The sequence below is a fragment of the Sturnus vulgaris genome, chromosome 1 (genome assembly GCF_052056855.1).
Source record: "Sturnus vulgaris isolate bStuVul1 chromosome 1, bStuVul1.hap1, whole genome shotgun sequence".
Taxonomy (NCBI): Eukaryota; Metazoa; Chordata; class Aves; order Passeriformes; family Sturnidae; genus Sturnus; species Sturnus vulgaris.
In genome coordinates this window covers 4641554-4929911 of record NC_142243.1, presented here as the reverse complement: position 1 = coordinate 4929911, position 288358 = coordinate 4641554, and the positions used below count along the sequence as shown (strand labels likewise).

The 288358-nt window shown below is 46.2% G+C and overlaps 4 protein-coding genes across 4 annotated transcripts; 2 read left to right on the top strand and 2 right to left on the bottom strand.

The window, feature by feature from the left end:
- The first annotated feature begins 130552 nt into the window (after window positions 1–130552).
- XIRP1 (xin actin binding repeat containing 1) lies at window positions 130553–161334 on the top strand. The gene is made up of 7 exons (XM_088155391.1): window positions 130553–130680; window positions 131886–131940; window positions 133288–133692; window positions 134423–134504; window positions 150197–150342; window positions 151540–151593; window positions 153196–161334. Exons 1-7 carry the CDS (start codon window positions 130553–130555, stop codon window positions 160876–160878), a joined length of 8553 nt encoding a protein of 2850 aa, XP_088011517.1. The 3' UTR covers window positions 160879–161334.
- Window positions 161335–175112: 13778 nt separating this feature from the next.
- Window positions 175113–182232, top strand: LOC106851579 (solute carrier family 22 member 13-like). Its single transcript, XM_014873658.2, has 10 exons — window positions 175113–175547; window positions 176831–176934; window positions 177363–177517; window positions 177621–177789; window positions 178219–178339; window positions 178884–178978; window positions 179485–179699; window positions 180453–180561; window positions 180666–180876; window positions 182218–182232. Exons 1-10 carry the CDS (start codon window positions 175176–175178, stop codon window positions 182230–182232), a joined length of 1566 nt encoding a protein of 521 aa, XP_014729144.2. The 5' UTR covers window positions 175113–175175.
- Window positions 182233–185850: 3618 nt separating this feature from the next.
- On the bottom strand, window positions 185851–192894 carry LOC106851587 (solute carrier family 22 member 13-like). Its single transcript, XM_014873670.2, has 10 exons — window positions 192523–192894; window positions 191435–191538; window positions 190942–191096; window positions 190438–190606; window positions 189890–190010; window positions 189233–189327; window positions 188733–188947; window positions 188183–188291; window positions 187837–188044; window positions 185851–187369 (listed from the first exon to the last, which is right to left on the bottom strand). Exons 1-10 carry the CDS (start codon window positions 192892–192894, stop codon window positions 187274–187276), a joined length of 1644 nt encoding a protein of 547 aa, XP_014729156.2. The 3' UTR covers window positions 185851–187273.
- Window positions 192895–194253: 1359 nt separating this feature from the next.
- OXSR1 (oxidative stress responsive kinase 1) lies at window positions 194254–281585 on the bottom strand. The gene is made up of 18 exons (XM_014873671.2): window positions 281305–281585; window positions 262348–262460; window positions 252900–253008; window positions 242163–242304; window positions 228023–228078; window positions 218867–218976; window positions 215393–215494; window positions 212648–212781; window positions 210782–210830; window positions 208121–208186; window positions 207754–207876; window positions 203254–203289; window positions 201491–201664; window positions 199991–200067; window positions 199072–199124; window positions 198681–198749; window positions 197752–197816; window positions 194254–196914 (listed from the first exon to the last, which is right to left on the bottom strand). Exons 1-18 carry the CDS (start codon window positions 281372–281374, stop codon window positions 196840–196842), a joined length of 1623 nt encoding a protein of 540 aa, XP_014729157.1. The 5' UTR covers window positions 281375–281585; the 3' UTR covers window positions 194254–196839.
- Window positions 281586–288358: the final 6773 nt, after the last annotated feature.

The following is a 288358-nucleotide window of genomic DNA, read 5'->3' as shown; positions in this document are numbered from 1 at the left end:
GGGCGAGCCACCACGACCTGCTGTGCTGGCTGCAGGGTCCGCCCATCACCCAAGGCAAAGCTGGGAAAACATCCCTGTGCTCGCTACAGGGCTGATCCTTGTTCGATGTTGAAATCAGGGCACGGAAAGGACAAAGAATAACATAAACCAGCCCCTGCTAACCCAGCAGTCACGGTGCTGCCCCTGCAAGGAACAGCAAAGCTGCAGCGCCCTTTGAGCTGCTGTACAAACAACCAGGCAGGTCCTGCCCCGGAGCACTCCCAGCCTGAAAAGCCGAAGGAGGGAGGGTGATAATCCTTTTCTCCTTGTTTCTCCAAACACAGGCTTTAGGCAGTTCTGTTGCAGAGAAATTGAGGGCTCATGTAGAGGGGATCAGCATCCACCCCTCTGCCCATGGGTAGCATGGATGTGGTTTATTGGGCTTGGTTACAATCACCCTGTGCTGTAGTTTGACAGATTATTATTTTTCCATGTCTGCTTTAAGCCTGTGGAGCCTTTGAACACCAGAGCAGTAAATAATGGAGAGCAGTGGACAGTGCAAGCATATTTCCAGGTTTTTAATGCTGTTAATGCAGATGGGGGTTCAGACCTTCATGGGCTGAAGCTTCCTGGATGTGGCTGGTGTCAGTAGGTCTCACTCAGAGCACCCTCATTTGGGGTAGGTGCAGACTCACAAGGGTGAACCTGCTGCTCAACAAACCCATCACTCCTTCTTCCTCACCTATCAGGTGGCAGCAGTGTTTCCCCAGAGGTATGTGCTCCAATATCAAAACAGTTCCCAAAAATCAAGAGTGAGGGCTGGATTTCCATGACTAGCCAGGACAACCAACTCCTGGGCATTCCTGTGCTCTTGATGCTCTTGTGATTCACTTGTCATTCTCTGCAATATCAGATCAATGGGATAGGAGCAAGACAGCAGAGCTGGGTGCCTGTCTTCTTCCTTGTCCCTCTTTAACCTGCAGAGGTGTCAGGTGAAATCTTCTCTTAGAGAAAGTTGTCCTGAAATGCTCCTACACGTGGTGAAAGAGGAACATGCACTTGGTGCAAAGCAGGGGCCCAGCTTTGCAGGGACAGGGCTGGGATATTAGAAGGGTTTAGAGACAGGACTCCTGCAGCATAAATCCTCTCCATATTTTCCCTATCAGCAGAGTGTTCCAGACTCAGGTGTTGGCTGCACAAATCCTGGGCTAGTAGAGAGCAATGGATTACCAGCAAATAAGGGAAAAGCAAGCAGAAACCTTTAGCAGTGGCCAGCTGGTCATTTAGCATGAAATAGTTTATCAATATAAATCAGTGCACAGATTACTTCTTGCCATAGAGGAAATACAGTTTTTGCAGGATACATTTAAGGGAAGCCAGACTTTGCCTCTCCCACTGCTGTGAGACAACTTGCATTTCTAGTGCCAATTGCCTGTGTCCTGCTGTTTAGTGAGAGGAGGATTTCAGGATTTCAGAGAGTTTGATTCTCTTGTATTTAAACTCAGATAAAATCAATTGCATGGGAAATATCCATGCAAGAGAGAAGTGTTCCCCAGTGCAGGCTTTAAATTCTGTGTTGGTTTCTTTGCATCACTTTGCTCTGAACCCACAACTGTGGATTTTCAGATTTTTCATTATGAATCCACATCAAAGTGGTGTCCAGTCCTTTCTAGGAGGGACTTCATTTCTCAGTGTCCGATCTCTTTTAACACATGTTTTAACATTAATGGAAGCACATTAAGTGGCATTAGGAAGTGGAGCAGGGGAACTGCCCTACCAGATCATATAACTAATTGCTTTGCTGCTGGTTCTGTGCTTCCTATTCCTGTGACATTCCTTTGAAGTCAGAGTGGGATGCTCTGACATGCCTGGTACATCAGGGAGCACTGAAAGGTTACTGCTTCCTAACTAAATAAGAACAGAAGAATGGTTAATTCCCTTTGCCTGGCATCCATCACACAGCAAGGTCAGTGTCACATGTTGGGGAGGATGCTAAACTGGACACATGTTGGGAATTGGTAGCTACAGGATGCTGTACGTCCTTTCAAAACCCCTGGAGCAGAACTGGTAATGGGAAAAAAAAAATAAATAGAAAAGCCAAAGTGGATTTGCTGTCACTCTAGAGACATGGTTGGAAATGCTTGATGGGACAAGTACATATGGACTTGCAGGTGCAGATTGGCCGTGCTTTGCATAGGATCCTGCCGAGTGCATGCTGGATAGTTTGTTTGATGCAAGTAGATTTTTCACTTTGCACCAGCCATCTGTCTCCACGGCTGTACTGAAGCATCCCACAGACAGTGTGCTACAGAGCTGCAGCACAGTCTTGTCACAGTCACGCTGCTGAAAAACCTCTCGTAACATCTCCTTTGATAGATTTTCACTTCCCTCTCCACCTCGTGCATGAGAACACAGTGCAAACAGACCGAAAAATGCTTTACACAGGGGAACAGTAGCTGAAACAAAGTATTGGGCTAATTTATCTTGGGATTAGGCAGATTTTGCAATCCATAGGATATATCCTGATGTCATGGAAAAGCAACTATCAGGACAAATTGAAATTTTTTCAGCTCTACCCACCCTCCATTCCAGGGTAGGCACTCCCTGCACACCTAAAACTCATGTCTCCAAGCAGATTATCACATACACTGTCTATTTAAAATGCCACCCCTGAGCAGAACAACTTTTGGAGGAATTCCAAAAGGTTCAGGCACTTGGTTCAAGTCTGAGTGGGTGTTGTGTGGTCTGGCTGTGCACTTGCAGTCAGGCTGGGCTCTTACACATCCTGGTTTTAGCTGGCTTGGAAATGCCCCAGAAATGACAGAGACACTCAGCTCTGCTAACCAAAGGCCACAGCTCCCCTACCATAACACGGATGCAGCCACGGGGAAGAACACCATGGGTGCCAGATGAAATAAATGCAGCACCAAAAGGACCTAATCACTGATTAGAAAGAGGCGTGGTCCATTCTTCAGCACCTAGTCATTAAATTAGGATCAGTTGTCCTGCCAAGAGCAGAGGCCCATTCAGCTGCCAGCCATTGGTAGCAATGCAGGACTTGGCACTGATGCAGCCCCTGGCCTCCTGCGTGTAAGAGATCAAACATGACTGCTGCAACTGTCCTTTTGGATCCTCTTTCCTGCTGTGCAGCTGGCACTGAATTGTTTGGGAAAGAGCCTCAGTCAGATTTTTGTGACAGTTGTTCTTTTTTTTTCTCTAGAAAAGGTTCTTGCTGCGTGTTTATCCTTCTGGCTCATACTGGGAGCAGCTGGGGTGACATGGGGAAGGTTGGTGGAGTTCTTCTCAAAGCACTCAACCTCTTTTCCAGGATCCTTAAGGTCTCTGTGGTTGAAAACAAAACTCTTGAGAGAATGCTTCCCACATAGCAGCAGGCTTTCAAAAGAAATTAGTAATTTCCCTCCCCAATTTAAAAAAAAAAAAAAGGCCAAAAGCAAAAAAACCACCATGAGATCCCACCTCTGCAGCTTGGTGGGAATGTGTCACCATTATTATCCTGGCTGGTAGAGCAGCAGAGCTCCAGTGTGGGGAAAAGAGCCTGAAGCCCAGCCATGTGCTCTGGGAATGCACAAGACACGGAGAGGAAGATGAGCACAAAGCCAACAGGCAGCAGAAGATGAAACTGCCTGGCTGCACAGCATAGCTGGAGTGGGGCCAGCCCAGCCACCCACACATGGCAGGCACTCCCCATTCCCGTGGCAAGGTGAGGGATATGCCAGGCTGGGATCCCTGAGGTCACTTCCCAAAGAGCACCGAGGCACGTCAGTGCCAGCTCAGGTCCCTGCACCACAGAGGGAGGGACACGGAGCCCATGCCCAGATCACACAGCAGCTTTGCAGGACAGCTGCACGAGCTTCAGGAAGTCTGAAGGGATACTTGCTCCAGGACAGCAGTCCCAGATGTCCAGGGTGTCTTAGAGCAAAGCTTTAGCTGGGGTCCTCTCCTGACTGCAGCGGGAAGGGATGGGGTAAGTCATCGAGTTCAGATGTCTTTGGTTTAAATGTGCAGAGCTCCACTGAATTCAATTAGTTTTGGATTAGGTCTATCCCCAGAAGAGTCTGTGTCTGTGACAGGACTGAACCCTTCCCAAAATGGGCTTTAGCAGTTCAGCTCAACGGAAATATTGGATTCACCTCTCGTGACAAGTCAGGCAAGACTTGTGCACTGGGTTTTAGAATGCACTCACACACAGGCATACACTCATACACAATATGCTAGGATTCACCAACCTCCTCTTGGAATGGGGATCAAAATACTATAGTTTCATTGAAATTACTCTAAATTTGTATATGTAGTTTATTAGAGTTTGATATCCTTTTTGTGGGATTTGAAGCACCTTGTGAGCTTTGGGAGATTCATGTCCTGAATATGACATTCAGTTACTTGGTTTGAAAATTCTGCAGTAAGGTTGCTAATCCTAAATAAATCTGGTATGTCTTTTCCTTAACCATATAGAAGGAATCATTGATAGAGTCCCCAATGAATCACATGCAACCTGAATTTTTTAATACTCTGTCGATGTGCACATCGATCCTTTCCCTTCCAGGCAGCGGAGTTGGTATTGCCTTGCATACCACCACATTTCTCAGGCTGGCTTTCACACCACAGAAATACTGTTTCTCATTTCCCACTAGACACTTTGGAGTCCAAAACCTCTCCTGCAGCCTGATCCTGCCGAGGGCTGCAGGGGGGCTGGGGCACCCCGGCATCCTGCAGGAGAGGATGAGGAGGTGCCGTGTGAGAGCCGAGTGCCAGCGCAGGGGAGATGTGCTGACCTGATTCACCACCCTGATTTGCATGTGCGGTGTTAAGGGAAAACGCTGTATCCTATTAAATTAACAAACTAGCACATTCCATCAGCTGGTTCTCATGCCCTCCAGGCATCCTCTGGAGGTTTCCTCGACATGCCAATGAAACATTCAAACTACAAGACAGCCCAGTCACTTCCCATCCATTTTTTATGGTACCATGGAAACAAAGAGTGCCTGGCAATTCCGTCTTTAAGCTTTCAATAAATCACTCCACAACTGTAAGAGGTACGTGCCTTCAATGCCCCTGTGTTTCGCTTGGCTCCCCTGGGCTAAGCAGCCTTCTGCCCCCTTTGCCATCTATTCTCTACCCCCTGTCACCCTGTGGCCTCTGCTCCCCAAATAGCCCAAAGGGGTTGGGAGCAGACTGGCTCCTTTCAGGCTTTGTGTTTGCAGACATTGGAAGGAGTCCTGTACATGTGCTGGGGTGATGTGAAGCCAGAGCCTTAGAGGCAAAGACAGTTTTGCAACAGCTTTTCCAGCCAGAGAGGAGACTGAGAGCCATGGGACAGACTCAGAGACTCCACTGCTGCAAGAGCCACCTTTTGTCCTGCCACTGGGAACGTTCCCCCAGCCATTTCTGGGCTTTGATGTGTCCATCAGAGCAGATTTTCCCTTTTTGAATCTTACAGCCGCTCTCCTCTCACTCTCAGTCAACATCTGCCTGCGTGCCTGTGTGCAACCTTTTCTCTGCTCTTCAAATATCTTCACCCTCCTGCAGAGGTCAGGGTGTGTGGAGTCCCCCGAGGCTGTCTTTGTTTTAGGTACTGGCATGTGACCAGTCACGGCATCTGTCCTGGAGGAGAAGGAGCCCCTCAGCTTTCCACACAGCACAGCAGGGAGCAGCTGAACAATTCCTCCTCAGGTCCCAGGAATCAACACTTGTGTGTTTGGCCCAGCTAAAGTCTGATCACTCCTCTCAGGGATTTGTTACCTGGGATGTCTCTGAGATACTCACAAGAAAAGCTTCCAATGGAAGACTCAGAAAAAGGAAAGAAAGAAGAAAAAGGAAAGCCAGAGCTATTATTTTTCTGTCCCTCCTGTCATTGCAGGGGAGCTGAAACCTACAGCTCCTGGCACGCAGTGGGGCAGGAAACCCCCTCAAGACATATTTGAGATCACTGCCTGATGGAGAAGTCAGTTGTGTGGCTGGGTCCAAATTGCAACTGCAGCATCTGAAAGTCAGAGCTGGCCCAGGTTTTTCCAAGGGAGAAAGGTGGAAGTGGTTTCACCAATATGAGCTGCAGCTCAGCAGAAAGCTGCCTGTGACTTTAGCACTGGTGTCTGCTGCAGATGTCTGTGTGTGCACATTTATGTTGTGGGGTTTGTCCTGGTCTGTACTTAATTCCCCAATTTTTAGTGGTGTTAAGGTGAGGGCCTCGGCTTGAGCCATCAGTAAGGGATGAATGGGACCTGCCATTGGAAGCCAAGTCTGTCAGACAGCATTCCTGAAGTGTGTCTGCATGCAGAGGTGCTCAGCTCCACTGCCTGCTTACTGCCCAGTCTGATCAGCTCCCACCTGATGGAAATTGCTGGGAATCTGGAGCAGTAAAAGACAGAAAAAGACCCCAAATCAACCCAAATCTCCCTTTGATCTCAGAGGGCTTGAAATCAGGGCCTTCGTTGATTTTTCACTCCAGAATCTCCTGAGGGTGAAAGTGCATCCCAAAAAGCCAAAACAGGCAAGGGAAGGGATGGGGTGCTGTGCCAGGCTGTCCTGGCTCTGCTTGCATTAGGGGCAGCAATGCTGCAAGAGAACAAGGGGTCAAAATGAACATTAAATTAAGCAGCTGCTGAAGCAGTGATCAGGGAACCATTGCAGCAGCTCTGGCTGTGGTGATCTCAGTGGATAAAACATCTCCAAGCTGTGGGTCCCCTGTCCCCATGCTGCAATCCCACCAGCTCCAGTGGATGAATCCTATGGCACCAAGGCTGGGGTGTCAGGTGGCTCTGCATTAACCCTTTTGCTCCTGAAAGCCACCTTCCCATTTCTGTCCCGACGGCTTAAATTAATGTCCCATTAACATGCTTTGATCTATAAATTGTCAGAATCTGCCTGGACTCCCTTGGCAAGGTAGGATTTGTGCCTTTGCCAGACAAGCCTGGCACATGCAACAGCCGTGAGCTGCTCATGGGCACTGGCTTCATTAAACATTAATAACCTCAACTCCTCTCCAACAGCCAATACTAAAAGGGACCATTTCAGTTTATTCTGACTCAAGTGAAGAGGTTTAGATTCATTGGGAAGCTGTTCAGTGGTGTTTCTTAAATGCTTAAGTCCTGTCTTCCAGCAAGAAGCTGCACCACTTGTAAAATTAAAAACCTGTAAGGCAGGTGGTGTGGTGGGGCTGGTCCCAACTCCCCCTCAGCACAGCCAGCCCTGATCAGGATCTTTCTCCAAGCAGTGGCTTGGGGACAGCCTGTCCCACCACAGCCAGCTTACTCTGCTCCCACACATGGTCACTGGCAAGTCTGCAGCTATTTCTAATTGCTTCCCTCCTGACCTTGAACAAAATGGAATTAAAAATTACAATGAAAAATGTCCAGGTGCAACCAAAAATAGTTTGTTTTTCATTAATTTGGAGAATGGCTTGCAATAGTGAGTAGGGTTGCTTGAAATTTTAATTTGTTGTGATTGGAGGAGAAGGTAAACTTTCCATTCATGATATATGAGGAAAAAAACCTCCAAAAAGCAGTTGTTAAGCATCTCTGGATTGGAGACCCTAAAGAGTGTGGGAAAGTGATTGTGAAACAGCACATCCAGGCTCCATCACACCACAAATCCTCCCCGAGTGCTGCTCACCAACCTGCTCCACTCACCCTGTGCCAGAAAGGTCTGCTTGCTTTGGCACAGGTTTACCTGCACGTTCCATAAAATGTTCTCCTAATTCTGAGATCTGGAGAGGAATGGACCCTTCCAGGGCATTAAGCTGCCTGCTGCATCCCCACATCCCCCTCTGAGCTTCCCTGCAGGCTGAGCCAAGAGCAGGATGTGACCCCGTGCACTTGTTTGCGGTCCTTTGCTACCGGAGGGGTTATTTCAAGGCTCCCCTTCACCGGCTTCAGATTCCTCTTCCCCTTTTGTACTTTCAAAAGAAAACATCTGTGAAGGGCTCGTCACAACAAACCCCTGCCAGTGTCTGATCTCTTACGATAACACGCTCTAATGAGGTTATAGCTCTCCTGTCTCGCAAGTGTTTCGGGGCTGCTCGGGCTGAATGAGACGGGAGGTAATTAGAGTGACATGCTTTCGTGCTCAGAGAGAATAAAGTAACACGAATTTCCTGAATGGGCAAGAGCAGTTTGGCCTCAGCTGAGGGAAATAACCAGGCAGTGATCTAATTCACTTTACTGTTAATAGATTGTTATCTGCGGAGCCCTAGTGCAAACATGATAAGCTGTAAAGAAATACAGATGAAAGCCAGAGCTCCGAGGGTTGCACATTCAGCCCAACGCTGGTCTCGTTGGCCTCAGCCCAGCTCCACTTTCTGCTCATCCCTGGAGCTGGCTGGGGTGATAACACTCGAGTAGGGCTGTGCAATCAAATCTCTTCACGAACTGCAGGATCATTTGGCTCCAGCATCAGTTTGGGAATTCCATTCCATTTGCCTTGTGGAGTCTAAGGCGCAGTGGGAAGAGGTGGAGGCAATAGCTCTTTGTGGATTCAGGCTTTGACTCTGGCTCCTGTGCCCCATGTGGAGGGGGTGTGTGGTGTCATCAAGTGATGCTTTGGTCCCCCATTGAGGTCCCCAGCAGACTGAGCACATCTGCCTTGGTGCAGCTGCAGTCACAGCCATCTTGTGGCACAGCATCCCCTCAGTATGGTGACTGCAGGCACAGAGCCCCCGTGTTGGCTTTATCTTGCACACCCCTCCCTGTCGTGGCCCCAGGGCTGCTCCCAAGTGCTTTGGAAGGACAACATTTCTACAGTTTGTACCAAGAGCGAGTTGCAGTTAGAGAACCAGGGTAAAAGTGGGTCTGTGAGTGTCCTCTACCTCCACAAGAAACCAGTCCTGATGTGCATCAGTTTGGCCAAAGTACTTTGGATTCCATAAGCATGCCAAGCAGTTGCCAATCACATCCATGATATTATTCCCTCCCTTCTCTCTGAGTTTATCACCCTTGTGTGCAGCCAAGCCAGCTGCCAGCACAGACACACCATGCCCTGCTCACACATCAGCTCTGATTGTGGCTCGTCCTTGTCATGGTATGAAACTTTCTGTCCTTCCAACTGTGGGAAGCTCAGGACATGCATGGGGACCTGGAAATTTGCTTCCAGTGCCCACAGTGAGAATGAATTTCTGCATGACCAAGGTGAGGCAGGAAGGGGATCCATTGGGGGTCTGCCCAAGCGTGCAATGATGCAGAGTGCAGTGGACAAGCTGAGCAGGAGCAGGATCCTTCTTCATGGCTGTGGGGTGAAGCATCACCCTCACACAGCCTTTCTTCCCATAACCCCCATACTACCCTGGCCTTACATGTAATACATCATGTCTTTTATTCATTTTTTTCTTTCCTCAGGCAAGAATGCTGTCAGCTTCCCAGGCAGGTTTGAATGTGTCAAAAAATGTAATCTCTTCAGCCAGATTTAGCCTACTTTTAGGACGTGAGTGTACTCTGATTGCTGCTTCCCTGACAGCTTCATTAGAGCTGAGAGAACCCAAGCCCTGTCTGCCCCATCTCTCCTCAGCCAACATCCAGGTATTAGAAAAACAACAGCACAGCTCCTTATGGTCACTCTCCTCAGCATTTCCAGGAGTTGTTGGGTCCCTCCAGGCCTCATTTCCCCACTTATACCATGGAGAACCTATGATCTTTTTTTTTCCAGTTCTACCCAGTTTGATGGCAAAGCCATGGTGGGACTGGAAAGATCCCTGCTGCAGTTTGACATCTCCCTGGCACCCCACTGGAGCTTCTAAAGGTACTGCACAGCAAACATGAGTATGTGCTAACCCTCCACACACTGCTTTGCCACTCCTCCTGTACAGCAACGGGGAGCCAAGGCTACAAACACGATAACCAATGTGGGGCTACCCAAATGTCACCAAACTTGGTCAGCTGAGGCATATCCCCAACAGGTCCAGTGGTCAGCCAGGCCATTAGAAGCACAGTCCTGGCCAAGCTCTGGCCTTTGGACTCCTGCCACAAGCCCAGGTTCAGGCTGATGTTTGATCCAGGGACACGTCCTTGACATGTGGTTTGGATGTCACCACCTTGTCCTGAAGAGGAGGAGAGTTATGGATGGCCATGTAATCTTTGCCAGCTGCTGTCTGTGCCTATGAACAAGCTATTTTATTTTATTTTATTTTATTTATTTACCTAACTCATTTTATTTAACAGTATAGACTTGACCCTGGCCTCTCTTCAACCCATCCTTAGAATCCTGCTTTTGCAGTAATTTCATGCCAAGTGCATGGGGAGCAGCCTGACTTCCACTGCGAGTGCCAAGAGGGAGTGGAGGAGGCACAAACCAGCTCTCACTCAGCTGGAGAGTTTACTGAAGGCTGCAATCTTCCAATTGCTTGAAGAGCTGTCATTAGACAGTTTAAGATGGCAGATTGCTAAATTGCTTCAAGGCTGGAGCCAAGCTGCACTCAATAGGGCCCTCTTTGCTGTGAGGATATGTGTGCACCGCAGTCCTTTGGTGTGACAGAAGAGGAAAATCATTGTTTTGATCAAGCATTCTGCAGGGCTGGGAAGGGGCGCAACTCACTGTGGAGATGAGGGGAACAAGATATAGGGATGGGAAGGAGAGCGTCCAAAAGCAGAGTCCCAAATATTTCTCTGTTACCCAGTGTCTGCCCCATGGTTTTTTCTGTCACTCACCACCTACACTTTCCTCCTGTGACAGAAGGAGATTTTCTAAATCTTTTCCAGACTGACCTGGAGGAAATATCTCTGTGACCTCATCCGTGGTCAAGCAAGGAGCTGGGGCGAGGGCGAGAGCCTGGAAGGGAGAGAAAATGACTTCTTTGCACATTATCTGGTTCAGGAGAGTTTCAGGATCCACCAAGAAGCTGCCTTCTAGGAACCAAAGGAGTTCAGTTCTGCAACTACATGCTTCTGGCAGGGCTCAGATCATCAGCCTCTCCTTAAAGCAGCCAACATGGACAGTTCCAGTCCCTGTCCTGAAAAACTCAGTGGTGCACTTTCTTCCCCCTGGGGCTGCAGCTTTCTCAAGAGAGAGGGAAAACAGCAGCCAGCACAGCAAAAACCTGCTGACAGGACGAATAAAGCAAAGGGGACAGCAGCAGGCTTTGACAGCAGCCTCTTCTCCACTGCAGGAATACAGAACCTGGATATTTTCTCCACTGAATGCATCCCTTCTTCCACTGCACTCACCTACTGCCTGTCTCTCTATCCTTAAGTCCACTTTTTTTTGGACTCTCTATTTGCAGGCCTTGAAGAAGTGCTGGCTGGTCCCACCTCCAGTCCCAGTATCTTGGAGAAAAGACACCAGACCTGTTTAGCAGTGGGGTCTAAAAGTTCCTTTTCACTGGGATTATCTACTGTTGACACCAGCTCCACTGAGCAGCCCCTACAGGGCTGGGTTTTGCAGGGAAATGCTGCTATTTTTTGGGTTTGAAGCCCCTCCTAAGGGATTTAAAAGGTGCAGCTTTTGCTCCCTGGGGTCACTCTGCTGCTGGAACCCCCCCCCCAGTGCTGATGGAGCTTGTCTCACCTTTTCCAAAAGCTCTTGTGAGCCATCCAAAAGCTTTGTGTCAACACAGCACTTGGAAACCTCAGCCAGTGATGAAACATCTGAAATGTCTCCTCAAGGCCCCTATAACATTTAATATTAGTAGAACTGGATAATTTGCCCATGGGCTTGCACTTTCAACCTGTTTGATGCTTTAGGGAGAGACTTTTTGATCCACTGGTCCTGAAAGGGAAAAATCACTCAGTGAAGGTGCATCTGGGACTATTTTGTCTCCCCCTAGGAATTTCCCCTTCTCCCCTAAGTTTCTCCATTTCCTCCAGGTCTCCAGACCCCCAGGTGCCTGCCAAGCACACATTCCACAGGTCCTCTGTGCACACTTCCACCCCTGCAAAATTAAGACACGTGACCTCTATAAATCCCCATCAAAGGCCTTTATTCCTGTGCTATTCTCCTTGCTGTTGTTCACTCTGAACATGCATGTGACAGCCAGATAAAAGGCATCATTCTGGAACGAGCTAATTCGAGTTAACCACTGCAGGGAGAAGGACCGAGCAAAGCCAAAGCACTCTGGCATTTTGATGTGCAACAGGGGTTTGAGCCTCCAGCTCATTTTTAGGTTCTGAAATCCCAACTGTTAGCCAGACACTCCCTGAGTGTTTGGCAGGAAGCAGAAACTGAGGAAACCTGGCTTCCTCTGCATCTGTGTCCCAGGATTTTGCTGTAGGAGAGGTTAGGTTGAAAGATGGGTATTTGAAAAGGTGAGCCGTGTTCCCACTTTGGGGCATGTATTAGGAGTTTAACCCTCCTGGGTCCTTTAGTTTTCCCTTCCTTTTCCTCAGAAAATTTAGGATGGTCTGGGATACATCTCATCCTGCCAAATTTGATTGAAATCAGCCCGCCTATATATTCATAGATACATAACAGAGGACACTAAGAATACATATTTTTTAAGTTTTGAAATTTAATTTTTTTCACTAAACAATTAGAAGGACTAATGAGTTGAAAAATCATGTCAAAATGGTCTGACACTTCTCTTCTGTTCTCCTTTGAATTTGAGTGCTTCTGAGACACACATTAGAAGTCAATCTCCAGCACCTTGAAGAAGAAGATGCTGTTAGTGGAAAAAAAAGAAAAAAAAAAAGTAATGGGAATATATAACATCAGCTTTTGCCCTATTCTAAAGCTTAATACACAGATGCTGGTACTGAGTGCACTGTCTGACTTTTGTTAGATTGTTCACTGTGAAGGTCTGGAGTAACCACAGGAACCCCCACAGGCAGGGACTGAGAGCATGTCCAGCCTCTCTGTGCAGAGCCCTGATTTAACTCCCTTTGAATTCCACCTGAAATGATGCACAGGATCCTTAGTCCTGCTGGGAGATGGTATTTATAACTTGAATTATATCAATGCTTTTGAAAATTATTTCCCATCAGGACTAGAGGTGCTGTGAAAAGCCAAGTGATGCAAACTCCAGGCTTAGGAGACAAAACACGATGTACTTGCTGTAGCCACCACAAGATGATGGAGGGCACAGCAAACTGAGCAGGAAGAGGGTCACCTTGGCAGCAGTTTCAGGAAACACCAGACATCACCCCAAGAAACACTCTTGTCCCCACCTTGCAGCCTGCACGGGGCAGGTGGCAGTGGAGCCCCCAAGCTCACATTTCATTCCCCTCACGTGGAGAACCTGGGGAGATGGGGAGTGACAACAGCCATGTGACTGTAATTGAGCAGGCTCTTTAGATGTTGTCCTGTTGGTAGGACCCCAGGGATCTCATTTTGTACTCCAGCTTGGCGCCTGGAGCAGTCAGTGCTGGAGATGAGAACCCCTTCCAAATAAAAATTCTGCTCCGGTGCTACTCAGTAGTTTCTCACCGGGCTTGACATTCTCATCTACTCATTGCCCCTGGCAAACTCCTCTCGTGGTGGCTCTTCATCTCCCAGCTCCACACAGGGAAATTAAAAATCCCTATTACATTTTTCTTTAATCTAGTCCAAGTTTCAGCTGCACTGGGGGCTGTCGCCTGGCAAAGTCTACATGGATGAGGAGTACTCAGCTCACCTCCACTGGTGAAACTCCCTCTCCTGCTGAACTCCTTGAAGCACACAAATAAAGAGGGAGCAGAGGAAAAAAAAAAACAAAGGAACAAAGAATAAAGGTCTCAGCAGAGAAATGCTCTGATTGCCATTGCTAAAGGGCAGGACAGGGGGGAAAGCTTGGATGTTTGCAAAGGGCAAACACATCCATCCCGTGGAACGCTGTGGATTTGGAAGCAAGATGAAAAAAGTGGGGTAAGTTTGTGTCTTAGGATACCTTGGCTGCTGCCACTCTCTTGCTACAGCCACATGGCTTCCCATATGGGTACCCAGCACCCAAAATGCAAATATTTTTAAAGTCCAAGCCTCAATCGAGTGCACGTTTGTGCCCTAAGAAGGTTTTTCCCGGCAGGTCTGCACTAGCATATCTGATGTGGCTTAATCATATAAAAAAGGATTTCCACATGGTTTTCCTTGGATGATGCCTGTGTCACAGTTGGCCACGGGATAAGACAATTTAATGGTTTTATGTGATTCAGACAATCACAAATCCACCAAAAAGGAACATATTTGACCCATAAAAGGTTTTCCTTCCAAAGATTCTTTTTTCAAAAGATTCTATCAAGAAGCACCTTATTACTATACACTGCTTAACATTTTCCCAAACCTAAACTGTTGTTCACACATCCTGAGTGAAAATCACTGCACAGTTTGCAAGCTTGGCAGAGGCTGAAAACCCCAGCACAGGCTAATCCATGAATATAGACTGAATGATAAGTTACTTCAGGGAAGAGTGGCTGTATTTGGGTACTTTGCTCCCCCTCTATTATTGCCAGCCAGCTCTAGGTTCAGAGATGCTTCTGCCCTGCCTGATAAATTGAAGGACTTCACGGACATATTAACACAGCCAGACCATAGTCAGTGAGCAGACAATTGATTATATGTCAGAAAGTCACACACTGGGCAATTTTGCTCCTAGGCTTTGCCTCCATTTCTCAAAATATACATTACAAAGTGAAGAAATCAAAAGAGAGAGATAAGAGTCTGCACGTTAGGAAGCTGCTTGGAACAGGTTTTGTCTGTCTCCCTGGTTTTGTGCAGCACTGTGTGTCTTGTTGGGATTCTGGAAGGAACAGAGTTGCTCAATCGATGTCTTGCAATTAAGAGGTTTTTCTTCATGAAATATAGGATTCTGTCAAAGCATAACTTTTGACTCAAAACCAAGGCTTTCAAAGATATTCTCCTGTTTTTTCACCAAGTCTTAATCAAACAGCTTGCTCCTTTCCCCCTGCCTTCCCTTTCAAATCACGATTTGAAAATGTTGAGGGTTTAGCTGAAAATGTTATCATTTATGTCAAAAATGTTGAAATCTTTCCCCAAGACCCTGTCACCATTTGTCAGACTTCATTATTCAGAGAAAGCACTCAGGTAAAGCTTGTTTCCAAGTCACATTTTTCACTCTGTGTCCCAGTGAAGCCAATGTTGCAACATTTAGGGGGGCAGAAATTGCATTCCCAGGGAAGAAAAAAATTTGAGTGTTGAATATCAAGGCCTTTCTTGTGAAAACTGCCTGAAATGAATCCTTGCTATCTTACATTTCAGTGAGGGCTGGAGGTCATGGTGAGTTTTGGTGAGCAAACACACAAGAGGCAGCACTGGCAACAGAGAGCTCACAGGCTGGTCTGACAAGACAAAGCTCAGAGGGGAAAGGGAGGCAGGGAGAGGTGGAGTGACTCAACCTAAATCACACCACGGGCCAGGTCAGAGACAGGAGGAAAACTGGCAGGTCCAGATTCCCAATCTGGAGAAGGCAGGATGGCTCTGATGCCTGCATCAAGGGAGGAGTGACACAGGGGGGATGTTTTACTCAGGTGACCACCTTGTCCCTAACAGAGTTCCACTCCCCTCCTCCCTGCCTGAGGGGTATTTTGGATAGCCCTGATGGCTCATCCTCCCTCATCCTTTCTGCATCCTTCAGCAGGAACCTTCCAAAGCTCTGGGCCCTGCACTAGATGGAGCAGAATTCTAAAGCCTGGAGCAGATTTGCCACCAGGGCATAGCAGATCACGGCATTACCACCCAGTACCACCTGGGGACTGACTTGGCTTCCAAAACCAAGTGGCACACTCCCCATGGGGCTGTGCAATGCCACAGGAGCCCTGGGTAATGCTGCCTTGGGTTACTCCAATAAGATTGGAACAGAAAACCTGGGTTTGGGGCTGTTCAGCATGGGACCATTCCTTCCTCCCCACTACAGACCAGCCTTCCTTGTGCCACAGAGCACACAAAAAAAGCTCTGGCCCATCTGCTCCAGGGGCCAGCAAGCATAACTTGCCTCCTGCACCTTCCCAGGAGGAACAAAAGGCTTTTTTCCCCAGCCTGCAGCTGCTGAACACATCAAAGAGAGGGATCAATACCTATCGACCATCTCTGTTTCCTTCAAGTGTCCCCAGCCCCTGTGATTATGTATCTGCTCTCCTTTCCCTGTCTGCTTTACACATCAGGAATTCACCTCATTCCCCACAAAAAGAGCTCCAAAATTGGATTTCTCAGAGCCAGTACTAATTCACAACCCAAAACAATGGTAATAGGGACAATGTTTGTCTCTGTATCACAGTTACTGTGGCAATCCTGGCTTTGTGGCTAGAAAATTACCGAGGTATTACATTAAAAATGCTCCTCTGGTGCTGTTCTGCATGGAAGCAAAATGCTCAGCACCAGCATGCAAAAGATCTCATTGCATCCCCACATGGGGCAGGGGAGATGGGGAAGGAACAGCTCTGTGCAGATGTGGGATATTTCCTGCATCTTTAACTCAGCAGAAATCACTGGGAATCCCAGCCTCCACCCCAGTCCTGGCTGGGCCTCCCATCCCCTCCCTGCAGGCACCTGCCCTCCCTCTGCAGGCAGCTGGTTCAGAGAGCTCAGGCAGCAAAAAAACATCCCAAACAAGCAAATAGTTTCCCACTGGTTCATTTCCCTGAACCCACTCACCCCAGGGTGAGCTGTACAAGGCAAGAGCTCAGAACACACAGCTGGGGGCACAGGGACAAGCAGGATTTTGGAGGCTGAGCTGATTTGCATTGGTTTCACCAAGACAAGATGACTCTGTAACCTTGCTGAGTGCTCAGTCCCTATGGCAAAGGGCCACGGAGGGCACAAACACATCTTTGCAGCCAGCAGCCCAAACCTGTTTGCTCTGGGTACCTGCCTGAAAATATTGTTTGCCTACAAAAATCTTCCTCCAGCTCCATGATATGAACTGCTGGAAAACAAACAGGCAGCTGCTGGTGAAGAATGGAGGAAAAAATAAATGGAAAGAGCAATACTCCAAATTTGACACAGGTAGGGTCTCTTGGCCAGAGCACAGCACAAGCAGCAGCTCATGTCTCTGCCCTCTCTTTATTTGGGATAAAAGAGTTTTAGCAAGCAGCTGAAGAGATGCTGGGATCAGACATCCAGTAACCCCCACAGCCCAATCAGTGGGAGCCCAGCACTGGCACTCACTAGAACTTGTTCACCCCTGGGAGCCAGTGCTTGCCCAAAACCCTCTGGAATTTACCTTTTCCAGGTCTTTCTCTGTTGTGAAAGCACTCTGGCACCACACAGGCGAGCAGGGAGTGAACACCACATTGGGATGCTTGTGCAGAGCAGGCATCTGTGACCAGGGCACATCTTGACTGCATCTTTTGAGATAAAAGCCTGGATCCCCTCTTGCCCCCATCCCCCTCCCCACCCCCAGTGTTTACTGCTCTCAGACTCTGATTTAGGTGGTTTACTGTGGCTTTCATCTAAGTGCATCAGCATTTTTAAATTAGTCACAGGTGACTCACAGGGTTACAAGAATAATGTTAAATTGCCAGACATACACAGCCCATATACTTTATTACCTCATTTTTGTATCTTCTTTATGGCCTGTGATAGCAATGACCTTATAGTCTGTGGCTGAAGAGCCAGTTAAACTTGTTCTCTGTCAAAACAGTAATTAAAAAATTCCTATAGGCTAGGAAGCAAACCTTTACTCTCCACCTTATTTTTCCTTCTAACAAGGCTCCTGAATGAAGCTCTGTGAGCAACTGAAGACAATGTGCACAAAAGTCCCTTCTGAACACCTTATCAGCCAGGCAGCGCTCATTCATCTACATTAATATTTTAAATAAATATGTATTAGGCTTAATGATGTACAGTGCATGTCAGAGCCAGACACATACAGCAGTTTCTCTTTGGCCGCTGAGAAAAATCTGGTCTGACTGAGAAGGAAGGGGGAAAAAATGGATAAATGCATTAAATATATCTAGCAAACAGTTGGCATTTTTCTCGCTTTTAAATGAAGATTGCAGTTTGATATCTCCTTTTTTTAAATCCCTTCCTTCTTCTAATTTTGTAGTTCAACTGGAGGAAAAGAGAATAAAAAGGAAGGGAAAATACAGAATCTGAGGGAATTTTGGCAGTTGAGGTCATGAAAGAGATAGGAATGAAAAGAGAAAATCTGATTATTTGCTGAGGGAGAGTTATCAATTTTGGGAGACCATCTCCAAAAAGCAGCAGATACAACTCTGATAATATTTCACCCCATTATTCTCCCTGCTCTGATATTATAAACATGATCCTTCCCCTTCCATCCCCCTCCAAAAAAACCCCAAACCCACAACTTTTCCCTTGGGAAGGTGGGTCACATCCAATTTTCCAGCACACAGACCTCACTGGGTGTCAAGTGTTTTTATTGCTGGTTAGAAACAAATTCCCAGAAGCCATAGAAACGCTGGATGAATCTCATCTTTTTCTCTTCCCTCTCTATTCAAATTCCTTTTGCTGGTGTCATTTACAGGTTACTAACCAAGTTGAAACATCCAAGCTGAAAGTCCAGCCGTTAAAAAGCAGCAAGGCATTCAAAGCCTGCTTCCCGTGCAATTTTTAAAGTGCTGCACTAAGGAAATGTTCAGGAGAGTGAAGCTTTGCCTTTTATATATCCCAGCAGACTTACACTTTCTAATAGACCCATCTAAATCAACAAAGTATTCCCCAGCCAGGGCCAGGAGTCGGCGAAAATGGCTCGGAGACAACTGATGCAGCCACAACTTTCCACTGGAAGTTAATGAACTTTTAAAAACATTTTGGAAAGTGATGTATGCACAGGGCTCCTCGGTGTATCACAGTTAATATAATGTGTTCCTGTCCCCAGGGGAGGCCCTGGCTGAGCTGCCAGCTGTGAGGTTGTTCTTCTGGAGCTTTTTCTTTATATATACAACCCTCTCTCTCTGTGTGTGTCTCTCCTTTTGTTTTGCGGGGGAGACAAAAGGCAGCCAGCTCCCTCTTGTATAAATTGTGTGCTTCAAAGAATTTGAAGGGCAAATGAACAGGGGGAAGGAGGTAAAATCCCTGGCTGGGTGAACAGAGAGGCAGGGTGCTGCCCTGGATGTCACTGGTGGTGATGAGCACCCCCAGGACGTGGCTGCACGCTCACCTGCACGTGGGTGCCTGCATCCCTGTACCCACACATGCAACAGGAATCTCGGGTGTTGAGGGAGTGTTGCCTCATCTAAGTGGCCTCCTGCATCACAGCCCAGCGAGTCATGGACCAGGGCAGGGTGGTTGGGAAGCTGCCTGGAGGAAAAGGACCTGGGGCTGCTGAACAGCCAGCTGAGTATGAGCCAGCTGTACCCAGGTGGCCAAGAAGGCCAGTGGCACCCTGGCATGTGTCAGAAATAATGCTGCCAGCATGGAAGTGAATCTTCCCCTGTAACTGGCACTGGTGAGGCCACACCTCGAGTGCTCTGTTTGGTTTTGGGCTCCTCATGACAAGAAGGACATTGAGGGGCTGGAGTGAGTTCAGAGAAGGGAACAGAGCTGGGGAACGGTCTGGAGCACCAGGAGAGGCTGAGAGAGCTGGGAAAGGGGCTCAGCCTGGAGAAAAAGATGCTCCAGAGGGACCTTCTCACTCTCTAAAACTCCCTGACAGAAGGGTGCAGCCAGGCAGGGATTTGGCTCTCCTCCAGGACAAGTGACAGGACCAGAGGAAATGGCCTTCAGTTACAGCAGGGGAGGTTTAGATTGGAAATCAGGAATGATTTCTGCTCTGAAAGAGTGGTCAGGCATTGGAACAGGCTGCCCAGGGAAGTGGTGGAATCAATGTCCCTGGAAGTGTTCAAAAGGCACATGGATGTGACACTTGGGGACAGAGTTTATTGGAGAACATGGCAGCACTGAGGTAACAACCAGAATCAATGATATTAGAGGTCTTTTCCAACCTTTATTATTCTGTGGATTGTCCTTAAGAAACCCAAAGATCCCCTTAGAGGAGTCCTTCCTGGGACACTTCAGGACGGCCTGAAGCTCATCAGGTTTATCTTACTGTGGTCCAGAAACCACTGCCAGACATTAAAAGAAGTGAGGAAAGTGGGGGGGGGCACAGCCAGAGCTTTACTGGTCCATGAGGCCAGCACTGCTCCAGCTCCATCCCTAAATAAGGTCTCCTCAAAGATGAGCTACAGCAGGAGCTCAAAAGCTCATCTGGAGAGAGCTCAGTCCACTATTTCTCTCCATTCAGCCCATGGCCTGTTGTCTCCAGCCTTAGGGAGCTGAGGTCTAGTTTGGGGGTGAATTTGATTTCCAAATATGATCATCCATCTCTGGGTGTCTCTCTGAACTCTTCTTCCCATTTGATTTCCCAGCACGTCTGGACTCAGCACAGCTCTCTCCCAAGACTGTATTTTCCCTGTCCCAGCTGTTATTACCTACCTTTTTATCTGCTCTGAAGATTATCCCTTTTTTTTTTCCTTTTCCCCCATGGAATTACCACGGTGAGAGCTCATCTTGAGAGGTTATCACGATGCCCCTGAAGTCGTTCCTCAAGACACTGCTTTCAAACACAGAGCTGGCTCTTCTGTAAGCACAGCCTTGCATTCTTCACTCCCAGAGGGATTCCCTTCAATTTAGCTGGACTAAAAGCATCCTGCTGAACCATGACCAGTTAAGTACACAATCCATATCTCTGAGTAACCCATATCTTCCTCATTCTCTAGCCTGCAAATTTCTGTGTCATCTGTAATGCCATAAAGTGTTCCTTACCCCTGTATGTTCTATATCACTGCAAAAATGACCTGTACAAAGCTTTAAACAGGTGGAGCAAGGCCAATCTCTGGGGAAACCACCTCAAAATAGCTCTGCTCTTTGGAGCCATGGCATTAGTGGCTTTCAAAATGCAGCAGAGAACTGGTCCATCTAACTGTTGACCCATTGATACTGCAAAATGTACACTTTCAAAACCAAAATATCATCTACTGTCATGGTTGATATTCATTGAAGGATTTTTCCCAGCCATATCTATGCTGTATGGAGCAGGTCAGCTCCCTATAGCCACTCCCTCCCTGTGGGCTGGGGGAGAGAGTCAGAAGAATAACAGTGACAAAACTTGTGGGTTGAGACAAAGACAGTTTAATATGTAAAGCAAAAGCAAAACAAGGAATAAATTCACTACTTCCCACTGGCAAGCAGGTGTTCAGCCAAGTCCAGAAAAGCAGGGCTTCATCATGGGACTTGGTAAGATAAATGCCATAACCCTGAATGTCCTCCTTTCCTCCTCCTTCCCCAGGTTTACGTGCTGAACATGGCACTGCATGTTCTGCAATGCCACGGGGGTCAGCTGTGCTGTCCCCTCCCAACACCTTGTGCACCCCCAGTGGGGCAGTCAAGGAGCAGGAAAAGCCTGGAGGCTGTGAGAGCCCTGCTCAGCAAACACAAAAACATTGGTGTATTATCAACACCATTTTCATCACAAAGCCAAAACATGTGACTACCAAAAAAAAAAAAAAAAATTAACTCTCTCCCAGCCCAAACCAGCACACTTCTTCCAGCCCAGCCAAGGATCATGACACTGCAGCAGGCTGTTCCCAGCCTGCCCTGGCTCACCCTGTCTGAGAGGCATTCCAAAGTTTCCCCCAGTTCCGAAGGAAGCCCTGCTAATATCTGGCAGGCAAACAGCAAAGTGAAATCAATAGGGGGAATTGAGGAAGATTATGGCTACAGGTCATTTGTTTACACAGCTTTGCTGCTGACCTGACTAGGGGAAAGTTAATATAAGCTTGCAGTTTGGGAAACCAGAAAATGTTCCCATGTTCAAGGAGTGCAGGAGTCAGAGCCTGTGAAAATGGACCCATTAGAGGAATGTCCAGGAGAGGGATATTTTAGCTTTCCAGTGTTAACCATTTTATGCTGGGTTAGAATATAATCCCTGAGCAAGACTTCAGCAACAAACCAGACCCAGCTTGGGGTATTCTGCTTCAAAGGAGTTTTCAATAAGGAAAAAATCCTTTTTTTTTTTCTTTTAGCAAGACTGTGCAAATATGAGACATTATTTAGACATAAGCATTTTAATTAAAACCTCTATCCATCCTCCTACTGCATTCACTGTTATCACTGCACTCACAACATTCTCCACCTCTCCAGAATGATCACATCCTACTGTGTTTTTCAGAAGTTCACATGAAATCTGCTGTCACAAATATTTTTCTGAATATGAAACATCTGGAATGGACAAATTAAGCAGAGTTATGGAACGTTCCCTGTACAACACACTGTGCAATGATCCAATAATCTAGGACTTGTCTGTCTCTGAAAGTCACTGGGGAAAATGCAGGGATGTGATGTCTGAAAGCTCATCAGTGACTCAAAGAAGATAAACAAGGACCAGGTGTCCGTGGTCTCCACCAGTACAGGAATTAGAGACCAACAAGCAAAACTAACAGGCAGATGTCTTAAACAAACACGAGGATGTGGTTCATTAACCCACGCACAGTTGGGCTGTGGAGCTCCTTGCTGCAGGATGCTGGAGAGGCACAAGGGAAAAAGGAATTCCTACGAAAAGAATTAGGCAAGTTCTCCCAAATAATCCATCCATTACTGGAGCTAAAGAGACTGCCTCAGAAAGACTCCATAAAATATACTCCTAAAGCCTTCATATCTCCAGTGGAGGTATTATATATTTTTTCCTGTTTTTCAGCTTTTTTTCCCTGTTTTGTTTCCAGCTCTTTTCATTTAGATGGGCTAATCCAGTAGTCCTTAAGCATTTTTGGCCTATTTTACTGTTTGAATTTAATTTCCCAGCAGGATCTTGGTACTCTTAGTGAAACAAATTTTGCCATTACCAAGAGATTAGAACAAAAGTCTACCTAGCAGGCTAAAAAATCTCCATGGAGAGAGGGAAGGAATGATATTCCTATTGTTTTCATGAACTCATATGCCAGGGGGCACGAGCTGCTGCATAAGGCTGGAGAGGTTTTACAAACTACACACATTCCTCAAAGTCTATCAAGAGACCCAAAACACAAAGCTGCAGACACAACTCTGTGGATAAGGAAGGTACTAATCCACCTCTCACCACACATCAGGGAGGTGAAAGAGCCACTTCAGAATTCCTTTCTTTCTCCTCTCTTCCCTGGGCATGTGCAGGAGACCACTGTGAAAGCTGAGATGCTGCACTGGTAGGTCTCAGATCACACATTTAAGCCTGCCCTGCTCCTCAGCCTGGAAGAAGATGCCCCCCCAAAGGGTTAAGAGCTGTTACTGAGCTGTTTTGGTGCCATATGGTCCTCATCATCTCCCTGTTACCAAGGCAGCTGCAGCAGAGGCACCTGCATGCTCAGCCCCTCCTGCTGCAAGTGCCCAGGGACAAACCTGAGCCTACCTGCGTGCCAGGAGACACCACCAGGCATCCAGAGGGGCAAATGTTCAACCATCACCCCATTGCCATGCCAGGGAAATCACTGCTGTCACCAGAAACTGGCTGCAACCCTTCAGGCCAATATTAGTGTTAATAAAGGTTTGTTACACTCCTCTTGAGTTGTTCTTCTAATGCCCAGGACCACAGAATATTGGATAATGTTTCCCTTTGTGTTTTTAAGTGAAGCCTGTGAACAACCAGATCCCCAAAGATGAGGAACCTTGACATTTTGGGTTGCACCACTATCTCTGTGCTGCTCTCTGAGGGATCATCACAAAGCTTCCATTCATTGGCTTCACTTCATGTCTTCCAAGGAAGAGGCAAGTCATTATATTCAAAATGCTTCATTATCTCCACAGAGAACAATGCTAATATCAAATCCAAATGGATATCCAAATATCCAATGCTAATATAAAATCAAATGTCTACTCTGGAGGGCCATGAACATCTTTGCAAGACCCTTCTAATTGTTTGTTCACTTGTTGTAAAATGCTAAGGTTTTGAAGCCAGGCTCACGAGGTGCCTCATCATCTGTAAATGGCTGATTCTGGTCCCACTTCAGCCCAAGAGGAGAACAACTGCATGGCACAGAATATCCCCTCTCCAACAAAAGAGCTGCATGGGCTGGGTTGAAGGTGATCCCTGGACTGGGATGGCTTGTGAAGGTTAATAACAGGAAAAAAAAAAAACAAAAAAAACCCAACAACAACAAAAAACAATCAAACACCACAGTTGCTGAGGAAATCTAGAAGTCTCAACTTGTCCACAGGAAATCCACAAGTCAGGCGGGAAAGAGAGGGGCAAATTCCCAGGGAAATTGCTGAGATTTCTTTATTAAGAGAACATCATGTTGTGTGTCTGGCTTTAGTCCCAGCACAGTGAGTTCTTTCAGAGGGCTTGGTTTTGATGGGAGCTTCATTAAAGCCATTTTGTTGGTGCTGGAGGGACTGAGGAGAAAGGCTCAGGTGCCTGTGTTAGACAGCTCAGCTGGGAGGGCTTTTGGCACTGGTCCTGCACAGCCAGCACATACAGACATGCTCTTCCTGTTAGTGATTCCCAGCAGGAGCCTGAACCAGGCTCTGGAAAGGCTCTGTCCTTACTGCTGACCTGCCTGGACTACTCCTGACTCCCTGAGAGTTAGGAGAAGGAGCTCTCCTTGATTACCACTGAAAAGTCATAGAATGGTTTGGGTTGGAAGGGACCTTAAAGATCATTCTGTTCCAGCTCCTTGCCATGGGCAGGGACACCTTCCACTGGACCAGGTTGCTCCAAGCCCCATCCAGCCTTCCCTTGAGCACTCCCAGAGATCAGGCATCCACAGCTTCCCTGAGCAGCCTGTTCTAGTGTCTCATCACCCTCTGAGTAAAGAATTTCTTCCTAATATATCATCTAAACTTTCCCTTTTCCAGTTTGAAGCCATTTCCCCTTGTACAGTCACTCCAGGCCCCTGTCCCAAGTCCCTCTCTGGCTCACTTGGAGTCCCTTTAGGGTTTGAAGGGGCTCTAAGGTTTCCACGGAGTCATCTCTTCTCCAGGCTGAACAACCCCAGTTCTCTCAGCCTGGCTCCAGATCAGCCCTGTGAGCATCTTTGTGGCTTCCTCTGGACCTTCTTGACCAGGTCCATGTCATATATTGGGAACCCCAGAGCTGGATTCAGTATTTCAGAGGAGATCTAACAAAAGCAGACTGGAGAGGGAGAATAAAAAATAGTGACCTCTTAGGGGATCCTAGAGTGTGACATTTCATGAAGAGTCCAACTAACATAAAGCATAATTAATAAAATTATGAGGGCACAGTTGACAGAGGCAGAGTGATACCCTCATGGTGAGAGCTGACATGGGGTCCTTCCCTGTTTCACACCACGCTCAGGGTGAGAACAGACCACACAATCACTGCAGCAACAACAGCTAGGAACAGCACAGCTGTTGACTCCTGCATCCAGCTCAGGTTGTGGTGTCAGAACCCAGGGAGGGATTAAACTGCCTTCAGAGCTTGCTGTTAAAGCTGTGCCAGTCTGATTTTTGCTTCAGGCTGGACACGGTTTGCTCAGGGGGGACACAACTGAATGTCTCCCACATGGCCAGGTTGAACTTCTGCCTGAGACAGACTCTGGGCTTCTGGAGCTGCACTGTTCAGCTGTGGCTGTTGACAGCCTCACTGATAACAAACCAGTGAACAGCAGGGCTGGGAGCTGCACACAGAGTGGAGACTGCTTCAAAGCTGTGTGGACACCAGAGCCCTGCCTCCCCCCAGCACTGCACCCAGCCAGGTGTGCTGGGACACATCAACCCAGCAAGGAGTCATGTGGGTCATTCAGGATCTATCCCTTGGTGTGGAAGCATGAACACAGTGGGATCTTCCAGAGTAGCTGATTTTCCCCCAGTTCATCATGCTGTGATCTTGGATCACAAAAGTCTCCTTTTTGGTCCCATAAGAGCAGAGACAAACCCTCCAAAGTTGAAAAGCAACAAGGGTCAGTGCCCAAAGCCAGAACATCTCTGGATCACACAATCATAGAATTACAGAATTGTTTGAGTGGGAAAGGACCTTAAAGTTCATTTAGTTTCAATCCAGGGATACTTTCCACTAGACCAGATTGCTCAAAGCCCCATCCAACGTGGTCTTAAACACTTCCAAGGATGGTGCATCCACAGCTTTTCTGGGCAGCCTGGATGTCCCAGCACAACCAGACTCCCTATATTTGGATACCATTGCAAACCCAGCCACACTGTCATCCCCTTTAAGTGGCCAGCCTTAAACAAGTAACTTGCTAGAGCTGCCATGTCCTCCTTGAAGACCCTTTTCTTTGGCAGTGTTGCCAACCATCCATGCCCACAGCAGAGTGGTGCAGCACAAGCTCACCCAGCACCGTGTTTTGATCAGCACACACATTTCCCCCTGGCTGTGCTCTCAGTGTTGGGATCAGTTGGCTCTGTGTGTGTGTTTTTCTGTATGTATGTGTTTGTGTGTGTGTGTGTGTGTGTTCGTGTGTTTGTGTGTGTGTTTGCATGTGTTTGTGTGTGCATGTTTTTGTGTGGGTTTTTGTGTGTGTTTGTGCATGTTTTTGTGTGTCTCTGTTTGTGTATGTGTTTGTGCTTGTGTGTACGTGTGTGTGCTTGTGTGTGTTTCTGTGTTTGTGCATGTTTTTGTGTGTGTTTGTGTGTGTTTGTGTGTATGTTTGTGCATGTTTGCCCACCATGGTGGATAAAACCTTGACCTCAGTGAGCACAGCCGCTGCTGCCACTGCAGTGGCTGAGGGAGTGATTTGCTATCACTCACCACTTAAAGCACACCAGCAGCAAACAAGCCTGGAGAGTGCCAGGGGCTAACAAACCACTCCAGATCCTGCAGGGAGCTGGGTTACCTCCACAGTGCTGTGCCTCGCTGCTGGTTCTGTTAAATACTGCACTGAGCTCTTCGGAAAGGAGAATTTTGATGCAATCAGGTGCAGGCAACAGCATCTTGGAGGGGTGAAACAGCCAGGCTTAGCCTGACCTTTCAATTCTGGGTGACTGCAGCTGTGACTCTTGAGCAGGATGGAGCCAAATTAGTGATTTTCAGAAATGTTTTGCTGATAACAGCAATCGCTCTAAGTTGCTGAATGAATGCAGACACTGGTGCCCCGCTTCCCAGATAAAAAGTGATTAAAGTCTCTTTAAGAGCTTCTAAATCTGCTCTTCAGAAATTCCATTAAGCAATCTAATTAGCTAATTCTATTAACTGATTAGGTGATATTAATTAGTTAATTTAGGGGGGAAATTTATAAAGCTATCGAAGGAAATACAGAAAAAGGAGGGGGACTTTCGGCCAAGAGCTTCCTTTCTTCACCCCCACAGTGCCTTAATTAGAAATTTTAATTAGCCATATGCTGGGGGTAGGGAGTCACTAATGGACCTCTGCTCTCCCCATCCTCTCTCCTGCTAGTCATGGTGTCCAAAGTAGCTGTGGAGGTTGGAGGTTTGCCTTTTGGGTGTGTTTTCTTTCCTTTTAGTCCAGTCTGCACTGCACAGCGCACCAGGCTATTGATTTAGGGGATTGTAAAAAACCCAAACCAAACCTGGTGCTTAGGACAGAGCACCATGGGGACACTGCAAACATGGACTCCTGGTAGCCTCCAAAATAATTTTTCAATTTATAGCAAAGGCCCTGGGAAGCTGGCAATGCTCTTCACCAGCTTTATGGGGGAAAAACCCCAAGCTGGGGGTCCTCAGGCTTCAGTTCACACCACTGCACAGTCTCCTGCCAGAGCACGTGGGTGGCCCGTGGATGGTTTGAAACAGAGGTGAGCCAGTTTCCAGGCACATTCCCAGAGGTCCAGGGTGAGGATTCAGTCCTGGCAGCTTCCTGCAGCATCGACCAGACTGGAAACTTGGCCACCACTGCAGCTGCTACCATGATTTCAGCTTCTGATGAAAACTGGCAGTGCTGCAACTGTGCCTGCAAATCCTCCTGACCTGTAAGAATGTACAGGACCTCCAAACGTGCCAGAATGACTCTCAGTGTACCCCAGGTACATGTGAACCCAGAGTCCAGTCTGTCACCAGTTCCACACAGATCTAGCAGGGAGAGGCAAGAAATCTCTCACACGGCTGCAGTGATTTCTCTTGATGGAGAAGCCCATGGAGGAAAGGCTCCAGGCACCTCTCTAAATGTCTGCTCTACCTCTGCCTTTCTCCAAACACCATGATTCATGAAGGGATGGGAGTGGGTACCAGCACCACGGGGCCTCCAAACTCTCAGCGAGGTGCTGAGCTAACTGCATCCCAGGCACTTAAATAAGACTCCCACATTCATTAGCTTTAGTAACCCAGGTGGGCAAGGACAGAGGTTTGGGAGCTGCAATGTGAGGGACAGGGTCAGGGTGAGGTGGCTGTGGAGAAGATGCTGCAAGTCAGAGCCCTTGTGCTTGGATCAGGAGCTTCTTGGGACAGAATTGTCTCATGCATCACGTCTGCAGCACTGTGAGACACTCTGCTCTGGGATGAGTTCTGTCACAGAGCAAATGCAAATGCAGTCCTGGACCGTGGTGGCTCTGTTAATATTAATGCTGGCAGCGTTCCTGCTAAAAGCATCAGTGCTGCTGCCTGCCTCCTCCCGCGCCCACCCGTAGCAGGTTTCTGATTCCAAGAACTGACAGCTTTTAGTGTAAATTTTGAGGCTTTAAGCTTTCCAATTATGCCTGCACCACGCTTTCAAGTCTTCCCCAGCAACCGCCAGGTTCACAAGTTTTCAAAGGGGAAGGTGAGGATTTGTGCAATCCCAGGAACTGGGGCAAAGCCCCGGGGGTGGTGTGACTCAGCCAGGAGCACTGGCAAGGTGACACTGCACTGCCCTGCATCCTGATGGCAAAGGTGGGTGTCCTGGCAGGGGAAAGAGCTGCCCCACAGCCTCCAGATCCCCAAACTGATCTCTGCAAGACTGCTCTCCTTGCATGACTTCATGGCCTCAACCACAAATTCTTCCTGCAAAGTGGAAGCTGCATCTCTCACCTGGAGTGTGAGCAAAGTGATTTCCAAGATATGGTCCTCATATGGTCCCCCAAGGCCATCCTGAGACACATATCAGTATGGAGCCTGGTCTGGACTTCATTTGAAAGGTGAAGAGCCACCCCAAGTAATAAATATTGCAGAGGCTCTCTGATGAAACCAATTCATGGTTTGGTCCAAGCCAAAAACACACGGGTTTTAAAAAATACACAGTAAAGTGACTGTTAATTGCCTCTCCTGAGGGGATTCAGGGATTATCCTGCTCAGATGGAATAAATCCACAACCACTATTTGTAAAATCTTGTAGGAGAAGCAGTGCACACATCCCCTGTTACTCATTGCTTTCTTGAAGGTACCAGCCACACCAAAACAAGGAATCTCATGCCCAGAGTGATCCAATAAGGTAATTTTCACTCTCAAAATGCACATATTCAAAATGCACAAGCAAAATGCCATGGCCTTGAGAGCTCTACCACTTTGAGATACTTTTTACCACTGGCTGGGAGGGAATAGGAAAGTCCAAAGAGTTTCCCAGCTTCTTAAGCAGTAAGATTCCTTCCCTTCCAAGCTCCCTGCTTTCCCAAGGCCAGAGAAACAATAATGAGCTGATTTTAATGCTGTCCTCAAACACACCCCTATCAATGAGTACTATTAGGTAAATCTCTGCTGCCAACCTCTCTTCTAAGAGCATCCCTGGAGCTTGCAGACCCGAGAAACAATAATCACCTTCCCACCACTTCCTTCACCCTCCTGTCAGTGTACAGACAACAGTCTGGGGACAATGGGGACAAGGAGAGAAGAGCTCTTGCCCTGAAAAGCAAAAAGTCACCAGTGGAGAGCTCTGGGGCTGACCTCACTGGGAGCTACGTGCACAAAAAGCACTGAGCTGCAAAAGGGCAAATTTTGAGCTCAAACTGTCAAAAGTGAGCACCACAACTGAGCTCAGCTTCACACCGAAAGATGTTTATTAGTGTTTCAACCCAGACTTGTTGTTTTTTGCCCTGTTTCTTTATTTTGTGCCAGAACCAGTCTATACACCCATCTAGATCTGCTGAGTCTTATTTATTATTTCACAGGACAAATTCTTTTCTTCCTCACAGTTTGTGGGCATAAGGAGACTCCAGATGTGTTTTGTCCAGTCTATCTCATCCTTCTTATCAAGTCTCACACAGAAATCAGTGCATTTTTTCCAGTGGTGTGTAATTCCATCACCATCCCCAGTAGAGGATGTGAAATGCCATGGGTTGAAAATGTGTCTCACATCTTTATGTCCCACTAAGAGCTGGGCCATACCTGTAAAACCTCTGCTGAGAGGTGCCTCAAATTTTGCTTTCTGTGGAAGTAATGGAGGAAGACAGCAAGGATGTGCAGCATTAAGTTTAGGTTATGGAAAGCTCCCATGTGGGAATAGACTGAATGGCTTTGAATTCTTCCTCTGAAAGGAAAGAATTCTCAGAGGATATGATATTAGAGGTTGTAAAATCATGAATAATAAGGGAAATATTAATATTAAACAGTTGTTCATTATTTCCCATGCCAGAGGACCCAGGAGCATGCTGAAAATTTGCAATTAAGCACATTGTAGGCACAAAAGTAAGCACATTTTCCCGGTGCACATAGCCCATCCACAGAACTCATCACTGCAGGGTGGTGGCTCGGCCAAAAAAGGCTGTTTGGAAATTCAGAAAAACGGTGGGTATATTGACCAGTGGCTACCAAAAACCTTGGTCTGGTAGTTCCAGGAGTCCCCCACTGCCGATGACAACAGAGGGTGTCTTTTGAGGGAGGCTGGAGGGGGGGACAGGGTGGGCTCTGTGAGCATCACCACCCTGCACATCCCGTTCCTCTGCCTCCCCCGCCGCTCAGCCGTGCTGGCTGCAGCTCAGAGTGCACTTTTGCGAGGATCCCTGGAGCAGCAGAAGTTGGTACTAAAGTTCAGCTGTAACAGGAGCTTTGTTTGGCGGTGCTGGGACCAGAAGGTCAGCAGCAGCTGCTCTGCCAGGCTTTAACGCTTTGTTCACCTCCACGCGCTCGCCCTGCAGAGTTTCCTGTTCCCCCGGCAGCCCAAGGAAGAGCTTTCTTTTATTTTGTTAGCCCCATTATCCATCCATTTTAGCTCTGTGACAGCACCGTGAGGCCGGCCTGCCTGCAGCTCTAATTCTGTAACACAGTAGCCAGCAGCAGTTTTTCCGCTGCTTTTTCTCAAGCAGCCACCAGGAAATTTTGCAGCTTGTATGTTTGCAAAGTGCTGTTCAAACGAACGGTGGAGCTTCTCCAGAGCCACGGGGCCACACCACTGTCAGGATGTTTAAATCAGGATAAACCAGAAGTGCTCGAATGAAGTCCCACTTTGCAGGAGATCAGTGATGCAGAGGGCTCAGCTGCTATTTCCCGGCGCAGATCCCACCCAGTCTGAATTTTCCTGAGTATCTGCAGGGATGGGGAGTGGATGTGTTAACTGGCAGAAGCCAGGGAGAGTTCAGAGGTGACTATAAGCAAGCAGAGGAATCTCTAAGAGGCCATGATGTGGAGTGGCTGGAGTGCACAGTGGATATCCAGGAGTCCTGGGGCTGCCAGACCCCATTCTGCACCCTGGCATTATCCTGGTTGCACCAGACAACACAGTGAGCACGAGACCCTTTTTCAGCTCATCTATCCTTTTGAGCTGTTCTTGTCCTTCCTAAAGGTCAGCCGTATTTCTGATGCCTGTTGGGGATGTCTGCAGGCTGGGATAACCCCCAAACTGTGCTTGGGAACCAGTGAAATGCCAGTAGGACCATGGCAAGGACCATCTAACAGCAGGGAGACTCCTGCGCTGCTGTGGGAACCCATGCTCAGGACCTGCATCATTTACCAGTTAAGAAGGAGCTGATGAACCCACCTACCCTGGCTGCTCTCAACCCTAAAGATCTCCCCCCAGACCACCAGCATTTGCATTTTCTGCAGCTCCTGAGCAGCCAGCCTGGCCATGAGCTGCACCAGACCAGCCAAAGCTTCGGCTCAGCCCCCACAGCCCTGCTCCCAGCCCTGGCAGCACGCCACGTCCTGTGCACACTGCCAAGGCATCTCAGAGGAGATAAAACTGCAGCTTCCCAAGCACTCACCCACCCTGCCAGGCCCAGAGCCACGTGTCTCCCCGCTGAGCTGCTCTCTGGGTCAGCTCCTCTCATATCACAGCTCTTCAGCAGCCCCTGCCTGGCCATTCAGCTACAGTCCCTGGAGTTGTGGCTTTAAATTATACCGCTGTGTAATGCTGGTAGCCTCTGCTTCCCCAGCCTCCTGGCTGAACAGTCATGACACTTTGACCAGGAACCTCAAGGAATTCCAATTTACTTAAAAATTGCTCCCCACCCCCCCGTTCACCAGTGTTTGCTGGTGTGAAGCTTCTCTGTAACTTTGCCATTTAGTGCAAGACTGAATCAGTGCATTTAGACAAGAGCATCATAATGCTGGCCATGTCACACACAGGGTTTCTCATGTCACAACCTGGCAGCACTCACTGTCATCTCGTGATGCAGCTCTGGGACAACTGTGCTTTTTCATAAAATGCTGCAGGACTCTTTGTGCCCAGAAATGGCTTGGAGGACTTGGACAGCTCTGAATCACCAGCAGATGCTGCTTGGCAACATTCCACAGGGGCTTGTGGAGTACATGCCATGCTCAACTGGTCACTGTGTGGAGGCTGCTTCCCCAGGTCACCAGTCTTGGTGCTTGTGGTCACACGAGGAAAATGTTTTCATGCACGAGGATGCTTCAGCACTTCCACTTCTGTCTAGATTTCCACCATGAGCATTTATCAGGCCAGACTTCATGCCACCAGTGTATTAGAAAAGAGAGGTACAGGAGAGTCTGTCCAAGGGAACAGCCCCAAATTAGCACTGCTGCCAGTCTGGAGGAACTCAAGCAGAGTGGTACAGCCACAACCATGAGGTCCACGTGCACCTAAATCCCAGAAAATCTCCATCTGCCCACAGATGAATGTAAGGAAAAAGCCTTTTATAGTCAGGTGGAAGCTGAAGGCATGGAGGGGAAGTGGGATCATGTGAAGTGTGATGAAGACATGTCCTCCAGCAGCTCCACCATGAGTCTCTGAGGCAGTGGGAATTCCAGCTCTGACACTTCACAACACACCAGACCAAACTCTCCATGGAGGTGACAGCATTCAGCTGCACCAGAGTTATGTTGGGGGCCAGTTTTGATGTGTCATCCGTGGAGGGCAGCAGCAGAAGGGAGATGTTCTTGTCTGATTTGGACCAGACCGAGCAGAGCTGGCAATCCCTGATCTGTAATTGAGGACCAAGCCAAGAAACCTGATCGGTGCTGGGGCCTCCAGCTGCTCTTGCACTGCATCATAAAACCTGCTCCATACACCTGCTCATATAACCTGATTCCATGGGGGGAACAGCTCCCTGACCATCCCCAGAGATCAGCTTTGGCCTGACAAATGAAGCTGGCCAGCCCCTGGTGTTGTAGCTAATATAGTTCACATTGGCTTTCCGCTGCTCAGGGTTTGTTAGCAAGCTTCTAACTTTTACAGGATGAGTTTTGGGGCCTTAGAACTGTCTTCTCCTTCACTGCTCAGTGGTCAGTAAATCCACAGAGAGATGCAAGCCACGAGAAGCTGCAGACACAACTTTCTGCATGGGCACTCAAGACTGGCTCTTCTAACACTGTGAGCTGGGATGGGAATGCAGCCAGGGCTGAATGCAAGGATCTTCATCTCACTGTCCTCTAGAAACAGACAAGGGGACACAAACACCATTTGCAAATGCAAGAGTGACTTTTCAAGAAAATTTCAGGGACAATATTTCTCTAGACCCAAGCAAAGGTCCCCTACATCACTAAATAGCCCTTATTAATGACAGTCCTATCAGGACAAAGCTTGATCCCTTCTGATCCTTGGGGCAAGCAGGAAAAGACTCAGGACCAAATGGAGGTAGGCTTCTATCCCACTCTCCTCTTTTCATTCTTCCTTTTCCCTGAAATTCACAGGAATGTTTCCACAACGCAGCAACATAAAAGGGAATACGATACAGCAATATCCTGTGGAGAGGCAGCTGTAAGTCAATTATGAGCTACCTTTAAGCCAAGAAAAAGTCTCTGAATTTAAGAGGAGAGACACCAATGAAGTCCTACTGGGACAGACTCTAGAAATAAAAGAAAGAACATTTTTGCACCGTTTCTTTTGAAAAACACAGAAAAGCAGCACTGGGCAGCAATAAAGTTTTCCCTGTGATCCACCAGGGGACTCAAAGACTCCAGAGGAAATGTACCCTCCTCCAATAAGTGACAAAGGACCAGCATTCCCCCTTTCCACGCTGGTTGCAGTGAAGTCAAAGCAGATGCAGTGACCCACAGCGAGTCAGGATTTGAATTGGCCACTCCATGGCTCTGACTTTTCCAGGAGCTCTAGGAAGCAGCACAACCAGGAGCCTAGAAAGCAGCTCTATTCCCCAGCAGAACCTTCAGCTGGTCCACTTGTTACAGATTCTTCTCCTGCCCCCACAACAGGCTGCATTAAATAATACCAAGGACATCTGCTGTGCTGTTCTTTTTCTCTCATCCCTCCCCCAGGCAGAGACCAGCCTGGCAGGAGCTCCAGCTCCCTTGCATTGTTTTGGATCTCCCTCAGGCAGAGAGGTGGAGAGGAGCCCTCCAGGTCACATCCAACAGTTCCTCTTAGCAGCGTAATTGTAAATATTTGAGACAAAAGCCTTCTGGATCTACTCAAACCCAGCTTTTGCCAGTGCAGAAGGAGACACACATGCCAGTGAGTGTTTTGTTTAACTCTGTGCCCTGGCTCTTTCCTAACTCTCCAGGTACTGAGAGGGATGGGAGGTGACCTCAGGCCAAGCAAAGTCAGTCTGTGGTCTTTCCCTCTGGAGGCAGTGGGTAGGATCAAGCCTGGACCCCCACAGTATCCAAGCATGTGACAGGCACAATAAATGCATTTGTTTTCTTATCACCACTTGCAATGGGCCATTTCACTGTCCTGCCTCTGGTGCGGAGTCCAAGCCCCATTCCAGAGCTCTGAAAAAGTTCTCCACCCAAAACCTCCAAAATTCCTAAGGGGATGGAGCCAAGAAAAAGACTCCACATCTCCCTGCCCCAAAACTAAACTGTGACTCTTAGATCCCTGCACACCACTTGCAAACAGGAAAAAAAAATAAAAAATCGCCACTTTCTAAGAAGATGTGGTTGCTGCTACTTTCCAGGTAGAGGTGAGCTGTCCTGATACTGGTTTGGATAAGAGGATTGGCCTCCCTTAGCCTGGACCCTGCCTTGCTCCCTCAGCAGATACCATTCCCTCCAACAAGGTGAGTTGAGGCAGCTGAGAGAGGGAAGGAGTAAATCCCTGTGCAGGTTCCATGTGCCTTTGACAACCAGCTTCAACCCTCCCAATAACTTCTTCCTTTGTCTTTCCCTTGGTAAGATGTAATCCTCATACCTTGTCTGGCCCTTGTCTCACTCATTTCCCTGTCCCTGCAGCATCAAAAGACATCCCATAAGTGCTGGCAGTGCAGTAAGAGTGCTTCTTGTTGCAGGGCAATTGATTTCACTGTCACTGAGGCAGACAGCATCACTGGGGACTGAAATAACTTCAAACCAGCTTAATTGATTAAGCAAAGCAGCTGAAATGGATATTAGGACCGTGTATGGGCCACAAGTATGAAAGGCAAAGAGCATGGCAAAGCACATGAATGCCAGCCTCCAGCTGTGCTGAAGGGAGAGGAATGACAGGAAAACAGGGAACTTTTTTTCCTCATTTCATTCAATCTCAGCTTCACAGAACTGGAGAATAATTTGGGTTGTCAGGGACCTCTGGAGGTCTGCAGCACAGTGCCCTGATCAAAGCAGGTCTGGGTTCAAGGTCATCTCCAGTTGTTCAGGGCCTTGCTCCACTGAGTTTTGATTCTCTCTGAAGATGCAGACTGCTCACTCTCCCTGGGCTTCTCTTCTAGTGCTTTGTCAGTGCTCTCATGACAAAGATGCTTCTTCTTATGCCCCAAATGAATTTCCCCTGATGCAGCTTATGTCCATTTCACTGTCCTTTGTTAAACGTGTCTTCTCAATACCCCTCCTTTAAACACAGCAAAAAGCTGCATTGCCCCTTTTGCTTTCTCTTCTCCTGAGCTAAACATTCCCTTTGACCCAGAGTTAAACACTTTGACTTTTGACTGAGAAAAGCAGCAGCAACGAGTGCTGGATATTGGTGGGATCAGTTGATATCACCTCCCCTTCCAGCTGCTCTTCATACTTTGCTTTCCAGCTGAAATTGTTCAGCAATTTGCAGTTTGAACATGTAAATGTGCTTCTGATGACCAAAAGTCACATTTCTCATCAAACTGAATACTTACTAGAAAAAATGTACCCAAGGAAAATCACCAGAAATTGGGTTCCTTTGAAAAATTTCACCCATTCTCAGCATCCTCCCCCTCAGCTCTCTTGGGTGTTAAATATTAAAGTAAGGAGTTGCTGACTTTGATACAGAAGTAGTAATTCTCTGCCTGAGGTATTTCCTTTCCTGGCTCTCCTCCCTTTCAACTCGGAGTGATTTAATTCTATTTTTTTTTTTTTTTAATTCTGTAGTATTTGCCTATTTCCAACACCTCCCCCACGTGGCATGATGTCAAATCAGCAGCAGCAAGCAGACCAGCAGGAATATGTGTTCCCATTATCTTCAGCGCTGGAGTGGAAGTTTTTAAGACACAGTTGATAAAATCATCCTTCTGCAGGGCAATTGCTCAGCAGAAGTCCCTCTTGCAGGAATGTCACCGTGTGCTTCCCACTGCAAGGCAGCCAGGAGGCTCCTGCTGTTACCAGCAGATGGCTGGAGGGCCAGGCACCACAGTGCCAGGGCTTTCTGGATGGCTTCCCTGGGATGCAGGTGAGCAGAACTATTGCTGTGTGTCTGGGAAGGAAAGGCAAGACCACAGCCACAACTGGGGAGCCCCTCAAAGCGTGTTTGGAAGGGTCACCTCTGTCAGAGCCAGCACAGTTTCCAGTTGTTCCAAGCCCTGCTCAGCTCTTGGCCTCTCTGCAATCCTGAGAGGGAGTGAGATCTGCAGGCCAGTTTGAAATTTCCCACTTGGAATTTGTTTTTCCTGTACAAACTCCCTCTTCTTATTACTTTTGTCCCATATCAAAGGCTCAGAGAACAGCAGTACCTTGTCTGTCTGAGAAATGAGATAGAGGCACATGTGAAACAAATGATCCCAGAATCATTTCCTTAACCCACTAACACATAAATGAAAGCACTTTAGTTTCCTCCTTTTTTTTTTTTTTCAAGGAAACCAAATCCTTTCCTGCTCCAGCTCAACCCAAGTATTATTAACTCAGCCATCAGAAGATGACCAGACTCAGGGAATCAGATGAGAGGGAGGTGTGGGACCCCACATTTGTCACAGGCCAAAGCTTCAGCTGGCTCCAAGGAGATAAATGTGTGCAGCTCTGGGCTCTGCTCCCAGACCTGATCTCTTCCTGTCCCCAGCAACCCAAAACTTGGTGTGCAGCTCTCACCACATCAGAACAGCACTTACAGCCAGTAAGGCAGAATATACACCCTTCTGCTTCAAAAACTCCTACAAACATGCATGAAAAACTGCTTTAGGGAGGGAACTGGACTGGTGAAGACTCTGAACATGCTCATGGGAGGCAGGCTCCAGGAAGATGCATGAGCAACAAGGCTTCTGGTGCCCAACACCACTTTCCCTAATGCTGGGGACAATGGTGATCTATTTATTTCATTACAGACCTTTGCTGTGTTTTAAGCTGCTGCTAATTAGAAATGTCTGCTTCAATTGCCACTGTAACACTGATTTAGTTTCATGTAGTTTTAAGTGGACTGAAATGTGTCCGTGTATAATATTGCTCTCCTGCTCGCCTGCAGACAAGAAAGATAAATGCTGATCGACCTGACAGATAAGCCAGACACAACGAAGGTGAATTATTTTGATCAACTAACATTTATCAGGCAGCCATTGCATATTCCCATATTCCTGGAGTGTAGCTTTCCTGGACTACAAAAAGAGAGTTGTATGTCTTGATTGCAGAAACCTGAAATACATTTCTTGCCACAGAGATTATTAAAGGCCTTTGCAAAACAAAGATTCATATCTTCAAAAAGCCCTGTTGCCACATATTTTGTAGCAAAGTCTCACTGTGCAACCTGGCAGTGGAGAGTCATCTTTATTTTCAGTCAACTTCATCAGCTTCTCCTTGATCTGAGACCCTGATCCACAAGTCACAGTCTGCCTGCGAGGTGGGCATGCAGTCCCCTCAGCAAAAATGTCCTGCATTTCCATATCCAGCTGGACATCTTCCCTTCTTTGATGACATGGATAACCCTGGGCAGAGCTTATCTTGCAAACAAGACCCTTAAATGTGGGCAGCTGTGTGCCCCTGCCTGCACATGAGCTACATGCCCAAGTTCCCAGAATTGTGAGCAGAGATCTGGGCCTTGGTTTGGTTGTTCAGTGGACACCTGACATGTCTCGAGATTGTCACATACCTGTACACAGACGGTGGAGACAAGCAAGGACCTTTGAGACACCCTTCTGGGGCAGAGTTGGAGCCCACACCAGGGTCCTGAGACCACCTCAAAGACACAAAGGTGGTGAGAAGGGAGTTGTGACACTCCCCAGGGCAGCTCCATGAACAGAGAGAGAAATTCACGTTCTCAGCTGGCACCTGTCCATCCTAGAGAAAGCTGATTTTCCCTTCCAGCTCTCCTAGCTCTACTGAATGACTCTTCACCATAGTGGTGGAGAGCCTAGACCTCACTTGGACACCCAGCACTAGATGCCAACTTCTTTTCATCTTAATTTCACCCCGAATTGCCTCCTGTGTGCACTGGACCAGGTCACATCGCCCTCAAGTGGAGAATGATCACACTGAGCAGCCCCAGCCAGAGATCACCCACAGGCTGCTTTCTTCTGAGGACACTAAAAAAAAGCAAGGATCTACCCAGTCCTCCAGGACAATGTGTGCCGTGGAAAAGCTGAGTTGCAAGAAGACAAAGATTTCAAAAGACAGACCAAAAAAACTACAATGGAGAAGGCTGTAATTCATGCTGCCGAGCCCCCACTATAACTCAGCCACCTCATACAGTTCCATTATGATACCATCTCACCCAACTCAACATCAAACAAAAAGTGGTAGCAAAGCCAAGACTATAATTCAGCTCTCCTGGATACCCACAGTGTGCATTAATCACCAGAGAAAAGTGTTTGCTTTATGGCCTGACTCACTGTCCAACCAGCGTGCTGAGTGAGGTTGGGCCCCTCTGCTGAAATATGCAGGGTCTTGTAAAAAGAAATCAAAATAGGAGATCAAACTGAACTGATGTGAGCAGCCTGACTTCTGGCAGCTTCTAGCACCAGGGTGCTTGGCTTTGAAACCTTGCTATTGTTCTTGGTTGGATTTTCTCCAGGTTACAACAAAAACAAAAACAAACAAAATCAAAGCAGTGATGTAAGAACAAGAGCTCTTTTATATGGAAATGTACTGACGGTGCCCATTTACGTCTAGAGAGAAAAGTCTGAACCTACAGATGAAGGTACAGCTCTTGGCAGCTTGGAGGAATGACTGGTGCTAGTGACAGGTGATTATCTCCAGTTTGGAGGCTTTGCCAGAGCACAGTACTCTGTGTGCTCTGTTTACTTGCTGGATGGGAGAAGAATGCTGGAAACAAAATGTTATGAATCCTTCACCTGGCACTGGAAGGAACATTCCAGCAGCAGCAACAGCAGCTGACCTCACAGGACACACAGGAAATGCAAAGCTGGGATCTCTCCCAGGAAAAGGACATTCCTTCCTTACATACTGTCCTCTTTCAGCTCAGTTTCTTAAGCCCTTCTTACCTCCTGGGTGGGTGGACCTGTTGCTTGAGATTCTCCTCCTCCTTGTCTCTATTCTCTTCCTCGAAGTCTGCTCCTTCATTCAGTCTCCCAATTTATCCTGTGAACTTGATCTCCAGCCTATAGAAATGGTCGAGCTGTCCACCCAAAGTGAGGGGCACAGATCTGTTCCAGGTGTATAACAAAGTGTTCTGGTTGCCTTGGATGTACCAAGAAAATGGTTGGGGTCAAAAGAAAGTGGCTTCTGGAACAAATCTTATCCTCTTAGACTTACAACAAGCATGTTTCCACTGCAGCATAGCCTGTGCCTAACCTTTTCCCAGATTCCCCTTCTAATCTCAGCCTGGAGCAGCATGTGTGCAGCCCATTTTACAGCACAAGGACCTAATTACATTTTCCAGCTGTGCAGCAGACTCCCACAAAGCAAAATAAAGCCTAATAATGTACATTTCTTAGCTACCACTCTTGGCCCTCTTGGAAGCAGTCCATGACTCCCAGGCTGACAAGCGGTCTGAAGGATGCCTGCACCCTTCCACTCTTACCAGGAGAGCTTTTCCTCTTTCATCCCTGCTGTTTTTATGCATCAGGCCATCCTTTTCCACCCTAGTCCACATAATACCTTCTCAGTTTGCTAATTGTAGTCTGGAAAGCACAAAAATGAGCCCATGCTCTGCTGCACCATAGCAGCTTTGGCAGCAGCTGATGGGTTTTCCCCTCCCCATTGCAAGATGCCTTCCTGTTCCTCCATCTCCATCCAGCGAGCCATTCCTCTGGGAAGGCACCATCTCCTGCCAATGTGGAGAGGACAAAAAGGGAATCCAGCAAGGTACAGTTGGTCTGGGAACCAAAGAAGCTGCTCTGAGGGTGGTGGATAGCAAGAGGGTCACCACAACGGTGTCATCACAACAGCCAAGATGTGATGCAGTGGAGAAGCGAAGAAGGGGTTTAAATGCAGGAGAGAAGAGGAGCAATGCTCTCCAAGAATCCCTTGCTCATCAAAACCAAAAGCAATCTTAATGAGAAATGCATTCCCCAGGCAGTCACAGCGAGTCTGTTTAAGGGAGGTTCATATTCTATCCCCTACAAAGTTTCATGGAGCATTTCATGGTGTGTGAGGGATCATCTAACTTTATCTCCCCTCTACAACAAGCTGTGAGCCAACCCCTTCTGGAGCTTGACAATGCAGATTTGGAAATAGTTCTTCACTGAAAAGAAGGCAGCACTGCTGCAGGTTGTAGCCAAGATCTGGAGGTACCAAGGCACCATAACCTCATGGCCTCCTCCCTGCAGGATGCTGGGAGATGAGGATGTGCCCCCAGATAATCCTGAATCTTAAAATCATTCTGCAAACCAACATCTCTGGCAGCAGAGAAGCCTGGATGAAGGTAGAGCTGAGCTGCAGGGCTCTCTGAATGTAAGCCAGTCCAAGCATGCTGGGCATCACAGCTCTGGCCCAGCTTTACTCAGCAAACAGAGTGGAGTGAGTACAGGTTGGATCTGTCATGACCAGACCAATCTACAAATGATTACCTGGAAGGGCTTTAGACACCCTGTTTAAACTTAACCCTTTTATGGACATCTTAGGGAAATGTAGCATCAGTTAGTCTGGCCAGTAGGTAGAGCCTGAGAATGTCAAAGGTGTGAAGTGTTTGGGGCTTTTCCTGGGGAAAAGGCTAAGAGGAACAGCTTGAGTGTCATGCAGCCAGGAAACAATTTTTTCCTTATTCAGATTAAGACAAAATGGTGTGATTGTAGCCATCTGTTTCAGCTAGATCAGGATATTTTTAATTATTTCTTAAGAAGTAAAAGAGGGATCTGATGGCCCAATTGCGTTCCTGTCCCCAAGCTGGCATTCATACAATGTCCTCCACCAGCAGATGCCACAGCCTTGCATGAAATTTAGTCACAACACTTATGCCAAATTTCTAGTAGTCAATTTCCCTATTATCCTTTAAGAAAAAACACAAACCAAAACCAGACAAAACAACACTATAATTCGCTTTTGATTGTAAACTTATATGTTTCCTTGTTTTACATTGGGTTTATTTCCGTTTGTGTTAACATTTGCCTACAGCTCCTGTCAGTTCCACAAGTAACTTTCCCATGCCGTATCTGCCTTGCTTTATCCTTTGTTTGCCCATTGTAGTAACTGATTACATTGTTGAGCAAAATTTGCTTTAATTTGTCACCATGAAAGCCTAATCATTTTGGGGCAGGCTGCCTGAATTATTGTGAATTATGATCTCATACCTGTGAATCAATGGAAAATAGGTAAATAAAGGAGAATTCTGAGCACCCTGAGGATGCTGAGACTGTACAGACTCAGGACACATTTGTGAAAATGTGAACATCAAGAAAATTCATGGTTTATGGACTCTATGAATCTTTCTTTCTGCCCTAAAAGAGGGAAGCCAAGCGGTGGCTTTCCCTCTGCTACCTGCAGCCTGCAGTGCCTGCCCTCCTTCAGGTGCCAGAATCTTATTTTCCGGTGTCTGGGGGCTGAGCTCCCACCCTGGGTGGGCTCAGGCTTGGATCCCACATCAGACCACAGTGGCACCCCCTTCATTACACAAACCCTCTCCCCCTGCCAGCAAAACTGAGCTGCGACTTTTCCTCCCCCGAATTCCATGTCCTGAGTGAGTGAGCCATCGGGGCCACCCATGCAGGACTCCCTGGGTTTCCACAGAAGTGCCAGGGCTGCGCTTCCACTCTGTGTAGGTGTGAGCTCAAGCAGCAAGCCGGGCTTGCTGACTCACCGGCCCCGGGGATGGCTCTGTCCCCAAGTGTGTCCCCATCCCCTCCAGATGAGTCACCGCCGTGAGTCACTCACACGCCGCATCTGCACCGCGTATCTATGGCAGCCTCCTGCCAAGGGGAAATTGTTTGTGTGGAGTAACCATGGAGAGGGAGGAAATGCTGAGGAGCACCGAGAGGTGAGGGATGAGGAAAAACCGACAGGGGAAAGCGTATTCCACCTCCACAGCCCTGGAGTACAAAAGGAAATATTTGCCTGCCTTGGGGCTTTTTAGCCTCTCTTTTCCATGATGTCTCTAACTGGGAGAAGTGGAAATGCTGTAAGAAGGAGCCTGGTGGTGGCACCAGCACGGTCTGGAGTCCCTGCAGATCTCACGGGGAGGTGTGCTGGCACAGTGGGTTCAGCTTTTCCCAAGAGAGCAGTTTAAGCAGAGGCATCGAAGGTGCCAGGCAGGGTCCCCTCACCAGTCCTTTCATCTCACCCTGCACGATCTGTGATCATTGGGCTCAAAAATCATAACTAGGTGATTGCTGAGGGCAGACCCCAAAACCTCACTGCCCTGCTCTTGTTGATGTTTTGTGAGAACAAGGGTCAATAAGGCAGGAAAAGTGATAGCTGTGTCACTTAGATCCTACCAGCTGCAGATACCTCACATGTGTCTTTTTCCCTCCATCAGTGTGGTTTGTACCATCCAGAGAATATTTGCAAAGATATTAAAAAAGTTGTAAAAAAATTTAAATCCCATTCTTTGAAGAATAAGTGGTGTGCTTCAAGATGCCTTTTTCCAAGAATAGTTCACACCCCAGGACTTTTAATAGGTGGTAAAGGATTATGATGTTATCATTATATTTTCAAAAATGGTTAATCAGCCAATAGATACAGCCACTACTAAATGTTCCCATAGATGTGGGTTGAACATCTGTTAGAGATAGTATCTGTATCTACACTATCACTTTACTCTGTATCAAACCACTGGATTAGTCATAGGCATGGTCAGTTTTTCACTTTTATTATTGGTCTCCAGACCAGAAACACCTTTAGGCAATGGGTTTTACAACGCTGCACATCTGGCTAATCCTGAACATTATTTATTTGTCCACCTGTCTTGTAGAAATAACATCTCTCCCTTCAAACAAGAGGAGGGGGCTGCACTGTTGATTGTGACACAAACCCCAGTGAGATGGGGCAGAAATTATTCCTGCTTCTGCACAGGTTGTACCATTAATGTTCACAAGAAATAGAAATAAAATCTCTTTTTTTACTGCAATACCTCAGCTTCTCTTTTTATTCACAGCAAAAGTCAGCTGAAAATGTTCTTTTGGCAAAGAGCCAAAAGAACTTTGTGGTTTTGTTTCTTTAAAAATCACTTAAAGTTGAGAAAGCAGCAAAAGCAAGTGAACATGTTTATAGACTGGTTTGTAAAGCAGAAAAAACTGTACTTTGCACCACTGAGAACCAATGTGCACACAATGGGTAAACACACAATGAGAACAAGCAGGTTTCATTTTCTTTCCAAACAAACTAGACAAGGGAAAGATTATCCCCTCCTTGGAGCTGCCTCTGCGAAGTTTACTGACTGAAACTGCTCTACCTTTCCTCTGCAGTGTGTTTACCTTAGGTTGCACGTAAAAAATAGATATGCCAAGGTAAAAAATAGCTGCACATTCTATCAGACAGAAGATAAAGCTCCTTTTCACGTCACTTTATTTAAATGCACTGGTACTTTTTGAACTCCCTCATGCTGGGACCAGTTTCCAGCCAGTCCAGCCAGCAGCAGCTCAGTCCCTCCAGGCAAGGAGTGAGATGTGCTGGTGGTTACCAGCTGCAGAGGTAAAAAATGCACCCACAGTGCAGGGACTGAGTGCTGAAAGCAATTAAAGACATTTAGCAGCTCCCTGAATAGTGTGACCTCTTTCCAACCAAGGTCTGTCTCAATTCCCATGTGGGAGGTTCCTTGTTGCTGCTGGCTAAAACTGTTTCTTCCAACACAAAACAACCTATGTAAGTGTTTCACAAGCTCACCAGGCACTCAAAATCCACAAGTTAGTAAAAACTGCCCAAGGTTACTCTCCACAGCCGAGATCCTGGCATGAGAAGTATTTTTTATTTCCCAGAAGTACCCTGACATGACTGGCTGTCAGGTACCTCGGGGTACAGCAAACCTGTTGGAGGCTCCTTCTCAGAGCCAGAAAGCCAGGAGCAAACTCTGTCTGATGAGCACTAAGAAAGGCAGGGATTAACTTGATTTTTTGGCAGAACTGAATTTACAGCTTGTCTACATGATGATGTTATTTCAAACAAATGGAGAATGTGAATTAAAGGCACGATGGTTGTGCCAGAATGGATTTTCAAAATCCATTTTCAAAATCCATGCTTCTTTCTGGGAGAGACTGGGACAGAGCAGTGCCAGGCAGGTCTCTGGTGACATCCAAGCCTCAGGGACACACAGGTGAGGCACAGGCAATGACTTCCCCTGAGCCCTGGGAAAGCTGCTGGCAGCGAGACAAGGTTGAGGGCCAAAGGTTCAATGGGAGTGCCAAAATTCATGTATGTTAGTGCTGAGCTGTGTTTGCCAAGGGACATGCCCTGGGTCTGGGAGAAGCAGGGATGTTTTGCCAGCCTGACATAAGAGCATGGAGATGAACTGATTAAACCACTTGGGAACTGAACTTACTTTTACATTAGACCAATATAAGTGCATTTTTCATTTCTTGGTCTCTAAAACTCTCTGGAGCAGGAGAGCACACCTGGAATGCTGCACAGAGGCACAGCTTTAGGGCTCTTCACATGGAGCATCCCAAGCCCTCCTGTCCATGGTGAGCTCCTGCTGCCCCACTCTCAGGTGTGCCTGCCAGATGTTGCTGTGAGGTGCTTTTCCAGCCCCAAATCATGGCATTTTCGGGCCACATGTGAATATCTTCATGAAAACATGTTACCATCTGAACCCCTTAAAGGTTTGTGAGGTCCTGCTGTGATCCTTGTCACCCAAAGCAGATGTTCAGAATAGATCAGGGGAACCCTTCCTGCAATGAGAGATTGCTCTGTGCCATCCTGCTGCTCAGCCTGAAAGAGTATGATCCCCCCTCACCATCGGATGACCAAGGGCAGAAAAAATGTATCTCAGCTAGAGGGATGTGGGGCATCAGCAGACATCTGAAAACCAGCCACTAAAGCAGACCTTCAGGCCCTATATCTGTGATAAAGAAATCTGTGTGGTGTGTTTCAAGTCCAGCTCCAGCTATCAGCTTCTGAAAATAAAGTGTATTTGGATTCAGGTTTGGATGAAAAATAGATTTAGGTCAGAACCTGAATTCATTAATGTGTATCTCACTCTGGACTTCATTTCCCATTTCTTTCAAGGTGTCTCTTGCTTGCGACTGGAGATTGAGAAAAACACACGTAATAAAGTGAAAATTTTCCTCAAAGACTAATGTTGTTGAGATCTGGCAGAAAAATAGAAGACAGGTTTTATTTTGTCAACTGTACATAAACACAGGCATTTCATAAACAAGGAATTGATTCAATTGTTTCCAGAGGTATGAGAGTGAGGGAGAGAGCTGAGATTTAGCTATTAAAGACAATCTCAGGAGAGGGAGGGAATTAGTCTCCAGTTGAGCCAGATATTTCCCTCTCAAAAAATAAATGAATCAAAGTCATGCTCAGTCAGCCAAATTATCCTAGCAGCTGCCAGAATCCCTGGTTTCTGGGGTTTATGTGATTTTGAGAGAGGAATGCTGTATTCTCTCTAAACGGAGCATCCTGAAGGGGGTCAGGATTGTGGAGAGTAACAGTTTGGGAATTTTTAAATAAGACAAAGCTGGTGAGTCTTAGAGCCAGTCCATGCTCCAGATGCATGTATTTGATTTGTAGCTTGCTGTCCAGCCCCCTTTGGACTCAATTGTGCCTGCACAGCTCCCTGTGTGGGTCACTCCCAAAATTACTGTGGAACTGAGTTCCTGTCCATGCTGGGAGCAGCTCTGCAGTGCCTCCCCCTTTGCCTAAGGGGGTTCCACCCCTTGGCCCCCCACTTTGCCTTCGTGTATTCTGCTCTGGCTCACACAAAGTGGGCCAAGATGCTTCATAGGATCACAGGGGCATAAAATATTTCGTGTTGGAAGGCACATGTAAAGGCCATATAGTCCAACCCTCCCTGCAATGAGCAGGGTCACCTTCAGCTACATCAGGTTGCTCAGCCCCATCCGAATCTTGAATTTTTTCAGAGATGGAGTGTCCATGACCTCTCACAGCCAACCTGCTCCTGTGCCTCCCCACCTTCATTGTAAAAATTTTCTACTTTATATTTAGTCTGAATCTACCCTCCTTCTGTTTAAGACTATTACCCCTGTCCTATTTCTAGAGGCCCTACTAAAAAGTCTGTCCCCATCAAAATAAAGTCACTTAATTAGCTCTGGGAAGGCTATTGCCCCACACAGCTCCTTAATCCCCTCCCATTATGTAGCAGCCACAGCAGCAAGGGCACAGATCAGCATCTGCTACACGACCTCAGCTCCCAGCTTCCCTCAGAATCTCCAGCTGGTCCCATGCAGAGCAGCCAAGAGTTGGTTTTTCACAGCCTGGTCCCTGGAAATGTGTAACTGGCTTGAAACACTTCCTTCTCCTTTCCACGTGGAATGTGGCTGCTGAGGTGAGCCAAGGGCTTGGCAGGTCCAGAGGTTCTGTGTGTCCCCTTGGTAGGACCAGATAATGCTGGAGAGCTGATGTAAGGGTACATGAGCTGTGTTTGGCATTCCAGGGAGTGCAGAGTGCTTCCAGCCCCAGAGGCATGGGATGTAAGCTGAGCTCAGTGCTTGAGTCCTTTTCCTGGAGCCCCCACTTTGCAGTGATTCCCAGGAGAACAGCAGGGCCCAGAAGTGTCACTCAGTGGGGACATTCCCACCTATAAAAGCCACTCCAAGCAACACCCACACATAACGAAGGCTGTGGAGCCCAAATTTCCCCTCGCAGTATGACAGCATCCCCTGGCTCCCTTCCCCTGCTCCCTGACTCACCGCCTGAACTCAGCGCCGGGCAGAGCGCCAAGGAGGAGTCACATTTAACTCACAGCTCCCCAAAAAAGCTCCTTGGGGAGGGATTCCTGCTTAAGGACGGCTAACCCTGCAGGAAAGGGCGGCTGGGGCCCGGGGGATACCTGGCTGCTCGCCCCATCCTGCTGTGCTGCATCCCCGGTGCCAGCGCGGCTCAGGTGCGCCTCTCACCTGCCCTGAGCTGAGCCGAGCTTTGCAGGGACACGGGCTGATGTCGTGTCCGCTCTGGCTGCTCCCCGGGCTCCCACTGATCCCTTTAGTGAGGGCACAGGCGCTACCAGCCCTGGGGATGCCCCAGGGACTCCAGGTGAGCCCGACAGGGGTGGCTCAGCCAGCGGAGCGCCCTGAGCCCTCTGCGATGGACACAGAGGGAATCTGGGAACCATCGCTGACAGCAGCTGCTGGCTCGGGCAGAGCTGCATCTCCTCTCCTGGCAGATGGACACTGGGGTTTGCCTGTGGCTGGCACACCTCAGGCCCTGCTCTCCATCACCAGAGGTGGAGTTCAGCAGCTGGATGTGAACGATTTCCTTCTGGGATGAGTGCAGGAGCATGGTGCCAGCATCCTTTCCCTTATTCTATTAGTTCCCCACAACCTTTACAAAAAGAATGAGAACTGGCAATGAGAACTGGCAAATATCTGGCTGAAAAACACTGTTGGAGAATGCCTCTTTTTGGGTGAATATTTTATTTTTTTTTACACTGCTCCATCCTCCTGCACTCATCCCAGAAGGAAATCGTTCACATCCAGCTGCTGAACTCCACCTCTGGTGATGGAGCACAGGAGGACAGAGCCATGCCAGCATCCCTTCCCTTATTCTGGTGATTCCCCACAACCTTCACAAAAAGCAGAACTGGGCAATGAGAATTGGCAAACATCTGGCTGAAAAGGATTGTTGGAGAATGCCTCTTTTTGGGTGACTATTTTATTTTTGGGTGAGTATTTTATTTTTTCCGTAACTGGCACAGGTACAGGGATGTGAATTAAAAAATCCACTTGCAGCGAGAGGGGCTCTTCTTTGTAGCAGTGAAGGAAAACTTTCCCTGTGAGGAAAACTCTCACTTCTGGGGAATCTGCACAGAGCATTTAGTCCTAGGATTTTTACTCTGCGAATATTTCTGTGAATCCTGGGCTTAATGTTCGCCTGCTGTTGGTCAGATACCCAGCACATCCATCTGAATCCACATTGGTGTCTGGGTCAGTGTGTGGAAGGTTCAAATAAAAATATAAAAAAAAAAATAAGAGGAAGAGAGGAAGACCAACGGAAAAAAAAAAGTTTTTATAAAAGGTCGTCTGAAAAATGGATTGCCATCAAAACCAGAATGGAAAATATGATCAAAATTGAGGGAGACAGTTTTGGTTAGGAACCTTCCTGGGCAACCAACGAGACCTATCCCAGACTTGAAACCTGGCATGAGACTCACACATGGAGTGACAAATGCAGAAGCTTATAAGCCATGCCATATAAATAGGGAGGTCTCAGTGCATCTCAGCACAGGTCCTGATGAGATGAGAACAGAATCAGGTTGTGGGAGACAGCATATGGCCTCGCCACTTGCAGTATCAGGGCTGCAGTGAGCCAAGAAGGTGGCTTCTGGTCTGGTGGCTCTTTACTGTGACAAATGGTGTCACTGAGTCCTTCAGCTGGATGCCATCTGCCCACCCCGCCTGCAAAGCTGGTCTGGAGCTTTTCAGCAGAGATGCTAAAAAGGTTGGATTTAGGAAAAGGCTCTTCATTCAGAGGGAGGTTGGGCACTGGACAGACTGTCCAGGGAATGGTCACAGCCCCAAGGATGCCAGAGCTCCAGGAGCGTTTGGACAACAGTCCCAGGCACAAGGAGGGATTTTTGGGATGTCCTGTGCAGGGCCAGGAGCTGGATTCAATGATCCCTGTGGGTCTCTTCCAACTCAGGGTATTCTATGATTCTATGCTGAGAAACTGTAATTCTAGCATTGACCCCTGGAGGTATATCCGTGGACAATTGGGTGGGATTTATCTCTCTCCTGGTGTATCCACACTGTTCTCAAATGAAACAAGTGTGGAGACACTCTGGGCTACTGCCTGCCCCTCTGCTCCTGGCACTGCACACCTGCTGCTGAACCTTGGCTGGTGTTGAGCCAGGCACAAAGAAATCATTGTACTGGAGCAGTTCCAGGGTCAAGAACTCCCCTTACAGCTGGGACCACAAGCAGGTGCTCCAGAGGAGAGCAAGAGGCTCTCTCACAGCTTTTGCTTTGCTCCTCATCCTCACATCTGCTTGCTGTATTTTCAAAGCACACACGATTCCTTGGGTTTTGGTTCATGTGGTTGAACGTGGCCACAGTTCCTAACTGGGCCTGCTGGGTCAGCTACAGCACTAATGTGTGTAATGCTCAATTAGGGAATAACTTGCCCTCAGCAGCCCAGCTCCTGTCTGCAGGAATGGGGTCATGCAGAATCGCCGCCCATCCATTTCCTCCCGGTCTCAGGTTCCCTCAGAAGTTCAGCTGCAGAAAGTACAATTTTCCAAGCTGTGAGTAGCCAGGGGCACTTACCACCAGCAGCCTTGACCTAGAGAGGTTTCTCCAGAGCCACCTGGTCTCCCTGGGAAGCTGGAAAACCTCCTTCTATCGCATTGCATCTGACAGCAGCCCATAAATCAGCCAGCAGTGGGGCTGGCAGCCCCTTTGAGGATCCCAGTCCGTGTCTGGGTTTGTGATGAAGCTGTGCTCAGGTGAGGGGGCCCTGGGGGAAGGCAGCCAGCTCTGGATGCAGCTGCTGCTCCAGGGGAATCCAGGGGTCCTACCCTCACACGTGGGACTCACCTGGCAGTCACAGCACGGTGGTTTCACGGGGCTGCACCCAGCCTTGGGTTGTGCACTTTGCTGCTCAGTCAACCCCTTCCAGCTTCCCCCGCAGCTGCTCCAGGGAGCCAGCACGGCTTCACCTGATCCTGTCACATGCTTTTCCTGCTTCTTCCCCAGCAAACCAACCTCTCGTCACAGCAGAGATTCCATCTGCAACGCTCGGAGGCGATTTTGTTTGAAACTGGGATCAGCGCTGCAAAGCAGAGCTGAGTTCACCACCACCCCTCTTTACCCAAATCTCTGTTCAGGAATATAGTTTGATCCAAATCTCTGGATTTTCATGTTATGGAAAGAATCACAGACTAAACTGCACTGGATCAGTTATTTCTTTCTCTGAGTAAAGTGAAGAATTTATTTGTAGAGCTAAAAGTAAAATAAAATGAAATAAAATAAACTGGAATAAAAAAATAAAATAAAATAAAATAAAATAAAATAAAATAAAATAAAATAAAATAAAATAAAATAAAATAAAATAAAATAAAATAAAATAATAAAGTAATATACAGCAGTTAAAAGAATAAAACTCAGAATCTCACCAGTATCAGATCCCAGTGGATATATTTCCATCTAGTAGTAATGCATTGCATATGGGCTCAGGGCTGTATTGTCCCTTTGAAGATCATGGGAATTTTGCCATTTATTTCTGTATAAAAAATAAAATGCTGAATACTGAGCAAGAGTCTGGTTGGCTCATGAGTGAAACACTCTGCAAAGCGAAATCACCCCAAGCTTTCTGCCCAAGGACTGAGTCTCACACAGGTAGTGTGGGTTTGGAAAAGTCCATGTGTTGGGAATTGATGGTTTGGATGTAGGCTGGCAGCTTCATTCCATCCACCCATCTCTTGTTGATGACAGGACACGGCACTGTGGGATGTCAAAAAGATTGTTGGGTGACTTTCTTCTCTGTGTCCCTGCTCCATGGGGAAGTGGCTTTGAAATCTTTTCACTGCATGTGGGGAAACTGGAGAGAGGGAGGAGAAATGGAAATCCTAAGAGCCCACAGGAGACACCAGAACAGTGTCTGGGGCTACTCACTTTCCTGGCTGAAATTGTTCTGCTCAGTACAGAACTGATAATTCTACCACTTGGCTCATCTGACAGCCCAGGTGAAGATGACCCTGAGGCATTAATGCTCAGTGTGCAACCAGAGCTCCAGAAATCAGTGAGAAACCAAGACTCTGCAACGTCTGGGCCACCAGATACTTGATCCCCACCCAGTCAGTGGAAAATAGCATTTTTTGAACAGTTACATAGTGATCCTTTCTGGCTGACATAGGGGTGCTTGCACTAGCAGTCAGTCTGAATTGCTCTTTTCTGAACATCAGATAATTGAAACATCTCAAACACAGTTTTATACCTTGGTGATCCCTGTGGGTCCCTTCCAACTGAGCACACCCTGTGATTCTGTGATCTCCTGTCATATCTTCACTGATCAACACATAAAAGTTCTGCCAAAGCTTGAACTTATATCTCTTCCCTCCATCCACCTCCAGCTCATGATTAATGTGCTGGGGGAGCAAGTAGAAGCTGATCTTCAAGGAGCAAAGAGTTTCTTGCACAACACACCTCCAGCCCTGCCGACTGCTTTGTTTGACACCTACAGCTTCACAGTCCTCACTCTTGCAAGCACTGAGTCCTTGTGCCAGGGACCACGAGGTCTGGGTGAAACTTTCTTCCATGTTCAGAAATGATCAATTCTTGATAATGAAAGTTTGAGCCCAGATTGTGCCAGTTAGTCATATATGTTGATATATAGCAGCAGCATAAGAGTAAATAACAGATTTCCATTCCTGGTTTTTCTCGTCTTGGAATTTAAGCTAAAAAACAAAATATTTCAACTTTTGTTGTCCCTCTCCAAAAGGAGAAGGGAAACCCATATTTTTAAGCAGCTTATTTGCAGAGGAGTGCTAAACAAGATGAAGCAGAGTCTCTGCCAAAGGAGTGGAACAAAGATTTCACATTTGCTCAGCAAAAAGCTCCCTGTTCTTTGCTCAGCCCCTTTTGTTATGGGATCAGTAGGAGACACAGTTCAATTCCAGCCACGAGTGACCTGACTAATGTTGATATCTCACAGCATCCTTCAGATCAGCGAATACATTTGCACCCTCAGGGATTAGCCCCAATGCACAACCTTTCTATAAACACCCTTATCTGACACAAGTAAGTGCTGGGGATTACCCTTGGCAACCCCACCATGCTTTGTGTCCCATTTTCTGCTTTCCTACAGGCTTAAAATGACCATGCCCTTCAAACATTTTCCTGTGGATGAAGAGCTGTTGAAGCCATAGCAGTGTCTGCCTGGGTAACTCTCTTTTCCCCATAGGCACTTCAGAACCCTCACACCAAGAGTGTGATGTTCTTCATATCAGGTCAACTGTCCCAAGAGACCAGGAGTTCATATGCTCTGGTTGAAAACACACTAGGGGTGAAAAGACAGAAGGAAATCCAGTCTGAGCAGAGTGAAGTTTAGGGGATCAAAAAAAAAAAAACCAAAAAACAATGAAAAAGTAGAACTAGGGAAAGAAACAGTCCTAGAAGGCAGCAAAATTCAACTGCTTGTTTGACAAGAGTGACAAGAGTCAGAGAAAACAAAGAAGAGGATTTTCAATGATTAAATATTAAAAGTAATAATAACAAAATGATGGTTTGAGGCAAAAGGGAATGAGGAGATGAATGGAACTGCATAGATGAAAAAGATAGCTGAGGCAGAAATTTCTGGGAAGAAAGCTGTCCTATGAACAGGCTAGAACTCAGAAAGGAAAATCCCACAGCAGGAGAAACACTCCAAAACCAAGATTTTTTTTCTTGGCCCTTGTTCCCAGTAAGGGAGTTCTGAGACATTGTGCCATTTCTACATAGGCAGCTGGGATTGCTGAGATTTCACATCACTTGCATACTTGGAATTCCTGGTGAAAGAAGAAAGTGAGGATGAGTTCCCTTGGTAGTTCCCTGTCACCTTCCAGGTTGCTGGCAGTTCCTGCATTGCCATCAGACCTTTCTCCAGCTGCCTCCAGCTCTAGGAGTATTTATTTTCTTTGCTGCCAGGGCTCATATACATAAACAACCCAATCTCAATAAATGCAATTGAGGACCATGACACCTACTGGGATGAGTGGCTGCCCGTGGCCCATGGAATATTGCATGGAAAAGGGGCAAATGCATGAAATCTGAGAGGGAACTGGAGACTGCTGTGATCAATATCCCAAGTCCTAAGGCATGACAGATCTGGGGCATTAATAGCTCTCACAGCTTCCTCACCAACACTTCTATAAATTTGTGTCTGATTTTGGTAACAAGAAGCAGAGAGGGAACCCTTGATGAAATAATCAATGGAAATCACAATGGGGACATCTTTATAGGCCGTAAGATCCATGGAAGCCACAAACAATTAATTTGCAACAAAAAAGCACCTTTTAGAAACCTTTTTTTAAAGTCATTCTAGAAAAGCATAACACAGCAGGAGCTGCACTTTTCATGAAGTTTTGTAACCCAGTCCAAGGGAGCCCATTTTGTACTTTATAGTCCTTATGTTCAATTTTTAATTATTAGCTTTTCCCCCTTGTAAATTTAAATCTGCTTCCATTACATTTAGGGAACAATAGTGAAACCCTCCAGTAGCTAATTTAACGCCTTTAAATTCCCATGGAAGGTAGCCAAAGATCTTGCATCCTGATGGACAGTAAAATGCCTACCTTATTTCAGGGAAGGCAATCCTGCTATGGCCATAGTTATTAAAAGAGACTGTGGGTTAACATTTTGGGATTCTTTTATAAAGATGGCTAAAGAATAATCCTTGCTCATTAAAATGGCAGGGAAATAAGTAGCAGCTTGTCTGAAGTATTTCATCTTCCATAAAGATCATCAGGGAAAACAATAGCTTGATCCCACAGAAATGCACACACCTCAGATAAAATGGGAAGTTTATCTGTTCCTTGTTGTGAACCAAATTCTGACCTATTAAGCAGCCTGATGTACTTACAGCAAATATCGTTCCACACCAGAAGACACCTTTTCAACCCAAACTTCTACTATCTGGGCTGAGAAGGCCTCAATGCTTAATACACATTATTCTGTACATTTAATGAATAAGTCATGAATAAGTCAAATCCCAGCTATATCTGGAAGAAGACATACTATCTGTTTAATAGGTCCCAAATTGGTTCATAAAAATAAAACTATTCGATTTTCTTTTGATGCTCCCATGCATCTTCAGGTTGTGTCTGGGTTTGTGTGGGTGCTTTGGGTGTGCTGAGGGCACATGCATTTCCTAGAATCAAGAATTGTATGAAAATAAGTTATCAACAGCTATTTTTTCCCCCTTCTATTTCCTTCCCAGTTTCTGATTACATTCTAAGAATTTTGCATACACAGTTTCTGGAGAAAAAAAAAAAAAAGAAAAAAGAAAAAAGTTTACCAAATAATTTTGATGAGTAATTCCTAGACAAAGATCCCCAACACCACGTCACTGTTGGGTCAGTTACTATGATTATTCAGTCTGAATATTGCCTTTATTAAGACCTTGTAATATGTTAGTACTTGGATGGTCATGTGAAAATCTACTTGCACAATTTCCTCTGCAAGTGGAATTTCAGTCTGGGAGGAAAGAAAAGTCTATACCTATTTATAGGTATATAGAAAGACAGATTTAAACCTGTACCCCTAAATCTGTTGCATCCAAGCATAGACACACCAGTTGTCCTTTATTGCAGGTAATTCCAAAAAAGATGCACACATCAGTAAGTGACCAGATCCGTGTACAAGATCCCTCATTAGGTCAACCAAAAATGCTGAAATGAGCAAATGAGCTGCCTCAATAAACCCTGTCAGAGCCTGGGGAAGGGTTTCCTTAGTTTGTGGATTTTTCTAACAGTTTTGGTCTAATAAAACAACTTTGGTCTTATAAAAATTAACATCTCGCCCTACAAGAGTTGCCTCACTCGTTTCTCTTGACCTCCAGTGGTCCAAAACCACAAGATGAGATGCACCAGCTCTCCAGAAACCAGGTGTGACTCAGACTGCTGGAAACGCTCCACTTCCTGAATTCAGACCAGTTGTAATAGGAGCTTTTACCCACTGCACTTCTCATCCTTGGTTCAAAACCCTTTAATTCTGATGAATATTGGTCAGGATTTTACTTTAATTTAAGTATACATGAAACTTAGTGAAAAACTCTTGTCTAAAAGTGATCCAAATTCCATGATTCCATGTTTACGATAACTCAGGTGCTACATAGGTGGATTTTACTTGGTCTTAAGTAAAGTATGTGGCTTTCTTTCCTGACCTTGTGCACACTGCTATAATGTGCAGCTACTCCACCACCAGCTCATTAGCCCGTCGTAAAAATCTCTGAGATAATTTAAGGGTGAATATAGTGAGGGGGGGAAAAAAAACCAAAAAAAAAAACCAAAAAAAAAAAAAAAAAAAAAAAGGAAAAAAAAGCTTAGCATGTGAAAAGGAAAATAGTGGGAGGAGGGTAAAATCACCAGGGTGAAGTACAACATGTTCAGCAGACTCCCGTCCCTTGGCTGCCTGCCCGATGACTTTCCCGAGCGGAGCTCTCCTAGCAACCGGTCCCCAGCCGCTTGAATTTTTATGTATCGCTATGTCGGCGGTGATGTCACGGTTTCCATAGCTACTATCAGTTGGAGGAACGATGACACTTATGCTGCTCGGTAACTGAGGGAGGGAAAAAAAAAAAAAAAAAAAAAAAAAAAAAAAAAAAAAAAGAAAAAGAAAAAGAAAAAAGAAAGAATAAAAATTGCCCTGACTGAAATATTCCGCGGAACTCTGGGAGCCGGCGAGCACGGAGAGCCCGGCCGAGCTTTTTGCTGATGGAGCCTCTCGCTCCTCGTGCTTTAGGCAGGCACATCACAGCTGCTGCAATATTCACCCTCCCCTAAGTGCTCCATTGTAGAAATTAAATATTGTTATTAATTAAACTCCCCCATCCCACAGGCTGCCCAGCCCTGTCTGGTTAGAGCACACTTGTGAGAAGAGAGCAGGCAATCCATTTGTCATGCGGTGACAACTTCTGGCATCGAGAATGGAGTGTTTCAATAAGAGAAGGCTTTGATCCTATTCATAACAGAGTATTTAAATAATTGCTAACCAGGCAGGGACTTCAGGCATTATCCCAAGGAGTGTTGCATTATTGCAAAAGGTTAAACTGAGCCATTGGTGCTCAGGCAAAAAAGAAAAATAGGAGGGCTCAAGAAATTTGGTCAAGGGATTAAGTCTGTAGGCATGGCTTTGCTAATGTGAAATAGAGCAGAGACCAGGAGATGGTCCGGACACAACGTTCCCTGAGAATGAGCCTGGAACATGGCACAGAGGAAAAAAACCACAGCACTTGCAATCTCACAGCCAATTGTTTGGATTGCAGCAACTTCCAGACTCAAGTCAGGGAGCTTTTGACAGTACTTGGAATTTTACAAAAGTACAAAATACTGAATGTTCCCCACAATGACAATGTTGTTCTCCTCCACATTACCAAACCTTGCTCACTGTTCTGGGGGGCTTCATGCATATTAAGTGATCAAATGCTAATAATAAACCTCTGTTGGTTTGTACCTCTCAGGCATTGATAGCAAAACTTTGAAGGAGTTTTGCTCCTGTGAAAAGGCTGCCTTTTCACTCAGTTAAACCACATCTTTCCCACTAGGGTTATTCTTAGCATGGTCTATCAAAAGTAAAAAAATCCTCCAGAAACAATCCTAGAAAAAAATTCCTGACAATAAATAATCCTGAGAAATGACATTTTGGCCAGTGCTGGACAATGTGTGGTTCTCACATGGGATGTTGAAGGGATGAAATAAGCTTTTCTGTGATTTGTGTTTGTAACTCTTTGGGATGTGTCTGTGAAGGGAGTGAGCTGTTCAGCACATGCTGTTCCCCAGCCTCACAATGCAGACCACTTCCCCCAGAGATCGTGTCCTCCCTGGTGCTGTGACCACCTCTGCAGGTCTGTCTCACAGTTCTTCGTGTAGCTGGGGCCAGCAGCACCTCTCTGAGATTAAGATAACCACAGATTCAATTTAGGCACTTACATATGACTGTCTGGCATCTAAATGCCCCTTGTAGTGGAAAAAGAGAGAATTAATACAGCTGAGACTCCAGGGTGCTGTTCAGGTTCCCAGGGTAGACACCTGCCTTTGGTCAAACCATCTCTAAGGTTATCTGATGTGAACTGAGATTCAGCTTCCAGCCACAGGAATCCCATGTCATTTCTGCACATTCAGGTGGGATGCATCAGGTATTTCAAATGTCTCCAGAATCTTCTTTCTTAGTTCTCCACATGCTTGTAGACATCTTCATGCAGACATCATAACCTCTGAGCTGCTCTCCACTAATGTCTTCTATGATAGCTGTGGCCAGATTCAGTTCTTCTATATTGTCATGCACCTTGGATGTCCTACATATCCTCTCTGGTCTCCAGCTGCTGCTCCAAAACATCCCAGGTCTCCTGTAAACTGTTTGTTCTCATCTCCCATCCCTTGTGGCTTTCCCTGTGGGGTTCCCACACTCTAGAGCTTTCCACAGAGATTTCCAGAACAGAGGCCACGCCTTTGGTCCCTAATTCAGTGCTCACCATCCAGGCTTTGTTGCAGTGCCTGAGCAGCCTCAGCGATGCTGCTCCCCCTGTGTAAGATATCCCCATGTGTCCTTTAGCCCTGTGTCCTACCCTTCAGCCAGCTGTGCACAGCATCAGCCTCCCTCTGCCAGCCTGGGGACAGACAGACACCTTCCAGACAACTCAGAGGAGAAGGAAGATGTAAATTGCACCCACCAGTATCAGAGGTGCTGAAACAACCACGTTCAGCCAGATGAGTCATTTCACCTCCGTGGCACTGTCCCTCTCCGAGCAGTGAGCTGGGAAATCAGGACATGGATTCTCACCGTGTCACCCCTGCTTGCTTTATCTGAGATCCCTCTCAGGCCAAGCCAGCACTAGGTGAGTGATCTTCACATGATCAGACAACTGCACACTTGGCAAGGGCGCTGTGATTCCACGACCTACAGGAGTCACAAATGCACACATCATTCCCCTGAATGGTGGGATAATGCCTACACTCACCCCTGAGCCTCTCACACAGGCACTGGTGCTTTATTTCCCAGGAGATAATTAGATTTGCTAGCAACCGTGTGCCTGCTTCCAAGTAATGCTGGATATGCTATTTTCAGGCATGATTCAGAGTAACCTACAGCAGCAGCTCAGGGTTTTTTTGGCAAGTGTTTTGCAACAGCACAGTAAAGTTTTTAATGTGCCATCATTTCATTTCAGTTGTTAACACAGATGTCTGTTGAAAGATAATGTTGCACATTACAATCTTTCAGGCACCAGCACAAGGCCACTTTCTCCAAGAGGCAAGTCCTTGGCAGAATTAATCCCTGAAACTCCCTCTGAAAATGTGTGGGAGCATTTCACTCAGCCTTGATGCCTGCCTAGATAAGACCAGGCTTGTTAAAAGTGTGAATATACACATCTGTACATACACAGGCGATTTTTTCGAGGAATCTCTGTAATTGCACTCTTCAGGCTATGATCTGCACGTAGGAATGACTCCCTGCATATTCACTTTGGTCATTTGCAGAGGTCCTTATGAGGAACATATGTAGAACTGTGATTGCTTTTGTGATCCAGAGACGTGACCAGAAAATGCAATCACCAGACAGTCCAGGGCTCATTCAGGAGGAATTAACCATTGATGGAGGATGTGAATGAAGAAAAAATCCAACAAAATGAGCATGTGCACCTTCAGCCTTTAATGTTCAGCCCAGGGATGGGGAAGAAAGCCTTCCTCTGGTTTGGTGCCCGAAGGAGGGCCATCAAATGGCCCCTGCACATTACTCTGAAGCCTGACATTGTGATTTTCTCCTGCCAACAGCCATCTCTTCTGTCTTTTTGCATAGGTACAACAACAGAGAGCTGTGTGCAGCAAAAGCAGCTGGAGAAAATTCGTCCTGGAGCTGATGGCTGCAGAAGAGAAGCCACAGGAGTTAGCTAGTGAGGTTCTAGGGCCCCTCTTAGGGTCTGTGGCAAGCAAGACATCATGCCCATCTCCCTACCCTGATTCTCCATCACCTTTCACCACAGCTGTGTTGTGTCCTCAGTTCCTGATCTCCTCCATCAGTGCACAGAGGAGGATCCTACCCAGATCCCTCAGGCGTCTTTTCTTCTCTGGGGCAGCCCCTTGTCTCAGCCCAGAGTGAAAAGACACCAAAGTGAGGCACTCCTGGGTGAGAAAATATCCCGGACCTCCCCATCACTCTCACTCCGGGCCTTCCCTGGGTATCTCCAGCTCTCCCACCCCGCAGCCTAACCCTTCCACGGGGTATGAAACAGGATTTCCCAGCGGTGCTGCGGCATCCCGAACCTCCCGGCGGGTTCCCGGCGGATTCCCGGCGGGCCGGGGCTGGGAGCGTGCCCGGGGGGCGGCATGGGGCTGGTACCGAGAACTCCGGAGGGCCCGGCACCGCCCTGAGCCTCGGTACCGTCCGGTACCTCCTGGAGCGTGCGGTACCGCTCGGAGCGCCCGGAACTGCCCGGTACTGCCCGGAGCGCTTGGTACCGCCCGGTACCGCCCGGTACCGCCCGGTACTGCCCGGAGAACCCGGTACCGCCCGGTACCGTTCCGGTACTTCCCGGTACTGCCCAGAGCGCTCGGTACCGCCTGACACCGCCCGGAGCGCCCGGCACTGCCCGGAGCGCTCGGTACCGCCTGACACCGCCCGGAGCGCCCGGCACTGCCCGGTACCGCTCCGGTACCGCCCGGCACCGGCCGGAGCGCAGCGCTGCTCGCTCACGGGCCTGGCTCCCATTGTCAGGCGGTGATGAATGGGGCAGCAGCCCGCCGCAATACTCTATTTGTTTTAGAGGTCAGTGTCACACTGAAGGGTATTCTTCACGCACCGAACCGGGGGCTTGGTGCTGACGTGACCAGAGTGGTAAGTGCACGCAGAGCCCCCGGTAGCTCCCATTGTCCCGAGTGGGAACAGAGCTCTTTTGAAGACCTTACCCATAAATTATCTGACACCCCCTCCACTCTCTGCCAGCTCCCCACTCATGCTGTGATTCAAACACCAACTCCGAGGTGATGGGCTTGTGCCATCGTTAAAGGTTTGCTGCTCTCTGGGGCCACAGCTTTGTTCCTGCGGGAGCAGCGCCGTACCTGGGGTGAGCCCCCAGCCCCAGCGCCGGGATATCATCAGCTGGGAGGTGACATTCTTTCTTTGTGTCTCTTTTCTCCCCCTCCTACCTCTAAGCATCATCTAGTCTGATGTGACAGCCCCCAGGGGAATGCACAGTGCAGGGGCAGGGGAAGTCAGCATCAAACAGGACAGGAGGCATCATTCTGCCTGGCTTTGAAAAAAAGGCTGTTTAGATGTTTCTTTCTTTTCCTTTTGCTGATGCTTTTGAGATTCCCACGGGAGCTACAGTCTGAGAGATCACATGTTGGGCTTGTATTTCCAGACAGGACATACATGGGACTGGCTTGGTACAGGTGTGTTTAAATCCTCACCTCTCCCACTTCACAGGCACAGGGAGGACCTACACACTGAGCTTCACCTGTCCAGCCAAATTTTGAAGAGGTTCTCTTATCCCAAATCTTCTTCTGTCCTGGCTGCAAGGGAATACACCAACCGGGGACCATGTAAAGCAGAGAAGGGGATGTTGCAGAAATAGACTCAGTTTTCCTCCTCATTTGGCCTGAATATAACAAAACAGCCACACAAAATGGAGGCAGAGGTCAATACTTTTGAGGACGACGTTGAGACACAAAGCTTTCCAGTTGCCAGACCCACATTTCTTTGTTTAATTTTAGGATGGTGCAATGCCAAGTCCAGATGCCCATGATGCCTGGGCAGGAATGCCTACAGATGGAGAAGACTCCAGTAGGCTTAAACCTGATTGAAGTACGTATTTCTAAACATTGACCATACCAATCACTTGTCATGACTCTGGTGTGCAGAAAGTCATGAGCCCTTGCAGCCAGCCAGGTTAAAGCTGATGAATTTCTCTGGATTTTTCTGCATATCCATCCTCGGAGACAAAATGACCTTGATTGCCAGCAGGACATCCAGAGTTCCAGAACGTCTTCCCCATTTGGCACAGCACACCAGAGCTGTTGGAGCTTTCTGCTCCTTTGCACAGTAACATTTGCTGCCATGTTTCTTATTAAGAGTCAGGAATTTGTGACCTTTTGCAGTGCAAAGATCTGGAGATTACTTACCAAAAATAAAGTAGTCTGTAAACTCCAAAACTGCTGCATGTGCATTGCTGATAGAGAAGAGCAGCGAGGCACCTCTCAGTCCAGCCTGATAGGATCTGTGGTTGGGGAGGGAGTGTGCATGTTGCACAGCAGATACTCTGTGTGGGGACCATGATTCTTTTCTCACTGAGTGGCTTTTGCTGCTTCACATGAGTCTTTCTGTCAAAACAACCTGGCCTGGTGGAAGTGTGATTAGATATGGCACCTACCCTGGTGAAAATATCTGCACGAGGGGTACAGGCTGTGGTGGGAAGGGGAGGGTGTGTGCTAATCCTTCCATTGCTGGTCTCCTCTTTGAGGCCTCAAGGCTGGCAGAAAGCGTGGAGTAATCAAATCTATTTCACAATCATGTCCTCTCTCCTGTGCTTGGCTTGTCCAGGAGCAGGAGAAATTTCAGTGAAAGTAGGTTTTCTCCATTGGGTTTTTTCCTGTACAAGAACTGGGGGCATCAGAGTGGAAGGAACAAAAATCTGTTTAAAACAAGCAGCAAAAAGTTCTTCAGTGTGTACAGAGTTGGGCTGCAGGTCACTCAAACCCATGCAGCCAGCATAACCCTGTTCAACTAAGGAAGTAGTTTATGATACATCACAGCAATTTATTTAAATTGGGGAATTCTCATCCTCCAGAATCAATTCCAGGAGATGGGACACATCTTTGGGTCCACGCTCTTGGTGGATTTAGCAAGAATGCAACAAAAAAATGAAATCACTCCAGACAGTCTATGTTGACAACATGAAACAAACAGATGAAACAGGGTGAGATGATGAGGTAATTAAACAGATAAATGAAGAACTCATGGCCCACTGAGGCTCACAGGAACAGTTCTGTGCAGGGTCAGTAAAGGTGATCACAACTTCCACAGATGATGTGGAGGCAGAATGAATTTCCAGTGCTGTGAACTGCTCAGAAGGCAAATATTACTGCTGGATGAGTAAAAAGGGGAAAAAATATGACAGGGTGTACAACAGTGAGCATTGCCTTACCTGCACATGAGCAGGACAAGTCTGGGAACCCAGGAGATCAGGGAAAAGCTCCAGTGATAAGAAATCTGGAAAGTACTCCAAAATATCAATCCCTTTAATTTATCCAAGAGAGTAAAAAGTGACTTGAGTGTCCCCTCTGTTTCTGTGTGGGGCCGCAGGTGAACACCAGAGAAAGAGCTGGCAGCAGCCAGATGTTAGAGATGTGTCAGACAGCATTTGCCTAAGTGTAGACAAACACATCTCAGTTTAGTTACCCCAGGCCCTGGTATTGCCACCAGATCCCCAGCCAAGACTGAGATTCCTCCCAGCCTAAAGCAAACAGGGAAGATGGAAACCACAAGCAAGTGTTTTTTTCCCCCTTTGAATCAGAAAGGAATCTCAGGCAATCAGTTCAGCTGTGGATATCTACACTGTAAACACTCAAATTTAGGTAAGATGAATCCCACCAGTTCAGGCTAGAAATGATGAACACACTTCCTGATGGCAAAGGTAATGAACCATTGCAACAACGTATCTGTGGATACCGTGGAGTCTCCATCATCCAGGGATTTAAAATGAAGACTGAGCATGTTCTAATAGAACATGCTGTAGTTCAATCAGATGATGAAAACCAGACACAAAGTGGCCCTAGACCATAAACCTCTTCCCTGTGTTGTGTGGGGGTCTGGCAAGAACCATCTCTTCCAGTCTTTAAAAGATTTTGAATCAATGTCACAAAGAACTACTAAATATTGCATCAGTTCAAGATCTACAGATCATGTTTGGTATTCAAATACACCTTGCACAAGGCCACTTGGAAAATTAGTATTTTCAGCCTCTCACACACTCCTTTTCCTTTTCTAAATAAGAAAACAAAGCAAGTAAGTGAGAGGACTACTCTGCATAACTATGGCTTGGATCTTTGCTGGAGCTGAAATTATTTCTGTCTTGTCAAAGGTGCAGCAAAAAAAGTAGCAGTGGTCTTGTAAAAACCAACATGAAAAGAGCATTTGGTTTTGTCAGGTTTTTCCTGTTGTGCTTTGTTTTCAAAAGTTGCCTTGTTTGAAAGAGGGAAGCTGTTTGGCCACAAAATGCAACTGTCACCTCTTGCAGCCCGAGACTTAGAGCTAAAAAAATCATTGGGAAGAGGGGGAGGGGAAAGGAGAGTACAGCCAGATCTTGAGAAGTGATCTATGGAAATTCTCCTCCAAAACCACAGGGGAAGGGAGCAGCCATCTCCATCCCAGCAGACAGAATTGTGCAGAAATGCTCTTTGCACAAAGAACTCTTCTCATGTCTGGAGTGTCCCGTTGTGGGAATCACATCCACACCGTGCCTGGATGTGGATTATCTGCTACATTTTTTACTTAGAAAGTGCCAGTTAATTGCACCTCTGGATTTCAAGGAAGTATCTTGGTAAGCATGTCCTCTCTGCCAGCTTGTCCTACAGTGTCCCTTCAGCCTCTCCTCTTGGAACTGCTCCACTGTGGCTCCCAGCCCACTGGAGATGGGACTGGGATCTGCCACACGCTGTGCAGGAAGGACAGAGGAGCTGACACACACTCCAGCTTGAACAACAAAACTGTGTCCTCTCCTCCCAAGTTTATTTGTATTTTTCTGAGGTCAAAACCCTAACATATTCAGATAAAGCAAACTCAGAGGGCCCTTTAGTGTAGCATCAACTCCTTGGCTTACAGATAATGTGATTGCATGTAGGAATCGTGCTTGGCTCACCACATTTTTCTTGCAAGCATAACAACAACATGATGGTGAGGAGTGACCACAGTGGGATGCAGAGCAGCAATGCTGCCGAGAACAGTCCTGGATACAGTTATCTTTTGAGTCACCCTTCCTGTCAATATTTATAGAGAAATAAAAGGCTCTGGCTGGAAATGAAGAAGGTTTTTTTTACTGGAACAACAGGCTCATTTTGGCTGCTAAAACAATCCACAAAGCCTTTTAAAAGTGATCGCAGGCTGTGAATCTATCACTGGGCACGGCAACTTAGAAACAAGTCCTCCACAGCTTGAAACACTGAAAGATGGATGGAAGGATTTTTTCCATAATAGTGGGAAAACCTCACTCAAGAGGAGCAGTCAGTCCTGCACCACCTTTGCTCTCAGTTTCCTGGTCCATCACTTGGTTTCCAAGGCATGACTTCCCATGGAGGTTTCAGACAAGACTAGAGGACCTGAAAGCTGGAAAACGTGAATACCATGGAATCATAGAACCATCAGATGATTGGGGTAAAATGACCTTAAATATCACCCTGTTCCAACCCCTCTGCCATGGGCAGGGACACCTTCCACTACACCAGGCTGCTCAGAGCCTCATCCAACCTGGCCTTGACCACTCCCAGGGATGGGGCATAATGTATTTCTTTTCCTCACGTCAAGGGGTTCAAGTAGCCCTGAAGAGGGAAGAGAGAGCTATTACGATGCTTGGCTGTGACCTTGCATCTGTTCTGCAGTGATTACACACCTTGGCTGGCAGGCTCTTCCAAGGTGGCTCCTCAGAGTCTTCTTTCAGGACAGTTTCACTTTGTCTGACTGCACAAACATTTTGCATTCAGGAGTTCTACACAGAAACAAGGGTATAAGATAATAAAAGATGAATATTCTACCAGGCTGTGTGAGAGACCAAAGTGAACAGAAGAATACAAATAACTCCTCCAAAGATATTAAGTGCAGAACATGCCTCTCTTACCAAGTAAGCAGGAGAGGAGCAAAATATAGAGTTCTTGCTATTTCTGGCTTGATCTGTAGTAGTAAATTAAGCAGTGTCAGGAAATGTTCCCTGCTAGTGGAACTCGATGAGCCATACTTTCAGATCATCAGCACAGTCCCTGGCTGGTTTATGCTCATGCAAACTGTCCCAAACAATTCCTGGAAAGACCCATTTTCAACAGTCAGCTGTGAACTCTCTTTTCTTCGAATGCTGAGATTACTAAAATGAGAATGGGATGTTCCATGCTGGTAGGCTTTCCTATCCCAGTTTAACCCAATAGTACAGGCAAACTGCGAAGATCTTTTGGGTTCTTGCCCAGATCCATCCCCTTGTGTCAGGAGTGAAGAAAGGACAAGACCCAGGTGATTCTGTAGCCTCTCACACCAAGGGAATCCCCTCCAGAAGATGGTTATGGGTTGTACCCTCGGCATCATTTTAGGGCAAGGAAAAAATAGAGCAGGACAGAATATCTTCCCCCAAGGTCTAATAAATAATGTCAACAAGGCCTGGGAGCTGTTCAGCTCATCAAGTATGGGCAGCTGTGGGCTCAGTGGAATTGCTGACATACAACTTGTAGATGTCCAGGGGCACAAACACCACATTGGTTCCAGAGGTGGATGGAGAAGCTGCTCAGTGTTGGACCACAAGCAGAACCAATGCATTGGAAGGCTCTTAGCACTCATCTGCTTGTGCAGTTGTATCTCTGAAAGACACAGGAATTTAAACCCTTCCAGTTACCAGCTTGATTTCTTTTGTGCATAAATATCCTCATTTAAAGAAAAAAAATATTTGATGGTTTGTTTATTCCTGGAATAAATCCGTACTGGTATAACCAGTATTGCATAAGGGAGTGCCACTGGCAAAACAAGAGCGTTCTAATTAAACCAGCATATCAGAAAAACGAAACAAAACTAAACAAAAAAAAAAAAAAACAACCAAAAAATCCTCACCATGCTCATCAGCTGCAAGAGACAGCAGCTGCTCTCTGCTCTCATAACCAGAGTGGAATGAATCATGGCACTCGACCTGGATTTGCATCTAATTCAACTCTCCTTCTCTTCTCTCCCAGTGACTGGTTTGAAGCTCATCCTTCTCCTACACAGTGAGAATGTTTTAACTTCACACAGCAATTCCTCAAACTTCCCACTACTACAGAGGGCTTTAATATGTTTTTTAAATGATGAGCAAAGCTCAGCAGAGCAGCAGCAGCAGCATGGCATCTGCAAGCAGCCACTGTCTTATCCCTCCAGCTCATTTTTCAGCTCTAGTATGTTTCTTGGCAAAATCAACTCAGCAAATGTCCAGATTTATAGAGTTCAGCCACACAGCAACCTTTTTCAGGGCCACATGAACAGCTATTATTTAAAGCCTTTTACTGTGTTCGTAGAAGGGAACAAAGTGCACTTTCCCATTAAAGATTTAAAGCCTTTTTGTGGCAAAGCACATGTCACTCTGAAGGACATCTTGGGTCTTGCATATAGATGCATCCCGTGCAACTTCCACTGCAGGATCAACGGTCTGGTTCTTGGTAGTGGGAATTTTTGGGAATTCTTCTGATCTTACCATTAGGTTGTAGGATAAGATCTTTCTCAGGGGATTAGGAAGTGTGTCCCGCACTGGTGTATAAGGGTGTTTTATTCTGCACTGTGCAGAGCAAAGCAAAAGCACAAGAAATATCCTGGGGACACGAAACAATTCCCCATGTTAATGCAGTGCTCTTCCCAAGGACTTAGAGATCAGAAGCAAGGCTTTGACAGACATTTTTGGACACATATAGTTAGGAGGCACTAAAGTGCTGTCACTTCTTCAGCAGTTTGTTATACCCTCTGCTGAAGGGCACTGCTCCCAACCCCTGAGACCTGTGTGTATCTTTAACATCTCCTGGATTATCCTGACTGAACAACCTTTACCTAGGTCAGCCCAAGGCAAATGGGAAGAAATGCAGCTGAGCTGACCCTGCGAAGGAAAAGAGGACAATGGAACAATTCTGCTTTCCTGGGACTATAATCAGAGTTTGAGCCTGCAAACCTGGCCTCAGGCAGACTTTCAGCTCACCTGGGCTTGAAGAGCCTGTCAAGGTGAGCTCTGGGGGAGGATCCAGAGATTAATTCTATGCTTGGCAGAGACAGCATCCCCATTAAGAGCAGAGCTGACTTAACCTGGGAAAGAGAAGGGGGAGGAAAAGGCTTTGGGGCAAGAATAGGTCCTGCTCATCCTTGGTTTTGCCCCTCCCTGTGTACAAGCATCCCTGTGATCTCTTCATTCCAAGGGAAGTTGCTGGCAAAGGGAAAATCTTTCCTGCAGTCTGCTTCCTCCCAGGGCATAGATAGAAGTAAACCACACCACCACCCCCCCCCCCCCCCCCCCCACTCCACTCTTTATGCTTTCCACCTCCCATTCCACAGCATTTCCTATGACAGCTTGATGGGAAGTGGGGGGGGGGGGGGGGGGGGGGAATGTTTTTGTAAGGCTTTTTGCCTTGAAGGCAGCTCAATCCCCGTTTATCTGCATCCCCTGGGCTTTACTGCACACAGTGCTAATGGAATGCTTCCACGAGGAGCTTACCCCCAGCTCTGCACACAGAGCACAGTGGGGCAGCAGGAGCAGGCACTGGGACAGCACCTGGACTGATCACCCCTCTCCCCATTCCGTGCCAGGGTGGAGGGGAGAACTCTGCTCTGCTATGAGCAGCCTCCCTGCCATGCCAGTAGCCTGCCACCGAGTGATGCCACTAGGAGAGCTTTAGTGATTTAAATGATGTACGTGATGGAGAACAGCTTGATTAATTCATACGAATTGTAACTACTTAGGGCTCCATTCATCTGGAATGATCTGTGGTCCTGTCCACAAAGGTGCCCAGCTCTGGCTGCAGGTGATGCATCAGTCACCCCTCCCCAGGACACGGAGCACAGAGAGCTGTTTTGTTGCTATTTTGGTGTGACTGAGAGCAAGACAAGCGCCAGGGATCTGCTCCACAGCACAGAAGAATGGTGAGCCCCACCAGGCTCCTCTCCAGGGAAGGGGCTGCACTCTAGGGATGTCTAACCCCTAGCTGGATCTTTCCAGGTGAATGGTTTTCCAGGAAAGCTGCTGACTTTATCTGAAAAATCAGCTGGCAGCATGGACATCCTGTGTGAGGACATCTGGCTGAGGCTGAACCCTGGGCCAGGCATGGCTTCAACAGAGTGGCTCATGGGATCATCGAGTTTGGTCTCATTACTCCTGCACATGATGGACACCCTTGATTACAGACTCCAGCAATGGAAGAGTTTGGCCACAAACCCCAAGTGAAATGGATGAATGATGTGGAAATGATGTGTGGATGTGGATGAAGGATGGGGCTGTTTGGTGGCAGCTGCTCTGGGTGAAGAAGCCAAGGTCACACGCAGACCCTCACCTCTATCCAGAAGCTGCTTTGTCCTTTGGTTGTGTGGAGACAGGGTCCTCATCCTCCTAAAATTTAAATCTCTCAGCAGCAGCAAAAGGAGTAGTGGGCACACCCTGCTCAGCTTGTGACTCCAGCATGTGCCTTGTGTCACCTGCAGCGTGAGGAAGATGTGGCTCTTGCCAGCAGCACTGCTGAAGACAAAGCCAAGCCCTGGTGCCTTGGTGGAGCTGGGATTGCTGTTCCCTGGCAGGCTGTCCAACACTGCTCAAGGCTCATGCAGACGGGGTGAAGCTGTCTCACACCAGCCCTGCTGCCGGATTTGTAGGATTTGTGCCTCCCAGCAGCCTGGGCTGTGGTCACCACCTGTCCCCACACAGAACAATAGTGGCAGCCCAGGACGCTGGGTCGCAGTGCCACCGTGTGGGCTCTGCCAGCTCCCAGAGCACCGAGACAGGGACCTGGGGTGTGCTGACCTGGGTCTGGGTGCCTCCAGCTGCTGACTGATGGACCTGGGACACAAAAATATATATCAAGACAAGCAGGCATCCCAACCTCCCTGAGAATGCAGCGCTCGTTGACTGGGATCACTTTTCTCATTCAAGTCCTGCGTGCTAAAGTCAAACATTTGCTTTTCTTGCATGTTTCTTTAGAGGGTCCTTGAGGCAGGACCCTTATCCAACTGTCCCAAAATGTTACCACCCTCCGGACTCACTGGGCTCGGTGTCTGAGGGGCAAAGGTCCTTCACCACCTTCCTACAGCTGGAGGTCAGCCAGGCTAAAAGGAAGCACAAACCCCCTCTTACCTTGCAGTTTTTGAGACTTTTCTGTCACCACCCTATCTGCACAAACCCCCTGCATGTTCTCAGGCAAAAAAAAAACCTTCTCTTGTGTATTTTAATACCAGCCAAGTAAAACCATGTGGCAATGCCTTCGAGCTGTTGTGCTGCTACTTAGGGAACCTGCATGAGAGACTGGGAGCAGTTTTCCTCCCAAACCTTCCAATCCTGCACACATGCATGGTGAAATCCTGCACCTCTGGATGTGCCCTAAACACTCTTCAGAGCTGGCACCCATCTTCAAAGCCACCACAAGACCTGGGTCTGCAGCAGCTGGGGATCAAAACAGCAAAATTTAGCAAAACAGAACTGAGCAAAATAGATCAATTTTTTTAGGTCTTTTTTGATGACAAAGAATTACTCTCGACTGAGCATTGCCTTTGTAATGGATGTAATGTTCCCTTCTTCTTAGCCCCCACTGTTAGGACAGGCTGCAGAGTGCCCTGGGCTGCAGCTCATCGAGGACCTTGAACCCTCTTTGGAGCCACAACAATGTCAAACTGCCCAGCCTGCTCCCTGGGATAGCTGCAGGGAATTTTCAGCCTTGCTGATGGTGGAGGGAAATGAGAAAAGATGCCTAATCCTGGGCAGGAGGGTCTGCTGCTGGATCTTCTGCCACTCTACAATCCTTGGAGCAGCAGCTCTCTCTGAGCTGTCATCACGAGGATTTTTGCTGGAGGGAGTCTCTGGAGAGAGAAGCAACATTCCCCATGCCACAGCGCTGAGTCACCAGCAGAATTCCCAGCCAGGGCCTTCCAGGGGACACGAAGCTTTCCTTCCCCTGGGCTTCCAAATGTGTCAGCTTCTTGGAGAGAAACTCTCAGGCCTGGAGCTTCCCCAGGAATTTCCCAAGGAGCCTGGCTGAGCTGGGACTATCATCTTCAGATGATACTGACAGCAGAAGGGGCTCTACAGCCCCCCAAAATCACTTGCCCTCATTGCCACAAAGCCTCAGTGCAGCCATCAGTGAGGAAGGAGGCAGCAAAGGCAGTTTTTCCTCCAGCCCATCCCACTCCTGCCAGAATTAAATAAAGTGATGTGTTCCATGGCTGGCACAGCTTGTGTCTGAGCTGCACCTCTGGGAGATGCCCCCTGGAAGTTCTGCAGGGCACAGCTGTGGGGTGTCCCTGGCCGGGTGGCACAGGGAAGATGTTCTGGCCTTTCAGAGCTGCAAAGACCTGCCTGGTGCTGACCCCCTGTTCTCATGGGCAAGCTGGGCAGTCCCCACAGACCCTGAGAAGGAATGCAGAAATGGAATTGGAGATGTGTCAACAATTACTTTGCTTTCTCACTGCAGAACAGGCCAGTGAGTAACAAGAATGAGCACCTCTTGGAAATTTTGACCCAGATGGGTGAGGTGGGGCAGAAAGTGAAGGGCAGGAGGACACTGAACTGGGAAATTGAGGGCTTATGCTAATGTTGTCTGGGTGTGGAGTGTCCAGACTGGTGACCTCATGAAACTCAGGGTTGAGAGGTTTCTCTTGTGGCTGGCTGTCCAACATGCCTGGGGCTACCAGCATCAAACACAGCACTCAGCTCCCCTGTGCCTATTTTCTCATATTTTGGCATCCACTATAAAATTCCCCACTAGGGAACATAGTAGGGTGTTTTTTAAATCATGAAAAAATATATTGTGGTTACAACAACCATGACTTAAGACCTCAGCTCTCCCCCCCAGGGCCCTGTGGCGAGCAGCCCCCACAGCTGGCTTGCAAAGTTGTGTCACATAAAGTGAGCTCTCATGAGCAAAGAGGTGGCCTTGAGGTTCTTGTGGCCAAGCTAAACGCAGCAGCTGCCAAAGCCCTTGGCATGCACAGCTACAGGTGAGTCTGCCCTGCAGCAAGGCCAGAGAGCTCTTCTGGAGAGCAAGCAGGGAAGTGTGGGATGTGGCAGAAAGCACAGCACACACTGCACCAGTCCATCAGCAATGAGAGCAGACTTCATCTGACATTTGCATTCGTTCAGCTCTCCTTCCCAGTAACTGCCCCTGGAGAGCTCCACACACAGACCAGAGCACTGTGGCTTTTTCCCCCTTGTTCTTTCTTCTCTCGAGTGCTGTCCCTCTCTCACCTGCTCACAATGTGCAGCATCAGGCATTTCTTCTGCTTGCTGGAAAAGGGTCACAGCCTGAACAGCGGATCCAAAATCACTTTCCCCACATCTCCTGGCAACAGCTCTCACAACTTATCACTTAAACCTGCCCATTCTTACAGCACTTGCTACTTAGCCCTTAATCAGGCTAAACATCAGTTCCCATTCTTACCCCAAGATTAGATCTCCCAACTTTTCCTGCCCATTTCCCTGCCTTGTATCCACCTTGCCTGCTCAAGCCGGGAGTGTTGCAAGGGTTACTGACAGCTGTAGCTGTGTAGAACTCCCCAGCATAGAGTTCAGCTGCTTCTTCTGCAAAAATGTGGGTGAATAATTATTTTCAAGTTACTGTCTCGTTATCACGTTTACAGCAGGAAAATAAACCTCAGAGTGAAGCACAAATAGGCTTGAGAGTGTTTACAAGCTTCTCCAGGCATCCACCACTCTGGCTCCTCTATGTCACCTCCTCCTGCTGGGGACAGGACTGCTGGGAGCTTTTCCAGCAGTTTGGATGGCATTTCCCTAGGAACAGAGCAGTTGCACTGAACTAGAGCTGTGCAAGAAAGTACTGCTGCAATAACACCTTTAAAACCCCCTCTCTCTGGAACCTTCTGAGAGAATATTCCATGTTTTGTGGTGCCAGGACTAAGGAGACACCACATATGGTTGGATCCACTGGCCCTGCTACCATCCAGGACTCCTGGCACCCCTCTCTCCCTCTAGCAGTGCAGACAGGAGCCCTGATACAGTATTTTATTAGAAGAAAGGAAATACACCTCCAGAAAACTTCTGAAAAGCCTAAGAATTTAGGATGCTAAAGAAACCATAATTCATAGGCAACAAATGCTGGCAGACTGAGCGCCAGAAGTGCCATCTAGCAAGAGACTGATGGAGCAACTGCTCCCATTCCTCATCTCCAGCACCCAGGGGCTGTTGTGTGCTCTAATTGAAAATGTGAGTGTAGAGGAGTCTGCTCTGTACAACCTTCTCAAGAAAAGGCCTATTAAGTTTAATAGATCTCAAGTGCTCCCAAAATCTATAAACAATGAGTCCTCAGGGAGCAGGAGGAGAAAGGGTCCTTTGAAGCATTGATCACTGGAACTATAAACCACAAAACACAAACTGTGAGTGTGTTATTTAATTTCATTCAACTATTTGGTGGAAGGAGACTTCACTGAAGACTTGTGCCCACAAACCTACCTGTTTTTCCCAACAGCACCAGATGGTGTGAGAAAAACTGATCTATCACTTCTGTGTCTGTTGTGTGCTTTATCAGGAACAGCACAAACCAGTGCTGAGCTTTCCTTTACTGCATCCCCACATCCTTGTGCCATAGCCTGAGAGCTGAATCCTCCAGGGGAGGATCCTTTGCACTCCCTGAGGGCACTGCAAACCCGAGAGTCTCCCAGGAGCTCAGCAGCCCTTGCTTAAAGCTCCCACAAAGTGCTAATTTTGCCAAGGTTAGGAATGATGCTGTGAGCAGCAGTGGTCAGAGATGAGCAGGTTGAAAATTCCTAGTTACCCATAGTGTGGAATCTAGACCAGCACATGATTTATGTAACCCTGATGCACCCAGGGGTTTTGCTTTCCTCCAGTGGTTGCATCATAAATGAGGTTGTTCCAGGCTGTGAGCTTTGCTCGAGCTGTAGCTCCCTTCAAGGACAAGTCAGGAGTGCTCTGGATCACATGAGGAAGAGTTAATGTAGCTGCTCTGTAGAGTTGGTTCAGAAGAATCCTTTTCCCTCCCTCTTCTGGGAAAATGAGCATTTGTTCTACTTTAAAATTCCCATTAATTAAAAAAAAAAAAATCTCATTTAATTTACAGAACAATGTTCACAACTCCTCACTGGGAGGGCAAAAAATGCACAGAGAAAATTGATAACAGTTAGGCTGTTTTGCATGGGTTATCACATGGACTGTGATCCCCTGATCCCTGCTCTCCATAGCTCTGCCAGCACATGAATACCCACTGATCCACTTCAGGGGCTCACACCTTGGGCAAAAGTGCTTTTCACTTTACCTGACACAGGTGAGAGGGAGTTTCCACAGCTGGAACCGGGGGTGGGTGAGCAAACAGAAGGGCAGGAACAACGTGATCTGGGAGAAGACAGCTGTCCCCAACCTTTTATACTGGGATATTTTCACTAGCATGTGCAGCCAGGCCTTTTATTGACTGGGAACCCAAAGCTAAATCAGTTCTTGGGAGTCCCTCATGCGTTATTACAACATTTCAGGCTACTGTTTGAAGCAGGAGGTTGATGCAAAGGCTGAAACCAAAGGGTGGGGAAATGAAGAATAGTGGGAAAGTGCCGTATTCAGAGACTTTTAAAATAAAAAGGTGCTAAATCATGAAGCACTGTAAGGGAGCTGCCAGTGTCACCTTGGCAGAGAGGGCTGGACAGGGAGGGCTCTGCCTTGGGCAGGTCAGGTACCAGCTGCAGAGACTGTCCTCACTCTTCCCAGCACCAGGAACCACGCAGGGCTGCTGCCTCCAGCCCTGGTGCCACAGTGCTGGGCACAGCATGGATGGAAAACAAACGGCAAGATCATTTATTCTGAAAAGACCTCCCAGTCTAAATGCCCGGAGACACAACAGGGAAGAAAATTCCTTGGCTGAGCTGTAATCCTGTGCATAGGCTCTGGCCACACAAATGCACTCCATGTGGCAGTGCTGTTTATGAAAGTGATGGATGTCACGTCCTCTCCTTTGTAACACACCAGAAGCAAAGCTCAGGTGGATTTCTGTGCTGGGAAATCGGTGCCTGCTGCCCAGGCAGGAGCTGTACCTGAGCAGATGTGCTCCTGCCATCCCTCACTGTCAGAGCAGAGGGAGCTGAGCTGTGGCTGAAGTGCATTTGCAAGAGGACTTTGCAGCTTGTCCCCAAAGGCCTCCCTCGTGTCTTTGTGGCTTTTCCAGGGTGGGACATCATTGTTCCTTGCAGAAAGGCGTTTCACATCTCTGAGCTCACATATGCACCATGTATTTGCTCGGTGAGCAAAGACTTCAGCTTCCCAAGGCCACAGCTGTGCTGAACACAGGGAGCTGGCAGGGAGGGGCACAGGGCTATGTGAAATATGGCCATGGTGGGAAACAGTCTTCATTTCAACAAAGCAAGCCCAGAAAGGCTTCTCAGGCACCCAGGCAGTGCTGGGCATTTTCAGAGCCTGGGGAGCCCACACCAAGACCCTGCTCTGAGTCCACAGCTCCAACATCTTCCACAGGAGGAAAAACCTCTTGAGTTTTCACCGTCTTGCTTTCTGTTACTTTAAAATTCTATGGAAAGGGGATTTCCAAAGAACTGATCGTGTTCCTGTGTTATCACATATTGTAGCCAGTGTGCAGCACTGCCCTTTTTTGGCCTATGCTGGAGCCTGTGCTTCTTTCCCTTGTATTTCTTCCAAATTTTCATTCTAAAATCCCTTCACTGAAAAGACTGGAATCTGTTAGTCAGGCAAGGTTATGTATATCCAGCAATTCTCTCTTTCATAAGCATCCTTGCCCTGGTGCAGCTGCTTGGACCATCACCAGGAATATGTCCCTGTCTATTTGGATCACGAGGGAACATGATCTTTCATGTTGTAGGAGATTTACATATGGCATTTTCTCTGCAGCAGCATAACAAAACCCCACCCAAAGTCTCAAAGCTTCCAGGAAGTTCAGATACAAATTTTACAACTTGGGACCTATTTTTGTTTGGCTTTGTTTTTAAAAACCTTTTATTTTCTCCCTTTGATGATTTTCCCTGCTGTTCAGGGCAGAAGAAAAACCATCAGAGACAGCACTGTGCAGCCTGGAATTGCTTTCCAGTGCCCTGGTCCAGCTCTGCACCCCATCCACACCCCAGCTGTGTGCTGGGAGGAGCAGGGAGTGGCATGTCCCCTTCCCCAGGCCACAGTGGTGAGGTGCAATGTGTCTTCACGTTCGGATGATCAGGGGACCACACTTAACCTGTGCTCTGGATGCCATCACTGTGGAGGAAGCCCACTTCAAATGGGAAATCAGAAAGAAAATTATGGCACTTGCAGGAGAAAAGTATCCTTCACCCTGGCAGGGTAGCACAGGTCTGAGCTCATTTCCAAAATATGCAAGACACAGAGAAAACCCTCAGACCCAATTGTGTCAACAGCTTCATCTTCAGGGCTCTCCAGAGAGGAAAAGCCTCAGTGTGAGGATGTTGTGACAGTATTTCACAAGAGTTAGGCCAAGATCAAACCATGGTCCTAAAGCCATCCCTCCTTCAGTTACCCCTGGTTCAGCATCACCTGGGGCTGGGATGCAGGTGTTGGACAGGCAGCAGGAGATGCACACCTGCCTCAAGCTGCTTCCTCCCCCATTTTGCACCTCTGGGTACATCTGTCATAGGGAGTGCAGCTAATTTGTCACAGATGAAATCAAACACAGAATTGTCCTCTCCCATCTCCTCCTCCCTGGGGATCCTCAAAGACTGGGACTGTCTGCAGAAGTGCTGAGAAAAGGAGCTGCTCCCTCACTGTCTGAATGAGATCATCCCAGCAGAAAAAGAGGTGGGGAGTCCAGATATCTGACACTTGGCCATTCCCCTGTGGCTTAGACACCAATAAGACTCTTTGACCCATGGAGGTGTCCACGGGTGTCTATTCTCAAGTGACAGGATCATAAAAATTATTCACAGGGATCTGTCAATGGTCTGTGAAATCTCAAACAAACCTTGTAACCTCTTCCAAACCTTGGAGACCTGATGGCTTCATGCAATTTCCTTCCTTTCACACAACCACTAGGGTAAGCTCAACAGTCAGGCTGAACCAAACCAGAGCTCTGCCTGGGCTCTGTGTAAGCACAACTGTAGAGCAAGTGTCATAAAGTGCCATAAATGCACCCATAAAGTAGAACCATCTATCTAAATGCATGCACACACACCCACAAAAGATTTTTTTCCCCTGACATTGTATCTGCACATCATCAGCATTTGGCTTATGACATGATTTCTGTTATCAGACTTTCACTTGTAAAGTAATTTGTCTGACCATCGGGTTTCTGTGGAGAATAAAAATGCAACTTGGGGAAATGAGAGGGAGGAGGCGAAGTCTTTTCCAAGTGATCTCAGTGGCTGATTTTTTTTTCCCAAACTCAGTAATGGGTACTGCTGGGGAAAAGCCTCCAAGAGCATATGAAAACATTAATGAAGGCTGGAATGATGTCTACTATCCAACCCAATAATTCTCCTCCCAGTAATTTCTTTAAGCCTCATACTTGGAGTTCAGTAGGTCATAAATTTTGCCTGCTCTGAAGTTAACTGGATCCACAAGATGCAAATGTATTACTCATACACTGGTTAATTTGTATGCTCATTGCTTTCCAACCTCTCCACAAATTGATTTTTAGATTCGTTATTTAAGCCAGGAAGATTTTTCCTGCCTCGTCCCTCGGAAGGTCACAGCACATCGTGGTGCTGCTGCTGCCACGGGCAAGCAGGAAGCCAGGCAGAGGGCTGGAGAACAAGTTTCCCCATCTCAGGCTCAGGCAAAAGTCAATCAGGATGCAGAGTGCCCCTGGCAGATGCATGTCTGGAGCTGTGCTCTGGGCAGGGATGCAGAGCTGTGCAGAAGGGAAGCAGGGCAGTGAAACAGCTGAACAGCACAAGAGAGGGTGAGGGTGCAAGCTGGCACCTCCAGGTGCCTCCTCTCCTCCCACTTTCATCACTCTGGATTCATCTGCCACCTTGAACCCCACGGGTGGCTTCTGTCCTCCCTCTTAGTAGGGATATACTGATTTTTTAACCCATTTGAAGGGTGTTGTTCAGGCTGCCAATGTCCTTGCTGGCATCCTGCTGTCTCCATAAGTTGTCTAAAGTCCCCCTCTGCAGATCTGGAAGCTGGCTGGGGATGCTGTCAGGCACTGAGGTGAGATGTCAGTGCTTTTCTCAGGCAGGGACTGGGACCCAGGACCACAGTGTGACCACGGGGTCAGCTCCAGGGCTGCCAACTTCCAGTGCTTCTCCATGAAAAGCTGTCAGCACTTGGAAACATGCAAGTCCACCAACTTGGAAGCAAGGCTGGAATATGGCTCCATTCCAGGCCTAACCTCCCTGGCTCTTTATGGTGCTTTGGGAAGACTAACCTTCACCTGGAAGCAGGTGAAGGGCACAAAGGTCCAGAGCATCTTCAGATTTAATAAATACTGAGTCAGCAGCAGAGATTCACCTCTGATTTGCATCAGACACAGACCCCTGGAAAGCTCTCCTGCCTGTCCCTGCGTGTTCCTATTAAATAAATCCCTCAAATCCTTTAAGGAGTGAGTTTCACCTTCTCACAGGTTCTCATTACATTCCTCCCTCACCCTCTCCAGGGTGTCACATCCGTGTCTTGGTCTCTGCTTTTGCTTTCTTTTTTCATCTGATTACATTTTGACAGTGATTCTGCAGCCTTTATGTACTGGCTCCCGCTCTGTTTGTATTCTAGGAAACATTTACTGCCTGTCTGACTTGCCAGCACTAGGATTGCTCACCATCCCTTGGGAACAATGAGAAATGATGTGTCAGAACTCACCCGCTCCCCAGCACTCCCTGTTTACTACCAGGACCCCATGGGCAAGAGAACAAATAGATTACTACAATTTATATCTCTCTGGATAATGGCTTGCAGCTTATCTTCCCAATTGGGATATTGTTCACTCTGTTGGGCCCCTTTCTGCTAAGGAATTGTGTGATAGTGGCATCCACAAGGGTGAAAAATTGCTGCCCTGACAGAAACAGCATTATGGGAAAAGCAAGATTCCCCTCCTTTTTCTATTCTCAGAGGTGCTTGTTATAATCTGGTGGAAATTAGGGCTTGGCAGGGAAATGTTTCTGGGTCCCATTAAAACTTTTTATGATTTCCAAAGGTTCCCCATTCTTCAGTGGGACAAAGCCCAGAACTTCCACTCTTTAAGATGGAAATGAAATTATTCTCATGGCCAGGACCCAGTATGGTGACAAGGTTGCTTCTGCCCCACTCTGGGATGCTGGGGCTAAAGTCCGTGTTGCTGATATGTCCAGGCTAAGTGATGAACAGACCAGGGTGGCTTTTGGCTGTTCTGAAGTGGCTCTGCCTCCTAAACTGCCTGCTGGAGGTTCTTCATTTTGTATTCAAATGTCCTTTTGAAACCACAACATGATGCTGGGATTTCCACATCTCTTGCCACTGAGGTTTCGGGAAAATTAAAACCTGGTCAGTGGTATGCAGATCTGAGCAAGGTCCTGCCTGTCACTAAAATAATTTCCAAGACTGCATAAATTTGCAGTTGGACTCAATGTTCTTAAAAGTCTTTTCCAACCTAAATGATTCTATGGATATATGTTTCTAAATCTCACGGAAAAGTGGTTTATGACCATCATAATTTTCTGCAGAAAATAGATTTGTTTGAAAAATTCCCAATCCACTCTAGTAATAGTGTAGCCCAGAAGTACAGCATGTATTGATGATCAGCAAAGTCCTCCTCCCCTTCATCTTTTACCTGCTGTCTTTATTTTCCAAAATCTTCCTAAAACTAAATCAAGAATCACTGTCAGGGTCTCCTTCACCTCTCAAAATACCTCCAAGGTCACCAAGCAATCATGTCATCATGTTCTGCCCTAGGCCACCATCGTGGTGGTCTCAGGTGATGTCACAAGCCAGGTGGCCTCAGCTCTTTCCATCTCAGACCTCAGATGGGTTTTTGACTTTTGCTGCTTCCATGGTAGCTGGAGTTGGGAGTTCTTTGACTGAAGACTTTTTAATTAAACCCATCGTGCTCTGCCCTGCCAAGGTGGGTGGTTTGAAGGAAATGGTGAGGAAGGAGGTGGCTCTTCATGCCTGCAGAAACCTCTGCTGCTCGTTTAGCCTGCGAATGCCATAAAGAAATGTCACTGGGAGAGCTCAGACTCCCATTGTTTCTCAGCCTGCCCTCAGTGAACACCAACACCCTCTGCAGCTCCCAGCCTGCACAGCACAACCCATCCCTCCCCACACTCACCTGGAAAGGCCTGAGCATCCTTGTCTGAAGCCTCCTGGTGCAGTCATTTGGCTGGAAAGCCTCCTTTAGCATTCCCTTTCCTGCTCACAGGGGAGGCCCCTGCCAGACCAACAGCCCTGTGTGTCCCTGAAGGGCAGCACTGACACCAGGAACCCTCTCTCCCAGAAGAGCCATCTCCTCTGGCAGCCTCATTCACTCTGCCCCAGCAATCCCAACCCCATTCCCAGCAAGGAGGCTTTATTAATCCTGGCAGGATGGAGAGGGAGGTTTGTGGTCCAGAAGATTTTCCCATAGGAAAAGAAGCAAGACCACCAAGCCTTCCCCAGTGACCACCCAGATGGAAATAACCTTTGGCCAGTGTTGGCATGGGCTGGGCTGGATGTTGGACATGGTGCTGCTGAATAGAAGGGTTGAAGCTGTCTGGGGGTGAGGATGCAAGGAGACTGTGGGGAATTGTTTAAGAGAGCTCTGAGAAATATTGGTTGAGTGCTTCCATTTAATTATTCACTCTGCTTAATTTGCACTTGGACAAGATGAATCGTTCATTGACTGTGCAGTCTGGAAGCAAGTCTTTCCTGGCTAAACAGACTCAGCATTAAAGGGTAAAATAAATGAAGGCCAAGCAAAGAAAATTCCTCTTCTCTGATTGATCACATCAGGGCAAGATTCTTGTAGAGAAGCCAGAGCTGATAGAAATATAAACACAAATTCTACCACTTGGCAGAAAAACTTTCTCCAGTTTTCCCTTTATTCCAGTAATAGGTTTTTTTCAGGCAATTTTGTTTTTTCAGAAAATACTGCACTGCCAGTGTTGTCAATGTCAATGCAGACGATGTCAGCTGGAGGTCTGGGGGGGTGAGTGGCACAGGCAGAGCCAATCTAAAATTGCTGGGATTTGGGTTTTTTTTTGGCTGGGGTGTCAGGAGGCATGGTGGAAATCACTTTTACCTGCTTCAAAACCCTGGAAAGTAGAATTTTCAGACTATAAGTCCTCCTGTCTTCACAGTCTCCATCATCTCTGTTTACTGAGAAGCAGCAGCACTATGGGGCACCTCATCTGACACTTCCACTTCGGGGGTCTGTCTGAGGACAGGAGGAATCACCTGGCTCATCTCAATGATCTCAGCTGCAACCACACAGCTACAAATGCCTGGTCCTGTCAGCCCTATTTTGGGGCTCCACCCCCCCAAAATCAGGCACTGGCCACCCACTGGCAGGAGATGAGCAAGTTGATTCCACTTTCTGCTCTGTCCTATGGAGTTATGAAATATTTCAGGGCATTTGATAAATAGCTGCAGGTATTTATGGGCTCTCCAGCCCAGCAGGATCCTCATCTGCATTTGGCTTCAGAGCAGTAATTATATAAATAACGGACGGGTGGATTTGCACAGGAGTAAAGCAGCAACATCTTCAGCCCTTGATTTTTAACCACTGACTACCAACAAAGACTTCTGGCAAACTGGAATTATTAATTTACTAACCTCAACCCTTGAACTAAATGACTGGCCACCATAACTCCAGTGTGAAATCATTCAAACCTCATTTTCAGGTTTCTAAAATAAACAGGACCAAGCTTCACACAATACAGATGTGAAAATTCTTCCAACACAAATGTCTGAGCCCAGCACATGCTACATTAATTTTATTTTCCTTCTTTCATCCTGATTAAACTGTCCACTAGTAATTCTTTGCCTCTGGCCAAATGCAAACACAACTCTGCCACTAATAGGAATTGAGTATGTCTGCATAAAAATATAATTAAAGTAACAGTGCACTTCACATTTCATGCCACTCAAATTCTCAAGTAGGTCTGTTATTACAGGATTTCTCATACATTGCTAGAATTTTTTTGCATTACACTCTAAGCAACTGATTTTCTTCTCCGGTCAATCAGCATTAAATATAATGTCATGCCTTATCTTGGCTTGAAATAATAACAATTAGAAAATCCTCTCCCAGATGTTTAAGATGCTTTTTCCTCTTCTGAGAAGGGTTTAGATATGTGAAAGATTTTCCCACCCACCATTTCAAGGGATCCATGGATTTTTACAATTTCTGGCAAAACCCAGAATGACCCAGACAGTTTCACACTAAGGGAGCTCTGCTGAGGTGAGTGAAGGCTGATTTTGAAATCACTGCTCTGAGCAAGACAGAGAGGAGGTTTGAACCCAGCATTTGTAACTGGAGACGAGGCTGCTTTCAGCACTGACCCAATTATCATACCACAGGAAGGGAATGGGATGAGCCTTTCCCTCCAGCTTTAATTCCTACTCTGTTCCCAAAGCCAGTTGGACTTGGGAGCCACAGCTTTGGCTTTGAAAATGATCATTTCCTAATGAAAAAAAGGCTGTTCAGAAAACTCCCACCCAGCAGTACTGGCATCAGAACTGGGCCTGGCAACACCAGCACAACCAACCCAAGTGTCAGGCTTGTCCTTCAAAGAAAACTTCTCCATCCACCAGGAAGGAGAGTTCAGCCTTCAGAGCTCTTCTTCCTGAGCCAGTCACTCTAACTCAGCATTCCCCAGAGCTTTTCCATCACAAAACCATTTGTACCCTACTAAAGCTCTACCACTTGGGCTGGGGACAGCCCTGCATTCACACTTTGCAGCAGGGACAGGTCGATGTATTGTGGACAATTCCCATGTGCTTCAGTGCAGAAAAAGCTGCATTTATTGAGGTTTGGGAAGGTCTTTCTTCTAAGAGCCTTTCAGACATGAGACTGAACAGCTGTGAAGGAAGAGAAAGAGCTGGAAAACCAAGAAAAGGCTGGTGGAACGAGCTGAGTTGCAAGAAATCTTCGGCTCATGTGCATGAGGTTAAAGGCCAGAACATCTGCAATGTTTATGTCAGCCCGGTGTTGTTTAAACACTCGTGGAAAATTGTAGGTTTATCTGTACTGGGTGCATTAGAAAGAAAGCCTTAATGCAGCAACTCATCTCACAGCTCACTCTAAATAACCTCTGAACCTCATTCTATAGCCAATTAATTCAATTGCTTCTTTTATATCTGCTGGAACTAAACTTGAACAAAAAAAAAGCTCAGCCACCCTTTTTATCGCCTGCCAGCACACAGCAGTCACCAGAGAAGGTTCCAATAGGTCATAATTTAGTCAATATTTTACTTTGAAAAACACATGAAAACCCTTTGACATCAAAAGCAGTAGATTTACAGATGCTGGGCATTTACAGATATGGTTGTTCTGCCAAACCATGAGCATGATCACTAGCTCAGATTAAACGTCTGTTATTGCCTTGGAGTGGAAATTGGCACTGGTCCATCAGCTCCCCAAATTCAATTCAACAGTTCCTACAGATTGCAACCATGTTTCCTCTCTGGCTGGCCTGTACCAGGGTCAGGGGTACAGACACAGGGGTGAGATACCTGCCAGCCCTCAGCATCACCCAGAGCTGTGCCTTGTCCTTAGCTGCTTCACAAATGCGTTTGTCTGTAAGTTCATGTCATGGAGTAATCCGGCAGGATGCCTTAACTGGAAGCAGGTACACAATTATCTGTCCTCATGTCCCCAGGGACAGACCCCTCCAGGTGTCTGGTGGTGGTGGGGAAGTCTCAAGGGATCAAGACAATGGAAAAATATTTCTCACCACATCAGGAGCTTTTTCTCAGTGCATTTTACAGGATGACAGTGAGTGGGGTGGGGAGAGATATGGATGGCTCATCTAGCACAGTCCTTTACTTACTGCTTTTCCATTAAGGTGTGCAATCAAAGAGCTTTAATTTTATGGTATCTGCATTGGGGACAGAAAAGCTTTTCATTTCCCCTTCTCCATTGATATTTTGTCCGTGAACCAAGCAGTTTCATTAACAAGTAGGTTTTGCTGAAGATGCACCCACCAGTAAATTGCTCTGCTACAGTGTGAGACTAGAGTGGATGGATTTCAATTTGCAGGACTCCTGGCTTCTGCTTCAAAATCTGCATTAACTCCTGAGTTGACCCTTGGCCTACCATAAGCTGAAATATTCTTATCTTATTGAAGTGGCAAGGAAGAGAGTGCCAGTCTCATTAGACCCTTTCTGAAGTCATTTACTTTGGGTTCTGCCTGCAATATTTCTCTTAAGTCTCTATTTTCATTACATTAAATTCGTCTTAGGAGGCAAGAGCTCCTTTTATTCCTCACTCAGCCTGGTGTCACTGGGCTTCCTTCCCTCAAGAAGGACGGGATATTCCAGGTCTTTACCCTGCTCTTCAGCAGTCTCACCTGCCAGCTTTGTTTGGAGAACGATCTCAGAAGATGCAGCTCTGTCAGTGGCAGCCCATCACCACTCTGCCCATGCAGGTTTTTAATGATGCTTCTTTGAGCCTGTCTTCTTTTCTGCATGGAAGCAGAGACCCCACCAACCCACCAGCAATACCCCAAAGTACCCCTTTGGGTGCCTGCTCCTGGCACTGGTGAAGAAAGGCAGGATGCTTCTCCTCCAAATACTCAAAAGATACAGAAAATCTTGCTCCACCAACCCCTGCAAAGCTAAAAGCCTCGTGTTTCACCTGCAGGTGCTACCCCAACCAAAACTCCTCTGCCAGCACTTTTGTGAGAGCTGAGGAGATGCTGTTTTCCAGAGATGCTGCGTGGTGAGGTGCAGATCTGCTCTGTCCGGTGTTCAGTGGTTCACAAGGGCTTGTGCAATGCTGCTACAGGATTTATTCTGCCCCGAGTTTGTTCTCAAAGTCCTTCAGCCTCACCAAGCAGGATACCTCCAACTTCACGCTTTCATGCCTCTCCTAAACTTCAGAGTCCATTTCCTGGACACCCTTTGCCTTGATTTCTGCCCAGGTCCCACCCTGTTGGAAAACATAAGGATTTGACAAGAAGGTCTCACAGATATTTATGTAGAACAGAAAGATCTTTAAATGTAGAATCTGAAGAAGGAATAGAAATTATAGCTAATTTTAATATTAAAAAAAAATATATTGCTGAGCCTTACTGGATAACTAAGAAGCCAAAGGGTAAAGTGAGTTGGAAGCAGCTTTTAAGACTCAGAGCAAAGGATAAATCCACCTCAAACAAAAGATGTTTTTACCAAGCAAAAGGATTTTCACAGGCAGACAAAAATGCCATGTCTCAAGTAGAAAGAAAGGTCTCTAAATTTTCCACTGCAAAAAAACTAAAAAACAACTTCTAGCTTAAACTGCAACATACTAACTTTTTGTGATTGGAAAGCAGTAACATGAATATGGTAATGTTAGTAGTTAGGATAGGCTATAGGTAATAGTAAAGGTGTTGATTGGTTGTCATGTTTTAAGATGATCTGCAATGAAAAGAATATAATGCATTGTAACCAGAATTAAAGTTGATTTCTGACGAGCCTGCAGTTGATGCTGAAAAAGCTGTGGGCTGGGCTCTTGTCACCCACGACCCGTGAATTGCTCTATCATCTGGATACAATAAACAGCATTTTAAAGAGCCTCCTGGAGCCCCGCATCCCTCGTTTCTGCTCTTACACCACTCAACCCACCAGAAGGGTTCCTCCACCCCTTGAAAACCTTAACAAGCCTCTCGAAGCCCCGCTGGGAGCCGTGCGGTGGCAGCAGCGCAGCAGATGTGCCGCAGGCAGCAGGCGGGGAAGCAGGGGCAGGGGCAGGGGCAGGGGCAGCACGGAGGGGATGGCAGCTGTGGGACAGACGGGCTCTCCACAGCCTCCTGCGGGGACGGGGGAGCTCCTTCCAGCCCGGCCGTGCTGCTGCTGCACGCTCACATCCTCGTTAATAACATGGATGGATGGATGGATGGATGGATGGATGGATGGATGGATGATGGATGGATGGATGGATGGATGGATGGATGGATGGATGATGGATGGATGATGGATAGATGGATGGATGGATGGATGGATGGATGGATGGATGGATGGATGGATGATGGATGGGTGGATGGATGATGGATGGATGGATGATGGATGCGTGGATGGATGGATGGATGATGGATGAATGGATGGATGATGGATGGATGGATGGATGGATGGATGGATGGATGGATGGATGATGGATGGATGATGGATGGATGGATGATGGATGGATGATGGATGGATGATGGATGATGGATGATGGATGATGGATGATGGATGATGGATGGATGATGGATGGATGGATGGATGGATGGATGGATGATGGATGGATGGATGGATGGATGATGGATGATGGATGATGGATGATGGATGATGGATGATGGATGATGGATGGATGATGGATGGATGGATGGATGGATGGATGGATGATGGATGATGGATGGATGGATGGATGGATGGATGGATGGATGGATGATGGATGATGGATGATGGATGATGGATGATGGATGGATGGATGGATGATGGATGGATGGATGGATGGATGGATGGATGATGGATGGATGGATGGATGGATGGATGATGGATGATGGATGGATGGATGAATGGATGGATGGATGGATGGATGGATGGATGGATGGATGGATGGATGATGGATGATGGATGGATGGATGGATGATGGATGGATGGATGGATGGATGGATGGATGGATGATGGATGGATGGATGGATGATGGATGGATGGATGGATGGATGGATGGATGGATGGATGGATGATGGATGGATGGATGATGGATGGATGATGGATGATGGATGGATGGATGAATGGATGGATGGATGGATGGATGGATGATGGATGGGTGGATGGATGGATGGATGGATGATGGATGGATGGATGGATGGATGATGGATGATGGATGATGGATGGATGGATGGATGGATGGATGGATGATGGATGATGGATGGATGGATGGATGGATGGATGATGGATGGATGATGGATGATGGATGGATGGATGGATGGATGGATGGATGATGGATGGATGGATGGATGGATGGATGGATGGATGGATGATGGATGATGGATGGATGGATGGATGGATGGATGATGGATGCATGGATGGATGATGGATGGATGATGGATGATGGATGATGGATGATGGATGATGGATGGATGATGGATGGATGGATGGATGGATGGATGGATGGATGATGGATGATGGATGGATGGATGGATGGATGGATGATGGATGCATGGATGGATGATGGATGGATGATGGATGATGGATGATGGATGATGGATGGATGATGGATGGATGGATGGATGGATGGATGGATGATGGATGATGGATGATGGATGATGGATGGATGGATGGATGGATGGATGGATGGATGGATGATGGATGATGGATGATGGATGGATGGCGCTCAGGGATGAACCACAGCCAGCTGCCTGGAGCTGCCCCAGAAAAGACAGGTGTAGCCAAAAACCCAGTGGGTTTTTCCCCCCATGCTGCCAGGTTTGGAAGCACAAGGGCCATCTTTGATTCCCTCGCTGAGATGAAGTTGCCTGAACCACCTTCTGTTCCCCATGGGGTGATGCTGTACTCCAGGGATGCAGCTGGAGCTCAGGGAGGGCTCTTTGTGCCAGGAAACCTGGAATAGCTTCTCCTGAGTGGATGTGCTGCTGTTACTGAGGTGTTTTGCCTTTCAGTACACAAAAACAGAATTTAACCTGGAAAATAACATCAATATTTAAATATTGTAATTTCAAGATGTTTGCACTTCTGATTTTTGAGCTTCAGCTGGGTGGGTGAAGAAAATAAAAGCAAACCGAGCAACTAAACTCACACAGACACACAAACTGGAAGATGCAGGCATGAAAATAATAGAAAATGAAATCCATAAAGGCCTCCTTGGTCTCACCCAGGTATGCTATATAATGAGTGAGCATCGTCCTCCTATGGGTCTTCTAAACAGGGATGTTTTTAAAGTTCACAGAATTTCACACAGGAACTGGATGTGACACCAACATCATGTTGAATTGAAAAGATTCATTGAAATAGCTTTAAAAGCTTATTTGCTTCCCTGAAACAACTCTGAGGATATGCAGAGTTATTTTGGACATGAGAGTATCACAGATTCAAGTAAATATAGTCATGCTATAAATAAATAAATAAACACAACAAGTTCATCAAAGCTCCCCCAAAATAAGATATTTTACAGGAAATGGGCCAGATCTTCCAATGGTGTGTCTGCCCACTGAAGCAAACCAGCCTGTGCTGGCTCACATTACCTGGCTTTAATTTCAATATACTTTATATATGTGAGTGGCAGACACTGAAAATAGCTGCCTGTCTTTAACAAGGGGTTGTCATTTACTTGAGCAGATAAGAAGAAGCCAAACAGTGCTGCAGAGCTCATTGCTCCTACCTGGTGGGATAGGCACAGGCAGATACAGTTCTTGGCATCAGCTGGAGTGTTTTGGCATGCTGGGGCTTGGGTGGGAGCCCTGGAGGGTTTATTAAAGCAAATGGATGTGAGTGACATTGGGAATGCCATGATATAAATCACCCTCCTAGCAAAGCTGAATTAATTGCTGCTGAGTCTCAGTGCTTTCTCTGTATCCACAGCCCCTCACCAAGGGCCTGTGACAGCCTTAGCACCTCCTCTGTTGGAGTAAAAGATGGTGGAGGTCAGGACATGAATTCTGGAGCTGGAAACAATTCCCTCATGTCAGGGTAACTACAGGACCCTTTGGGGAAGGAGACAGTCTGTCCACTCTGAAGTCTGGGAAACTGAGGCAGGGATGTTATGTCTTGCAAGTTCATCCACCAGGAACCATTGTTTCCAATTCCCAGTGACGCTCTTCCTCTGCCAGGAAAAGTTATTTCTTATAATGTCATCCCTGCCAGACCTTGAGGGAGAGGCCAAGGGGTCATGATCACATGGGGCTTGATTTCATGGGAACATAGGATAAAAACATACCAAGATTTGTATTTGATTCCTTCATTTGCAACTCATTTTTAAACCTTCAGAGTTGTATTTCCAAGCTTTTCCCACAGAGAGCAAAGCTGTGAGCTTTCTTAAAATATATATTGCACAAAGCAAAGAAACAGATAGTCCTCGAAAATCTCAAGAGGTGAGGATTGAAAAAAGAGAGGAACACTCCTTTCCTACTGCTCTCTGAAAGCTGTGGCCACCACATCTGCCAAAACAAGAAGCTCTGCAACGCACACTCCCACCTCCCCATCTCAGGGATGGGGATGATACTGGGGGTGAATGCTCTCCCTAAACCCAGCTGGCAGCTTTGGGACACTCATTTTATCCAGGCAGATGCTGCCAAGTGTGACAGGTTCAGTGACAGCACACACCGGGTCAATCCCTTCCTTCCCCTTCCACCTGTGTGGAATCACACACCTACACCCACGTCTCCACTGCAGCATTGTGCAGAGAGTGATCTAAAATTAGCTGGGTGGATTTCATGTCACACAGCTTCCCTCTGCTTTCTAGTGCTCGGCTTCCTGCTATATTTAAACCAAAGGCAACTGGTAAACAAAGGTTTGGTGTGCTCTGCTCTGACAGAAATAGGCACTGCAGCTATTTTTATCCTGCAGACTACACACAATGTGCGTCCAAGTTACAACCAGCAGCAATAAAAATATCCCAAAGAGGGTCAAGACGCTGCTATGAGCAGTGAGCAGCAATGAATCCACTCTGCTCTCTGAATGCCAGTGAGGCAGCCTTATCTAGACCCTAATTTCTCCCTTTGAGGCTCATCACACAAAAGCCTCACAGAATGAGATGAGGTTTTAGGTCAGGCTTTGCATGGTTTTGTTTTTTTCTTTCCCCTCAGGTTTTGTATTTTAGCTTAAACTGAATGGTGCACTGGAAATATCAAAGCATCTTGATGATATGCTGGATGCACGAGGGCTATTTCAGCTCTGTCCAGTGCTGACACACATGGATGAGATGCTCAAGATGAAGAAAGAGGTTTTATCTTTCAAGTGACTTCCAGGAGAGGCTCTGAGGCTCAGATGCTCCAAGGCAAAGGCAGGAAGTGGTGTTTATTTTACTCTTAGAGTTTGTGATGTTTATTCTGCTAACCCTGGGGTGGCTGCCTTTGTGGGGCATCACAGGCAGTGCTGAGCAGGACAGAGTACACTTACCTGGTCACACACAGTCACCTGGATGCCTGTGGCAGGAATGGACACTGGATTCAGACCCTCTGGGAGAGGGTACAGAGCACTGATCAGCTGGTCAGGACTTCACAACCTCAGAGTCTGCCCTCCTGTCTCAATCCCCACAAGGTTTTAATGTCATGACAAGGTCAGGCACACCCCCGGCTGTCAGCAGGGCTTTGTGGAGCATTGCAAAGGGGTCAGACCAGACAGTGCTGTGTATAGTTATTAAATTTTCTTCCTAGTAGCTGGTAGAGGGCTGTGTTTCAGATTTAGGATGAGAATAATTTTGATAACACACTGGTGTTTCAGTTGTTGCTGAGCTGTGCTCACCCTAAATCACGGGCTTTCCAGTGTCTCATGCTCTGCCAGTGAGGAGGTGCACAAGAACCTGTGAGGGAGCACGGCCAGGACACTGCCCTGAATTCCTGAGTGCACCAGAGGGACATTCCATGCCACAGAACATCCTGCTCAGTGTATAAACTGGGGGCAGCAGGCTGGGGGACCCTGATTGCTGCTCAGGGTCAGGCTGGCACCAGTCACTGGGTGGTAGGAAATTGTGTTGTGTGCACCACTTGTCTTTCTTGGGTTTTATTTCTCTCTCTTTTTGTTGCCTGCCTTTTCACTACGATATAATTATTACATTTTATTGCTATTACATTTTATTTTATTTAAATTATTAAACAGCCTTATACCAACCCACAGATTTCACAATTTTTGTTCCAATTCTTCTCCCCCCACCAGCAGTGGGGAATGTGAGCAAGCAGCTGTGTGGTATTTAGTTGCCAGCTGGAACCAAATTTCAACACCACCTTGATTTGGTCCTGCCTCTGGAGCCAGTTTGCAGGCCTGCTGTCCCCAGCCAGCAAGCCCCCAACAGAGCAGAGATGGCTTCTCCCTTTCCCAGCCCTTTCTTCCCACTCTGGAGACCAACCCTGTGCCTGCCACGGGGGAGCAGGCGGTGATGGAGGGGTTGCCACATCTGGCAGCAGCTGGGAGGGCAGTGCCTCACAGCTGGCACACTGGGCACGGCTCAGAGCTTGGGAAAGGAGAGACCTGGGTCACTCACCAGCCCTGACTTCTCCCTTGGCTCTCATTTATCACCAGTACAGGCACAGCAGGGGCCTATTTTATATGCAGCAAATCATTAAGAAGAAAGGAGGGAGGGAAAAAAGTCTTTTAGTAATAACTGTAAAAAAAAAAAAAAAAAGGGAGCAGGGGGAGGCAAGCATGCAACCACAGACAGATAAATGGAGTCTGGTTACAGAACACTGGAAGTTCAGCTGGGAAAGGGGACCATAAGGAGGGCGAGGCTTAACAAAAAACCCCTGGTGCAGGGCTGGTCTGGAGCCAGCAAAGAGAGTCAGTCTCCTCCTGGGGCCCAGCATCAGCGATCACAGACACAGGTGAGCATTTCCATTCAGTTTGTGTGGCCTTTCAAAGGAGACCTGAGCACGTGGAGCCCTGCTGAAGGCACACAGGGAGGAGACAGAGCGACCCACCGAGGATGGCTGGGTCAGCAGCACTGTGAGGCTTTTGGAGTGGCTTGGCTTGCTGCCCCAGGCTTAAGGTAGGGCTGTGAGAACCTGTGTGAGTCCATGGGGGACCAAAGAAATATATCCAGGTCTGTTTGCAGCAGAAGATTCTCACCCATCTGCAGCAGGCTCCTTGCACAGAGCTGTGTGTCTTGTTCACCCTCCCAAAGATTTAGCAAAGTCAATGCCCTGAGAAGGGCTTGCTGAGCTGGCTTTTACAGCATCCACCTCCTTGGGACTGAAGGTTGGGCTAGGCAGCTGCCAGAATCTGTCATTACCCTGTTTCTTGCTCCTTGCCAGCTTTATTTTATACATTTTTTTATTCCTCAGTGTAAAAGCTTCCCTAACTAGCCATTAACCTCAGTCACAGGACACAACCATTAAACATTATTGTGGCTGTAACATGGTACATTACTTGCAAGCGTTTCCTCCAGCAAGGGAGAAAAAAAGAGACCTGCATTAAGGTCAGGATTCTCCTGCACATGTATTAAATCAGCATCTGGCACCACAGACCTGTTGCAAGGAGTGTGTTTGAATAGAAAGAACATTTCATGGGAAGAGAGCATCTTTCTTAATTAAACACACAAGTGGGGAAACCCATCTTCAGTTTCATCTCAGAGAACAACCCAGGCATTCAGATCCCATACTCAGCTCTCCCCATGACACCACAGCCCACTGCCAAGTGGGTGATATGTCCTTGTGGAGAGAATGTCCTTAACCTGCTCAAAACCTCCTGTGTGCTCATAGCCCTTCCTGGGCTCTGGAAACAGCAGCCTCTCCAGGAACTGATTTTGTGAATGGGACACAGAGGTCCCCTGTGCCACACGCTGCTTGTGGACACCAACTGAGGGAGGAAGAGCTGCTTTGGAGCTTACAGCAGACATGGCTTTTGCAAAGCTTGATCTCACAGTCCTGAAACACAAAGAGAGGGAGGGATGGTCACTACAACCATTCCTTCATGTAGCACCCTGTGCCAGCTGATGCAGCAATCAGCTGTCTGGGAATGTCCTACATTATCCAGGGAGCCTCCAGAGAGGAAGACAAACCCCCTGTGTCTGGGTGCAGGAGGGAGCACAGCAGGTGACCTCCTGAAGTGCAATCTCTGTGGATGCAGCCCCGGGCTGACGGGGAGTGCTTGTGATGGCTCCTGCCCGTTTCCATCCATCAGAGGACCCGACCAGACATGACTGATGTGAGTGGAGCTGACAGAGGCTGGAGACCACTTCCTCATCTGGGGACGTGCCACCAGGCTAGGGGGGAAAGGCTGCCTTTTCACACGTGGGGGCTGTTTCATCCAGCAGCTCCCTTTGGACAGTCCCACAGCTGCAACACCTGCCTCACAGGCTTGGTACGAGCTCCCCTTCCACCTCGCTGCCTCCAAGAGCACATCCTCAATTGGAAGTGGCATGACATGAATGGTCCCCCCCCTCGAAACCAGGCTGAGCTCCCACTGCAGGCTGGGATCCCCTGGTGCTCATTGTCACACGGGGACATCAGTCAGGGGAAGGTGGCCCCGTGACTGACAGGGTTTAATGAAGACCTTTGATGTTCGAGGGAAGCGATGGCTGTTTGGCAAGCTTGGCTGAGTCAGAAGAAAGGGGCAGGCTGAGGCTGGCCAAGCTGTGCTTGTGGGGCACCATCTGGAGCATTTAAGAGCTGTCTGGTCAGAGCAGGCAGGTTGGAGGTGAGCAGTTTTGGGAGGTGGTGTCATCACGAAGTGCCTCCCCAAGTCACCATCCCCATCACTCACCTGGTGCCAGCACCTCTGCCTGCAAGTCAAAGCCTGGAGGCCTCTCTCTCCTGGGCTGAACTCACACCTGCTTTACAGACAGAAATGGAAATGTCAGTATTTAACCAGGGAAGTTGTTAACAAACAAGAAATCTCTTCAAGAAAGAGCTGGGAATTGCAGTCAATGACCCCACAGTTTGAACCTCTCACTGGGGTCATTGCCATGGGGAGGGAAGCACTCATCTTTCTGCAGCCCCAAAACAGGACTCTGTTCAATGAAATCAAACAGTATCACCCATCCCTGTGCTTGAGCACCCTCCATGCAGGTGTCCAGGTCAGTGTCCATGCTCCCACAGACATGCTCCATCCCTGGAAGTGTTTAAGGCTGGGTTTCTTGGGGCCCTGGGCAAACTGATCTCATGGGTGTCATCCTTGCCCATGGCAGGAGGGTTGGATGATCTTTAAGGTCCCTTCCAACCCAAGCCACGGTAGGATTCTATGATCTTATTCTGTGATTCTGTGATTTAAGGCTCTTACACAGCTGGAGCCGCTTCAGTGGGAAAATGAAGAAAAAACATTTTTCTGCCCAGCAGTCTGGGAGTTCTCCTGGAGATGAGAGGGTTGATGAAAAATTCCTTTAAACAACAGGGAATTTTGCTTCCTTAAAGCATGAAGATCAAGTCCATTCAGAAGTTTGAATTAGTAGCTGTAGAAACAGCCATCTGGATGTTTCAGAAGTGTGTCATTTTTGTCTACCATAAATACTTTTTCGAAAAGAACAAAGGAAAATTAACAAAAGACACAACAGCATTTTTTTGTCCAACTCTGGTGGTGACATATTTCAAATTTTTCCCCTGACAGTGTGTGTTTTGGCTACTAATTGCATTCCCATGTCCTTTCTAAGTGCCTTTTTTTGTCACTCGTGATACAAAGGCAGAAGATTGAGGTAGAAGACCAGCCCAGTTTTACCATGATGGCCAAAGCTACAGGGACTGCACATCAGCAGAACAGGCTCTTCTCAGAAACAGCAATATTTGCAAACAGAGAAATATTTTCAGCAAAAGGAAAGGAACTGAGGCAAGTTTGACCAGGACTCCAAATGTGACCTGGTCAAGGATTGTGGGTATGCATGTCCAGAGCAGGAAGGAGAGGGCAGATGGAGATTTGTGAGGCAGTGAGCTTAATTGTTTCCTAAAAGATTTTTCCAAGGTTTTCTGCCCAAGTCCACCACATTGACAGAGTACAAGCAAGACCCAACCCCACCAAGCAGCAAAGGACCTTGACTTTCCCTGTTAAACCCTGCATTACTCCAGTGAACAGTTCATCTCTCACTCAGAAGGAGGTTAAAATATCCTTATAACTCCTGGTGTGCTTCAGGCAGTGTCTGAGCATCCTTTTCCATACAGATTGTGGAGGAAGGTGGTCACTGCTCACACCAGTCCTGTGGAGGAGGCAGGTTGGAGTTACTCCCTGGGTCAAATTTATGGTCCAGAGACTGTCTGGATTTGGGGGAATGACACAGACATCGGCCTGCTCCAGGGGAAAGGGCCGGATGCTGCAAAGAGTCAGGGAATTCCTCTGCTCCTATCACCGACCTCATGGGGTGGAAGACGGCACTGATGACAATTTGTCTTGTAATTTCTGCTTTGGGAAGTCATGTCAGGGTAACATTGTATTAAAGCCACCTCCAAGACCTTCCCAGAGGCTTCATTACAACCTTAGGAAGAGTCTTGGTCTAGTTCCCTGGGGGAATGAGGCTTCTGTGACTCTAGGACCTAACTGTGCACATCTCAGACCTGGCTTTTCCAAAAACTTCCAAAACCCTTGAGCAACTTTGACCATTTGACTGCCAGCCCACAAGGACATGAGGTTGCCACCAGCTGTGAATGCAGGCGGGCAGGGAGAGGAGGGAGGCACAAGAAGCACCACAAGCCCAGAGGCACCAGCAAAGAGCAGAGAAGCCTCCTGGGTGAGAGACAAATGCTCTGGGGATGTTCCACTCAGAGCTGGTACCCCAGGAGAGGTGTGAGACTCTCTCCACAAGGTAAAAAAAAGCCATGGGATGACTACATGAGGCCTGAATAAACATCTTCCTCGCTAAAGAGAAGGGAACCTGGCTGGCTGCTCACGATGGTTTGGGTCTGAGTCCTTCAGACTGGCCCCACGGGCTGACACAGGAGCTCTGCCCTCCTCCCAGCCACAGGCTGGTGGGCAAGTGATTCATGTCACGAGAGGGGAAATGCAAGAGCAGAGCAGGAATGAATCACCCTCTGCCGCAGGTCATTTAATTCATTCTCCCTCCCGGAGGCAAGTGCTTTTGCACACTAATTAGATAGTTCATCCTAATGGCAGCTACACGATCTTTTTCCTTCCTTCTTTACAACTTTCAGCAAAAATGGCATAAAAGCTGATGGATGTTTAAAAGGGAAAGAAGCAGTGCTACCCAGGAACAAGCCCCACGTGCCACATGGATGAGACAGGACAGTTGCAAAATCCCACAAAGTGCTTGGTACTCGGGCTGTCTGCACTGTAGTGCTCTCTCTGCTCACTGCCTCCTCTGCCCTAGTTCCCAGACTTTGGGGTATAATTATAGAAAAACAGCAACTGAAGCTGGTTTAAAAAAGATGGTCTTTTTCCATGGAAAAAAAAAAAGCAAAACGCTCTGAACAGAATAACAAAAAAAAAAAAATCTTGGAAATGTGTTAATATCTCTCTCTCTCTCTCTCTCTCTCTCTCTCTCTTTCTCTTTTTTTTTTTTATTTTTATTTTTTTTTTAATAAAAGAAAACAGAAAATATTCTATCTTCCTCCCCCTCCCTGCCCACCTGTTTTTGGGAGAAAGTAAGGAAGAAAGAGAAGGGGAAAACCCTATGTTTTTAAGCTTGTTGTTCTCAAAAGTATTAAAATATTTCTACCAAAGCTGACATTTTTCTAAGGAAATTCTCATTTTACCTGAAAACCCCCTTTGAATTCAGGAAAGTACAACTGCTTGTCAGAACAAAAATAAGAAGAAGATAAAAAAGCCTATTTTTTAACTTTGCTCCCCAAAGCTATTGCAAGGTGGCACTGAAAACACAGACACTTCTGGGTGAGGAGCTTTAGAATGCAGATTGTGAAGCCTGGGAGATGAGGAGTATTTCCCCTATGGATAAGATCTGCTGAAACTTCACCATCATGGTGAGACTTCTGTGTGGGGCCTGGCAAGGCTTAGTCTTTATGATTTCAACCACATTTTGTTAAACTAAGCATAGGATTTGGGGCAGAGTCAGGGTCCTCATGACTGCTTGAACCTCAGCCTGGGAGGTTGCAGAGCCAGCAGGGTCCATCCAGAAGTTCACAGGGGATGCAGAGGCTGCAGGACCTCACTCCTGCTGAAAGACACCAAGAAATGCCCAGGTGTAGCTCTGGTGGGAGGAAGGCAGGTATGGCCCCATAAATATGAAAAATACCTTTATTTCCCCAAATAAGGGTGTCTGAACAGCACTTTATGATCCACACAAGGTTTTGAGACCCCTTCAAGGAGGGTTCAATGCTGCAGAAGAGATCAGTCACCTCACACTTGGGTCTGTTCACTGCTGGGTGCCAAGAAAAGCCATGGGCTGCAGTGCCTGGCTCTTTCTCTGTCATCTCCACCCTTCCCTTCCCAGCAGAAGACTGAGGATTCTTGCTGGTACCACCTCTCATGCAGGAGATCTCAGACCACCCCTGGGCTACAAGTGATGAATTTATTGTGGGATAAATAGAGGAATGAAGGGAATTGGAGGCCAAATCTCTCATGCATGGGCCATGCCCTTGGAGAAGAGAACACGGTTTTCTCCACACCTTCAGCTGGGAAACAAGTCCAACCCTAAACCCACCAGCACCAAACCCTATTGCTTGGTGGCCCTGTCCCCTTCATCCAGGTGTGGACTAGGAGCACAAGAGCCTTGCAGTGAAAACAAGGCTTCTTGTCAAGGCTTCCCCCAGCAGCTCCCACACTTGGAAGCACAGTCTCAGTGCCAGTGCCCTCATCTATCTGCCTGGAGTCCTGCCCTGCCTTTGATAAATGATTTTCATTAACATTTCCCTGCTGAGGCTCCCGCCGCAGCCACTGTGCCAGTGACACAGCGTGAGAACTCGCAGAGGGCTGGATGACAAGTGATGAAATGTTGCTGCTCAGGCCAGAGAAAAGCTTTTCTGGGACTGCCCAGAGCTGTCCTGTGCGTGCTTGGGTGGGACTAACACCAGCCTGTGCACAGAGAAGTCTCTGGTGGCAGAGGGAGGGGTCATTCTGCTCCAGCTCTGTCCTTCCTCAATCCTGCCCTGATTCATCTGATGCCTCTTCTTCACCATGGGGATTGTCTGTGAGTCCCTTGGGGATGATTAATGCCCTGCTGCCTGTACATGCCCTGAATTTCTAATGTCCTTCTGCCCTCCAGAGACAGAGGATGTGCTGCTGCCTCTGGGTCACTTGGAGGGGTTGTTGCTCCCTGAGGAATGAAGGGTTTTACAGCATTTGATTTGGTCTATTCTCGGTTTTTGTATCACCGATTCATCCCATTCCAATGAGAACAATCAGTCATTGGAATAATCTCCCCAGGGAAGTGTTGGATTCCCCAGCGTTGGGCACATTTAAGATTCAGCTGGGCCACCTTTTGCCAAGAAAGGTTGAACCAGCTCATCCTTTAAGTCCCTTCCAACCAGGTATTCTGTGATTCTATAAAATTATCCTCGTAGGAATAAAACAGTAGGTAAAACACTGCATCAAAATCTATTTCTTATTTTTTCTTTTCCTTTTTTTTTCTCAGGGGAGTACCAAGTAAAGCCTATATTTATACATAAAAACTTTTTGGCTGAGACATTTGGAGGTCAAAAGAATCTTACCAAGAAGGTGTTTAGGAAATGTCAGAGGTCACAAAAAGCCCCTGAGCCACACAAGAGGCATAAAGGAAACACAGCAGCAAAACCCCAGCGTGTTTTACAACACCCTCTTCAATTGCTTTGCACCCATGTCTGACATTTCACACCTGGAGGAAAAAGCCTTTCAATGGGATTACAGCTCCTGAAAGGCTGATAATCACACACCCCCAGGCTTTGATCCAGACCTTCCCCAGCCTCTCAGGGGACAGGCTCCCTGAAGAGCCATCTCTCTCCTGATGAGCATCTTGCAGGTGTCACCAACACTACTGTGCACACACTGCTGGCCCCCTAAGGCTGAGCTCCAGAAATCCCAGCACAAAGGCAGGGTTCCATAAGTTGAAGCAAATCCATTTGGGAATGTGCACCTGGACATGAGCTGTGCTGATCCCAGGAGTGACCCGTGCTCCATCCATGGCAAACACTCCCAGCTGACAGCCTCAGCTTCACACCTCCACCACAGAGAGCCATCCCAAAACTTAAAAGGCTAAAGCTCTTCCCTGGGACGTTTTTTTCTGAAACTTCCAAAAGTGGGCATCAGTTCATGTAACACCCAGAGTTTTTTCCATTTCTCTACTACAGCAGTGTCTCGGCAGCATAGCCAAGAGCCCCTGAATCCTCCCGGGAAAGCAAAAGGAGAGAAATGGGAGTAAAAAAAGGGATGGTGGTAGGGTAGAAGTGTCTGACATTTTTCCCTGATCCAGAAAAGTCAGATTCCCTCTGACCTTGTTAGGAGGCTGGAAGGTGCTGTTTAGTCAGAGCTGTCGGCCAGCCGTGCTGGCAGGGGATGGATGAGCTGTGGTGTGGCTCTGCAGAAGGTGCTGTGGAGAGAGGCTGCTCTGAGGAGCAGATTGGGGAATAGGAGGAGGCTGAGGTAGGACTGAAATGCCAGGGAAGGGACTGTCTGGCAGAGCTGTGTACAAGAGCCAAGTGCATGGGGCTGCTCTTCAGGCTGAGCTGACAGCTGGGCTCTCAGGGCTCATGGGACCTGCCCCTGGTGCCTCAGGATCTTGATCCTGTCTCCTGCAAGGTGCTGATGGGCCCTTGGTGGTAATCCCCAGTCATCCATTTGGGCTGTTTGAAGAAAGGGAAGATGTGTCCTGCAGCATGTCCCAACAGGACCCAGCACACTGCCTGCTGCCAAACCTTTATCCCAAACACCAGCATCTCAAAGCAAACCCACAAGACAAAGATGCTGAAAGTTTTGCTTGATTTTTTACTGTGCAACATTAATTATGAATTTACTTTGACATTCACTGCACTCTTAATGTCAAGGATGTGATTTCCCCCTGCACTGGACCTGGGAATAATCCTGCCACTGCTCTGATGCATATCTGGAGGTTCCTTTATTGCTTCCCTGTGGTCACTCTCAAGACATCTGACCCTGCCTTTCTCAGCTCTGCAGTGATGCCCTTGTCACACTGCTGCTCTTTGCAGGACATCTGCAGCTGCCCTGATGCAAGCCCAAAGGAGTCAGTGATCAGGGACAGTGTCATTGTGCTGCATGAATCGTCACTCAAGTGCCTGGGCTCTTTTGTGTGGCTGTTTCTGAAGCAGAGGCTTGACTTTGTTTATGCCAGATGTTCAGAGGCTTTGCCCTGTCAGTGTCCCCAGTCTGTTCTGGTCAGGAGAAGACCTCCAGCATGGACACTTTTTAGGTGGAAGAGCAAGTGCTGACAGAAGTGTGCTTGGGAAAATAAGAAAAATATTTCCCTCTTTTGTATTCAGGGCACACACACACAGCTCCTTCCCATCCCCAGGACCTCCTGCTGCAGAAAGAGCCCTCAGTCCACATCTGAGGCAGCCTAAAAAGCTGCAGCTGTGCTCCTGCACCAGGTCCTCTGCTGGAACATCGGTGGGGCAGACATTCCAGCTGAGAAGTAAGAGAAATCTCTGGCTAACACCTTCCCTGGGATTTGGGATATTTTTTTTCTCTGGTGTGCTAAGTTCCCAGCCATTTAACCCCTCAGCTCCTGGTCTGTAACCGAGGTATTGGTGTGTCCATCCCTCTCTGCCTGGAGAGCTGTGTGAGCTGCTGAGGCAGCAGCCACAGAGGCAGCCTGAGCAGTCTGGCAGAAAGAGACAACATGTGCCCAAGACTTTGCTCCTGCAATGGTTTCTTAGGGTAAAATTCAGCCCTGGACTGCTCAGGGGTGATCTAGCTTTGGCTTGATCTCATCTGATCCCTGCAGCATTGTTTGTTGGCATTTTCTGTTTTGTCTTTCACAAATAGAGGGTTTCTACCAGATGTTTTTAGTTGGGAAGCTGCATTTCCAACAGGGTGGGATATGTGGTCCCTTGGTTTCACAGTCAGAATTTGCTGAATAAGGAGACCATATCTATACCAGCAAATAAAAGGGGCTAAGAGCAGTTGTGCAGCCAGATGGCACAACACAGGCCTACAAACCAAACCCTCTTCTCCTCTCCAAACCCTATCCAGGGTGGCCTCAGCCATGCTGACAGCTGGGGCTGGTCCCTGCCCCATGCCAGCCCTTGAAGAGTCCCCAGGCCCTCTCTGGGAGAGGAGGATGCTGTGCCAAGGAGCTGGATGACAATTTAACAGTATGGACCATTGTGAATGCCTGGTGCGTGGCTTAGTGCAGAATAAAGAATGTTGCCGTAGAGATTTGGGGCTCCCCATTGGTGCCTGTCCTCTCGTGACACGGAGGTGTTCAAGTGGGCACACCCAAGCATGAGCCAAGCATTGGGATCCCACCTTTAACCCCCCCTTTGTGGGTCTGCAGAGAATTCCTGCATCACAGAGCAGCAGGATGCAAAGCTTTCATCCTGACACCGTGCAATGCAAAGGGATGGAGTATCCCCACTGACTTTGCATCCCACTGCCAGCAGGTTAAGACTGCAGGACCAGAGGCTGTCACACACAGTCCAGGAACTGGACTCACTCTGGCAAACACTTCCATAAAACCCTGCATCCCAGCTCAGCTCTGCTCCACAGCTCCAGCTTTCTGCTGCTTGGTATCTTCTCTCCTTTCTACTTGAGAAGTTTTATTTTTCCCCGCTCGGAGTATCCAGGATGGGGTCTGGAGGGTTTATTCAGGGTACCCAGGATGTACAGTCAGTGTACAAATTCTGACTCACAGAATCACAGGATAGTTTGAGGTGAAAGGGACATTAAAGATTATCTCATTCTCAACCCCTGGACACCTTTTACTAGTCCAGGCTGCTCAAATGTGTGCAAACTTACTCAAAATGCACCTCCTCTCTCAGGGTCACAGCACGTGCACTTTGCTGTTCATCTCCACTCATCCAGAGACTGTTTTTTCCAGGAGAATCCCGGGTGAACGTGACCAGGAAAATGGGGATGCAGCAAAATCTAAAGAGAGACAGGAGCACTCTTGGAGTGCTTTACAAGCCATTTGCTCAGCTCAGAGGGGCACGAGCTGCAGCACAGCAAAGAACAGGGATCTTGATGTCTCTCTTGGATCAGATACAGACAGTAGCCTGTCTGGTTACAGAGAGCACTTTCTTTGATTAAAAGCTAATAAATATTCATCCCTCTCCTCCCCTGCCATCCCTCCCAAATCCCCAGAGACAAAACTTAGACAAGCAAAACTGGTTCATTTGTGATGTATTCCAGTGCATTGCTCCAAAACACTTGGAATCCTTCCAGATAACAGTGCGTGGCTGCAAGGGCTATGGATCACCAAGAAAAGGGCCAATATTTTGCATTCATTTAAAACAAGGCTCGGGTCATAAAGGGCATGCTCATTATTAATGGTGAGTGTTGGGAAGCAAAGTATAAAGTGTACACAGATCCTTATCCCCAGCTAATTCCTCAGTAAATTGGCAAAGATGCATCACTGCCTGCAGAGCAGGAGACAGAGAGGAATTGGATGTTAAGGACAGCTCAGTTTCCCAGGAATACAGATGTGCCATCAGCTGATGAAAACTACGGTGAGGAGCAAGGGGAGAAGATATATCAGTGGTGAAGGCTGTCTCCTTTTAAGGCAAGGAAAACTAAACTCTCACCAGGAAAGAACGGATCCAAACAGATGGAGAGATCGTGGCCAGTGCAACAGCACAGCACCCGCTGAGCTGATCCTGGTGAAACACAGACTGCCAAACCAAGCCACTGTCACCCAAGAGGAGATCAGACGAGCCAAGGGCTTATTCAGCACAGAGGTATTGCTGGAGAAAACCAGCCCTGGCACAGAAATACAGAATAAATGCAATACTGTGCTGTCTCAGCACAGATTTAAGCCACAGCCCTGCAGGGCACTAGACTGTGGATGGAGAAGAGCTTCCCATCTCTATATGGAAACCTACCCCTAGTTATCTTTGAAGTTGTTATAACCCTGTGTTTTCCCACTTCTTGACTTCCAGTCAGAGTATAGAGCAATTATTTCTTGGGGAAGGGCTGCCTTCAGCCTGTATTGGTCAGGGGGTCCAGAAGTGACCAATTATTAGTAAAATAGTATTATTAGGATAATAATTGATATATAAATATTAGTCGTGTATATCAGTTATAATAATTTATTACTACAATTATTATTTCTTATTATTCTTACATCCAAGCATCTGCATCTTCCTGCATCCTGGGGATGTGGTGCTGGGACCCCAGGCTTGGTCTCTGCTCAGAGTGAGCAGTACCATGTTATCCACCTGCTTCTGCATCCCAGCTGTGCACAGCACTGAGCTGGATGCAACCCCACCAGAATCACAGTGCTCAGCAGCCCAGAGACAAACCTCCATCCCATCATCTCCATGCTGTTTAGGCACAAATAAACCTGTGTCCACTGCCTGGGTCTGTAGAAACCAATCACCTGTGCTTTTCCTTGAATGTTCAGGCTTCAAGCTAGAGGCTGACAGCAGAAGAGGGTAGAAGATGAAGAATTGCAATTTTCCAGCTCTTCTTATGGCATTCCCCAGCTTTGTGAAGGCTGTTGGACAAACAAGAAGCAAGCAGCCTCATGGTTGTGTTTCAGCTGGCACAAGCACTGCAAAGCCCACACCATACGTGGTATTTTCTCTGCTGAGATAAGATTTGCTTGGCACATCCCTGTGATGGGTCCTGAGGGAGCCCAGGGTTGCTCTCTGATCCTCCAGCTGGGTCCCAACCAGGCCCTGCCAAGACACCCCTGCTGTGGGGTCAAGCCTTGTCTCAAAAACAGCTCAGCTGATCAAAGCAATGGAGCAGGAAAAAAATACTGGGAAACTGAGGACCCTCATCATTGGATGGAAAATCCCTCCCCAAGGACAGTAACCAAACACCCAGGTGATACTGGAGAGCACAAAGGCATCACACACATGGCAAAGGGACTCTGGTCCTCAGTTTGCAGAGATCCAGGCTCTGGGGAAAGAGCAGGAATCTTTTCTTAAAAAAAAAAAAAGGAAAAATAAAACGCAAACCCTGCCCTTTCAGAGAGTTTCCCAAGGAAATGGGATGCTTGCAGTGATACTCACATAAATTGTCCCTTTTTCCAGAGCCCTCATGTCTCCTTTGCCCACGTGAGCAGAAAGAGCTCTCAAGGAATAGCAACAGTCCTATGAAATACATGGCCATGTCATCATTTTGGGATTTAAAATGACAAGAGGGAAAACCAGATACTTTTGTTTGTTTGTTTTTGCTACTGTCACTGTTCACTGTTTCAAACCCTTTTTCACATTTACTTCCCCTTCTTGCGTGGGTTCAGTCAGATTTCAGCACTCTGGTGGCTTCTCTTCATAGGGTTGTCCTACAGGACAGACCTCAGGACTCCTGGAGATGCTCTGCATGTTTCAGGAACTCAAGGGTAGGACAGATCTTCTGCACCAGGGAGAGAGTCAAGTACACTGGGAAATTTGTGCTTTTCATTTCCTCTGTGTAGCCCAGGTTAACAGGCTGGCAAACTCCCTTACTCCTTTGCAGGACTCTCCTTGGTGACACAGAAGAAAATCTTGGAACAACTTGAAGTAAAGCACTAAAGGCCCCTCTAGGGCTGCCAAAATGGGTACAGTTAAACCTCATGCTTGACTTCATCTTCAAGGTCCTCTTGCTGTGACAGTTCAGCAGGAGATAACAAGGAAAATCTGGCAGGGAAAAAGTGCATTGGAGGGGTGGGAAATACTGAAACATCTCCCAGCTAACATCTTTTTTGTGGAGTCTACATGTGCACATATATAAGTGTGCATGTGTGTATATATATGTGTAATATTTGAGGCTGTTAGGCAGGTCAGATTAGTTCATATGAGTAATTTGCACAGCTTTGCTTAACAGAAAATATTGTGTCTATGCACAAGCTTTATATATACAAATATATATATATATATATATATAGCTTTAGACAGGCAAAAATTAATCTTGGATGGGGACAATTTGCTGAAATATTCTATAAAGGTCCCAAATGTATTTTCTGCATTTGCTATTTTGCAAGGCCTTGGTTATGATCCTTTTGTGTTTAGAAGGTTCAGACTTCACAAATAGCATGGTTTAATGCATGATGGTTAATGAACTTATTCAGGATTTAAACCAGCACCAGAATCTGACCCACTGCATCTATATGCAAATACACTCTCAAAAGTACTGTGCAGAAAGTGACCCGCTTCCACTAATGCCCAGATAATGAGGAAATGAGGATTGATGCCAGCAGAGACACTCCCCCCTTGGAGCACATCTTCTGAGACAGTCAGTCAAGGAATCACTTCAGCACAGCCTCCAGAGGGAAGCCTGATCATTAAAAAATGGCATTTCTGTGACATGTGATGAATGACAATTGGGCTGGCAGCTCAGCTTTCATCCAGGCTGAGGATTTATCCCACCAGAGCACTGATGTCAAGAGAAACAATCCCTTCCATTTAGAGTTTGGGCCAGGCTTCAAATGCAGGGACTGAGGGTGAGATCTTGGTTTCCTGGGAGTCCCAGGCTCTGTTGCAGCACACCCTCAAAACCCTTCCACAAAGACATCTCACAGCTTAGCTCCTTTGAGTGCCTTTTCACTGCTCCCAAAGCAAGATTGTCCCAGGCTATCACAGATCATACAGCACCAGCAGTGTCGAATTCCAAACCACAAACCACTGTCCCTTTTACCCAAACCAAGACTCTTGAAGGTGGACACTGGAGGTCAGGGCGTCTTGCTCAAAATCTGTGAGTCCCTCACCCCAGGTGTGACATATCCAGAAGGGATATAAATTTGCAGATAGATACATAGATAGATAGATAGATAGATAGATAGATAGATAGATAGATAGATAGATAGATAGATTGGGATAAGATCCCAGCTAGTAAATACAATCATTCCCCAAACCCAGATTGCCTGGGAGAAGAGGACAAATTTATCCTTCACAAGGGAAAAAGTTGGGGCACTGTTGTGTTCATGTCTCCCTTCAGTGGCAGAGCTGGGGCTCCTGCAGCTGATGAGCTGGAAACCAGGGTGGGACAGGTGTCACCCAATGACAAACACCTGGGCTGATGTTGTCTTTTTGAACACATCACATGGGACTCCTGCTAGAGACAATGGGATAAAACAAAAACCCCCTCACTTGCTTCTGCTTTGGTGCCCGTTTTAGATGAGGAGAGGCACACTCTGGGATGGAATTTTACTTAAAAAGGGCTGAGGACACCAAACCCAATGCAGACCTTGTACCTACCCCAGAGGTGACTATGCCTGCACATCCCACCTCAGGCTCTGAGCTCTGGGGGTCCTTCTCCCATTTTGGAGGCCTGTCTAAATTCCCCACCAAAACCAAGAACCAGCTCATTCTCTTCTTGTGTTTCACCACAGCTGGGGCCCAAACTTGCTTTTCATCCCAGCAATTTCTCTTGATCCTGCACACTGAACAGCACTGAGCTGCTACCAGACACTGCAAATGCTGAGATGTCATGACCAGCCTTGTATCACACCCTAGGCAGGACCATTCCATCTCCCTAAAGAGGAGAACACATAAAAGTGTGAGGAAAGGGGAAAATCCAGCTGTGGGAATTCTGGAGTGCCTGCAAAAAAACCCAAAACCCTGAAACCAATGTAATTGGATTATTTAAGATGTTCTTAACTAGTTTTTTTCTGCTTTCCTTCCATTGCAGCTGGAGGTGCCAGATCCCATTTCATCTGACAGTGTGCAGACCAAGTTCTGCACTGTCCCGGGAATTTTTTTATTCTCAGTTCATTGCAGACCCCCTTGGAGATTCCTGGGGTGCTTAACTCAGCCAAAGAGTGATCTATTGAAGAGTTTTATGTTTTTTAATTGCTGGTCAGCTGGAAAAAAAAAATAGCCTGTAGCCACTGAAGCTCTCAGTCACTTTGAAATGGAAAGTTTCCCCCTTTCCACAATCTCCCAAGTATGGCATGTGGCCTAATTTTCTAATTACAAAATAGATTCAAATTACTTCAAAGGAGCTGTTGTGTTCCAGCAGGTACATAACAAGTTTATAGCATCAGCTAATTGCACTGTTATATAAGGGTTCAGAATGATTTTTGAAACCAACAGACAGATCTCCTAAGTATCAAACATATATTGTTTTGTTTGGGGAATTTTTTTATTACTATCTCATTATGAAGGTAACCTGTGTTTTCTCCATCCTTTCCAGAGAGAATATAAACGTTAATACTGTGCAGAAAGTGTTGGGCTTGATACTGAGCTGGTGCACATCATCTCCACTGATCTCAGTGGGCCATTTTAGACACCAACAAAATCTAAATAATGCATGTAAGTCAATGGCTCAGAGCCCACATTCACCATAGCTGTGGTGGCACCATCAAATGGGAATTACAATGGTTTAAGCAGCTACTGCCAACTGTTTTCCATCTCGAGTCAGGCTGGTTTGAGCTCAGGTGTTCAGCCTCACTGGTGGGAATGATGTGGGAGCACCCAGCTAAAGGGAACATCTGGTCTGTCACAGCAGCTCAGCCATGTCCAGCTGGGACTTTACACCCCTCACCAAAAAAAGAAATGGAAATAAAGTGGGGTTTGCCACAAAGAGCCTCTTGCTGTTAACCTCTCTCATGGGTGAGACTCTTGAGAGCTCTGTGTCTCACCATGATGAAAAAAAAAACAGTTTTTTATAAAGGCCATCAGGGCCGGGGTCATTCAGAACATGGGTGCCACTTCACCAAGGATAAATGGCCAGAGAGGATCAAAATCATTCAGAAGGCCCTGGGAGGAGTCACAGTGGTAGAGGGGATGAGGGACAGCCTCCCAGCTTTCTGCCTGGCCATGCACATGTAGGAAGTTCCCTATCCAGCAGGTACCTGGCCATTACATTCAAAGGAACTCAAATTCCTTCCCAGCCTGAGTTCCTTCCCTCTCCTGTGACCTGGCTCACCCGATGCACATCCAACATCCAACCCCATTTGTCCCATCTCTTAACACCTCACAGCACTTCCCTGCTACAGCTACTGCCTGTCCTGGCAGTAAAGGAAGGTGAAATCAGGAATCATCCCATCCACTGCTATAACTTTGTAAACTCAGCTCAGCCTTTCAGGAAGAGATTTCTAATTTTATCCAGGCCATTCATCCACCCTTAATTTGTAATAGCAACAGAAAAAAAAAAAAAAAAAAAGAAAAAATAAAAAAAAGGAAGAAAAAAAAAAGAAAAAGTTGCAGAGTTATTATTAACTATTGGCCAAGACAGAATGAACTCCAGGCTTGGCTGACTCTCTCTTTGGTAGAGAGCAAGTGCACAGAGAGCAGACACATTGCTGGTTTGCTTCCCAAGCGTTTCTGCTCCTGAGTGAGGATGTCTGAAAGCCAAAGCAGAAGGAGAACCTTCATTTCACAGGTGTAGCTGCATTGTCCAGGCTCCACTTCAGCCAACTGGGTTTGGAAACTTGGCCAGCCTGCAGTGCTCAGCCTTGCTCCCCTTCCACACATTTATAACACCCTTGCCCTGCACAAATGAGTGGGAAAATCCCCAGAGGGCTCACTCAGCTCTGAGATCAGATCTCAGACACAGGGAGGAGTGGATTTTTACCATCAGCTTGTGAGGTTCGTGTGTCCCCACTCCCCTCTGAATGCTCTCTGAGAGTTCAGTTCCTTGCAGTACAGAAGGACATATTCAAACTAGTCCATCAAGCACACAAGATAATCCTGGGCCTTGGAAGGGGCCAAGGAAGCAATGTTTTAGTCCTCCCCAGCACTGCTGGCCAGGGCAGAGATGTAAAATTCCCTAACCTGGACACCTAAAGCCGGTCAGGAGAGGATCTCCAGCCATACCCTCACATCCAGCTATGCCATCAGTCAGTCTGCCTGTGACATATTGGCAAGAGGTGATTAATGACAAGTGTGCAGCTGTGAGAAGTCTTTTTAATAAAACAGCTAAAGTAACAAATAATAGCAGAAGGAAAAGTCAAGAAACCCACATCCTTATTAGCTGAGGTGGTAGCCCAAGGATTCAAGAAAACCAGAACAATCTTAACCAGATGTATTGCAAAGGTTTTTACCTTTTCCCTAAAGTCTCCTAAAAAAAAATAGCTATTCTTATGCCCATTGTTGCAGGATTTGCCACTTGCTTCATACTTTTGACTTTGATGAGATAGAGGTTTCATCCAGATCGAGATTTTAGAATATAAAGAATACTCCAAAAGAGAGAGCCTACTTTATAATATTTAAAATGCACTGATACAAGGGCACAACAATTTATCTTGAAGAAATTCATGGAGAGCTCACTCGATTTTATGTATTTTTACAATTCAGGTTGCCCTCTGCTGATTATCACACTTTAGGTAATGTGTATCTATTTATTGTTAACATAAAACCCAATATAATTGTAAGTTATTCTTTCCCTACAGCTTCAAGAGTTTGTGATGAAGTTTTTTTGATAGTGCTACTTTTCCCCAAATTCACCCTAGAAAAATGTTCTTTCTCACACAGCAGGTATCCCATAGCTCCACCTGCTCTTGCTTGCACCAAGAGAGGATCCACACAGACATAAATCAGTTTGCATCCCACATCCACCGGAGAGCCTCATCCCAGAATTTCCTACCAAACCCTGGCCAAATGAGAGGGGAGACAAATCAAGTCCCGGAAAAATACACCTTGGATTTGTGAGCATGCAAAGCTTTGGGGCTGGGGACTTCCATGGTAACCCTGTGTATAAACAGCACCAAACAGCTTGAAGTAGCTGCTTTCCTTGCAAGGCCAATGAACAAAGTATCTCTGTAGCTTGGCCAACACAGCAAGCTCCAGCCAAATGTAAATAGCCCGCGGGGCTTTTTGGCACTTTGCACTCTATTTTGCATACAGCTGGTAATGTTTTAAAGGCCAGGCCCAGCCAAGGGTAATGCTTCCAAGAACAGAGCAGGAAACACTTTGTGTACAGAAAAGAGTCCCGGGAGAAATCAGTGAAATCTTAAGGCCTTTTGTGTTTCTTTCTCCCTCCCCAAATCAATCAAATCATTTTTATGTTAAGAATTTCCAAGGCTCCAGGTAGATGCGGCCGCCTCGCTCCGTGCTCGGTAGGAAAGGGAATATTTTGGCTCCTGCAGGAACATAAACACTTGCTGTGTGTAGGCAAGTCCTGCTGGGCACATCCATGACGTCTTCCAGGGCAGAATTTCTGGAGCTGGCTGGCAGGAGTGCCAAGTATGAGAGAGAGCATCAAGGGAGGAGCAAGGCTGTAATAAGCATCTGGTGACACTCCTCGAGTCCTCCACAGTAACAGCACCAAGGAAATACCAGAGTATTTCCAATTATCTGCATATCACTCAGCATTTCGATAAAAATTACAGGACCTAGGACTTAGGATGGGTTGCTGTGACAGAGGGAGGCAGTCACTACTAAAATGCTACTAAATCCGTGATCTCCAAGGGCTTATCCTTGCAGGCAGGATGGGATTGCCCTCTTGATAGAATGCTGAGGAACTGGGACTCCACTGTTTTGTTTGTCTTACCACCTTAGCACCACTATGTAGGGCATGGAAAAGACAAATCTGTCTCCTCTGCCTCCTCTCCCCTGATCCCGTGTGCACAGGGCTGGGAAGGGGATGCAGATGAATTGGACAGAGCAGAACCACACTGAACATGCAAGGCTGAAACAGGCAGTCACGAGGGTTCATATTGCAGCAGAAATTTTGTTGTCATGTGTTTAAAATCACGGGGTAGCAGCATACACATTTTGCCCACCTGGTCCTCTCCTTTTCAAGCTCATTGTGTGTGTGAACACATTTGTACATCAGGACCATTGTGTCCTGGAGGGAGACTGTCCTTCTGTTAGCTGTCCCAGTCTCTTGATTATTCAGGGTTGAGAGATGAGTGCTGGCTGAGCTAGCAGCAGCCATCAAAGCTGGCAGCAAAAGGGAATGTATGTCAATAACTCAGGAAAGGGAAGCAGAGACAACTTGGAGACGAGTCATTGCTACACCCACACAAAGTGAAATCGAAAGCTCTGTTTATTGTAATTTAGTGCCCCTTACTTTGCATCTTACAGATGTCTGTCCTTCCACAGGTAATTCATAAGTGCAAAGCCAAATCACTGTCCTGGAGCACAATGGGAGTGTCACTGCAGAGGGACCCAGGGGACAGGTGGGGGCTGTGCTGCTGTCAGATGGCACAAAGGGCTGTGCTTTCATGGCTTTGTGTGTGGCTGCACATGGTGGGCCAGCCAGGGAATGGAGAAATGGGGGGGAAAGAGAGTTGGGATCTATAATGAAAACCATGCATTTGACCCCTCTGTCTGGGACACAGCCAAAATCTCGTTGTTGGCTTTGACAGAATTGTGTCCTCTCCCCTCAGTGCTTCTCCCACTGACTGGATTTTGACACAGAGGTGTTAGACCTTCCACGGGATGCAGGAACTCTGGTAGTGCCATATTTTGGGGAACCACACTGTCCTCGGTCACAGGGACATGGTGATACACAAACATTCAGCCAATCCCTTCTTTCCAGAGCAGGTACCCATGGACTGTACCAGTTTTGGTTCAAGGTCTCAGCAGGCTGCTGAGCAGGTCCTGTGCCTGAGAGAAGCTGGGCTCAGCCCCCTGTAGAGCCATTTGGCTTGCACCTGTAGGAAGCCAACATAAAGCTCAGTTGTCCCTTACTGATGCCAGAAGAATTTTTGCCTGCATGTCTCCAGGGAGCTCCAGTGCTGCTCAACACAAGCTGCAATATCAGAATTCATCCCTTTGCTGGTCTCAGGGAATGGAGGTGGGATGGCCTTGCAAGACAAGCAAGCACAAACAGCTAAGAAAGCAAGATAAATATGGGACATAAATATGTGATGGTACAGGAGGCGGTACCATAAACTTACTTTATTGCTGCTTGTCTGCAAAGGCCAACATAACTCACTCCCTTTGCCTTGCTCTGTCACTCATGAATAATGAGATGGGCCAAATACACGCCAAGAAATACTTCCTCACACCCTGCACCTGGGCAGGGAAATAAAGGAATGGAGATTTTTAATAATGATCAGTGCTCTGCTCTCCCTATCCTGCATAGCTGATGTGGTTTGTACTGATTACCAATGCAATCTGCTCATTCATGTTAGTTCCTCCCCAGCTGCCCTCTGGCTTAGCCCCTTTCTCAGGAGTGATGCAAGTACAGCAGAGCCCAGATTCTGCAGGTAGAGGGTCTCAGTGTCTCATAAACAGCTCTCAGCCACTGCAGCCCATGCTGTGGGCCGAGCAGGTCTGTGCAAAGACAGCCAGCACAGTGGAAATACCTGTCCCACAGTGGAATTAACCTACCCTGCCTCTCTGTGGGGCTTTTAGCTCTCCACAAGCCACACAGGAGCACTCACAGAGCAGTGCCCAGAGGTGCTGGCAAGGGCTTGCCGTGTGCCTCCTGCAGGAGCAGGGAATCTGCCTCGTGGTTTTAGAGAATTGCAAACACTGTGCTAGTTTTACTGGCAGATGTGAAATTAATATTTATTACCCTTTAGCTGAAAATCATCTTCTTCTTACCTGCCCCAGAGGACTGTGAATACAGGTGGTGTTCTCCTCCCTCCCTGCCCTGGCCAGCCACATCCCCACAGCCTGCTCCAGCCCCTGCATAAACCAACACACACCAGGAAATGTGACAGGCATGTGTGGGATCAATTGTGCCAGAGCCAGAGGGGACAGAGATGGATGGGGTTTGCAGATATACAAAGCCACAGAGAGGTTCTTGGTGCCTGTGGTGGGGCTGCACTCCCCAGCCCATTGCTCTGGCACTTGGGTGTGTGGGCACGCCAGAGCCCACATCCACACATCCCTGACTCCCGAGGGGAAACCACTTCAGAGATGGAACATCTCTGCCCTGCACTCACAGCCTGAGCCTCCATAAGCAGGAGGAGGAGTCAGAGCCAGAGCCACTCACCCTCTGCCAAAGGGCAAAGCAAGAACAAGACAGAGAACAGGGAGCAGGGGTCAGCGAAGGGAGCAGATCCTTTTTCCAGAGCCCACAAGGGAAAATTGCTGTAATGCCATGCACAGGACATCGATGTGCAGGAGGTGCCTGCTGGATGAGGCACAGGCAGAGAGCTGGTCCCGACACTAATCCTCTTTCCTTCTGTCACAGTCCAGCCCTTCTGAGCCACCACGGTCCCAGGGACAAAGGAAAGCAGGCTGTTCCTGCTGCCTTCCCACGAGTGGGTGACAGCAGCGTTTCCCCAGCTTGCTCAGGCTGCATCACCTGCTCCATCTGGGCTGAGAGCTGGAAGCTGTAAATCAAGGTGTCCAGTGGAGGTTGTAAGGGGATAAAGCATCTTCAGTAAAATTTCTCTGACAAGTAGTCACAGCTGAGATATCACTTGATGAATGGCAGCAGAATTCCCAATGCAAGGTGATGGATTCTCCGTGGCTGTGAGCAGACTGAGCTCTGTTGAGGCTGACAGGGCTTTTGGACATCTGTCACTCGAGCAGGTGAGGATGTACCCAGCCACACACCCCTGGGATGTCCCCCTACACCCCTCAGCAGGAGCAGCACAGGTAGCTTTTCCCTCCCAGTCGCCCCCAGCTAGCGAGCTTAATGACTTTGTCATTAAGCCGTCAAACATAGAATCATTAGTTTTGCTCCTGTCTGGAGTACTTCTCTCTGCTCTACTTCATGGTCCATGCAGATAAAAAAGAAGTAGGTAATTGCCTCATCTATCAAGGGTGGTTTCTCCAGAGCAGAGCCAACAAGCAGTGACAATCAAAATGGGCACCTGAAAATCGTTTGATCTCTTTAGATTGGTTTGTAGCAGATTGAAAAAGTGTTAAAAAGTGAAGATACATGGACCATGACACCCACACCAGGTGCCAGCACATGGGGCTCACACTTTATCAGATTATGTCCCTAGAACTGGAGCCAGCACCACAGCTGAGCTCTGCTGTGATGGGAAGATTCCCAGAGTTCAAGACATACAGGAGAAAGTTCATGTCCTATTTAAAACCAAGAACCCCAAGGGTTATTTTCAGGATGGTGGGAATGTCCTTGGCCTCATGGAACAATCTCCAGCCAAATCAGAATATACAACCACCCTACAATAAATCCTCACCCCCGTTTATGACATGATTATAAATGTTATAGCAGGAACTGTAACAGAGGAAATAATCCCAGATATGGCTTGGAAAAAAATAATCAGAGCAGGGCTTTCCATTTCTCTTTGCTTTCCTGGAGATACCAGAAATTTCAATAGATGTGGTACATCTCTGAGATACTATAATAATCTGCCTGCTGAGCAAGAGCCCTAAGAATTATTTGGGCTATAAAGAACTGAGGTTCTCCTAGGCATCTTCTCAGAATTAAAGAATTGCATTTCAACTTCAAAACCACTTATAATGTCTCAAAAATAAAATGCAGGTGCCTAAATTCACCCAGCTGGAGCACAAATTGAGTGGGGTTTACTTTGTTTGTCTTCTACCTTCACATTTTTTCTCTGCCAGCTTCATGTGCCTCAATGTCCTGACTTCTAATCTTCCATCTGGGGACAAGTATCTGGCACTGCCTGGACAGAGAGGTGCCACTAAGAGCCAGCTCTCACCTGAAGAACAGTATCATGGCCCTGATCTATTCATGACACCAATATGCCCACCTTGCTCTTATCAGACCCCACACAGAATTGTCTCATGCATTGGGGAAGAAGATTTCTTAGAGGTGAGGCCCATTTTCCAGCTCAAGACTTCAGTGCTTAGAAGATGTGCTTGATGGAGCAGGAATTTAGGCAAAGAAACTTACTTCTCACTAAAAAAGAAGAAGTTTAAACCTCATTTATTCTTGGGAAACGTCCAGTGTCATTTTGTGACTGGCTGTGGGTGATGCATAACTCAAGCATGCTGGAAAACCAGTCTGGTTTGCACCAAGGGACAAAAATGTGCTTTAGAGCTGAGGACTTTCCATCCATATTTCCTTTCTGCCAGGCCCAGCCACAGAAGCTTGTTCAGCTGAGAAGGAGAATGATAGAGCAGCCTTGATGAGTGTCTGGCATCCAGTCAGGGTCAACACACTACAACGTGCTCTGGTGATGCTCCAGATACAACCTGCACTTGGCTAAAGTCTATAATAAACACCACTGCAAGACAATCCCTCTCATTTCAGGGAGACTCTTGTCAAAGAAAGCAAAAAATAAAAGAAATTAAAATCCAGAGATGGAGGAAGCAGTCCACAGACTAAGATGACACTTGGATCAGGTCCTGCTTTAGGCTCTATTTATTAGCTGGAGCAGAGGTCCAGGCTGTGATTTGGGATATCCAGACTCCCAGGGGAAGGACTTCTGAAGAGCCTGGAAGTCACTGAGTGCCATGAGCTGCTAAGCAGCATCTGGGAGCTACAAAAAGTAACCAAGCCTCCTAAACTCTCTTCTTTCTTCCTTTTCTGGATGATGAGAAACTTTTTGGAGGACTGAACCAACCTTGTATTTCCCTCCCTTATCCTTCCACTCTCACTGTGCCCTTCCCTGGGTTTGGTACCAATCTACAGTGACAGCACATCATTTAGAAGAGGGGAAGGGTGACATTTCCTAAGCACTGGGACTTTCTGAGCTTTGATAGAGATGACAAACTTCATCAGGATGAAGATCTGGGCTTTCTTGTGCATGACCCTAAAATGGGGAGCACAAGAGATTCACATCCTTGGCAGAGAGGACATCAAGGTGAAATTGTTGGCTGGCACCAAGTTCCCAAATAGTCCCCACTGGTGTGACAACCACCTCCTTGGTGAGCACCAGGGTCTGCTGAGGGGGCTGAGATGTAAGAACATCTAAACCAGGGGCCAGCTCAGGCACTCAGGAGGATCTCAGCTGTGCTTCCTAGCAGGTGATGCACAAGAACTACATCCTTTTGACAGACACTGGGTTGGACCTGTAATCCGAAATCTGTCACTGCTACACAGGAAAGAAATCTCACGTGGCTGTTACCCTTTAGCACTTTGGCTTTATCTTCACAGGAACTTGCCTTGCTGCTAATATAGATTAGATTAACCCTGACAAGGAACATGATGGAGTCTAACCAGGTCAGACAGCTGGAGAGCTGCTCTGATGATGTTTAAACCAACTAACACATTCGGGGGGGTTGGGGGGGCTTAGTTTTGGTTTAGTGGAGAGGACAGGGCCAACCCAAGGCAATGGGAATAAGGGGGACCTGACAGTTTCCAGGCATCTTTGCCTGTATCTGTATTTTTCCCATGCATTTATATGCCCTTAAAATCTGCAGACAAAGTGGGAAATTCCTAGAAATACCTCTCACCTTTCAAGGTACCCTCTGTCTCCAGGGTCACATCGTCAACTGCAGTACATGGAGCTATGGAGCTATACTCAGAAACTCCACAATGAGGGTGAGGAGGCACTGGAAAAGGTTTCATAGAGAAGCTGGGGCTGCCAGATCCCTAGAAGTGTCCAAGGCCAGGCTGGATGGGGCTTGGAGTAACCTGGGATAGTGGAAGGTGTCCCTGCCCATGGCAGGAGTTGGAATGAGATGATCTTTGAAGACCCTTCCCACCCAAATCATTCCATGATTCTGTGTTTCCATTGTAGATGCAGCTTGGAGTCTTTGTGATAGCAGAGATAGGTGTGCAGCATTTAAGTTTTGCAGACTGGATACCAAAGAGGGAGAGTGATTATTCCTGTGGGGCATTAAAAGTGTTCTGGGCTCTTTGATGGGATCTGTGTATCCTACATGAAGTTGAAACACCTCACCAATTCAAGTTGCTGTTTTCAGAAGGGGTGACTGCAGTAACCAGCCTTACAGACACAGCTGGAACTTCCCAGCTGGTGGAAGAGGTCATCAGAGATGGTCAGCTTTAAGAGCCTGAGGATTTGTCTGAACCAACAGCTAAAAATCCTTCAGTGCTTTCCTTGGACTTTGGCCACTACAGGCAAGATTCAGGTTGGCACTACTGCACTGCATTTTGTATTGTCTTGATGTCTGGCTGCAGTCTGCTTTGAATAAGTGTCCATGAAAGATGCAGCCCGATCATACATTGGAGTCATTTCGGTGTTGGCCAGGGGATGAAGGATTAGGACTGGCCTTGGAAGTGCTACTTTTTTATCCCTCTTACTCCTCCTGTGCCAGGTGGCCTTGGTAAACTCACTCAACACTTCTTTTGCAGCATCTCATTCAAAAGAGTAGCATTGCCCTACTCCATCTTCCCAAGATTTGTCCTCTTTCAGTGTTAGGCTTTATTATTGATGATATTCTTCCTGTGTTCAGGTAAAATATTAAAGGTTACATCTTTTAACATACTAAAAACTGTGAAAAGCCTCCTCTCCTTGGGTTTATAACCTCTTGCATACTCTGGGATTGGTGTAATTTAAATAAAAAAGGGGGTTGGAGGAGAATTCCAGCTTAATTACGCATTACAATGGTGTTGTGCTGCTTCTGGGAGACCAGCCAGGCATTTGGAAAGAGGTTCAGCTCCCAGCGGGGGTGAACTGACAGGACAAAGGAGAGAAGGCTGGAGAGTAATCAGACATAAAATACAACCAGAGGAGGGTGGCCCATCTTCAGCCAGGAGCTGGCAATATTGCCCACACCAGGCAGCAGGGACACAGCAGGCATGTGGCCAACCTCAGAGGCAAATCTGGGTCACTGTGGTTTGAATTCAGGTGCCCTGGGCTGTGCCTGCACCTCGCTGAAAGCCTGGCACCAGGAGCACACTGAGTCACAGCTGAGCCTCTCACTTGCCATGGGCCACCTCAGAGGCTGTTTCAGTCATCCCAACACAGTTCCTAAGAGCTCTGCTCCCTCTGGAACACCTCAGGGGCTTTCAGTCATCCCGACAGTGCCAAAGAGTTTTGCTCCCTCTGGAACACCTTGGAGGACGTTTCAAAGTTCCATCCTAACACAGTGCCCCAAGACCTCTGGTTCCTCTCTCATCAATGCAGCAGCTCTGCATGTTCTGTCAGAACCTCACTCACGTCCAAGATTCTGTTAAAATCATCTCCCAGCTTATGCCTCTTGCACGAATTCCCAGGGCAGAGATAGGACTACAGGACCACCTTCCCCACATTCTCCCTACATCCACGAGGTTTTTCCCTGGCCAAGACCAGCTGCTGAGGATGGTTTATAGGCACTGGCCTCGTGTCCCTTGCAGACAGGAGTTGGTCTGGACTTTCTCGGCATACAAAGCACAGAAGAGGGTGTCCTGGCAGCTGCGTTTGTGAGCTCTGCTTAAGTGACTGTGAAGGGCCAGATGGACTCCAGCCCTGAAGACCTGAGTGCCCTGATTTAGTGGGAATGCAGTGAGTTTTTGTCTGCAGGCTCTGTCACTGCTCTCCAGCCCTGGTTTGGAGGACTCCATCCAGGCTGGATCTCCAGATCTATTCAGCCCAGCCAACAGACTGCAGGAACAAGTCTGGGGAGCTGAACAGCAAGGAGCCAACCCATTTCACCAACCCTTCAGATGGCAACAATCCTTTCCAGCCCATAAGCCCATGAGCAGAAGAGGGGAAAGACTCCAGATTTCATCTTTAATCCTGAAAGCTGTTCACACTACCCCTGTTCCCCAGCATTAGGAAGGACAATGTTCCCTTATATGGTGAAGAAGAAGTGGGGAATATCTGCAGTACATTCTCACATCTGTGCTCAGCTGAGCCTGGCAGCACATCCTTGGGAATGCAGAGGTTGGAACGGCCAAGAGCTGTGGAGCAAAATGCCTCCACCCTGCTGTGAGAAGGGGGGTGAACAGATAGGGGTGGAAACACTGCAAAATGGGTCATGTTAAGCAACTCTGCATGGGTCTGTGGTATCTGATCTGGGAAGTTTTCCCGTGCAAGTCTGGAGCCCAGTGGGAAAAGGCAACTTGCAAATGTGAAAGCAATGAGAAGAAAACTCTGCAGGGCCAGCTCCTGGAGAAGTCACTAAAATGGGGCATGTAGATCCTCAAAGGACCCAGAAGGAAACCAGCCCTTAAACAAATAGGTGCAAGTTCCCCTAATGAAATCCTTCAACATCATCTTGTCTGATATGAACGTCAAGGTTTGAAATTGTGGAGGCTTAGGAGGAGAAAAGAGGGTTCAGTTCTTCAGGGAAAAATGGACAAGTCCTTTGGGGAGCTCCAAAGATGACTGTGAAGTGCCAGATGGACTCCAGCCCTGAAGACTTGAGGGACTTGCCCTAAGGATACAGAGAGGGAGATGTTGCCACATTTCTCTGCTGACAGAGAATTTTTGAGTTTTAAATGCCAGTACCTCATGCACAAGATAAGTCTGAAGGGTTGCCCAGGCAGTTTTTGGTTAATTATCTACAAAGCTCTCCACACATTGATTTCTCACACCCAGGGGTCCAACCATTTTTCAGAAAGGATCAGCTATTCAGTAGAAGGCTTTAGGTTTTGCAGGACCCTCATATGCACATTGAAAAGACCTAAGCATGTTTTTAAGCACAGTCCATGAGTCTGAGAGTCCATTGGGACAGCAGAGAGGAATGCTCTGTTTAGGCCACTTTTAGCTGGCTGAAAAAGACACACACAGTTTCAGAACCCAGCAATGCTGCTCATAACCTCCCTCACCACCTCTTCCCCCAAGGATCTATGGATGCTCTGGAAATCTGAGTCTGTCCGTGTCAGACTCCATATTTGAAAAACTAAACAGAGGCACTCTGATTTTCAAAAGTGCCAAGCACTTTTAGTTCCTTTTTCTCCTATTGGCATTTGTTGCTTTTTAAAAAGTAGAACACTTGAAAAAAACCTTTAACATGTAACTAGTGTTTGGGGAACATCCTGTTCCAGAATACAGCTTTACACATCAGAAAATGGTCTGATTTGCAGGAAAGACCTTTCCTCCCATAGAGCAGGTTTTGAAAGACAGACATCTTAAAAGTATCTGAATTCAATAATATTAAAAAAAACCCCACCTAATACCAGGCAGTAACCCATCTAATGTCACCCAGCACAAAAGCCCTCCACCTCCACATCCTGGAGATTATGCAGTCCCAGGAAAACCTAAAGCTCTACTGTTGTGATGGAAATGCCCCAGCACTCTGATTTTCTCCTGCAGGTTGTATGAGATGTGTCTGGCAGCACACTCTGTGCCTTCTCCAGGTCAGCCCTGCTCTGCCTGTGAACATTTTGTCCCTTTTTGCCAGCTCTGTAGCAAAAACATCCCAATCCAAACACCTGGAGGGAAAACTGCTTTCCCTCTGTTGGGACAGAGGTGATAGGACAAGGGTGCAGAGGAAAAGTTGGGTGCTGGCTAATTAGGCTTTATTTATGAGCAGGTAATTAGGTCCTGCTGTAGCTATCACAGCTGCTATGAGGGACATGCTCCTATTGTATGGGTGTCCCTTAACTCCGTGGTTCTCTAGGAACAGCCTCGAAGGATGATGGAGGAGGGAAAGCAGACTCCAAGTCTCAGGAGTGAGGTAACACAGGAAGGGAATTCTGAGACTGCCCTGTGGTACAGCCTGGACTTTTAGGCTGTTGTTCAGACTCAGAGCACTTGGGTAGAGCAGTGAATAAAAAGTTCCTTTCACTGCCAGTGCCATGATGTGTGTGTGTGCACTGCAGGTCAGCCTGGGTCAGGGGTTCTGTGTTCCCCATCCCCAGAGCACGGCTGGGATACAGCCATCAGCAGGAGCAACCTTCTCAGGAAAAGAACACCAGGGAGGAAATGGCCTGGATTAAATGGATTCAGACAGGTTCTCCAACCTCTGGCAGTTTTTTTCCTGTTCTGCCTCCTCCTTGGTGGGAGAATGTCAGATGTGTGATGTGCTCACTGCACACCCTCTGCTGCCACACCCAGTGGGGCAGTGAGTACAAAATCCATTCCCCTCCCTTCAAAGGCTCCCAATTCTTGTTTTTAAACCAAATTTCCCCTGGATCTGTCAGTTCTATTACAGTCAGAGAGGATGCCAGCAATGAAACACAGCCTTGACATGTCAGTGTTTCTCACAGTGAATAATCAAAACCAATGACATATCTCAGTGCTAAGATCCTCTGAGACATCCTCTGAAAACCCACCAGATCCTGAAGTGGAACAATCCCTGTTTCACACACATAAATATGATTTAATTTGCTCTGTGTGAGGCTCTGGGGATGCTGCAGGGATGGAGCTCCCCTCAGCCGAGGGCCTTGCAAACACATTTAGAGACAAGTTCCCTGCTCCAAGGACCTTCACCCAACCTTCCACAGCTGATGGGGTGAAGGCGAGAGAAAATCCTGCTAAAGAAATGCTCCCAAAAAATGAGGTGGAAGCGCCCTCTTGTGTTTTTGGAGGAGGCCGCGTGGGATTGTTATCCAAAATAGGTGGGTGCATACTCTCTACAGATCGCTTTGCAGAAGTAGGAAACACCTTGGCTACCTAAAGGATAAAAGGTGGAGGACAGGGAGCGCTCCCAGTGTTCCAAAGCTCCATCTCTTACTGTAAATGCACTGGAAAAGACAGTGCAGGGGTAGAATGGAAATGGTTCTATCACAACAGAGAGACACCCAGCAAGGAGCCCACCACACTCAGGCAGAGAAATGTGGGCAGGAAAATGCCAGGTGGGGGATGGCAGGGAGGGGAATTGGGAAAATAAACTGCACAGGAAGTTAAAATTAACTACAATTATGTTTTCAGAGTATTTTTGCCTTCTAAATCCTTTCCAGAGCAGGATGGGATTGGGAGGCTGGCTCAGGGCATCTGCCAAGGAAGCTTTTATGCCCTGAACCAACTAAGGCGCTGTTTTACCTCCCACTCCCCACTCTCTGCTTGGCATAATGCTCCTCCAAACACAGGGAGAGCAAGGAGGTGTGTAACACTGATGGCCTCCATGCATGGAAAAGGCCCTGACCAAGGCTCTGCCTTGTCCCTGGATGCCTTTACAAGCAGGACCCTGGAGCATCAGCAGAGGAGTCACATCTTGGGCTCTGTCCCCTGTGCTCACTCAGCTGAGATGCATCAGGGGGAGCAGGTGGATGCAGATCTCCATGCAAATGCAGAAGAAAACTCAGGGCAGGTGGTTCAGGACAGCCCCCACGGTAAAAAATCTATTTGGGAAAGATCTATCTGGAAACAACACTTTGATAGCCCCCCAAAAATCTACCATTTTCAATTGTCTGCCTCCTTTGAACAGACAAACTTCCTAAATTCCATTTGGGGTACCCTTGGCTATTCTACAAGGCACCTCTGAAGTCAGGGGAGCAGTGAACAGCAGTCCTTCAAGGTGAAAAAACCATAACAACCCAATACTGATTATGCAAAAGGTGCAAATCTCACGACAAACACCCTATTTAGAGTATTTGCTTCTGCAGGCATGAAGGAAAGAGAGAGAACAGGGCTGTAAACAGAGAAACAAAGCTCAGAAATGCAAAGAGGTCACAAGCAAGGAGAAGGGAGAATGGATCAGGGCTTTGAGCCTCTGCAGTTGAGGGTTTATCCACAGCATCTGTCCACAGGTAACCCTGAGTTTCCCATGCTGGCAGCAGAAGTGTCTGGTTGAGCAGAAAGAAAAACCAACCTTCCCCCTGCTGTGTGTGCTCTGGGCTCACTGACTCCTCTCCATCAACAGCCCCCATAGCCCAGAGGGTTTTTGTCTTGTCAGAGGCACACAGGCTCCTGAGGGCACATACCCTGACACACTGCTCCATGCATCCCCAAGTGACTGCAGACAGCCCCAGTCTCTCCTGGTGGGGATATTCCAGGGGCTCCCTGTGTTTGGCAGCTGTGGGATGCACCCAGGCAGCTCCCAAATCCCCCAGTGCACCATTTCCTATGGCCAGAGAGCACTTTCTGTCTTTTGAGTTAGTGGTGGTACCACAGGCTGGGTGGTTTCAGGCTTCACAAATCTATTTAGAGAAAAAAAGAAGAGCTGGAAGCAATCTTTTATTTTTACCTTTTCTGCCTCCCAGAGACTCGCAGAAGCACGCCACTGTTAATAATAACAATAATAATAATAATGCTGAATAAATCTCACTCAGAGCCTACTTTGGTATGCAAATGCTTCCTCCTTATTTGCATCTTTCCAAAGATGCATGCAGATATGAAACCAGATCTATTCCTTAACAGTTGCATAAGGTTGGCATGTGAAGCCCTTCAAGATAATTATATAGGATTCAGGAATACAGCTCCTCAGTGAGGACTTTCAGGCATTAAAGTGAAATAAAACTGATACCCAGTCAGTTCATCTATAGCCTGCAAGCCCTTGCAGCCCACTGCAAAAAAAATGAACAACAAACATCCACACATTTTAACCTTACGATTCCTGATTCCTGATTCCATCGGATGCCTGATCTTGAAGGTCAAACTAGGCTTGAAGAAGAAAAAAAAAAAAAGCTGTTTTCTAGGCTAACGTGAGCAGTTTGGAGTGCTGGCACATGGAAGACTGATGCAATTCCTCCCCATTTCCCATCCCCTGGCCCAAACCCCTTTCCCTGCTCCTAACCAATTTCCAGGAGGGAGCTGAGCCCTTGGAGCAAGAGTTGGAGGCAGTGACAGCTGCCAGGTGCCCCAGCCAGCTGGAGAGAGGCTGAGGATGGAGCAGAGCTGTGAGAGCCAGCCCTGGGGAGCTGCCCCAGCTCCCCCCAGCATCCCTGGATCCTGCTGCAACCCTTGTGCTCCAGATGCACTCAGGGCAGACCCCAGCTGAGAGCCATGGAGCAGAACACACATTTTCCTCCTCGGGAGACAGGGGAAGCTGGTTTTGCTGCTGGGGTTTCAGCAGCAGTGCAGTGATGCAGGACTTGAGCTGCTCCTTGGCTCCCAGCCCACTCTGCCGAGCCTGGCGTGGGGAGCAGCTCCCTCTCACCCAGATACAGCCTCGCTCACATTCCCAGGCAGATCCTGACAGATTTCCCAGCTCTTTGCTGCAAGGCTCGTGGTCAGGGCTGGCAGGCAGCAGCCGTTCAGCCAGATCTCCCAGAGCTGCTCCCTTTCCTCTGAGTCTGCATTTTCAGGTACAAGAGGTTATGCTGCCAGGAGTTTCTAGTGCAGGCACAGGAGGGAAAAAATACACAGTCGTGGTCACCAAACCTTTGCACTCTTTTCAAACAACCCAAAAATACATGCAGACTGTGCACAAGGGATGCTGAGAGGCTGCTGTTGCCTTTCCCCTTCCTTCAGCATCAATCAGGGCTGTGTGTATGCTCCAGGCCCTTAAACAAAACAAGGATAAGCCTCATATTGTGTGGCTTTTGCCCCATATTTGCCCAAAGAGTACAAAAGCAGAGGGTATGCACACTGTGCAGTTTGCAGACACACACACACACACACAGAGCCCCCGTGGTGTCTTAGAGGCAGCCAGGAAATATTTCCTCCTCACAAGAAATGTATTTTTGCTGGTTTTAATTTTCAGAGCTTCCCAGGGGGGAAATAAAAAAAGATAGTTTTCAATGAGAAACTGAAGCCTGAACAATCTGCGGTTTCGCATTTTGCTGGGTGGAAAGAGGGTGGAAGGAGCATCCACCTCCAAACACTTTCATAAAACCATCACAGGCAATCACCCCTTTTCATGGGGAAAAGCCTGTGAAATAAAAACATGATCAGCCCAAAGGGACACCGCAGGGATACAGTCAGAATATGATGGTCTATACACTAAAGATTGAAAAGATGAGGTTTTCCCTTGAGAAAAAGCAGTGCCTGGGATGAGCAGAGCACTCAGCACAAGGAGAGTCACACAGCTTTTAGCTGCGTGGGCTTATTGTATTCAGAATTAAAGGTAGCTCTAGTTCTTCCTTTCTTTCCTTTTTTTCTTCCTTCTTTTCTTTCTTACTTCCACATAAACAAGCAGTTTCCCAGCTGTGATAAAAGAGGAAGATTAAGGAGATGTGACCTATACCAATGGAAAGGTATGGGAGAAATTAAGGGGATTTGGGGGACTGTCATTTGACTTTGAGAGCGACTCAGGAAAGTCTGGGGTGTTGATCCACAGACCTGGTTGCAGGATACACTCCTGCTGTGTGGGGGAAGCTGATGTTCCCCTCCCAGCCATGGGGGACCCATCCATCACTGGATCAGGAAGGGGGGACTCAGCTCAGGATTCCCCCTGATGGAGACAGCCATGGGGGTGGGCAGAGAACCCACCTGGAGCAGGGAAAACAGGGTTTAAGCAGCAGCATTTTGGGGTGGTGAGTCTTGTTCTAAGAAGGGGAGCTCACTCCCTGGGATGAAGTGGCACCACAAGAGGCCGTGAGCATTGAGAGGAGCCCATCGAGGTGCACATCTGGCCATGGTGGAGATGAGTGACCTGCAAGTGCCTGGAAGGAGCAGCAGAGAGGTGAGGGATTGGTCTCTTCTCCCAGGTAACAGGGATAGGATGAGAGGAAATGGCCTCAAGTTGCACTAGGGGAGGTTGTGGTTGGAACAATTTCTTCACCAAAAGGATTATCAGGCACTGAAATCATCTGCCCTGGGAAGTGGTGGAGTCACCATCTCTAGAGGGATTTAAAAGGTTGTAGATGTGGCACCTGGGGACATGTTTTAGTGGTGGACCTGGCAGATCTGGGTTAATGACTGGGCTTGATGCCCTCGAAGTCTTTTCCAGCCTAAATGATTCTCTCATTTTCATGCAGAGGGAGATGCTCTGGTGTGGCAAGGAGAGACATCATCAGGTATTGCTGGAGGCCAGCTCTGCTCCTCAGGGAGGTGGAGGCTGTGTCTGAGTGCAGCCCCACACCATCAAACACCAAAATCCATCAAACACCAAGCAGACCTGCTGCTGTCCCTCAGCCTGCTCCTGTGCACCCTGAGACAGTCAAATTTGGGCAGCATTTCATCTACTCACAAACCCTGTCAGGTCCTACAGGCTGTGCCAGCGCTGTTCTCAAAATCAGACCCTGAAACTCTAAACCAAGGGCACCAGAAGCCTTTTCTCCTCTTCAGTGTATCAGGACCAGTGTTTTGTTTCTTACAGTCCAGAATGAACTTCATTTCACACACCCTGTGGTGGTGGGTGGGTCTATGGAAACACTGATGTCCTGAGAGCCACATCTGGGCTCCACTGAGCCAAAATTTGCTGCATTTCACTTACAGAGGCCAAACAGGAGCTGGAGTTGGCCTGGGATGTCCCCATACCCTGAGCCCTATATCCTTGGCCATCTCTGCAACTCAACCACCACCTGAACTTGAGAGCGTGGAGTCCAAAAAATTTCAAAATTTGTATCTTTTTATTTCCTTGGGGAAGCCAGGGTTAGGGTTAGGGAAGCCAGGGGCTTCCTCAAGTGGAAATTGTAACCATAAAACCCAGAAACTACAAAGTTCTCTCCCAAAAATCCAAGCTTTCCCCTCCGCATGACAGAAAACCAGAAAAAAAACCTGGCAAGCAGGGAAAATTCAAAGACAACGTGCATTCAAGAAGGCTCTTGCAGCAGTTTTCCTGTGGCATTTGTGTTCCTACGTGTTGGGGTGAGCCCCACAGTCCCAGGGGTGAGCACACATGGGGTCCCTCCCCAGCATGTGCCAGAGCTGTGGAAGCTCATTCAGATGGACCAAGAAATGTGCCAGCTGCAAATGCAGAGACAGGTCTTTTCAAATAAGCCCCATTAGTTCCACATGTGCATTTGATAGATAATTTTTTTTTTGGGTTATGTAACATGAAACCAATAATTATGGAAATGAGTGTGAGGATCCAGATAGTCTCCAGAAGAAGGCAGAGAGAGGGAGAGCAAACAATACCAGAGACTTTGCAGGGATTTTTCCTCCCTCAATGCACCCATCCTCAGCACACTGCTCGTGCAGAGCCCTACTCAGCAGACCAAAGGAAAGGAATTGGCTCTGGGAGCTTCATCTCCCTGGAGCTGCACAGGGCCTTCAGCTGCAGGATTAAAATCTGGCTGTGCAGTCACATATCCAGCCCTGAGGCCACACAGGCAAATGGCTCTCCTCACCCCCAAAAAATGTGGAGAATGTGCTGGAAAGAGTGCAAAATCTGGTTCTTCCCTCAACTGCTTGTAGCTAGTTTGCTGTGAATTCCTTGGTTGGGGATCAGATCTGGAGGAAACAAACATCACAATCAGTATTTTTCAGAAAACCATTTAGGCATCAATCTGTTTATAACAAATAGCAGATCTCTATTCACACCCAAACTGATTTATTCTCTCATGCTTGCTCACACCCCACCATCCCCACTGACATTGCTCTGACAAACAGAGTACAAGTCTGTGTGCAGCAATGCTGGGCACATGGGGAGGAAAGAAAGAGGAGCACAGAGTTTTTTAGTGGGAATACAGCTATCAAAACAACATTACACAATTGGGGAAAATAAGTTTAAAAAAAAAGAAAAGAAAGTAGAGGTGCTTATGTGAACTGCTGCCCCTGTCTGGTCAGCACAAATCTTGTGTGGGCTTAGGTCAGTCCATTTGACACAGCTAGAAATGATTGTCTGTGTTAACCATTAGTAGCTCCCAGTTCAAAGTTCCCTGTGAGCTGCCTCTGTTCCCTGCCAGTGTTCCCCATGTCTCAGGGAAGATGCAGGCAGCACTGCCCACCCCTGTCCCTGTCCGTGTTGGAGAGCTCAGGAATGAGACACCAAACCTCCCCTTCCAGCCTGGGTGCTCCCCACAGAGTATCTGCCTGCAGCAAACAAACCCCAAAAGCAGAGTTTACTGCTCTTAGAGCAATCAGAGATGTGCTGGGCAGGCACTGAGGCCTCAGAGTGCCTGGAATAAAACTCCAGCCCCCATCCTGGAAAGATCCTGGGATGCAATCACAGGACAAGGAAGGGTGGGTGGTTCCAACAGGCGTGGCCCAAAGGAGGAGCATGGAAGTGGCATCATCTGCTGCCTGTGGAAGCACCTGGGGGACTTCCTACCACCCTTCTCATATTCTCAAATCCCCTTTGTTTGAGGGAAAAAGGTGTGATTTGGCTGTTTGTCACCAGAGGAGGAAAAAGGAAGCTTGCGTTCCTAAAACCTCTCAACTGCCTTTTCTGTCCAGGTGTCATCAGGATAGAGACACACATAAGCAATGTGGTTGTTCCCACCTTTCTGCAGGAAACAGAGGAGGTATTTGAGACTGGCTGCTCTTTCTATCTCAGCCACCAGGTTTTTTTAGAGTTAAGGACATCTGGAAAGGCCCTTCCAGAGGTACAGTCAGTGCTGAGCTGTCTGCTTCCCTTGGAGAACAGGAGAAGAACAGCCAGAACACAACCTGTGTCAAAGGTTGCTGGAAAGAGCATTTGGGGACCACAGAGGTGCTGAATGATCCTCACAACACCTCTTCACCCCTTGTCCTCCTCATGGGGGAACTGCTGAAGCTCAAAAATCACATCCCAGCAAAGCTTCCAGTTTCTTTAAGGTATCTCTTCCAAATTCTCACAAGTCAAGACACAAACCCCAGGAGTCAAGAGTGATTATTTCCCTTCCTTGGCTGTTGGAAGAAAAGTTGTTTTGGGGACTGGTACCTCCAGTCCCTCCATCCTCTAACTAGTCCCCCACTGCCTTGATTTGCTACCTGGAGGCAAATCACTGTGATTCAAGCCCCTCTTCCTAGTAACATTTCAGCATGAAGAATTCCTGCCCATCTTCCCACAGATCCTTGCCAACAGAGCAAGCCCAGAGCACCACTGATGGTGAAGGCTGAAATCCTGTGAGATGAGGGAGGACCCCAGCAGAGACAGTAGCTGAGGATTCAGCCTAAGGCTCTGTAATCCTGGCAAAAACAGCCTCAAAACACACTTTATCTAGTGAGGGTGCCTCAGAGCTGTGCAGGGAATTGTTTCATGCAGCCCTTTTATGGAGAGAGGAGCTGGAGAGCAGTAGTCCCCAAAATAATTCATGAGGCTTTTAGCAGCCTCTATTACTCACTATTGGAAGGACTGCAGTGCTCATTGTTTCATTCTGGCAGCCAAATCCTCCTCCACTAAAATAAATAACCACCAAGGATGCATCCCAGCTTCCGAGCTTTGGGTTGTTCACAAAATTAAAATCCTTCTATCCTCCATCAGGTTTGTCTCTTGATAACCCAGCAGCTGCTACAGTCACTGGAACTTCCCCATTACCGTGCAGGGCATCCTGCCCAGTCCTCCAAGAACTGAATTGTCCATCACTTCAGGGAGACCCTGGGAGAACGTTTGGCACAAACCTGGGCTTTACAAAGCCAGGGCTCAGCTCCAGGCTGGTCTTAGGCACTGCTGAAAGGAACACGAGTGACACCATGACCAGAGTCCACCATGTGGAACCAAACTTGTATCTATCCACAGGACAGAGAATTAAAACCATTAGTGCTTCTCAGTTGCTTTAGATGCTGAAATAAAAGCTCAGTAAGGAGGTTTGTTCCAGTAAGAACTGAATCAGAACAGATGGAGAAGTGCAAGCTATTATTTCCTGCAGCAATGACACGGACACTCCATTTGTTTATCCAGATCTCTGCCTTGCCCTTGACTCACTGGCTTCTCATCTCAAAGGTTTTTTGCTTAACTTACTAATTTCTGGGTAAATTATTTTCCAACTTTTGATGCCAAATGCAGCTTTTCTTGTTCATTATAAACCAACATAGTGACCTGCTCTAATTTGTGCACTGGCTTTGATGCTTGGTCAACTTTCCAGCATGAGCAGAATAAATCCCAGGGAGAACTTTGTAGTAACCCAGTTATTGTTAGGTGAAAAGCAGGTTTTTTTTGTGGCCATGGTGCTTTTTGAAAGGTTGAGGGGGCTACTTTTGCCAGACTCTGACTTTAATCAAACTTAGATTTTGGCTAAATCCCCTCAGATGGTGCTGCCCTGTGTTTCTGCTAATGGTGAATTATTTCCATTAATTTCATCTGGACCCTGGCCTGCCTTCCATGTTTGCCAGGAGGAGCAGTGTGTTTCCTGGAGCTGTTAACACCCCCAGAGAGGAGCCCTCTCCTGCAGCTCCTGCAGAACTCCCCAGCAAAGCCACAAGCCCAGGGGACCACAAATGGAACTGAAAACATTCTCTGGTTTGGAGTATGGGTGTATGACCTGTGCCAGAACCTTCCATTTAAAAATCCCCTTGTTACAGTGGAGCTCATTCTGAGACAAGGTGGGGACAGAGATTCCAGCAGTTTCCCACCTAAATCAGGCTCCAGCTTTGGGTCTGGATGGCTGCGGGTGCCCCAGCCAGGATCTGAACTGATCTGGTGATTTTATGGAGAGGAATGAGACCTCAATAATTGGCAAAAAGCTGACAGGAGGAGGGAAGAGGCTTCTCCAGTGCCAGCTCTCCAATTCAACACCATCCCCATTTGCACATCAGCTTTTAATATTTAATTGCAGCTCTGCCAAGGGACTTTGCCTCCTCTCCTGCACAGGAGGGGCAGAGGAAGGAGTCAGCAGCGTGGTGCTGGAGAGCCCCAAGGAGAATATCAAATGGCAGATCCCAGGCACAGGGAAGCGCTCTAGCATGTAAGTGATTTTACACAAAAACCCCTCCCAGATCACAGGAGATGGAATGAATTAATATCAGAAAAAATCCTGTAAACCCTTAGCAACTGGGGAATGCTGTGCTGGCTGTGGGAACTGTTCAGGGTGGGCTGAGAAGGGTTATTTTCATCGACTGCCTGTATTTAAGGGAAAAGAGGGATAGGGAATACTGCTCTCCTCACAGGCTCGTTTTGCCACAAAGTAAATCCCTGGAGGGCCCTTAACCTGGAATTGTTTAATGTTAGACACCACCACAAAAATGGGAAACAACCTCTTAACTGTGGGAGATGTGTGATCTGACAGATCTGTCTCTTCTCTACCACCATGGGAAATGACCTGGAAAACAGAAAAAAAAAAAAGGAAAAAAAAAAAGGAAATTTTTAAAGCAACTGGTGAGAAATATATTTCCCTCCCTCTGGTCTTTATTTCAGATGTCTTAACAGGCATGAGAAGGGAAGCAGATATTCACAGGTTGCTGAATGACATTCTTATCCCCCCAAAGATCTGTCCCTTTTGGTGGTCAATGACTGGACATTGAATAATATTCAGGCCACAGCCACAGTAACTGCTGATGAAACATTTTTTTTACAAGCAAAGTGACTTTTAGAACAAATACTTTCAAAATGTAAATACAAGTACTTAATAATCCTGTAGTTCAAATGTCTGTGTCAGTGATTAAAAAGCAATTACATATAACTTGCAGGTCCCCAGAGTTCTGTCTACATTCAGAAAATGAACCCCAGATGACCTAATGTACTTCCAAGTGTCAGATCAGTCACTGCAAATACAATGCCCGAGACTTCTGCTGCACATTGCTGAAGTCTGGAAAACAAGAATATTTTTGGCAGAAGAGGCCAAGGGATACTTAAATCTCCAGTAACTGTCTGAATCCAGAGCTGGTTCAGGTCTGTGTGACACTGGAAACATCAGAAAATTTTAACTAATGATACATATGCAAATTACATTAAATAACTTTTAAATTATTTAAAGCTAATTTTCTTCACGTCTTTTCTTTCTTCACATATCTCACTGTCATAGAGATGAACTTGGGGATCTAAGAGAATGAGATAAGTGGTAGACAGAGTAGAAAAGACCAATTCCCTGCATTAAGTGTGATTTAATTTAACTTGTGTCTGCTTTAACCCCGTTTTGTTTTTCAAAAGTGAATTTCAGTGATGAGGTTTGCAGATGTTTCTGTGAAGACAGCATTTGTTCCACAGCCCTTTCCTGATGCCCTCAGTGGAGATGGACACACTGATTTTTGGCCTCTTTCCCCCGAGTCTTCACATCCAGCACCATAACCTTTGCTCTCTTGTTTCAATGCCAGCAGACAGAAAACATGGAAAAAGCTGAGAAGCTGCGGCCAGCTCAGTCCTTCCCTTCTCTGTGCCATTCTCCAAGGAGCAATCCAGAGCTCAGGACAGTTCTCCTGAGGAAAGCTCTGTCTGTCTCAGAACTGGTTGCCAGGTGGGTGTTTAATCTATGGCTTCAGTTCACCTCAGATCCCAGGGGTTCCAGGGAGGATTCTCCCTCTCCACCCCTGTAACAAACAAATCTCACTCCGATAAAATCTTTCCCAAGCACAGCATCCCAAATTGTCAGGTCTCAAGTGAGAGGTGTTTTCTCTCACGAGTGCTCCTATCTGTTCTATATTTCCAGTGCATTATTATGTCTTGGAAAGTCCTGATTTAAAATCCAGGCACAGTCGACAATCTTCACTAAATAAAATGACACAGAGGAATTTGCCCTTGACCCCAAGGACTGGAGCATTCCCAAGTGGACAATTAAAGCTTTTAATCTTGGTAGTTTGTAAGGTGCCACAAGGGAAAGAGCAGATGCTGCAGAGATGAGCTGATGGGGAAGAGAGAGAGGTATGGGCACTGCATCCCCTCCTGGTTTCTCTCAATGTCTCCTACCAAAAGACTCCAGGGAGAGTCACATTTCAGCCCAAGCCTCTTAAGGGCTGATTTCTCTTCTTGTTACAACCCATAACTGAGATCAGCCCAAAATGCTGCCAAGCGTGAGACGAGTTCAGATTAGGAACAGAACCCAAAGTACATCTCCCTCCATGTAAGAGTGACAGAGCAGCTGTCAAGTCTGTCTCTTGAACTTCCCCAAGGGACAGTTTAGTTCCAAATATCCCCAAAATTGATGAGTTTCCACTGTAAGTAGCCATCTTTCTGACAGGGTCTCTGGAGAAAGCTGAGAGCTCACTCCCCAGAGCACGGAAGAGAAGGAAGGTGGTTTGTTCTGCAGAGCTCTCACTCATCCCTGGTGTTATATTAGCTCAGGTACCAACTTGATAAATCTCTTTACATTAGGTTAAAGCTGAATAAATTGACCTTCTGGAAAGCCTGACTTCAGCTCCAAGCTATAAATCAGCAAAGTGCAATAATACACCTCGTTCAGGCAATGTAAACCCCAACACATCCCCCACCAGTGGGGACATGGGTGCTCCAGGGACCCTTCTGCACAGAGCTTGGGCAGCAGTGCCCTGAGATAAAACCAGTCCTCTTTGGGAGATTTCTCACATCTGTGTCATCCTTCAAGCCTTTATTTGGAGTCTCTGATATTTTGAGGGTAGGGGAAGGCAGGACAAGCCTGTCCACAATATGCAAAAATATATTCAGGCTGAGAAGGGACTCAGGTGCCATTTTCTGTCTTCCCTGCAGGTACCAGTGCATCCTGAATGGTGAAAAAAACATGACCAAGCAAGAACATCCCAAGGTGAGAGCCAAAGGCTCAGAGCTGTTGGTATGGGTTGTCCTCACAAAATAAAACTCCAATTCTTGGCAATGAGAGACAAACAAAAACCCAGCATTTCCTGCAATAACTGATGCTGTTCTGAGCATAGCCCAGGACAGGTCAGACCCAATTGTCTCTGAGTATGTACAGATGGACTGGCTAACATAAGATGCTCCAGGATGGAAATCTCATTTATAATATTCAGGTTGCTGTGGAGTGAAAAAAAAATTGTGGAGGTAGAGACTAACAGAAGACAATCAAGAAGTGAAGGACCTGGCAGAGGATTTAGTGCTGGCTTGAAAGTCATTAAGGCACCCAGAGAGCCACACTGGGCTGGCAGGGATGATGCTGGGGCCTCTCTGCCCTCCTGCACCACCAGCTGGAGGCTTTTTGATGTTGCCCTGTGTGTCTCAAATTAGGTGCTTGTGTCATTTCTGCCATTCCACTCCACCATTCCAGCACTTTCTTGGTGTTCTTTACTGTAATGGGACTTAGACATCAAGTTCATAGGTAGATTTTGCATTTAGGGGTCTGCAATTCAGCATCTTAAATGGAATTCCCCCCCAGCCAGAAGCTGTGACTACTGTTCTCACATCATGGCAATGGGACACCTCCCACCTGCCAGTGTTCCTTATATTTTGGTTGCAAATTCATTGTCATAATGTGCAGTTCTCAGCTCTGTGCTTGCTCATTTATCACTGCTTTGTGATAAGGGGCCTCTTACAACCTGGAATAAAAGAGAAGATAACACACTGGAAGCCAGATATTCTGGATTTTATCCAGCTTTTCTGCTAAAAATGGACTTGATTCCCACTGACCACAGAAAGATGAATTCCACCTAATTAAACAAAAGGCAGAATCTGAAAATTTATATTTTCCGTCCAGGTTTCTGAGAAGAAACTGGAAATTTCTTATTAAATGATAAAGAGGTTTTTTTTTTCCTGATGGTTACTCTGCATTTTTGTAGAGTAGGTGGATGAAGATGGGAATAAAGCAATGATCCAAGAGAGGAGACAATCACTGGCCATATTTTTTCTACTCCAAGGCTTTCTAGCATGTTCATGGACAAGTCAGGAAGATTCACTGGAAACAGGCAAGACAGAAACTTCCACAATTCAAAAACAAGCTTTTGTGTCCTTGACATTTATTTCAGAGAACATAGAAAGTGGTGGGATACTCTTTCATTCCACAAAGTTAGAAAATCAAGAGATGTGATGCTTGAAGTAAAAGAGTAGGAAATAAAATGTCACATGATTTATTATTGAAATTATATAAGGAACCTATTTCAATGTTTTGGTTTTTTGGGTTTGGGTTTGTTTTTTTTTTTAGCTTATGGAAACAAGATATCCATCACAGAACAATGTCATTCCAGTGGGGAAAAGCTGTGCATCACCTCGAAGTCATCCCTGTGATATGTGCTCCAGCAAGCCCATGGAGGGTGCTCCCATCCCTAAGACTGGTGCTCCAGCAAGGAATTTCAGAGGGTTCCTGGCCAGCTCTGACACCCCTAAAATCACCCCACACTGTAAGAATGCACACTGTGCTCCACTGGAGGCACCGTCTCCTTTGAGGAGGAGGGAGGCTGATCACACCAACATCCTGACAACAATCCAGCCCCTGAGCACGGACAGCAAACCCCAGAGAGACCCAGCTTTCCCTTCCCCTCTCCAGAGCAGCCAGAGGAAGGCACGATGGAGTCCTGCCACCACCACAGGGAAGGAGTCTGCTGCAAAGGTCAGGAGCTGCTCTTCTTCAAAAAGGCCCTACAGGAAATACATTTTATCCTTATAAATTCCTGGGCTTCGTGGTGGTGATTCATCATCCACTGATGCCAATCCCTAGGCACAGGGGACAGGTTTCCCTGTGGATGTTTATGTCTAGTGCCATGCAGCTCTGGGTGATTTAATGGCACCAGGGGCAAGGTCAGATGTTCAACAAACTCCTTGTGATGCTCCTCTTCCTGCAGGGAAGGAGTTGGTAGGAATGGGCAGCCTAGAGAGAGACCTACATCAAGGAAACATGGGAAATTATATCAACCATGTTGATAAAGTCTGAAATATTGATTATGGATGAGGTCCTGTCAGAAATTATCACGTTCATCTCTTTGGTGTATGATATCAGCCCAGCAAAGGGCAACACCAGTCTCTACCACGTTTGAAACACAAAAATCGTTGTAGGAGTTGGTAAAGGAAATGAATGGGTAATCCTGTCTCTGAAAGGTGGCCTCAAAATCAAAGACAGGTAGGGAAAATGCCACTTAGCTCGGGAAATGAGGCAGAGCATCACAAAGCTGTGAAGGACAGGCCTTGGAGAGAACAGAGCAAAGCCAAGGCTGGGTCCTGCAGGGAAAAAAAAAAGCCATCTTTGGCTCTGGTGCCATCACTTTCCCCACACCAGCCTTTGTAGAGTTCCTCTCCTCTATTTATGGGAACTTACCTGTTTCCCTGCTGTTGTTCCCACACAGGAAAGGAAGCAGTCCCGGGACAGGCAGGGGATCATCTCCTCGGTGCCAGGTACAGCTGATGACTCAGCCACGGGCAGAAGCTGTGAGTTGGATTTATTTTGGTTTCCAGGCATCATTGCCACCCTGTTTTCACCTCTAGAGATGCAGCTGGGAGGGGTCAGGTCCTTACACAGAGCTGGATTTCCCACAGAGCCCCACAGCAGACACTGAGGGGGCAATGCTGGCTGGGGACATGTGGGTCCTACCAGCACTGGACATTCAGGAATGTGGCCAAGGATAAGGAGCACAGAGAGCAGACAACCCCTCGACTACAGCCCTGATCAGTCCCACTACACAGAGCTGGCAAATCCCAGCCCAGCCGGGATCTGGGCCAGTGATGAGTCCACAGAGCCATGCTGGCTCTCCCTGTGCTGTTATCCCAGCACTTAAAAATAGCTGCTCTTAAATACCAAGGCAGAAGTACATCCATGTTTAGTTTGGGATGAGTAATATTTCCCTGCACCTCAGCCTCGAGGAGAGGAAGAGGGATGAGGTTCCTTTGTACCTAACTAAGGAGCCTTGGCTGGGCTCCTTTTTGAATTTGGCAGCCGTGGTGCATCAGAGAGTCATCCTTGGCTTAAGATAGGGCATGTAAGTGATCCCTAATGTTATGATATCATCAGGACTAAAGCAGGTCAGGGATATTTCAAGGCAAGAGACATCTGTCAAGAGTGAGAAATCCAAGCTTTGCATGGGAAAGGGTTGAATTTTGCCGAACTTTGCTGTTTGACTTGGGGCAGAAAAAAAACAGGTCTCCAAAAAATCCCATAATGACTAGATTAGAGACCACTGGACCAGCACACAATTTTGGCCCTGGATCAGGAATCCAGGGTCCCCTTAAACTATGTATTTAGGATTTGTTCTTTTTTTCTTTCCATTTCTTTCTTGCCTTTCACACAAGAGGGGGGAAAAGGATCACATGCTGCCTGGATTTGAGACCCTGTATTTAGTTACTCAACTGCATGGGAAAAGAAGTCTCTTACATGAGTGCACAAATGATGGAGCTGAGCTTTCCACAGCATTGCTGGGATATTTTTTTTTAGTATCAGAGCACATGATGTCACCACGCTATCTAGCTCAATGCTGTCACAGATTTGTATGTCTTTTCCTCTGGCTGGCCAGGGGTGAATCATGGCCTATCTTAGAGCCTTACACCACTCCCCAGCCCCTGACTCAAAGGTCTTGTAATAGCCATGGCTTCATGTGGTTGGGCTTCACTGGAAGGGCTTTGTGTGAGGTCCTTCTGGGGAGGCAATTCCATGCAGGGAGCTGGGAATACGACAGCTCCTGCTGAGGTAGGTGCTGGATTTGCTCAGAGACAGGAGTTGTAATGCTTCCTAAAAAAGTCCAGGAAGCAGCTGTCCCAAATCTCTCAGGGACCAGACACACCCAAGGCTGTACCTGAGCTCTGTTCCATCGTTCCCATGGAGTGAGAGAGATCTTGGTGCTCCACGAGCCCCAGCAGTGACCAGGACAGATCTTCTATGGGAGCCCTTCTATGGACAGCCCCACTCCCCCTCCTGAGGGATGGGGAGGGGACATCCCAGACTTGGGATGTGGAAAGCAGTGTCCAGTGGTTTGAAACCACACAATAACCACAGTTCTCAGGGGCTGGGATGTCTGATATGGAGGGCAACAGCTTGGCAGGGTTCAAGAGAGCTCTGCTGACTGGAGTTGGGTTTATCAACAAACACATCAATTTGGAGCTGAATAACTGCACAAAATGTCAAAGAACCGGTGGCTGCATCTCTTTCCAGGCACAGCACAGTCACACCTGAGACACTGCTGCAGGTCTGGGCGTTGCTCCAAGGGGACAGCTGTTACACCCTTTAGAAAAGTGCGTTCCCAGGCAGCCAAACCAGCTGGGCTGTGCCCCTGGTCACGCTGGCAATATCAGATGATCTGTAGGAAGCTGCCACCAAGGACGTCACCAAGTCCCTAATTAAAGAGGTCCAAGTGGCTGTAGTCTGCAGTAATGAGATTAAACTAAGCACTGGAAGATTTACACAGCAGAACAAAATTCTTCCTAGGAAGGAAGATGGCAAATCAAGAAACCATTTTTTTCCCAAAGGGAAATAGTTGAAAGCTTGAGTCCTTTAATATTCAAAAAGAGAAGGCACCAGCTAATTTATTGCAGATAGAGTCTTCTGAGTACTCAGGATTTAAAAATCAACAACTTCTAGATGAATTTTGGCAATCGGAGAGAGGGAATTGTGGCCAAGGAGGAGAGAAGAGGGACACGCACACAGGTTTGTGCATGTGTGTATTAACACTGCTCCATTATCCAGGGTTCCCAGATGAAGGACACACAGGGATGTTCCCTCAGTGCAGAGCAGAGATGAAACAGGAGCCTGAGGTGACTGTAAATTACAGAGCATCCATGCAGCCTCAAACCCACCTGCAAACCCTCCTCCTCCTTTCTATCCTATCCCATCCTATCCTATCCTATCCTATCCCATCCCATCCCATCCCATCCCATCCCATCCCATCCTATCCTATCCTATCCTATCCTATCCTATCCTATCCTATCCTATCCTATCCTATCCTATCCTATCCTATCCTATCCTATCCTATCCTATCCTATTCTATTCTATTCTATTCTATTCTATTCTATTCTATTCTATTCTATTCTATTCTGCTCGATTCGATTCTATTCTATTCATTTCGACCTCTACACAAGGGGAATTTTTAAAGCAAGGGGAGGAGGCGAAGGAGAGGGCAGGAAGCAGTGGGGTTCCCCATCCTGCATGCAGGGAAGCTCTGGTTTGGTCCAAGAGTTTGCTGGCAAGGGAGGCTTCATGGCCGGCTGGCTGCAGCACCCGCACGCTCTGCTGCGAGGGGGTGCGGTGCCATCTAGCGACAAGGGAACTGCCTCACTTCCATCCCAAAATCGGGCTCCGCAGGGATGCTCCGGACGCTGTGTCCCAGCCCCAGAGAGGGGGAGGCTGCCGCCCTCCCTCTCGCCATCACCCGGGGCTTTGCAGCCGTCATTCCGCCGTCTGCATCACGCTGCTCAGCCGACGGGCTCGGGAGAACATCGCCAGTGAACTGGAAAGGTCTGAAAGTCGCGGGGGGGGAAATGCTGATTTAAGATAAAAGGCTGTGCTCATGCCAGAGACGGCTCCGAGTTCAAGGAAGCTCTGGCACTTGCCGTGATGCAGTCTCCTGCAATCAAAATAATCCCTAAAAGCCCATTTCCCTTTCAGCAGTTGCTTTTCGTGGGCATGACAGGCAGGAGCTGAATGTCAGGACTCCTGTAAGTGGCCAATCTTTCCAGCTCTCACTGCTTTGTGCCTCTGCCACTCGGGCAGGAGGCAAACCTGGGGTGTTTAAGCACGAGATCCATCTTGTCCCCCGACCCAAACACCTCACATCACAGAAAGAAGAGGTAGCAGGACGTGCCACCCATCCCCTGCCACCTCTCCCAGTCCCTGTGACCGATTAGGGAAGCTGGGATCACAGCTTTTTTTGGGAAGGCTGCCACAGGAGCACACAGTAGTTCCCAGGGATTCTTGCAGGGCAGGGGAGAGATCAGCCTCTGCTGATCTGCCAACAATCAAAGCAGACAAGTTTGTCCCTCCTAATCGGCTTTTCCTGCCAGCCCCAGTCTCTGCTTTCACTCAATCTAACCTAAAGAGCCTTTCCCTGGCTAAGACCTCCTGCCCTCTTCACTGGGCTTCCAGCAAGAGCCTCCTCATCTCATCCGAGGGCTCAGATCCGCCCTCTGCTCAGACCCTGGGGCTGCTGATTTCTCCTCTCACACACTCAGTGCCTCTCAGAAAACCCCAGTGCCTCCGTGATTTATTTTTTTCTCGTTTCCTGCCTTCTAATTAGTTGCTGTCTTTCAGACAGGAGGACAAAACCCTTTCCCCAGGAGCCGTGCAGGGCTGTCAGGTAGTTGGGATCTCTCAGGGCTGAAGGAGCAGTTTGCAGGGGCACTGATGGGGACACACGTGGAAGTCACAGCCCTCAGCTGTGACCTAGGGATGGAGAGAGACAGCAGGAGTGTGAACAGCAGCCGTGTGTGCAGACAGAACACAGAGATGTTGCAGATGGAAACAGAACTCCACACAAATACACACACACACACCCTGTGTGCTCCTGCCAGGCACAGACAGGCATGACACACAAATACCCACTGCCAGCTGCTGGCTGAGCTGATTTGCTCTGCCCTTCACCTCCTGCATTTATGTCCCTCCATCCACATGGAATAAATAAGATATCTCATTTCCCAGTGTGCTGCTGTGTCTGCAGACACCACTGCCACCCACTTGGTGCTACCTGGCCATCAAGGACCTGCCTACACCCTCCTGACAGCTCTTTTTCTGATCCTCATTTTTGGGAAGGAAGAAACGAAGAGCACAGAGACCACATCAGAGGGAGGGGTGATGATCTCCAGAGGCACCAAACTTAACACAGACAGCAGGGGAGCAGCAACCCATAGCCCTGCAGGATGGGAAACTTAAAGTTTAAAGAAGCTGAGCTGTGGTAGAGAGGAGCTGGGCCCTTCTAGGAGCTTCAGTGAAAACAGATGTTCATCTGCAGCTGGACATGTTGAGATGGGATGTGATGCCATGTGATGTTGGCAAGGAAACCACACCCCATGCTGAACTGCAGCCTGGGTGATGTGTAGCATCTTCTGATACCTGCAGACCCACAGGCAAGAGAGAGGGGCAGCAGCCCCTCCAAACACTCCTGTAAAAGTTCAACAAAACTATTCAGGAGAAGTGCATGAAAAAACTTAAACACTCACTACTTACAAAAAGAAGGAAAGGAACCTTTTACCTGGGCACCTAGTGAGAGGACAAGGGGAAATTATTTAAAATTTAAGTGGAGAGATTTAGATTAGATGTTAGGAAAAAAACCTTTACTCAGAGGGTAGTGAGGCATTGAAATGGGTTGCCCAGAGAAGTTGTAGATGCCTCCCCTCTGGAAGTGCACATGGCCAGACTGGATGGGGCCTTGAGCAACCTGGTCTAGAGGAAGGTGTCCCTGTCCATGGCAGGGGGTTGGGAACTGGATGATTTTTAATGGCCCTTCCAACTCAAACCACTCTGGGATTCTGTGAAACTGGAAAACCAGCATCAGTTGCTTTGCCCTTTGCAACAAAGAGCATGGAGTGTTTTATTTGAGGTGATGAGGATTCAGGTACTGGCACAGCCAACCCACATCTTCCACTGCCACAGGGTGATGTTCCCAAATATAGACTCTCTAAAGGTGTCAGAAAAGCAAACCAAAGAGAGAACACCTGGTTCAATGTTCCTGGGTACTTCAGTCAAATTGGTATCCCAGCCTGCTAAAGCTGGACTCTGAAAACCACCCCCAGAGCCTTTGGTTATGTTTGTATTTGCAAATTAGCATGGCCAAGCAAGATCGCCAGCTCTGGTACAGAGTTTTACCCACCATTAACATCCTAAAAATAGCACCCTTTGCCCAGCTGAACTTTGAGGGCATGGAGAGTCCTCCAGGTCTGAGTGCTTTATTATTATCCCTCACCAAACACTTCCCAGAGCAGCTACCTGTGACACCTCACTGCTGCAATGATTGGAGCAATTCCCAGCTTACCATAAAGCAGGTAGAGTGGTTGTCCTTCTTTAGTCACTTTCCCAAAGCATTTTTTTTTTATTCTTGCTTCTAAAATACTGGAATTGAAAAGGAAATAGGGAACCAGAAAAAGTAGGTAATACCTCTAACCTTCCCAGCTTCTCTCTTAAAACTTTGGCTGTGGCCAGAGGTGATAGAGGGGGCTGGCTGTGAGGATCAGAGCCTGAGAACATGACAGTGAGTCAGGGAAATGCCTCTTCCCCATTGCACCACTGCCTGGAAGCATCCCTATCCCATACCAGGTTACACCAGGGGTATTTTGAATGAATAAATTCTGAAAATAAGCCAAGGCCCCAGCCTTTCCCAGCCCCTGTGCAGGATTCCTGGGACTCATGATTGACTCAGCCTGGTGGAAGAGCAATTTCACTGTTCCCTAAAAATAGACCAAGTGGTTCATCCTCTCAACATAGCCCAGCACTCTGAGATAAAACCAGCTGCCAGAGACCACTGGAGGCAGTGAACAGGACTGAGGGTGTGGGGTGTGGAGCAGGGCTCCGTTTGGGATACACAAAGGGCTGCCTGGCCCTGGGTTTCACACAGATTTTCCACTGGGGCTGTCTGAGACTCGACTCACCTGTTGGGACTGCAGAGACCTCCCTGTAAGTAATTTTGGGGAAGATTAGAATGGGGTGAAGTATTGCATGGATGTGAACCTCAGACTGACCCTAAAATGCAGAGCAAAGGAGAATGCTTGGTGTTTCACACTATGGAAGAGGTGTTGCAGCTCATGGAAAGCCATGGATTTTATTCTGCTGGCCCAGAGATTGGTAAATCCTGCTCTGTGCTGCAGGTGTGTTCCAGGTGTGGTGGCTTTGGCTTGGTTCAAGACCATGGTTTAGGGCACCTGGGCATGCTCTAGACAGAAACAGAGCATTGTAACTGTGTACTTTTCTTCTGTCCTAAAATACTGAAAATCCCAGCTTTGAAGCTTAAATTCATGGGGACAGATCTGAGTGTCTATTCTCTCCCCAAAAAAACCCAAAACCTGTTATTTATGACTAGTCACTTTGAGCACAAATAGGGGAAAGAGTCTGTATGGGACCTAGTTGAGCCAGATGGATGCTGGGCGTGGAGGGGACACTTTCCAGACCCAGACCCTGGTCAGGACTGGCAGTGGGAAGGCAGCAAAACATGGACTGCTCAGAAGGAAATGAGCTTTGCTTCACCTTATATCCCTAGGGAACAGAAGGCAAGGAAGAATTAGTTAAGAAATTAATTTCTTTCCCTCTCTCTTCAATCCCCGTCTCCAGAGAGGGTTGAAAAATGTGTTTGTGACCCTGAGCCAAACAAAGGGCTTCAGGAGCCTGTGGGGTCAGCAGCGTTAATATGGCCATACCTCACTCCCTGTTCGTGCTCACATGTGTGGAAGGACGCTGCAAAAATCTTCATCACTCTAAGATGGAGCAGAAATGTGCCCCTGTGTGTTCATGTGTGTCTCATACCTGATTATCCATTTGCCTTTTGGCTCTAAGGGCTGTCTCATGGTCACCAGGAGAGCCAGGACTTCAGGTCCATCCCTGGGGATGCCCCTCAGTCACTGTAGGAAGGCCTGACCTGAGCTGAAAGCAGTATTTTTTTCAGCTCCTGCATTTGTTAATGGCTAATGTTTCCTTCTGAGATTCACGTCCAGCTGATGGCTGTGAGAATAACAGAAATTCTGTAGCTTTCCCCAGTTCCCTGCAGGTCTCCAGTTTTCACCCAGATTTTGTACCAAAAATGAAAGTGAAGTATCTTCAGATTTTTGTTAGAAAACAGAGATTTAGGGAAAGAAATATTGTCTTCCTTTCCCTATGTCTCAGGTACAGATCTCACTTTGTGAGAAGAGGCAAAATATAAAATTCCATTCTCTTGTTCAGGCAAAGTGGTAGATGATTCACTAGTGGCAATTAAAGGATTCGGCATGGGTGGGAATTTGTAGGAATATCTTACAAAGGTTGTTTTCAGCCCTTGAATAAACTCAGTTTATTTTACTAAATACAAAAAGCTTCCTTTTGGGGGGAAACCAAGCAAGGATGCCCTGAACCTGTTACTAAGAGGGAGAAAATCCTTCTTTAGCACTGGTGAAGGTCCCAGGGCTGGGTCTGAACAGAGTAGTAGGAATCTTTCCTTGCAGTCCTGTACCTTACTAGTATCTTACATTTTCAGTCCAACCATTTCTCTCCTCTCCCATATTCTCACTGGCAATTTTTGTTACTCAGAAACAAATGGAAATTCCCAGGAATCTCAGTAGCTACAAGTGGGTTTGGAGTTTTCTCTTTAAAGGATACTGCTAATTTGGTTTGGGGTGTGACTCTTTCGTCCAAAACAGTATTAAGTTTTCTTGGCTGCCGGTGATAACGAGCCGACAGTGGCATGGAAACACCAGGACAAGAATAGAAAAGCAAGGCAGGGCCTTGCAGCTCCTCAGGGCATGTGGCATCCCTGCAATGCCCCCACGTAAAGAGCATGGCATGGCAAAGAAATGCTGAGAGATGCACGGCAGAGCCCTGATCCCTGATCCCAGCTGGGCCCTGCATCCCAGGCAGGATGTGAGGCTGGGGATGCTCACCGGGCTCTGCCTGCACACACATTCCCAAGGTATCTTTCCAGAGGGGTGACAGAGGGCTTCCCTTAAAAGGGCTGGTATTTGTGGCATGCCAAGGAGCCCTCTCCCCAGGCTGAGGCTATTCCAGTGGGGAGCTGGGTGTTGCTGGGGGTTTTAGAGGGAGGGAAGCTGCTATCGTGAATGGTCATCCTGAACTCCGGGCTGCGAGGGCTGAGATGATGCAGTGCAGGAGGGAAAAGATCCTGGGAGAGGGGTTAGGGATAAAAGTGGTGCTGATGGTGGGATAGGGGAGATGGAGAAACAGGGGAATGGATGTCAAGCAGGGGTGTTTATCACCATTCCAGTGAAAAACCCCTCTGTGAATAGCAAAAAAGAGTCGCTGGAGGATACGAGAATGGTGCTGGCTGGGCGTGATCCACGATGTGTCAGGGCGCAGTGCTGGACACTGCCAGTGACACACAGCCAGGGACAGTCACTAAACATCCACTGGGCCTTTATTAACCCTTTATTAACCGAGCAGAGGGACACAGAGAAGGAGGCAATGCCCAGGGCAAAGTCGGAGCTGCACCCACCTCCTCCAGACTCTTGGTACCCAAATCGTGGGGTAATGGGGGATGGGATGATGAGGTGATGGGGTGATTGATGGGGTGATGAGGTGATGGGATGATTGATGGGGTGATGGGGTGATGCTGGAACCCTTCTTAAGGACAGACAAGCCTGCAGCAGCCAGCCCACACAGGAAAGGCCATGTCCCCAAACAGCAATGCCACTCGCAGCTGTCTCTCAGCAGAGCTTCTTGGCATTTTTTTGGTGCCCAGAATAGAGTCCTCCACATTCCTGGATTTTTGCAAAGCCCAGAAATAGCCCTGAGCTGTCTTGGGGCAGATACTCAGTTCTGCCTGAGGCTAAATTTTCCCAACTCTTCTCAGAAGCTCTTTAAATTACCTGGGTGGTCCTGATGCTGCTCCTGCAAAGGACATTCCAGCTGACACCAAAGAGCCAAAAACATTTGCAGAAGTGACCAAAGACCATGAACCTTCAGTTTGGAGGTGCTGGAAACTGCAGAGAAATCTGATTTTGAAAATCAAGGGCAGGAAACAAGACACGGGTTTTTTTTTCTTTCACCACCTCCCACCCTCTCAGATTTGCAAATGCAACTTTATACATGTGCAAAACATTAATTATTTTACTATAATTAGTGGAAAAATCCTAATGCATGAAATGATCATTTAAATCTTATTTCCTTTTCAACACAGCTGGCCTTTAGTTACATTATTTTATTTTGCTTCTTTGTCTAGCACCTTCCTCTGTTTCTAGTGCTTTTCTTTTCAGCCCATTTCCCACCTCAGAAATCACCTATTAACTCTGTGTACCAGAGCCTGTCTAATCATTGCAGGAAAAGGCTTGCAGACAGGGCAAAATCTCTCTTAAACCATTTCAAAAGGGAATTATTTCTATTTATTTGATATGTGTTAGTCATTACATTTATGTTCTATATTAGCAGGCCTTCCCACCTCCAAATCAGGGATCTATTGTATGTGATGCTGGACAATTTATTTGAAAAGACAGGGTATATTAATGAAAGTTTGGAATCAGGGAAAAAAAAAGCCTTGTTAAATTGTATGATTTTCATTAATCATCCAACTGTAATCAGTGCTGTTCTTATATCTGAGTTGGTAGGTGAGCATGAGAAATTCTCAGTACTGACTTTTAAAGGTGGATTCCTAGCCCATATTGTTATAACAGGTACTCTTGGACCAAAACAGTAAAAAACCACATGAATTCTATGAATTGCCACTCTGGCACATAATGGGCCAGTCCATGGTAGAAAGAAAAAGCTTGAATTTCAAACACTCACAGTCCTTTGTAGGACTGAAAATGAGAGAATGTACTGTGGTTTGAAAAGAGAACAAAGTGTGATCTGGGCATCAGGAGGGAGCACCCGTGAGGGTGAGCAGAGTGTTTTAGAGCATGACTGCTCCTCAGTCTTTGCTAGATTCTAAAATCCCATCGATGCTCCCTGCTCCATCTCTGTCCCACCTTTTTTCCCCCTTCCTTCCGAAAAAAACAAATGGTATTTTAACATTCTCTAAAGCCTCATGAGTGGGTCATGAGGGCAATGAGGAACAGATAGAGATTCTCTCCTGCCCAAATCCTCCCTGTCCCAGGACGACCCTTCCCTGCCCACCCATTACTGAAGCATCCCAGAACCACTCACCTTTTCAGCAGCCTCCAAACTGGGGCAGCAGGGAGCCTGCCCTGCTTCCCACACCTCCCTCAGAATGTGTTCCCTTCTGGCAGAGCTTCCCTGTGGACCAGGGCCTCTGGCAGAGGGGTTAGGGCAGAGATTTAAACTTTCCCCGTTGACTGAGCACCCCAAATGGGCTGCCTGGCTCCTGGATTAAGCAGCAGCACTGGTTTCCCAGCCAGCTTTTATGGGTGCTCACCCATCCATGCAAATTCCCCCAGCCCAGCCGTGGAGCTGTGCCTGTATTTAGGAGTCACTTTTGTCAGGGAACTGATTCTCTGGGGAGAAGAACTGGGAGGAGGATGGGACAGATGTGATTCTGCACATGCAGCTGCCACATCCAAGGGCACAGACACTTAGAAATGGGGTCCCCATCTGCAGGGATGTGCTTCCAGCTTTGGGACAGGTCAGTGAGATGCTAATGGTTTCACTGGGGTGACCAGCAGAGACAAGCAGGTGGTAGTGGGGACATGTCCAGTCACACAGGGGTGTCACACACTCATGGGTCAGGAGGCTGAGCTGGTAGTGACCGTCTGATGGGGGTAACCCATGGCTGATCCCAGGGGATCCCCAAATTCCCAAAGACAACCAGTCCAGAGGGCCACAAAGCAGCATTTCCTTGTCAGTTCTCCTCTATCCCCTTGGAATAGACAGTTGCTTTCACAATCTGAAGAAATCACTTGTTTTCCTGCCCTGACTTCCGTGGTGCTAAGGAGCTCCAGGACAGGAGTCTCTGCTCCTACTGGCCTCTGAGAACTGGGTTTGGGTCCTGCACCATGGGATGTACCAAATGTCTCATGGTACTGGAGCTGTGGCATTGCCAAGGCATGAGACCACAACACATCTGTGCACCATGGCACAGGCCAGGCCCAGAGCCAGCATGGAAACCCAAAATCTCCTGCAGAGCAGCAGACACCGAGCAGGGGATGGAGGATGCCGGATTTGGGAGGAGGTGCTGTCTGCAGCACTACTCCATCAGTGAGCAATGGAAAGGCACAGGACCCTGGCAGGTCTTGCCCCACAGGGCTATCCCTTTCCTCTGGCTCCTGCAAGCCCTGTGCAAGCCCCCAGCCCATCTCATCCCAGCCCATCCCATCCCAGCCCAGCCCAGCCCAGCCCATCCCAGCCCCGTTACACAACCCCCAGCTCCCAGGGCGACACAAAGGGCTTTGCTTAGCAGCTGTGTTTGCTCAGGGCGGCTGATTTTGGGAGCACAGCTGATGACATGTGGTTGGCCAGGCGACCCGGGACACTGGTGCTGAGCTTGCAGCTTCCTTTTTTAATAGGTGACTCAGGCACTCGGTAGCTCACTGGGGTTGGTGGTGGGAGCCGGGCTGTGAAGGAGTGCCAGCAGCAGAGGTGGTGGACACCAACAGGTGGGTAGAATTGTTTGTTCATAGGATAAAGTGGTTTAAATAGAAAGTAGAGTGAGACAGAGCTGCCCTGTTACTGGTGAGATGGGGTTTTCTCAGGGGAGGGAGGGAGAGGGCAGAGGTTTTGTTGGTGATTTGTTTTCCACTTGTTAGGAGCTGGCTGCCAGGTGTAAGATGATTCTGGTTCAAGAGACATGCAACATTATCTCCAGCAGGAGACAGAGCAGTTGAGTGATTTATGGGCAATAATTCGAGAGGAAGTGAGTGAACTTTTAGATGAATATTTGAGAGTCTTTTCCCCCTGTTGCCTTGCCTTCTCCCCCTGTGTTTAGAAAGATCAGTGAGTACAAACGAATACAAGGAATTATTTTCCCTTGTTGCAAGTTTCTATGTCTCACAGCCCTCCCTGCCTGCCTGGGCTGTGACTTAAGGGGCAGAGAAGCTGTAAACCAAGCCCGACCTACAAATACGTGGGGCATGGGAAGAGCTCAAAAAGCCCGACAGCTGCTCCTTATGGACAGTCCAAACATTGCAACCCCTCACACAAAATGTGCAGATTCATCCGGCGCCAGACACTGGCACGAAGGACATTTTGCCGACAAACGCCAGCAGGGAGGAGCATTCCCTGCATCCTTCATTTGGACAGCAGCGCCGCCGGCCGCGGTGCCAGCCGCTGCCTGGGACGGCAGAAGGGGGGTTTCAGGAGATCTTTTCCTCCTATTTTAGCTCAGAGGAGATGCTTTAAAGCCTGAAGTATCGTGTTTAACCGCGCTGGGGCCGCAGTCGCGCAGTCAATCAGCGCGGCGCGCATCACTCGGCGCGCCAGCGGAGCCCTTCTGCCCAGCGGGGCAGAAACGTGGAGCCCGGCACAGGTTTCAGGCTGAGCTTCCACCTCACACACAGCAAACATCACCCTGAGCCTGGTGTGTATATCTACCTTTAGCTGGGCTTCAGCATCTCCAGCTGGGAGCTCCGCGCTCCCTCCCAGGGGATGCTGCGAAGCCGCGCCTTGCTCCCAGCTCCTGAGATGTCCTCGGATGTCGCTATCCGCTCACACGCCACAGCTCAGCCTTCTCGTCAGCGGAACGAGCTGTAGTTCGTCGGCTCTTAGCTATAATTAGCGGTTTCGAGGGAGGCAGCAGCCTGTTCCGTCAGGCACAGACCAGATTTTGTGCGAGCGCAGAGCCGGCACAGAGGGTTGGAGCAGCCCTTCTCCAAGGCAGGAGGCTTTGTGAGAAGGGATAAGCAAACACAGGGCTGTGCACAGCCAAAAAAATAGTCAGAAATGAGAAGGGAAAAAGAAAAAAAAAAAAAAAGGAAAACAAAGGCAGCGATAAGGGGGATGCCTTCAACAAAAGCTTTGTATCTAATTATATCTGCCATTAAAACAAGCCCTGTGGCCTTCCAGCCATCCAAGCTAAAGGGTGAAGGAACGGGCAACACTGACACTGTGCTATTTCCCACTGCCTGAACTGGAAATCTCCCTTCAGCTGCACTATTTGCTCATGGCTGGAGGGGCATGTTGCTTTTCTTTGTGCAGTATGTGAACCCACAGGCCTACAGATCAGTACAAATTATATCATCTCAGCAGTGATGCCCATAGCCTGGGGTGGGAGGAGACATTTGAACATCACCAGCCCAGCTCATGGACACAGGGATGCTTTTGCTAAGCACTTCTCACCAAAATGGGACTTGAGTCAGCCTAGGCAGGGTCCCTGCCTTGCCTTGAGGGGCTCCCATCTCCTAGATATGGTTTTCAAGACAGCCAAGGGTTGGTGTTCATTTTCCCAGCCAGAAAGGCTGAAAATGTATGCTTGGTTTCCTTTCTACCTTTCTAGCAAGGCTCACTGTGCCCAATTCTCCCCATTGCTCTTACTGGGAGACTTAGCCAAATCTCACTACCATGCAAAGAAGAAACTTGCTGTTTGCCAGAATGACTTTTTGCCTTTCCAGCAGGCAATTCAGCAATGTAGGACAAAAGAAAGGCATTCCCAGACAAGATTTTTCAAATTCCTCAAAAAGGAATTTTTTCAGATTCCCTAGAGGTTTCTGTAGGTAGATCAGCACATGCTGCAAGGACCCTCCTGATACCCCTAGAGCAAAGGGGAATAGTTTTAAACTGAAAAAGGAGAGATTGAGATTAGATATCAGAAAAAAATTTCTTGCTGTGAGAGTAGTGAGAGTGGTAATGCCCAAAGAATTTATGGATGTCCCATTCCTAGAAGTGTTCAAGGCCATGTTGGACAGGGCTCAGAGCAACCTGATTTATTGAGTGGCATCCCTGCCCATGGCAGAGGGGTTGGGATGAGATGTTCTCCTAAGTTCTTTCCAACACAAACCATTCTATGTTTTCCTAGATGCTGTTCATCTCAAAAATCCAGGATCTAGTCAAAGTTCAGGGTGTCTTGAGCAGAGTGGGGGGAAATTATGCAACCAGAGGGTAGTTGCAACCTCACAGTCTATCTCAGGATGCACCAGGTCTGCCCCAGCCTTGCCACTCTCTGCAGTGGCTGTAGACAGATAATTCCCTTTGACTCAGTGTTTAAGCTGTGGACAGCAGAAATCAGGGAGAGAGGTGCCATATTTAGATGGAGATATAGCAAAAAAAAAAAAAAAAAGGAAATACCTTCTGTTTCCTCCTCTGGTGTCCTAGTGATCTCCAGCAGAACTAGGCAGCTAAATCTGTATTGCATCCCACTGCTTCCCCATGTATCCAGCCTTGGTTCTGCATCAAAACGCCTGCACACCTACAGAAGCAGCTGGAATAAAGGACAACAGAAATCTTGAGGTTTGGCACCTTCCAGCAGCACAACTGGCAGGGTCTGACAATTCACTGAGGTTCCTTTGCTCTTATCATCATGGCTTTTTGGTGCATGTTTGTGCCTATAGGAACTGGTATTTCATTTGAAGCACATTTTTAGTGCATGGAGTTGCTTCTTGTCAATTTAAAATAAACCCAGAGTAAGTTTCTTACAGTATTTTAGAGAAAAACTTGAAAATCTGAACTTAACATGCAGAACACAAAGAAGAGTTATTACATTTGTTGTTTTCTAATTCTCGTGATTTGGGGGCTGAGGTTTGAGGGCAAAGAATGCTGGAATGGCTGCAGTGCTTCTAGTGTGCATGTATTAAAAAGTACATCAGCCCTTTCCTGGCTGTGCAATAGCTGGATTTGTGGAGAGGGAGCCCATTGTTCAAACCAAAAGCATTGCAAATACCTCACTAAATCCGAATGCAGCAGCACAAGCCCTGCAGAGAACAGGAGAACCTTCTCGTGTTTTTACAGTGGGAACAGTGAAATTACAGCCCTGACTGACCTGGAGGGCTGAGATGCACCCTATAGGTGTAAAGCTCTATATATTATCTATGTCTGTGTGATGGGAGGTGGAGATAACCATCCTCACACCTGGCAGATTAGTGCAAAAAGGAAGTTCTTGGCTATATTTTGGAGTTGCTTCTTTCTTTGAAAACTGAAGCTCCAGCGGGGAACTGGTGCAACTCAAAATATCAGATCTCTAAATTCAGAGCAGGGTTTGAAGGCTCTACCAAGGGCTCCCTGCTACATCCAGTGGCAAGTCTCACCCTTTTCATGTCTCCTGAGATGAGCTCCCGGGGGAGAGGCAAAGATAAGTGGATATAACTGCTTGTGAGGCACATCCATAAGAGAGTGGTGTGGACACAAAGAAAAAAAAGTAGGAATTGGCTCAAGTTGGATATGTGTAGCTCTGACTCTCTCGTGTTTGCTGATGACCTTACCGAGGAAGCAGGAATGGGGCCAAAGCATCACTCTCATCCAGGCTCCACCTCAGCCACAAAGGAGATGGGAATACCCATGTTTTTTCCCTGAACTGGGTGAGTGTGATGTTCTGGGGACCAACTCAGTGTGCCAGAGTCAGGAAAGTGATGCTGTCCTGCCCTCCTGTCAGTGGCTCATGGCTCACCACACACGTCTGTCCCCGTTGCAGATGACAGGACACGGTCATTTTTAGACCCATCAGGCAGCACCAGCCACACACTCCAGCAAGGACGAGGGAGATCCTCCGTGAAGGAGCTGTCGGCTCTGTACCTCTCGCAGACAGCTGCTGCTGCTGCCGCCGGCCCCGCACAGCCGGTAAGCACCGCACCCTCCCCAGGGCATCCCAGCAATGTCCCTCCAGCAAGTGCCTGTGACAGGCTGGGACACAACGAGCCTGCCTTTGTAAATCTCAACAAACAACGTTTGGTTTCCCTAAAATGATCATTTTCCCACTTGCAAATGTAGGATAGATATGTATAAAGCCTTGCATGTATCACATTAAATTCACACATGCATGCACACATCAAGCACACACACACCCCTACATCCACTAGCCCATACAGTTCACTCATAATAAGATTTTCTCTTTATTTGCACATTTATATTCACATGCATCCATGGAGAAAATAATTAGTAAGAACAACACATCTGTCTCCATACTATCCCCATTATGACATACACAGACACACACACATATATATATATATATGTCCATATATGCCACATTCAAGCATAACTTTGCAGTGCAACCTCCCTGTGCTTCTCTGTTTATATCCCTTATTCTGGGATCCAGGGTTTTAATTCCTCACTCCAGGCTGATCATGGATAATACAGGATAATACAGGTTATAAGGGTTATGAGGCATATTTTTCCCATTTCTCCAGTTCCACCAGTGATCCAGGAGTGACATGGGATGGGATTTCATATCTGGACCCTTCCTGCAGGCACGTTCATGTTTCCCCACACTCTCAGCATTTTATGGGGCCCCTTTTCAGAGATGCAGTCTCTTGAGTGTTTATCAGAGAGAGGTCCAGATGAAGTGGTCTCAGTTGAAAATAATAAGTGGAGACTGCATTTGGAAAACTACAGCTGGTTAGAAAAGAATTTTTTTTAAAATTGCAAAGCAATAAATTGCACAATTCATAATTCAATTACAAATGTTGATCAGTTTCATTTATAAAAATATTGAAGTATAAAGAAAAATATAGGTTAAATCAAACTTTGGAGAAATCAATGCTAGTTTTGTTTCCCCCCTAACTTTAAAAAAATATGTTTGGGGTTTTGATTGTTGACTGAGACATTAGGAAACATATATCTGATCAACCTGGAATAAGACCTCTTTCTCAACTCTACAGAACTGCCAATGAACCAAAAGAGAAAATCACACCTGCATGATTTTCAGTTCTTTGTAATTGATATACACATTAGTACACATAAGTATATAAAAATATATATACAGATAACATGTCTTGCTGTGTAGTTTAATGGCATTTCTCCTCATATCTTTTCCAGAGTACTGTGAAGGACAACTCCATTCACTCTCCCCACAGACAGAAAAAAAGCAAGGTAGGAAATGTTTAAGATAAGCCCTGTTATCTAACCAAGTATTTGTGGCCTGTGAGTGTGATCTAAATACCCACACAAGGCAGCCAGGAGCACTTACAGACTGAATATAGCTATCAGCTGCTCGGCTGCCCTTCCCCACATTCAGAAGTTCTTCACAGATAAAAAAAAAAAAAAAAATCAAAAAATAAACCCTTTATTTTAAAAAGTGCATTCCAAATATGTTGGCTCATGTGAAAGATTTGTATTTTTCACTCGCTGCAAAATATGCTGATTTTGGTGTTCTGAGTGTGGGTTTCTTTTACTAATGTTCAAAACTTATTTTTAGCCAGAACAATCTGTGTGTAACAGAGTGAAATAACACCGTGCACCATTGCTTTGAGCAACAACTAATAATATTCCGGGCATAACTCTGCAGACGTAACTGCACAGGCATGCCAAGGGTCAGCAGATCTGTTTACTGAAAGGAAAGCCACCAGGATTACAGTCTCTTTTAGACAACGATTAAAGGCTTCAGATACCTTCCCTGAGGATAAATGCCCAGGCAGTGCAGGTTGCAGGTATTCAGTTCAGTGTCTGGTGCCCGGGATGCGCAAACCGAGGGCAAAAATTTCAGAAATGGAGGCTCAGAGGGAGACTGGACAACCACAGCTCACACTGTTCACTTCTCTACCAGCACTGCTGTGAATGTGAGATGAGCTCAGTCTGACTGAGTATAAACAAATCTAACTTTCCTGGTCTCCAGCTGTAGGTGTTACCCCATCCTCTGCTCCCCCAGCCTTGGTTTTCCTCCTCAGACTGCACAGATCATCAGGCCTGCTGATTCCAGCAGTTTGCAAACCTTAGTTAGCCTCCTGCCTGTACAAGTCTTTAAGTCAGAATAGCCTTATTTAAGTCTCTAACTGTGTAAATGTTCATCTGTTCTTGTGCAAATGGTGACAGGTGGCACACTTCTGGGTGCAACAGAAGAAACCATTAATCAGATGAACATCCTTCCCCAAGCCCTCCCTCCTGAGCAGGGAGTGGGCACCCCATAGTGCTACCAAAAGCTCATCATGTTACCTCACCAGCCAACCTCACCAGCTCAGTTTGACACTTTGGTTCCTTCTCCCCATTTTCTTCTCAAGACCTCTTCATAAATAGTTCCTTGGCTTTCTCCTGCACCCAGATCTTTTGTTCCCAGACTCTCTGCAGGTCCTCAGCCCGGGACACAACAGTTCTGGACAGCAGGAGGGAGAAGTTAACTTTTCACTGACTTTTCTAAGTCAGCCTAATCCTTCTTGTGGTCACTCTCTCTTGGTCACATAGTTCAAATCGGGCACCTCTGTTGTGCTCTAGCTGGACTGAATCCTGGGAATTGTAGACTAACCACCTCATCTGGATTAGAGACCTCGCTTTGCTGTGGAACCAGGGCTAACACCAAGCCTGGAGCGTGTGCAGTGATGTGATGTTTTGGAGTGCTGTGTGCTACTGAACCAAAGGTATGGAGCTTACTGAATGCATGGATTTCCCCTGTTGGCTTTTCCCTTTGCCATTCACTCCATTAACAGCCACGGGGATGGGGGGTGAGAGGTGATGCTGACGTTTAAAACTGTTTCCCCAAAGATGTCAGAAGCCCAGAAATCATCTAAAGTTGCCATCAAGAAAATGGAAGATGACTTGCCTCCCCCTCCAGCCGTTGGCTCAGTCCAGGTCGTTGCTCCAGGGGGTCAGGATCTCAATGCACTCCCTGTGCCTCCTCCAAAGCAAGCCTTCTCCAAGTTCTACCAGCAGCGCCAGGTGAACGAGCTGAAGAGGCTCTACAGGCACATGCACCCCGAGCTCAGGAAGAACCTGGAAGAAGCTGTGACTGAGGACCTGGCAGAAATGCTTAACACCGAGGATCCCAATGCACAGGCCTCCGTGAACCTGGATAAAGTTCTCCCAGGAGAAGTTCAGTCCATGCGCTGGATTTTTGAGAACTGGGCTCTTGACTCCATTGGGGACCATCAAGCCACGAAGAAGCTGACAGAAGAAGAGATCATTCCCAGTGGGGATGTGAAAAGCACTTCCCTGAGGTTTGAAAGCCAGTCCATAAATGGATACAACCTGTCAACACCAGCCAAGGTGTCGGAAACAGACTTTGCCAGAGGGGATGTTCGCACTGCCCGGTGGCTCTTTGAAACCCAGCCACTGGACACATTAAATAAACTGTATTCTGATGAAACTGAGGTGCAGGAGGCAGTTCTCAAGGAGCCTGTCCAGGGAGGTGATGTTAAAGGGGCCAAACAACTCTTTGAAGCACAGTCCTTGGACGCCATAGGACGTTGCTCCTCAGTGGAGGAGAAGAGCATCCTACAACTCAAGTCAGAAATCCAAGAGCTTAAAGGTGATGTTAAGAAGACTGTCAGGCTCTTCCAAACAGAGCCCCTCTGTGCCATCAGAGACAAAAGTGGGACTATCCATGAAATCAAGTCTGTCTGCCGAGAAGAAATTCAGAGCAATGCAGTCAGGACGGCTCGCTGGCTCTTTGAGACTCAGCCCCTGGATACCATCAACAAAGACACTTCCAAAGTGCAGATAATCCGTGGGATCTCCCTGGAAGAAATTGGACGGCCGGATGTCAGTGGCGCGAGGTGGATATTTGAAACTCAGCCCCTGGATGCCATCAGAGAAATCACAGTTGAAGAACAGGACTTCAAGGCTTCAACAGATTTTGTCACAGGGGCAGATGTCACTAAACAACGATTGCTCTTCGAGACCCAGACTCTGGACTCCCTGAAAGGAGAAGCTTCAGAAAATGCTGTAGCCAAAGAAAAAGTCATTGGAGGTGATGTGAAATCTACACTCTGGCTCTTCGAAACACAGCCAATGGAAACCCTGAAAGACAATTTTGAGGTGGGACGTTTGACGAAAGTAGAGCTCTCAGCAGAGGAGAAGGGAGATGTGAAGCAAAGAAAACACGTCTTTGAGACCTGTCCCCTTGGCAGTATCTCCAAGGCGTTTGAGGAAGAAATTCCAGCCACCAGCATGGAAGAGGTTGTGAAAGGGGATGTGAAATCTTTCAAGACCTTGTTTGAGACTCTCCCCTTAGACAGCATTAAGCAGGCTGATGCTGAGCCCCTCACCAAAGAAGAGGAGGAGAAAATTCCAGCTGGCAACGTCAAAGCCAACCAAATCCTGTTTGAGACAACACCCCTGTATGCCATCAAGGATAGCTTTGGCAATTTCCACGAAGTTACCTCTGTAAGCAGAGAGCAGATCATCAGCGGTGACGTCAAGAACTACAAGTGGATGTTTGAAACCAGGCCCCTGGACCAGTTTGATGAAAGCATCAAGAAAGTGGACATAATACGGGGGATCACAAAACAAGAGGTGGTGGCTGGTGATGTCAGGACAGCCAAGTGGCTCTTTGAAACGCAGCCCATGGATGTCATTCATCTCCAAGGCACAGAAGGGGAGAAGCATCCCTCAGTGAAGAGAGAGATCTCTCAGAAGGGGGATGTGAAGACCTGCCGGTGGCTGTTTGAGACCCAGCCCATGCACACCCTGTACGAGAAGGCTGAGAAGAAGCAGGAGGAGGATGGCAGCGTGCCCCAAGCTGATGTGAAATCTTACACATGGATGTTTGAGACTCAGCCCCTGGACTCCCTGAAAGGCCAGGAGGAGCAGTATTTGCAAGTCAGTAAGGCTTACAGTCAGGAGGAATTACAGGGAGTGGATGTCAAAACTGTCCGGCACCTGTTTGAGACGGAGCCCTTGGGCAGCAGCACTGTCAGTGAAGCTGACCGGAAAAAAACCATGCGGTACTCCAGTCGTGTGGAGTTCCAGTCTGGGGAAGTGTCCAGGGTGAAAGAGTTCTTTGAAGCCAAGCCCTTGGACACAGCCACCAAACCAAAATCCCAGAAGGATGCTGGGACAATTGAAGCTGGGTCTGTGCACAAGTTCACGTGGCTCTTTGAGAACTACCCCATGGACACCCTGAAGGACAACTCTGAGGGCATTCAGGAAATACCTCCTGAAAAGGATGTCAAGGGGGGAGATGTGGGAGGGAAAAGGTTTGTATTTGAGACCTATTCCCTTGATCAAATCCATGACAAAGTGGATGAGACAGAACTCCAGAAGATCCAGAAAGACACCATGAGCAAAGCTAATGTCAAGTCCTGCACAATGCTCTTTGAAAGCCAACCTTTATATGCTATCCAGGACAAAGAGGGGGGATACCATGAGGTCACCTCAGTGCAGAAAGAAGAAATCATGAAAGGTGACATGAAAGGTGCCCGGTGGTTGTTTGAAACTAAGCCTCTGGATCAGATCAAGAAGGAAGAAGAGGTGTTTGTGATTAGGGCTGTCACCCAAGAGGACATCAAGAAAGGAGATGTCCAGACTGCCCGCTGGAGGTTTGAGACAGAGCCTCTTGACTCCTTCTCAGGGGGAAAGTTGTCTGTGCCCAGAACGGTGGATGACGTGCAGAAGGGAGATGTTCAGTCCAACAAGCAGCTCTTTGAGTCCCAGCAAGTGGGCCAGAAGAAGTACGTGAGGATGGTGAGTGTCAGTGACGTGCAGAGGGGTGACGTGAGGACATCCACTTGGCTCTTTGAGAACCATCCTGTGGACTCCCTGTACGGGGACGCAGAGAGAAGCTCATCCATGAGCACAGTGCAGAGAGAGGACAGCCAGAAAGGGGATGTAAAACGCTGCACCTGGTTGTTTGAAACCCAGCCCATGGACACCCTTAAGGACACAGAGGTGACGGCCAGCGCTGGGGCCCAAGAAGAGATCCCTCGTGCAGATGTGAAAAGCACAACGTGGCTCTTCGAGAGCACACCCCTGGATAAATTTAGTGCTTCTGAAGGTAGCATAGAAATAGAACTGAAAGAAAGGACCATGAAGGAGACTTTAGAGACTCTCTGCACTTGCCAGGCTATCCAGCATGATGGGATCCTCATTGAAGCTAATGATATGGAGAGTGTGAAGATGGTGAAGTACCAGCTCAGCAGCCCAGGAGCTCCAGAGATCCTGAAAGAGGAGATTGTGGGAGGCCACTTGCAAAGGATTATGCTGCAGCTCCTGCACAGGACCAATGTGGAAGCACAGAGCATGCTGGTGGAGGAGGACAGAGAGGGCAAGATCAAAGTAAGCCCATTGCAGCTGCTGGACCAGAGTGAAGCCAATAAAGGCAAAGAGGACTTGAGTGGAGATGTAGCCAAGGCCTTGCAGGGTCTCCTCAGTCAAGATGCTTCCATCAAAAAGGGGATGGTCCTACAAGAGACAAAGTCAGGATCAGTGAAGATGACCCTCTACTCCCTCCTGTTCCATTCTGTCCAGCAGAAAGTCGTCAAGGGGGATGTGAAGTCAACAATTGGGAACTTGTTGGCTTCTTCTCAGGAGCAGAAAGCAGCAGCCACCATCAAGCGCGAGGACAATGAGAAGGGAAACGTCCAACTTTTTGCGAGCTGCATTGAGAAGGGAGACCTCAGCTATCTGAGGAATCTCCAGCAGGAGTCAGAGATACAATCCCTCATCTCTGCCCAAGCCGAGGAGGGGGCAGATGAGAGTGGCCCACGGGTTGTGCCGGGGGCTAACATACATGTCTTGCCAAATAAAGAACAAATGGAGAAAGTGATTGCAGGAGGTGAGCCAGGGGCTGTGGAGGGAGCAAAAAAGGGATTTGTAGGTGAAAGCACGGGCAGAGAGGGTGTGTTAGAGAGAGAGGCTGTGCATGCAGCAGGTGTGACAGGCACCACTGTGCAATGTCTTGGGAAGCCCCTGCCCACAGCGATGGGAAAGGAAGAAGTTCTGTCCGGAGGGCTTAAGGTGACTACAAAGTCAATCCAAAGAGTTGCAGATGCCAGCAAGAAGGCAGAAAAAGAAGAAGCCACCACTGCGAATTTGAAGGAACCAAAAGCTATGATACAAGGCACATTTCCAGCCCAGGTGACAGCTCAGAGGGCAGAAGTGGATGGGAAACAGCAGAGTGTGGTGCCTGGGGAAGCCAGCCAGACTCAGACAGAAGAAAAAGCCCTGGGGGCTGATCTTCAGGCTGCAATGCAGAGCCTGAGGCTGGCAACAGCAGAAGCAAAAAACATTCAACACCACGTTCAGAGCAAGTTCCAGAGGAACAGGGAGGAGGTCCACACAGCCTGCAGGCAGCAGACAGTCAGCTCACAGGGCACCATGACCCTTCAATCGACCGTACACCAACAGGACTCTTCCTCCACCAAGCAGGAGAGCAGCAGCACTGCCACCAGGACCACCACCACCAGAGTCCAGGAGGCATCCAAGACCCACACAAGCGTGTCTCAGAAGAGCATAGCATCACACAAAAAGGTCAGTGCTTCTGAGGAAGTACAGGGAAGACAACTATTGAGCCAGGAAATCCAAGTTGTGCCCAGTAGAGATTTTAGCATTAAGGATGGCCTTTATACTGCCACACCTGTGAAAACCTATATAAACCCTTGTGTTGAGTCTGATTACAAAGAACAATCAGTGCAAGAAGAAAGAGATGTTGGTGTCAGAGGGGATGTGCAGACAGCTATCAGAGCACTGCAAAGTGCCGCCACAGAACAGCGCCTGGTAGAGAAGGAGGATGTTGTCCGAGGTAATTTAAAAGCCACACTTCAGTCACTGGAAAAGTCTAACGTTAATGTCTCCAAAGGGGATTTTAAAGCTGCTATGATATACAGAAATGCAGGGCAGTCCCATTCTGTGTGTAAAAAGAAAAATGAGACTCAACTCACTAGTAACGAGACTGCTGTAGTGGCTTCAGGGTCACAGGCTGATAATGACTTTCCTCCTCCTCCCTCAGTTGCTGTGATGAAAGCAGAGCATTGCCCACCCTCAACTAAAGCAGCAAGAGAAGGTGCCCTTCCATTGCCAACCAGCAAAGATGAAGTCCCAGGATGTTCTGCACTACTCCAGACCCCTCTTCCTGCTCCCCCTTCTCTGTCCTGCAAACCCAGTGACCAGAGTCCTGCAGAGAAGCCCAGGACTCCTCCAAAACCAGAAACTACTGCCCCACCCAGGAAAAAACCTGTTCCCCCTCCAAAACCTGAGCACCTTTTACATGAGGCACATTCTGCCTCTGCAAATAACAGCACAAGCAAATCAACAAAACCCATCCCTCCCCCTCTGCCTCCAAAACCTTCAGGCTTGAGGGACATCAGCAAGCCAAGGCCTTCCCCCACAGAGCTGGGATTAGGCTGCATGGAAGTTCATGAACAATCAGGCTATGAGGAAGTTCAAGCAAAACGCTGCAATTTAGAGACATCTGTGAAGAAGTCTGTCACAGTTCAGGGAATAAACCCTGAGAGAAAGATGCCAAAATACACTGCCAAAACCCCTCTTCAAATAGCAGAAGAAAGGTACAAGGCCAGCAGAGGAGGACAAGGAAAGGTAGAACCAGACAGTGCTGAGACCTCAAAGCCAATGAAAAACGGAGTGGTTGGTTTTGAAGTCAAGCAGGGAATGATGAGTGATAAAGCAGCTGCTCCAAGGAGGTGCCCAGGTGAAGTAGCTCAAAGGCAGATAGAGCTGTGCCAGGAGGAGAATGGCTGCTCCTCACTGTCACCTCCAGCCTGTCCTGGCAGAGCACAGACACAGGATGTGCCAGCACAAACTGAGCCAAGCACCTCCCCTGTGGGTCACAACACCCCTCCAAAAAGAGGAGATGGCACTGCACAAAATGCCTCATCCAAGGTGGAAAGGGAAAGTGTATCTAATTCTTATGGATTGTGGGATAGTCAGAGAGTCGTGCAGCAGGTGCATGAGAGGAGGCAAACGTCTCATTCAATGTCCTTCCATCAGCAGTCAATGAACTCCTTTGAGGAGCACCAGCAGGGAAATAGCAGGCAACTGAAATGTCCTGACAGGGAGGCAGAGACACCTGCCCAGGAGAAGCCAGGAGTTGTTATGAGAGAAAAGAAAAACAGAGAAACGGAAGATGAGCGTCGGAAGAGGTTGTCAGTACACAAAGAGGAGATCATGAAAGGCAATGTCAAGGAGGCTATGGAGATCTTTGAGAACCTCAGGAGACAGGAGCAGCTGCAAGAGATCCTGACCCGAGTGAGGGAGTTTGAGGAGGAGACAAGCAAAGTGGATGTGAAAGCTCTCAAGAGCTTCTTTGAGAAGGTGCCCGAGTGGGTTGTGCGCCAGAAGGCCAAGCAGCAGGACAGGGCTGAGGCAAAGGAGGACGCTGACAGTGCCTCCTCAGTGGATCTGGTTTTTGAGGACCTGGAGAGAGCCAGTGCTGAGATTCTCCACCTGAAGGAGCAGACACTTGCCCGCATCCAGGACATCGAGGAGGCCATCAAGAAAGCCATTTATTCTGTTTCTAGTCTCAAGTCTGAGTCAGACATTGCCGGGCTCTCAGGGCTGTTCAAGGAGTCTCTGGGGAGCGCCCAGAGCTCTGTGAGCAGCAGCAATATCCGTAAAATCAGCATTGTTTCCAGCAAAGCCAGGCAGGAGGATGTCATGCTGGAAACAGGGGAATCAGCATCTGTGGAAAGTGCAAAGGTGGCAGAAAAGACAGAGGCAGCTAAGGCAGAGCTCGAGGTGCCCCGCCTCATTCAGTCTCGTGTCAGCTCTCCCTCCTCACCTTCCTACATCACCATCGAGTCTGCTGCCAGGAAACCAGCAGAGTCACCCAGGACAGCACATTCCCCCCAGGATGGCCCTTCACCAGACTGTCTTGACTCTCCAGGAAAGAAGGATGCTTTTGCTCAGAACAGCTTTAGCTCCTATAACCACTCCTCAGCAGGGTCTGCTGGGCATGACACAAAACCCTTGGAGAAGAGGCCAGACCCCGTCCAGACAAAAGCTGGGCTGAGCTCCATGAAACAGCACACACCTGGCAATGCCAACCATCCAACCAGTGACAAAGAGAAGTGTTCTCTGGACACCTCCAAAGACAGCTGCCACTGTGGGATGAAAGGCAGCTTTTCGGAATACCGCTCCTTGAATGTCCCCAGCCCTCAAAATCCACGGAGGCAGAAAAGCATCCTGGAGCTGCAGACAGGGCCTGATGGTTCCAAGCTCTATGGAGCCACCCGGACTGTCATGGAGCAGTATGAGGAAATGGACCAGTTTGGAAACAAAATCATCACTTCGTCCACCACAGTCACCAAGCAATCCGAGACACAAACGTCTTCCACGTGTGATGTGGTTTCTCACCCCCAGTATGAGGTGTCTGCCTCACCTGTGTTTCGGAGGTACCTGAAGAGCCCAGGTGAAGACTTCCACACCAATGGGAGTTTTCAGGAGCCAGGAGTGGTCTTTGTCACCTTTGGTAACTCCAAGCCAAAGAAATAGGAGATTCTGGAGAACAAGAGAAGGCTGTATAAGACAAAAGAGAAAGGCCACGACAAACATTTCTCCTGTTTTATCCACATTACCCACAGGGATTTACCTACACCCTAAGGACTTCTCAGGGTCATCGTCTTGGTGTTTGCACACAGACAGGACAAGTGCAGCCTGCCTTGACACTGGAGAACAGCCCTCACCTGGCCAACATGACAGACTTGGTGCTGCACCACAACCCAGAGTCCTGGCACTGCTAGAAGCACAAGGGAAAAATCCATCCATGGGCACCTTAGGGTACTTCCCCCTAGAATGTTTGGTGGGGGTGGTTGGAGGTGCTGGATCGGGCTTCTCTGAACTACAGCAGAAGGAAGGATAGGTAGGATCAATTAAAGAATCAATCAATCTGGTCATTGGCAAACAAACACCTTTATGGTACCTTCTTTTTCTGAGAAGGGCATCCTACACACACACATATAAATATATATACAAGCTCACACAAGCTCATATTGATGGGTGGGTTGGATAGGTTTTCTCTTAGCCTTTAAGAAAAGAAAAGGAAAAAAAATCCTGAGTTGTTGTCACTCTTGGACTTGGGGGGAGTTATTGATCAGTTTGTTTTTCAGTTCCTGGAAAGTGTTTGATGATACTGGAAATCGTAAAACCAAGACCTACAGCTACTATCTATGCCATTCCCCCAAAGAAAGATGCTATGAAAGATTCTTGAGTCAGAATGGTTACTGCTTTCTTTTCTTTATTTCTAGAATTGTAATTTATTATTCAGTATACACAAACCCTTTATTTTAGATTTTCCATGCTTTCCTACATGTTTACTGTTTAAATTCATTTTGAGACTTTGTAAAGCAATTTTTTCTTATTATTATGACTTTGTTTTGTACATTCTCAACTCAAGATTTTAGATTTTTGTGGCTTTCTTTTTTTTTAATTTTAACTTCTATTGCTGCGTTCTGACGGTAAACTTTACCTCTAAAAATACTTTGGTCTGGTTGAGTTTCTTTTGTTCAATGTTTGTTTTCTCTGAAAATACCTAGAAATCATCTCTGATGGACCAGTTGAATCACACATAAGAGTCTCTGGAAGGATTTGGTCTGCATCTGCTTTATGGTGTGGGTGGATCATCAGCTCTGCAGCAAAGAGTGTTCACACTCTTATCTGAAAAATGAGTCCAGGGTGATGGAGAGCCCCCAGTGCAGGGCTCTGTGTAGGTGTGTGGAGCCTGGGTGGGATGGGGACACCAGGAAAGGTCTGGACCCTTGTGTGTATCCCCTTCCCCTGCAGGAGAAGGCAGCTGAGGTTCTGGGCCCCCACAAGCCCTAGGAAGAGGAGCAGCCCTCACTCACCCATCCCTTACTCACTGCTGTGCCTCAGCTCACCTCCCTCTGAGCTCAGGGCTGGCTGGGTGGCAAGGAGATGGCTCCAGGTGTGAGGAATGTGAGGAGCCCATGGAGGGATGGCATGGCTTCTCACAGAATCACAGCATGTCCTGAGTTGGAGGGGATGCTCAAGGATCATCGAGTCCAGCTCCCTGCCCTACAGAAGAAATCCCCAAAAATCCCCGCATGTGGCTGAGAGCATTGTCCAAACACTTTTTGAGCTCAGGCTGGTGCTGTGACCACTTCCCTGGGCACCTCTTCCAGTGCCCAAACTCCCTCTGGGGAAAACCTTTTTCTGACATCCAACATAAACGTCCCCAACACAATTGCAGTCCATTCCCTCAGTTCCTGTCACTGTCACACAGTGTCCAGTGTCCCTCTCCAGTGTCTGCCCCTCCTCCTCACAAGGAAGTTGAAGACCACAGTGAGTCTCCCCTCAGTCTCCTCCAGGCTGAACAGACCCAGTGTCCTCATCTGCTCCTCACACAGCTCCTCCTCAAGGCCCTTCACCATCTTTGTTGCCCTCCCTTGGACACTCTCTAATAGTTTAAAGTCCTTCTTTGTGTATTGTCTTGCCCTTCTTGTATTCTGGTGGCCAGAACTGCCCCCAGGACTCGAGGTGAGGCTGTGGAGCTGTGTCCTACAGCCTGGCTCAGACTTAGGCTGCCAGCCTCTGGGTCTGACTGCAGCTCTTCTGACTGATCCACAGGCAGACACCTCATCACCCAGTCCATCAGTTTATCTGACAATGGGACAGTAACTTCATTTTAAAAACATTAAGTAAGTTGTTACAGTTAATATTTGCCTTTTTTCGTCCGAGGGAAAAGAGCCCACACTAATGAATTAGGAGCAGGACACTGGAGAGGAAGGGACAGTTCAGAATCTACCACTCCATACCCCTAAGCCCATAGTTGGGTTTTAAATAGCAGTTGTCATCCTGCATTATGAACACCTTGTTTGAGGTGCTCTAGACCACGTTGGAGTTCTGCTTCCTCTCTAGAAAAGAGATACATAACCAGAATGCATTGATTTACATCTAGAACCCTGTGAATTTGAAAGATGTGCCAAAAGAAGAATAGGGACATAATCTTCAATTCCACACTGAAGGCTAAGATGGAAGAGAAGATCATAATAAAATGAGCAAATCTATTTTAAGGCAATCAGAAAAAAAGAACTACTTAGATCTTTCCAATTCCTTTTGTAGGACCAGTTGCAAAAATAACAGAGAGTTAGTAATCTGGAGATCATCTTCAAAATTTTTTCAACACTCCTTTCTTCTCCCTGTTTGTTTCCATCTCAGCTTCTATCACACATTCGTTTCATTTCTCTTGAAGGACAGCTGTGGAGCAATTTTAGTAAGCTGCAAACAGGTTGTTTGGGCAATGAAAATTACTCCACATAAACTCAAATAAACCCAAATATCCTGCACTGCCACTGTTTAAAAATACCAATCTTATTGTTTGTGTTTCTGGTTTACAGGATTTTTAAATCTCTCAAAGAGCCATTTATGAGGCTAAGATCATTTAAGACGTGTTTCTTTCATGGTATTTCCATCATCTAGGAACTGAAATATGATGAGGAAACAGATGCTGCATTATTTCATCCATACATGGCTCCTTGAGACACTGAAAGAGCTGGAGAGAAAAAACAAATGCAAAGATTTGAAACTCAAACACAAGCTGAAGGATCAGTTCACATCCCCTGCACCTCAGACTTTGCAATAATAAACCAGCAGAGCACATACAAACTTTCAGATCCCAAATGAGTTGTCACAGATTTTCTGTGATTTTGGGGTACAAGATACGACATTGTTCACTGTTCTTTGCCCTGGTGGGTCTGCATTCTCACACGGTAGATATTTTCAGAAGTAAGCAGGATAGGAGAGTTATCTGGACCAGGAGACAGAGGACAATTGATATTGTCAGAACTGCACCTCCTTGAGGGGGTCAAAGGACAAGTTCAGCTACAGGTTTGGCTCTTTTGCAGCAGTGGACAGGAAAGAGGCCTCATTCAAAGTGCCCACAAAAAGCACTGCCCTTCCCAGCTCTGTCAGCCACTCACCTCCCTGAGGACCCTCAGTCTTCTGCCTGAAAGATTCCTGCTCACCATGGAATCACAGAATCATTAAGGTTGGGAAAGCTCTCTAAGACCATCGAGTCTAATCATTAACCCAGCACTGCCAACACACCACTAAACCCTGTCCCCAAGGGCCACATCTACACACCTTTTAAATCCCTCCAAGCATGGTGACTCCACCACCACTGCCCTGGACAGCCTGTTCCAATGCCTGACAAGCCTTTCTGTCAGGAAATATTTTCTAACACCCAATCTAGCCCTTCCCTGGCACAATTTGAGGCCATTTCCTTTGGTCCTATCACTTTCTACTTGGGAGAAGAGACAACCCTCAGCAGGCTGCACCCTCCTGTCAGGGAGCAGTAGAGAGTGAGAAGATGCCTCTTGAGTCTCCCTTTCTCCAGGCTGAGCCTCCCCAGCTCCCCCAGCTGCTCCTCACAAACCCTGTGCTCCAGACCCTTCCCCAGCTTCCCTGCTTATCCATAACACAGGCATTTTCAGGCTGACCTCTACTGCTATATAAAGGTTTTAATTCACACAAGGGAAAAAAGGCAACAACTGATAAGCCATAATCCAGCTGCAACTTTCAGCGCTGCAGTAATCAGCAGCGTGCTGGAAAAGCCTTCCAGGAACACCCTGTAACTGCTTTTCACAGAAGCCTTAGGATAATTTCCTTGCCCACAGTGCCATTCAATTGCTTCTAATCACCTCTCTATCTCCAGACCATTAGGAAGGCTTATTCCTGATAAATACAGCTCTGAAGAGCAGGATTGTTTGCCATGAATCAGACAAGGAGTATTGAAAATAAATCACACACACCACCCCCCCCCCTCAGTGAAAGAGACCAGTATCCCCTATAAAAGGTTACCTCAATTTGGAAACACACTGCAGGAGTTCAGACATTCATTCCCAGTTCAGGGGAGAGAGATCCTGCTTGTTTGCTAAACAGCTCTGCTTCCTTCTTTGTTCATGATTAAAGGAAAGCATTTTTTTCTTATACAACACAGGCATGTTGAGTTACTCTCTTCTCTGCCAGGACACAGACCCTTGCTCTGGGTGAGAGCTCATCACCATCAGAGGAAGTTCTGCAGTCACATTGGTGAAATTCACCTTGCAATCAGATTGATTTTGTGTGACTACACGGGCCTGTTTCAGGGTAGATGTTTTAGATGCTTTAGAATCTTTAGACTCCCTTAACTGGGCCTCCACTGAGATAATGGGAGTTTAGGCACCCATTGCTTCTGTATCCACTTACAGACCTGTGGTCTGCTCTCTGCAAAGGACTGGAAGAGCAGAGGGCTGCTGGGATCATTTCAGACTGAAGGAAAGAGGGATTTTTTTTGCATGCTTCCCTCTAGAAGGAAGAAAGAAACCTCAAGATGTTAAACTCATCTTCTTGAAAGTGTTGTCACAGGAAAGCAAAGATGATTTGGCCTTAATAGTATGTTCAGACAAATGGAAAAGTTAAAAAGTTAAAAAGTTGAAAACTGGTTCCCCAGGTGCCTGTTGCAAGTAAAAGACAAGGTTTTGTTCCCTGTCTTGTTCTTGTTCGTGTCAACTCATCTCTTGAGATATGGAAATATCTTTCCTGTTTCATAGAAACACAGAGCCAGAAATGTTTCGGGTTGGAAGGGACCTTAAAGATCATCTAATTTCAAAGCCCTGCCACGGGCAGGGACATTTTCCACTGGGTCAGGTTGCTCAGGACCTATCCAATCTGGCCTTGAACATTTCCAGGGAAGGGGCATCCACAGCTTCTCTGGATGCCAACTTGTTTACTCTGGTCACAGCTAAAATTTGGCCATCAGCCACTGCACAATAGAGCAAAAAGTAAACTTTTCTTAGAGCTGAAAATGCTGCAAACCAGGGTAGGAACATATGGAAAAAAAACAGAGGGATCAGAGAGCCCCAGCAAAACTGTGACAAATAAGCTCCCTACAAAGAGGCAGAGCTGCCCTGATGTGAGGGAGTGTCTGTACTGAGAGCATTGCCCTGTCAGAGTTAGGGTGGGCCCAGCTGTGTTCCTTCTGGGGCTTTGGAAAGACCTGCATTTTCAGATAAACTCATTTCAGATAAACTCACCAGCTAAGCTGAGCCTCTGCTTTGCACCACAGTGAGGAGTGCACAGTGACATCCTCACTGCCACCTGCATCCTCTGGCTCACTTGACTGTGCAGAATACCTGGAGCTATTTCTACAGCTGGGTTGATAGCCAAGATCTTTTTTCCCCTCTCTCTCTCTCTCCACTAATGTGGCTGGTGCTGGTAACGTGTTCCAGAGAGATTCTCTGGGCTTTTCACATAAAGAGGTGTTGGGGTAATCAGGTTGGGGCACAATCCAGAACAACACAATCCAGAGAGTAAACACAGTGGAGTAAACCACCAAATCCACTGAGCTGTGGAAGCTTTACACTGATATGAGCTGCCTTTTCCATAGTCCATAGTTTGGACTATGTCTATGTGAGCAGCCATAAGATACCAGTGATTCCAGGAGCTGCACAGTTTTTGAGGCAGAGCAACATTCCTCACCTCACTCAAGGTTTTTAAATTATTCAACTGAATGAATCGTTTATCCTCAATCAAATGAACATATTTTTTCTAATCAGAGATCCAAGGGTGTTCTGTCTTTCTGTTCTGACTGAAAATTAACCCTGACCCATCCAAGATGGCAGGCAAATTGAGCCAGACAGGAATCTGAACTCTCACAATAGATCTGCAAGAGAACATCAAGGAAACCCAACACAAGCAGGAGATTCAGTAAATTACCCTGCAGATAATTCCAGGTAGTCACAATTCAGTTATTTAACCTCAGTCTCTCCTTCTTCAGCCCATGTTGAAAGAAATGTGTGCCTCCTGCCTGAAGCCTGTCTGCCCTGTGGAGCGTGTGGTCGCTGACAAGGTCTGTGTGCACCACTCCTGCTTCTGCTGCCACATCTGTGGGAGGAAGCTCAGGTGAGTGGTGGGACTCAGGTGCTTTAAGGGGTGCCCAAAGAGTTTCCATCAAATTTGTCCAAGGGTAATTCTGACAGGGCAGGACTCAGGAAATGAGAAAAAGGGCAGGCAGTTTCCCTGATTCCATCTGCCTCTCCATCACTGGAGGCTGAAGCCTGCCCACCTCAAGCCTGCAGACACCTCTGGATCAGGAATCTGCAAGGATGAGATGAAACTACAATAAATATTTACAGTTTGGGAATACTGGTAGGAGATGTAGATGGAGGATTCATTTGGGTGCCTCCTGTGTTCACAGAATCATTTAGGTTGGAAAAGTCCTCTAAGATCATTGAGTCCAACCATTTACCCAACACTGTCCACCACCAAATCAGGTTCTCAACATCACATCAAGCCAGGTAGGTTGGAAGGCCCTCTGGAAGCCTCCACCCAGCCTTCTCAGGCCCAAGGAAGACAGGAGCTCAGGAACATGTTCAGGAGAGGTGTGAATGGCTTCAAGGCTGGAGGTTACAATCTCAGCTGGGGCCCTCTTTGAACATCTGACCACCAGTGAAAATGGTTTTTCTTGCATCTTATCACAGTTCCCTGTGTCACAACTTGTTCCCATTGCCTCTCATCCTGTCACTGCTCCCCTCCAAGAGCACCCCAACCCTATCTCCTCTATAACCTCCCATAAAATAGACACACACAGCCATGAGTTTCTCCCTCCTGACCTTCTCCTGCTAGATCTTGGCTAACCCAGCTCTCAGATGACACAGGTCCCTCATCACTTTAGTGGCTTTTTGCTGGATTCCTTCCAGTAGGGCAATGTCTTTTTTGCTGTGAAGAGCACAAAACTGGACAAAGCATTCCACAAGGAATCCTACAAAAGTCAAATATAGAGGGACATTTCAGTTCTCTTTGCCATGCAGCTCATGATGTAGCTGGTTTCCCTGTCCCCAGGGCACAATGCTGATTTGTTTTAGCTTGTCAGTCACTGAGACAGCCACCCCCTGTGAGGCTGCTTGGAATCCTGTTGCCCCCAGCCCTGCAGACACTTCCTCCCATCCTGCAGTTGTTGTATCATGGGAGCCCTGGGCACTTTTACCCATAAGGTCCACGCTGTGCATATGGGGGTAGAGATGAAGTGCTGGCATGTAGCCTGGCCTGTAAATGAGAAAGGAATTGCACATAACCTGGGCTACAGCCCCCAGAGGTATTGCTAGGAAATGTTTAATTTTTCATGTTGTTTTGGTGCTTGAAAGAAAAATCAAACATATTCTGAGAAAGCCAACACTGCTTTGAAAGGTTTCATTCTTCAGCCCCCTCCATCACTCCCTTCCCCACTGAAAAATGATTTTGCTGAAAGCCTGTCTGTCAGTGCTGCAGCTCCCCTCCCACACAGCCACTGACAGCTGTGCCAATGTGTGTTTTCCAGCGTGCAAAACTATGCTGCCCTCCACGGGGTGTTCTACTGCCAAGTCCACTACAAGCTGATGGCTGGGGCTGGAAGCAGCAGTGAGATGGAAAGGCTGAAGCACCACCACGTTCAGCATGGACCACAGCCCCAGGACTGGTGTAACAGGGCCAAAAACACTGAAACAAGAGAGAAACCCGCATCCTTCAATGCACAGTGTGATGTGCAGCTGGCTGAGCACAGGAACAGCAGGGCTGTCCTCATAGGGAATAAGCTCAGAACAGTTTGGCCACCTTCAGCACCAGCCTTGGCTGCAGATGGGAAAGCTGGAAATGGAGTATGTTCCTGGAAAAAGCCTGCACTGAGCCTGCCAACCCACCAGGCTGCAGGCAGCAGGACAAGCAGGATGGGGGCAGTGGAGAAAGGAAGATTCCTACCTGGAATCGGCAAGGAAAGAGAGCAGGTGCGTTCCTGGCCCAAGAACAGAGAGCAGAGAGGCCGTGAGGAGGCTGGGGATGGGGATGTGCCTGAAGGGAAGCAGGGTGGGAAGGTGTCCCAGCGAGTGGCTGCCATCCAGCAGAGCCAAGCCCAGCTGAGGAGAGGACCCTGTGCCTCCCTCCCTCCCGTCCTGGAGCCTGTGAAAGCCCTGCCCCGAGCCTCACTTGCTCCCCACCCCACACACCAAAGCACTAAACCCACCCCGAGGATGTACCTGGGGGGCACAGGGGGCTGCACTCCCACTGCCACAGAGACCCCAGTGACACAAAACAAGGTCTGCGGGCCACCGAGCACACCCAGCCAAGGAGGCACAATCACACATGGCAAACCTGAACCGATCATGGACACCCCAGGTACTGCTGGGGCCAAGCATCACCTTGGAGAGGGAATGAACAGCACACAGACCATTCGTGTGCCAGGAGAGCCCAAAACCAGAAACATCACAAATAGAGAGATAAAATATAGAGCTGAGGATGTTGATCCCCCTGAAAATGAAGCTGAACAAGCCCATTCTCCCTCTGGTGTGTTGAGGACCTCCTCTGTATCTTCTGGTTCCCTGGAGCCCGGAGGGCTGGGTGTGTCCCCTGAGCTCACTGAAATGTTAAATGAGAAATCAAAGACAAACACCAGAGAATTCCCTGGGAAACAGATGCCATTAACTCTGGGGGAAGCTATGCAGCCATCCAGCATAAGTGATTTGCCTGGAATTGAGAGCAAAGGGGCAGAATTTGAGAAGACAAAAGAAGAGAAACCAGTAATTATGTCAGCATCTCCGGAAGAGCCCAGTCCTGAGAGTACACCTCAGGAAAATGAAACTGAAAAGAGCAGAGTCTCTTCACCTGTTTGTCCAGGCAGGGCAGATGGTCACCATGTGTCCTCTTCACAAGAAACAGAACCTCAGGACACATGTGGCCACATGGAAAGTAACACTCATGAGGGTATTTGGAGACGTGATACTAAACCATCTGGCAAGGATTTTCTAGTACCAGCAGACACACCTCTGAAAGAAACTTGTGCCACTTGTCCCTCACATGATCAAGTCAACAACCCCAAGCCAAAGGATTCCAGGGAAGTTCTTAGTGAAAACACCTTGCACATTTCTGAGCAACCAGCCAAGACATCAGAATATTCCAAACCAAATACATCCTTGGAAAAATTCAGAGGCCATCCAGTAGGTGAAGAAAAAGTGGATCTGAAACTTGCAGGGAAAAGCACTGTGCCTGTGTCACAGACTGATGCCCAGAGCAAGGAGGCCAGAAGCAGCCAAGCCTGTAGAGAGACACCAGGTAAAGGTTTCAGGCTTGGGAAAAACCCCTTCATTACCCTTTTTGGCTCTGAAGACAAAGGCAGAACTCCCAGGAAAGAAACAACAACGCAGAGGAAACCCACGAAACCCCAATCAGCTCTTGCCACTTTGTTTGGTCACTCCTCAGAGAAGAAGCAGAGTCCACGAGAAAAACCTGCAGCATCCTCAGAAAAAGCAAATGTTGATGGCAGGACAGAAAAGGCTCAGGGCCCCCTCAGCTCCTCCAGCCAAGCAAAGCAAAATGCCTCCAAGAATGATCAGCTGCCACAGCCTGGAAAGACGGAGGTGCTCCCTAAACATATCCAGGAGAGCTCTGGAGGATTCTCAGGCTCTACTGAGAGCAAGGAGTCTGATGTCCCGTTGTCAGCTCCCAGCACAGCCATGTCACATGGTGATAAACATGAGAGAAGTGAACTTGACATTCATGACCAAGTGTCTTTAAATAATCAGGTTTGGCAGCAGCAGGACAGCTGTTGGCCCCCTCTCATGCCAGCACAGAAAAATCAGAAGGAAGCTGCAGGAATTTCAAATCATGGAACGAACCCTCTACAGCTTCCTCCAGAGCTTGTGCCTGCAGCTGGTAACAGCAAAAATCTCACCAGGGAAGGGAATCACCATGATGCTCATCTGCCAGGAGCCCAGAACCTGTTGAGTTTGGATGTCCAGAACACAGTGACACAGGATGGGATATTTTTTTCACCAGGCAATTCAGAAAAGTTACTCAAGATTGCTGAGCCTCAGTTCAACAACATGGACTTTCTGGGGGGCAGTAACTTGTTCTTTTCTAGAGGACAAGATTTCCCCAGTATGGCAAATGAAACTCCAAATTCAGCTTTGCAAAACTCAGAGGCAGAAACTCCACCTTTCTTTGATCCAAATCCTTCAGACTTATTCCAGGAAATCTCATCAGAAACAAACACCTCACTTGAGCTCTGGGACACCTCCAGCCTCTCGCTTCTTGATGGGCAGGATGAGATTAATATCAGAGACCTGGAAGAGATTCAGAGCTGTGAACTCCTGCTGCAGGTGGATCCACAACACCAGGCTCCAAAGGCAGCAGAAGAAATGTTTGGAATGGGTCTCAGTGCTGAAGGCTCCACAAAAAAGCATCTCCCTACACAGGATGACAATTCCCCCTTAACATACATGCTTAGCAGCTGTGTTTCTGAAACCTCTAATCAGGGTGTCTTTGATAATTTTGATTTTGATTCAACCAAAACGGGCCAGGAGGCTTCTGAAAAAATGAACAGGAGCAGAAAAACATCAGGAGCTGAAGAAGATTATGACAGTCTGTCTTCTGAAGACTTGGAGATGTTAAATTTTGACCTTTCAGAGAAGGAGTTCTTTGTATAGGTTGGGAAAAAAAAGGTTAAAAACAAAAACCACACAACCCTCCCTGCAGCACAAGTTAGCTGATATGGGACCAAAAGTGATTCTTGAAATCAGCTGCACAATGATAAGCAAAGAAAAGTGGAATCACCTTGCCATGGTCAGAAGGGCAGAGGAGGGAGATGAACCCTGGTGTCCTGAAGTCTTGGGGTGTGGGGACATAGATAAATCTGTTTTCTTTCTGCCATTGCACTCTGCTCCTCCCTGACTGCCCTTTGCATAAATATTATATAACATAAATGCTATAGAAGTTAACAATTACACTAATGATAAACAAGCTTAAGAGAAACTCCAGAGGGTCAAAATATGAACTATGCATGTGCTAAGCACGTACTAAGCACATACACTACGAGAAGGGTCATAGAGCATAGCAATTCACGTTTTGATCAGCTGTCTGTAAAAAAAGAGATAAAGGTGTTAAAATGATTAATTTTTAATAGAGAACAAAATGAACAAAATGAAATGAAATAAATAAATAGAAAATGAAATGAAACAAAATGAAATGAAATGAAATGAAACTAAATAAAACGAAATAAAATAAAATAAAATAAAATAAAATAAAATAAAATAAAATAAAATAAAATAAAATAAAATAAAATAAAATAAAATAAAATAAAATAAAATATCTCAACAGTCTCCCTGCCTCACCAGTGTCAAAATAACCCTGCTCTGTCCAAGCTGCTGGAGGAATAAAGCTGCTTAATGACTGCATCTGCTGCAAAGCAGAATCAGTGCTCTGTGCAGGGAAACTGCTCAATCAGCATAAATTGGGGGAAAAGGGATATCCTTGAAATTTATGTGACTTGTCAAACACTGAAGTCAGTCTCACCTTGGGGTGATCAAGGGACTCAGGGTAAAGGAGCTGCTGTCTCAGAGCTGTGCCTGAAACGTGGCCAGGCTGTGCTTGGAGGTGTAGAGGAGACTTGCAGAGATCAAGCATCTCTCACTGGAGCAGTGGGAAGCTGGTGGCCCCTGTCACCTGTGCAAAAGGTGCTCAGAGTGAAGTCCCAGGTGAGTTGTCACTATCAAATTACACCCATAAATCTGATCTGTCCCTGCCAGCTCTGAGAGGAGGGGAAAAGGCAGGAGCACCAAAGTTAGTGGGTATGAATCCATTTCCTCACAGTTCACCCCAGCACAGACAGAGGTGTCCAAAGGGGTGTCCAGCCACTGCCACTCCTGATACACAGAGAAAAGCCCAGTCCATGAATTAATGCATCAAAGCTCTATTTCCTGCACTAAACCTCATTCCCAGGCTGTGGTTTCTCTTTCTGAACTTCTCCCCAGGATGCTCCCCCTCCCTTGTCCTTGACATGGGTTTCCTGCTGTCCATCTTCCCTGAGACCTGCTGGTTTCTGATGCCCTCTGATAGAGGCTTCTCCATTTTCAAGAGGCTTTGCAAGCCTTAGTAATCCACCTGTGCAGAATTGCTGGGCAGAGAGCAATAAGCCCAGAATCCCTACAAGTGGGGCTCCAGGAAAGAGCAGCTTGCAGAGCTGCCCCAGCTTTTCTCCCTGAGACATCTCCACCCACTCAGCCCTAGATGATGGAGACAGGTATGAAGACATCTTTCCACTAAGAAATGTCATCTGAGGGTGACAAAGGACTTTCCCAGGGCTTCAGAAGAGCCTGTCTGTTCATGGCTGGAAGAACAGCTTTAAGGAAAGAGTCACATCTGCATCAGCACATGAAACTCACTCAGGTCTGGGTCACCCCCAAGGAGGTTTTATAGTCATAAACTGGAACTCTGCCACAGAAAATGCTGGGGGCTGAGGAATGGGAGGGAAGAGCATGAGCCACACACAACAATGTGAGCTTGAAGAACTTGAGCTCGTTGCACACTGATAGAGAAGGCAAGACAGGGACAAAATATTTCTGCCAGAGCAGATCTCCTCTGCCAAGTCATCCTACCAAAAGGACAGAGATTAATTTAGGGTTCAAGGAACCTCTGGAAATTGTGTAACTCAGCCTCCTGCTGGGAGAATGGCTCTGAATAACAGCAAGTCCTTTCATCCAAGGATGTGGATGCAGAGCTGAGTGATGTTTGGCTGTGTGATGTGTGCAGATGACAAATGCACAGCACTGCTGTGAATTTACACAACTCTAAGTAACATTTACTCCTCTCTTCCTTTACTCTGAACAGCACTAACCAGTATGATCTCACTCTCCCACTCCAGCTTAGGGGATGATGCTTTAAAATCCAATATTCTTCTCCTTTACTGGTTTTCATAAGCACAACAGGCCTATTGAAACTCATGAAACACCAGTCCTGGTTTGTGTGACTTTTTTGGAGACTTTGTTGTTGACAGGAGTGGCTTTGTTGGAGGCTCAGATATACTGTGGACATTGAGAGTGAAAGACAAAGAATTTGAGAGGAGATTTGAAATGAGCAGGTTAGTGATGTGTTCATAGCTCTGGTGAAACCAACCTTTGCCAAATTACACACAAAATTTCACACTGAGGGCAATCCAGCTACCCAGTTTACCAGGAATAAAGACACAAAACACTCAGGGAGTCTGCCCAGGAAGCAGCTCAGATGTGTAGTAGAAATCAGGATAATCTGCTTTCCAAGTGACATCAGAACCTCTGGCAAAGCCAAGCTGGTGTCATTTCCCAAATCCTGTGTGCTCTGAATGTCTGTGTGTATAACATGCTGTTTTCCCTGAGGGTACTCTCTAAGCCAGGCCTATATTAGGATTATCCCCAAGAAACTGTAGTTTAGATCCAGTTTTATGACTAACCAGGGTTTCTACAAATGAAAACAGAGAGCTTGGGACACAGCTGTCAAGAGTAAGTCTACTGGACTACCAACCATATTTCCTGGCCCAGAGGAGAAGTGTTCTTCTGCTTCTCTTACATATAGCCTCCGGGATTATATGGTCATTAAACCATCAATGGGAGCAGCAAATTTACTCTGTTTGCTTCCCCTCACCCAGTAAAATTAAGCTTCATTTGTAGAATCCCAACTTCATGCCTCAGACAAAATCCTTGTGCTGCAGCACAGCAGCCTTCAGGCGGCCTTGAGACACATCTCAGGCTGGGAAAAAACAAGATGTTACTCTACTGTGCCCAAGAGTGGCAGTGCTCTGGCACCTTTGTTCTGCACTCAAGAGCAGGGAGGGAATGGCTGGTGACAAAGTGCAGCCTGGAGGACTGCACTGTATCATCATAATGGACTGTTGTGCTAATACAGGTGCTCATCTTATCACACTGGATTGGGGCTTTAGTGCTCACACAGTTTAAACATTAATATTTGCCTATTTAAGCCATAGGCACCAGTTTAGCCTGGCCACAGAGGTGTTCACCATGGCTGAGTTCGGAGATTTTTTACGTGCCCTGGGGGAGTGTGGGCGCTATCAGAAACTGCTGGTCCTGCTCCTCTCCCTCCCACTACTTTTCAATCCTTTCCAAATGGTTGGCCAAGTGTTCATGGTTGTGGAAGTGCCTTACCACTGTGACACCAGCTGGATCCGTGCTGTCGGCCCCAACCTGACAGAGGAAGAGCAGCTGAACCTCACCCTGCCCCGGGGCACGGACGGGCAGTTCGAGCAGTGCTCCATGTACTCCCCGGTGGACTGGGACCTCGACTCCATCCTGGCCTATGGGCTGAATGACACACAGAAGTGCAGCAATGGCTGGGTGTACCCCTCAGGACAGCCACCATCCCTGCTGACCGAGGTCTGTATTTGCTGTTTGATGTGCTGGGATGTGGAAAGGATGGGATGGGAATAGCCTGGCCTGTGGTTTGGTCAGCCAGTGCCAGCTGTGGTGCAGTCAGGTTGGGATTTACTGCATGGATTTACTGCAGGATTTTGCCTGCATCACACAGATGGCAGCTGGAATCCCTGGGAGGTTGTCACAGCAAGGCCATGATGAAGGACCCTGGGGAGGGCACAGGCAGTGACCATGGGGATTAGTGAGTCCAGCACATGTCCTGCTCACCATCTGTCCCCTTTCCAGTATCCAGACCCTTCACTTCATGATGTATCTGCCTAGAGGGACCTTTTGGGCATCCCTGCCCCAGTATCCCCTGTTCTTCAGCCTGGTTCTATTCATATCATCTTCTCTGTGAAAGACATTTACCTTCCAAGTGGCTGTCATTGATATTTCTTGGGCCTCCAGAAACCTTCAGGGCTGCAATAAGACATGCCAGGGACCATGCAGTTGAGCAAAAGCCTTGTTTATCAGCATCCTCCACTTCTCCATTCTGCCTCATATCTCACCTTCTAGTTTACATGGTAGTGGTCTGTCAAAATTTGTACTTGATGTTCTTGGAGGTCTTTTCCGACCTAAATTATTCCATGATTCTGTGATTCTCCCTCTGTGGACCTTTATTCCTCTTCCCTCCTTTCCTACCTGCCAGCCAGCTCCAGCACTTTCTCACAAATACCTTCCTCTGAGCTGGAACAGAGGAGAAACTCCAGCCTCTGGCATTTGCAAAGGCTCCTTAGTGTCCCTGAAGCACTAAGTCCATTTCAGACAAGGCTTCTCTGGAGGTTTCAGCAGCTGCATCCCTTCCCATTCCTGTGCTGGTCCTCCTTTACCAGAAAAAAAAACCTGCTCTCCTCCTCTTTCCACCCTGTTCTGCCTTTTCAGCCAGAGAAGAAAGCTGATACAGCTCTCACCCCAAGTCACACTTTAAACAAATTTGCCAACCAGGACCCTCCCTCAGGGATGTTTGGGCTGGAGGGGAATCCTACAGATCCCAGCACCCAGCAGACGTGCACCAGGATGCAGAGGCGAGCTGAGCACCTCATGTGTCCATCCCACCATTGATTTGTGTCCTAAGTGCTCACCATGAAGGGCTCAAATCCATGTGAGGGGCTCTCTGCTCCCAGGGGCTGGAGCAAGAGCTCAGGCACCCAGACCCCAGATCCACCATGAACCAGAAAGGCTGCCCATCCACAGAAAGCAGCTGGTGTCTGTCAAAAGCAACAACATCTGTGTTTTCCTCCCTCCAGTTTGACCTGGTGTGTGACAGAGCAGTCCTGAATGATGTCTCCCAGTCCATCTACATGGCTGGGCTTCTCGTAGGAGCCATGTTCTTTGGGATGCTAAGTGACAGGTAAGGAAACACAGTTCCTTCCCAGAGACTCTGCCCAGCACCCAGGGACAGCCCAGATGAGGGTGCAGACTGTCCATGCACTGCACAGGAACTGCTCCCTTCACAAGACTCAATCCTCTTGCCTGAGATAGGGCATCTGAGGCCTCCTGGGAGGTCTGGAAAAGAGAGACAGATACAGCCTTGTGGGAGGGTTCTTCAGGAATCACAAGTTTAGCCCTTGCTGGTATCTCAGGCTTTTCCAGAACCATGATGGGCCAACACTGGAGAGATTGATTTTTCTGCACATTATTTCTTGGGGTGTATAGAGGAGCTATGTTCACATGGATGTCAAATCTCCTCTGGTTCTCAAATCCCTTTGCATCCCTCCTGGGCTCTTCTCTCTCCCCATGGGGTCTCTCCAGGTACTGACTGGGTCTTCTCTTCCACAGGATAGGCAGACGGCCAGTCCTTCTCATCTGCATGTTCATCCAGAGTGTGTTTGGCCTGGGAATTGCCTTTGTGCCCCATTTCTATGTGTTCATAGCCTTCAGGTTTGTCGTGGCAACTGCGGTGTCAGGAATTATGATTACAGTAGTATCCCTGGGTGAGTGGAAGACCCTTGTCCTGAGGCAGCAGACATGGCCTCCCATGATATGATAGTGGCAGGAGGCCCAAAACAAAGCCTGAAGCTTTGTTTTTCCTCTCAGGAACGGAATGGGTGGGTGTGTCCTACCGGCCAAAGGCAGTGCTGATTGCTCACACGGCTTTCGCCATCGGGCAGATGACGGTGGCCGGCTTGAGTTATGGGATTCGCAACTGGAGGCTGCTGGAGATTGTAGGATCTGCTCCTATGTTCTCCCTTTTCTTCTTCATCTGGTAAGCAGGAGCAGGGCAGAGCCTCTGGAAGACACAACACGGATATGAGGGGTGTGAGTGAGGAGGTGGCAGCAGCTCAGAACCAAGCTGGGTCTTTCCCATTGGAGTGCAGGTGCTGGAGGAGCTGCACAGCTCAGCACATCTCCCTAGGGCACTGGACTGCTGAGAGCAGCAGCTGCTTTCCTTCAGGTCTCCAAATGTGGCCGTTGGAGCCTAAATTGAGGGTATTTAGACCCATTGATGCCATGGGCCATTCACTTTAGAGTTGGACTTGATGATCCCAGGGGGTCCCTTCCAAAGCAGAACATTCTGTGGTTCTGTGATCTGGTTCTGTGGTGGCCCAGGCTTGGTGGACGTGGTCCCAGAGGAAGGGGCTGTGGGGGAACTCAGCAGGACACAGCAGCATGTCCTGGCCTCCCGTCCTGGCAGGGTGCTCCCAGAGTCAGCTCGCTGGCTGGTGACCAAAGGCAGAATCGAGGAAGCCAAGAAGCTCCTGCAGAAGGCAGCAGCCACCAACAAGCGCAGCCTCCCACCAGAGCTCCTGGAGCAGGTACTGGGGGTTCTGCTCCTCACACACTGCCCTGGGCCTTGCAGCAGCCCCTGCAGCTCAGCTCATCCCAGAAACATCTCTCCATTCCCACCGGGGATGGGCTGGCCATGGCTCTGGGGCTCCAGCTCCAGTTGAGTTGCACAGGGACAAGGTCAGCCTGCAGCTGGCTGGGGTGCCCCTGGGGATGTGGGAAGGACTGAAACGCTTCCCTGGCTTTTCTCCTGTCAGGATTCCAGGAGCGTGACTGATGAGCAAGAGTCTCTCTTTAGTCTGTGGGTTTCCATGCAGAAATGCCTGAAGGGGAGTTCCCTCCTTGCCCACCCCAAAGTTCCTACCCTGGGGAAATAAATGTTCATCCTGAGGAACCTCTCAGTCACCAGCCCCTGTGCTGGGCACCCAGAGCACCCACTGGGCTGCCCTCCCTCCCAGAGCACTGAGGGTCACAGGCCTGTCCCACTGAGGCTTTCCATGGAGTGCAGGTGGAAAAGCAGCCGGCCATGGTTTTCCTTTCCCTGCTCTGACTCTGACTTCCTGTGTTTTGAAGTTGAAGCCTGAGAAAGAAGCCAAGTCTGGAAGTTTCCTGGATCTCTTTCGGGAGAAGAACCAGAGGAAGATTACTTTAGTCATGTCATGTGTCTGGTAAGACATTCCCTGGTCCCCTCTGTCAAAACTACTCGGTGAAAGAAAAGAAGTTGATGATCGTCAAGAATGGTAAATTAAAGTGAGTTTTGTGGTAATGTACATACATATATGTCTTTGTCTGCTACCATTCTACCTCCACATACTAGACCAGATTTACCATATCTAGGCATGGGAAGAAGATGATTATCCATAATACTGTGGGTTTTGTTAGAAAGGCTTGAGTAATTCCAGCTTTGGGCAATGCCTGGGCCTTGGAGTAATTTTGTGCCTATCTAGAAGCTTTAGGTTTCCAGTCTAGAATTTGCTGGCCATATGAAGACCTATCCTGCTTTATCTCCTGCAGCTACATCCCACAGAATAGTCAAAGGTGATGACTAGAACCAAAACAGAGACTGTTGGGAGTTTAAATAAGTTGCATGTGTTCTAACCTTTCTAATTTTTGGCTATAGACCTCCATAAAACCATCTGGTGACATGTTCTATTCTGCTTTACTTGAATTTCAGGTTTGCAGACAGCATTGTCTACTATGGGCTGAGCCTCAGCGTGACAGATTTTGGTCTGGACATCTACCTGACACAGCTGGCCTTTGGGGCAGTGGAGCTTCCAGCTCGGCTTTCCTGTATTTTCCTGCTGGAGTGGTTTGGGAGGAAAAAAGTGCAGGGCATTCTCCTGATTCTGTCTGGCCTGTTATGTCTCATCCTCACTGGCATCCCTGCAGGTGAGCCTGCCCAGCCTGTGAGCAGAGCTGGGCAGAGCCCTGGACATCCCTACCCTTGTTCAGACCCATCCTCCTCCCATCCCAAGCTCAGTCCCATAGGCTCAGCTGCCTCCACTCTCACAGCCCAAGGTGCTTCATCCCCAACATTCTAGCATCCCCTCACCTTGGATTCCTTCTCCTTCAGGGCTGTGCCTGGTTCTTCCACAGCTCCCAGACTTTGGCAGGCAGCATCCATTAGACACCAGCACCCACTAGACACCAGCACCTCCTGGCAGAAAGATATAGCACAAGAAATGCTTTAAAAGCCACCATGTTTCCCTTTCTTAGATGAAGAGAAAAAGCAAATGCCCACTGTTTGCATCTGTTTGTGCCCCAGTCCATAGCCCACCAGTGCTGCTGTGTCAGTGCTGTGAGTGGGACTGAAGGGAACAGCAGGGATTCCCAATGCTTTCAAGGTCAGGGATGTGGCATTTCCAACCAAGGACTCCCCAAACACCTGTGGTGGCTCAGCAGCTCACTTCAGTTGTAGATCTAGAAAATGCCCAAGGGCTCAGGAGAAATCTGGGTTCTCTTTGCAGAGGGAATTTCCCAGGTAAGGGAGTGCTGGCCATCCTTCCCAATGGGTTAGGTGGTAGGTTTGTTTAGCAAGTCAATTAGAAAGGGCCATCCCCAGAAATCCCACTGCAGAGACTTCTGGTCCCAAGTGAGCCATCCCCCCGGAGGTTACAGGGTTGTCTCTGCTCCTCCCCTCAGAGCAGGCCCTGGCAATCACTGTCCTGGCTGTCATTGGCAAGATGACATCCACAGCTGCTTTCTCCACCTCCTACGTCTACGCCGCTGAGGTCTTCCCCACGGTTATCAGGTAAGCTCTCCCCACACATCAGGGCTTCCTTCAGCCGAGGCTGGAGGTGGTGATGGGGCCACATTCAGTCCAGGAGTGCTGATCCCTGCCCTTCTCTCCCCCAGGCAGACAGGCGTGGGGTTGTGCTCGACCATGGCGAGGGTGGCCGGGATCCTGGCCCCGCTGATCATTCCCCTGGGCCAGTACCACCGGGCCATCCCCATGGCCATCTTTGGGAGCATCCCTGTGGTGGTGGCCCTGTTCTGCATCCTGCTGCCCGAGACACGCGGCGTTGACCTGGCAGATAACACAGAGAAGAACCAAATTATCCCTGAGGTGGGTACAGGGAACTCTGAATATAAGAGGAAAAAATATCCAAAACTTCAAATTTAAGGCAAAAGAAAAAATGTCAGAATCACAGATAAATACAGTCTCATCTTCTATTTCCTTCTGATCTTCAGGAACAGAAAGCTGAAGAGCGTTGCTGAGACACCAGAGAGGATGACAGAGACTTGGAGAAAGATGTCAGGATGTCTGCAGATGCTCAGAGAGCACGTGATGATTGAACAGACATCTACCAACACTCCAGTCTGATTCCATAATTCTTGAAGCAGACCAGGGAGGCATGGCTGCCTGGAAACTGGTCTTTCAGATGATGAACACAATATCCATGGTCACAGGGAGAGGAGATGTGTGTCACTCTGCCTTTGGAACAGATGCACTTCCAAGTGTCCCTGAAACCCAGTTTGGTCATGCCTGGCTGGCCTCCCAGCGTGTTCCCCAGTCCTTTGCAAGCTGGTACCCGTGGAACCATCCCTGTTGTGTTTTACAGCAATAAAGAATCACCAGTAGAGTGGCTGTGCTGGGCAAAAGCGGGCACTGGGTTTGTCCCTCCTGCACTAAATCCCTTGGGTCGTCGGGCTGTGTGTCAGCCCAAGCCTCGGCGTTTGATCAGGATGTCACTGCACCCCTGTCACACACGTATTTAGCTTTTCTTTCCATGTGCTGTTGAAGTTGAGTTTCTACATGAATAATATAAATTATGCTCTGAGTTTGATAAGAGACACTTGTAATGCAATATGTGAATAATAAATGGTGTTGACTTTTTTTTTCCTACTGTTTCACAGTTGGCCTTTGTAACTGCTCTTGGCTCTGGAGTGTTTTCTACACAGAAATTGCAAGTCTGTAATTTAACACGCAGATGGAAACGAGCTTTGTTTCCATCAGACATAAACAATGCAAAAACAGAGTGTTAAAGCAGAGTGGCTGAGTTCAAAAGGATTTTTTTTCTTTTTTCAAAGTCCTCCAAAGAACAATCTGCATTTATTTTCTCTACTAGCAGCTGTAGAAGCTTCCTAAATTGCATGGGAATGCTGCAATTCGATGCCAAACTGTGTAGGCATTTGGATAGCTTTCCTCAGTCATGGTGAGCCTTTTACAGTGACCTTCAGCTGGCTGCTGCCAGCTCAGTCATGAAATTTTAGTGTCATCTAGTGTCATGCAAAAGAAAGAGAAGGATGGGCTCCTGTCCTCTCTAAGTTGTTTGCCAGCAGAGGATGTATTTCTGTGCCCTCCAATGGATACCTATCCTCAAGCACATAACTACTCTCAAGGAAGGAGAAGGCTGCTCACTCAGATTTGCTGCATCCTTTGGTTTCCAATCTCTTTGTGCTCTAGTACATGGTGTCTTGAGGGCTGGGGTGTCCCAAATCCAGGCCAGATGTGTCTGGAGCTGATATTCATTTTGGGCTGTGGTGCACAAAATCACTCCAGTTATGTGGAACGTGGCCATAGCTGGAGGTGGGATAGGAAGTTTGCAAGATCTGGGCTTTGGCACTGAAAGGAATGGAACTGAAGAAGGAGCTGGAGCACCAAGGGCAGCTGAGGGAGCTGGGGGAGCTCAGTCTGGAGAGAAGGAATCTCAGAGGGGACCCTCTCACTCTCTACAACACCCTGGCAGAGGGTGCAGCCAGGTGGGGGTCAGTCTCTTCTCCCAAATAACAAATGACAGGACAAGTGGAAATGGCCCCAAGTTGCACCACAGGAGGTTTAAATTGGATAATAGGGAAAATTCCTTCTCCACAAGGGTTGTCCAACAATGGAACAGGCTGCCCAGGCCACAGGTGGAGTCACCATTCATGGGGGTAGCTAAAAGACACTGTGCCATTTCGGGATGTGGTTTTGTGGTGGATGTGGCAATGCTGGATGGTGGCTGGAGCTTTTCCACCCTAAATGAGCCAATGATTCTATGGCTTCTTGCACAGTCAGGAGAGCAGCTTTAATGCTCCTCTCCTCACCTCCTCAGCCATTCCCTGCTGGGTCCCTTTTTGCAAACTTTGTTTTTCTCATGGACCTGGGGCTTCCCAGCATGGGGTCAGGTGAAAGGAGAGGGTGATGACCTCTAGGTAAAGGGAAAGGTCCAGGATCCTGACACCTCTGCCCCACAGCCAGGATTTCAGCACAGGTTGTTGGTGCCACTGACATTGAAAATGTGCTGATCATCTCAGTGGTCCCTGTGGGGCTCCTGTGACAACAGGAGCTGTTTCAGCCCTTCTTCTGTGTCTTGGGGTGATTTTATGACGATCCTCTATTCCTGACTATCTCCTTTATGTCCAGAAATGGCTCCTGTACTTTAAGGTTGGTCTGGGAGATGGGTGTGAGCTTTGGGGGTTCCTATGTGGGCTTTGTTCAAAGACTCACTCCGGGGAGTGCTGGGTGCAGTGCAGACTGGGTGTTACTTTACTGTTGTCTCAGCTTAGAGACAAATTTAGGAGAAAACTCTGGAATTAATGTTTCCTCCAAAGGGAAGAGCTTCAGTGATGCCTTTTACCAATGAGAGAAATGAATACCAGTGTGTGAAAGTGAAAAAAAACCATTTATTAGCAAAGCAAGGTACCTTCAAGGCACAGGAAAAGATTGAATAAATGCTAAATATTTATTTTCAGACCCTTACCCTCTACCCACCAAAAAACTCAAAATGCCCAGGGAAGAAATAAACAGTCTGGCTGGCTTCAGGGCTGGGAAGACAAAAATGGCAGTGGCCCCTTTGTCTCAGGGAAGGGAAAAAAAAAAAGAGAACGTTCATGTAGCAGCTCAGACAAAACAGATGGGAACTTGCTGGACCTCTAGTATTGGTCTCCTCCTCATAGCAGATGAAGCTGGTGGATTTTGGTGTCCTTTCTCTTTCTGGTTCAGCTTTTTTTTCCGAGATCTCAGGCTTGGAGTGGCTCCCACAGGTCCCCTGCACATCCTGGTCCATCTCAGTACTTGTCTGATTTCAGACCAAAAAACAAGCAAAAGAATTCAAGATAAAAACTGGAGCACCGCTGCTGGAGACCAGGGGAAAAGGTAGGGAAAGAAAAAAATAAACTTCTTGCTTAAGCTACCAAAAAAAAATAAATTGAGCAACAAAGTAACTGCCAATGTCCACCAGTGGTACCATGGGTGGGAGCATGTCAGGGGTTTCTTTGTACAAAGGGGGTCCCAGGGTCCCAATCCTCCACCCAGATCCATCTCAAAGCTACAGCAGCCATTTCTGGTCATAAAGCTGACAATTAGGGAGTACAGTTTCATCATAAAATCATCCCAAGACAGTTGCTTAGCAAGCTTGGATTTTTGTTAGCTTAAGGAAGAAGTTTCATTTTTCCCCTTTTCCTGGCCTGAAGACACTGCAGCCACAATCCTTCGCAGATTTTGGATTTTTTTCTTGAACTGTTAGGTTTAGTTTTGGTCCAAGATCAGACAATCAGCAGGAGCTGATGAGGCAGGAGTGCAGGAGCTGCTCTGCCTGAGCTGAGACCTCGGGAAAAGCTGAACCAACAAAAGGTACTAAAACCAGCCAGCTTCATCTGCTCTGGGGAGGACACCAACACCAGAGGTTCCACAGGTTCCCATCTCTTTTGCCCGAGCTGCTGTGTGAACTTTTATTCCCTTCCCTGAGACAAAAAAGCCAGTGCCATTTTGTTCCCTCTGACACACAACTGCTCTGTTTGTTTGTTTCCCTGGCATTTTGGGCTTTTTTGTTCTGCTGTGGGTGGGCATGTGTGTGTGTGTGTTGGGGGCAAGGTTCTGACAGTTCAATATTTAGCTTTTTTTTTTTTTTTTTTTGCCCTGTGGGTAGTTTGTCAATAAACAGTTGGGTTTTTTCACTTTCACCCACTGGTGTCCATTTCTTCATTGACAGACAAAGGGATTACTGATTTCCTATTTCTTTAGTGGAAACACTCATTCCAGAGGGTTTTCTCCTAAATTTGTCCCTAAAATGAGACAACCTGCTCTTCTCAGCTAAACTTCTCTCCCCATTTTGTCCTCATCACCTCGCCAGTCTTTTGGCTCTTTCCCTTCAATATGGAATCATCCTCTTTGCCTTAGTTATTCCTTAGGTCACATTTTACCCTTTGCCAATGGCCTCACAGTCATGAGAGTCCAGAACACCCCTCTGTGGGCATGCAAAAGTGTATTTGCATTCCCACAGGTTTATGTTTGCATTCCCACATGCTGTTCCAGCACTCCTGGCTCCACTTTGTGCTGTCACCTCTACTCATTACAGTGCAAGGCCGTGTGTGGGCTGGCTGGGAGTGACATTAAGGCACTGCAAAAACATTGGACATCTTCCCACTTGTGCTGAACTGGGAAAAACATGAGTCAAGTTATTCAGGTGCACTTCAAGTGAACAGTTGAGGGGTATTCAAACTGACAAGCTTCAGTGGTCCAGAGAAAAGCAGATAAAATATAATACAGAGCTGTTGGAGGGGGTCCAGAGGAGGCCACAAAGATGATTAGAGGGATTGAAGAACCTCTCCTATGAGGAAAGGCTGAGAGAGTTTGGATTGTTCTGCCTGAAGAAGAGAAGGCTCCAGGGAGAGCTCAGAGTCCCTTCCATTGCCTAGAGGGGCTCCAGGAGAGCTGGACTGGGAACAAGAGCATGGAGTGACAGGACACAGGGAGTGACTTAAAACTGACAGAGGGGAGATATAGATTAGATGTCAGGGAGAAATTCTTTCCTGTTAGGGTGGTGATGCCCTGGCACAGGGTGCCCAGAGAAGCTGTGGCTGCCCCTGGATCCCTGGAAGTGTCCAAGGCCAGGTTGGATGGGGCTTGGAGCCACCTGGGATAGTGGAGATTGCCCCTGTATGTGGCAGGGGGGTATTGGAAGGAGATGATCTTTGAGGTCTCTTCCCACCAAAAGCATTCCAAGATCCCATGAAATGGATCTTCAGCCCACTGGAGGCACAAATGAGCTGGAAGCAGAAGTACAGCAGCTGTGGTTAGACACCTTTATTTACAAAATGAGCTAAACAGAGTCTCAGAGTACAATTTCCTTCCCAAGTGGTTCTTTCAATAACTGTACATTTGGCTCCAAGCTCTTCCCTCAGCCTTTACCCTCAATGCCTTGTTTGCCATAAAAGCCTGAAGGAGGCGCTCCCCAGCCTTTTCCCAGGAAAGGACAAAGGACTGAGCTCCTCTGTTCTCAGGGTGTTGAAGAGGAGCACCGCAGCAAATCCTCTGAAAAGCAGTGCCAGAGAGAAAATGGCACCACAGCCAGTCCCTGGCAGGACATTGTCACATGGCACTGGTTTTATCCAAAAGTGGGTTGATCAAACAGAATATCCATGGAGTACTTTGGTCCATGGAAAACGTGAAGGCATGACAATGGAGAGAAGAAATAATCTGGTTTAACATTTTTTTACACTACCAGAAAAAAAAAAAACCCTTTGAGCTGTACAGTCAACATGAAGAACCACCATGTGCAATTCCCAGGCTTCATCTGTACCCATCCAGTGGGAAGAGAAAGTTGGACTGAGGGACATGAGATAATATGAAGGGAAGCACAGGAAAAACACTTCTTTTTTTTCACAGTAGAAGACAAAAGCAGTCCTAAATCTTTTAATGACAAAATGGATGCAGCAAAAAAGGAATAGATTAGAACAGAGTAGAAAAGGCTTGACATTTCCCAGAAAGATTTGCACTTTTTTCTAAGAGATCAACTGCCACAACCTCTCTCAGTTTCCTGGAATGAAACGAAATTGGTCCCACACTGCACCCAACAGCACCATTTTCCATGCCCAAAGCATCATGACAGGCATCAATTCAAAGCCATCAGCACTAAAGTGAAAATTCTGCTGCCTGTTAGACATGTTTGCTCCCTGCATGCTGTTTCTTCCATCACATCATTTTTTTTCTCAGCCGAGTATCTCAAATTAAAAAAAAAAAAAAAAAAAAAAAAGGAGTGTTTTTATGAGAGAACGGGATGATCTTGCTAGACAGTCACGATAAATCACTCCTTGCAAGTGTGAGATTATTTTCAGTGCTGCATCTGCTCCAGATCTCCTGTTAGTGAGCCCAGTTCTCTCTTGCAAGTTTATTCAATGCTCTAGTGGGTGTCTCACTGGACAAAGTTTACAGTGTCACCTTCCCGAAGACATAACAGGAAAAACGAAGAGAAAGTGCCTCCATTCTAATTCTTGATTTCTTTCTTTTTTCCCTCAAGTAAAAAGCACCCAGTTTTCTCTGGTGAGAGCAAGAATTTTCTCTTTTGGACACCAGTGACAGCCTATAGTGCCTGAGGACGAGCTACAGAGAGAGATACAGGAAGGCAAAAAAGACAAGGAAACCCAAGAACTGGCAGTGAGGGCCTAAGCAATGGTGGTGTCCTGTGGTGGAGAGACCCTGCCTGTCCTCAGTGCCCACACAGCACTGGGCTGCCTTCACCCACAGCCACCTGCAGACCCAGCTAGAAGTACGTGGTCTTCGTGCTCTCGTTGTCTTGGTCACCACTTTTTCCTTTCACCTGCCCATTCTGGGAGCCGCTGGTGGCATTTTTGCAGACCTGATGAAAGAGAAAAGGGTGTAAAAGCAAGGAAAGTGTGCCATGAGCTGATGGCAGCCGTCCCTGAGACAGGCAGCCTTCAGCAACCTGTAACCCATTTCCTTCTGTTCCTATGGACATCCTTCTCTCAGCAAGACAACAAAATTATTGGGTGCAATTCCACCAGGTCCCATGGGGAAGGAGGGCTGGTGAAAGTCGGAGGATGTGGCTACAAGGCACCGGTGCTTCCCTGAGGAGGGCAGAGGGAGGAAAGCAAATGGATGTTGTATCCCATGGACAGGAATGAAGGAATGACCTCCACAAGCAGGATTATGGGGTGTCCTCCCCTCCCTCCGCAGTGGGACAGCCTCAGGGCACTCCATGCATCTCTGTAAGTCCTAAAGAAGCCCCCAGCACATGCAAGGCCAAGGGGTTCCCCCAGTGCTGGCTCCCCACATCCCCACCCCAGAGGCACCCCGGGGACCCACCTGAGGGGGGTGGCCGTCCCCTGTGTCATCTGCCAGCTCGGTGCCACGGGTCTCGGGCAGCAGGACACAGAGCAGCCCCCCCAGCACGGGGGCACTCCCGAAGATGGCCATGGGGATGGCCCCGTGGTACTGGGCCAGGAGACGGATCAGCGGGGCCAGGATCCCGGCCACCCGCGCCGACATGGAGCACAGCCCCACGCCCGTCTGCCTGGGGGACAGAGGGGCAGGGATCAGCACCCGCAGGCCACCGCGGGGCTGAGCACGGCCATGGGGACAGGAGGGCTCCTGGCCCATCACCACTGCCAGCCACGGCACAGGGAAGCTCCCGTGTGTGGGGAGAGCTCACCTGACAACCGTGGGGAAGAGCTCGGCAGCGTAGACGTAGGAGGTGGAGAAGGAGGCTGAGGCAGCAAACTTGCCAATGGTGGCCAGGACGGTGGTTGTCACGGGCTGGTCTGAGGGGAGTAGGAGACATGGCTGCTATGGGATGGGGGAGGGCTCAGCACCACTCATAGATGTCCACTGGGGATTGCAGGGACAGCTGTGTCACCTGCAGGGAGCCATGGCCTCTGACAGTGTCTGAGCATGACCTGGTGGCCACCTACAGTGCACTCTGCATCCATCATCTCTCCTCCCCAGGTATTCATTTTCCCAGAGCACAGCTCTGTTGACAGGGGCACCACTGGGCTCAGCTCTGCTATCACCATCAGCAATAAAAGGGTTGGGTTTTTTGGAGTGGGCCCTGTGGGTTCAGCCAGGCTAGGGTCAGCTCAGGTCATCCCTAGAGAGATGTGAGCCACCCTGGCTGGGAGGACAGACCCAGCAAGGGAAGGGTTGGGGATCTGTGCCTCCCTGTCCCAGAGGATGTCCTCTCTGTTTGGGATGATGTTGTTCACCTTCAGGGATGCCAGTGATGACCAGACACACCAGGCCACTCAGCAGCAGGAGAACAGCCTGCGTTTTCCTCCTCCCAAACCTCTGCAGGATGAAGATACAACCAACTCGGGCTGGGATTTCCACTGCTCCAAAGGCCAGCTGAGTCAGGTAGATGTCCAGGCCAAAATTTGTCACGTTCAGACTCAGCCCGTAGTAGACAATGCTGTTCACAAACCTGAAAGCCAGGCAGGGTGGCACTGAGCAGGTGTTAACGATGAGGAATTGATCTCCAATGACATTTTGACCAAGCCACAGCATTTCCAAAGACATGTAAAACCAGAGGAATACCAAACCCTGCTAAAGCTAGAAATGCTATAACCTTTCCCACAAAGCATCTTAAACAGCCAGAAGTAGAAACACCTATCAAATAACAGTCAAAACCCACGGTGAAATTCTTAATGACTAATTCTCAATTCCTTCATTTATTTCACCTAGAAATGTGCACCAGGGAATGTCTTACCAGACACATGACATGATTAAAGTCACCTTCTGGAGGTGCTTCTTCCGAAAGAGATCCAGGAAACTTCCAGACTTGGCTTCTTTCTCAGGCTTCAACTTCAAAACACAGGAAGTCAGAGTCAGAGCAGGGAAAGGAAAACCATGGCCAGCTCCTTTTCCACCTGCACTCCATGGAAAGCCTCAGTGGGACAGGCCTGTGACCCTCAGTGCTCTGGGAGGGAGGGCAGCCCAGTGGGGCTGGGCTCCTGCCTCTGTGCTCTGGGTGCCCAGCACAGGGGCTGGTGACTGAGAGGTTCCTCAGGATGAACATTTATTTCCCCAGGGTAGGAACTTTGGGGTGGGCAAGGAGGGAACTCCCCTTCAGGCATTTCTGCATGGAAACCCACAGACTAAAGAGAGACTCTTGCTCATCAGTCACACTCCTGGAATCCTGACAGGAGAAAAGCCAGGGAAGCGTTTCAGTCCTTCCCACATCCCCAGGGGCATCCCAGCCAGCTGCAGGCTGACCTTGTCCCTGTGCAACTCAGCTGGAGCTGGAGCCCCAGAGCCATGGCCAGCCCATCCCCGGTGGGAATGGAGAGATGTTTCTGGGATGAGCTGAGCTCCAGGGGCTGCTGCAAGGCCCAGGGCAGTGTGTGAGGAGCAGAACCCCCAGTACCTGCTCCAGGAGCTCTGGTGGGAGGCTGCGCTTGTTGGTGGCTGCCGCCTTCTGCAGGAGCTTCTTGGCTTCCTCGATTCTGCCTTTGGTCACCAGCCAGCGAGCTGACTCTGGGAGCACCCTGCCAGGACGGGAGGCCAGGACATGCTGCTGTGTCCTGCTGAGTTCCCCCACAGCCCCTTCCTCTGGGACCACGTCCACCAAGCCTGGGCCACCACAGAACCAGATCACAGAACCACAGAATGTTCTGCTTTGGAAGGGACCCCCTGGGATCATCAAGTCCAACTCTAAAGTGAATGGCCCATGGGATCAATGGGTCTAAATACCCTCAATTTAGGCTCCAACGGCCACATCTGGAGACCTGAAGGAAAGCAGCTGCTGCTCTCAGCAGTCCAGTGCCCCAGGGAGATGTGCTGAGCTGTGCAGCTCCTCCAGCACCTGCACTCCAATGGGAAAGACCCAGCTTGGTTCTGAGATGCTGCCACCTCTCCACTCACACTGTCACACTGCTGTTATGTCTGCAGGAGCTCTGTCCCCATCCTACTTACCTGATGAAGAAGAAAAAAGCAAATATAGGAACAGATCCTGCAATTTCCAGCAACCTCCAGTTACGAATCCCATAACTCAAGCCAGCCAAAATCATCTGCCCGATGGCGAAATAGCAGTGAGAAGTGAGCACTGCCTTTGGCCGGGAGGAGACACCGATCCATTCTGTAGCTGAAGGGAAGAAGGAAGGCTCAGAGTAATCCAAATGATTTCCCCCGAGGCAAACAGGGTGTTTCCCTGGAGAAGAATTATTCTGGAGGTGAGGATTAGACTGACCTCCTGTGCTGAGACACTGTCCCCTTGCCCTCCTCTGAGCACTCGCTGGGGAGAGATGCTCCCCAAAGCTCTGACTGAGGGCTGAGAAGTTGCCAAAGTACCAAAGGACAGTGAAGATCAAGACCTGTCCTCGCCACGATGTTTTTCTAGTCACATATGAATATTTTTATTTCTTGGAAGACTTTTTTATTCCATCTTGAGATGGCCTAGGGCAAGGGCATCCTACTCACCTAAGGCCAGAATTGTCATAGTGATCCCTGACACGGAAGCCCCCACGACACACCTGAAGGCCATGTACACATAGAAATGGGGCACAAAGGCAATTCCCAGACCAAACAAGCCCTGGAGGAAGACGGAGATCAGAATGACTGGGCGGCGGCCAATCCTGGGGAGAAACAGGGAACACACAGTCGGTGTCTGGAGAGTCTCCACGGAGATGGCAACGAGCCCAGCAGGTTATATAGTGATTTTTATCACTCTGATAAGGCTCAGAGTTGACTGGGGGGTGACAAGTGAAGCACTGTACACACGTGCTGTGTCTCTCTCCCTTCCCCTCCCTGTGTGGCCGTGTCCTCATAGGACCCAAGGACTTTGGTCAGGGTCCCTGCCAGTGAGAAGTGGTGACAAAATGCACAGGGTGAATGGTCCAGACAGGCTCACACCACCTGCTCTGTGCTGTGCTAGCTTTGCACAAACCCTGGGCAGGGGGTTATGGCTCCTCACCTGTCACTCATTGGCCCAAAGATCATGGATCCCAGGAGCAGCCCTGCCATGTAGATGGCCTGGGCAATGTCATTCAGGTCCTTCCTGTCACACACCAGGTCAAACTGGAGAAAGGAGAAACAGATGCTTTGGTATCCCCTCTTCCAAGGATGTGAATCCCCACAGTATGCACAGGGCACACAAGTCAGAGGTGGGACAAGCCCTCTGGGCACTCGGTGGGGTCCCTCTCCCAAGCACTGGGACCTGCAGGAGTCTGCCTTGTCCAGCCCAGCCAACTTAGGGGAGCCTCCTGGTCAGAAAATTTTGTTTTAGGTGTGCCTGGGGACAGAAGCAGTTTGTTTGCTTCCTGCCAAACCACCTGACCTCCCAGAGGAGAAAGGATGCAATGCTGATCTCTGGGACAAGCAGTTTCTGTTAATGAGATGTCCTGCGATTACCAGCATCCAGAAGACATCAATGGAAAGGGTGACACAGGAAGGATCATAGAACTGTTAAAGGGTTTGGGTTAAGATCATTAAAGATCATCTAATTTGAATATTCTTGCCATGGGCAGGGCACCTTACACTAGACCAGGTAGATTAGAGCCCCATCCAAACTGGCCTTGAACACTTCTAGGGATGGGCCAGCCATAGCTTCTCTGGGCAACCTGTGCCAGGGCTTCACTACCTTCACAGAGAAGAATTTCCTCCTAATATTTAATCTAAACCTACTCTCCTTTACCTTAATTTAGCATCTTTCTCAGCTAACAATTGTGATGTTGGAGGTTGGACTACAAAACTTTTAAAGCAGCCTTCTGAGCCAAAACACTCCATGATATTAAGTTGGAAAGTTTAACCCCTGCATGCAAAGGGATGAGGAAAACCAGGACCAGGAGGTCCCTTCAGGAGTGATTCATCTCCCCACTGGCACCTCTATCATGGCCTGCACCCTCTCCAGAACCACACCTGGGGCCTGCGTGCTGGGGAAACAACTCACACCCGCAGTAAATCCCAACTGCACCGTGGTCAGGCACCAGCTCTGGGAGAACTGTGGCCATTTGGGTATCCTGTCCTTTCCACATCCCAGCACATCAAACAGCAAATACAGACCTCGGTCAGCAGGGATGGTGGCTGTCCTGAGGGGTACACCCAGCCATTGCTGCACTTCTGTGTGTCATTCAGCCCATAGGCCAGGATGGAGTCGAGGTCCCAGTCCACCGGGGAGTACATGGAGCACTGCTCGAACTGCCCGTCCGTGCCCCGGGGCAGGGTGAGGTTCAGCTGCTCTTCCTCAGTCAGGTTGGGGCCGACAGCACGGATCCAGCTGGTGTCACAGTGGTAAGGCACAAATGGGACCATGAAAAGCTGGCAAAACTGGTGGAAAGACACACTGAAGCAGGGGATCACAGAGAGCAGCACCAGCCATTTCTGGAATCGCCCAAAATCACCAGCTGCTTTCAAAATTTCCCCAATGCCTGACATTGGTGACTGTGTCTGGGACAAGACAGTGCCGGGACAGACTTCCCAGAGGGTCAGAATTAATGTTTAAACCTCAGATAAGCTCTGCAGTCACAGGCAGTCACTAGAAGCACACCATGTAATATATTAATCATCCCTGTGCCACCCCCATGAACATCCAGTGTCGGCTGGAGCAGAAGGACCTCTATTTCAGGGAACCTGGGCACCTCCTCTGCCAGGGCCAGGTGGCATTGACAGGGCACAGACTCTTCTCCACAGTGACTACAATGGCAGCTTTTGCTGAAGCACTCAGGAAAGCAAGGTTCAGAGGGGCCAAAATGAGCCCACTGCAATACAGAGCTGGAAATAACCCAGAGGAATAAAGGGAATTATGTTAATGGATGGGCAGAACCAGACATGAGAAAGGGCAGATAGTTCATTGTGATTCCAGAGGATGGGAGCTGCCATTTCCTTCATCTTTTGCAGGTTCCCTGTGCAACACAAGCGAGCCAGGCACAGGATGTCCCCCCTTCCCACCAATTCTGGGCCATCCTGCAGGCTGCTGGGGGCTAAATGCAAGGACTTGGGGAAGGGGTAAAGGAATGGGAGAAATTTGACACAGGACAATGGTGCTTGAGGTCCCAATGCCTAAAATGATCACTGAGAACATGAGTCAAGCACTGCTCAGGCCATCCCTCATGTAGGAAAAGCATTTGCCTGGGGCCCCTTTGAGATGTCCATGAGGTGCCTGAAAGCCACTTGGATATTCCCGTTACCCACAGATCCACGAGAAGGGCATTGTAAATCATGCTGGAAAACAGACCATGGATGTCCCACTGGGGCTGACCAGGGCACCCACAAAGGACATTATGATGGAGGAGAGGAGGGAGGGCAGTTCATGCTCTCACCACCTGTCACGGTATAAATCCTCCCACTTTCACACCAGTCTGTGTCATCCTGAGGCATTGCAAGAAGAGAGGAAACTCATTGCCAGCTGCACAGGGCATGCAGAGCTGGCAGTAAACCTCTCAGCTAGAGACAAGCTCTCAGGGCAGCATCCTGAGCGCCCTCCTGGCTCCATTTCTGCACTCAGCACCTGCAGAGATGCACTCATGGAAGGGTTTAGGTTGGAAGGCACCTTAAAGCTCATCCAGTTCCAACCCCTTGCTATGGGCAGGGACACCTCCCACCAGATCATGTTACTCAGAGCCCCATCCAGCCTCGACTTCATGTCCCTTTCCCCACTGAGTCTTCCTGGGGCACTCAAACCTCCCACCACCCCAAACAGAAACGCCCTAGGGGTTACAGACAGCACTCAAACAAACCCCTTCCTCAAGGCACACCATCCAACCCAGTGACAAGCAAACCACAGAAACAACAGGCAATGGACAATTTGTTCTTTATTGATTAAAAATTAGACACATGCAGTAAAATACAAAGTCCAAAAAAGGAAAAAAAGCCTGACTATTTTACATCTTTCATTATAATCTACAATACACCAAAGTTGTGAAGAGGATCCGTTTTCATTAACAGAGCATTGTCCTTAAAAGTAGGAACTAACTTAAAATTACCACCTGCTTCCAGGTTCAGATCAGAAATTTGCACAAAAACCAAATTTTTAATGACACTGGAAAACAATTATGAACAGCATTGGCACTTACTGGAACAACATCAGAAAAGACAGTTGTCTAGCACTGTAATAGCCCAAGTAAATATTTTGGATCCTTACCCAAAAGATCTGGAGATCTATAGAGCAGAACCCATCAGCTTCTTCCTCACTTATTTTCTCCATTAAAGAACTACGGAACCTTGGGTTAGCGTGAGCTCAAGCTCTCTAAGTCCTGGCTTTGGGAAAATGGGGAATAACAATAAATAGATGCTGCATTGTTCCATTTGAGCAGTTTGAGTCCTAACCTTCCTCAGCACCAGTACACAAATGAACGAGGAGGTCCCCAGGGCACGCAGGCAGAGGGAAAATAATACTGTACCACAACTACCTTGTCTCTGTATCCTAAAGGCTCCCAACACATCCACACTGAGCACAGGGAGACAGGAAAATCAAGGTGCCAGCCTGCTCTTCCCAAGCCAACAAGCTCAATGGGGGACACTGAAGGGAGTGCTTTGTGTCAGGCAACAGGGAATGGTGCCAACACACACTTGGCCAAGCCAGCCACCACCAACTCCCTGCTATCAGGCACTCGCTTCCTGGGCTCTAGAGAGCATCGGCTCAGCACCCTGGGATGATCTCACTCCCAAATTCTCATCTTCCTCTCCCTCTCCCCTTCACACCCATCAGCCATGGGGCTGCACACAGCCCATGGGGACACACCCAATATCCACCCAGAGGCTACAAGCAACAGGGGTGGTTAAAAAAGAACATGCACAATTCAGGAAGCTTCCACAGCTGCTCATACAGAACAAGATATAAATACAGATTGTTCATCTGAAGACTTGGAAATAAAAAAAAAAAACAAACAAAAAACCAAACAGAACAAAAGTCCTAATTGAACATAGTCATTCCACTCTGTTTCTGCATTTTGTGTCTGATGGAAACAAAGCTCGTTTCCATCTGCGTGTTAAATTACAGACTTGCAATTTCTGTGTAGAAAACACTCCAGAGCCAAGAGCAGTTACAAAGGCCAACTGTGAAACAGTAGGAAAAAAAAAGTCAACACCATTTATTATTCACATATTGCATTACAAGTGTCTCTTATCAAACTCAGAGCATAATTTATATTATTCATGTAGAAACTCAACTTCAACAGCACATGGAAAGAAAAGCTAAATACGTGTGTGACAGGGGTGCAGTGACATCCTGATCAAACGCCGAGGCTTGGGCTGACACACAGCCCGACGACCCAAGGGATTTAGTGCAGGAGGGACAAACCCAGTGCCCGCTTTTGCCCAGCACAGCCACTCTACTGGTGATTCTTTATTGCTGTAAAACACAACAGGGATGGTTCCACGGGTACCAGCTTGCAAAGGACTGGGGAACACGCTGGGAGGCCAGCCAGGCATGACCAAACTGGGTTTCAGGGACACTTGGAAGTGCATCTGTTCCAAAGGCAGAGTGACACACATCTCCTCTCCCTGTGACCATGGATATTGTGTTCATCATCTGAAAGACCAGTTTCCAGGCAGCCATGCCTCCCTGGTCTGCTTCAAGAACAGACTACGCCTAAGATGCAGAATGAAAGCAGCAAGAAGGACTGCTGAATGTAAATTAAAAGGTTCAGCCCTCATGCCATGCCTGGCACTCATGTGGAGAGAACCAAAATGATAAAGAAAAAAAATAAAATTAAGGCAGTTTACATAGGGAAGCTGACTTCTAACACCTCAAAGTCAAGGAACTTCTCAAAAACACAAACACAAGGGAAGGCAGCTCCCCCTCCTGTGGGTTAAGACTCCACTTGCTTTCTCAGGTGCAAGCATTCAAACCAGCAGTTTTAAAACACACAGCCAAAGAGAAGCAGATTTCTCAGCACTCCAGGTGACCCAAACAACATGTACATTGGTGTTTCAGATAGAAGGAGAAGCAGGTAAAGAACCAAAAAAAACCTGTTCAGTATTAAAACTTGTGCAAAAATAGCAAGTGAAAAAAAAATGAAACCACATGTAAGCAAACACTTAGGCAAGATCATCAGAGCAGTGGAACCCCCTGCTTCGTACTCAGTAGTATTTTTCTTTAAAGTAAGGCAATAATAAAATGAACATGCAGGCAATGACGTGTTGGGTCTGCATGTTTGAGATGACAGATACAAAAACATGAGAGTTGTTTACAAAAGGTGTAAACGTCATCGGTAATTTCAGGAAGGTTTGTGATCCTATTAAGGAAAATGTTAAAGCTTCTAGGAAGGGGGCTGTAGTTCAATTCTTTGGCAGTAGTGGTTTTTCTTTTAGGCTAACAGAAGCATTACGAATATGCACATGTGGGTTCTCTGTTGGGAAACATCTCCTGGGACCAGTGGTTTAGCTGATGCTGAGCTGTGCAAATCCTATAAGTTTGCCATCATCCGGAATTTCTGAGCCGTCGACACCAGATGCCTGAAACAGGAAACAGATCCAAATAGCAACACACATGTTCCACCTTCCAGCAGCAAATACAAGCAGGTATATCAGGGTGGGGAGAGGAAGCAGACACAGCATAGTTTTGCGTTGTATTCAGCAGCTCACACTATCCAAAGCTAAAATTGAGTGGTTTTGTATTGTTGCTTTTTTTTGTGTAAAGCCATGAAGGGCTGGGACTGAAGTTTTGCAGTCTCCTCCAACTAGACATTTTATGTGCAATAACTGAGGCAAAACAAGTGAGAACTCCTTACAGGAAGAGTAATAAATAAGAGCACTTAAGTGCCTCACTCCCAATCACCTGGTTATGCCTTTGCTCTGCCACTGTGACTCCCCCTGAATTTCACCTCCTCTAAAATAGTCATGTGCTCTGCTCTGAGTTTTGGCTCTCTTGTGTGGCCCACCACTCTTATTTTCCTTTTTTCTTCTTCATTTCCCCATTTCCTCCTCAGAGACAATGTATCTGGACCCTCCCTCATTCTCTTCCTCCAAGAAAGGAATATGTGGCAATTCTTAGCCCATCTAGCTGCCTTGAAATATTTCTGCAAGTGCACATCCCAAGCCCCAAAAATGTCCCTTTGCAACATTTATATGTATTAATTATATATATAATCTCATACTTATTTATCCCAGGTGCTGCTCAGAGGATACAAACAGGGAGCCTGCAGTGCCTACAGTTATACAACCAGCAAGGAGCTTTGGGAAAGAAGGGAGGATTTAGAGTGCATACATCAGATGCCTGCAGTAGACATCTATATGCAATGCCTTCTCCTTTGCAAGGGACAACTTGATCAATTAGGGAACAGGAATAAATACCAGTCTGAAAGTGATGGATCTATTTGCCTGGGGCTCTTCCACAATTTTCTGCAAATTAGCTGCAACTGAAATCACACAGACATAAAGAAAATGAGCAAATATTAGGACAGGCTGGAGAAAAACATGCCAAACTCATTAGTCCTCTTTCTATCACTTAAACTTTGAATTTTTACACTGCTAAGGGAAGGTTTAGGTCTCAATTAGGCTCAGTCTACTTAAACCGAAAGCTTTGAACTGTGAAAATGTTATTGTTCCTACATTACTCTTTCAAAGGTAGTTATTTTTCCCAGGATGTGATGGGATCAATAGCAATAAGTGCTCAACTGCATCTGGAAATCCAGTAATTTTGCATTAGTAGCTTTCCTGTGTACAAGGAAAGCTTTGTTTGCTGCAGTTGGAATACTCGGGCAGTGCTGGCAGTTTAAAGTCTCACCTGCACAGGAGGATACGTTTATTTAACAAACTGCTGTTTGAGGCAGCTGTTCCCCCATACAACTCCTGCTGCTGCCCCAGGGCACATGCACCTCACACTTCCTTCCCCAGCCTGAATGAAACCCTAAAAGCCTGGCTGATTCCAGTCCCAGAGCTCTCTTGCACGGGACCTGTGAGCAGGACAGGCTTGTGCAGCAGTTTGGTGGTACATTGCTCTTAGATGATAATGATTTGGCTAATGCATCAATTAGACTTCATTCTGCATTACAAGGAACATTTGCTTCACAATGTTACCAACTAAATCATCTTCTCATGAACTGGGTGTTGCCTACACGTTGGCATAGAACTGTCACCAGAATCAGCAGCAGTTGTGCCAGGCCACTAGGATAGAGAATCAAGGCCAGTGGAAATTTCCACTATCACCCACTACTCAGGTCATTTCTAACATGCAAAAAGTGACTGAAATGGTTAGAGCAGAAAAAATAATTTATAATTACCTATTACCAGATCTCTGCCATCAACAAGACCTGCTGAAATGAGCTCCTGAGACACACCATCTGCAGTATCTGTTGGGGAAAAACCCAAGAGCCATCACCACAGAGCAGAAATTGTTCAGCTGGTGGAAGCATCACACAGAAACCTAAAGGAGCTTGTACAAATCAAATAGCAGAAGTGCTCTTTACAAAAGACAGCTATCAGGGTGCACAACAGGTGCTGTGAAATCACTGAAGGGCTGCACTTTAACCATACCCATGGGTTTTACAGCAGTGCTCCAATCCCAACCACAACAAGCCCTTTAGGAAGGCACTGTGTGGACAGACACACAAAACAGCATAATACCAAAAACAAAACTTCCCCTTCACACACTGGAATTTCCCACCAGCTCACCTTTCCCTGGGGTGAATTCAAACCGAATATCATGGAGCTCTTTATTTGAATTCCTGTGGAAAGAAGAGAATTTTATATAAAAGAGACCATTTCATGGCATGATAGGTGGCCAAAAGAATGCTGTCACTGAATAATCAGTCTGAGTTCATTGCATTCTACCACCTCAAAGGCAGAAACTCATCACATGTGGAAGCAGCACAGTCTGCCTCCCAACCTGACAGAGCCTGGGCCACTCCAGGATAGCTGAGTGCCACCTCTCTGGTACAAGGTCATGTTGTTCCACTGTCTTAGCAACTCATATCCCTCAGCTGAGATATGCTTGGAGCACATGTTTCAGAGGAGGAAAGTGCTCACTGGCTGCAGATTATGGAAGTGATGCTCAGAATCCCCACTCCAATGCTTACCAGCAACCAGGATGAGATGCCTCTAGAGATGAGAGGCAGGTTCTTTTAATGAGAAACTGGAGTGTGCATAATGAGCATAGAAAGATCCTTTTTTCTGCCTGTTTCTAGTGACACAGACCAGAATCCACTCCCTAAACTGGGGAAAAGCTCTTCACTCTCAGAACTGGCTGAAGCCTGAAGTTGTGCATGAAGATTAAGATGGTCCAGCACACGGCCAGAACCCCTGGATCCCTGAATCCTTTCAGGGAACTCAGCTAATTCCTCCTTTGTTTTCCACTCCATGAGAGTTTAGCAATGTTTACACAAATATCAAAACCTTTCAATATACAGGCTTTGCCAAACTGAAGTGGATGTGATAAACTGCTTTTCCAGGTCACAGTTTCAGAAGAGCAGATAAAATCCAAGCTGACAAATACTAATCACCATCCTATTACTTAAATTACTTACTTAAGAGTGCCAGTGAGCCTCTCTATAAAGGCTCATGTTAACAGAACAGGTCAGTTTTTTGTCCTTACCTTAACCTTAATACAAGGTTGATGGGGACTCTCACATCTCCCTGTACCGGAGCTGCAGCAGGGGCTGTAGGTGGGGCCTGCAACAGGATTATATCATTTTAAAGCAGGTTAACAATTCCTTGCTCTGGTTTTAAAACTAGAGATAACCTTGATCAACTATAGATACAAGTAAAAGTTTAACTCATCATTGGAATCATGGCACTACAACAGTGAGAAAGACAACAGACCAATGCCAGGAAAACTTCACACTTAAACAAGAGGGTCTCTGCAATTGCCTTGAAAAGAGTAAAAGGTGCACAATTTTGAGAAATGCCAAAAATGGCAGGAGAGTTCAGAAGTAAATGTAAAAAGATTACTTGCTTTGCATTAAAACTTCAGGTTTTTGAATATTCATGACAGCTTCAAGACCGCCTGTGTTTTAATCCCTGCCCCAAACATCTGATTTTAAAACCTGATACAAATGTATCAGGAAAAAAATTAATTGGCAGATTAGCATGTACTCCCAGTTACCCTTTTTTACCCATGAAATCAAAGGCTTTAAGAGCATCTAGCAGCAATTTTATAGCTGCCGATTTTCAATGCTAATTTCCTTCTGAGTAACTATTGGAACATATAACCAAATAATTTCATATTGGTTAGCAGCAGATTTCCAGTAGGGAGGATTGAGGAGTTGCCCTGCACTTGTTACAGCATTTGTGATATTTCCAGTACAGAGCTAAGCCACCAAAAACACCCAAATAAATCAGAGATGGGTCAGTCACCTGCACTGCCCATGCTGAGGCAAGGGCTTTATACCTGCAGGAACAAGACAGACAATACCAGGCTGATAAAATTTAAGCACAGAAGTCTTGACTAAGTGTTTTTCACCTAGAATACTTGTTTTTTCACGAGAGAAAAAGAAAATAACCCTTTAAGACTAGCATTTTACTCCAAGATGCTTTTGGCCCAGCAATGCAGCTCAGGGCTTCTGGTCACAACCTGGTTTCTGTTGAAGCTGAAAACCAGCAGGTCAGTGAAAACAAACAAGAGTTCATGGAAAAGCCCAGAGCTCTGCAAAACAGTAACCAGTGAGCAACAAGAACCAGAGGAGAGCCATAAAGAATAAAACACTGACAGAGAGAGCTATGAGGAAGAACATATGTAGAGCTATAAAACAGAGCATATTGATACTAAGAGCTATAGAGAAGAACACACTGACACAAGTTCATCAAGTTCAGCTTAAGACAAGCTACCAATAAATAAGGAATTAGGCATTAGTGGCAGATACTCTGCTAGTGTATATCCCAGGTGTCACTGACACCAACACTGCTCCAGCCTTCACTGCTCCTGGTGTTTCAACTAATATTGGCATTTTTAAAGAGAAGGGGGTTGATTTAAGTATTAAAGCTATTTTAATCTCACCAAGAATATGTCAAATTTCCACTGTTTCAGATTGTTCTGGCTCATCTGGAATAGAAGAGCTAAGGACAAAAAGCTGGCAGGAAGGATATCTGCTCTTACCTGGGCTGCTGCTGGGGCTGCTGCTGCTGCTGGGGCTGCTGGAGGAGCCTGGCTGGGTGGAGGTACAGCAGTTGGAGGTTGTGCAGGTGCCTGTCCTGCAGCCTGAGGTAGTTCAGTAGGTGCCTGTGCTGAAGCACTGAGTGAAGAACCTGGAGGCTCAGCTGATGGAAACAGCTGCAAGCAAAAAGGAGTTTTAGTGAAAAAAGGAACTCAAGAGTTCTGATTCAAGCACCAGCTTTCCCAGAAGTGCTTGTCTACCACATAAATCGCTTAGAGAAGTTCAGTGCCAAGAGGATTCCCAGGCCTCCAGGACATAAATGCTGATTCCAAGTTAGTGTTCAGGGTTTAATGTGTCCTTATGTCCAGGGAGCCATTCTGTCCTGACATTTTCAAGATTTACTCACCACTAAACCAGGATACCAGCATGGCTGTGGATCTGGGATAAAAATTGCATTCTGTGGCAAGGCTGGGTGCACAGATATATCCATCTGGGATTAGAGCACCCTATCCTTCAGTGTCCCTCTTCCCTGGACTCTGAGTCCTACTTATATTTCCAAGTAGCCATGAACTCAGAGCAGAGCAGCCCTACTTTGACTTGTAGTTCCTTTCAGAGAACAAAACCCAGCAAGGCAGTGAGATAACTATTGACAGCTGAGCCTTTGACCATGCAAATATAAAAGTAATTTGGGTATCAATGGAAAGTGAATTCCGAGTTCTTCAAATCACACTAGGGAAGATTTAGGATTAGACTTGACTTTAGTCTCTTACAAAAATGAAAACAACCAAAAAAAACCTAGATGAAATTAATTCGAGGGTGGGGAAAAAGATCTAAGTCGAAGTTTAATCTTTTTTACCTCTTGTTATTCAGTACAGAAAAACCAATTTTGGCACAGAAGCCAAAGAACTGTCAGCCTGATGGAACTTCAGTGTGCCCTCCAGCTTACTCTGACAGTTTGTAGGAAATATAAACCACCTTCAATGCTAGAAACCTGGACAGATCTCCAGTAGGAAAATTCATCCCAAAGGGATTCTGGTTTCCAGGTTTTTTAAATTTAGAATTTATGTCAAATTACGGTACCAGAACTGTAATCTTTCTCAAAATCTCCCTTTATAAACCCCTCTTGGAAACAAATGAAGAACAAGACAGTCCAACCCAAGACTAATTTCTAGTAGACAGCTCTGTTTATCTTTCAACACAGGTAGGGAAAAGACAGACGTGACAGTCTCTGGCAGATAAGCTGTCCCTATCACTGAAAGATGAGACATACTAGTATTCCTAATGAAAGAAACAGTTCAGAACTGAAGAAAGAAGACAAATTACAACAGAAGTTGTGTTTGCTATCAAATACTACAACAATTCTTTCACAGTTCTGAGCACAGGTTCCAAACCAGAATATTAGACAATGCAAACCAGACATCCTAAAGTTGTGTTCTGTTGGGTTTGTGTAGTTTAGTGGGTTTTTTTCTTTAAGGAGGAAATGAGAAGACAGTTGTTTTGCTAATTATTCTTGTAACCAATTCATTACTTTGCAACAAACAGACTTTTGCCACAGCAAGCTGACAAGACATACAACAAACTTACCTCAAGAAGAGCTCTTGGCATTACACAGCCAAGGATTCTGAGCTCTTCAAACAAAGCTCGGCTAGATACTGGCTTCCACTTCACATAAATTGCTTTCAAAGGCTAATAAAGCATGTTCCTTGAAACAACAGCAATAACTAGGAGTCATCTTTTCAAGAAGCCATTTGCAATTATAACTTACCTCAGAATTCTGTACAGGTTCTTTCACTCTGGGAGACTAAAAAAGAGAGAAAAAGATGTCATTGCCTAGACCACAATGAAGCTTACTGACTAGGACGACTTGTCAGAACCGTATTCAACATGAGAACCTTACAGAATTGTTTCAAGTTACACATGTGAATTAAGATGCATGATAAAAGAGATACCACGCAATTTGTTGTCATATTGTACCACCCAGAAACACAGCCACATATCAGAATCTGCAGTCAGTATTTCCACAGTGGTACATAATACTCTAAGTTGCTATCACTCTTACTCATTAGCAAAATTTAGGACTCCTAAAGATCACTCAGATTGGATCAAATTACTTAAGCATGAAGATGGGAAAATCCATTTTAAGCTACTCAAGTCTGGCAGTACAAGATACACACATGTCTGCCTGGCAGAATTCTGCTAGAAAACAAGTTCCCTTCACTTACTTAGGGAGGTGGTTTCCAAATCAACTTGCTTAAAACATACAGAACCTTTGTAGGAGGGAAGGGGGGGGGGGGGGAAATCAGCTTTGCTTGTGCTGCTTTTTAGAAGGAAATCCCTGGCTGCCCTCCCTGCCCTTGGACCCTGCATTCTGCTGTGCTCTTTTTGAGAGAAAACAGAGAACTGACAGGTAGGTGTACACTCAGTGAAACAAAGACATCACTGGAACAAAGGGGAAAGTGCAGGCAAAGCAATATGACCAACTATTGCTTATCAGTAAAACAAAGATAACACTGCACTGTTTCACATGAGCAGGGAATTGTCAAGTACTCCTAGAAAGCCCCACAAGTAAGAGAGCCTGCAACTTGAATTTCCAACAATTACTATGTGGAAATAGGTGGGACGGTTTGGTCCATCCTGAGAATAAATAGAAAAAACCACATGTTCTTTCTCCACATAATGGTCTAACAGGTTGCTGTTTGGACAGTACAAGTTGGACAGCAGAACATTAAGGCTCATCAAGCCTCTACTCAGAGTTTCTGAATGCAGATCAGAGCAATTTGTAACATATGACTCAGAGGCTTCTTGTGAGAAAAAGTTAAGTCTTACTCTCAGAACACCAAGTTTCAAAAAGGCCTCTGGACAGCAGGAGAAGGAACAGTTCCCTCAGCATAACTATGTGTAGGCACTGTCAGGGAAAAAGTCACACAGCCAGAAAGGCAAAACCTGAAATCCATCTCAGTGTGTTCAGCCTTCACTTGACATTTACTAGGTGGGATGAAAAACATGGCATTGCTCTGAGAGAAATAGCCCTGCTCCACATGTGCAGGCCCCAGCTGCTGCAGTGTTCTTCCAGGAACAAAGCTCATATCCGAGAGTACCTGGATGCCCCAAGTGTGCTAAGCACTGTACAGATGAGTATGGAAACACTGGCCCTGCTCCTCAGCTGACAACTGATCCAGACAAATGACACAGAAGTGGTGACAGCCAGTTGAATAGGAGCCAGCAAGTGCACAGGTGGCCAAGAAGGCCAATGACAAAAATGTATCAGGAACAGTGTGGCCAGCAGGACCAGGGCAGTGATTGTCCCTTGTACTCAGCACTGCTGAGGCACCTTGAGTGCTGTGTTCAGTTTTGGGCCCCTCACTATTAGAAGGGCATTGAGGGGTTGGAGCAAGTCCAGAGAAGGGCAACAGAGCTGGGAACGGCTCTGGAGCACAAGGAGCAGCTGAGAGAGGTGGGGTCTCAGCCTGGAGGAAAGAAGGCTCAGAGAAGACCTCACTCTCCATAACTCCCTGACAGGAAGGTGCAGCCTTCCTGAGGCTTTCCCCAGGTAACAAGTGAAAAGAAGAAATGGCTTCAAGTTCCACCAGGGGAGGTTTAGATTGGATATTAGCAAAGATTTATTCACTGCAAGGTTGCCCAGGGAAGTGGTAGAGTCACCACCTCTGGAGGTGCTCAGAAAACATGAAGGGGTACACTTGAGAACAGGGTTTTGTGGTGAACAGAGTGGTTCTGGGCTATCAGTTGGACTCAACAATACTGGAGGTCTTGCCCAACCTTAGCAATTCTATGATTTTGTGGAACACAGGACAAACACTAAAAAACATTTACCTAAGGCACAAATAGGATAACTCTGGGGATTTGTTCTAACCAATTTTTTCTTGTGTAATCAAAAATGATGTGAGTAAACAATGAAACGTGACCACACAACTCACCACTGCACAGATTTATTGGGTAACAGAAGGTGCATAATTTAAAAGCCCATAGAACCCAAGTGCTTTAATTTTAATTAGAAGTTTTAAATGCAGAGAGGAAGTTCAGAAGGTCTTTATGTCACAAAGGTAATGATGACCCAGCAAGTCACCATATTCAGTGAATTGAAGAGATATTTCTGGCTCTGGGTATAATAAATATTTGCTGGCTTTCAGGTGCAGTCCTAGGAAGAGACTTGTAAAATACATGTTTGCACATATTAAATTCACCTTATTTTTTCTGTAAAGTGGAAACCAGTAAAAAAATACCAACAATTTTTATTTATGTAGATGATTTTATGCAGTTAATACCTCAGTATTTTGGCACATTGACTCAATCTGCAGGGCCTCCTTTTACTTTGTGGCTGACAGCAGTAAAAAAAAGGTACAGATGGAATCACAAAATCACAAAATGTTTTGGGTTGGAAAGGACCTTTAAAAATCCTCTTCTCCACCCCCACTGCAACAGGCAAGAAAAGAAAGGTGCCACCTAGTTAACACAAGTGATTTTATCCAACAGCTTGGTTAAAAATTGCAGAGGGATTTACAGACAGGTAGAATTTATACCAGGTGTTTGAAATATGACCAAAACCACAGGATAAACACTAATTCTCAATAGCACCACTGTATTCATGGCAAATGCTGGCAGTTTGGGTGCAAGTCTTAGGAATGCTCAAAAAGGAATCAAATTCAAGTAGCCAGGTCTGAGGTGCCAGAGTGCCATTGCTGACATCCTGAAACAGAGGTTGTATATCTCCATGGAGTGCTGGGTTACACATGGGGTGCCTCCAAAATCACCTCTACAGGGAGATAAGTGACTTAAGACCTACAACTCCAACATCCATCCTAAAGGTTGCTGAATGGGAGACCTACAAGTAAGGGCCAAGCACAGCCCAAATGAGAGCAATCAGGACAGGCAACAGTACAAGGAAAATACACAAAGCATCAAGAAAAAACTGTCATGAAAAGGAGCTTGTAAACGTGTGTCAATCAGCTTTTTTCTGCCTAAGAGGCAGGAAGAAACAAGTAAGTACTATTCAAAACCCAGTAAACAGTGTTAAGTCATGGTACCCTGAGCTTTGAGACAAGATACAACAAGTTCTAAATAATCTCTGGAACAGAATTAGGGTCTTTTACAATATTGCCTCCTAAAATTTGATCATATTCTACCCTACAAAAGGAATTTAGAAGAATTTAGCTTATAAAGCATCAAAGAATTTCAGCAGTACCCACCTGGCACCAAGAGATTTTCCTAGATCATGTATAATACAAAGCTGGACACAATAAGCTTTTCAAGAAATCACAAGAGTTGCTATCTCAAATAATGCATTTACTGTATCAAGTGGCTTTTTAAAAACCCAAGCATTTCAAAAGATGCTGAAAAGATGCAAAATCTTGCATTAAATATTGAAGTGTCTATTCACAATAGCAATAGAAGCCAGACTAATGAAAGACATGAGAGAAGCTGTAAAGGGATAAATGCTTCAAACCAATACTGTTTTTTCCCCTTCATACTGAAAAGCTTCCTTTAAAAATCCTTCACTGTCTCACTAATTCAATTAGAGGATGATTAAAACACAGTCCACTTCGAGCCACCTGCTGTAGTGAAAAGGGACCAGCCAAACCATTGTTGTCAAAACCCACACAGGTGACTGCTGGGGGAAGACAACCTGAAAATTCACTGTAATCTTTCAGCTGATCATTATGCATTCCTCCTCTGAGTTGTTGGGGGGGTGTATATGTGTTGGCAGAGGGGAAAGTGGTGTTTTCTTGAGGATTTTCAAGCACAAGACTTATCACTCCTGTGACTTCTGGGATGCTGTGAGGTTTTCTATCAAGATTAATCAATTTCAGTATAACTGGGGGCTAGAACCAGGCCTTGCATCATCAGCCATGAAAACAGGCCCTATTGATTTCAGCTCCATCCTGGAGAGGGCAGTAGGATAAAACCTCTCCTGACACTTGCAGAAGAAAGCATCTCAAGCAGTCAGCACCCTTAAAGAGAATATCCTAGCTGCAGTGAATTAGTATGCTGAGCTGGAAGCAGGCTGTCTGAATTAACATTTCCAATTATGCTGAACATCCCTGAATGAGAGCAGCTGTGCCCCACCACAATGACAGAAAAGATCAATATGATTTCTTCAACCTGCAGTCTGCTTTCTTTGCTTCAGCTCCCAACTCGAGGAAGGGATTACAGCTTGCTGTGTATCATGCTTAAGGCCATGTGCTCCCCAAATATTTTTAGACCTACCACAACTGAAAAACAAAACAGACAGTGGAGTTTGAGGACCCACCCTGAGCTGTGAAATTGCTGCTCTGCCTTCCTCACTTTCTTCATCAAGCTCATCATCACTCCATTCCCATCCACCATCTTCAGTCTTATGAAGACGCCCACTGGAGCCTGGGACTCTCCGGACCTGCTCAGCACAAGGACACAGCATTTACATCTCAAGCAAACAGTTTCTACAGCTGATTCTAGAAAAAACAGCACCAGAACATCTTCAGGTTGCATCACCTGCCATGGTATCTGATTATTTTATTGAAATTAATAGCTCTACCTAGAAAAAGTTGGATGCAGTAGTTATCATTAAAAATGCGAATACAAGCACAAAAAAAAAATAGTACAACTGTAACAGCAAGAGCCCAGGAGGTTTTCAGTACCTTTTTGGATCTTTCAGTGATTGTTGGTGCTCTCTGTAACATCTTCTCTTGTAAAAACTCTTTATTCTGCAAAGAAAAAAATACCAAACATTTGCATTGCTGAAAATGTTCTTTGATGCCTTCACTGTCTCTGATGAAGTAACTGTTAAACTGTTTCTAGCTGAAGGTGGTTTATATGTTTCATTGCTATTCCCCCAAGGATATTAACCACTCCCCTACTTTGGGCTGCCGTATGTGATGTCTCATCTAAATACCTTTTCAGATAACAATGGCACACTCCTTATGCAAGGTGACATGGAATTATCAGCTGAGGAGCAGGATATTATTCTGGTTTATTTGGGAATGTACGTATTATACAGTTTCTGGTACCCTGCTGAGGCATTTGGCATTCTTCTGCTTGCAGATACTACACCACCTGGATCCAACCCCTTTGCTTTATCTTGCTCCTAAATTTATGCCTGTCCAACTGTCAAAGGCAAACCTCAGACAGGCTGGGATGCAGGAATCCCTCTGTGCTGGAGTAAACAGAAACTGGGGCAGCAAGACTTAAAGTGGCTGAAAAAATGTACAGCATACATGTTTAGAGAGGAAGTAAATGCAATGATCACAACAGACTGAATATTGGGGAACTACTGTGATACTTTATTGCATTAAATTTCCTCTTCAGCAAACTGCACCAGACTGGCAAATGTGGGCTCCTGAGAATACAATTTTCCCACTGCTAAACTGTGGGGCCAAACCTGTGGCAGCAGGGGAAGCAGGGCAGTCCAGGCCACCACCCTGACACTTGGCTGGGTATTCCACACCAGTGCAAGTGGAAAGCTCTGCTGTCCCTGCCCACGCTGAGCTCCCAGAACTCCCTCAGGATGGCTGCTTGCAGGCAGGATGGAGAGTCTCAAGACACACTCTGTCGTTCCTGATAAGTGGCTCCCAGCATTATCAAACCATTCTTTTACATAGCCTAGATGGTATTTAAATATATGACTCAATATAGATGTATAGAAGCCACACTCTTCAGCCCTCAAGTTCCAGCTGTCAGTTTGGCAGCAGCTGATGTGTGACAGTAATTTAACCCCAAGTGTGAACTGGCACACACGTTTGCACTTCAGATGCCGGGTTAAGCATGGCCTCACTTACAATAATGTTAATTTTCTATCACCAGCCATGCTAATATGTTACTCTCCAGCAGCTTAATGAAAACATGAAAGAGATTTAACACACAATGTAGTGTAACATGAACCAGAACTCGTAGAACCAAAAGGAGAAAGGTCAGCAATGTGTAAACCATCTTGTCACTCTGAACACCAACTGTGCATCCAGCATACAGATGCAGACTAATCAACTGCCTAAAATCCCACCATGGACAGTGAAATCCTAGTTAATACTGTCAAGAGCCCAGACAGCAATTAAACTTGCCCTAAAGCAAAATTCTGCATTTCTTAACTGGATCACCCTTCAGACTTCCCTGGTTCATAGAATTATCAACTCACAATACCATGAGTCAGAAGGGACCCACAAGGATCAAGTCCAACTCCTGGCCCTGCACAGGACACCTCAACAATCCCACCTGAGAGCGTTGTCCAAATGCTCCTGGAATTCTGGCAGCCTTGAGGACACAGCCATTTCCTGGGGAGCCTGTTCAGTGCCCCACCACCCACTGAGGGAAGAACCTTTCCCTAATATCCAAACTAAACATCCCCTGACACAGCTTTGGGCCATTCCCTCAGGTCCTGTCACTGGTCACCAATGAGATCAGCACTTGCCCTGTGCTTCTCCTCATGAAGAGGAAGTGCAACTCACCCTGGGTTGCACCTGTTAAGATTCCTGTCAGCTTTAATAGGGCATCCAGCTCCTGCACAGATACCTGGTGTGGCCAATTCCATTTAAGCACCTTAATCTGGGAGTTGAAAGCTACTCTGATTAATTGGTGATGCTGCTGTGCTATGCCAAGTATGCAGTCTCCTTTTTAGATAGTTTAATGTGCATTCTGCTATAAATCCCGTGCACTTTGATCACAAAAAAACCCCCACAAACAGAAAACATTCCTCACGCCCATGGAAATGCAAACCCAGCCCTGTGTTACTGCTGTCTGTCTCCCACAGTAAGACCTCACATGCTGCATATGCACTCATCTCCAGGCAGTAATTACATAATGCTTGCTGGCAGCTCACTCCAAGGCTAGAATCGGGAGTTTCTCACTGTTTTGTATCACAGGATCTTGACTTTCCATAAGGCAACACAGGATGAAATATCTCTAGGTAGCTCTTGCACAGTGGGCCTCATTCATGCCCTTGCACACAGACCGATTACAGAGTTCACTAAAATCTTAGTTATACTCGTTGCAGCAGAGACCTTTATGGTTGGACAGGCAGCCAGAATGGCACCACTACAAAGGAAGAACAAATCCAAATAGCACTGAAAGACATTTAAATGCTCAAGAATTCCTAGATAATTTCTGTTAACAACAGCATACACAGAAGATACAGAAAGGGGATTTTATTCTGCTCCTTCACAAAGACCCATTCAACTCACTCAGCTCTGCTGGCTTCAACTGAAAGAACCCACACTCCTACCAGTTAAGCTGTCACCCACACCTATTGTGCTTCTGAAAAGTCCTTTCCACAGCCTCTGCACAAATCAGTTTAGGAAGTGTTTTCTTACCTTTGCTTTTGTGAAAAATTTGTGTCTTAGGAGTTCTGCTGCTGTTGGTCTGTCAATAAAAACAGATGCAGAAAAGACAATTATAAATGCTCCCTTTCAACCCAACGGTCTTCCAGGCTGCTGCAGCTTGATGGCATCTCGTGAGGGCATCAGCTTCTCCTGTATAATTCCCCTAAAATTAATGTATTCCAAGTAAATTTTACACCAGCAATCTTTTAAATTACTCAGTGCATTCTGAACAAGGCCTATTCTGTTCAACAGCAATGAATAGACTGGTGGGGAGAATTTGCTCCCATTTTGATGCTGAACTTGAGACTCTTAGATAACAGAATGACAAATAATTGGCTCAAAATGGAAACCACAGAATCATCACCGGAGTGCAGTACTCACCCTGTGCAAGTAATAGTTATTTCAGAGATACCTGACTAAATGTCTGTAATTAGGTCTATTAAACACAGGCGGGATGATCAATCTCAGTCTAAAAGAATATGAACAAGTATTTTCCCTTTAAGTCAGACTTCAGAATAAATACTGGAAAGTGAGAGACATCCCTTGGTTAAGTTTAGGAGGAATTTGTTAAAGACTCAAGCCTACATGACAAAGTGGGAGCTTAGAGCATTTTGCAAACAATGCTTAAATAGTAACAGAGTTTAATCAGTGACTCACAGATCATCACAGGGTTTATTTGATCACAACAAAAAGCATCCACCTTAGAGCAAGGGAGCCCCTAAGATAATGAAAAAGCAATTGCACTGAATTCTCTTCTCATGCAATATGCCAGCCTCCTGCTTCCACAGTCAGGACAATGCCAGTGGCTGTAAGAAGTGCTTGAGGAGAGAGAAGGCTGTGCCACAATTGAGTGATTATGTATAATCTGATCAGCACATATCCTAACCTGCAAGGATAGGATATGCTTTAGAAAGGTGCAAAAAACGTCATACTGGGAAAAAAACCCCAGCTATCAACTTTTATCAAGCACTCCACTGGATTCATTAAGCATTTCAAGTGTAATGTTTGTTAGAAGAGAAAGACTCATTGCACAGTGCGTGAGAAGCTTGTGTTCCTGGATCTGACACAAGAGGGAACTGAAAAATGTCTTCATTATTATTATTTTATGAAAGCACTTTTTCCTTTCCAGAATTAAGTCTGCTTACTGAGGAGGAAAAAAAAAAACAACCTAAGAGGTATTAAAAAAACAGCACAGCACACACACACCATCCCCTTGGTAATATTTCCTACGTCACTGAGTAGTCAAGATACTGTTCAAGGAAGGCTGAAAGTGTCATCAGGTCAATCACTTAAGCAATCTGTATTGATGAAAACATGTTTGTAAAATTTGCCAGTGTTTTTCCTGATTTCCCATCCAAACCAAGTATTACATATAATTAAACAAGTCAAAACTACACTGAAAGCTTTCTCTGCATTGGTAAATTTTTTAAAAGTTTATTTATGTAATTTTGCAAGTAAATACATATTTCTCAACCTTTAATTTCTGATTTATGAACACAAAGCAGTTTTGACTGGGAACAAAACATGAACTGAAGTCACCTGCTGGAGGTAGCCAAAGGAGGATGGCCCTACCCAGGCAGTGGACTGGGATGCACTCTCATTAACCCAAATGGAAAATGTGTGCCCTGGCCAGGCACAGTGCCAGACATTTATCCATAAAAATAAGGACAGCCAGAAGAATTTGTTGCCACACAGCAAGATTGCTGTGTTCCTTGTGACTGAAAGGTTAGAGGAGCAGAGAGTATACCAACTTCAAAAAATAGGGAACATAATGATGTTTCTGAGTTTGGATTTTTTTTGTTTGGGGTTTTTTTTTGCTTGCTTGTTTTAATTTATTTTGGTGTGATCCGTTCTTACCTTTTTTCAGGATCTTTTTGTAGGCACGATGAAATCATCTTCCTAAATGATTTCCCATACTTCTTCAGCATCTCCTTATCTTGCACACCAGTTTCCAAAGATGGAGGATCATTTTGTAGTGTCAGCATTAAAACCTGAAATAATTATTGCTATTGGCAATGAGATTTTCCTTGGGCTTTGTTAGATCTTGGGGAAAACGTATTTTAGACAAGCACTTGCAGCAACAAAGACCCACAATTTAAGTTCCTTCTTTCCATCCCATCTCTTGGCCCAAACAGCAGTCAATGGGCCAAATACAAGGCTGGAATGTGTTTTCAGGTCTTTTTTGTGGGATTAAAAGCACAAGCAGAGCAGAACTTCTACCAGTTTTCCTCATTTGAGATGAGCAGTTGTTCAAGGCTTTTGATTCAATGTACCTCCCTGAGGTATTTCTTAGCTAGAAATCAAATTAAAGACAGAGGGGGAACATGAAAAAAAACCACGAATTCACTTCCATGTACCAATGTGACAGCAGGTGAAGACATTCCTCACATAAGCACCCATCAAACCAAACTGGTTCTTTCCCTCACATCACTTAAATATTCTGAAGGAAAGGAGAAAATTACTCATTTCCATTTCCACTTGTCACCTACATACAGATGAATACCTATTTTTAGAAAAGGAAGCAGCACATAGCACATTTAAATAGCTTTCAACAGCTATATTGCTTAGGGCAGCAAAAGCCCATCAATCTAGCTGAAATTATACAGCTCATGACAGAATTCCCTGCTTTCTTCCCCATTCCTTGAAGGGTCACTTAATGCATGAATAATTTTGCTGCCTAACAAAATTAATCCACAGTGTAATACAATTACATTCAATAAATAAAATAGAGAAGTTTTCTTGCAGGCTGCATGACTGGAACCCAAATCTCACAGAACTGGGGACTCAATCCTATCTAGCATATGACAGCACTAAGTAGGTGCTGTTGATACTAAACAGATGATGTTGGTATTCAAAGCTTCATCCTGTGCATTCAAATCACAATAAACAGAAGTACAACTTGCAGAAGCTGCTGCAAAATGCTACCAATAATCGCAGTCCAGAATCAAATATCAATGAAACCAGCAGCACCTAAATCAGCAGCACTTTTCCCTGAACTGCTCTCTGCCACAGTCACTGATATTGGAGGAAATTTAATGGCATTTCTCAACTACTCAGCCTCTCAACAGTCCCTGCACATAGATGAAAATTCTTAAAAGTAATTCTGTTCTACAAGAGTTAAACCAGTGCAGAGTCCATCCATTTGGCATGGATATGCCTGTTCTGAGTTAGGAAAAGCTGAATTTCCAAATACCATTGTAATTGTGGTATGGGAGGGGATGCACCCAACTGCATCCTGAAGAAGTGACACTCAACTCCCACAGCACTTCAGCAGTTAAGACTTAAAAAAAAGGGAGTTTGCCCACAGTGTCATTAAATGGTTTGGGTAGGAAGGGACCTTAAATCTCATTTAATTCCAATCCCCCTGCTGTGCACAAGGACACCTTCCACTATCCCAGGTTGCTCCAATTCCCACTTAGCCTAGCCTTGAACAGCTCCAGGGATGGGGCACCCACAGCTTCTCTGGGTAGCACGTCCTAGTGCCTCACCACTCTCACAGGAAAGAATTCCTTACTCACATGTAATCTAAATCTCTCCTCTTTCAGCTTTCAGCCACCCCCCTTTGTCCTATCACTATCTGCCTGTGTAAAACATCACTCTTCCAGGCCAACAAAGGGACTTTGGTCTCCTATCCCAAGGTCACTGCTCTAACCATGAGCCTTGAGGGTACAACAGGCTCTCCACATTCTTGTGTTTGATCCAAATGTCCACACATCCCAGGAGGAGAACCAAAGTGGCCTTCAAGAAAGTGGGCCAAAGGGGCTTAAAGTTTTGTGATTGAGACAAGGCCTCATCAGATATCACAAAGGAGATAAGGAAAAATCTCAAAGCTCAGTAGAAAGACAGGATGCTTCAGACCTCAACTGATCGATGTCAACTCTGAACTTTGAGATGTACCCTCTCCCTGAAAGAGCAGCATGTTAAAAGCAGCTCCTGGTTCAAGAGTCAGGAAACAAAATTAGCCAAACTTCTATGGTGATCTAAGGTTCAAGATATTTGAAAAAGAATTTTGATGCATTAAGGTTGAAGAACATTGCTGTCACCTCAACCTTAATAAAATACTGTTGTTACCAGTATTACAGTTTCATACTGATGTGGTACTTTGAACTGGATCAGTGATTGACAGGATTGTCAGTGTTAAACAAAATTAAACATTATTTCAGACAACTGGTAACATGAGAGGTATCAAGAGTATGAGAGGCATTAAGAAGGACTACCAGTGCAGGAGAAAGAATAGCTAGCCAAGTGTCACTGGATGCCCATAAGGCATTCTGGATCATTATTTATAACCCTAACAACACCTGCTGACTTCAGAGGTTTAAAACACATAGCACTTTCCTTAAGAATGGTGAGACTCAGGACCTAAATAAAAACTGCAGTTTCAGATAATGCTGATGAAATGACGTATTTTTAAAAGGTGACTCAAGATACATCCAAGAACACCATGATCCGCAAGTGCAGGTTGAAAGGACAAACTCTTCTATGCCACGTGCTAAGTTGGGAGGACAAACTCTTCTGTGCAACATGCTAGCCAAATTCTAGGAAACATCCACAGAACACACTGATCCCTCATCTTCCACAAATATCTGGAGATCTGCTCACCTTCATCGGTGGGTATTTATGGTAAGGAGCTGCTCCTGTAGCCAGTTCAATAGCAGTGATCCCAAAGCTCCAGATGTCTGCCTTGAAATCATATCCTCTGACCTGAAAAAATATTAGAGGATGTTATCATGTGCCTCTTGCAACACTCCTATTCCTTTCACACACCCTTTCCACGCAAATTTGGGAAGACTTTCTCCCTTCTCTCCCCCCCAGCTCCTCATACCTTCAAGGTGGTGTTCTGCAAGTCACAGTCCAGTGAAAATCATGGCTGTGCACTGTACAAGCAGGACTGCTCTGCCTTAAACTCCACTGCAGAACATAAAGGGGCACTGGGCTCACTCAGGCTCTGACTACACACAGACAGTCATTACACAGTGTAATAAAACTCTCATAGTTAATACATGGACTGCTATCCCTTGGGAAGCCCGCCTCACTACACTTTTAGTCAACCACTTAATCAACCTGACTGCAAATCTGCTCCATCCTGGAACTTCATGACACACCAGGCCAGTAAAAGCCCCTCATTCCTGCCTGCAGACTAATGTTTCCCTCCACTAATTAACAGTAGCTTCTGCACTTGACATTAAACACAGGCTTGTTCAGGAAAATTTATAGCATTTACTTCCCCTCCTGCACAGGAAAAAATATTTCATATGCCAAAGCAGTTACTTCCTCATTATCATTAGGTAATATTTTGGCACTTGCTTTCTCTGCTGCAGGGGAGAAACATTATGTACTAACTTCAAGAGCAGCTCCGAAAATCAAAGCCTTTTGGTCGCTTAGGATGGTTTGTGTTTCTTCTCACTACACTATGGAAAAATGAAATTTGAATCAGAGCAGAGCTAACAGGGATACTGGGCTCAGCTAACCTAACAAGCTTCAGAAAGACACTCCTTGTGATGCAGCCAAAAAGCATTCCCCCAGCTACCTTAAAGATGATCTTGAATCTTGGCAAACTAACAAAAATCCCTCCTGCACTATTTGTCATGTAATACTAGAGTTGGACTGAAACTTGTTCAAGAGACAGGAATTTATATTTTGCACTGATTTCTTCCACCCTGTAAGCACAATTTTCATGAGCCCAAAAAGTCTGAAATGTTTCTTGAAGTGCCTCAGTTTATGGATGCCATGACTTTGAACAGATTTCAAGTCAGTTAAATAAACAACAGATATCTAGTAACATTTAAAAGAACACAGGACAAAAAGAAATACACTGTAAAGGTGGTTCTTTGCCTTCTCATGCTTTTTTAGGTTTTGATAATAATTCTTGGGCATTTCTTAATCTTTCTTACTCTTGCAGCACACCAATACACTGTACAACTCTCAATTTCCTGACAAGATTTTAACTGTTTAGGGCAAGGTTTTTTTTCATTATTTTACCTAATCCTGCTTGCAAGTGAAAGCTATAAAGCTCAAGACTGTCTGCAGCAGTTCATCTTGACATCTGTCCAATACATTAGTCACCACCCTGTAATTAGTTTATATCAACAACATTTATTTTTCTCAACTTTTTTTTTTGCCATAAATGCATTAAGTGACCATACATTAAAAGACAATGTTGAGCAATCAAATATTAACATTCTGAAGGAATTTAATGGTGCTGAAGTAAACCAGATGGAATTGGGTCGATAACATCTACATTTCAAAGGCCAGCCTAGAGCAAGCCCTCTGTCCTTCTTCCCAGTTGGATCCAGGGGCTCAGAGTGACACCTGCTGGAAGGCAGCAAGATCATCTAATGGACATGGAAGGGTTTCACATCACCATCATCAACATCCCAAATACTGTTTTAACATGATATTTGTAAGTGCTTAGATACACACAGCCTTGGTGGAGGTACTGCTCTGTGTAAAAAAAAAAACTTACCTCCTTTGGAAACACATTTGTGGGGAACCACCCCTCACTTTGTTATTGAAACCTTTATTTCCCATTTTTAGCTCCCTCCTTAGGGTATTTTTCCTTTTTGTCCTGAGGACTGCAGCTGCAAAGAGCCTAGAGCAGCACCATTGCATCCTGGCCAGGCTGCTGAGCCCTGGGCACAACACACAGGACAGAAAAGCAAGGGACAGCTCTGATCTAGCTTTGGAAACACCAAATACTCTATTTTTATTTTAACTCAGCACTAAATAGAAAAATCCAGAAGAATATGACAATGAAGCAGTTCAGAACTAAGTCTGAAAAGATAATCCTGACTGGGGAAGTGTGCTTTTATTCTGCCCTGTTAGACCTGCACTCTGAGGAGGCTGCAGCAGTGCTGGAATGCACCAGCCCCTCGGTGCCACCATGGGGAGCCACTGAAAAGGCCAAACATTGAACAAGTGTTCAGCAATAACATATTTAAGCTACTCCAAAATTATCATCTCCATTGCTCAAAAAGTTTTAGGTGGAGGAAAAAAATGCATTAAAATGCCATTTAATGCACTCATATTTAGCTGAATTTTAAATACAGATATATATGAAGGTCTTGGTCAAGATCGTCCCAAGCTTCAAAATATTTTATTGGGAACAATAGCAAGGAGAAGTGTATCAAGTGGATTTACTTTAATAAAACAAATCCTTAAATATTTTTGTTTTAAAAAACTGGAAAGGAAAATGGAAACCCATGTATAGTCAGTTATATATTTCTGCTTAGCACACCTGTCAGAAACCCAGGCCTCTGTCAAACTGATTTTAAGGAGATGACAGACAATTTTTGGAATGTTCATGGCAGTGAGCACCAATGCCATTGACAGCTGCTGCAAATACCTTGGTAATACTATTTTCTCTGTGAATCTTGCTCAGAAATGGGCAGCAATTTTACATTAAACAAAGTTTCCAGATGTCCATCAGAAGTCACACAGACATAGCTTCTGTAGTTTAGTCTGGAAGCAGCGGAGGACAAAAAGTGACATTTCTCCATGGGCAAGGGAAAGAAGTATGGCATCTTTTAGTGAGCCAAAAGAGCAGAAAAAGAAGGGGGAGATGCAAGCATTCCTCAGCATTTACTCACACGCCAAGAGAAGTCAAAATCCTGAATGAAGTCAAATGCATGTTATTATACTGAATTAACTCCCCACTCTGACATGTCACAACTACCCCAAATTCTTATGTTTGCAGATGCACAAGAGCACGTTGCTGAGCTGTGAATATGCATATTTACCAGGTGTGAAACTATTTATATTCTACCTCACATTCATGCAAAAGGGATGGGCAGGTTAATCTTCTTTATGCAACAAACTGAGCTGTCTCATCCTCACCTTAGGCAGGAGCCCGAAGAGAAGCAATGAGGCAAAAATCTACTGAATACTTAACATTCCCCAGTATGATTCTGGTTGCAATAGACAAGTCAAGAAAATCCAGTGGTTTTAAGAAATTTTTTAAGAAAACCCTTCAGGATGTCAATTTATAATCATAGTTAGAAATAAATATAGTCATTGCTGATAGCAGGGAGTTCCAGGTACAGATCAGCTCAGAGGACACTGGGAAAAACAATTCACCTGTTCCATAACTTCTGGTGCCATCCAGCAAGGTGTGCCCACAAAGGTTTTCCTGACTTTATTCCTGGTAATGTCACCACCAGTGGCCAGGAACGCGCTAACACCAAAGTCTGAAACGAAAACAGCAGCAAAATTCATTAAGAACACATCCTGAGCAAACTGAAGGGCTGTCCCTTCTTTCCCCTCATATTCCCAGCCACCTATTAAGTACCAGATCATGCAGTCACGCATGAGGGGTTTCCTAATAAAGGAGGAATGATCAACAGTTAGCTAAGAGTGCTGCTACATGAACTGCCATTCAGCAGTTCACCATTCAATTCCTGGGGACAGCAGAGCTCTCAGCCCCGGCCGGCAAAGAGGAAAATTCCACTTTCCATTACAGCCCACTGGTCACATTAGAGCCTGCCCACACTCCCCCAGCAGCCCTGCTGCTGTACAAACCTGCCCTGCCAGCCAGAGCTGTATTTACATTTGCATACACACATAACTGTACTGACCCTCAAGCAGCACCCTGGAACATCCACAGCAATCAAGCTGGGTGCAGAAAACATCCCTTGAAAACATTGAACTGTCCTGAGGTATCAGCCCCTTATTCTGGATGATGTTTTATTACCAGAATATGCTTTATTTGATAATCCTCCATGGCTGAAGTGCTCAGTGCTTGGACTGGTTCCTGATGATACTGAACATGCCACAAACCAGCCCGAGTATCCCAGGGAAGCCTCACGAACAGTGATTCACACCCTGCACAGCATGACCCCACCTGAAACACCTTCCACAAACCAGGGTGCTCAAGGATGCCCTTTGCACTCACTGGCAATTGCATTTCTTTGAATAAAACACTCTTATGTGAGGACTATGCTGTAACCTCATGTTTTATGCAATTAAGAATGACATGGAAAACAGAAGTTACCAGCAGCAGCATACAGGGACAGAAATGGGATAAAGCACGTTTGTTCAGAGAAGAGCATTACAAAAGATCTGGCAACCAGTCATTCAAGAGAAGATGGCACTTTGTTTGGAAGGAGAAAAAAAATAAAAATCAAGTGTCAGGGAAACTGCTAACACAGAACTGTATTTCTTCTCAATCTGCTCCAAACTACAATATATAAATATTGCCAAGTTCCAGGCCTGCAATGGACCTGTAACTCAATATATAGCTCAATTCCCCATAACTTTATCCACACACAGAGGTTTTTTTTAAACAGTACAATCTCAAATGCCAATTTTGAGATTGATGACAGACTTGGAGAGCAAATCTAAGAAATTCCAGGGCTATTTAACACAAAACCAGAACATTATTGATCACAACTGGTTTGAAAATTCTTGAAACTCTGTTGACAATGCAAAATGTAAAAGCCTTTGCCTCTGTGGCCAGAGGAGCCAGAGTTACTCCATGGCTTAAGGATGTTAAATTGAAGAATTAACTGCATCATAAGATGCCTCCTTACAACATCCAAGTCATGGTATCTGTATGAGGACTGTCCCAAGTTCCCTCAGCATCACACCAGCAGTGCAGTGAGTCACTTCTCATTAGGATTTCAATCTTTGAGAAACATCTCTGAAGTTATCACTCAGAAGATGCTGAAAGCTTCCAGCTCAGTTCAGTTAGAGACTTCCAGGACAGGAACTTAGTGCTCACTGAAGTACTAGATGTGTTTAAACATTAAAGAAAGTTGCATAGAAATCACAGAGCTAAAACTAGCACTAACAAAAGCCTATCATTAGGATTCAGCTCTTCCAGATGTGTTGTCCTGTTCTTTTCCTGTTCCCAAAGGCATTTTAGCTTCCTAATATGCTTCAAGTTTTAGCACACCTAGATGGATCACTGTCCCTATCGCTACTGACATCTGAACCTTCTGGAAAACCCACTTTTTGCAAGAGTGATTTTTGCATTGAGATTTTCCATGTGAGTATCCACCATCTCTGCTTTTCTCAGAAACTGCAGGAGCTCCCTAAAAGATTCAGAGTGAAGTTGCCTTTCACTGCTCATTACAGGAAGTCTCCCAAGATCTATTGTTCTAAACACAAGAGCAATTAGAAGTTCTTTTAAATAAGATAATACTAACAGAAACTTGTCCAAGTGCCATCAGCATTTTATTGTAATGTGCTGTATTTGAACTTGCACATATTATCTTACCTCAAGTTTCCATGCAGTCATTTTGAGGGGAGAGGAAATGCCATTCAAAGCAAAAGCATTCCAGCAGTAAAAATACAAGTCCTTCACACAGTATTCACCACATCTCACATCAAACATGGGTTTATAAAGACCAGATGGAAATCAGACCCCTACATCTGCCATCTGAAGAAAGCTTAAATGGAATTAAAGTTTATTTCATTACATGGTTGATTTATTTAATGTTTTCCCAATTAATTTCCCTCATTTCCAGTGGACTAAAACAGGCTCAAACAGCCTGTGCTACTCCCCTGTAAGGAATGACTTTGAGACCATCTTCTCAAATGTCATCTTACTAACTTTATCCAAGCCCCAGCTATTCAGATAAGAATGTGCCTGCTCTCAGGAAATATCTGCAAAGCAATAAAACACAACCTCAACCACAAGTTCAGGTTCAATCCCTACTTCTGAGCAGTTGGGACCATCTGCACCTCAGTCTCTCTGCCCCCAGAAAGGTTTAAGCAGAACTAGGTCATTGCAGATGAATTTAACTCTAGAAAACGGGAAAATCCATCAAATTCAGGATAGCTCTGAAGTGTTTACACATTTGTACTCTTCCTTGGCAGCTCGTAGTTTATATTGGCTCACTACAGTGATAACTGGAAAGGACTGAATCACCAGAGACAGGGAGGAATTGGAAACCGTTGGACCTGGCTTGCAATACCAGTAACCACCACTGCTGGGGATCCAGCGACTGTCAGATATCCTAAAGGAGCCCAAAAACTGCAGAGTTCCAGCAATATGATAGCCAGTAAGAGTCTCCAGGGTGTCTGGATGAAAGTGGTGGGATTTTTTTTCTTTTCCATTTTTCTGAAGCAAAGTACAAAAGACTCATCTGTTAGAGCTGTTTCAGTCATTTAAACCCAAAGATTGCTAAAAAACCCCGTAAAGATGTGTATCTCCAGACTCTCATATCACAGCAAAATCCAGGATGGGAATGTCAATTCTGCTGATGCAAGCTCTGCACAAAATATAGCCAATTTTGTCTCTTCCAGCAGAAACACATGTTGCAAACCATATACCCCACAGGACACTCTACAGTGGCATTGAAGCTGAAGAATAGTGTTTGAAACAGCATGCCATGAGGCAACAATTCCTGGTACTAAGGTATCCAATTTGTCAAACTTAAAAACTACTCTGGCCACTCAGGAAATGTAGAAGCTGAAAAGGAAGATCTAGCACAAACAACTCAGCAACACAAAAATGCTGTGGCAGGACCACATCACAACAAGTACTACTGCAGGTATGTCTCTCAGGAAGATACATTTCTACCATATTCTAGATTGCTTTATCCAAATCGAGAAGTCAGCTGTTAAAAATAATCTCTCTTTGGCCATCTCATATTGTAACATTACTTTAATCCTAAAAGCCCAAGTACCTGCTACTGCATGTAGCTACCTACAAGGTACATAGAAGGGAAAGGAAGGAAGAACGTGCACCAAGAGCCAGGACCAAAACGTGCCAATACCAGAAGGGCTCCTACAGAGCTCGGTGTACTTGAATCAGACCCTAAAGCAGTTTTCAACTTCAACAGGGGCAGAAAAACAGAATCATTCAATCTTGACCTCAAAACCACTTTGAGTCTTTAAACAAGAAGTGTTTCAGAAGATAGCACTAAGTGGTTTTTTTCACTGGTCACCTTCCTTCTTGTTCAGCTGTTCACCATCAGAAAATATCTGCAGTTGTACTTAGTGCTTTCCTGTAAGCCTTAAAGCTTTTAGAGCACTGAAGATGAATGAACCTGGCAGCAAGAAGAGGAAGGCAGTGATAAATAGCAATTTTGTGCTGAGAAGGCAGCAGGTGGTAAGACACCAGATAAAAGGAAGATTAGTGGAGAACAAGAATCAAAGGCTTCTTTCCTTTTAAAGTCTAGATGGATGCACAGTGGTATTGGATCTGTAAATGTACACTTGTCCTCCTGCTCCACAAAGTAACTTCAGAATGACAAAGCCCAGGCTGGGTGACGCTACCCACGGCCCTCAGAGACATTCACAAGTGGTTTCAACAGTCAAACAGTGCAACATCTCTTCAGGAAACAGATAGTACAAGTGACAAATAAAAAGTTATTTCACAATTCGCTGCTGCAAGAGGAGAGGCCCAAAAAGTCTCCACCAAGCATAGAGAAAAATACTTTAGGCCCTTTTTTTTGAAAGGGAGAAGAGGCTCCAAGGTGTTCATGATATAACACAGGCTCCTCGAGGGAACCCTGCAATTGACACTCCCATCCCAAGTTAGATTTGTGCCTTGCCCCTTGTTCAGGCAATTTAATCTCCCAAAGTTAGAGTTTCCTAAGGGAAAGTGGGGAATGACACTGCCTGCATCATAGCTCAATGTTTATGTGGAGTGCTATTTTAGTGCAATGAATTAAGAGCAGTCAGGAACACAGCGAACCGGTGACAAGCTGGCATGGATTTGTGGAAAGTTACACAAATTCAGTTACACAAGTTTTGCCTGGCCTTAACTATCCCCGTTTTATAAATAGATAAAGAGAGAGGGGTTAGGCAACTTGCCCAGGATCAATTAGCAAGTCCTGAACGACTTAGTGAAATCTCTATCTACTTCAACTGCTTGGCAACACAGCCTGCCCAGGCCATGGCTGACACTGTGGGCACCTCTCAGGAGTGCACATTAGAATTCTCTGGATTTAAATCCCAAAGAGATCGTGTTATTGTCTCCACAACCAAAAAATCCACACATGGAGGGATGTGCACCTCTCTGCCTTCAGCAGACTTTGTATCATCACATTCAATCTCAGAGGTGAGTGACAGCATTTAATATCCCAGTGGATAAAATCTGGGGAAAAAAAAAGATTTAGTCTGCATTCAGTATCAGTAGAATGCTCACATCACACCATGGCTGGAGAGTGGCTCATAGTGAGCAAGTCTCATGCACCCTGGGAGATTTTCTCCTCAACCTCTCCCATCCCTTCCCAGTCTATCAAGACATGCACTTCATTCCACAGTAATTTATAGGTCCTGCATAATTAAATAAACTGACAAATGCAAAGCCTTGCTTACTGTAAGAAGCCATCTCCTGGTTTATGCATCAATACTGATGCCGATGCAGTTTTATGTGGACAGTGTTTTTATCCATGCACTTTCAGACTCCAGGGAGACAAATGCCAGGGCAAAGAGGTTTTATGCTCTGATTAAAAGAAATGAAGTAATTGCCATGGTGAGGCTGGAACACAAAAGAACATGGCTATCTCCATTTAGATTGCAACCACTGTCAGCACAGCCCAGAACAATGGTATCAGGGCAAGAGTCCTGCTCTCTCCACAAGACAGATTAATCCCGTGTGAAGGAGAACACTTCAAACTGAGAAAGTGACACTCTGAATTGCAACAGGCTCCAAAAACTTGGTGCCAAGCCACAAGCCCAAGCCAGTGCCCTTGGGGAAAACAAGAGAAATGTTAAGATAGAAGCAAACTGCCTCACTTTAACAGATCCAGCTGACCAGTGAGACCTAAAGACAATTTTCTCCTTGGTTCAGTGGATGCACTTTTTGAAAGCCAAACGAGTGATACAGTTAAAAATAGTCATGAGTAAAAATAAGACTTGGGGAGGAGTTTCAAGCTGGGAATTTGTGCAAGCCATTAGAGGAATTTTTAGAATTCCCACTTCCAACAAATGCCCCAGAACTCATAGATCTCTTCATCTCCTTACCTACAGCCACCTTCAACTCACCGTGCTCCCACAGTGGCTTTCCCCATATGCACAAACATCAATTCAGGGTTACAAACAGAACATGAGAAATGTCTGACACACCTTCATCAAGTTACTTTTTCTGTTCAGCCTTCACAGAATTGCACAGCCCAAAATTCACAAAAGAGGCTTTAATTTTCACTGGTTAGAACTGTGTAATACTGCAGCAAAATTACTGCCATGAATTCCACACAGTGAAGCTCTCAAGCAATGAAATTCACATTGTGGAGGTACAGTCCTGCAGTGAGGTTTCTACCACTCAACCTCACATGCATCTTGGCTTTTTTCCTCCAAAGGATTTCCACATTGAGATGTACATTCTTCGTTTAAATTTGAGAACTACATTTCATCTGGGACAAGGAACAGGAATTGTGTCAAGCAGTAGGAAACGCACAGGAACACAAGGTCACAAAAGCCAGAGATTGGATAAGACCTTCTTAACAACTGCTTACAGGCAGTTTGGATAGAGGAGTGGCAGAAAGGAAGGAGTCATTTTAAAAGAATGGAAGTCTTTCTTCCCTGCTACATGATTTAAATTTTTCATGTATACCAAACCAGTTCCTTGCAGAGAGGTGCCCCATTCACTCCAACCCTCAGGCTACATTCCACAGCTGATCAATCTTTTGTTTTTTATCTCCTGGTGTAACTTTCCAGTGAAACTTAAAGAGCGTTTGTTTCATGGGAACGAAGTGATGTCATTCGGCTCATAATTGAAGCACTCAACAATCAAGAGAATTATTCATAATATGCATTAATATTATTGTCAAAGGCAAGTGCTTTGATCTCGCTGAAACAAACCTTGTTTTATTGGGATTGGTTTGCTTCCAGCATTTTTTCCTCCTCAAAAAATTCCCCAGAAATTCTGCTACTTCATCCTAGGTCAAGAGGCAAGGAAGCTTAAGTGTCAGAAATTCCCACAGAAACAAAATCTCATGTTATGACCAGGTCAGGCTCTTCTCTATTATTTATTCATTTATTTTCATTTCTTTCAAGTCATCAGCTGCCTCCACGGAAACCAAAGTGCTTCCTGCCACTGCAGTGACCCCTCCGACCTTGGTTTAGCAGCCCTGCTGTGGCTGATGAAAGGTGGCAGGGTTGGTCCCTCTGCATGTTCTAAGAAAGAATTTGTAAAGGGGGAACTTTGCACATCTTGCAGTGCAGCTTTTGCAGGATATGTAGAGAGGTGGATTTCATCATTTAAGTGTTGCACATATAAACCATGAGTAGTTCAGTCTAGGGAACTTGTACAACCACAGACAAAATAAATCCTCTGAAATGCACAGAGCTAAGACCAGTCAACCATAAATCTATTTATCAATTAAAAATTGCTCAGCAGAAAAAATACACAAGCAAGTACCTATTGCCAGTGAGCCTTAATACAAAAAAAAGCCAAGCCCTGATAGTCTTGTGGAAGAGAAACACAAGAAGCTCTCTCTAAGCTGGCAGAAACACTCAAGAGTTACAGCCTTTTGCAGCCTCTCCCAAAACACCATCAAAAGCTCCTCAATTAAAAATCCAACGTGTTGTATCTTGGTCCCATTATGGAAAAAAAAAAAGCCTGTAGGATTTCACTGTATAAAGTTTGCTCCTTTGAGCATTTGAGAAGCCACTTTCTACCTTCCATCAGCTGCTACATAATTCAATGATTTACACCTCATTAGAAATAAAACAGCGGCATTAAGGGCACCAGAGACTTAAAAAATAAAACAAAGATACTTGAGGTTTTAAACAGAAATAGGTGTTAGGTCCTGTAAAAGGGCTTATTGTCCTCTTCAGAGAGGAGAGCTACCTATAAAAAAACTGCATTGCAGCATGTTCTACTTCCTGGTGGAAAACCAACACCTTTCATTCCAAGATCCAAAGCCAGGCACAGATATTCCAAAGGAATAAACAATGCTACAGGCACTTCTCCCTCATACAACAGTCACTGCCTCATCCCTAAACTCCCAGCACACCAGCCTGACCCACTGCTGTGACTCTACCAGCAGGACAGGGCACTAAAGAAGAGACCTTGTCACACACAGATATGGCTCTTCCCAATTAAATATGGGATAAAGAATGTTACACATGTACAGGGATGTTTGCCAAGCTGGCAGGATGGTACACAAGCTCTGCTCCCCAGCTAGATGTAGCTGGGACTGGAAAGGCACTATAAGATCCATGGGAAGAACACAGCACTGAGGAAAAAGAGAATTGGAGAAAAACTGTACTCAGGATAGCAAAACAGCACGCTGGGAAGAGAAGGAAAAACAAATATCACAGGTTCTAAATGTACTCTCCAAAAATCTTGGCTTACTTAGTCTGCAAGAATAATAACAAACAAACAGAATAGTTTGGGTTGGGACCTTTAATGGCCACCTTGTCCAACCCCCTGCAATGGACAGGGACACCTTCAACCAGAACAGGTTGCTCAAAGCCCCCATTCAACTTTGAATGTTTTCAGGGATGGGGCATAATTTTGGACTTCTGGAAAGAAGAGTGAAGGCTGTAGGAACACGTATAAAATAAAATATCAGAAGAGGATCAGGAGGCAAAACACTCCACACAATACCCTTTCCCACATGGTCTGTCCCAACCCAGGACTGTTTCCAGCACAGCTCTGTTGCTGCAGCTCATGTCAGCACTGACTGCAGCAGACATCTCCAGGCACATCTGTATTAGCTAAAGCAACTTAACAGCCTCTCCTTGCATGACTGCTTCCAAGACTTCCAGTTTGGGCTGGGCCAGGGCAGCCACTTGAACATCCTCTTTTGCCATCCAGCTCAACTGAAGCGGAGCAGGGAGCATCCACAGGAGCAGTTTGACCAGCTGATCTTTCCTTAAATGACTTTTCCCATCAGATATGCCCATTTCCTTCTGATGGATCTGTCCACCCTTCACAGAGACCTGAGCAAAACCACCTCACACGTCAATGATAAATCGGTGAGGTCTGTGCACTCCACTTCCAAGCCTATAAACTTGCTGATGTAAAAAATCTGACTAGCTTGTGCCAAGAACTTTATCTCATCTATTGATTCTGAGGACTTGACAATCAAATGATTTATATCTCCTGACTGTCATTATTTCAAGTAATAGTATTTTAAGATAAGACAAACTCAGGGTTGGCTTTTCATTTTGGTTTGTGGTTTGTTTGTTGTTGGGGTTTTTGGTTTGTTTTATGAACTGTGGGGCTTTTTGAAGCCAACATTTTTATGCAGGTTTCTCCTTGATCATTAAATGATTTCTTTGGATATGCAGTTATGCCTAAAGTTTACTCAAAGCTACCAGGAAAGTTACCTGCAATTTGCACTGAGCCATCTTCTCCAAGAAGAATATTTCCTGCTTTCACATCCCTGCAGAAAGATAAAGCAACAATAAGTGGAAGTCGTTAAATCTTTACTTCAACCAACAAAAAAATACATTAAAAGGTTATTTCTTATACTGGTATTTCGAGCCTCAAATCACACAGAAATAGGTACTTAAATGTAACTTCAGTAGACAGGCACTAGGCAGTATTTACATGATTTATATTTCAGGTACTACACACCTATACTTGGGTACTACACTACACAACAATTAAAACTTTGCAGAAAGTACCCTTAAATATGCAAGGAAAGTGGTTTGTTTCAGGCTCTTAGAGTTAGCTAAAAAGGTAAAAAGTGAAACCTAGAACTGATCAGATACTCATGTATCCCTTTAGGGGAAGGGACATGAAGAGAGAGTGAACTGATCTGGTTCTCCCCCAGTCCCACATCTCACTATTCTCCAGCCCTGGAAAAGTTCCCATCCTTCCTCAGGAAATCAGTTTAGCCCCATACACTGGTAAAAATCCAGAGAGTAGAAAAATGTTGTTTGCTCCTGGCTTAATGAGCCTGGTCAGTGAAAAGAGTCTCCCTGTTATTTTTTTTTTCTTTTAATGAATAAACACACAAGAATATCCAGCATGTGCTGCAAATGCTTTGTACTATCCTCTTTCTAGCTAAAAGCTCTGGTTTTCAGGTTAACAGCAACACTTGTCCATCCTTGAGGGGAACACTATTGTCACTGCAAACACTTTGAAGTTTTCCAGTTTATTTTCACGGGCTGCTCCACATGCCAACCCAAGAGATGGACTTCATAATTGACATCCTTGTTCATCAGCATGGCTGCTAAGTTTGCATTGCCCAGGAACCAACATGGAACAGGAGCAAAAAGAGGAAAACAACCTCAAAGTAAGCAGATTTTCCCTCCACTGCCTTTGACAGATATTCCAAATCCTTTCACATACAGAAAGAAGTCCAAAGCTATTTTTTCCTCTGCTCCCTAGTGCATCATGAGAACAGAACTGGTGTGATGGCCTGGCCAAAGAGCCCCAGTCAGGCCTTGGAAATCTCTTCCTTCTTGGCCTTGCTATTCTGAAGAGGAGGCTGGGCCACTGCCAGTTCCAGGCCAGGATAATTTTAAACACATCCTCTCCAGCACTAGCATTTGTCAGACTCTTCCCAATACCCAGTCTAGGACAGCAGCATGGCAAGGCTTTTCCCCAGTACATAACAGAACAAAAACTGCACATAAGGCAACCCCACTAAAGATGAACAGCAAACTGCAGCTGACAGCACCTTTAGCCTTCAAACTGGTATTTCAGGTTGTGTCAAATGTACACCTTTTGCTAGCAGGGCCCATCCTGAAGCCTAATCCCAGTTTGAAGCACAGGTGTGAGAGCAAGTACAGGAAAAATTCTAATTTGCTTTCATAATGAAGACGCATCACAACTTCTGAGTTTCATACTGATCTGATAGCCTCAAGAAGCTGACTTTCCCTTCCAGAAACATGATTTTTGTTTTCTTCCTACAACCAGCACCTGGTAGCCTTTGCAGACAACACAGCATCAGTGGATGCTCTTAAATACATGAAGACCCTAAAGGGATTAAATGCAGAATTAATCAGGTGGCTACAGGACCCCCATTAGCATCCACAGGCTAAATCCAGTACAATTGGTGCTGCTGAGCTAATTGCCATGAGAGACACAAACCTGACTGAGCCCTGCACTCCCACAAATTGCTCGTGGTCCATAACAAGGAGGAATGGAAAACCTCCCTGCCAATATTTAGGTAGAAGATGCCTTTGGGTTCCAGCCCCAGGAACACACGGACCCACACGAATGCAGCACCAAAGTCTGCTGTGTCCTAGGTAAGGAGCTGGCTCACACAGTGTGAAATGTGCTTGGCACAGGCACAGCCACCTCCAGGAATCCCCCTGCACACCAGCACTAATTCAGAAGGAACACAGGGTGTTCAGGAAACTCTCCAATCCTACTGGAAATGTTTACCCACAGCTGATTGTCCTGTGACAGCCAGGATGCACGAGGCCCTGCCAGTTCCAGGTTATGGGGAAGGAAAGGAACAGCATGCATGAGGTTGCCTGTTGAAGTTATTAATTCTCTTACTGGAGTAAGAGTAATTTCCTCTTCCATCTGTACTCCAAGGCAGCCCAGGATGCTGGAGCATTTCCTCAGTAAGCTGGGCCATGCAGTACTGTGCAGCCTTTCCAAACTTCCCCTCTGGCAGAACTGCAAGTGTGGCTCACTAAGCCCCCACAAGAGACCACACTCAGTCATGGTGTGCCAGGGAAGATTTTAAGCAAAGCTAAGGATGATGTCTCAACTATCACACACTTCACAATCCAAAACAACTCAGGCAGGTTTCACTGGCATAGCAACAGCAGCCAGAACACAGCAGGCATTCCCTATCACCAAACCATCTCACCATAGCAGAGCAAGCTGGACAGGCTTGGAATGCAAGAAGTAGCAAAACTAGCACTCAAATTGAATCCCATAGAAAAAATGAGCCAAAGGACTCCAGGCCCTTAACACCCTCAAATCAAGAGGCTGGCTTTCTTTTTAACTTCAGCTTGAATTAATTACAATTTGCTATTTTCTCTTTGGAAACAAAAGTCAGTAAATATGATGCTTAAAGCTGAATCAAGAAATTAAAACAAGTCACCAGTATGAAATCCAGGAGACCAAAACAGCCACTGCCAAATACCCAAGTCTAACTACAGAATTAAATCATCACTTCATGTGGCACTTCCTCACAGCGACCAGCCTTCTGCAAAGACTGTCACTCACCCCAGTCTGGCCTACTCCACCCCAGAGCAGCAAAACTGATGGGGCAGCAAGATGTTTGGGGAGTCACTGTTCCATTAAAACAATTTCCAGCTATCCATTCCCCACCCCAGTGTAACAGCACTGCAACAGCATCAGGTGAACACAGAGCAGCTTTAACACTGGGTGGGCACAAACTCCTTCCTTTTAGCATATACTGGTACAGTAGCAACATCTTGGAAGCAGGTTCTCCTCTAAAATCATAATTAAAATTAAGTGCATTTGAAGCAATGGGGCAGGGGAAAGACAATCAGTGCTTTCCTGTTTATTTTCATCAGGAGATGCTTATAAACTTGTGAGCTGAATGGTGAGAAGTTTGTTACTCCAGGATATAGTTATTGCCAAGTGTAACAATTTGAAGGCATTTTCCATTAATGTGGTAATGACCATATCCTGGGCTGATACACTGGGAATAAATGGTGTGCCTCTGGCATAATTTTTATAGTGGAAACAGGAAGCAGCTTTAGCATAAACAATAATTATATTGCATTTTAAATGAAGTTACAGAAGGCTGGAGTAAACTTTGTCAATAGCTTAACAAATGCTATAGTAGTTCTGGACACTCCTGCTCCACAGCTGTCATCTTCCTCTCTTCTAAAGCCTTCAAGAGCCTTTCCACAAAATAACAACTATGTTTTTATTTACCTTGTACTTCACAAGCAGAGTGGAAAGAGCAGTTTGGACTCACTCCAGTGCAGAGCTGGATTCTCCACATCAGCCTTGAAAGGTTTCACAGCAGGGCAGAAACCATTCTTCATCTGCATTCCAAACTGGTTTAGCTTCCCAGTTGGACCAGACAAGAGTCACATCATGTTAATGCCTCCAGGTTGGGGCTGGGCCCTAAGGCATGAGGTACTGAACAACCAAATCTCATCCCAACTACAAAATTACAGCCAAGCTCCAACTACAGGAGATTTGGGAGCACAGGAAGGCAATGAGATGATGCTCCCCAGTTTTAAGTATCATGTTCCCACATTCCCCACAACTAACTTTTCAGTGGGGCACAGGGAAACTACACGAACTGTATCCCAGTGGCTTGTTCCCACTACAAAGATTCCTTAAAATCCTGCTAAATGATCAGATCCACCCTCATCTGCAGCCCTCAGCTCTTGTACCCACCCCACAGTGGTTGTTACAGCCACTGCAACCACAACAGAGGACCTGAGCAAAGAGTGTTGCCCCAGGAGCTCTGCAGCCCAGCAGTGAGAAGAAAGCTGTCACAGGAGAGGGGAAACAGATAAGTCCTGTTTACTCTGCCTCTGCCTCCAACCTGCTGGCATGTGCCTTTAGAACACAAAGCTGGCTGTAAGCACAGTCGTGACTCACTTGCCCATTAGATGCAATTTACATCAACTGCAACAATAAATTTTCATGGACTGAACTCTATAGTGCATAATTTGGCAGGAGGAAGGAGTGGTAGGTCCTGCCAAGTTTCATTTAAAAAAAGAGAAGGTGCAAGATGCAATAATTACTATTTTCTTTTAAAGGTAATGAATAACTCAAAATATTTATGCTGAATGCAACCAATTGCTGGAGTTGACATAGCTCTGAATAATTGGTAAAATACTTCCAGGACAATATCTTTATATAGAGTTAAATATGAGGCAATCTGTGACATTTTACACCAAATGAGTGCTACTGTCCCTCTACCATCAAACATTCCCTTCAATAACATGCTGTTACCTGTGTCACCTCTTCCCTTGGCCTTATAAGCCAAGATACAAAAAGCTGGTGACAGGCAAGAGCTTTACCATTTAGAGCTGCAAAATGTAAACTAGGCTTGGAGCATGCAAGCAGATCAGTATTTTTACCCCCTCAAATGTCAGCACGTTCAGTAAAACATAGGAAAAGGCATTCAAGGCAATTGTATTGAAAGTGCTATATACATTAGCATGTCCCTGCTCCTGCTCAGAAAAGCTGTGTGCACTAACATTTTCATGCCAGTGCTGAACCTAAAGTCCCAAACTCTGGGGTGAGGTGTGATTCCTGCCTGTTACAGCATTATACTGAACTGCAGAGCCAGACCCACAAACATCTCTCAGAGCTTGAAGGTTTTCCAATGGTGGAGAGCTGGCAGAACAGCTTCCATACTCCCTGCTGAGCCCAGCACAAGAGGAGGGAGGAGAGGGCCAAGTCCACAGCTTGCTTCATCCCTGCTCATCCACAGCCCTCTCAGCACGTCCTCGTGGCCACTGGCAGCCGGGGCCAGCAGCAGCAGCCAGGCTGCCACAAGCTCCAGCGGGGGAGCAGCCCAGTGACATGCTTTATTGCCCAGGATCAGGGAAGCACAGCAACTGCTGCTTCCCTCTTCTCTGAGCTGCTCTGTCAGCTGCTAGGCTGTGGTAAAAGACCAGAGCCTCGACACAGGAGCTGAGCCAGCAGCACAAGGCAACTCATCATTAACTCCAAGACTCAAAACGGTGGAAGCATTTTTGAAGCTACACCTTCATAGGGGCTACCTAGGTGGGAATAATTAAAGGTTTTTGAATTATCATTTTAATGGCTGGAGAAAGATGAATAGTTCAATGTTACCAGGAATTTTAAGGTTTTTTTTAAGCAGTCTGAAGCAAGGCTTTGAAAAGCAGAAGTAACTGACAGACATACTGTGGCTTTGCAAACAGCCATGTGAAGACAAAGCCCACTGGTAAGGACTGGCAGCCTCAATCACGGAGAGCTTTAGGAGTACAGCAAGTACTTGTTTTCTCCCTGCCCCACCTATTAGATCCAGGCAGATCATTCTGAGTGCAGTCAAGACCTCTTGGGAGAGAACTCCATCCTGTGGCCTGGCATAGACAAACAGAAACCCCAGTAAGGGCTAACCCCTGTAACGAGAAATTAATCTCCCATGGCACTTCATTGTAAAAACATTAAACATCTTTCAGAGGCTCCACAGCACACTTATTAGGTACAACTCCTCTCAATTTTCCACCCTCCAATGCTGCAGAAGTGGACTGCTGCTTTAAGTAGAGGATTTGGGGCCCAAGAAGCCATGACTCAAACTTGGTTTCTTTTAGGTCAAGTTGCTCTGGCAGCTCGGACAAGGGACAACTCACTAAAGAAAGCTGCAGGAGACCAGCCTGAAATTCACTGTCATCTTGGTTGTCCGAATAGCTCAGGGGCTGGGAATATGCTGAGGCTGTACAAAAAGAATTGCAGACCTTGGGCTAACTCGGTGCAAACCTCTGTTATGAAGAGACAGGCAGCAGTATGTCACATCCTTCACTGTGTCCCTGTCTGTCACACAGCCACTGTTATCGCAGTGCCTGCAATTTTCCTTTATCTCAGCAAATTATGTCCAGCTCACACTTCATTCCTGTGCCAACTTTGTCACTGATGGTTTGGTGCTCTCATTAATTCCTTCTCTTCCCACGTGGTTCAAGCCTAAGAGAGGATTAAAGGGAGGTGCAGTTCAAGGACAGATCCTGCCTCCCTGGACTCCACTTCCATCCAGCACCAGTGCTCAAGTAACCTCAATTGCACATCAACGAGGGGCAAGTTGTTACAGCTAAATCCAAACCCTTCAACAACAGTTTTCAGACAGAAAATAGTGCTACAAGCACTGGACCGAGGCCTGTCTCCCAGCATGGAGATGATCTAACCATACCAATACTCAAAGCCCCACTTCTTCCTCCTGCAAACGAGGCCTTTGCTGCACACATTCACCCCAAAGCACATCACTGCTTTAACATCAGCTCATGGAAAGGAGGATTTGCCAAACAGCTTCTGACAAGCTTCAGCAGTTACTGCAAGAGAGAACCTCCATCTCCAACTTCACAAAACACTTTTCAAGTTTCCCCTACTCTGCCAGAACTTCAGGTTTTTTCTCTTGTATAAGGAAAGGACTCTGCCCAGCAGGCTTTGACATCAAGCTTTCATACATTGAACAGCAGCTAAAAATGTAACAGCATTTCTTCCACAAATTCATCTATTCAGCCTGTCCATTTCCTGATCCTACTTCCTAAGGACTGCAGTGGGGACAAGGCACAAAGACCCTTTAACAGCTGCTGCATTAAAAGCAACACACAGAGTGAGCTGTGGAGTCACAAGGTCTCTTCCTATCCCTGGAGGCCCAGATATTTTTGGGATACCCTGCCTTAGTCATTGGTAACAGAGGGAAATAGTCAAGTTATAATGTGGTCTTATTTCAGTATTTCATGTCAAATTCTTCCACGTGGAAGGAGGTGGGTTTGTTTCACGTGGCAATACCAGTGACACCATGATGCTGCAGTATCTCCTGCATGTCAGAAGATGTTCCTAGTGCACTCAGAAATAGGAATTGCCACAAAATTACCACGTGTACATCACCCTAGTTTGAGTACAAGCTGCATCAGGTAGCAGAAGGAACAGGAATGTCACTGATTCACACATCTCCCTGCCATGATGGAAAGATGAAAGGTCATTCTGGAAATACAGAACCAATCTGGATCAAATTAGGCCACAAAAAATTGACATAGGGGAGCTCAAAAAGGTCTCCATTTCCCAAAGGCAATAAGCACCCTGTTCTGGAGGAGCTGTAAGTCGATCTCTATACACACAAGGTCCAAGGTAGTCCCCATGCAGCCAAGAGCTGTCCCTATCTAGAAAGCCACCCACAACTCCTGCTCAGCCATGTCTGCAACGTGACACAGGAGGAGAAAAATCCAAGACAGCCAGGGCTCACAAGAAACCTGCCAGAAACACTTCCTTCTCCAAAACCCCCAAGATAACAGTTTTAAGCATGACCAGCATAGGAAGAAAGATCTCTATTTCATCCAGCTCTTCCCATAAAATGGAGAAAGCAGTTATAAAATCAGATATCTGCACAATGGAAATAAGTCCTCTCTGCACTCCCAGTCTCACCTAGTGATGCTTTCCAGGTGGCCATGAAGGGATAGATTTCTCTGTGGCAGTTCTTCGTTTCTTGTCTGAAATGTGTGGGTTTTGTCTCACTTTTGTTTTTGAAAGTATTAACTTTACTTTTTAATATCAAGACAAGATATAATTCAATTCAGCAAATATAAAAAAATGATTTCTGATGCAGCCTTGCAAAACTTTCTAGTGTGTTTAATGTGTTACCACACAAATTTAGCAAGTGGCCCTTTTCTCCAGCTTTAGCATAAGACATGAAGTAAAAGACTGCAGTAGTCTGAACAAATGTTTAAAGCACCTCTACATATGCAGCTTTTAAGATCTATCAAGGCCAGAAATTCTGGTGCACCAAAACAGGGAACAATATCTAAAGCCCTCTTTTTGAAGTGAGTTATATTCACATCATGTATCATCACAGTAGAACAGATGAACAAGACAATTTAAACAATTACTTTGCTGCTGGAGAGATGCTGCAAGACTCTAAATTGGGTGACCTAGTCTCAGCAATCTACACTAGATAAAAACTATGACATGAGAAAAGATGTCACAAATGGTGCTGTACATGTGTGAATGGCAGTCGGTTTCTTCAGAGTAAAAGCTAAGAGTCTGTTACATTTTCACTTGATACATTTAGTGCTGCAGACAGTGAATTATTATTCCCCCTGAAAACACATCAACTTCAAATACTCCTGACAATTTGAGAACTGCTGGAAACCACCATTATTTGACTGTACAACTCAGCCATGGATCACTGACCAAAACCTGTCACTGCTGTTGAACCTTTAGATCACCCAACCTCTATTTTCCCACTCTCCATCATATTTTTCCTGCTTCTCATCACTACGTAGCAAAGCAGAGGGAAAAACCTAAATCCTCTCCCTTTTATAAAAGGCCAGAATAGTTCTAACAAACAGTTGGGTTTTCCTTTGGACTAAACCAAAGTTACTTTTTGCAGGACACACAGTGACAAAGTTCAGAGGTAGCTCCTGGGTGGGAGGGAAATGACAGGGGGGCAAAGCCCTGATTGCAGCAGCCACACCTTGAGGCACCACTCTGGAGCCCACCTGCACCCTTGTGCTGCAGGGAGTTCCCAAGAGTTGGGGCATTACCTGGAGCCATTGCAGGGCCCCCAGTACCTCTGACTTCAGCAGCAATGATATTCACCATCAGAGGTTAAAATCCCAGCATTTTAGACTTCAGAGCACAGACTGTCTTTATCCACTTTGAGGAAAACTGTCTCCACAGGAGTTATTGTTTCTGGCTGTCTGCAGATTTGGGATTTACATCTGGTTTGTATTATCTCTCTGCAACCACTGGGAATTTTCTTGTTTTTAAACAATGAATTTCTGGATGATGCAGTGGAAGAAATAGCCACCAGGAAAATGTGCTGGTTTGCCAAACCACCACAACACACCCCAGTCTGACTGTACAGAGTGTGAATTCAGTGGTTCTTGGTCCATTGACACTGCAGAGTAAGGTGTTCATTTGGGGAACAAATGACCCAATCTAGAGCAGCCTCTTGTCCTCCTTCCTACTGAGACACAGAAGAACAACATTTCTATTCTGTTGGCTTCTCAATTGTTTACAAATTAAAGCTCTACAAATTCTATTAACTGCCATCTCTAAAGGTTATTTCTACCCATCCCATACTATAAGAGAGAAGAGACCAAAAGTACACCTCTTTGATTAAAACATTGCACTTCCCACAGCTAAGCAATAGCCAACTTTCAAATTACTGATGTCCTGACTTAAAATCAAACTGACAATTAGAGGTGGAAAGACTCCACATCCTGTTATCCATTCTTAACTGTCCCCTACCAAAGTTACTTCCAAAACACATTCCCCAAAAGCAAGATCACAGCACTGTAGAGAGGAGGGCTTGAAGTTCTCCCACAGTATGCCTAAAGAAATATGAAAGTACAGTGTTTCAGAGGCATACTGGAATCCAGTTTAACCACAATACCTGCCAGCATGGCTATCAATGCATTAATCAGCTACATGAAAATTACACCTGAATGCTGTAGGACAGCCAAGTTCTCCCAATATATATATCCATCAGCTCCTTCTTAAATCAAAACCTTGCTACTGGAGGTGAACTCCTGCAAAATCCCACATGCAAGTATTGGTGATGTTTATGTGCAGATAGATACCCATTTTTCAGAAGTTATTTACTCTTAGCATGGGTAAAGAGGCAAAAAAATAAACTTTGATTCCCTGTCAAAACCATCCTAAGGTTAAAAAGAAAAAATGAACCCATCTAGCATAAAAGCACAGCAAGAATATTGTTTCTAGAGTGTCTTCAAAGCCACACTCAAACAGCTGTCCCAGCACCCTGCAGCCCACATTCTGATTTTGAAACGACACCAAAAATCCCCCAAGCATTTTATGTGGCAGCACAGGTTGATCTAACTCAGCATATGAAACATGTTGCTGCTCCTCTCACCCTGTAGAAAAGAAGTAGAAGTAGAGCAGCAAACAAACTAATAGCTGGATTGCTGCCATGCCAATAGTTCAAATGAATGCAACTCTAAACCTCTTCCCAGGCTTTTTTTTTGTTTTTACACAAAACCAGGACAGTATCACATTTATTGTGCTGCAATAGGAGAATGTGGTTATATTTGAGCAGTGTATTATTTCACCTGGACTAACTAAAATATTCAGTTACACAACAGCTAATCATGAACAGAAGATAAGCTCAGAGATAAAAATAGGGAGAAAGACAGAGAGACCTTGTAACAGTTAATCAGCATGATTCATTTGTCAGCCTGCCATACACAGCACCACCTGAAAAAGAAAGCCTTGAAGTTCCCTCCAATCAATCTTTTCAAGCAATAAAACCTCTTGGGTTGGTTTTACTTTAGTTTTATTTCTAAGTCATTCATCAAACTCCTGCTAATCCCCAAATACACAGAGGAATCAGAGTCCAAATGGGGAAGAGGTACAACATAGCCTGAGTGTCACCCAGCCCAGATTAGCATGGCAGTGACCCCTCACAGCATGTCAGTCTTGTCTGACTTCCATAAAGAAATGTGCCCAAGCAGATTCCTGCAGCACAGCTTCACCCGAGGGCTTCCGAGTGTGTCCCTCTGTCCTCAGCGCCCTGGCTGCTGCCCAGCTCCTTCACTCACTTCACATGAGCCACATCCCTGGGATTTCAAATCCTCACTGGGATCACCGTGCCACACAGGAAACTGCAGCAGGGACAGTAGCAGCTGGCACAAGAGAGGTGGCCAGGGACAGAGACAGGACAGTGAAGGCAGGGAGCTGCCAACTCTCTGATAAGGCAGGCATTGGTGATTTTGGGGGAAGATGGGCACCATTTGTAAGCAATTGTTACGGTGGTATAAAATGTTCATGAAAATAAAACTGATTTTATCTTCTCCTTTGTCATAAGGCCTCAGACACTTCCCATCAGCCCTTGCAGGATGAAAGCAAAAAACACATCACTTTGGGCAATGTGGGAGACTTCAGCATTTATTCCTGAACAATGGTGTCTATTCAAGTCTCAGACTTGCTCTGGCTGTTAATTAGGAAAGTAAACAAAAAAAAAAATGACAATTTAAGCCTTCACTAGATATTTGGCTTTCTAATCTCCTCTAGAGAATACTGACAAACTCCTCTCCTGTCCAAAGCAGGGATTCACACTTCCACACCAAGCCAGCTCCCCAACCCTTAATTGGAAGTGGCATTAAGTTCAAGGTGGGTGTAGGCAGAGCAAGATTCAGCAGCAGCAAAAATTCATTAAGCCACTTTTTCATGTGTTAACTTAATATACCCATTTAAGATGATGCATAATTTAGAAGTATTGAGCAGCTCCACTGACAGAAATATGTTCTCTGATCTCACCAGTGATTTATAGCCCCACTTCTGGTCTACAGTGCCCACAAAATTACATTTGGGACCCAATATTCATCCTTTGGGCTGTGCCACGGGCCTGGCTGTCCAACTTCACATGTGCTAATTACATTCATCCACTCATACTGTGTCTCTAATTTTATCAAGTTGCTTTCTCCAAGGCGTAACATGAGCAGAGTTTGGATATTTGGCGTAACCAGCTGAACATTTTTTCTGCTGGATGGCTGCTTGCTTTGTGCTGGCTGTTCCAGGTCTTAATGAAAGCCCTTCAATTTTGACCCTTCACAGCTGATCTTGCTCTGGCCTGAAGTTCACCCCAAGTACAGCTGCCCCACACTACAGACAATATTTGCAGTTCAGCCATCACTTGATGTGCTTTCCTTTAGAGCCAGATACTTTAAGCTGACCCAGGGGACCAAAGTTCAGTTATTTTAAAACACTTCCTCTCAGAGCATCTCAGGCATGGCTGCAAGATTTCCACCTGCCTTTCCCATCAGGCATGACCAATATTATGACCCCTAGCATTAAGCAAAATGGGAAAACCATACAGATATTCCTACAGAAGAAGAAAGGTCTCAGCTGCACTACAGCTTTAAACTCTGTTTTCCTCAGCAGCACACACACATCTGGATAAAATGGAACACAGCATGATGAACTCCATTAAGGAAACATGTTCCATCCCTCAACGGCATGTCAGCTTGCCTTCTGCCAACAGCCAAAACAGCTTGCATCACAGGTAGGAAACCATACAACTTTCCTTCTGTATCCCACTTCTCCAAATTTTCCAGACTGCTGTGCCTAGTGCAATGAGATAATCAAAACCCTTTTCTATGATAAGACACTACACAATAGTTGGAGCAGCCCCAAAACATAGGGATGAAACACATGTAAAGGGGGTGATGCACAACCACAACCTTAAGCTGCAGCAATGACACAGCTCTGATTCCTTGGCTGAAGCATGGGCAAAATGCTTCAATGAGCAGGATGAAAATGGTCACAGCAGGTTTGATCCAGTTCACTTCCAAATGATTCAATATGAATCATTTTCTTCAGACCAGCAGTTCGAATTTTGTGAACACAGTATTTTTGCTGAGTGCAGTAAAAAAAACCCCACACCACACACAAATAGATTCTCTCTAATCTTTACCACATTTACTAGTTTTGCTTTTCCACTCCAGCCAGCCAGATGGAGAACCATCTCTCTTCAATTCATAAAATATTATGCAGCATCTTCCGAGAAACTGAGATTTAACAGGTTTCTGCTGCTTTAACAGATATTTCAATTTCATTAGACCAGAAGATAACTAAATCAGCCAAGCAAACCAACTGCAGGTCACAGATGAACACAGTTCTGTCGATTACTTCTGGCAAAGTGAAAAGTTACCATGTAATTGACAAGTAAGTTGATTTATTACTTTACTCTAAATTCCCAGAGCTGCCTCAAGTCTTATCTCAAAAAACAAAGTTAATCAACAAGCAACCAGCTATGAAATCAAAACTGTCTCCAATGAAGACAATGATTCTTCTTAAATCAGAATTTTAGTTGAGACTGGAAACTGAAATTTGAGACTTCTTTTGGAGAGAAGAACTCCACCTGAATTATTTCCAAGTGTTTCTTTCCTTTAAATCCAAAATAACCCACAAAAGCCAGTCAGTTTGATTGACACTATGAATACTTCTTGTATTCTCTAATTAAAATAATGTTTTGGCAAAAAGAATTACCTCTCCTTGTGCAGCTATAAGAGGACAGAAACTTACTCCAGCACAGCAGCAGCAATGCTTATAATGGCATTGTACCAGAAGAGAGCCAAGCTCACAGAACTCCCAAGAAAGAAGAGGCTGTTCCAGCAGCAGTCTGTGGCTGGGATTGTGTATATTACCCACAAGCAGTATATTCTATTTTCAGCACATATTTAGGATTGCAAACTTCAGTCTTTTTAATGCAGAACAGACCAACTTAGCATCTTCTCCTACTGAGCTACACCACACCTTGACACCAGGAGAGAGGAAAATGTGATTTAAAAAAACACATCCCAAACAAGACAGCAGCACAGAAGGCCGCAAATTTCAGTGATCTGTCAAATCACAGGCCATTAGTTAACTGGGTTTTGCCTACAGAAGAAGTTTTTCCATTATTTTCATTTCTTTTTTTCTTTAATGAAATTACTCAAATTCAAGTGTTGATCTTGCAGTTAAGCTAAAAAAAATAAAAAAATCAGAGCTGGAAAGACTTATTAAATTGCTCAACTCTGCCTATGCAGTGCTCTTGGTAATTTGTAGCTATGCAAGAAACAAAACCAGTGGAAGTTTTCCAGCTTTCCATCAACTACACTTTGCAGATGAATGTTAACATTTAGAAAGACATTCCCTATATTAGAAATTTCAACACTCCAAAATTTACCCAAATTTGGCCTAGTCATTGAATATAGACATAGTATAGAGAATACAAACAGTTGAATTCCGTATTTTAATTAACTTCTCACCTTTACTTTCCTCTCTTTACACCCCCAGCAAGTTATGGGATGAGACTCTTGTGCTCAGCTACTCCATTTCAATAACATTTTATGACCAAGTGAGAAAAATATAAAATACCTGTGGATTTGCCCGTTTTTATGCAGGTAGTCCAGTCCCTCCAGCACCTCCTTCAGGATTGTGGCTATACAGGCTTCATCCAGGACACCAGTCTTGTGTTCTCCTTTGGCCACAATGTGCTTGATAATATCCAAAACAGAGCCTAGAGAAGAGTTAAACATCTTAGTTTAAACTAGAAGAACTGATTCAGTGAAGTGTAATTTATTATTGTTTAATATACAAGAAATTCACTGATGGTGGTCAGGACCAGAGTCAGATGTTGAAGCTTTTGCTGCAGAAAAGCACAGGCCAACAATGTACCCCTGGGGGCAGAGACTCAAGGTGGGATGTAAAACCCCTGTGAACACAAACAACTGAGAAGTTATTTGAACAAGACAAAACGTAAAATGTACACACACAGGACTCTTGGAAGGCTTCTAAGTAGATACTGATGCTACAGCTGGCTTAGTGCTGAGTACTGGAGATGCTGAAGGGGGAAATGGAAAAAGCAGGGGGCTGCCAGGACTCACAAGCTTGATAAAATTAGGTACTCTTTTTCAGCTCCTACAAATTCTGTGCAGAGGAATAGCAGGAAAAATCTCATCTGTTAAGGGCTGGTACAACCCTAATAGAGAAAAAGGTAGAAATCATTAAATAGAGAACAAATGAGGCTGAATTCTGACAATAAGTCCCTTTTCACTGTGTACAAAACTGGAATGGCTTAGATCCTTCCTTAGAAACATGTTTAGTCTCTCTCCCAAGCATGGTGTGAATTACATCATCTTCCATGACAAACCAGGCTTTAGAGAGCAAACCACTTCTTCAAACTGCACCCAGGAATAAACGGAACCAGTGACTCGCACCAGGCCTCTTGTGCAAGGCTCTGCTTTTCATAGACACGGGTACTGCCCTCTTTGTATTTGCATCTGGACTGAAGATACTTCTCAGAAGTTTTTATTGCTCCAGCATGGGATGGCTAAGCCTCTTTTCCAAAGCCTCTGCCATTTAGCCCCTTCAAACTAGAGTTTCTATGGTTTAATGACTGGATAGGGACTAGTAGGGCTTTTACAGCTACAGGCACAAAGCAATGTCAGCAATACTGGGAAGCTCTTAAAGAATGAGAAAAGCAGGCACAACTGGAGAGCACAAATTGCAGCTTTGCCTGTCCTGAACAGGAAACTTAAAGGGAAAGAACATTACAGTACTAACTCAGCTAGTTTAGAAAACCTGAGTTCAGCTTTAAAAAAGTTTAGAGAAGTTCATTCTTCCAAACTCACAATCAAAAAAGAGAAAATTATTTTTGGATCTGAAGAATAGAAATTTTCATTAATTTGGTTCATGGGAGAATTAGAAGTTTCACCTTGTATATTCCTGAAGCAAGTGAAAAATACAGTGGAAGTTTTCAGTTTGATTTTCTTCTCACCCTTCAGGTTCAAGTAGACAAAAACCCTCTTCCTCTTTAACATTTATTTTATTAACTTATTTTATAAACTATCCCAACTGAATTTCTAGGCCAAAACAATTGTGCAGATCAGTTTTCACTTAGGAGAGTATTTTCCTTTTGGACTCTGCCATGAAAGCAGCGGCTGCAAGGTTTGAATACAAACACCATGTGGAAAGGCTCATTTTGCACAATTCAAACTGCACAGGAAACAATTACATGGGTGCACAGTGTCCTTTAGATTGTAAAAAGCAGTATATGCTGAGCTCATCTAAAAGCTTGCTGCAGCCAGCAGAGTCATTATTTCTCACTTTCCATCTTCTCTGGCTCACTGGCACCAGCTTCACCTGGACACCAAGACATCCAGTAAACCCAGTGGAAATAAACTGAGGGATAAATTGGTTGTCCTGAATGGCACCTTCAGCTTCCTCTTACCAAAAAAAAAAAAATCTTTGCTTAGTTCTAGATATCCGCAGAGGACACAATCTTACACAGAAGAGTCTAACAAAAATAAGAAAAAGACACCAGAGGAAAATTTTAAATACAGAAATGAAGTTACCTAACACTGCCCCAACATTTTATGCAAGAATACTCAGTGTTCAGCCTTGCTTTACCCCACCCAAGCAGAGAAACACACTCCTATTTAGTGAATTTTGACATAGGTCTTAGCCAAAGGTTTCACTCAGATGGTTTTGACATACTTCGGGCTTCCTGCATCAGAGCAAGAGTATCTTTACTGAAGAAAGCTCAGACATCAGATGTTGGAGATGAACCCCTTCACTGAAATCTCACCTTCATGCTCTGAGAAAATGATCTTCTCTTGGGAGGACTCACCTGGGCTTCAGCCTATCACGTTTTCACATTTAAAGAGTACATGCTTACCAACTTTGAAGCTTCTTATTCTGGACAAGAATTTTTGTAACATCAGAAAAAACCCACTAAAAAAGCCCCTCCACATCTACTGTTCAGGTTTTTCCTCTGAAATGTGCCTTAATCTGGAGAACAAACTGTCACTTGTTTTAGAAGTCCAGTGAAAATATGTGGTTCTTCACGTACTAGCTTTGTCCTCTTTCCACCCACAACTGAGTTAGCAGACTTTGTTCACAAACATTTCCCTTCTCCTGCAAAGGGCTCAGGGAACATGAGGAGGCAGATCATATGGTGCTCAAATTCATTTGGTCAAAAAGTCCTCTATTTAGCCAAGTTAGAGGTTGTATTTAACCCTGAAAGGGGGGTGGAGGGTAGACAGACAAGAGGGCATGCACAGAGCCAACCCTGGTTGTGAAAAGGCTGATTCACACCCAGGCTATATCTGCTCCCAGTCCTGCCTGACACTTTTTAAGCACATTTATTTTAAAACCACTTTCATACTGAGATGTTCATAGAGTGGGGGAATTTGCCAGTCTTCTACAGAAAGGAGAACAGCAAAGAGGGATCAGCAAAATCTTCACTGCAGGAAGCAGCAGAAAAGCAACCCAAGAGCCATCTTTGTGCTGAAGAAAGTGATTTTAGGATCATCCCCCTTTGTCTGCTCAAGGTTTGGCCACTTGCACCACAGCACCATGAAACACTAATTTTTCCAACTCACAAATCAATAAGTTTGGGAGTTGGTTTTGACTCAACTGCAACTTCATTAAGCACAGCACCAGGGAATACAAAGAACAAAGCCAAGCAGCATTTCCCAGCACTGCCCCATGCAGTGTTCCAGCAGTCTGGCTCAGGAAGCCTGGCATGGAGCAACAGAACAACCAAGTCCCCAAGCAGAAACACACAGCCAAGGTAGGAACTACTTTGAAAGGAGAAGTCATGGGAATTTCACTGTCAAGGAAAACACCTCCTGCTAGAAGGCCAGGACTAGATTGCAATATTAGGCTGATAAATTCAATGCCAAGTTGATCCCAGGGGTCTCAGTTAAGTGTGTGACACATTCACTAGGCTAATGCCTCAGGATACACACAGATTTTCACTACTCCATTACAGCAGACCAAGAGATCAGGGAATCAGAATCTAAAGGGTACAATGGCTTTTGCACAGTGACCTGCTCCCAATCCAGCAGCACAATAACTGCCAAAATTAACTGGAAACTAATTCAGCTGAACTGGAACCAGGGACTAAACCACACCAGAGGATGTGCTTAACAAACTGACCACACTGCTAGGAAACATCAGCATGACTGCAGAGACTGCCAGCTTCTGAGCCAGCTTCAAACCAGTTTAGGACTAACCAGGGAAGAGAGAGCACCTCCAAACACAGCTGGATCTCTGCTTAAATGCAGTTTCACTATGGATTTGTGCTCCATGTGCAAACTGCTCAATCTCACTGTAAGACAGAAACTAGTGGCCAGAGGATGAGGTTCACACTGGAAATAAGGTACCCTGCTTTGTATTAGCAGTTACAGGACTTTCAAGGAGAATACAAATCCACCATAATGTCTCCAGAAAAGAAAAAGATATCTTTGACTCCTCCCAAAAATAAAACTTCTGTTTTAGAAAATGCTAGGAAGCATTCTGGTGTGTATTATAGATGGCATTAGGCTTGATTACAACAATTCCCTCATGATTTTTCTCATTAAAAATTCACAAAAAGTAGCAAGTACAGACTCACAGTACAGGAAGGTGAACCCTAAGTCAGAGAAAGGGGAAAAAAAGAAATTAAGTTCGGCTGAGGCTGACTGGAAAGCTCTTCCAAGCCCAGAAAGGCCACATACGAAGAGAAGACAAAACAAGACACAGAAGAGGGTCAGAACTGGAGACTAACCATAAATATAAATAATGCTGTCATTAACAAGGATGTTTAAAGAAAACTAGTGATGAGCAACTGATCCCAAAGCCCAACAGAAGACAAAGGAAAGGAGATAACATTTAGTGATTGATATGGAAAAAATGCAGCTGAAACAAATTCCTGCCCATCAAATATACACTGTGCAGCACATCAACAGGAAGTCTATGAGATACTGTGCAATCTGATGAAGCATTTAGCATGACTTGTCATTCATCATCCCAGTGTCTCAGTGTACTCTGACACCAATGGTCATGGAAATGCACCTACTTAGTAAGGAGCAAGCTCTCAGTGCAAAATATACAGCAGCTGAGAAGGAAGTGCTTTTCTGCTGTAACTCACAAGCTTGCCAGTCTGCTTCAAAAGCTGCTAATGCAGTAGCTCCCAACGACAGCACAAGTCACAAGGAACCTGTACACAGACTTACCCTCAGCTGAGAGCCCAACCTGTAACTACTTGTAGGAGAAGGATATTCAGGTTTTGGATATTGACATCAGGCAGACACTTGCAATGGACAGTCTTGGATCCCATCAAAAGCAATCCTGACTTGTACCCCACCCATATCCAGTAAAACTGACTCTTTCAACATCGTGAATTATGTGCTACTCCAAAGATATCAGGCTACCTATGGCAACAAAATGAGATTAAAGTTCCACAGTTCACCACCTCACTGCTGTGGCCCTGCACCCACTTACACAGCCATACTATAAAATGGGATCACTGCAGTAACTGGAAATCCAGTCTTCCAGGCAGGGTGGAGACCAAACAGCCCGGAACTCCTTAAACTAGCTTTGCTTCTGAAGAAAACTGTAATTGCACCCCCGGGGCAAGAAGTCCTAATTGTTCCACTGATTCACTTTCAACAGCAAACCACCACAAACACTGACTGAGGCTTCCTGTTCCAAATCCAGAGCCTGATTCCTTGACCTCACCTACACCAGCAAGCCTGTGGAATGGCATTTAGGAAGCCTATTTCTGACGTGTCTCCTCAGCAGAGGAAGAAAACATCCACAGTCACCAGTGACACTGAATGCTTAGTGCTTCAGCACACTGGGGATGAAGCAGAGAAGGGCATGAAAATCTGAGCAGAAAGGAAAGCAGAAAGGGAACCAGATTATAGATAAATGCAGGAGTATTCCTGCTGGAATTCTACATGCCCCCAGAGGAAGAAAAAATGTACAGCAGAGCTGATTGCTATGGGAACCATATCTTGCATGTTATATTATAACTTAAGTGACAGAACCAAGATACACTAAGTTAAATGCAAAGAGAACTCCTCATTAAATTTTGTCTGGGAAGCAGAATGGAAAAATTTAATCTCTAACTTCCAACCTAAAAAAAAAAAAAAAACCAAACAAAAAAACAATCAAACAAAACCAAACCCAGGTAGCAATACCTGTATGGATTGGCCATTTGGAGGCCTGGCACAAATAGGCTTGAAAACAGTGCTGGGAAATCACCACACAACTTTGTGAGAACCAGAATCTCCCCAAACTGGACAAACACTGATGCTGAACAGGTTGAACCTTTGAGATGGGGGAGTTGGCAGATTCACTGCTGCTTCTTTCAAGACATCTCAGCATTAGCCAGTGGTTTCAGTGAGCCTGGCTGTCATTACAGCCAAGAATTAAATCTGCACCTTGTCAGTCTCTGGCAAACACATGAAGAAAATGCAAAAGAGGGAAGATCTGCTTTGATTCAGTACTTTGGGGACTGAGAAATACAGATACAGCTAGAGAGGAGCAAAGTGAAGGAAACAAAACAAAGAAAAAGACATTAACCCTGGTTAAACCTCCTCAGAGGGAAAGCTAAGTTGATAGAAATATCAACTTCTTGCCTCCTTTCCCCCAGGGCATGTGCATGGATGCAGAAGAAATAAAAAAAGATTAAGGCAGGCTACAAGATAATATAATAAAGGGATCAAAACAACCTACTGCTGTTGTGATCAACACATTTATAGGAGAAAATCTGAAGACAAGCTGATTTTTCACACTTTTCTTATTAATTAGGAATGGCAGTGTATCTACACACTCTGCATTCTACAATCAGCTACAGTCTCTGTCATCCCCTTCTGACTTATCCCATCCTTAATTACTGGAAATTAAGTTGTGTTTCTACAAATAAAATCCAAATCCCTCCAGATAAATTAAAAATAGCATATCTCTCCCCTAAGAAAATAATTCAATATAAACATGAGTATTTCTAAGGACCTGTGGTTTATGCTTTGATCATAACTCTGTTGGAATTAAGGGGGCGGGGGGGGGGGCAGATCAGAGATTAACACAGCACAAGAAGAACAAGATGTCCTAACTCTCTGGTAGAGGACTAAGACTTGCCTACCTCTTTTGGTCTGGCATTCTGAACTTCGGATCAAAGGTTGAAGTAAGAAGTTAATTAGCTAATCTTAAAAACTTTCAGAAAAATAAAAGGTTTAACTATTTCAATACAGCAATCCCCTTAACAGATTTCATAGAAGCCTTCAAGAGGATAGAATATCCAAGAGCCCTAACTGGAAATATTTAAGTATTTAAAGGATTTGCATAGTTTAAAAATATTTTGGAGGTTTCATCTGCTGCAGGCTAGGACAGGAAAACTTGTGTGATGTAGCAAGTCACCAGAGCCAGCTGCTTCATAGGAGCAACTGTTTTATAGAATTATCTACAGCCATGGGTCACCTGTGAAATGAGAACTCTTGTTAAAAGCAGGGAGAATTTAGAAGAGCAAGCAGGTCACAATTAGCAAAAGCATAAGAACAAAAGCACAGTTGCTCTTCTTCCTCCTAAAAAGTCACAGGAGTTTGAGGGCAGGACTGGGCTTCAGCAGGCTTTAAAAAGGCACGAATAAAATTCATGACAGGAGAATGCCATGGAGGCAAAGAGCAGGTCAGCAGTTGTCTAGAAATAGCTATTGGATTTTAGTTTGGAGTAACACTGGACTCAAAGGCTGGGGTGTCGAGTTCACACTGCTAAGCTCAGAACCCCACAGAACTTCCAGCATTACAGAAAAGGGTCTGCAATTTCTGCTGAAGGGAACAGGAAAAGCAGACTCTTCACAAACCTGACACAGACACACACCACCAGACCTGAAAGAAGCTGTCAGTAACTGGACACACCAGCACCCCTTGTCTCTACCAGCTGCATCTCATCACAGCCACGTTTCTGCCATCAGCAACTCCACACCTGCTTTGGGCTCAGTGCTGCCAGCTCAGAGGGCTCTGAGCACAGGCTCCCACCAGCCTGGCTGGGCTCTGATGCACAGCAGCTCCCCAAAGGTACCTCCTGGCTGCTGACAACTTTCAAATATAGAAATCTCCCATCAACAGAGTCCTTGTGGAGACAAATAGTTCTGTTTCAGTGACAACGTCAGTCAGGTAATTAAGGCACCTTTGAGTGCACCCTTTGGTTGTCAGAGGAGTAACACTGTTAGACAACAGCAATTCACGGATTTAGAGTATTTTCCCTTAGAGACATTTCTAAAACACATGCATGACCAGGTTAGGATTTTAACAAATACTGCAGCCAAAAAATAAATTAAATTGCACTTACAGCAACAACAAAAGAGGCTTGCATTACAGATTGGGCTGTCTTGTAGGCTGTTTATCAAATTAATAAGGTCAGTGTTTGCAGGCTGAAATTAAAACTAGTTTCAGCCTGAAATCACACCAGCATACACTGACAGAAAAGAGGCAATAAAATTCTGAACTTGACCCGGAATAAATTCTCAAGTACAAAAGCCGTGATCATGATGCAGAATGGACACCAAGGTACTTATTGGGATGTACAAATCTTTTTGAACAGCTAAACAAAATCAAAGTGTTAGGCTGTACCCTGTCTTGAGTCTGTTTTGGTGGAGAGTTTTTTGGTTTTGTTTTCGGGTTTTTTTTTTCTTGGCTTTTGTTTTCTGGTTTAAAAACGAGCCCAAAAGTTTCTCCTGTTGAGAAGCCCAGATCATTATTTTTCTCATTGGATGACAGATGACTGTGAAATGAGCCACTTTATTACTGATAAGAACTAAGCTCAAAGGAATGAGAGGCAGTTTTAGAAGTGTCTCTTGTTACATAAATCACTCAGCCTAAGACCAACTGAAAATAGTCTCATTAAAAGTGAATGAAAAAGCTCTTCAGTCAGAAAGCTCCAATCACAAGTTTCTTTCCCCATCCTCAAGACTGTGCTGTAGAATTTGCCTATGAAATTTCATATGAGTTTCCTGAAGCACAGTTATAAAAAAGTATTAAGTAACAAGTATATAAAAGAAAACAGCTGAAAAATACTTCACAAGGTATCCTCCAGGTCATTCTCAAAGTCTATTTACTTTAGCAACTCCTCCAGCCTTCAAATGATTCCTTTTAAGAGAGAAAATTTAAACACTGACTCACAGAAATGTTGGGAGAGGGAAGAATTAGACTCTTACTGGTCTGTCTTCTACTGTATGACTCTACTCTTCAACATATGCAACAGAATAAGAAGTAGGGAGATTTCCTAGCACTGCTTTCCTGCAAGTCCCCCACTAAATGCCAGAGCTGTACAAGGGTCAATTATCAGGCTGAAGAACATAAAAGCCCATTCAAAGGGAATATTAAATGAGAAGCAGGTCATCATTCACACCAGCAAGAGGCTGGTTCTGAAGCAATAATTATTTTTCCAGAAATTTTCCAGTGCAGTCTTTACATCTGTGGTGCCTTGATAATGATGGTCTGACTTTTCCCCAGCCTTACACAAAAAAAAAAAAACAAAACCAAACCAAACCACCTCCACAAAAAATTGAGAACAAACAGAGACAACACTTGGAGGTTCAAGGATGAGCCTCATCATGACTCGATTCTGATAGAAAACTGCTGTGAAATGACAGAGGCAGCTGTGCATTTTCTTCAAAGAGGTTGTGTACTCTCCTGGAAAAGGCCAATCCCATTGCTGCTGCCTCTCCAGCACCCCTGAAATGCCATTTCCTCATGTTGTGGAAACTTTCCCATAGATACACTTTTGATACACACAGCAACACTGCTTGCTCTAAGCTGGCAGGGGATTCTTTTCCACACGCAGTCATCACATCTTTAATGGCCTGTTACATGTCTCTCTAAGAAAACAGAGGGTACTGCTTAATGACACATGAGACATTAAAAACCCTTTAAAATAGACTTAAAGTTGGTATGGAATTCGATTTCCCCTAAGAGAACTGCTAAAATTCTCAAAAGAACACCTTCAAAGAGACATCTTTTATGGTCATTGTTGAGCTCTTGTGCAAAATGCAAACAGGTTTAGCCAGATTTTTCCACATCATCTCCAGGCATTTTACAGTCCTCAAAATTAAGCCAAGAACAGAGAAGCCAGTTTGAGGTTTTTTCAAAAGAAAAAAATAAGGTTTGTTTCGTTTTTGGGTTTTTTTTTCAGTTTTCAATTCCTGTTCACTGCAGTGCCAGGAAAATGAAGTCTTCCCTAAAGACAGACACAGGATTTAGCAACAGCCCTTTATGTTAACATCCAGAACTTGATTCCATTCCTTGTCTCAGCTGTAACTTAAAGAAGGATTCTGGAAAATATTATGACTTCAAATAAAGCATTACTGATACAAAATTTTTAAACTCACTCTCTCAAAAAAAAGTTGTTTCTCCAGTGTCTGAGAGAAGAAATCTGAGAGAAAAGGGAAGTTTCACTGGCTCTGTGTTAACCAGGCAGTGACTTTCAAAAGTCAGTTAGGTGTTACTACTGATAGACAAAACATGAGAAGCTATTTCTGAGCTGAATGAGTTGCAATCAAATATTACTATTCATATAGAATGGCTGGAAAATGCCTGGTGAGAAGGGACCTGGGGGTGCTGTGACAGTGGCTAAATGTGAGCCTGAGTGTGGCCAGATGGGCAAGAAGGCCACTGGCACCTGGCCTGGGTCAGCAATAGTGTGACAGCAGGACCAGGGCAGGGATGTACTCAGCACTGCTGAAGCCACACCTCAAACCCTGCAGTCACTTTTGGGTCCCACATGACAATACAGACATTGAGGGGCTGGAGTGAGTCCAGAGAAGGGAACAGAGCTGGGGAAGGCTCTGGAGCCCCAGGTGAGGCTGAGGGAGCTGGGAAAGGGGCTCAGCCTGGAGGAAAAGGAGGCTCAGGGGAACCTTGCCACTCTTCCCAACTCCCTGACAGGAGGATGCAGCCAGGTGGGGATAGAGCTCTGCTCCTAGGGCACAAGCAGTAGGACAAAAGGAAGCTGCCTCGAGCTGCACCAAGGGAAGTTTGGATATTAGGAAACATTTCTTCATGGAAAGGGTGTTCAACACTGCAACAGGCTGTCTGTGGAGATGGTAGCACCAAAGACATGTGGATGTGACACTTGGGGACAGGGTCTTAGTGGTGGACTTGGCAATGCTGTGGTTATGGTTGGACTTTCTGATCCTAGAGGTCTTTTCCAACCTAAACAACTCTACAATTCTATGAAATATCTTAATTCACAGATGAGAACCTCAAGAGGCAAACAAGGGAGAGAGTAAGGAGGGAGGACAGGTTTTTATGCTGCCTTTAGGGTAATGAAATTTGGACCACTCACCTCCACTAAGTAACTTCATCACCAGCCAAAGCTCATCTTTCACCACAAACGATGTGTAGTAAGATACAATGTTGGGGTGATGGCACTGACTCATGGCTTGAATTTCTTTCTGTAAAGAAAAATAAAACATTAGCAGTTGGACACAGTGCTTATTACTCCTCAGGCACTGAAGTAATCTTCATCAAGACACAAAGATGGTGCAAAGAAAAAAGGATACCTAGAAGGCAAATGCAGAAAATCCAGAAACACTCAGGCTACACCATACTAGAGCCAAAAGTTATTTTAGGGTGTTCTTCCTGTCTGTCTAGAAGAAAACGTTAACCAGAAAACCCGTGGTAGGGTCATCAAGGTGGTGGCAATCAAAACACAGCTACAACAGAATATTCCCCAAAATTCACTCTGGTTTGTGGCCTAGGAAGTTCATGCTGACTTCTTTCAGTTAAATACTATGCAACAGATGCTTAATCTGTTGAAGACTATCATTTGGATGAGAAAGGGAAATATTGGCCTCTGGGGATAAAAGGCCTCTTATTCCTAATGTTTCTTCCCAGAAGGAAAGCAGATGGCTTAGCTCAATTAGGTTGAAGGCACAAAGGACAGCTGTATCCTTGGTCACACTGGAAGGAAAGAGATCACTTTGAGTTTAGAAAGTCAGTAGCTACTACCAGTTGAGGACAATAGGAAATATGTTGAGATATTAAATTGTTTTGAGTTTTGACTGTGCTTAGTCTTATTTTTGGTTATGGGTTCAGGGTGGAGGTTTCCCAGGTTATGGAGGAAACAGCACCACAGAAAACATTGACCGATTTAATTATGCAAGCACAAATCACCAACTGGGACAGAAAGACTCAGTTTCTTGGCTGTCCATAGACAAAAGCCATCCACTGAGCCAAGGCTGGCACCCTGCACTGCACCCAGCTGAGCCTTGGTGCTTCAGCCAAGTCCCCCAACCTGACAAATTGTACCCACCCCAGACAATCACCCCCTCACACCCTCAACTTCTGCTCTCAACTACAGCATTCCTTCACAGGATACAAGAAAAAGAGTAAAGGCCCTTCACCCCTTCATCCTTCCCTTCCTCTAAGCACAAGACTTCCCTGGCACTGAAGTACAAGAAAGAGCTCTGAGAAGAATTCACTCCTGTCCAGGACACCCCACAAATGTGGCACATTTTCCTCCTGCTCCTGTACATAGCTCTGCTTGTGACCGAGTTCAGAGTAAAGCCACTGGCTTCCCCTTGGCAAGGCCTGAGCTGGCAATCACAGCTCTAAAGGAACAGGCTCATGTTGATTTATCCACTTAGCACTGCTTTTCAGTGAGTAGGTGCATTTGAGGAATCCAAAGCAATTGGTTCCTCTTTCTGCTTCCCCAGGAGAGGCATCAACTTTCCAGGAAACTTAACAAGCAGATTAAAGAAGAATCCTTCTAAACAGGAAAGGATATTTGAAGAGTGGGGAATAAGCTATTCATCTCCATGTAGCATACTCTGACTAAAAAAATACTCTGTGAAAATAAATACAGCCTAGAACAATATATTTTGCTTACTCTGACAGCTCCAGCTCCCTTCCTTGCTAACTTTCACTTGTGTCAAGTCATTTTTCACAAAGGAAATAAATCAGCAACTTTGGAGTTTTCTGTAGTTCTCTGACACTTAAAAAAATACTACACAAGATCAAGTAGCACCAGAGGAAACCAGGGCAGAAAGTAGCAAGCAGGACTGATCCATCCCATCAGCCAGACCTGCCCCAAATCCACCATTTTCAGAAAATATCTAGAGGAGCTGGCTACATATTTTTTCAGCTGAACTGCTCAAAATATTTTGAAGCAGTTCCCTGGGAGATTGAAAGAGTAGTATGAGAAATACATACAAACATTGCATATTTAATATATATTTGTGTATGTCTCATTACCTCCTGTACTCCAGTAGCAAAGTCTGGACCAAGTTTACTTGAGATCCTAGGTGAGATGTTTGCCATTCAAGCAGCCCTGTACTACAGAAATTTTCAGGCATTTGGTGACAGTTACCATTTTACTGTTGTTTTCCAAGAACTTCCTCTCTCATTCACTACCACAGCCTGCTCCCTGGGCTGGGAAACACAGCTAAAAAAAAAAAAAAAACAAGCAGCTCAAGTCTGTCATGTGCACCAAAGCATAAAGAGGGAAAATAAATAATCACAGACCTGATCTGTGCAGTTAAACACCTCTGTCAGCCAGTGGATGTATAATACAGGCAGATTAATCCATTTCTCACACAGTGTAGCACAGCTCTGAATAATTAATTGCATCACAGCCCACGATTTTCAGTGTTTTTACATTATTACCAATCAGAAGAAGCAGCAGCCAAGCAGACTTTCCCTCCCACCCCCCATTTAATTTTCAGCAGTTTTCTAGGCTAATCTCACACTGGCTACATCAAAGCTTGGTTCCTGTTCTCCCCCAAAGAGGGTACCAACATCCTGAAAGCTCAACCCATACAATTGTTTTAAGTGATAGTGGCAAATCACAGGGGCTTTGTGGTTAAAATGCTTCCTGGCATAACTGAAACCAAGCCAATTCTGTCATACATCCACAGTCTGCTCCAGCAGTACAAACGCAGGGGCAGAAGGGCTGTAGCTAAAGCAGGAATCTCACTCAAGGATCACTGGGCAGCTCTGCTCAAAAGCATACTTCGAGCAGGCAGGGACAAAATGCAGCAACAGCCATTTTGTGTGCAGTAAGCTCAGCTTTAATGCTATTCCCAAAGCTTTTGGGAGAATTTGCTGCCCTTCAAACACAACAAAATCCCAGCAGGTAAAGGTTTTCTCTTCCCACCTCCCTAATAATTATGAAGGCTATCTCCAGATAAGAGTTACAACTGTGCTGCCCATATTTTCCCCAGCATCAAGACTACAGTGGAAGACTGCTAATAAAAATCTCAGTGATATCCAGACTGCTGTAATCATTTATTTGGGGTGCTCTATACAAGTTTGAAGGTGGAAAGGTTGCTTTATTCCCTCTCTGCCAACAATGGGTCACCTGATGCAGACCCCCAAGCCATGCACAGATGCAGTGGGTGATAAGCAGCTCTTCCACTCAGCACCCCTCACAGTCCATGGCTTCAGTGATGAGAGAATGCCTTCCTGCCAATTCCCATAAATTGTTCTGCTTTCTGCTCAGCTATGGAGAATGAATTCCCGACAACAACATGTCTAGACACAGGCAATGGTTTGGAAATGGTTACATGCTCACCCTGGGCAAGATATTAAAAATATCTATTGTCAAACACCAAAAGCAAATAGACTGGGATTAGCTCTAAATGCTTCCATGGCTTCCATTAAGGGATCTGACAAGTGTTCTCAGTGCTTCTACAGGCAATAAAAGAAACATTTCAAGGCTTGCAAAACAGCAATAAAACTTCAGTGAAGTGTAATCTAGAATCATAAGCAACTATTAGTCCCCTGTAAGTCAGACATACTTCTGGAGATCTGCTAGTTTGGATGAGGGTTTATTTGCCTGGTGACACACAATTGAAGTTGGAATTAATAGCAGCAGGTAAGGCTGTGTTGGAGCTACCAGCTCAAGTTTCTTAATGGTATTTTCTTTTCACACCACCACCTTTTACTCTGTGTTTATCTGTCTCTGAGGCTTGCTTCAGAGGCACTTGCTCTCAAATACCAGGATAAAAATTGTGCTGTATTTAGTTTTACTTCCTACATGTTGACATGAATTCGAGAGATACAGCACAGCAGCAGAGTGCTTTCATGTGGCTACCTGCAGCTTCAGAGGAGTCCAGAGACTCAGCGTGGCTACCCCTGTTTGAAGGGAATCACAACCATAAGAGAAGTGGTGAGGGAAAGCATGGATGGGGTAGAAATCAAAGCAGGTCAGATGTGATGACCCCTTGAAAACACCAATGCTTCAACTGTGGCTGGCAAAGATCTTATGCCATGAGATTTCAGCTGAGAGATAAGGCATTAAAGCTGCTCTTCATCCTTTTAAAGCAGGATTTAGAGCTCCAGTCCACAGGCAGCCATAACCATTCACATTCTGCTCCAAGTGAAATTTTAGCAGTTTAGCTAAAAGGTTACAAAATGGACAATAATTCATTTGTCTTTTGAGGCAGCAACAAAAAAAAAAACAAAACACCACACAAACCCAAACATGTTCTTCTACCAAAATTAACTCAAAAGACATTTTTATGAAGGTGGAGGAAAAGCACAAAAATCAGAGATTCCGATTCAACTCCCACTCCTTGGATCATCCAGTTCAACTCCTTGCCTCAAGTGGCTACAGAAGCTAAACTGGCATCAGCAAAGAGGGGTTAGATTAGCCCAAGAACAGCAGAAAATAAACTATTCTGAAATGGATAAACAGTTCATCCATTAAGTAATCTTCAGTTATGAGAACAAAATAGTGCCATGGCAAGTCATTCAGCAGCTGCTCATTTTAATGGGTACTCTTCAGCCTCATTTTGTGGTCACTGCCTCTTTCAAAGTCTTCAGCATTAGTGAACATGTCCTGAAGGAAGCAGGTGTTTCTGAACTGTTGTGGTGCAGCAATTCCTACATGGCCATTTTTCATTGGTTTCAGCCAAAAAGCAAATGGGTGAGTGACTGCTTTACCCACATGCCCAAGTAACCCATCACTGACCCTTGCAGTTGTTCAGATCAATAGCCAGTGCTCACAGCTCAGCAATGCTGTCAATGTGTGTGCAGTGCCCACAGACAGCTGCCAGCTCTCTGAAGCTCTTTACAGGCACTATCTCATGCTCATCCTGTCCAAGTGAGGGAAGACATTCAATGTTCAGGATTTCACCCACCATAAATTCTGATGTTCATAGCAAACTTGACATAAAAAAATCCAAAACAAAACCAAACCAAAACATAAACCAGTCCAGTAATTAAGACTTCTGTTGGTGCTGCTTTGATAAACAATACAACCAAGCTCTACCCAGTGTAGGTTTAAATCTTAAACTGCAATCCCAGCATGCAAGGAACATGTAACACAGCAGATCAAATAACCATGCAGAAATCACATATCATTTATTAGACTCCCTGGCACCGACACTTGGACTTCTTTTCCCTGGAGCAAGTGTGAAGGTCCTCAGGCCTGGAAATGGAATTATAGTGGCAATTCCCATCAGATGACAGGCATGGATGAAACATCTGTACTACTTCCACAGCAATCTGCTGCTTTGTTCCCAACAACCTTATAGTCTGGTTAATCCACTTGTAGGAAGTGCTCCATCAGATCAAAGGCAGTTCAATATCCTGTCCAAGTCTTCAAAAGAAGGTGTAAAAACCCTATAAAAAGCAGTTATACAATTATCTGCCCAGAGGGTAGACTTCTGACTAAGCCTGGGCAGTTAACAGTGGGCTTATGCTTTAAACCAGGGGAGCTCATAATACTTTTTTTAAATCCTATCTAATTTAACCTTCTCAACTCTAGGTTGATTTATTTAATCTCGCACAATGTTTGATCTCCATGTTATTGGCAGCAAGTTCCCTGGGTTATTTCCATGAAATTCTAAAGGACATTTCTGTTTAACTTCAGTTCAATTTGCTCCCTCAGCCTCCTTAACTGCCCTCTGGCCATAGGAAGAATAGCACCTTCACTTCTTATGTGAAACCTGTCAGGCCCAGGGCAGTCAATCTCTGGAGTAGGAAGAATTTGGAATCTTTCTAGGAACAGTAACACCACATCTCCCATGCTTTTTCCAGAGCCTGTCTCCTGTTGAATCATCTTAGGGAATAAACAGGCAGCATTTCCCCCTAGCTGGGAAAGCCCTATGTGAAATATCCCATAGCTCTGCTGTTCAACATTCCTGGTAACCGTTAAGCTGACAACCCACGTCATCTCCTACTCAGGGAGAAAAAACTTCTCCATCTGGATGAAAGAAAACTCAGCTTTAATTGCATGAAAATGAAGTAGAGTTTGTAGGACAGAGGGAGGATTTAAGGCCTTTTAGATCAGTAATTCTTTAAAAGAAGAAAACACTTATACAAGGAAAAAAGGCTGGAGGAATGGTTATTTTGAGGCAGATGTTATACCACTGTTTCAAGGACTGGCAACAGCAAAGCAACCAGCACCCACAGTAGAAAAGAGAGCAAAACACAGCTCTGAATGGTGTGCAGCTGTGAAATACAACACATGAGCAAGCAGACTGTTTGCAAACCCACACTGGTGTGGTTGTTAACTACCGTGGGTTGTAAGACAAACAAGAAGTGGAACTTCAGCAATAAATCAACAAGTCCAAGATCATTTATAGGCAACATTGTATTTGACCACCTCTCCTTACACTCCACTCCCAGTCACACTCCTGAGCAAGAATCCCTATAAACTACATTGTACTTCTCTGTCATCTGAATCCCACAGGCAGTCTAGGAAAGATCTAGGAGCATGCAAAAGGGAAAAAGAAAAATGAAGCATAGAAATAAATTCCTGACAAACATCACCTAATTCAGTAGCTAGGTTAGAAAGAGGCCCATCTCTGCACAGCATTGCTCCTGCTGTCTACATTCTTCACGGCAATTAGCACTTCAGCTGAAGAGCTGAATGCCCTTGACTTGGCTTGCTCATGATTCAACAAAACTGGCCCTTCCTGCAGTTTCTATACCCCACAGCAGCAATAAATAAATCCAGTGCATTAACCTAGAATGTCATACAGTATATGCAAAGTGTGCAGTTTATTCCTGACCACCCACACAGCTCAAATGTATATTGAGATAAAAGGATCAAGATCAATACCTTTAACGAGCCAAGTCATAGCATTTATTCACTCTAAGCACAGCCTCTCCAAAGCAAGGACACAGTCCCAGATTTCCTGGCCTCAGGACACCTGTTAGGCTTAAAGGAAGCTCAAGGCCACTCATCCATCCAGCTGGTGACAGAGCTACTTACTCTGAATTTCCCACTCCAAATTAACCTTCCTCTTCTCCTCCATCCCAATAACTACAACTGCAAATCACTAAGAAGCACAGACATTGAAAGAGGTGTACAAGAACCAAATCATTTAAGGATGGCACTACAGTTTGCTGGTCTCCCTTCCCTCTCCCAAGCAATGTGAGACTGTTCTACCCTCTTGGCTATGCAGCCTCTGCAAATAAGGAAGCTTGCTTCAACAGAGAAGTCTGTGGGTCTGAGGCATTGCAGAAAAATAATTTAAGCACAATTTTCCCTTTGCTATCACACTGCCCAATAAGTGGGCAGTGCTGTAACCCAAAAGTGTTCTTCTGGTCCCAAGCAGGAAAGCAGAGTTCACCATAAGTTGACTGCTCAAATGCCTTCAGAGCAACAGAAGGATAATGGAGCTCACGAAAGCCTCAGTTTGTGATTTTAACTGCACTGGGTGTGAGGAGAAAGCAAAGTGGAGGCATAACACACAGCAGTGTGAACTCATATTTGTCTCTGCACTTGCTTCTTAAAACTACTGTAAGCTGCAACCATCTACAGTTACCTTTTTTTTTGGTGGGGAAGGTACAATCCTGCAATATAAAGTAGGTGCTCAGAGAAGTTAATTAAACTAATTGGGAAAACTGCCATGAAGGGAGTCTACAAGACCATAAAATTTGAGAATATTTACTTTAGGGTAGAAGCAGATATGGAAACAAGATAGAAAGAAGTGAAGGTAAGAGCACACAGAGCTGGGAAAATCAGGAACTTCCATTCTTTTGGCTCTTGCTCTGCGAAACAACAGTGGTGGTCCAATAGACTGACAAATTCAGAACAAACCCAGGGAAGACACTTGTTCAAACAACACATCTACCTCAGCAACCTCTGCCCCTGGAAGCTGCTACAGCTCAGAACCATTTTTGTGCCATTCCACCCCTCTATGACTTTTAAATTGAAGAACACTTAGAGCTGCATTCTTAAGCCCAGAGAAGGACCCACACCAGATCTAGTCACACAATTGAAAGCTCTCGAGAGTTGGCCACAGCAATACATTGCAGGCCCACCCATAACAGGAAAAATCATTGTGAGGAACAGGTCAGCCAGAAACTTGAAGTGTGAAATTATAAGTACTTATCTAAAATTACAGATCAAGTCTATGTAGTGCCTCCTTCTGAACCTAATGTTTTAGAATTGGCAATTACTCAAAGAATCAGAGTCTCAATTACTACATCCTGACAATGCAGTCAGGAACACCACTGAGGCAGGGTAGTATGGGCAAGCCACACAAAACGTTTGGAAAAGGACAACAGTGGTTGGTATAAGGACAAAGACAAACTGTGAGATGAGATCTTGACCTCCTATACCTGCATGAGCTGTAAGAGGATTTGAACACAGGCCAGTCCTTCACACAACCCTCCACAGGAGCACTGACAGACTGAACAGGGCCTTTCCTCTTAACCAGGGCAGATTTGCAGATACCATTAGACACTAGATGGAAACTGGAACTGTGTTTTAGGTGATTTGTTGAAAATTGTATGAATGTAGAGGTAGCAGGACACCCAAATTCCATTTCTGTTCTAGCTTCTAATTGCAAGCAGCAAAACAAGTGCCTGAGGTAAACTACAGAAGTTGTTGAGATTCAAGGGGACAGAAAGACAAGGTAAGATTATAAAAATCCTAGAGAGGTGCTTCAGAAGAAGAGATGGTGCCAGGCCTCATCTCCATAATGCCAATATTTCCTGTGGAGAGTTGTGCCCCACAGAGCTTTCTCATTCTAGTGGAGACACTTCAATGTTCACAGGAATGTCTGTGTCTGCCTGGCTTTAATTCAGGGACCTTCCAGATGTGAGGTGAATGAGACAAGCACTGTACTGCAAAGGCACCAGCTCATACACACAGCAGAAAAAAACAAGCCCATCAATAGAGGAGCCAGATGAGAAAAAGGAAATTCAGCTACTACTGCCACAGCTACTGCAAAAATCTGTTTTTCATTGAGACAACCTTGAGTAAAGAGGCACAGAGCAGCAGAAAATTACAGCACTACAGCTCCAGAGGACTCTGTCTCCTGTCCTGAACTCAGAATTACAGGGATTTCCATATGGCAGTTATCCCTTTAGCTGGCATCAATACCAGAAAGATTAGGAACAACAGCTAATTCATTCAGTTTTTCTCTTTACAGGTGAAGGGAAAAAATGTGAAGAACTGCAGGAAAGGAAAAAAAAGCAAAGCCATTCTCAAATTTTAAATGTTCTGAAAGCATGCAGCTTTGGATCCCTTTCAAACTTCAGAGCTCTCATGGGTACAGCAGAGCTTCACACTTGCACATTAACTCAGTTCAAAACAAAGGGATTATACAAAGTGCTGAGCTCTAAACAAACAGTCTGAAGTTTTGCAACAATTGATCCTTTTAACATTTTAAGCACCATATCCCACAACCAGAACAACTGAGCTGCCTCTAATGAAGCCAGTCGAGTTCCCTCACCTTCACCCCACCTCAGGAAAGGTTTTAAGGCACTTAGCAAAGAGATATTTCAGAAACAACTGAAATACAACTCCCCAGACAATTGTGATTGCATACCAGGAGTTCATCCATGCTGGTCTGACACTTCTCAAGGTTGATCCGTTTAATCGCCACCTTCTCCTTCTTTGGAGCACAGAAGGCTGCCTGGACCACCGCGGTCGCTCCGCTGCCTGGGGGGAAAAGAGAGAGTTACCAACACCTTCGGGACTTCAGCAGCAAAGGAGGGAGCCCAGACAGCCAAACTCCGAGTGCCAGATCCTAAAGAGAGCAGAGCCAGGTAAAAACCCAGTCAAAGTGCTCTAGGTACTCCCCACTGTGCAGCTCCATGGGTTGGCTCAACCACCACATCCAAGTGCTGGGCAAACTGAAGGGAAACAAGTGGGTCTTCATGATCCTTTCCAGGGAACATTACACCTCTGCAGATCAAAAACCCTCTCCAGACTCCAGCTTCCTTATAGAAGAGTGATTCTACTCAATGTACTTTTACAAGATATGTCACTGAGGTCACACAGATTTTTAACCTGATGTGTTTTCCCCAAAGTGTCAAAACAAGCCACTCTTTGCTACTGACACTAATGAGATTTTTCAAATATTTTTATACACTAATTGCTGTTCTCATCTCTCCTCATTTTATGCAAAGACATGAGGTGGGTTTCATTCAAGCACGTTCAGCTCCAGCTCTCACACTGCCTCAGTTTCTGGGTTGAAAACCACAGCCTCAGAATATTTAAATTCCAATAGGGAAAAAACACCACATTTTAACACACAGTCTTTCAAACTGCTACAAGTAGGGAGCTCTGGATTTAAAGTACTCAGTACATCATATCCTTTGACATGAAAGGGAGTTTGCAATAGTGAGACTTAAAAACCTATTTGATGTTAAGTCCATTTTTGTTGGCCTCCAGAAGCTTTTACAACATTCACCTCTCATCAATAGGACACCTTGTTGCTTTACTTTGTACCTTCATCATGGTTCGCCACAATCACACACTGCACTGGAAAGAAGTAAATCCACATTCATAAAAAAAAAAAAAGGGGGTAGCACATGTGGAAAATAGATCAAAGGTTCCTATTGCAAATACCTAAAAAAATGCTAGTAAAAATAAAGAGAAATGAAAACAACTATTCTGCATTTTGGTCTAACATCTATTTTAGCAGATTATCCTATTCTTAATACCATACAAACAACTTCCAGATTCTGCAGTTCAGGTAAAGCACATTTTTACAAGCTTTGTGATTTTTTTTTTCCCCTAGTACATTGACATAAACTGAGGGGGAAAACCATTTTCAAACAAAGGCTACTGAAGCTCCCTACAAACAGCATCAAGAGTCTTTTCACACCAAGTTGCATCAACTCAGAGTTCCAGGTGAATCAAAGAGCTTAAAACCCAGCCCTGAAAGATAGAGGAAAACTGCTCCATTCCGAGTCACATTGAAATAATTTGAAAAACCCTGAACTGTGGGACTCTGCTCCTCTAATCTTCAACCAGTACCTGCTACAGTGGAGCTACAGGACTTTGACTTCACTTGATATGGCATGGCCAGTGCACCCTGGACATCAGCATCAGCTTGCCAGGACTCGCTGTACTCAGGAGCTTACATTTTAATGGCAGAAGGCAAATGTGTGCAGAACACAAAATGCTAAGGTTGCTAAAGCTTTATTATTTCCCAAAGCAAATGTTTTTTTAGGAAGTTCAAGACTGAGGCCATTTATTACTTGCACACATTGTTTTTCAGAGACTATTCATAGCACAAGGTAAAACAAAGTTACTAGGAAAAGGACAGCAATAACAGCAAGAATATTTAGAAGGGGCTTTGAAAACAAATTGAGTGCTGTAAGCAGGTTCTTGAGCAAATGACAGATGGAGAAGTCTGTGCAGATATTTAACACAAAGTGCTCAAAGAGAGCAAAGTGGGGGGGAAGGTTTTGACAGTAGAGTTTGGTTAGACTGCCAGGAGCACGGCTGAAATACTCAAAATTAAGCACAGGACAAACATCCCAAAAGCAAACCTCCACATGCAGCCCCTGTAGTCACTCTGCCCAGCAGATACAGGAATCCAGCATGAAAGCAGCAGTCCCAGCACAAATGAATTCCCGCTCAGTGGAAATCGTGGATGGCATTGACTTACTCCTCTCCACCCAGTACCTGCTTCTCTTGTTTTGTTTCTGCTGCTTCTTTGGTGGGAGGAAAAAAAAAAGTAAACACAAAGGCTCAAGACAGAGAGCAGCACACGCAGAAGTGGTGACAAAAGGGAGAAGTGAGTTTGCACTTCCTAGCACTGCTTGCCTCCCAACAGCAATAGCCTTTTGGAAGTCAGAACAAAAAACAAACACTTTATCAGTTCTTTGGAAAGAGTTAGATCCCAGAAGAAATGTTGCTGCTGACACATTCAAAGCACCAGTATTATGACTTCTTTCTTTGAATGTCTTGGTGCACAGTAATAGAGGCTGAAAACAAGCCAGATGCTGGAAGAATATATGACTGTGCACCTCAGAGGATTGTCTTGTCACAACAACCCTTTTCATTCCCCAGTTGGTTTCTCAGTGTGTATTTTCACCTCTAAAGCTACCATCCTCATCAGCACAGGTATCTGTGTTCAAAGACTTTCTGGATATCTCAGACACTCAACAGTACCAGCATACTCCTGCTTCCCCCCACAGCATGACATCCTAGGATTTCTGTGTAAGCACAACTGGCAGATTCTTACAATCCAGATGCAACATCATTACTGTGAACCAAATCCTTCACAAGATGAAGTCCAGGGCTTTAAAGAAGTCACCACACAAAGAACAGCTTTGTGTTTTATTCTTTTAGGATGTTACTACCAGAAACAATAGAAGCAGCCTAATTAAAAGCAGGACCACTCATGCCACAGCTCCTTTGCAGTCCTTGAGTCTTCAGGATCAACGCTCACTAGGACTTCAGGGTAAAAACTGCTTTTCACTAAGTGCTGGACAATGCCCCGGCCTACAGGGACCCGATCTGTTATGAGTGTATGGCATTATTTGAACAGTAATGAAATCCCAAACTAAATCCTTCTGGGCACATGGCAGGGAATCATCTGAACTCGAGACTCCTCCCATTTAATTCCCTGCTGCTCCTACTTTTCTGGCAGCTCTCTTTAGTTCGATCACCACCTGCTCTCCCCACTCCCCCCTCTCCCGCTAATTCGTCATTTCTTTCAGCTCCTCTGTAGCACTAATTATAGAGAAACAATGAAATCTCAAAAGCGTATCAAGCGAGGATTAAGCCAAGCTGCAGCACGATGTGCCACAAGCAAGCTGCTCTTTGGTGGCAGCAGCCGCGTGCCGTGCTGCCGGGACCAAACAAAGACGGCTTTCCATGCTTCTTTGGAGAGTTCAGGAAACATGGCAACACGGGCACTTCGGGCTTTGCAGCCACACGGTTTGTTTACTAAATGCCAGGGTGGAAAGAGAAAGAAAGGAGAGAAGCTGCAGCGAGGATGCTGAAGACATTGCTAAGTGAAAACAAGCACAGGGAGAGATGACACCAAGAGAGAAAAAGCTCACTGAGGAAGTTCGGTAAAGTTTAAGAGTAGGTAACAAATATATGGGCAACAGCAGGGAGAGAAGAGATTTCCTGGGCTGCCATGAACAATATCCAATGAGGAAAAACCCCAAGGGCAGTTTGTGCCAGGATAGCACGATTTGGACAAACCAACTCTGCCAGTAGTCACAGATCTGCTGCAATCAGAGCCAACTGCAGACTCAACGTGGGCAGCACAGGGTTAATGTTCCTGTGCTGGATTCCCGCTCACTCCCCACCTCAAGACACTCATCAAGGTCAGTGCTGAGGCTCTTCCCTCCGCCTCTCTCAAGATCAGCTTTCGGAGAAAATTTGCTCCCTGGTTAATCTCCTCCAACATAACAGCTTAGCAAAACAATGAAAACCAGGCACAGCCAAATGCTTGCTGCTTTATTCCTGAAAAGCAGGAGGTCATTTTGTTGAAGGATGATAGGGAGGAAAGAGACCCCAAATGGGTATTAGGATCTGCTTAATACCCCGTGCTCTTGCCTCTGTAGGCTCTTAGATATAGTTCCAACCCTTAGGATAGCAGCTGCAAAATTCCTGCATAAGAGGGTCATGACCTACTTTAGAAAACACCGCCTTAAGAGGAAAACATACCCTCTCTAACCCCTGCTTCTTTCATGTTTCTACGATTAAATGGCTCTTTCTGAAATAAAATCAACTTCTGAAAGGATTAAAATAACCCAAATAAAAAAGTCCCCAAGCACTTCGTTACTGAGGCTTGATTTTCCAGGTTATCTCCTCTGGATCCCTGGTCCCTGCACCTTCAGCATGCACAGCTCCAGGCTGAACTTAAGCTGAGAAAACGTCCCCATCAAAGCCCAGCATCAGCTTTCAAAGGAGGCTGGATACCATCTCTTCTACAGTTCCACAATCTACATGAAGCTTCCATTTTTGAAAATAAAGATAAACCCTCTGAGATCTCAGCTGAAGCTAATGGAAACCAATTATTTCAAGGATAATTAGAGGAGTGGAAAGGCAGGGGACTGACCAGAGGACACAGCATGTTCCTACACACTTTGTCTCCAATTTAACTGAATCCCTGCAGCCACATAAGGACATTGCAGCTCTCCCAGTAAGACTGGGATGAATTGCACCAATGCCTCTCCCCAGGCAAATGCAAGTCAGAGATCCTCTTGGCAGAGGGATCTGCTTGAGCAATGGAACAGTCATACCAAAGGGTCACAAGACAAGCATCAAATCCTGGCTCCAGGATAATATTCTCCTACCACGTGCAAAAGCAATTTGAAGTAGTTACATGGAAGGAGAACTGACAAAACAGTGTTACCCAAGCTTTAAGTTTACTTCAGGCACCCTCAGATGCAAAAGTTTCCCTTCACTGTAACTCAGTTGCTCACAAAGCTGTTACAATCAACAGGGGACCTGTTCCTAACAGTCTTGGAGCATCAGTCTCTAATCCTACTGCAGTATCAAGACCCCTCTGTAGAGGAAATATTCCTTCCCAGGGTCAAATGAACATGATGAACCATTTAGGCTTGAAGGAACCTCTAGTCCATCCTCCTGCTGAAAGCAGGATCAAATCTTGACTTAGATCAAGTTCTTCAGCATCAAATTCAGTCTAGTCTGGATTTTATTTAACAAGGAGATATTTCTACAATATTTTTGGCTGTCTCTGTGTTTGACTACTCACATGGTAAGTTTTTTTTCTCCTTTACTAACTAATCAAATCTCCCAGTTTTGGTCCCAACCTTGGCCTTCCTCCATACACTTCTGTACAATTTAGCTTCATCTCATCTCAAACTTCCCACTAGACAGGTGAAGACAGCAACAACTCTGAGGCTGGGGAAATCCAGCTCTCCATACCTGCCCTCATAAGTCACATTCCCACGTCTCCTTCAGCATGGGGCAATGCTCAGCCAAACACCTCGACACAACCCTGCCCAAGGCTTCCACCCTTCCCTGCACACACACGACCTCTCTATTTTTAAGCAAGATCTGGAATCCATCCTCCACTATCTGGAGCACGGTGCCAGAAAGCCGCTCGTGACGCAGGCTCTGTTTATAATTGTGCCCCCGGGTTTTCCTCTTATGAACAATGCACACAAAACACTTCCCTGCAAGGCTGCTCTGCACCAAGCAATGACTTTCAGGCTCCAGGTACCCCAAAGCCCAGGAGACCTTTAATGCTTTACAACCCAGGCTCAGTATTTGTGTCTCTGCAGGCTCGCTCCATCTCTGGATGCTTCAACTCTTTGACAGCTTCATGCCAAAGAGCTGTGGGAGCCCTGCTCTGATTACTCATTCCAAGGACAATACAGCAATAAAACAAGAACCTACAAGACTGGGAATAGAACTTCTTAAGCATTCTTACAGAGTACAGGGCAAACACAGACCTAATTAAACCAGAAATTAAATACTGGATCCCAAATTCAGACCAATCTTGCATGGTTTGGTCCATTTCCATGAAGGCAAAGTGATGCCTCTATTTTCTGTGCCTCATCTGAGGCTTCTGGTGAGAAGAGTCCCATTGCAAAGAATGGACTGCTTCTAAAAACAAGCTAGCAAAAAAAAAAAAAGTCTACTCTCGAATTTCTAGCCAACTCAGCATGGGGTCCCAAGCAGGACATGGTAACAAGAGTCCACTGGATGTCAAAAATTTGCTGGCACAAGCCCCATGATTCAGGAAGAGTGAAGTAACAATGTTAATGGTCCTTGAATATGTTTTTCAAGCTATCTCCCCACTACATGTCACATTCTTACTACAAAATGAAAGATGCAATCTACAAAAACAGCTACAAATACCATTAATAAAAGCAAAGGGAATTCATAACATGACTCAGATATACTCCTAGTATTGCCACTGAGGGGGCAAAAAGTCTGCTTACCTGTGGAGAGGAAAAAGCTTACACAGCAAAGTATCATCTACTCAGCATGGGACTGCAGGAAGAGTGTTAACAATTCTAGAAGTGGAGTTAGAGCCCCAAATCAGCAGGAAGATAATTTGGGTGCTCCTAGGACTGCTCAGAGTGAGCTCAAACAGCAAGCTGGCTCTGAGTACTGCTGTTAGAGACACTGGCAGCAGCAGCAAAACCAGTAAGAGAATTGGTTGGGTTTGCTCTGTGCCTGGATGGGAAGCCTGTGGTAAACTGAAGCAGCAGCAGAGCAATAATCCATGGCCACAATACAAAAGTTACAAAAGCACAGGAATGAGCACAGCTCTCCTCCCACAGCAAACTGGAGTGCAGACATGCATCTACCCCCAGAAAACTCCCAGAGCTGTGCCAACACAGCCACACTCACTCCCAGACACTTTTCCACAATTCATTCCAATACAAATCTACTGTGAATACTATTGCCTATTGAGAGGAGTACCAGGGCTTTACATTTCTTTACAAGCTGAAGAATGACATCCACAGCACAAGCACTATTAAAACCCTGGTAGAGGTACTAAGAGGCCAGGCTTAACTTGGTGCACCTTCTCTCAACTCACAACAGCAGAGATGGAAAGATACTTTCTAGAGAGGAGAGAGAGAAAAACCTAATACAGTGCAGAGAAGAAATAAATCAGAGAAGCATAAGCAAAGGCAGAAAGTGAAAGCAGACTTAACTGGAAAGTTGTGAGCAAACCAAATTTAAAGCCTATATTGGGGGTGGAGGAAAACCAGCAATCCCCAGGGACTACATATCACAGCATAAGTACACACAACACGTGCATGCAACAATCCTGCAGGAGTGTAACAACTGAACTCCCACATTTACAAGACAATGGCTACCCTTGTATTTCTGATGAAAAGGTTTTAGGAACAACAGCACAACCCTGGTTTAAATAAATCATTTACAAATTTTGCATTTCTGTGCGATCAATGTCAAAATGTCACCCCGCCCTTCAGTCCAGCCTAACTCACATCACTGCATGCAGGAGGCTCATTCCTGGTTCAGGCTCACCTTGAGCACAGCCCAGTGCTGGGAACATTCAGCTGGGTCCAAGCCAAAGGTGGCTGCAGGTACAGTGAGACATGGGGCATGTGCTGGACGACCCTCTGAGAAAGGGCAAGGATAGGGAGGTAACAAGCCCAGGCAGAGAATTAAGACTTAAATACAAGTGACTTCCATTTCACACCAGCATATCTGATGACTAGGAAAAAAGACTAGACCTTTTACTGAAGAGTTGGAAAAAGCAGTTAAAAGCACTTGTTAATTCCTATTTTTTTCATTTGAATTGCAGGTGTATTGCTTTGCAATGCTCTCTGATCATTTATTCCAGTACAGCCAGGGCTCAAGTTTGAGTTCTGAGGCCAAAGATTTCAAACAGTACTCACAATACAAGGGATTTCTGTTATTAAGACACTTATTTGTCTGTCTTTCTCAAAGCCTGAGAGTTTTTGCTCAATTTATGTCACCAACTGCCATGTCCAACAGACAACTGATATTCCAGTATTAATCAAGCATGCTCAAAGAATTTCAGAAAATAAGGAAAAGCATATTCTCAAAGTCTGCTGTCCCATTAGAAATAGAGCCAAAACATTTGAACAGCACATAAACTTGATGACAGTGAGTTATTCAACATCTTGACAAGAGCTCTCACAGTTGAGAATACCACTGCAAACCACACATCATGTCCAGAGCTCAGAGGTTCCTGCCCATGTAAGACAATGTATTTCAAGATTCCCTAGTTGCTCCATGTACAGTGGAGAAGGATAAGCCAGCAAAGATCACAAGTGCTGCCAGCGCTTACTTAAACATGTTTTTCCTTGAGTGGTGCACCAATACAGAAACACTTGATGCTGCAGATTTATTGTCCAAGTCTTTAATTCACGTCTCAGACTCGGAAGGAATATAAACCCAAATCCAATCACTTTTAAGAAGTCCAGTATTATTTTCAGAGTCATCAGCAACTGATGGGCAATACCCCAAGCTAGGTACATCTCCCCATGGCCCCACTGAACTCTAAACTATAAATAAATAAATGACATTGAATTCTTAGCTGGAGAGAGGTTAGCTACTGTAATCTGTACAACTCCATCCCAAGGTTTCTGCAGAGAGGAAGAGGAGTCTTATGGAAATTTTCACCCCACATCACATTGTTCTCTCAAAAACCTTTCAATATCTCTTGGGCCCTGAACACAGAAAAAAGTCGCCTGCTTTCCACCTTCAGCAAACATTCAGGTTGAGAACCCTCACAGACTAAGCAGGGAAGTGACAGGCTTGGAGAAAAAGTGGTCAGCTTGTCAATATAGAACAGGCCAGAACTGGAAGAGAGGGCAAGGAATAGTGTTGGCCATGCGGAGCATGTCAGCAGGATATGTGATAAAGTTGTCACTTTGCTGTTTGATTTCATCTGCAGTCACCAGCCCACACACATGCAGCCAAGGCGAGCTTTCCACTGCCTCCCTATGACAAAGAGCTGCAGCCCCCAGCATCAGACTCCACATCAGAGCAAGAGACAACAGGAAAAAAAAAAAAGACCAGGGGAAAAGCCACTGGCCACAGAAGGTGTCAGAAGAGAGAAGGATTACCAGGGAGGAGTATCAGCCCATCTGATATTCTTCCAAAATTTCCACTGCAAACACCAAAGCACAGAAGAGTGGGTGGCAGAGGGTGCTGCCCTTGGCTGTATGCCTAACCTCCCACAGCCCTCACATATCCCAAATCAGTCCAGACTAGCAGACATTCCCATCATACCTTGAACAAAACACCCTCCAGCTGTCCAAGGTACCCAGGTGATTCGGGGAACACCTCTGAGACCATTTTCCCCACTGCAGTAACTACAGTAAGCTCCAAGGGCCAGTTACACAAGTCCTGCGTGACCTGCCACATTTACTTAAGATGCTATTAGCATGCCTAAATTAGATTTTTAGTTTGAAACCAATTATATTTATTTGATTTTGTGCCAACATCTCTGGCTAATTTAAAGGGCACTGCAGCTATGCAGTGTTAATTCTACACGATGGATAGCAGGCTCAAACATCTCATTTCCAAACACAGCAACTTGAGTGGAGAAGGTTCATCCTTCCCTTTTAATCACTGTCAGTTGCCTTCATGGTATATGCAGCAATGTAAATATCATGTTGGCTGTCATCAGGTATTACCAAGGCTCAAAACATAGCACCGGTACAGTAGCCAAGCCAGTGTTCTCCTTTCTTCCCTCCCAATCTTTATCTCTGAACTCTGTCTCAAATGTAATTGTCAGCTGTAGAGGATATTTTATTTGGCCAGGTTTCCACTTTACAGAACAATCTGCCTGCTTACAGTGCAGATGTTTGATAGTACCGTGGTTATTTTAGGTAAATAAGCTTTTAAGTATCAGATATATCCTCTCTCAAAGGCTATTATCTGTTCTTTTCAGCAAATATCTTGATCTAGTAAATATTTTCTGCATCTATTAGTCTATTCAGAACACAAGATTAGCCCACTAGTTAAAAATTATATTCTTTAACCAAGAGTAACAAGAACCATCCTGAGCCTTAAGATCTGGACAAATAACTGAGCTGAGGTTGCCAATTCATCAGGCCTCTCAGCTGTTCAAATAAGAGTTACATTGCTGAGTCGTTCAACAGGAAAACTGCTCACACTCAAGATGCTTTTTCCAGTAAAGTACAGTTTGCTGCAAGTCAATATCAAGGAATTTATTAGCAGTTAATACCAAGCTATTTATTAGATAGCAATTGGCATCCTCAATGACTATTTTTACTTTAGTAAAAGGATCGAACTGATGACTTCACCTTTCAACTTGCTTCCGGCTCCTGGGGGGAACCTTATTGCCCTTTACAACTCCCTTAAAGGAGGGTGCAGCAAGGTGGGAGTCCATCTCTTCTCCCAGGTAACAAGTGACAGGATGAGAGGAAATGGCCTCAAGTCGCACCACAGGAGGTTTAAAATCAGATATTAGGAAAACCACCTTCACTTGAGAGGGCAGTCAGGCCTTGGAACAGGCTGCCCTGGAAAGTGGTGGAATCACATGCCTAGAAGTGTTCAAAAAGCACTGGATGTGGCACGTGGGGACAGGATTTAGTGGTGAACACACTGGTGCAGGGTAATTGACCAGACTTGATGATCTTAAAGGTCTTTTCCAATCTTTACGATCCCACAACTCTACGATTTTATGACTACCTCACATGGTGAGAGACAGAGGCTCAAAAAAGAAGTGGTCTAGGACGTAAAGACATAACACATCAAGTTTCCAAAGAACTCCATTTCCATTGGTAGATCTTGAGAAATCACAAACCAGAGACATTTGTATCAATACCTTTAAGGTGTGGAGACAGCACAAACGCCAAGGTTCAGCTTTCCTGCACCTTCACCATCCCTGCAGAGACAGCCTGAACATAAAGCAAGAAGTGTAAGAAAATCACCAAGCCTCAGCCACATGCTATGAAAGACAAGGCATTGTCACTTCCCACTGTCGTGGGGAATCCATTAAGCAGCTGTTTCATCCAGCAATGACAGGGTCACAGGGAGGTTTGAGTGTTTAATAGAACGTGTGTCGGTAATTCCCCCATGTGCCATTTCCAGCACAAGCATTCATTAATTCAGTATAAGGATTATACAATTTGGATCAGCCAGAGCAGGGGACTGAGCTCCATGACCCTGAAAGTCCTCACCAGCTCTGTGTCTCAGCAAAATAAGTGACAGGAGCTTTCTGGTTTTGTTCTGAAAATTGACACCATGAAATCCATTTGTAGGAAAGGTGTTTACTCCACAGTAAGAAGCATTGTCTTTAATTGATGAATTTTCACGACATTAAGTTAAGCTAATATTTGTTGCCTACCTGAAGCTGGAGACAGCCTGAAATTCCCAACTGCCCCACTTAACAGGTACCACCTCAGAGCACAGTTGAGCCAATAATTTTGTTAAGAAAAATATTCTCTAAGTGCTCTCATCCTACGGCCATTAATGTGCTCTCTCACTTTTCAAATACCATGATTTTCCAATACCCTCTGCACTGTTTTCAAGGCTTCCTTTTCAGAAGAGCTGGAATAAGCCCCAGAACCTAAGGAAATGCTCTTAAAAATCCCCCAAGGCTGAAAATGAACAGGAGCCTAACTCAGAATCAAAACTGGAAATGCACAACCTGTCCAACAGTAACTATGGTGTTTTCATCCAATATTTAGTAAACCATCAGTTTTACAAAACACGTTGAACTGGCCCAAGATGCAATAATCTCACACCCTGCCACAAGTACCTCAACACAATTCCACATTCACGAATAGTTTTTAGACATTTTCCTACCCGACAACACCCTCCCTTCTAATGAACTGCAAAATTTCTCAATTAGCTCTGCTCTAAGGCAAAAGCCAACTTCAATTCTTCCACACAACAAGCCAGCAGAGGATACCACCAGAAAAACCATGTGCTCAGTCAGATCTTACCAGAAGTGAGGTGGGTACTCAAGGTCAAATTTTCACTCTGAAGTTTTAACTTAATTCAACTCTGTGGATGGATGAAATGGGAACAGCATCCTCCCACACAGCTTTATTATTAGCAAGGTGCTAGCAGTAAGCAGTAAAGTTTGTCCTTAAATTACCATTCATGACTATAAAACAGTAAAACTCTGGCAAAACCCAAGGAGAATTTACTACAGTAAGAGATGATCACTGAAGTATTTCAATTCACACTATTCCTTAACAGCTGCTTATACCTTTTCTTTCCAGAATGAATTTACATAGGCTCATTTCCTGCTCAAAGGAAATATCCATTGGAGAGAATGCTATAAAGTCAGTCTAGCATGGAACAGCAAAATTAGAGAAAACAAGAAGTCGTTCTCTCTCCTGCCCCAAACTCTCAAGACAAGGCAGTTGGAGCAGAAAATTGAAATCCAGCAAAGAATTAAAACCTCATTCAGAAAAGCTCTTCTGTATTCCCTCACAAATGCATTTTAATTTGACTGAGTTATCAGACTTTGAAGGTGGCGTTTCACAAGAGTGCAGTACAAGCTGTATAAAACTAAGGGATGGGAGGTGAAAGGAAGATTTGCCTAATATGGTAATTTGGTGAGAAAGTGAATCAGTGCTCTGAATTTACTCTGTTAATTCATTCACAGATGGGATCTGTGAAGTCTTTAAGTTGAGTAGAAGACCATCATTCCCTGCAGACTTACCAGTATGTAGAACCAAAGAGGTCTCAGAAATCCTGGCAAGGTGTGTTAGACTGTAGTTTGATGGAGATTGACACATGACAAAGTATTTTTCCAGGATGGAATTTTTCTTCATTACAAGGAAATTCACATTAAGCAAAAAATTCTGTGTGCAGTGGTGTACACCAGGAAACAACAATCTTTAAGAACCTCGAGGAGTGGAGAGAGAGAGAGAGAAAGGACTCAAAAAAGAAACTGCTGAGCAGCTATAAAAAGAAGTACTGCATTTTTTGTTTGTGCACTTGTATCACCACAAATCCCTACCTGCTTCTACAGTGTGACAGGACCACCTAATATGGTGAAAACCAAGGAATACGCAGACTGTGATGATTAACATGAAAACTCCACTCATGAGTGGTGTTTCAAGGCAAACAACACGCTCAGACAAGTTAAGGAATCAAACTCAGGACTGACATAACCCCACACTAAGGCGAGTCCATTTATGTCCATGCACACGAGGGACATGGGAAATTCTCACTCACTATCAAGGACTCAGTCAGGCACCTGCATCCCTGCTGCCATTCAGCTGTAGTTACACCATTTGCTAAAGTGATCTTGTCTTACTCAAGCCAGACAAGTTGGATTTTGTTCTTAGCCTGGCTCCTTTCATTAGTATATGCATTATTTTGCCTACCAGAGGGACCCCATCTCTTCTCACACACCAAGAGCTATGACCCTCTGATTAAGAGCCTGGACTGCCTGTCAGTCAGGGGCCTAGCCCTGTCTCCAAGACTTTCCCGTGCGGCCGCCAGGAAGAGAGACAGTTTCACGTGTTTTTTAGAAATGTCAAGGCTGAACTCCCTTAGGTGAAGTCACAGGAAACTGCAGCAACTTTGAGAGCCAAGTCCTTCATATCTGCATCTCAGTTGTTCGATTCTAAAGGGAATGCAGGATAATAGTTTGAGTTTGTCTGGAAAACCCCAGCATCCTGATATTTCAAAGATTTTGCAATGCCAAATTCCACTGCTCCAACAGCTATTCTTCTACACCCACAAAGCCCTAAAGTCTGTCTCTCCCTATTAAGAAAGTTTAGTAACACCAAGTTTACAAGCGCTCCATTAGCATGTCCACAGCTAAATTTATTGCTGCAGAGATTTATGACGGATAATGTCCATTTTTGGGGAAATCTTCCAAGAAAATTTGACCGAGACATAGTTTGCTGCAATACACTAATACAATTAGTGATAAGTGTTATTGCCATCATTTTAGAGAGCTCAATCTTTTATTAAAAGATTACATCTCTAGACTCTGGCTTAGTGGGCAAGCTGCTAACACTCAGAAAAGACATGCTGCCAAGTTTAAATAGACAAATATTCTGGAGAAGAGTTGATTCACTTCAAGATTTCATCAGCTGCAAAAGCAAGAAGCCTCCCAGGCATGCATTTGTCAGGCAGCATGTACACATGTACACTCCTCAGGTGTGCTCAGTAGCACAGCACAGCCACACTACCCAGCATCAGCCAAGATATTTGCATTAAACTGAAATGATTTAAATGGATTCTTGAGAAATGGAAGTGTAAAACATTAATCGGTCCAGGTACCTAACAGTACTGGAAGCAACTGCTACATAGAAACCAACCCCAGGAAAGTGTGACCTCTTGCACCTGAAACAACCTCTATGTTGTTTTTTCCTTAATACCCCAGAACAGCTGAAAGCAGTGGGATCCGTCTCTGCTCTCCCCTCCAACCAGCAGGCAAGGCTAACAACCACATTCTTCCCAGCCAGCCTCCTCCATCGCTGCTTGGCTTTGTAAACCCTCATTTTGCTGCCTTGTGTATTTTATCCTCCTTTCTATCAGGGCACAGACAACAGAGGCACTAGAAAAGGCACATGCACAACCCAACACCTTTTGTTTTCACTTCTCCAGAGGTGAAAAGTGACTCAGTTCAGCTCTAATTCTAGCAAGGCAATGGTATCAAAGGTCTTAAAGAAACGAGATGTATGAAGTATCCAGGTAGCCAGGATGCAGGAGTAGCTTGGCTATTCTGTTGCACTCAAGATCACAAAAGATATATTCGTCTACATCCAAGCAGCAGTGAAACTGGTACTGAGCACCTCCCACTTTAATTCCCAAGCAGACCAAGTACTATGAATGACCACTCTTTTTTTTACTTATCTACATTTGCCCAAAGTTAATTTAATGCCAGCCTTAACATAATAAAAACTACTAAGGCTTTTCCACCAATTTCATATGGAAAATGAGCACACAAAGAAAGTCTTCAAATGAATTAACCAGCCTGAATACTGGGAATACAGTGTAGGAATCAATTTTGCTCAGCAAAGCTGGGGGGGAGGAGTGGGAATCCACGAGGAAATGCTAAAACAAAACATATGGCACCAAGACTGAATCAAACACTCCATTTAGAGCTCAGGCAGTTATATTTTGTACAGTGTAACATTTTTCTTGAATGGGTTTTAAATATCAGGAGTGTGAAACTGGCTGCAGCCAGCACACAAGCACCGCAGCTAGCAATGAACACCATGCTCCAAAAAAAACCCCCAAACCCTAAAGTAATCATTGGACAAGAGCCTCCCTTATTAAATTCCAGCCTGGTTTTCACATTCAAAGACCCCAATCTCCCCTGGTCAGCACCTCCAGGCTGCTCTTTTTCAATGGCCGTGATTTCTCAGCACATGAGACTGCTACACAAGCACCAGACAGATGACCACAGACATCTTGATAAAATTTGTGAGAGCAGTTACCTTAATTCTACGAAGTTCCTCTTTACCCACAAAAAAAAAAGTTCTCCCACACAGGGCTAAGCACAGATAGAAATCTAAATATTCAGCCCCAAAAGATCAGCATGTTCACAGGCAAAGCCCAACTACAAAGCTACTTGAACCACAGTCATTAAAAAAACTAATCATTCCTTAAATGGTGACTTCAAATTTCAATTTAGGCTTGATTTCTGATGGGATAAGAAACTCCCACCACATCTGTTCATGTAGTCTGTGCTGTCCTCATCGCTGTGAAGGAATCTATCAGGGGACAGCGGGCACAGGAACAGAGCCTGGGAGCACTCCCACCACTAATTTATCTCCTGTTTCTGGCACGGGCTGTTTGCAGCAAAGGGGATGCTCCTAAATCAAACAGCCACAGTCAGAACAGCTCTCATCTTTCCAAAAAAGTAGCAAAAGGAGAATGACCCAGTTCCAACCAACTTCACTCTCGCTACCAGCATTTCCAAGAGGAATTGTGAGATCCAGGGGAACCCGCATGTGTGAGTATCTGATCAGCACAAGCAGCATGAGGTCGAATTTTTTGCAGGCTTCAAAAAGAAGACTGCAGTAATTTATATGCAATCCACGCTCAGAAGACCAACCACCTTCACAACCACGGCACAGACTATATTCTGCTTTTTAGATAAAAATTGCAGCATCTCCAAAGGCCCTCTTCAGCTGCAGAACTCTCGCTACTCTGGGGGTATATTTCATTGAAATGCTTGTTAAATTGCTTCCTCTACCCCACCTGCATTTTAACCTTTTTAAAAATGAAATCAGATTCTCATCTGACCAAAGTTCCTTGATTCAATGTATCAGAAGTTATTCAAGCCTAAGGAGGCTACTCAGCAATTATTAACACTAACCAAGCATAATCAACACGGATATTAATCCACACCTTTATAATGGCATGAGTCACCCCCAGTGCTGAATAATCCTTTTTTATTTATATGTAGTATTAACCTGAATCAGGGGGGCAGTTTTACAGTAGAGGTTCTCTTTGTAGGTAGGAAACTTGTTTTTTCTATTCCTGCACTTCAGTGGTATGGAACCATCCACATCCAATAAAAACCACATATGGCTATTTTCAGGCAAAAACAGTACAAATAAAAGAACTGGACTACAAATGGGTTTCCATTATTCTATGTGGAAAAAAAAACCCCAAAAAACCAGCTGAGTTGGTAATCTCAAAATTCACTCTAAATTTTAAGAGTAATTTTTCCCCATCAGGAAACAAGTTAAATCCTTTAAAAGCACCAGTACAAGGTTCATCTCTTTCCAGACCAGAACGTCTCTTTGTTCTGTGCTGAAGAACCTTTACAGCTCCTCAGTTATAAAGAGAGCTAAAAAAAAAAAAAAAAAAAAAAAAGAAAAAAACCCAACCAAAAAACCCTTGAGGTTTACAGGAGACATGAAGCAGGAGGCAAGGCAGTCCAGCTCAGTTAACACAGTGACATTTTGTCCCACAAATCATATACGTGCTAGGAAACTTGCGTCACATCTCCATCCAGGCCGCTGGCAGACACACCAGTGTTTGAAATGAGTAAAGGGGGGGCAGGGGACAGGAAAGTTAAAAAGAGAAACCATATGTTTGCAATATACACATCTCAGTGTACACTCCATCACATGCCAAAATGCCAACACAACCTTTCAGTGAGCAGGCGACATCCAGAAACTCAGTTTGCAGAGGGACAAGGAAAAGATACAGAAGAAATTGAACACTTTTTCCAGATTTCTCCCCAAGTTCTGTCAGTTAATATAAGACAACACATGGCTGTGCTCCTCCCAGTACTCTGAGGCTGTGGGATGTGCATCTCCAGCATCAAGTTCTCCCAAGAGCAGAAGTGTATTTACATTCCCTTTTGTTCCCATACCGCTCCCAGCTACAAAGAGGCATTTGCTCCTATCCTTCATTACTCAGGTCCAAATCCTTGCTTTGTGCCACCACAAAGCACCCCTTTGCAGGCTCTCAAAAGAAAAGGAAGTATTTCCTACACAGAGAAATTCAGTTCTCTTTCCCCAGGAAACGGGTAGCATGTTCTCCCCCTTTCTCCCCACACCTGTACCTCCTGCTCCTCAGGGAGGCTGAACATCCTCCTCCCCAGGGCACATTTTCCAGAGGAGATTCAAAGGGCTGGTCTGTAGGATTACATCTTCCCTGTCTTTACAGGGAGTTGGTCTCCTTCCTAAAGCACTGCTACTCCCTCTGAGCAGAGAGAGAGGACAAAGCCTGATCCCACAGAGCAACAGGGATTTCCAGAAGGATTTCCCCCACTCCACAGCTTTAGTTCCTTCCTACTTTTAAACAATACTAAGGATTTAATCTCTTAAAAGAGCATTTTCACAAACTCTCCCACCCTCAACACAAAACAAGCTTCCCCACGAGGCAGAGATGGAGAGCCTGGGCATGACAGTGCTACGTCATCCAGAAACTTCAAATAAAAGCACTCCACAAAGATTACTCAAAGAATTAATCTCCTTCCTAAAACCCTTTGGCCGGGAGCCTGCCCTGCCACTCTCCTGCTTCATTCCGAGCCTCCGGAGGGTGAGACTGACCTTAGAGTCACCTGTGGCACCACCTCTGATGTGTCACACACTCGCCCTAGAGCAATATATCCCTCAAACACACCCCAACAAAATGGTCGAGACAGCCAATAAATCAGTACAGCAGGAGGCCTTTGGTAACTGGGCAGTTTAACGCCAAAAGAGAGTGAAGAAGGAAAAAAGAAATCATTTAATGGAGAGGGCAAGGGCTGGGGCCTCGAGCTGAGGACAATGAATGAAAACGCACAGCAGCGGCAAAACCCCAGGGTAAAAGGCTCGTTCGGCGGTTCTACCAAACCCTCCGTGCAGGGACCAAGGCAGTGCGGGGCTCGAAACTGCTGCGAGGTGCGATCGCCCCAAAATGAGCGGGGGTACCCTAGAAGGAGAGAGCCCACACAAGCTCTGGAGTTCACTCCCGCTGACTACCTCATGCCCAGCACATCCCAGACCACACCGTAGTGGGAAGAAAAGCCCCCCCAAAGTGGATCCCGTCCCACTCACCCCGACACGAGGGGACACAGACCCTGCCCAGAGGAGCGGGCAGAGGCCAGGGCGGAGCGCCCTGCCAGGGGGCCCCGCGACCACCACAACCCTCTCCTGGGATGGGGCAGACCCAGATCCCCTTCCGTGAGCCCCACACACGGATGAGGAGGGGCAGCAGCCTCAGCAGAGGGCTCCCACAGAGCCTCACGCTCCTCAGAGCCTCCCGCAAGGCGAGGGGACAGATCCTCTCACATCCTTCCCACATACGTGGCTGGAGGGGGGGGGTGGTCACACAGTCCCAGTCCGTGACGGCGTGTGTGAGATGGGAACCCTCCCAGCTAAGGGGCACCCCAGACCCTCACACCCCTCAGAGTGGGGAGATAGACCCCCCTAGCTGAAGGGTACCCCAGACCTTCACACAGCTCACTGTGAGGGAACGGACCCGCTCACACTCTCACATGGCTGAGGGAGGGGGAAGCCACACAGTCCCACTGCTTTGCGGGGTGTGAGACAGGATCCCCCTCAGCTGAGGGGGGCCGGACCCTTCCTTCCCTCAGCGGACTGACACCCCCAGATCCGAGGGGTACCCTGCACCTCCCCAAACCCCGGTGACCGCTTACCGATGACCTCCTGCAGCTCGTAGTCATCCTTGTTGATGGACCAGGGCAGCGCGCTGGGCTCCTCGGCCATGGCCGCGCCGCGCCCGCCGCCCTCCGCGCCGCGAGGGGGAGCGTCCCCGAGGGGCGAGGGAGCGGAGAGGAGGCGCTGCGGTGTCCCGGCTATCCCCGAAACCCGGCCGAGCCCGAGCCCCCTCCTCCTCCGCCTCCTCCTCTCCCGCCGCTACCGCCGGCCCAACTCCAGCCGCCGCCACCTCCTGCACCTGCCCATGCCCGAAGCGCCTAACGTCACCCGCGTGCGCCCCGCCCGCCACGGCGGGGCGCCGCCCGCCGCCATCTTGAGCGTGGCGCAGCGGCTTCCCGAGAGCCGCCAGAAGGTGACTACGCCACGGTTTGCCCGGTTACCACCACCGGCCTCCGGGGACGGGCCGGCAAGGGGAGATTCCAAAGCGAAAGACGGAGGAGGAGCCCCTGAGGAAAGGGCGGGGATGCCACACACAAGATGGCGGCTGCGCCCATCGTCCCCGCCCTCAAGCACAGGGCGGGAGCGGGTGCCGGTTTAAGAGCAGGGAGGGCAGCGATCCCGCTGCCGGATCCGCTGCTCCTATTGGTGGAGCGGCTGTCAATCATGCGCTGGCGTTTCCCGGGTCCCTGTGCCCGCGGGGCCGGGCCTGATCCCGCCGTGAGGGGACCCGCAGCCTGCGGGCGGGAGCGGGGCCGGGCCCAGGCGTTCCAGGGATGCGCATTCCGTGTTTAAAAATAGTGTGAGGGGTCAGGAGGCCTGGTGTTCTCGCAGCCCCCGAGGATGGGCAATTCTCCGCTCCACGCTGCAGTTCCAGCGTTCGTGGATATGTCCAACACCTTCATGGAGATGTCCTGCACGCTCATCCCATGCTTTAAGGCTCCGCACCAACCCAGAGCTTTTTTATCTGGATGCATTCAGGAGTACATCTGATGGTCATTGAGGAAAACAAGTTGAAATTTAAAAGAGAGAAGAATACAAGGCTGAGTGGCACCACACACTCACGAAGGCTGATGTCTCTCTCTAATATGTATACATTTAAATTGTTTGTAGTTTGAGGATTTTTTTTTCCCAACAAGAAAAGAGATAAAACAGCATCTCACTATTACAATGCAGGACTGTAACATCAGGATAACCGACTTGGAATCTCAGTATCAGGTTTCATCCTTTGCTGGTCACTGTTCTTCTTGTGGCTTGATGTCAGGCCCTTCTGTGGGTCAAAGAACATCAGTTACATGTATTTTTAGTTTATTAGGACAAATTCCTGAGATGCCTCTGGTGAACCAGGCTTTGTAGAGGGCCACTGCCAAAGGCATGGTCTGACCACAGTGCTTTCACTGGTGCTGTAATGCAGGACACCAGCTCCTTCCTTCTACTCTGTTTTTTGTGTTCTACAAAAAGCCCCACAGCCCCATCTCGCTCACTGCTGTGCAAGCACTCCACAACTCTGTCATAAGGCAGAACCTCCAACTGAAAAGCTGTTTGTTTTCCTGCTTGTCTGTGTTAAACATTCCCCTGCTGAGCCATTTTTAATATTTGCTAAATATGCCTTAATTACTGCTCGGAACCATCTCTGTGATCTTTTAACCATGTTATAAAAGGAGTTTATATAGCAATTAAAAACAGGTTTTACCCCAGAGCAGGCACCCGGGTAGCTAGTGTCGTATTTCTGATAGCTAACAGCATGTTAAAAATGGATCTGAGCCAGGCACCACCAACAAAAAGAGACTTATACACTTAATTTTACCACATGCTTTTATATTCAGAACCATCTTTTGGATTCTCTTATTCTGGGCTAAAAATCCTCCCTGAAGGCAATGCCAGAACTCTTACTGGTTTAAACCACTGGGGTAGAATTAGGTCCACAATGTGCCTTGTTCTTTAAGAATAACCACAGGCTTTGATCGAAATTAAAATTTAAAATGTTCACTGGCAAGACCACAAGTGGCCACGTGAAGATAGAGAGATGTTACATTTTAGTTTTCCAGCTCTGCCATGAAAAATGCATTTCCATATTTTTAAACCCAGATCTCTCATTCATTCATAGATGCCAGGTCTCATAAATTTTGCATTATTTTTTTGTAATGAACTCAGCATTTTGAGTATCAAAAGTCAGGGGTTGCTGTGTCACTCATTCATTTAGTGGGTTGTTCCAACCTGAATCTGCTGAGGGATAAAAACATGGAGCTGGATTCCACAAAGCATTTATTCCTTAGCCAGCTTCAGCCCTCCAAGCAGCACCTTCTCCTCTTTCATCACTTCTGCTCATCCTCTTTTTCCTGATTTGCTGTATTTTGCCTGTCTCGTGTAGGCTGTGAGCTCCTCAGGGCAGAGGCAATGCCTCTATTTATAAAAGAGCTGTGAAGTGGTGCTGCTGAATCAAGTGCTCTTTTGTAATAACAAGAAATTTTAGTGGAAGTGTGAAGTGGAAAAGCAGCTTCCTGGTGTATCCACCTCCGCTCTGGACCGGGCTTTAGGGGAGACTGAGAAGTGGAAAAACTTCAGATGTCTTTCAGGTGAGAAGGCTGTAGCCTGAGAAAAAAAAATTCCCTGAGGAAAAAAAAATTCCAGAGTTGTATTTCCTGAATTTTTGACTTCCAGTAAAACACCACGGATTAGAGTAGCCAGAGCCCTCCTCCTGCATTGATTCTGCAGCAGAATGGAGGCTTTCTCCTGGCTCCTGCATTTCACTGATATCCTGGGGCTGGTGTTCCACTGCCAAAGCCTTGGCACACCAGGCACACAACTCAAGCTCTCACACAAAATGCTCCCCTTCTCGTAAGGCACATGGTTTCCTGCCTTTCTGGGCCAATTACTTATTGTTTCAGTGAAACTTACTGGCACTGTCCAGCTCTTAGCTTGGTTTTTCCATCCATGTAATATTGTAAAAATTATGTTTAATTCCCAGGTTGGCTTTTGATGCTCAGCACACAGACATTGCTACCTTTAATTGTACCTTAATACCTGGAAGGGGTCCTTGATGGGTTTTGTCAGGAGGTCAGGGGAGGTGATTCTGCCCCCTCTACTCCAGTCTGGTGAGACCCGACCTGCATCCAGCTCCAGGGTCCCAGCACAGGAAGGATGTGGAGCTGTTGGAATGAATCCAGAGGAGGCCACAAAGATACTGGAGCACCTCTACTATAAGAAAAATGGGAACAAACTTTTTAGCAGGGCCTATTGCAATAGGACAAGGGGGGATGACTAAACTGAAGGACTGTCAGTTTAGATGAGGTATCAGAAAGAAGTTTTTTATTGTAAGGGCAGTGAGGCACTGGCACATAGAGGTGGTAATGCCCCATTGCTGCACATATTCAAGGATGGGACTCTGAGCAACCTGCTCTAGTGGAAGATGTCCCTGCTCATTGCAGGGAGGTTGGGCTGAATGGCCTTTAAATGTCCCTTTCAACCCAAACTATTTCATGATTCTATGATCATCATCACAACTGCGAACATAAAATAACTTCATTTACGCTTGGGTCACGGAAAACTAATTTAAACTCCAATTTGTGTACTGAAGCCCTGCAGATTTCATCTTTCTTGTCATGTAGCCTCTCAGATATATAACTTTCTTCTTGTTAGAATTTAAGCCAAAGTTGCTCTTTCAGCACAGCCACGCAGAGACATTTGCTGTCGCAGGTCAGCAGTGTTTGGGGCCATGGCATGTGTTGCCATGTTTATGGTATAAAGCTCTTTAAGGCACCATAAAGCTCTGCGTGTAAGTGCAGTGGCTCCCAGGGCTGGTGCAAACAGTGGAGTTAATGTGCCTGTGGAGCTGCCTGGTACAGGCCTGGCTGAGGGAAGCCCAACAATGGGCTGTTTTATTGCCTCCAGAGCTGGGCAAGCCCATGTCCTCGAGCAGAATGCCTGACCTTGTTCCATTGCAGAATTTGCCTGCTGTTCTCTCTTCATGGAAACACTTCCAGGTTTATTGAAGGGACCTTACTCTATCAAACTGCAGCTGATTACTTAACTAAGTACAAGGCAGTTTCCTCTCCAACAAACAAAGGCAGGCACTGCACTTGATCTCCAGGGGTTTCTTCTGGCAGCTTTGCTTTGGAGAAATGAGGTAAGGACCCTGCAGTGGAGGAAGGAGTGATTTCAAACCCTCCAACTGGAGAAAGCTTTTAATAACAGTTGTTTTCAAACCACAAGGTAAATTCCAGTCTAAACCACACCAGCAGGTTTTCCTAAGTGATCCGTGTGCTACCCTGTATCTCCTCCCCGTCACTGAGCCACTTTAAATTCAGCTTTGAGGTCACTTTGAAGTCAAGTAGCTGAAGGCCCGGTTTTAACAGGTGAATTCTGGTTCTCACAGGGTGTTTACTGAAACCAGCTTTTGCTCTGCAAACACATTTCTCATCCCAGCACCCTGCCTCTCCACAGAAACTCTGTGTTGTTCTCTAACTTCATTCACTAAAAATATCCCCCAGCTTTTAAGCTCCAGGAAACAAGCAAAGAGTTTATGACCAAGAAAAGTTCTTTTCTTCTTATTCTTTTAAGTTTATGATTTTTTTTTTAGTATATAAATTGAAAGCCATTTAACCCTCTCTGTAACAAATTAAAGCTTGGCTGCCTCCTTCCAATCTAATATAAAATCAATGCCAGGCTTGAGAAATCATTGTAACAAGATCTTGATTAACACATACCTGAACCAACATTTAATAATAAGCCCTTGCTCTGCTCTGGTTTACAATAATGCTTTCTTCATTCCTCTTTGTCTTTACAGAAGCCAATGAAAGACACTTCACATGCCTGTACCTCTTTTCACCCTGGGAATGTCACAACTTCTGAGGACAGAAAGGTTTTCCCACCAGCCTCTTCTGTGAAGGGTAAATCTCCATCATAAAGCATTTTCTAAGCAGCTGACCAAGACAGGGATGAGAATGTATTTCAGAGCTTTTTCCCTGGTTCTTGAAAGTGCAAAATAAGGCTGGTGGAAGCAGCCAGATCCTGATGGACAAGTGGATACGCCTGGCCTGACTCTTCTGCAGCTGATGAAGGGTGGCCAAGGACTGTTGGCTCTATGATGTAAAGCTTTGTGTGTGTATTTAAGACCATTTTGACATTTTATTATTCAATAAAACTCTTCAAGAAAAAACTCAGTCTAGATATAACCCCTGACAAACCCTCAGAAGGAGATTGAAGTAACCAGGGACATGTGGGACTTGTCTGCTGCAACAGCAAGTGTCAGGGAGGGTTGGCCATGGCAGGACTGAGCACAGAAAGCAGCTTTTGGAGGTGACACTGCTGCTCCCAGGTGGTACAGCATGGATATTCTCTCAGCTGGGAGTGCTTGGACCCAATTTACAGCTGGGCAACCTTTGAAGAAATAAAATAAAACTTCTTTTGTAATGTTACAGTGAAGTACGAGGAGTTCTCTTAAAAGGCAATGAGAAAAGAAACCCTAGGAATAGAAAGATAGGATTTAATAAGATTTCATTCTCTTCTTGCCATCTGGGAATAAAATTTGTGAGAGAATACTGTTCTTATCCTTATAAATGGCCAATATCTTCTTGAACCCAGCAAAGCAGAGGGCAGGCAAGGTTTATGGTTCACATTAGCAGATTCTAGTGACATGAGTTTATAATAATGGTCTAATAGTTCAGTTTAACAGTGACTCATGGCTTATTACTGTGGTGATAGGAATGTAAAGAGACCTCATTTGAAAAAAAAAATATATTTGGATAGTTCACATCCTTTCCTCCCTACTCATGAATTCCTGTGCCATTGACTGCTAGCTGCTAAAAATAGGATCCTTTTTGTGTTTCTAAAGGAAAACCTAGAATCAGAGAAACAGTGGGAGGGGACCAAGGTCCTTCCACACAGAGCCTTCAGGAAATATTTTTAATGAAAGCCCTCTGAGGGTGCAGGAATGCTTTTTAAAAATGGGAACAATCTAAGAAGGCATCTTGGAAAGAATTAATGAATCACAGCAGTTCCCAGCTTTTGCACCATAGGGGTGGGAGGTACAGGACCAAGCTGCAGCTTTGCCTTGGAGAAGCTGTTCCACTTCAGCAGCAGGAAGCTCCAGGGAACAGCCCAGGAACAGCCCTGTGAGCTGATGAGGCTCCAAAGAGGAGCCACAAGCTCACTAGAAGTCATTTGAAGTTGTACAAGTCCCTTAAGGATAGCAGCAGGAAAGAGGAAAAATCCTCTTCCAGGAAAGAGGATCTGGGAAGACACGAGTAAGGTATCTGCAAATGAAATGCATTATCACCATCACCCCTTCGAAAAAGAAAAAAACCCACATGGCACCTCGGAAACAAACTGCTGAAGTGTGAAATCCTGCGGCAGGGAAAGCTGTCACAGAGAATCAGAAATTGATTTAATAGACACAAATTGACTGCTGCATGATTTGTGCAGATTGCTGCTTGCTGAGAGGGGGAGAGATCCACAGCTCTGGAGAGCTGAGCGCAGGCACCGCCTGGCAAAAGGTGTGGAAAGCAAAAATTTTGTCGTTGGTAATTGTACGTGTACTGAATGCTTCCTCTTCAGTAGGGAACAATTAAAATCGATGGCAGGATGCAAGGTAACAAAAGGAAATGACTGATCAATATGCATGTCTTGGAGCTGAAGACAAGACCGTCTGCCAAGAGCAGCATGCTGATGAGGCGAGATCCTGAGAGGAAACCTGAAAAGCTTCCACTCCCGATGCTCAAAAACACAACACAGCCGAGCAGATGCCAGGTGCAGTGCTAGGAGAGGTGAAGGCACCAAGGAGTCTAGAGAATAACTGTTAGGAAAAGCAGGGAATGTTAATTTTAAGACTAAATAGATTTGAAGTAAAAAATGTGGTGCTTCTCTTCTTTGCCTTTCTAAAGATCTCAAAAGCCCTTTACTGGTATTGAAAAATTATGGTCTTTACATTCCTGTGCAAAGTTTTATTGATACTGAGACAGTGATATGTTAAGGCCAATGTCCAATTTATTCCTCAGCTCAAAACACTTGAAATCTCATTTTGCTGAATATTTCACTAGAGGGGTCTCTGTCAAGTCCTACCAAAAGTCAAACACTAAATCGTCTATGATTCAGTAG

Coding starts and splice junctions, on each gene's coding strand:
- LOC106851587 (XM_014873670.2), bottom strand. CDS start 192,894: ATGTCAGGCATTGGGGAAATTTTGAAAGCAGCTGGTGATTTTGGGCGA. Junction 191,097..191,434: donor TTTGGGCCAATGAGTGACAG/GTGAGGAGCCAT, acceptor GTTTCTCCCCAG/GATTGGCCGCCGCCCAGTCA. Junction 187,370..187,836: donor GGGACGGCCACCCCCCTCAG/GTGGGTCCCCGG, acceptor CTCTTTCATCAG/GTCTGCAAAAATGCCACCAG.
- OXSR1 (XM_014873671.2), bottom strand. CDS start 281,374: ATGGCCGAGGAGCCCAGCGCGCTGCCCTGGTCCATCAACAAGGATGAC. Junction 203,290..207,753: donor CAGCAATTTCACAGCTCAGG/GTGGGTCCTCAA, acceptor TCTCTTTTTTAG/TCTCCCAGAGTGAAAGAACC. Junction 200,068..201,490: donor CAGCCCCAGCAGCAGCCCAG/GTAAGAGCAGAT, acceptor ATCCTGTTGCAG/GCCCCACCTACAGCCCCTGC.
- LOC106851579 (XM_014873658.2), top strand. CDS start 175,176: ATGGCTGAGTTCGGAGATTTTTTACGTGCCCTGGGGGAGTGTGGGCGC. Junction 177,518..177,620: donor GATTACAGTAGTATCCCTGG/GTGAGTGGAAGA, acceptor TTTTCCTCTCAG/GAACGGAATGGGTGGGTGTG. Junction 178,979..179,484: donor TTAGTCATGTCATGTGTCTG/GTAAGACATTCC, acceptor CTTGAATTTCAG/GTTTGCAGACAGCATTGTCT.
- XIRP1 (XM_088155391.1), top strand. CDS start 130,553: ATGGAAAAAGCTGAGAAGCTGCGGCCAGCTCAGTCCTTCCCTTCTCTG. Junction 150,343..151,539: donor CCGCCGGCCCCGCACAGCCG/GTAAGCACCGCA, acceptor TATCTTTTCCAG/AGTACTGTGAAGGACAACTC. Junction 151,594..153,195: donor ACAGACAGAAAAAAAGCAAG/GTAGGAAATGTT, acceptor GTTTCCCCAAAG/ATGTCAGAAGCCCAGAAATC.